Source organism: Lygodium microphyllum, chromosome 3, assembly GCF_053477565.2.
Source record: "Lygodium microphyllum isolate KBCC chromosome 3, Lygodium_microphyllum_v1.1.10, whole genome shotgun sequence".
NCBI lineage: Eukaryota > Viridiplantae > Streptophyta > Polypodiopsida > Schizaeales > Lygodiaceae > Lygodium > Lygodium microphyllum.
This window is the reverse complement of record NC_141137.1, coordinates 171,716,244-172,004,601: the sequence shown is the minus strand read 5'-3', so window position 1 is coordinate 172,004,601 and position 288,358 is coordinate 171,716,244. Positions and strand designations below refer to the sequence as shown.

At 43.0% G+C, this 288,358-nt stretch overlaps 3 protein-coding genes across 10 annotated transcripts; all 3 read right to left on the bottom strand.

Annotated features, from left to right (window-relative positions):
* Nucleotides 1-24,979: 24,979 nt before the first annotated feature.
* On the bottom strand, nucleotides 24,980-32,142 carry LOC148039184 (retinoblastoma-related protein-like). 2 transcript variants are annotated; one of them, XM_087675086.1, is made up of 18 exons: nucleotides 31,725-32,139; nucleotides 31,229-31,333; nucleotides 30,983-31,110; nucleotides 30,798-30,894; nucleotides 30,663-30,712; nucleotides 30,400-30,583; nucleotides 29,341-29,407; nucleotides 29,060-29,242; nucleotides 28,747-28,949; nucleotides 27,796-28,663; nucleotides 27,480-27,687; nucleotides 27,175-27,247; nucleotides 26,922-27,098; nucleotides 26,704-26,814; nucleotides 25,903-26,038; nucleotides 25,703-25,815; nucleotides 25,509-25,621; nucleotides 24,980-25,432 (listed from the first exon to the last, which is right to left on the bottom strand). In XM_087675086.1, exons 1-18 carry the CDS (start codon nucleotides 31,908-31,910, stop codon nucleotides 25,345-25,347), a joined length of 3,090 nt encoding a protein of 1,029 aa, XP_087531212.1. In that variant the 5' UTR covers nucleotides 31,911-32,139; the 3' UTR covers nucleotides 24,980-25,344. The 2 variants fall into 2 exon arrangements, 1 of the variants encoding a protein (XP_087531212.1); XR_015690371.1 differs by having other exon boundaries at nucleotides 25,406-25,432; nucleotides 25,731-25,815; nucleotides 31,725-32,142.
* A 3,097-nt stretch (nucleotides 32,143-35,239) lies between these two features.
* Nucleotides 35,240-56,800, bottom strand: LOC148039183 (uncharacterized). Its single transcript, XM_087675321.1, has 2 exons — nucleotides 55,515-56,800; nucleotides 35,240-35,309 (listed from the first exon to the last, which is right to left on the bottom strand). Exons 1-2 carry the CDS (start codon nucleotides 56,783-56,785, stop codon nucleotides 35,240-35,242), a joined length of 1,341 nt encoding a protein of 446 aa, XP_087531447.1. The 5' UTR covers nucleotides 56,786-56,800.
* A 26,648-nt stretch (nucleotides 56,801-83,448) lies between these two features.
* LOC148039182 (Aldolase-type TIM barrel family protein) lies at nucleotides 83,449-274,004 on the bottom strand. 7 transcript variants are annotated; one of them, XR_015690370.1, is made up of 11 exons: nucleotides 260,966-261,268; nucleotides 206,138-206,243; nucleotides 167,676-167,814; nucleotides 151,875-151,983; nucleotides 151,611-151,747; nucleotides 151,306-151,442; nucleotides 110,680-110,786; nucleotides 101,017-101,144; nucleotides 100,105-100,187; nucleotides 86,436-86,577; nucleotides 84,926-86,313 (listed from the first exon to the last, which is right to left on the bottom strand). XR_015690370.1 is itself a non-coding variant. In XM_087675083.1 (10 exons), exons 1-10 carry the CDS (start codon nucleotides 261,266-261,268, stop codon nucleotides 83,621-83,623), a joined length of 1,260 nt encoding a protein of 419 aa, XP_087531209.1. In that variant the 3' UTR covers nucleotides 83,449-83,620. The 7 variants fall into 7 exon arrangements, 6 of the variants coding, with proteins under 6 accessions (XP_087531209.1, XP_087531207.1, XP_087531206.1 ...); XM_087675083.1 differs by lacking the exons at nucleotides 84,926-86,313; nucleotides 86,436-86,577 and adding an exon at nucleotides 83,449-83,631; XM_087675081.1 differs by lacking the exons at nucleotides 84,926-86,313; nucleotides 86,436-86,577 and adding an exon at nucleotides 83,688-83,771.
* Between the last annotated feature and the right edge of the window lie 14,354 nt (nucleotides 274,005-288,358).

Below are 288,358 nucleotides of genomic sequence, written 5' to 3'. Positions count from 1 at the left end.
TGCTATACATTAGGAGGGTAAACTTCAAAGCCATGAGTGAGTTCTTCACAAAATATCAAGAAGTCAGAAATTACATGAAGGGTTTGACAAAATTTTTCTAGCAATCTTGCTTTAATCTTATATATGTGTAAATATGTGGTTTTGATGTTCTAAATGCACTATCTTAGATAAATCTTTTGGATGTGAGCAAATGTGGATTGGTATATTGTGTCCCTAAATTTGTTTTGTTGTTTTTAGGATTTGGTTTTGTGAGTAATAAGGATGACTAAAAGAAATATTTGTTTAGAGGGAATGGAGGAAGAGGATTTGGAGGATACCTGTGATGAAAAGCTCTTTGATTTCCTCATGCAACATGAAATTTATCTAGATTTATTTACATCAAAGATATGCTCAATGTTCCCTTTGATTTACAAGAGCTCTTGTAAAAGATCTTGGAAACTAACTAAATTATTTTAGGGAGTCTTATGATAGACATATGGAAGGCCTAGAGATTGAGGGATTTGTCAATTACAGTGACGTAATGGAAGCTACCAATGCTGCTTGAACAACTTTGTAAACAAGGTTTAACCTTATTGATGAGAAATTCAATAAGTGGGAAGTAGATTGCCCTTTTTATTGGAATCAACATCAATATCTTCTTGTACAAAAGAATGTTGGATTTCTTGTATATCTTCAATATATGGATAGTTGTTCTTCTTATACAATACAATAGAAGAAGATAACAAATATTGCAAACTAAGATAAAGAGGTTGAAGAGAAGGGGAAAATGTTTCAGGAGGATATTGAGAACTAGTTAGTGCAAGGATTTGATGTTGCTTTTTTTAAAAGTGAGAACATTACAAAAGTGGAAGAAAATGAGATAGAGTTGAGTGTAGAGATTGAAACAGGTCCTCTTGAATGTGTCCCAACATTTCCCAATTACCTCATCAAGAAAAAGATATATGTATTGCTAAATGATATTCAACACCTTTTTGATCTTAGAGAAGATTAATGCTTAGCAATCCTTGTAGCATGGGGTCAAGATGATATAATAATTTTATAGGTTATGAACATGAATTGCTAGCAAGTCTTGATGTTAAGAGAGAGAATTTTCAAGACAACTTTGTAGCCTTGCATTCATGTATTAATCAGATCATCATGGAATATGAAAAGGAGGGGGATACTTACAGAGGAAGAGTTCTTACAAATTCCGAAGAGACTTGGTATGGATAACATGGGGTATGAAGAGAAATTGAAGTCTCCATTAGAAGAGAAACCAAAAAGTTCAATAAATCTTTATGATGATAGTCTTCTTGAAGAAGATGAAAACCATAAGGTATGAAAGATAAGTCTAAAATATCCATTATGGTTTATATTAGAGTATGTTATGCATTATAGGCAAATATTATTGGATATTTATCTACTGACATCTTACACTATTGTGGTTTATTATGCAAATAGAAATTGAAGATGCTGACTAATTTCTTGGAAGAGCCAAGGGCTCAAGGCCATTGAAGCTTGGAAAAAGTCAAGGCTTTGGTTATTATATTGGAAGCTTAAATAATCAAACAATTGTAATTCATCATAGCAAGTTGTCAAGCTCTCCAACCTTACCAATGATGGCTTTGAGAGCTATCTCCAGGGTGATTAGATCCCAAGTTTTCAATAGAGGTTCAGACAATATAATTTTGGTGGAGAAGGAAGAAGCTGTAAGAGTTTTTGGCTTCATGCCTAAATACAGTGGATCTAAGGCACGATACTTTGGAGTTCTTGGCTCTTATTTGCTTTCTCATGTAAGAGATTCCAAAAATTTGAAGCTCCTTCTAGGCAATAGGAAATAATAGTTCTTGAAATGTAGAGGTCTCATTGAGTGGGATGAAACAAAAGATTCCTCTAGAGAACATAGTGAATTGCTTGAAATTAAAGACTCTTCTGCACAACAGAGTCAAACTAAAAGATATCAAGGGTTTCTTAAAACCCATCTTTTTTCATCTCTTTGTCTAGTTTGTAACTATTGTAAAAATCTTTGCTTTTCATAAGAGTTTAAATATCCCTCGTTTCTTCTTTGGGTAACAGTGGATATACTTCTTGCCAAAGATGATGTATTACATGATGCAGTTGTGTCTTTGAGCTTAAATGTGTCCCAAATTTGTATGTAGAACCATTGAAAGATCTCTAATAAATTGTTTGCTTTGTATCTTCCACCTCCATGTCTTGTGTGTCTAAAGTATTTTGTTATTGCTTGATAATGTGATTTTTCCATACCTTGGGTTGACCAAATAGATAGAGATCTATATTTCGTAATAAAGTATGGAGCATGGTTGTATAAAATATGTTGGATAGTTAACAAATAAAGAAAGTCAATTAAAAAACCTTATATGACTCACACAATAAAGAGACATACGTATGCAAGCTTCTTACCATTTAGTGAGTGAGTGTCGATTACCCCAAGATTCTGTCATTGCCTTTTTAAAAAGGTTCAATTGGTTTTTAAAGTCTTTGAGATTATCATAATTCCACTCACTTTCATCACAATAAAAGAATACTTTGTCTAGTGTTCCCCCAAACATTGGCTTTTCTATTTTGAGCTTGTCCATTATCAGCATGATCCTTAACTACATAATGTAGGGACTTCCACTTATTGTATCTAATAGTTGAGCCACTATTCCTAGAGTTTAACTTAAGCCTAGGAACCTTCTAGCCTTCACTCCACCAATAGATAGCTTTTTGGGGACACAATTGCCTGTTAAGAATCGCGTGGTGGGGGGACTTGCTTAAGATGCTGCGCCGAACATACATAGAATGCACAAGGAGAAGCTCACTCAAGAGACAAGAAGAGAGATGGAGGCCAAAACGTTTTCTTGCTGATTTCTTCTTCTTCTTTCACACACTTTACAATGTACACAAAGTATAGATAAGATACAACATAAAAGAAAGTGGCCTACTAAGTCAAACAATGCATAACTGACTACACTAGTCGACTGGTGCTATAACTATGCCAGCTGTAAATAGGTATAACAACCTGAATATAATAAGTAATGAGTCAATGGCCATGTGAGAGTCATAATAACCACCGACGTGCTTAGTGTAGACGTGTGGACCCATCTAACCAGGCGGTCCATCATCAATGTCCGCATGTGTTGAGTTTGTCATCTCAACACTCCCCCTCAAGCTCAACTACATCTCTGCAACTCCAAGTAAGCTTCGAAACTTTTGAAGCTTCTCTGTACCCAATGCCTTCGTGAAGATGTCAGCTATTTGATCCTGTGTGCTAACATACACCAAGTCAATCTCACCTGCTAGTACCTTCTCTCTCACAAAGTGGTAGTGTACCTCAATATGTTTTGTCTTGGCATGGAACACAGGGTTCCTAGCCAACTGTATACTGCTCATGTTGTCACAATAAATGACAACTGGACCTTCCACCTGAACATCCAAATCAGCCATTAACTTTTGTAGCCATACTACCTCACATGCTGCAATATCATCACCTCTATACTCAGCCTCTGTACTCGACAAAGCAACTGTAGATTGTTTTTTGCTGCTCCAAGAAACTCCTGCACTACCAAGAGAGAACATGTATCCGCTGGTAGATCTTCTATCAGACATACTACCAGCCCAATCTGCATCTGTGTATCCAAACACCTGTACATCTGTACCTGTCTCATAGAAAAGTCCATAGTGTAATGTGGACTTCACATATCTCAATATGCGTCTGACTGCATCCAAATGTGGCTTTCTAGGTACTTGCATAAACTGACTCACAAGACCAACAACGTAGCTCAAGTCTGGCCTTGTAATGGTCATGTAGATCAAACTCCCCACTATCCTCCTGAACATAGTAGGGTCTTCTATCTCATCCCCAACATCAGCACTCAACTTTACATTCTGCTCCAACAGAACTGAAAGTGGTTTGCATGCTGTCATACCATACTTGGACAACATATCCAAGCCATACTGTCTTTGGGACAGCCATATACCATCATCACATCTGATCACCTCAATGCCAAGGAAGTACCTTAGCTCACCTAAATCCTTCATCTCAAACTTCTTCTTCAGAAAATCCTTGACTTCAGCAATCTCACTATCACTATCACCTGTAATAATCAAGTCATCCACATAGATGACTATGATGACCAAACCTACATCTCCCTTTCTCACATAAAGTGAGTGATCAGCATCAGAAACATAAAATCCAATATTGACAAGATACTCTCTGATCTTGTCAGACCATGCTCTAGGTGCTTGCTTGAGCCCATAGAGTGCCTTCTTCAACCTGCACACATACGTGGGATGCTCTAAATCTTCATAACCTGCTAGCTGATCCATATACACTTCTTCCTGCAAATCACCATGCAAGAAGGCATTCTTCACATCCATTTGCTGCAACCTCCAACCTTTGGCTGCTGCTAAAGCAATCACACATCTGACAGTTGCCATCCTAGCAACTGGACTGAAGGTTTCATCATAATCTATGCCATATGTCTGGGCATAGCCTTTTGCAACCAGCCTAGCTTTGTACCTACTAATAGAACCATCTGCATTGTGCTTAATCTTATAAACCCACTTATATCCAATAGCTTTCTTGCCCTTCGGCAATGATACTAGATCCCAAGTCTTATTGGCCCCTAATGCAGCCATCTCCTCATCCATTGCTACATCCCAATGAGTATGACCAACAGCATTCTCAAAACAAGTGGGCTCAACATCCTCAACTAGTTTCACCATATAAGCATAATGGTGAGCTGCATAACCTTCAAAATCAAATCTTTTAACAGGGTATCTGACCCTGCTAGATCTGCATACCACTGGATTACTCAATGAAGCCTTTACATTATTATGAGCTCTCTGTACACCTGGTGTCTTGATAGAAGGAATACCAAGCTCATCATCTAAGCTCTCTGAGCCATTGGAGTCTCCATCAAGAACTGCATCAATGTTATCTGACACTTTATTCTTTCCTTTGTCTTTACATGTAGTGCTACTAGATGCACCTGAAGATGTAGAGGTACTCCTTAGTCTCCCAGACCAAGGACTACCAAATGATGTCTCTGGTCCACTAAGAGTCCGTGATTCTTGCTTTTCAGTCTGCACATGAGTGTCATGATCATCATCATCATCCAATGCATCACCACTAGATGCATACCAACTGCTCATTTCATCAAAGATGACATCCCTGCTCACTCTGAACTTACATGTGACAGAGTTATAACAACAATACCCTTTCTGCTCTAAAGAGTATCCAATAAAGATACACTTTTCAGCCTTTGGATCCAGTTTCTTCCGCAACTTATCTGGCACATGAACATACGCAATGCAGCCAAACACTTTCAAGTGTGAGACATCAGGCTTCTTACCTGTAAAACATTCTTTGGGGGTCATACCATGAACTGCAGCTGTGGGAGTTCTGTTCATAATATAAACAGCAGTATGAACAGCCTCAAACCAAAAATGCTTAGGCATATTCTTTTCAGCCATCAAGGTGCGTGCAACTTCTGTAATATGCTTGTTTTTTCTTTCTACAACCCCATTTTGCTGTGGGGTATACCTGCATGTGAACTGTCTCTTTATCCCATGAGACCTCAGAAAATCACTGAACTCATTTGAGAGGTACTCTCCCCCTCCATCTGACCTCAAGCACTTTACTTTCAAGCCTGTTTCTCTTTCAACTACAGCCTTGAAAGTTCTAAAGTGCTCAAAAGCTTCACTCTTTTCCTTCATAAAATATACCCACAGCTTTCTAGAACAATCATCAATGAATGTGACAAAGTATGAACTGCCTCCAGGAGATACATTTTGTGTAGGCCCCCAAATGTCTGTGTGCACAACATCAAGGATATTTCTGCTTACATCTCTGTCATGTGAAAAGGGTTGTCTTGCCTGCTTACCAAACTGACATGCTTCGCATACCTTATGAAATTCTGCAACTCTAAATGTAGGCAAACATGTAACCAACCCTTTGGACTGTATTAATTTCAACCTTTGTACATTTGCATGTCCAATGCGTTTGTGCCAAATTTCAATATCTGCAACAACACCTTTTCCTTTAGCATACATAGCAGCATTCATAGTAGGAATTCCAGCATCCAGAGTAAACATACGTCCAACTCTACTTCCCTTTGCAACTAACCTGCACTTGTCATTGAAGTCTTCTACAAAGCAGCCCTTTGCATTAAATCTCACTTGCAGCCCTTGCTCTACCATTTGACCGACTGACACCAAGTTCTTTGTAATAGATGGCACATGTAATACATCTGAAAGACTCTTTGTCTTACCATCATGCAAGGACAAGGGAACTTTTCCAATGTGTGAAATTGGGTGGCATGAATCATCACCTGTCTGCACATAACCTGCATTTTGCAAATCCTACATCTCTCCAAACCATTCTGCATGGCTGGTCATATGATTGGATGTACCTGAATCAACATACCAAATATCGTCATGTGTTCCCTTTCCTGTAACAGCATTCAACATATGCTACATAACAAACAGACGTTTATTTCTATCTTCATTCTGTCGTGAAGACGATGCATAGTTTCTTGCTGCAACTTACCACTGCAGATATCATCTTTCTTAGCATAACATTGGGCTGCAATATGACCTGTTTTGCCACAGTAGTGACACACAATACCAGAGTTGTTAGAACCTCTGTTCTGCCATTCACCTCTTCCTCTAAAGCTCCCCCTATCTCTAAAGTTACCATGACCTCTTGAAACCTGCATATCGCCAAATTGCTGATTCAATCTGTTTTGCTGGTTGTCACTACCACGTCCTGTACCACAGCCTCTTGAAGAGAACCTGCCACGTCTCCTTCGTGAACTAGAGTAGAAAGCTTGGACCTGTTCATCACTTTTTTCAAATGTCTCACTTTGCATGTTAATCTCTTCAATGATCATAAGGGAGACCAACTCATCGAAATCTGAAAATGGCTTTCTAACATATACGGAAGTTACAAAAGACTTCCAAGCCTTTTCATTGTTAAGTCCACCCAAGGTAGACGACACCAAATCATCATCATCGGGCATTGCATCAGTCGCTGCCAAGGCATCTGCAATGCTCCTTACCTTTAGTGCGTACTCATTGATAGACATCTTCCATTTCTTCAATGTATTCAACTCTTGCTTGAGTTGAATCTTTCGTGCCTTTGTATTTACAGAAAACATACTTTCAAGTATGGTCCAAGCTGCATATGAATTCTCTGCATTTCTAATGTGTCCCAGCATATTATTGTCAATTATTGCAGACAACCAATACATGATCTTTTTATCTTTTGCATTCCATTCCTTCCGTGCCTTTGTCTCTTCAGCAGTTGGAGGATCACTCATCTCTGGCTCCTTTTCTTCACCTGAAATAAGCTCGTAGAGGCCTTTTCCAATAAGGAAGTTCATGACACGAAACTTCCATGAAGGGTAGTTGTTCTTGTCGAGCTTCTCAATGATGGGGCTTCCACTGTTCTCTGCCATTATCACAAAATTAATACCAAATAGCAAGCAAATCTTCTGCAACCCTCGACCTGTAGTGCACAGCAATACACTAGACAGCCTTTTTCACTCTCTGCTCAACAATACATGCAATCTGCAACTAGTTTGTAGATAAACCTTGTGTTTACTCGCTGTTAAACACCTTTGAACTTACATATCTGAAATCTGTAACCTGCGCACCCACTTTCGGTCAATACAGTCGAAGTCACAGTGTATCCTGAAACTGCTATCCGCAACCTTGCGGCTCTAAAAAGAGGCCCGAAACGGCCTCAGATTCCCAAAATAACGGCCTCAGATTCCGAAAATAACTGTGGGCAAGTCCTAAAGGGCTTATCTGCAGAATAAACAGCGCTCTTCGCGCACACCAAATCTCACTGCAATCTGAGATTTTTGCTCGACCCTGCTTCCGGTGCCTCCACAGGCACTATCCAAGAGAGAGAGTGGAAGAATGGGAGAGCTTCTTACCCATGGCTTGCTTGCTTGAACCTTACTTCTTCTCCTTCGCTTCAGCCTTCGAAATCAGCCTCTCTCAGTGGCATGGCTCTGATACTATGTCAAGAATCGCGTGGTGGGGGGACTTGCTCAAGATCTTGCGCCGAACATGCACAGAATGCACAAGGAGAAGCTCACTCAAGAGACAAGAAGAGAGATGGAGGCCAAAACGTTTTCTTGCCGATTTCTTCTTCTTCTTTCACACACTTTACAATGTACACAAAGTATAGATAAGATACAACATAAAAGAAAGTGGCCTACTAAGTCAAACAATGCATAACTGACTACACTAGTCGATTGGCGCTATAACTATGCCAGCTATAAATAGGTATAACAACCTGAATATAATAAGTAATGAGTCAGTGGCCATGTGAAAGTCATAATGACCACAGACGTGCCATAATGACCACAGACGTGCTAAGTGTAGATATGTGGACCCATCTAACCAGGCGGTCCATCATCAATGTCCGCATGTGTTGAGCTTGTCATCTCAACATTGCCATCCTTAGAATTTTGAAGATCTAGTTCAATAACAACATTGCCACTATGCAGACCAACTGCATATAATACTTTTTTAACATATGTTCTAGCTAATAATGGCTTCAGCTTCCCTGCAAATCCTATATAAAGATGAACAAGCTTTTCAATTATCATGCAAAGCACATGAAGTGTATAGATATGGACATTCATTAAAGGAATATCCTTTGATACATTGTACATACATTTGAGTGTCTTTAAGTCACTGGCTCTGTGCCACTCAATCTTATAGTTCGCAAGTCCTTCAACAAATAGCTTTTCTCTTGCTTGTTGTCTCTTAATAATATCAGGTATTGGTATTCGATGAAAAACCCAATACGATATATCAAAATCCTCTATATCTACTTCAAATGCTCCTAGCCACTAGATGTTGTGTTCCGATTGAACACTAAATGATATTGAGTGATAGATCCTCTTTAGTTTTGTGCATTTCAAAATCTCACTTTCATCAAGTTTAACCACAAATTTAGCCACTCCTTGTGCCTCTTCTAATGACAAGTTATATAATCTAATAATTAAATATTGTTAGATTCATTGAATACAAATTCCTTTTTCTTGCCCTTGAAGCTAGCCTTGATATAGAAATGCTCACCCATAATCTCCATCAGTTTTTAATTCACTCTTGGTCTGATAGTTTTAACCACATATGGCCTCGAAAGTATGCAATTGTGTACTCGTTCTTACTTCATAATTGATTGTAAAAATGAAAAAGTTGTATATAAGCATCTCGAATGATTGATAACAATACTATCTAGCATCTTTTGCACTAACTCAATATCCAAAGAATAATCCTTTATAATCTTTACCTTTTTAAATTTCTTCTCAAAAATATCTTTTGAAACTACTGAAGGAAGAAGATAATAATAAAACTGAGATGCTCTTAAAGGATCTCTTTCACTTGCATTCGGTTGAAGAAGAGACCTAAACAAAATCAACATCAAATTAATAAAATTTATTATAAACAAAACCATATTTAATATTTTTAAAGTGAAAAAAATATATATTGCTGCTTGGATTTTTTTACTACAATGATCTCGTCCTCCTTTGAGATTCTTAATATTTTTAAGAGCCTTTTGTCGATTTCAAATTCTAAAATAGTTTGCTTTTGTTGATAAGATTTTATGCATTTCTCCAAACGAAAGAATCCTTTGTTGACTACCCTCTAGCTTCTGCAACAACTCATTGTTATGTTTTGATAAAAGACGGTTCTCCAATCTGAGGACATCCTTTTTTTGCAACCAAGTTAAGTGTATAACCTAGAAACCCATTGTAACCATCACCAATCAACCTCATCAATGAAGAGATACTATAGAAATGCAGAGTGCTATTTTTCACCAAAGATCAAGATTCTTCTTTCCTTCAAACCTGAGTATATGCTTCGTAGACTCTGTAATAACAATTGGTTTTTTTCTCTTCCTTATCGGTTCATACTCATTATCCAACTCCATATGAAGATAATAGAGAGGTCTTTTACTAGAGTTATAGAGGTCATTGGATGATTGATCCATAGCTAAGGATGTGATTTGAAGATTGGATTGAAAAACTATGCAAATTAGAAACAAGAAGGAAAACGAAGAAGAAACTAGCAAGGATGGGAAAGAAAGAAGAGAGTGAGAATGGAGGGAAGTAGTCAAACATCGAACAAAATCCAAATTGAATATTATTTTTTACTTTAATGAGGATCGGTAAGATCTTCATTATGACCATCTTTGTCACCTTTATGGTGGCCTAGATTTCTAGGTTTGATGTGACCACGAGAATATCACGACAATGACTTATTAACAATTTTTTATGTATTTACTTATCAAAATAGAATTTTTAATCTAAAAATAATTTTATTTTAAAAAATATTTTTTCTCTCTAGGATCGCTTAAAGGCATTTTCAAGACCTCAAAACTCCCCTAATGTGCCTATTGGGTGCCTTTTTCCAATTCCTTTTGTCAAGTTCCTTTGCAACATGCATGCAATATATGCATGGACTCTTTGAATTGGCCCCTTTGGAGATATTTTACATGCACTTTAGGGTCTTCAAATCACCTGCTAGATGCCACTCTACTTTGAATCTTCCAAATCTTTCCACATCCAAGATTCTCCCGTTGCTTTGCTCACTAATGATTCGGGGTATATTTGTATTGTGAAAAAGCCAATGCAAGGTTTCAAAATTCTCAGACACAACTTGGAATACACAAATATTATAAGCATGTGACACAACAATATTATTAGCATAAGTAAACTTCCAATTTAAAATATATTGCTCACCTCAAAGGATCCCAAAGAGAGTATATTATTCTCAGACTATATGAGAGGCCTATCCTAGATCTTTCATCTCAAAGCTCTTCAAGAGCTGAGCCTTAAGAGCATCTAGCTCATCATGAGCTTTCATTGCTAAATGCATGTCATCCACATAGAGTACCAAAATCAATAATGAACCATCATGGCCTTTCTCCATGTACAAGCATAGATCCATAGCACTATCGCTATAGTCCTATGACTGCATGAATGCATTAAATTTGTGGTGCCATTCCCTAGGTGCATGCTTCAAGGCATACAAAATCTTCCTCAATTTACACATTAGGTGTTCCCTGCCAGACTCTGCAAAGACCTTAGGCTGTTCCATGTATATCTCATCATGCAAGTCCCCATGTAAGAAGGCCATATTGAAATCCAAATGATACAAGTCTAAGTCAAGTTGTGCAACCGATGCCAAGACTAAGCATAGGGTGGTCATCTTAACCATAGGAGAGAAAACCTCATCAAAGTCAACACCATGCTCTCACTTAAAATCCATTGCTACCAATCTGGCCTTGTATGCTGGCCTCGATTGTCAAGGGGTACATTTTAACTTGTATACCCACTTGCAAGGCAAAGTACTCTTGCCACTAGGCAAGGAAACCAAATCCCACGTATAATTCTTATGCAATGAGTCAATCTCACACTGCATAGCCCTCTCCCAGGAGTGACTGTCACACCTACGCATAGCCTCATCATAGGTGAGAGGAGTGACTGTCACACCTACACATAGCCTCATCATAGGTGAGAGGCTCTCCTGCATCTATAACCAAGAAATAATTTATGGAGGGCTCATAATGGTTAGGAGATCATCTATCTCTAGTAGAACACCTCAATGCAGATTGTGCTGCCTGTCTAATATCCTGTCTAACATCTTGACCATGAGCATTCGCTGCTAGTGCAAGCTATCTAGCTGGTTGTGTGGGAGCAGGGGGCTCCTCCTGAAAGATAACCCTATGTATCTCAACAACCTTCTTAGGCTACATATGCATATTGTCCTCATGGAACACAACATCATGGCTGCGGATCACTGTCCACGCTTGCAGATCCCAAAGCCGATATCCCATCTCACTTGCATCTCCATAGCCAAGGAAAATACATTTCACACTTTTAGGATCCAGCTTATTGCATTTGTCCTTGGGCACATGACAGAATGTCTCACATCCAAAGACACACAAATGAGTAGAAGAGGGAGGATTTCCTGTCCATACCTCCTCTACAACCTAGAAGTCAATGCCACTACAAGGTGACCTATCAACGATATGTACTACAGTAGTAACTGCCTCGACCCAAACATGTTGCAATAAGCTAGCCTGGCTAAGCATTCTACAGACCCTCTCCTAGATTGTCCTATTCATGCACTCAGCCATACCATTCTCTAAGGAGGGGTGTAAGGGCCAGTCAACTGACACTTAATACCCAGCTCGTCCCAAAACTGCTCAAAGGAACATGAGACATACTCACCCCCATTATCAATCCTTAGGCATTTCAACCTATGCCCAAGCAGGTTCTTTGCTAGAGCAAGCTAACATTGAAAGACTGCCAGGACATCATATTTCTGCTTTATGGGATAAGCCCAAGTCTTATGTGAATAATCGTCAATAAATGTAACAAAGTACTTCACAACCCCCTAAGGACTAATAGGGCATGGATCCATATACATTTGAATGCACGAGCCAAATGCTCACCCATGCGTGGAATACCAGACTTTTTATGCGAATTCCTAGTCTGACTACCATATAAATAGTGATCACATGACTTAAAATGCAAGTAATCAAAAGGCGGAAGATACTACAAAGCATTAAAAATTTTCATTCTCTTAAGCAACATATGCCCAAGATGAGCATGCAAGAGAGATACATGTGGGATAGAACTCACTGACAAAACATGGTCAATAGTACTAGATACAACCAAGGGGCAGAGGCTACCAGACTTGGCACCTCTTGCAAGAACAAGCCTACCACGAGTTATCTTTCATGCAGAATCACCAAAGCATATATAATAACCTGCATTATCAAGCTGCCCAATAGACATAAGGCTTTTGGTCAGTGCGGGTACTATTGAGAATGTAAGCATATGAATTCTTCTTATAATAGAGAGGATAAGGGTAGCTGTGTGTGAATAGTCCTAAGGGGAAGGGGAAACCCTAACCCTAGCTATCTGGGGCTATATAAACAACCCACGAGTCTACATTAGTTGATTGAGTGAGAGTGACCCAAGTTGTACTTTCATAAGCAACTGAATAAGCAAGACTTGTTCTTGTAGTTTGAGCTCTCCTCTCCCTCTTGTGCACACATCCCAATGTTGCTTCCAATCTAATTTTCAACATGGTATCAAAGCCTTCTCTAATTCTTTCAACTTCCATCATCTAGATTTTCACAGATAAAACCTTAAGTGTGGGTCATAGTGGCAGCCATAGCCACAAGCTTGAAAGCTTGACTTTCTTGCTTTTTTTACCTTGTGCTGTCATTATTAGCAAATTTAATCGTTGATCATTGCTTCCAGAGTCAGTTAATGATTTGTGGTCTTCATTTCAATGGTGACTCTTCATTTGGTGAGCATCACTAAGCTTGCCAAGATGGATACTTATCATCTCAAGTGATCTTAACTTTGAGATGGGTGCTTCTTAGCACTAAAATGCATTTGGTTGTCATTATTTGCTGCTATTTTATAATAACAAAGAAATATAAATGTAATTAAAATCTCCTCGAACTCCTCTACAAGTAGTAAAGTTCATGATCGACGTTGTTCAACCAAATACTCATCCACTAGACCACAAGATTGGGAGGAGCCAGAAGTTCAATCCAAGTTCACTTCACTAAAGCCCAAGAAGATAATCAAACCTTAAAAAAGGGTTGTCCAAAGGAAAGGACCACCAAAATCTTTTTTTGAAGTACTCCACATGTATGACTTTCAACCTTTCTCATCCTTGTAGTTTTAAATCTACACTATTGTGAGACTGTGTGGCATCTATGAACACATAGACCATTTTCTTCATTTGGTTTGTATCTATTTCCCCTTATTGTAAAGAATTAGACATTGCTACTTGAATTTAACAAGGAGTAAGACCTTCCTATGGCCTCAGCCTATGCTGACATGTGTCCACGCTTTCGAAAATTTGATGGAAATCACTTCCATCCATGGCAAGTGCTTATTAAATACAAGATGATGGAGAGGGATTACTAGTCTCTTATTACAAGGACCGGACCTATTGATTCTTCCAACCCAAATGATATGGAAGACGATCAATGAGCTCAAGCTATTATCATGCTTCATCTTGATGAATCCTTTAATACACCATGTAGATCAGCACTCTATTGCCAAGGCCAAATGGGATGAATTGGAAAAACTCTATGGTGACAGTGGAAAATATTCATAAACTTTTCTTAAAATTAAGTTTTTCAGCCAATAATATAATAAAGAGGAGGATTTGGGAAATTTTATTTTCCATATGAAAGGGCTTATGGCCCAATTAGCTTTCGTATAAGCACTAATGGCCGAACTTGATGCTATTGCTGTCCTTTGAAGGCTACCGAGAAAATTTTCCCTACTCTTGTAACAACATTAATGAACATCCCAAATCCCACCTTGAAAAGTACTATCCAGTCATGCTTGGGTGGATGAAGAGAAAAGAAACCACAAGAATGGCACTTTAGCATCTACTTCTCGTGATCAACTATTAATCCATACGACTTTCACAAAATGTTATTTCTATCGTAAAAAAGGGCATATTGTTAGTAATTGCTGGAATAAGTACCCAAAAAAGATGAAATGCAATAATGCAAGAAGAATGGGTATATTACCAATAAGTGTCCTAGTGTGCCAAAACCACCTAAAGAATTGGAGGTTAACTCTGCCTCTCAACCATTTGATGTGACTCTTTTGAGTCTTGTAAACTCTCTACCTATAACCATATTTGTAGCTTGATTTATAAAGGCATCTCATTGTTGATTAAGAAGGGGCATCTTATCATGCTTTGTAATCCAATGCCATGTCCTGAGGGAAAGGGGAAACCCTAACCCTAGCTATTTGGGGCTATATAAACAACCCAGGGGTCTACATCAATTGATTGAGTGAGAGTGATCCAAGTTGTACTTTCATATGCAACTTAATAAGCAAGACTTGTTATTGTAGTTTGAGCTCTCCTCTGTCTCTTGCACACATATCCCAATAATGCTTTCACTTTGATTTTCAACAGGTACATGATGTACATTATGCAAAACAAAAGTGCTACCAAAGGGAAATTGTAGAGTGACATCACCAAGGCCAACAATAGCAAGAGACCGATCATCAATTAAGCACACAAAACCAAATACACTATGATAGGTATGAAACCACCCATGGTAGAGGGTCACTTGAAAAGACACACCCGAATCCAAGAGCCAATATTGTGCATGCATAGATTGAGCCTCAGTCAGCTCTGAGAGGTATCACATAAAGAGGCAGCTAAGATGTAGTCACCATTGGATTCCTCAGGTTGCATGACAGTTATCTCCTCCATCTTTATGTTGGACTTTGCAAGTATAATACTGCGATCATTGGGTTTCTCCTTCACTTTCTCTTTTCCCTTTTCTTTGTGCTTGTTATTGCACATCTTATGGCAATGTGTTTGTATATATCCTGCTTTCCCACAATAATGGCATGTAAGATCAGACTTATGCCCATGGGACTTGTTGCGTCCATGTGACTTAGACTGAGACTTTTGAGAGTGCTTCCCAGGACGGTCATTATCTTTCTTGCCACTTTTGCCATCTCTAATGGATAAAGCATGTGAACTGTGGGAAGCATCATTGTTTTTCCTATTAATTTCATCAGTCAAAAGAGCACTCTTTACATCTTCCAATTTCATCCCATCAAGTTTGTTGATATAGATCGCAGTGTGAAATACATCCTAAGACTCAGGTCAAGTGCCAAGTAGAAACAAAGGATGTAGATTATCTTGAAACTCAATACCTTGATAAAGCATATTCTTCATGATAGAATGAAACTAGCTAAAGTGAGCAGACAATGGAGTCCCCTCCTTTACGCAGAGATCCCTCAACTATTTAAGCTAATACATCTATGAAGCAGGGCTCTGCTTTGCATAAAGTTCATGAATATTTTCCCATACATTCCATGCACTCTAATCTTCATCTTCAACAACATTATTGTGGACCTCTTTAGAGAGTGATAAAATGATAGTGGACTTGCATAGTGTATCTAAATCAACCCAGTCATCATCATCCATATTCTCAGGTTTAATACCCTTGTCTCTTAATGGCTTAATCTACAAATTCTGCATCAAAACCTGCCATATTTGAGCTTCTAGTAGCTATAGTTGGAGCCATCCAACTAAACAATGTTAAACAAAGCCGTATCTTTGAGATGACTAGCCATAATGAGTCAAATAGAGGCAGACTATGTAGAAAATAGGATGCTATAATTAGCAATGAACATGCCTAAACCATTGCCAAAACAATCTGAAAATAAGAGAAATTGCTAAATGACCAGTTGTCCACCAAATAGTGCAAAAAATACATCAAAATGATACGATTAAGCACATTAAGTACATCACAATCTGCATAAAACAACTTGCTGTAATAAATCATAGCAGTGAGAAAAAGAGAGCAAACAATGAGCTAACAATGATTCAAAGTCAAGTATGACTGCCAGGTCAGATCCTACATCAAGCGGCATGTAACAAACATAGCAGCCAAGAAACATGAGCCAAAAACCCAAATGTATCACAGTAATCAATGTTAGTAGTAGGAGGATACAACCCCTAGCATAAAGAACTCATAGAGTAAGCCAAGCTGGGTGTATACCTAACAAAGGTCGGTGTATGCTCAAAGAGAAGATGGATCAAATCAGCCCAAAAGCATCCTATGCTAACAGGTATCTATCAAGAGCGTAGACATGTAAGAGATCCCATTCTCATATACTCAAGAAGCTCAACTGTACAACCCACAAAGCTCTGTAATATCCAGAGATAGCATGAAGCTCCCACTGGCAAAAAGATTAATGCCAATCAAGAAACCAAGCTCAAAGGTAGCATGTGAATACATAAGACATCATGTAGCCAAGACCATATATCAACTAAGCATCTAGAGCAAGAGATTGGTCAAGCATCATCAATAGCATCCAGTACATCATGTAATAGTCAATGCCAAATAAGCATCCAAGAGCTCCAAAGTATGCAAATGAAAGCCCAACTGAAGCTCCAAGTGACAATCAAACACAGACAATGTAAGGAGCATGCATTTCTTCTAACATATGCTTCAAAATATATACCGAAGGGTCAAGCATAGACCATAGGCATAATAAGTGTCACAAGCATGCCACTATAGACTAATATCAATCAAATTCCAACCAAGACAGACCTTGATTGAAGCTCAAAAGGCATTTTGGAGCAATACAAGACATGTGCCAACCTCCATATACATCCATGTAGTCATATGAGTCACCCATGAAGCACCCGTGACCCAATAGCAAAGCATAAAGTAACCAAATAAGTTTCAGCCTTGGTGTATTGCAATAGTAAAATCGTTGCTAAACTAAGAAAAAATAGGGCCAAAATCAACTCCAAATCATTCCCATAACATATGCATAGCATTCCCTGACATTTGGGCATCAATTGGGTACCAAATGGCATCAACAACTAGTGTCAACCAATCATAAACATTAAATGCTTATGTAATACTACTTGTGAATTGCTTGTGGACTCTTATAACAGTCCTAGAACTGATGTATATCAGTCCAAACCGAATGCCAATGATTAAAGCCTTCAATGCCAAGCTCTAGGTAGGTGCATATGCATTAGATGAACCCATTTCAAGTGCCCAAGGCCTAGGAGAGCTGCTTTGGACTAGAGGGAAGCTGGAATGTGGCCTATGAGCACCCACACAGATGGCACCTTCAATCCTAGAGGGACTAGGGAGTTGCAACAAGGCTTTGGCTAGGTGTAGGAGGTCTTGAAGGGCCCAAGGAAGCTCCCTCTTAAAGGGTATTTGCAATAGGAAGATGTATGCTGCACAAGAAGCAAAGAAGCATGGCTGCCTTGTTGTTCATACCCTATGAACTAAAGTAAAGCAACAAAAGAGAGCTCCACTACCTTCCAATGAATGCCATGAGGGTGCCCAAGAAGCCCCAATGCGAGCTCGAGAAGGATGAGATCAACTGGAAGCTCGAAGATGTGGCTATGGTTGCCAAGAGTGAAGACCAAGATGTAGGTATTCGAATGAATGCCGAATGTGTGCCAAATCAAGCTCGAGCTCACGAAGAAGAAGACTTTGATACTAGTTGAAGGGAGGTGAGCCCTGAAGTGGAAGCACGAGCGGGAGCAAGAGCTATGGTGAAAGGAGCAAGAGCAAGAAAGAGAGAAAGACACACAATTTGGGAACTCCAGCACTCACAATGTGTGACCAGTCTTCCCTTTATTCAAATGTCACTGAAAAAATAAAGAATGAAGTGACAGTGATGGGCGCCCACCCCCTACAGTGTGCTAGCGTGGGTACTATCAGTGTAGTAATACACAGGCAGCTAGGCGGAGGCGCCTTTACCCCCAACACATTCATCAGGAGTCCCCTCAAATAATTGAAAAAAGTATGATTGTAGGGCCTCCAAGTTATAAAATATATTGTTGTATTTGTTGTAAACCATCACCTTTCTCTAGTGCCAAGTTATACATATCTTCAATATGAAATGGAGCTCGCAGGAATTGTAGAACTTGATCATTCACTTGTTTTTGCATTCTTTTAAGTGATGTTGGGGTTTGGCAATATCGATCCTTGCAACTTAGATTCCTTCATCTTCCTATAAAGAGATTTGTAAATAGCTATGTATTGCCTACTAGATATACTTGCCTCGTCCAACAAAGTTTGCATATCACTTGAGTTAAATTGATTCCCTCTTAGGAAAATCTCAATCTCCTGTTTTGCAAGATTTCGATACTTTGGATCATTCAAGATTGCTTTGATAGCTTCCTTATTTAGAAGCATTTTAAAGTGTTTCATTGATGTCCCCATGCTTAAAGTCATTTCTTCATTGGGTTGTAGGATATCCTTGTATTCACAATAAAAAGTGTTCAATTATCATTAAAAAATTTGCAAATACTTTATAGATGGTGAAAAAGTAACAAAGAGCTTACTTACTTCAATGCATGTATTATTTTTTTAATACTAGTGTTCCGTAGCTTCATGGCTTGAATATTTCGAAGTTTATTGTATTGTTTGCGAACCCCCAATATTATTTTTTAAGGCACCGATTGATCTCTCTCTTTCTTCAGCTCTGAAATACTCTCCTTGTTCTTCTGCAGTAATGTGTGCTTACATTGCTCTAATATTTGCCTTAAAGAGGCATTCTTCTTCTCTAACAAATCTCTTTCTAACTTGTGTACATTGCTAATGGCATCTAAATGTTGAGTGTATCCTAAGAGGGCATTATAACCATTTCCAATGAAGCTTATTAAGGATGTAATATCCCTAAACAGAGGCATGGAGTTATACAAAGGATCTTTTGGATACAATTTCCTATCAGTCCATAGATCTATATTCCTCTTTCCTTGCAACTTACAAAGTTCTTTGGATGTAGAAGATATAAGACAAGGTTTGTTTTTCTTACTTAATGGCTCGTACTGGCAATCAAGCTCGACATGGAGGTGATATGCCTTTCTCCTATAACTCTTTGCTGATGATTCGAACACCACTGTCTCCCTTTGTGATGTTGATTCCACCTTAGCCATCTCCATTCGTGGTGTTGATTCTGCCCTAGCTATCCCTGTTGATTCCACCCTAGCCATCTCCATTTGTGATGTCGATTCAGCTCATCCATCCTTGTTTATGATGTTTCTGAAGTTGCTTTCAAAAAAATGAGGAAGAATACATGAAAATCTTCCAAACGTAATGTGGCGGGCACAAATTAAGTCTTCACATAGTCTTTTGATAAAAAGAGTCTATGCCATTAATTCCAATTGATTCAGATACAAGCCGTCAAGTTTTGAGCACTAGGCACTTAATTCCAAGAACTGACCTCTAAACTCTTAATTAAGGCCAATTTGGATTTGGGCTAGTTTATGTATTTTCGAAAAGAAAGATAAAAATTTAAAATTTTTGAAAATTTAGACATTTTTATTGATTTTGAATTACCTCTCTCTATGATGAAGTGGAATTTCTTACAAGGCCCAAACTTGAGTTTCTTTCACTTTCTTAGACTTGAGCATTGGGCACTTAATTCCAAGAATTAACCTCTAAACTCTTAGACAAGGTGACCAATAAGAATATAGTATTAATAGAATCATGGAAAATTATATATTATAAAGTCAACTAGGCAAAAATGACCTCTAAACTCTTAGACAAGGTGACCAATAAGAATATAGTATTAATAGAATCATGGAAAATTATATATTATAAAGTCAACTAGGTAAAAATGATATCGAATTCCAAGAACTGACCTCTAAACTCTTAGACAAGGTGACCAATAAGAATATAGTATTAATGGAATCATGGAAAATTATATATTATAAAGTCAACTAGGTGAAAATGATATTGAATTCATTCAGATGGTTGGACATAGAGGTCTCCTCCATGCGAAGATCAATGAGTTTCTTCAACCGGTATACTTGCAAGGCAACACTTTCTTTCTCGTACAAATCACATAGTTTTTTTTCATACGTTGCATGCACCATGGTCGTCTCTTTTACATTAAAATACATGGAATTTGAGAGTATCAACATAATAGTGGAACATGCTAACTCATCCATTTATTTCCATACATCTATATCCATGTCATCAGGCTTAACACTGTCACAAGCTTTTTCTCAATGAATACACTATAAATTTGCTCTTTATAGCAATAAAATTTGGCAACATCTCGATTTTCCATATTAAATCATGCATTTTCAATAGTGGATGAAGAAGTCACAATAGTTGCAATATATCTCAATTTTCCATATTAAATTATGCATTTTCAATAGTGGATGAAGAAGTCACAATAGTTGCAATATATCTTGTGCACCCAAATACCAAGATATGCCCAAGTGTAAGCTCAAAAGAGACCAATTGATGACAATAAAAGTATCCCACAAAGCCAAACAATGGCTAAAATAGAATTAAGAGCCCAAAACTAAGACAAATGCACACCAGATAACCAAGATATGATCAATTGCAAGACTAACGATTGCAAAACCAAGTACTCCACAAGGACAAGGACAATACCATAATATCGGCGGTTTGGACATCTTAAAGATTTCAAAGGTCGCTTCCAACATCTATCTCTTTATAAGGATCAAGGAGGATTACGTACACCTAATAAACTAGTGGTTGAATGGCTTATTAGGGGTTTCAACATCTTGCATGTTGACATTGGTCACCTTAGTATCATGATGCAAATGGTATGACCCAAATGACAAGGGATGTTAATTTGTTACATTGTGATTTGATTAGAGAGTAGAACACGTGGATCTTAATGTAAAATGCTTTGCCACACTATTCTAGGGCCATTTAGAGTATTCTTGATCTAAAGTGCTTTCCAAAACTATTCTAGGGCCTTTAGAGTATTCTTGAAGTAACATGCTCGCATTGTCTTTCATGCCATTGGATATACTAATGGAACTTGCTCTCTTGTTATGAGATAGATGGATGTTTTGAGGGGGAAAAACTATAACACGTGTGTATATTAAAGCATCTTTTTAATGTACTTTGTTACAAGAAGACATTCTCTTGTCTTAATTACTTGCTTTCTTCTTATCATTCCCTTTCTGTTTTTTCTTGAAAACTTTTCTTATAATAATTATCTTCCCTAACTAGATCATTTCATGGTGTTGTTTGTTTGAAGTTAATGATAAAAGGATCCTTCATAAGTCATGGTCAATACAAGCATAATGGTAGGGACTTTCTCTAAACAGGGGCCCTAAAACAATGCTTTCATAAAAAATGCAAAATTAGAGAGGTGGGATACCTATTTTCAAAGTAATCAAATATGACACAAACAATGCTCCATAATATAAGGAAAGATTCTCCCAAGAGGAAGGAAAAATCAAGAAGATACCTTTTTTTGGTTGAAGAGGTAGTTGGCATAGTGGATGAGGAAGTTGTTGCAATTTTTTGAGGCTATATTGAGAGAGAGAGAGAGAGAGAGAGAGAGAGAGAGAGAGAGAGGGGGGGGTGGGGCGGGAGGGGTTGTGTGTGCGTGTGCATGTTCAAACGATCATCACTAGATAGAGAAAAAGAGAGGATGTAAAAAGTCATTAAACTATATAAATAGTTAATATAAAGTATACAATAGCTTATCATAAATATTAGTTGCACTAATGGAATCTATTTCTTAATTTTTCATCTTTTCTTTCCAAGTCTGTCATTTTTAGAGAGGCAACCTTCAAAAAAATAGCCCCTACACTAATGATTACACAAAAAACAATTGTATCTACTTTTGCAAGCCCCAAAATATTAATTTTATAAAAATGATACAAAATTAAATGCATGTAAAAGGTGAATTTAAGCCATAAATAAATGAAAATATCAAATATCATTTGAATATAAGATTTTTGAATTGATGATATATTAACAAAAGATGTTTGAATGATAAATAGCATAATCAAAATTATGGTGCTACATAGAATTAAAAGCTCGTAAGTTATAACAATTCATAAGAACCATCACTACCTTGGTTCTTTTGACCAATTTGTGCAAACCTCATGACTATAAATAATGAGAAAGATTGGAACTTGAGTAATAGGTGGGTTTTATCAACAAATATTCAATTACTTTTTCGTTCATGAGTCGGTGACCTATCACTTGCTTAAAGGTTAAACTTTAAAGCTAAAAGTTTCAAAAGCTTAAGTTATAAATCAAGAGCTCAACCGAGCTCTAATTTTTTGGGGAGAGAGAGAGAGAGAGAGAGAGAGAGGTGAAGAAGAGATGAGCAACTACTAAAGCCTATAAATACATGAAGCTCTCTTGTCAACATTCTCGAAGTTTCTTCTTCAAGCAAGATTCTAAAACCTCTATAATATTTTGTTGTTGTCTACATTGCTACAATCTTTTCCTCACTTTTATGGAGAGCTTGTTGTCTTAGTCTTCTTCTCCTCTACATCAAAATGAGAAAGAGTTGCTTTCATGAAAGAGAGAGCTAGATATATTCTTTTCTTCCTACTTTGATTGCATGTTTAGTGTCTTGGTTTGCTATTCTCCTTCGCCCCAAAATCAAAGTGCTACTCTCATTAGGTGGAGAGAGAGAGAGAGAGAGAGAGCATCAAAGCAACCTCGCTCCTAGTTACTCTTGAGTTTGGCATGCAACATGGCATACTATCTCACTATTGTTTGTGAAAGAGGCTTCTCTATTCAAACACATAGAGAGACAATGCATATGGAAGATATAATGTTGCTTTCCTATTGAGGCAAATACTATACAAGAACTCTGACTCTAGTAAAGCCATTGAAGCATGAAAATTTTGCAAAATATCAAGGCATAGCCATGGGGCTTCCAAGTTTCTTAAGGTGTTGCCTAGTTTTGTGATATATTAAAGTAAATTTACATAGCTATTACTCAGTTTCATGTTTTGAGAATGTGTTTTGTAGGTGAGTGATTAACAAGAGGTTTTTCCATCTACTATTAAATGAAGCTGCGTTTTGAGGTTGTGTAAATGTTTACATCGTCTTTATATCAATGTTTACGATTCGTTAAGAGAGTTGTATTAAAAGGTAATGTAACCGCTCTCTTTGATATATAGGCGAATGCTCACCTTGAAGTTGGCTCCTAGAGTGGAATTTTGGGTTAATTTCATGTTTTGCTCTATATAAGAGAGTATATAAGGGCATATGTCAACTCTTATCAAATATTATGGCAACAACGAAGTCTCTCATTTTATAATGTGAATGAGCTAGCTATCAATCATTCAATTTCCCCAAGGTGATTAACCCACGATTTTGTATTGTCCCATTCTTCTTACAATGCTATTCATAGACTGGGGACCAAAAATGTTGCAAGGATGACATCAATCATAAGTCTATGAATGGTGGTGTTTGTCTTTTAGGTCATTCTATAGGCCCAAAGATCTACCTTGAGTTTGTTATTCTAGTTTCTCCTAGAGTTGAGATTGTTTTGATGAGAATGTTTATAGCTACTTAATCTATCGATTCTACTTGGTCATTGGATTGAGGATAATAAGGATCTAATTTCCTATGAATGACCATGAAAAGGAACATGTAGAGCAAAGGCTCATGACTTGATCAATAAAGTGTATTCCTTAGTCACTTGCTATTTTAATAGGAAGGCCAAATCTAGATATGACTTGCTCCCACAAGTAGTTCGTCATAGTTCTTGCATCATCTTTCACGTGGTCCTAGCCTTAGCCCACTTTGCCACTAGCATTTTGATGAGGATGAAAGAGAAATAGGTTAGGTATTGCCCAATGGCTAGAATCACCACTTGAAAGACGAGAGCAAGCACAATTTGGAAGGCAAGCCCCTCACCTAATTTAAACCTGCTAAGATGGAGGTTGATGCTGAAGAAACTCCCTGTGAGGGGGCGTTTATCTACATGGAACAAAGTTTTTCCCCCTACGCTCCCTTCGTAATAGAGGAGGGAGAATGAGCACTTGTTTTGAGATTCCCCGTTGTGGAAGGCAGTGAGAAGATGGCTGAGGTCTTCCAATCTCCACTTGGAGTTTGGGTTCCGGTCACCTTCTTTGCAAACCAAGGGATGTTGGATGACATCAGCTGGCGGCGGTTGATAAACCTGACTAGTGGAACTGTCCCCAGGTATATTTGGAGCAACAGGAACACTTGCATCTTTGGGCCATACGGGATGAGGAAGCCTCAACTAATGCAAGTAGTAGTAATGGTTTTGGGACCTCTTAGGGGCAAGTTACGGATATATAAACTCTTCTTTAAGAAGCTCACCAATAATGGCATAAAGCCCGCTGCATCTTAGATGATGCTGTATCTGCTTTGTTATATATTCACGACTTATTTTTTAAGAATAGGCGAATTCCCTCACTTTACATCTTGTCGCGCAAATGCCTGATTCTTCGTTCGTCTGAAGGATGTTGCACCACGAATTTCAGCGTTCGTGCATTCATCGAGGAGTTCCAATATAAGAGATCGTGTAGCGACGATGTGTCAGTGTGGATGTGGGTGAATTGAATTTAGACGGATACAGTTACACCTAGTCGGATTGAGAGCCGAACACTCAGGTTCCTCTGCAGAATCGATGTTGTTAAGCACTTGTGAAAGACCAAAATTGTGGTTCTTGCAGAATAATTTAATTACATCTGAAGGGGTCTTCCCGCTTTCTGCTTAAATGTGTATAAATTATCAGCCAGCACTGATCATCTGACATTAACTGCAACACAAGCTGCTCGTTAGAGCAAATAAACAGAGCTGAGCTATTGTGGATGTATGCCCTCTTGATTCAAGATGGGAAGGGAAGGCCATGTATAACAACTGTACATCTGAATAAAAATACAGCCTTGGACAGGAACTCCAGATTGTCTAACATGCAAAGGATGATTCAAGGGAATTGCTCCTAGCGTATATTTTGGAGTGGGTAAAATGAATAGGCATGTTAGAGCCGAATAGAGGCATCTTGACCATCAAGTTGCATGCCCAGGAAACAGAGTACCTGCTACAAGTGAATCACTGACAAGCCCTACAGTCCCAAAATCTAGCTTGCCAACTCTCCTGCAGAAAAGAGAACCTGTGTCGTGATTGAATACATATCACTTTACCATGTACTGTGAAATGCAAAAAATTGAACCTGCTGTTGTTTAGCCGTTTGTTGATCTCTGTCAAGTCCTTCGAGGGACTCTGGTATGCATGGGTGCTCTCTCCAAAACAGGCATATAAACTTCGGGAATGAGGAGACATTATCTGTTTACTTAAAGGCAGTTAGCCAAGCCAACTGATGGGAATAAGAAACAGGAAGCTAAAAGAAGATGCAATAGTCCAAACCTTTGAAGGTTTTAATGGTGAAACATACACGTTGTGATTGGCAGAAACTTTTTTTGGGGATGCATCTGGCAGATATGGAAAGGGGGAAGGTCCAGGGGAGCCTGCATGTGGACCTGGAGAACAAAACTAATTGCAGTCCATCAGATGGACTCTGATTCCAAGGATTAGGAGAAACTCGCCGTGTGTATAAATACCTTTACCTTCATTCTCGCGATCATCCTGTAGAGACCCATTGCCAAGAGCCAGTTGAGTACTAAGCTGCAACAGGAGGGCTTTCGTTTTTGGAACAAATATCTCATTATAAAAACGTATTATATCCCCTGTGTCTTGGCCCCTCTGCAAGACATGTTGATAATTTTTTTAATCAGCTTTCAAGGCAATCAATACAGAAAAGCAGCTTGGATACAATCGTACACAAGTTAAATCACCTTTGCAGATTCTGGAAATACATATTGTATAAATTGGCACAAGTCTGGAATTTAGTCCCAAATCATTAAAAAACAAGCGCACACACCCATGTTATGTTCAACTAAGACAGATGTAAGCGCTGAAAGGTGACTTGGTGCAGTTTGTTTGTTTATCTTTCCATATTTCTGTATCTCCTGTCACAGCTACGCATGAGCAGCACAAAATGAGTGTGTGCATGCACACAATCATGAAGCCCGTGTGTGTGAGAATCATCCTTTCTCAAGGAGGGTCAAATTTCATACCTCATGCGGATTGTAGTTGGTTTGAATATAGTGGCCTACAAATTGTAACAAAGGAAGTGAAACTTGCAATAAGCTGGCCACCTAAGTAGTGAGCCTCTCCACATGATATAAGTTTCCATGCCCACGATCAGTGGGTTGAGCACTGCTCATACAGATATTTTTCTCGTCTATAACATGCTCATTTTGGGGTCACACAGACATTATATACTTATAATGACTAACTCCCCTCCATCCCTCACTCCTTGCTCATACAGGCACATGCATGACTAAGCTGGGAAAAGAGAAAGTTACCCCACTTTGACTTGCTGCAAGCAAAACAGTACGAAAAACATGGCCTTTGTGTTGTGGGTTCTGCTTGTAATGCTGCACAATCTCTTTGAAGGTCAAGTTGAGTTGTTTCACCTGACTCCCACAAAAATACAAAATGTTAAGAGCATGTTAGCTACCATTCAACAACCACACCACTGACAACCCATGCTCAAGCAGGTGGACTTATGAAACTTGCGCACCTTCGAAACTCCATACAAGCTACATAGAATGATTTGATCAATATGCCTATTGAAGAATAATTGTGTTTCTTGCTGGAGTATATTTTGGACCATTTTATACACATCTTCCATGAGGTCAATTGGTTGCTGGAGGCTTTCACATAGAACTCTAATTCTAATGGCTGCCAACTTGAGAACCTGAAAACCAAATCACATTTTTAAAAACGTTGCAAAATCAACCTGTCATCCTCTGACGATGGGAGTCAGGACATGCCTTCTGAAAAAAAATGCAGATGACAGTCTCAGCACAAGTTTCACCTCCACCAGCTGGACTTGGTCGTTGAGGACTGGAAGACATCAACAACATTCTTCACATCAGAAGTCATCTAGTTGCTTGAGAAAACCCTTTTTAACTCAGTTAGAAGCACATGAATAGCATAAATCATGACACCAGTTCACAGTAGAATGACACGAATTCACAGTAGACAATGTAGCACTTCACATGAATGGCATAAATCATGAAAGGAGTTCACAAAAGACTATGTACCACTTCACCAAGGCTGCATGTTTACACATTACCTCGCAAATGCAGACTGCAAAGGAGGCTGTAATGACGAGGATTTTGTTGGAGTGAAAGCAGAGAAAGCAGATGGCCTTTCTCTTATAGGTGACAAAAAGATGGAGCTTATTGAGGCCGTTGTGGTAGGTGAGTCTAAAGAAGCATCAGATTCTTTAGTAGGTGAGACTGTATTTGGCCTACACGGAGACAAGGCACCATTTGCGTCATCTGCACCATAGGATAACATGCAAATGACTATTAGAATGGAGTAACAAATACAAGAAACATTCCATATCCTAATGAACAATTGTGCAGGTTTATGGACTCCTCTGCTACCTGAAACAGCTCCTGCCTTGGGTTTGAGGCCTATCCTTCCTGATAGTTGCTGATTGGCAAGCCTCGTGCCTTCCAGCACTGACTTCTGATCCCATAGCAGACCCAGTTGATAGATTTCTCGTCTTAAATGTGGTCTTGCAACTATGAGTGAGCTGTATAGTGAAGAACCCTTTACCCACGCTAACTGTTCTAGCATTTTCTCCTCAATAGTGTTCAAATGCCTTTTCAGCTCCCTCGGCAACGTTTCCTCATGCCTAACAAAACTTTCAATGACTTTGCTTAAATCAAAGGCAGTGATGCCAGTTGGACCCAAAACAGTAGGAAAAGACATTGAGACAGTCTTGTGTGTAGCCAGGACAACTTCTGCAGAGCAAGCAAGCATACACCTATGAAATCTGTCATTAGTCAAGAGTGCTGAGAGATTGTTGCTGTGAAGCCTTTGAGACTCTGCTTTGCACATTGCACAGAGAACTCTATAATAAAGCTTCAATGCTTCTACCATACGCTGTGTAGGCCAGACATTTTCAGTAAAGGCCATCTCTTTTACCTCCTGGGGAGCAGAGTTCCTTGCACCTTCACCACAAAAGACAGCTTTCAGTAAGTTGTCTGCTCTTTGTGTGACCTCTTTAGTTATGTCAGTGTCACAGGATCTAAGAAAAGCTTTCAAATCTACAGAAGGCTCTGCAGATAATGGGGATACAACTGTTCGAAGCCACTTTGCTGTTGTCATTGTGACAGACACAGGGGTTGGAGGGGGCATTTTATGATGAATCACTTTCACTGGAGATGGAGAGGGACCAGATTCCGAAGGGAACATCAGCTTCAAGGCCACAGGTTTTGTAGGAGAAGAAATGACATCTCGCTTCCTCTGCAGTAGAATTAAAAGAATGAAAATTTCACCATACTCTTGAAATTGTCATGGTGTGGAATTCAAAGGTAATCAAAACTTGCCTTGCCACAAGCAACTCGAGTGGACTCATCTGTAACAGTAAGATTGTCAGGAAGATCATTAGATACTCTGTCTTCAGGGAGAAACATGCGCTCATCGATCTCCCCCTGCTTCTGATAAAATTCCTCATAGTTTTTATCCAAAACATCCAAGCAGGAAACCAATGTACTCTCCTCCATTAGACCATTGAAGTATTGCAGACCATCTGATAGCACCAAGATTCCACACAGACCAGAGATATGTATTATTATAAGCAGATATGGAGATAGCATCAACAAGTTCATTATCATGCTTCAAACATCTGAGTATCATTACCAGTATTGAATCCTCTGCTATGTTCTGACTGGTTTGAGAGTACAAAATCCTCTACAATGGGTCCAAGAATTTCTTGAATAATGCAGTTAGCCCTTTCCACCATCACCTTCACATCATTTTCAGATGCTTCATAGTATTGACACAGAGAAGACAAAATGCTGACACCATTGCCATCGCGTACAGCTGCATTTCTGATCATTTGATGTTAGCTCTGCTTGAGAAAGTCCTGGTGCTACCCAAAATACAGACACGACATGGAAGCAATGAAGTTTGAATCATACCAAATATTGAGGTGTCATCCACAGAAACTTTCCGCAAGTTAGCTGGCATATTGACTAGCATTATAACCTGACATGATAACAAATTTTCATGAGTCAAAGACGAGATCTGAAGCAATAACAGTCAAAAGAATGCACAGTTTATTTCAGCAAATTGGAAGAAACAATTGGGAATAACTTTTCTTTCTTTCTTTAGGCCTCGGTTTTGAAGGACCAGTAGCCTAAAATTCCAATATAACGAACACAGAACGAGGAGAGCAAAAGAAGCTAGCTGACATTAAGTATTTCAGCCTTGGATCAAAATACACCTTCTTACTTCACTTCGTTGAGTACAATATCTAGCTAGCCTAATTTAGTGCTCCGGGGTACAAGAGAAAAAACTCTTCCCCACTGGCAGATGCCAAAGACAATCCCACACCCCCCTCAATAAAGACAGTGGATAGTCCCGCACACCCTAAATGTAGAGAGTTGAAAACTCAATTTGAGTGTTTCAAAGCACCAATGAGTGTTAGGAATTTACGTTGTCAGGGAACATAAACCCAGCTTTCATGATTGATCACCTCCATACAGTATTCGGTCAATCTCACTGCTACAAGTATTTATACACATCAGGAACCCCCTGGAGCATTTTTTGTTGCTGGAATCACAATAGTTTGGTAAAACCCAGGCAAACAGCTGCATCTACAGCAGCACCATAGAGCATGGTAAATGCCATGTCTCTAGCTATCCATAGTACAGCATGAGTCTGACGATACTCAATGTAACATCATCTTATGTCAGAATCACTTTGTGGTCCATTTCAAGCAGGTCTTGGGTGCTGCAAGTCTAAGGATCAGAAATGCAATTCAACCCCTCCAAATACTTCTACCAGCAGGACTTTCGATATCAGTAGCTCAGCAACCTCATTTCATAGCCTGCAACCGGTCATAATAGATGCGGCCATGTCCTTTCGGAGTGACCATTAACATTAGTCCACTACAAACTACTAAATCACAAAATCACAGTTAATTTGGAGACACATTTGAGACTTTTGGAAGTATGCTTGAGAAAGACAGTACTTACAAGAACAGCAATGAGACCATTGGTACAAGTGACCAGATCCACAAAATGGCCCGGTTGTTCCATCCGCAGAGCAAGAAAGAGCATCCAGCCAAATCTTAAATGATTAAGATCAATTGGCATCCCACATGTTGCCTGAGACCTTTGAATCGGTAAAAAGAACTCGAAGAAATTTCTCTTGTAATAGCTGAGATAATAGACAGAAAAATGAGTCGTGCTTGTAAGCATCAAGATGTTCACATGCATAAGATAAATCAGTAACTTACTTGTACAGAACTGTCAGATGGACGAAATTGGCCTGCACACCCTTTGCTTGCTGCGATTCACAAAATTGTGAAAAACTTGCATGTGTTTCTTAGGGGAGGCTACCTAAAGATCAAACCAAACTTCACAAAGTTTACCTGTTTGACAGCATCGAAAGCATCCCCATACATGGATCTCAGAGCACACTCTGTTTCTATTAGGAAGTGAGCCAGTTCTCTAAAGAAGTTCCAGATGCTAACAAACAAGACGAGTAAGATGAGTACCTTGTCCGAGACCATTGATAGCAGGTGAGAAAACAGGTGCTTCTTAAGCTGGAAATTACCTGATGTTCATCACTTTCAGCAATTTGGAGAGGGAATGGACAACGGCTCCAGTCCCATGCATGTACCTCTTCAGCCTGGTTACATAATACAGGATGCATGCAATCCACCACTTTGCCATCTCCTCTTCCTGCTAGGAAGACAAGTTTTGAAGCCCGGGCCAAACAGCATGAGAAGAGTAGTCCAAAGTAGCACAGAAAGCATTATGGAGAATATCATCACCGGGCAAGTGAGTAGATGTTACATACAGTCCCAGAGCCAAGGGTAGACATGCTGGCAAAGAGAAGCTGCTTCGTCTCTTGAAAAATCTGAAACGCATCCTGTGTAATCATATCATCCAGCTGCAGGTCTATCTGCAATGCAACGTCATATTAGCATGGTATGGTGTCAGACAGGTTGAATCCAGTGTTTAACAGGCAGTATTGCCATTCCTCGCATTTGCGTGTGCAAAACAGCCATCACAGGATTTGGCTAAATAATTACTGGCTACATCGTAAACCCGCGACTAGTGTGTCACGGGAGCGACATATTATTGGCATGGTATACCGACAGAAACAGGTTGAATCCATGGACTTACTAAACCTCATCAAACGACAGTCCCCAATCTTTGGATAAAACGGCCGTTGCAGAGGATCCTCACAGGGTTCGGCAAATGAATTACTGGCTACATTGTAAAACCTCCAGAAGACTGCAAGACAGCATTCTCCTGGAGGTGGAAACAAACAGCGCAAAGCAAAAAAGAACCTGGCAAAGCTGTCGAAATCGAGCCTCCAACTTGTGCAAATCAATCCGGCTACTGGCAGCGTGACTATCTCGGACATTGGCCAGACCCCTGCTTGGTGGCTGCGGTTGCTGCCGCAAAGCGAGGCGAGAGGAATTGTAGCAGGGATTGGAAGCGCCTCCCGGTGAGACGTCCGGGCTGTCCGGCATGGTCCAGACAGAGAGAGAGAGAGAGAGAGAGAGAGAGAGAGAGAGAGAATGTAAGAAGGAGATGAAGGTCTGCTGTGGCGATGATGGCGTCCGAGAGGCAGACGTGAAGCAAGAGGGGCAGAGAGTGCAGTGAAGGAAGAGCGGGAGGCGGAGATAGACAGAGACGGAGAGCGAGAGAGAGAGAGAGCGCGGGAAACCGAAGAGGACTGCTACGTGGACAGGCTCTTGGATCTTACACGCTAGCTCACGCCCCTTTTCCCTCTTCTTCATCAACAGAAAACGCCCCTGTCTCCGGTTGGTCGCATTCACAGTCGTCACGCCACTGTCGATTTCAAAAGATTCGCGGTTGCCTCGGTCTCGAGTTCCAGAGAAGGCCAACAAGCCTCTCTAACCGGCGGGCTGTATTGGGCCCCAACGACATCCAAGCATCTGCTAGAAATGTTCGATTAGGATTTATCGATGCTCTTTATGGCATTCAAAAATGTAAAGGCCACCACATTAGCAAAATCCATTAAGCAAGAAGTGCAAGCTTGAAAATAGTTGAAGGTGATGGACACTATTAGAATGAATATACATGCATTATCACATGTGACAAGACAAAGGAAAGGGTCTAAATGAACTCACATGTGAACCAGCTTACACCACATTTAGAAGTGACCTTTAATACAGCCTTGACTCAATTCTTTCTCCATCATCTTACCTTTTGTTTCCCTATTCACTCCACATAAAATACTTTTCCATTCCCAAGCTTAGTTCTCTCTATATTGGCTTCTCTTTGCTCATGTCCTCCACATTAAAATACTCACGCGTCCCTAAACTTTAATTATATCTCTATCTTAGCTTCTTTTTTCCCATGGCCTCCACATATAAATCATCTCCCCTCCCCAAACCTGTATTCCTCAATCTTCTTTTCCAATGGATGTGCTAGTATACATAAAGTATACCACTCAATGTCTACTATTAGGCTAGACTTTCATGCAGGCACCAAGGAAGAACCAAGGAAAACTCAATACCTCGCACAACTACCCCCACTACCTTCACTACCCTCTCCATCCCAAGTTATCCCTCATGAGTCAAAAGAAAGTACCCAAGAGGTATAGAGGAGCAAGAACCACAAATGACTTTAAAAAGAAGACAATGATGAGGACATTGAAGTGGAAGATGATTGTGAACCAAGCCAACAAGTTTGAAAGCATCAAGGAGATAATAACAAACCAAAGTACCTACTACGACAGGCCCAAACCAAGTGGTTCAATTCCTCATATTGGTCAAAGAGTGTGCCATGCTATGACTCCTGGGAGGGAAGCAATGTTGGGATGCATAGTCAAATCTATGGCATACAACAGGGTTGAGAGAGAGAAGCACACAAGAGAGTTTAGTGAGTACAATGAATAGCACCCTTGTTCTTTTTGTTACATTCTCATATATATGACTATACTGTGTATACTTATACAAGGGGTGCCCACTCGACTATTCATCATTAGCCTTTACTCCAACAACCTCCCACTTAAAGGCCAATGTGACTTTATGGTAGTATAAGAAGAAAGTCAAAGATAATATCCAATCCCCATAAGCACTCCTCGATGTGCAAAGGTAAACTCTTCGTGAGAAGATATGTAAGGTTATCATTCGTATGGACCTTGACTATGGAAGTTTACTCAAAAGAGGATCATGTGGCATGCCCTTGTGATTTGTTTTGAAGCAGTGACGCTAATGCCTTTACAACTTTGGCATACTTGCTTTGCCTAACAATCTCTCCTACAATTCAAGCCTTGGATACATTAGTGGAAATTTAGGACAAGCTACAAGAGCTTTACGAGTGAAAATCTTCTATGAGGGCTATCACCTTACAATATTAATTGTGTAATATCAAGTTTGATCTTGGAGACTCCATGCAAACATTTCTATTGAGGTTCAAATGCTTAGTCTCTCACCTTGGGGGGAGTTGTTACTTCCTCTCACTTATCTACATTGGTTCTTACCAAGCTTCCTCCCAAAGTACAAGATGGTTACCCAAGCTATGAGGGTCGAAATATCCACATTTGATTCTAATTTTGATTATCTCATGTCTCTTTTTCTTGATGAGGAGTATTTGCTATAGGAATGAGGGAAGGTTCAAAAGTGGGGCCATATCTATAAGAAGTGTTCAAAGAAGGATAGCAAACCCAAAGACAAGGACAATAAGGCATATAATTCATCTTTAGATCTTGAGATTGAGTCAGCATGGGCCACTTTGGACAAAGTGACTCAAGAAGCAGTCCTCTAGTGATATTCCACACCCTCACATGCTCCTAGAAGGGACATGTGCACGAGTGGAGAGAGGATATGCTAATTATCTCTCATTCTTGGAAGATTTGATGTATGTCATTGAGTTCATATAACCTTGTGCTACAAACCTTGGACAAGTGTGTCCAATGTCAAGTTCATATGACATGATGTGTTCATCTGGTCTCACAAGAAAACCTTAAAGCCTTGCATATGCTCTAGTGAAGGAATCTTGGTGCCACAATGAGCTATCCATGGAGTTTGTGTAGCTACAAGAGGTGTTGGGTGGCTCACTTGACTACTTTGAATTTAGAGAGGGACCATGGCATTTGGACTTCTTCAAGGTACTTTTCTATCAAGGTGCATTTATTGAGTGCATGCTTCTAAAGTATCCATGACGTGTCCTAGGTGTTCTTGTTCTTTGCTTATTCATATGTGCTCCAAGGGTGTTAGAAGTGGTCGTATCATACATTTACATGTGCCCATGCCCTAATTTATGGTGGGCAAGCTCTTTATTATACCGTATGGTACCACGTGAGTGTAAGGGAGGGGGTTATTTAAGGGAAGGAAGGTACATTTTATAAGGTAAGGTCCCTTAAATAGGGGGTAAAGTGACCAAATAAGCTTCAGCATTGGTGTATTACAGTAGTAAAATCATTGCTAAACTGAGATAACATAGGTCTGAAATTAACTCCAAATCATTTCCATAACATATGCATAGCATTCCTCCCTGACATTTGGGCATTAGTCAGGTACCAAATGGCATCAACAACTAGTGCCAACCAAGCATAAACATCAAATGCTAATGTAACACTACCTATGAACTACTTCTAGACTATTATAGCAGTCCTAGAACTAATGTATATCAATCCAAACCCAATGCCAATGATTAAAGCCTTCAATGCCAAGCTCTAGGTAGGTGTGTATTCTTTAGAGGGGTATTTTCATATATTTCTTACACGCAGGTGACGTCTCCTTATTACTACTAGTGAATCCCCCGCGCTTTTCGGCTTGGAGAAGACAGAACCATAAATACGATAGATTTGTAGAAGCCAAAACCATAACTATGAAAGGTTTGGTATTACAAAGCAGCTACTTGATCTAGAAGTCGGAACTCGAAAGTTGGAACCATAACTACATTTGTAATATGTCAAGAGCCTCATGATAATGCTCAAGCTTATGCCAAGAAATTGAAGGAGGTGTTCCACAAATTGCAAGCCTCTATTCCCATTCCACTTGCTACTTAACTATAGTACTTCCTACATGCATTTGATTTCCTACTCCACCACCACCATATTGACCACCTCCAGTACCTCTCTCTCTCTCTCTCTCTCTCTCTCTCTCTCTCTCTCTCTCTCTCTCTCTCTCTCTAAGTTGGAGATCTAAACTTCTATTGCCCATTCAGTCTTGTAAGCCCTTACAAAAGTATTTGTTGGAGAAACTTTTATTTTTATAAAATTCACAGTATTCTATGTGTGTGTGCGCACACGCGCATGCATGCACATGTTTATGTGTGTGTACCCTCACACCAAGAAGAGATATAGATTAATGGAGAATACATGAATTCCAATGGCCTTGATAACTAAGTTAAATCACTTCTTTATGTATTTTTCCACCTGTTAAATTCTTGTATGTGGTGTAAATGCATGAGATATATATATATATATATATATATATACAGGGCACTATGGTTAGCGAGCCTCAGTCTATAATTCTAGAGTACTATGAATCTTTGTTTAGTCCACAATAAATCCTCATTGGTGTAGTTCATGTTGCCTTGTCATTATAGACATGGTTTGTAACAATGTGAAGCCTAAATGGGTGGATTTTATGGAGGCAGATATCACTGAGGCAGAGGTTGAGGAGGCGATGTCCCATTTGCCATGGAGGAAAAGCCATGGTTGGGATAGCTTGACTAATGATTTCTTTTCAACATATGTTGACCAACTTAAGGACCCCTAGGGGAAGTTCCCACCAAAGGACTACTAGTCTGTTGTTTATGAGAAAGATTCTCTTTGCCCAAATCTCATTTAGTAAATTTCCATCTCTACAACAACCTTTGCTTGTTGGTAAGCCATCACTCTTAAGAATAACCTCCTCTTAAATTGATAACATCATGTTACTAACATTTAATATAATTTGAAATGTCCTCCTAATGCACTCCCATGGCTTTTCTAAGGCCTTTAGAAGCCCTTCCTTTTGTTTATAAGGCACACCATTATTTACTACTTCTAACTTAATTAGCCAAATGAAGTACTTCTTTTTTGTCTTAGGTAATAGAGTATCTCAAGTGTGGAGTAGTCATTGTGAGAGTTAAAATATTGTCTCATTTGATCACTACCATTATTTTCAAATTATATTTCTATCTTTATATGTACATCTTTGGATCATGTACTTTGACATGTTTAGGCAACTAGAGCTCATCATGCATTGATTCAATCACCACCATTATAGAGTGATGTTATTAATGAGTGGGAAGAACCACTGAACTAGAGAAGAGGCATGTCGTTTTCATGTTAAAAATTGGCCACAAAGTGGCAACATGTGGAATTAAATAAAGAAATACAACCATAATTTTCCAAGCTCATTTGATATTGGTGATGTTCACTTTTGAAAGGCCATATTCTAGTAAAGTGGAACCCTATATACTAGCCACATTTGCCATTAGCATAGAATAGAGGAAAAAATGATGTGATTGAACCAAACTAGTGAAGTTCTTGTGTTAATTATATTTTCTTAATTGACTGAGTCACTTGATTCAAATGCACAAAAATATGAATGGTCCAAGTAAAAGCATTGATAGGTTTTTAAATTCACCTTACGATCCAATTGCTTGCCAATTAAGAGATCCATTTTGGAAGTCTAAAGCATCCCATGTTGAAATGTCTAGCTACACATGAGTTGGCATCCAATATATGCCTTGGAGATGTGGCAATACTTTACTCTCACTAATGTGTTAGGTGACTGGCATGGAGGATATGTCGGTGATTCTATAGTTGGGTGGACTACAACCACATAGTCCACTCTTAGTTATGGCAAATTCATTGTACCATCTTATCTTCCTTAGCAAGCCCACACTTATAGAATGCATGTATATATGTTTTAGTACTTTCATATTAGTATTTTAATCTTGCACACGTTTGCACATAAGCTCATGGGTGTACACTAGCACACTCTAGTGCACTACAAGAGGTCACCTTTCTTCCCCCCTCTCACCCTTCAAACCTCCCTTGTGAATAGGGTGGGCATGGGTTGGTTTTGAGACAAAACAAACTCTTGCTTGTGCAAGTAGAGTAGCTTGGTGTTATACACTTGTTTGTGCACTTGGAGCGCTTAATGAATTCAAGTTAATAATGAGTGCACTCAATGTTAAGTAAGTTGGTGTATGGGAGTGGGATAGTGCACACTCGTGTGCACAAGTGCGTGTGAGAGAGAATGTGCCTAAGTGAGAATATGCTCAAGTGCAAGTGCACCTAAGTTTTGAGTGCATGTGCTTCTAGGTTAGAGTGCAAATGCTTCTTGGTACAAGTACGTCTAAGTGCACTCAAGAGATCTTTTAATTTTCTTTTTGATATTTCACAAGGCAATGATCACTCAACAACCAAACCAACATTGCATGGCTCCTAATGTATACGAGGTGCCCTTGTCCTACATGATTGCAAGAGTTGATGGTGCCATTCTAGACTATGGTATGCCTAGTGTGCAACTATGTGTGTGATCCTTTTTTATGTGACCTACCATGTCCTAGTAGAGTTAGTGGTAACTCACTGAGAATAAGGCATTGGAAGCTACAATTTGATTGAAATATTTGGCTCTACATTGTTTAGACAGGAAGCATTTAACTAGGAAAGACTTATGTATCAAAGACCTAAATGCTTCCTAGGTGTATCATATGCTCATGTGAATGCTTGGTACTAATTGGACATGTCTATGTGACATTTGAGGCTCTGCTTTGAGCGACATTGGATGCTTTGGCACTTTGGTTTTCTACTTTAGTTACTTCCATCATTGACATTATGGGCTTGAAGATTTACTTAGATATTATGCTCTCGACTGTACGCTTGATGTATCTTGGATTTCAAATGGCCATGTAATTGATGTTTTGAGCTTGTGTTGCTCATTTGGCATTTTGTTTTGTTCCAATGGAAGTCACTTGAGTTACTTGAATATTTGGGTTTTGAGCAAAGCTTTGGATTTATACAGTTGAGCTTAGTCCATTGAGATAATGAGATTCATTGGCATATATATGTGCTTTGTTGACACTTATTGGATGCGGTTACCTTTCAGTGGGTTGATTTGATTCATGTCTGGGATGCCGGCACTTGTCTCTCTCAATGTGATGTCAATGATATATATACACTACTTGGCTATGTATTGAGCTTCGTTGCCCTTGCTCAGTCGATTGTGCATTTGGTAGTTCTCTTTTATTCTTAAACCTACTAGGTAATTAGTGCTCCATCACCTATAAATGTGAAACTTAGTGTTGATGATTGTCCCAAATATGATAAGGAGAGGGCTGAAATGGACAAGGTTCCATATTCATCATGTGTGGGCAATCTCATGTATGCTATGGTTGCCACTTGCTTGGGCATTGCCCTTGTGGTGGGAGTAGTGAGAAGGCACATGTTCAATCTTGGCAAGAAGTATTGGAATGCAGTGAAAGGCATCTTGAGGTACTTGAGTGGTATTAGAGATATGTCCATATGCTTTAGAAGAATTAGTAATGGTGTATTTGGATACATAGATGTTTGTTATTTAGAAAATTTTGATAATAAAAAATCAACCATAAGATATATTTTTACCTTGTATGGCAGTGCAATATCATGGATGTCTCACTTGTAGAAATGCATCGTATTGTCTACCACTAAAGCTTAGTGTATTGCAACCAAAGAGGTATACAAAGAAGCCATATAGATTACTTATCTAGTGGGAGACTTGGGTCTTAGTGAAAATATATCATTGTTGTACAATGAGGTATTATTTCATCATGTGCTTGAGGATAAGCGAGTTGAACTTATCAAAGTTCATAGCAATGATAACCCTACATCCTTTCTCACAAGACCCTGTCCTTTGAAAAGCTTACACATTGCAACAAGTTGACTCGGCATTAGGTCAAGGTAACTTACATGTATTATACCTCACACATTCTCTCATTCTTTTGTCTCCCTTAAAGGCACATTGGCCTTTAAGTGGGAAACTATTGGTGTAAAGGCCAATGTGGCATGGGGTACAATCTCTTTGATAGAAACCCACAATTCAAGTTCCACTTGACCATTGTTGTTGGACTCATTCTCGTCTTTGTCTAGTGGCCTTGATCATGCCATTCTATTCATCTACAACTTTCTTTCTACATTCAATCTAAATGTATTCTATCTTCTTGCAGTATAAGCACATTATCTTTTTATTCTTCTTTTCTTTTAAAGAAGATGAAGAGGGGTCAACAAATACATTTTCTTTGCCTTTCTTTATATTTGCAAAGAAAGCTATGTGCTCTCCCTACAATTTCTACCTCACCTTTGTCATAGTTCTTCCTCTTATAGGATTGAACAAAAATCCTCAAAGTTGAGTGGAGGAACTCTAACCTACAGATTGAGAGAAGCAACCACACTATCAAATTTTGGTGGTAGCATATGAAAATATCTTCATAAAAGATCTTCCCTTGGAATACCTATTCTAATAGCTAACATTTGATCTCTCAAGTCCTTGACCCAAGTGGACTTTTCAACGAATCCAATCTCAGACATCTTCTCAAGAGCTAGCTAATTTTCAAGATTCTGCTTCCTTGTCTTGTTTGTTATTCACACTGGGCTTTGAGAATTACCCATGCTTCTATTGCAGTATCAACATGTTGTAATAATGTCAAAATTGAGTCTTTGACATTGATCACAATTTAATACAAGGCTTCTACATCCCTCCTACTCCATGCCATCACGTCATTTGGGTTGGCCTAGATTATCACCTATGGATCATTGTGATCTAGGTGTGGAATGGGCTTCAAATCCTCATCTTCTATAATATCCCAGAGCTTGTGAGCACCAAAAAATTGTTCATCTTAAATCTCCACAACATGTACTTTATGTCATCAAGCTTCCCTTCACTCCCCCATGTAAGAAGTCAAATACAAGAAGGTAGAGGCTCATAGCAAGTTGTTCCATCTCTCCAAATCTCCTCAAGTCCACTTGCTCAAATCCTATGCTTTGATACCATGTAAGAAAATGGAACTGTGAAGTATGAAAAATTTGTAAGCAAGTGACAAATTGAGAATATGGAGAATCAAAAAATTTAATTAGTATAGTTGAGTACAAAAAGATAGCTAATGCTTCCCAATTGTGTGCTTCTATTAGGAATATTTGATATCTCATGAAACAAATAAGAGCAAAGGCTATCTATACAAAAACGTATGGCTATTGCGACACAATTAGTCACACACTGATACACTAAATAGAGCATTGCATGCATGCTTTTTCAAGCATGCATCCAAAACTAACCACTAAATGTATACTGGGTAGGCCCATAAATTATGCATGGTATTTAGCATAATGACTCTTTGGGTTGACCGAGATGAGTCCCCCTGACCTTGTAGAGAGGAACTCCATCCCCCTCTACATTTTCCCCCAAGAAGTCTGTTGGAAAATTTGATGTTGCAACAAGGCCTCCAAATAAGGACTTTGTGTGTTGTAATGACTCTACACATACATGTAGCTAGGCTAGAAATGTACAAACCTCAACAATGGTTTGTCTCTAGCTGTCTAGCCATACTCGACTACCTTTTGAGGTTGAAAATCTACTAGGTGAATGTGGTATTCATAATGCATTCTCCTCACATTGGGGGGGGGCGCTCGCAATGATAGAGTTAGCAACAATTACCTATATAGTTACATGAGGGGTGGAGCATTGATCTCCAACAAATGATGCCTTGGCCTCTTCCTCCTTGAGATATGACAGCTTTGTGGCATGCTTCTCAAGAGTGTAGCAACTCTAGGACAACAAGGCCCTATCCAAAGGTAGCCCACAAATTTCTTTGTGAGGGAGATTCAAGAGGCTTCAACACAGTTACAATATTAGTCCATACACATGAGGATTACTTCGACACCACCATAGTCTATACATACACAAGTTACAATATTAGTCCATATGCATGAGGATTACTTTGACACCACCATAGCCATCCAACTTGGCTGATCCAAGCATCTTAAACATTGACATAAACATCTATGGTACCCCCATATGCATTTGTATATGAAATTATTGATTGCTGGCCTTGTACACCCACATGAGATTATATTGTCAGATAGAGCTCTCTTTATTATCAACTAGAATTCTCTTTTTTACTTATAGCTTTTAGTGTTCTTCTACTATTCACTTACACTTACATTTACTATTCTTTTCATATAGTTATTTTATCATATAGATGATTGTTACTCATGGTTTCATAGGTCATCTTGGCCTCTTACCCTTAGTATATTATTTCATATATATATATATATAATGTCATCATGGAAATCAAAAGCATTATGGTTATAGTTTTGTAGTACCGACACAATTTAAATGCCCAATTGTTTGTTATCTTTTACTTAAGTATTATGTGATGTTAATTCATCTCCATCATGTTCTTGCTACATTCTATAATAATAATAAATATATTTGAATTTGAGGTTGGTTAGAAATAGTTAAAGATCAACATTGTTACACCTTCGTGTAGTAGATATAGTACTATTATGTCGATACAATATGAGTAGCTACACCTTTAAGTAGCAGTTTATGGTTTCATTGTGTCAATAAAATCTTGTTGTTATAGTACTAATATGTTAAGTGGTACATTATATGTGGGCTAGATTATGTCAATTGAATTGCCATCTTGTGTGTGTGTGTGTGTGTGTTCTAATTTGTGTGATGCTAATGAGAGTATTCTAATTTGAAGTCAAAGCTGAACGTCATTAAATATCATCACTGCTTAGTGTTTTTGTAGTCGTTAAAACACTACCGCACAGGTGGCAGATTATGCATGTGCTACAATATGTTCCTACACTATGTATGTGCTATGTTATGTCAATTGAATTGCATTGAATCTAAAAGACAATTGTATTACAACCATATTTTCATGTATTCTATCCAACATACATTCATTTGCAAGTAGCGGTTATAGTATTATTATGTCAATTTGATGTAGTAGTTTAGGGCTCTATTATGCTAATATGATGTGTAGTAGTTATAGTACTATTACATCAAGTGGTATGCTATGTATGTGTTAGATTATGTTTATATGCCTCGTTGTAGTGATTTAAGATTCTATTATGTCAATATAATGCTGTGGTTACAATACTACTATGTCAAGTGACACATCATGTATATGCTAGATGATGTCAATTGAATTTCATTGAGTCCCTTTCACAATGCCAAAAGATAATCTTTGTGCCTGATTGTTTGTTCTCTTTTACATAAGCATTTTAGATGTTCCTTAGTGTCATTTGAATTTGAAGTTCAACATCTTTAAATATGAGTATTCCTACACCTTTGTGTGGTGATTATAGTATAGTTATGTGAGTATGATATTGTAGTTTAGGGTTCTTGTTGGGGGTAAAGGTGCCTCTGCCTAGCTGCATGCGTATTACTACATTGACAGTACCTGCACCTGTACACTATAGCCGGCAAGCACCTATCATTGTCACTTCATTCTTTATTCTTTCAGTGACATTTGAATAAAGGGAAGGCCGGTCACACATTGTGACTGTTGGAGTTCCCACATTGTGTGTGTGTCTCTCTCTCTTACTCTTGTTCCTTCCACCATAGCGCTTGCTCCCGCTTGTGCTTTCACTTTAGGGCTCACCTACCTTCAATTGGTATCAAATCCTTCTTCTTCACGAGCTTCTCAAGCTTGGTCCACCGGCATACATTCAACATTCACTCAAATACCTACAGAAGCTTGGTCTTCACTCTTGGAAACCATAGCCACACATCTGAGTTCCGGTCAATCTCATCCTTCTCTCGGGCTCACATTGGGGCTTCTTAGGCACCCTCAAGGCATTCATTTGAAGGTATTGGAGAGGCAACCATGACTATTTGCTTCTTGTGAAGTATACACCTTCTCGTTGTATTTACCCTTCAAGAGGGAGCTTCCCTAGGCCCTTGAGGATGCCCCATACCTAGAAAAAGCCTTGTTGCAGCTCCCTAGTCCCTCCAGGACTAAAGGCGCCATTAGTGTGGCTGCTCACATGCCACGTTTCAGCTTCCCTCTTGTCTAGAGCAACTCTCCCAGGCCTTGGGCACTTAAAACAGTTTCCTTTAATGAATACACACCTGCCTAGAGCTTGGCATTGAAGGCTTTAATAATTGGCATTGGGTTTGGATTGATATACATTAGTTCTAGGACTGCTATAATAGTCTAGAAGTAGTTCATAGGTAGTGTTACATTAGCATTTGATGTTTATGCTTGGTTGGCACTAGTTGTTGATGCCATTTGGTACCTGACTAATGCCCAAATGTCAGGGAGGAATGCTGTGCATATGTTATGGAAATGATTTGGAGTTAATTTTGGACCTATTTTATCTCAATTTAGCAATGATTGTACTACTGTAATACACCAATGCTGAAGCTTATTTGTTCACTTTATGCTTTGCCTACTATTGGTCATGGGTGCTTCCCGGGTGATTCGTATGACTATACGGATGTATATGGAGGTTGGCACATGTCTTGTATTGCTCCGGAATGCCTTTTGAGCTTCGATCGAGCTCCGTCTTGGTTGATATTTGATTGAAACTGGTCTACAATGGCATGCTTTGTGACAATCATTATACCTATGGTCTATGCTTGACCCTTTGGTACATGCTTTGAAGCAAATGTCAGAAATGCATGCTCCTTACATTGTATATGTTTGATTGCCACTTGGAGCTTCAGTTGGGCTTTCATTTGCATACTTTGGAGCTCTTGGATGCTTATTTGAGTTGTAAAAGATTTGACATTCAGTCTTGTTACATGATGTGCTGGATACTATAGATGATGCTTGATCGATCTCTTGCTCTAGATGTTCTGTTGATATATGGTCTTGGCTACATGATGTCTTATGTATTCACATGCTACCTTTGAGCTTGGTTGCTTGATTGACATCATTCTTTTTGTCACAATGGGGGAGCTTGATGCTATCTCTTGATATTGCAGAGCTTGTGGGTTATGCAGTTGAGCTTCTTGAGTACATGAGACTGGGATCTCTTACATGTCTATACTCTTGATAGATACTTGTCTGCATTAGATGCTTTTGGGCTGATTTGATTCATCTTCTCTTTGAGTATACACTGACCTTTGTCACGTCATGTCAATTAGGCATACACCTAGCTTGGCTTACATTCTGAGTTCTTTATGCCAGGGGTTGTATCCTCCTACTGACATAAATTGCTTTGATACATTTGGGTGTTTGGCTCATGTTTCTTGGCTGCTACAGTGTTTGTTACATGCTCGCTTGATGCAAGATCTGACTTCGAGTCATACTTGACTTTGGATCACCGTTAGCTCATTGTTTGCTCTCCTTTTCTCACTGCTGCGATTTATTAACAACAAGCTGTTTTATGCGGAATGTGATGTATTTGCTGAGCTTAATCATGTCATTTTGATGTACTTTTGGTACTATTTGGTGGATAGCTGATCATTTTAGTAGTTTCTCTTATTTTTAGCTTGTTTTTTGCAGTGGTTTTGGTCTGCTTATTGCTAATTACAACATCATGTTTTTTGCATACTCTGCCTTTGTTAGACTCATTATATGGCTGGTGAAAGGTGAGAAGGATCGAAGCTTGCACTCGAGAGCTATGGCAGGAGAGCAAGAGCAAGAAAGGGAGAGACAAGAAATGGGAACTCCAACAGTCACAATGTGTGACCGGGTCTTCCTTTATTCAAATTGTCACTAAAAGAATAAAGAATAAAGTGATGGTGACAAACGCTCGCCACTTGCACTGTCAGTGTAGTAATACATGGGCAGCTAGGCGGAGGCGCCTTTACCCCCAACAACCTCCCACTTAAAGGCGAATCTGCCCTACTGAGGAGTGAAAAGGAAAAGAAAAAAAAGATAGTACAATATGTACACATGTACAATAGGATGAGGAAAGACGTCATCTCATCCCATGCCCATCAACCTCCTGAGGAAGGCAAAGCGCTCTGTAGAGAGGCTTTTTGCGAGTAGATCTGTAGGATTCTGGTCAGTCAAGATCTTGACAAGATCAATAGACTTGTCTTCAACGACCCCATGTATGAAGTGATACCTGACCTCAATGTGTTTCGTCTTTGCATGGAAGACTAGATTCTTGGCTAACTGAATAGCACTCATAGAATCCGAATGTAGTGTAGGGGTAGCATCAATACTAAGGTCAGCAACCAAATGTCCCAACCAAATGGCCTCCTTGCAAGCCTCAGTGGCTGCAACATACTCGACCTTTGTAGTAGAAAGGGCTGTGCATTTCTACACCCTGGACATCCAAGAAACAGCACCTCCAGCATAGGTGAATACATAGCCGGAAGTGGACTTCCTACTATCTGCATGTCGTGCATAATCAGAGTCAGTGTACCTCATGACTCCTATATCATGGCTGCCATAGCGTATGCACATACTTGCAGTGCCTTCAGATACCTCATGATACCCTTCACGGTATCCCAATGCTTCTTGCCAAGTGTAGCCATATAGCGTGCCACAACACCAACTGCAAAGGCAATATCTGGACGAGTGGCGATCATGGCATACATAAGACTGCCCACTGCGGATGCATAGGGAATCTTGGTCATCTCGGCCCTCTACTCATCTGTCTAAGGACAATCAGCCTATGATACCTTCACATAAGAAGGCAATGGACAGTCAATAGGCTTTACGTCCTGCATACAGAAGCGCTCAAGGACTTTATGAATGTACTCCTTTTGTGACAATTAGAGGAGTCCTTGATGCCTGTCGCATCTAATACGCATACCAAGTATGTGAGAGGCCTGTCCCAGATCTTTCATCTCAAAGCTCTTCTTGAGTTGAGCCTTAAGAACATCTAGCTCATCATGAGCTTTCCCTGCTATCAATATATCATCCACATAGAGTACCAAAATCAATAAAGAACCATCACGGGCTTTCTTTGTGTAAAGACACGGATCCATAGCACTCCTGCTGTAGCCCTGTGACTGCATAAAGGCATCAAACTTATGATACCACTCCCTAGGTGCCTGCTTCAAGCCATAAAGGCTTTTCTTTAATTTGCACACTAGGTGCTCCTTGCCAGGTTCTGCAAAGCCCTTAGACTGCTCCATATAAATCTCATCATGCAAGTCCCCATGTAAGAAAGCTGTCTTGACATCCATCAGGTATAAATCCAAGTCAAGCTAAGCAACCAAAGCCAAGACTAAGCATAGGGTAATCATCTTAACCACAGGAGAAAAGACCTCATCAAAGTCCACACCATGCTCATGCTTAAAACCCTTTGCTACCAATCTTGCCTTGTATGCCAACTTGGGGTGTCCAGGGGTACTGTTCAGCTTGTACACCCACTTGCATGGCAAAGCTTTCTTGCCCTTAGGCAAGGAAACCAAATCCCAAGTCTCATTCTTATGCAAGGAGTCTATCTCAGATTGCATAGCCCTCTCCCAGGAGTGACTGTCACCCCTGCGCATAGCCTCATCATAAGTGAAAGGCTCTTCGGCATCTGTAACCAAGACATAATGCATCGAGGGCTGAAATCTATCAGGTGGACGTCTGTCTCTAGTAGACTGTCTCATGGTAGGCTCTGCTGCCTGCCCAGCTGCCTGTCCAACACCCTGACCATGAGCATCTACTGCAGTTGTAGGCTATCCAACTGGCTGTGCGGGAGCTCTCGGCTCCTCCTGAAATATGACCTTGCGGATCTCAACAACTCTCTCAGGCTGCCGATGCATCTTGTCTTCATGGAAGACTACATCATGATTGCGGAAGACTTTCTGCGCCTGCGGATCCCAGAGACAGTAACCCATCTCGCCTGCATCCCCATAACCAAGGAAAATGTATTTGACACTCTTAGGATCCAGCTTACTTCTCTTGTCCCTGGGCACATGACAAAATGCCTCACATCCAAAGACACGGAGATGCGCATAAGAGGGAGGTTTTCCAATCCATACCTCCTCTGCAACCTGGAAATCCAAACCACTAGAAGGTGATCTGTTTATGACATGCACAACTGTACTAACTGCCTTAGCCCAAAAGCTCTGTGGTAGGCCTACATGGCTAAGCATACTGCGTACATGCTCCTGGATAGTTCGATTCATCTGCTCAGCCAAACCATTTTGGGGGGGTGTAGGGGGCGGTCAACTGACACTTAATACCCCTCTCATCACATAACTGCTCAAAAGCACGTGAGACATACTCACCCCCTTATTTGTTCTTAGGCATTTTAGCCTATACCCAGACTAGTTCTCAACCAATGCAAGCCATCTCGGAAACATAGCCAAGACATCGGATTTCAGCTTAATGGGATAAGCCCAAACTTTTCGTGAAAAATCATCTATAAACGTAACAAAATACTTTGCACCACCCATAGACTGACAAGGCATGGGCCCACAGACATCGGAATGTACCAATGCCAAGGGCTTACTCATGTGTGGCCTACCAGGCTTCTTATGCGTAGACCTAGTCTGCCTGCCATAAAGACAATGCTCACATGAATCCAAACATGCATAATTAAGGGGCGGTAAGTACTGCAAACTAGAAAACATTTTCATTCCCTTCAAAGATATATGGCCCAAACGGGCATGCCAAAGAGATACATGTGGGATAGAACCCACATACAAACATGATCAAGGGAAGAAGCGGATATAATCAAGGGATAGAGGCTACCAGCCTTGGCACCTCTCGCAATCACAAGTCTGCCATGAGTGATCTTCCACGCAGAGTCTCCAAGAGATACATGATAACCTGCGTCATCAAGCTGTCCAGTAGCTGACAGAAGGCTGTGTGTCAAAGTAGGTACATGACGTATATCTTGCATAACAAAACTGCTGCCAGAAGGAAACTGCAGCCTAACATCACCAATGCCCACAATATCAAGAGAGCTATCATCACCCAAGCGCACAGAACCCGAAACAGTACGATATGAATGAAACCACTCTAGGCAAGGTATTATATGAAAGGACGCACTTGAGTCCAAGAGCCAACACTGTGCATACATAGAGTGTATCTCTGTCATCTGCGAAGCACTAGAAGAAGCTGCAAGGATATAATCATCATCAACATCCTCAGGCTGCATAACATTGATCTCTTCAATTTTAACACTAGACTTTGTAGGCACTATGCTGCGATCAGAAGACTTATCCTACACTTTGTCTTTCCCCTTATCTTTGCGGCTTTCATTGCGCAGTTCATGGCATTGTGGCCGAATATGGCCCTTTTTCCCACAATGGTGACAAGTAACATCTGCATTCCTGCCACGGGATTTGCTACGTGACTTCCCACGAGGCTTGGATCGAGATTTCTGAGAATCCCATCCACGGCAACTGCCACTCCCACTGCCATGCTTTCCATACCCATCATTCCTGCCTCTAACTGTTATAGCATGCGACACATGAGAGGCATCCAAATTCTTATGATTAACCTCTTCCTGCAGAAGAGCACTCTCAACATCAGATAATTTCAAGGTAGCAGTAGAGGCACATAATGCAGTGCGGAATACATCCCATGACTCATTAAGAGTACCAAGCAAGAAAAGAGGAGTGGCATCCTCTGCAAAAGTGATGTCCTGTGTTAACACCCCAACACGAAGAACGCAAAAGGAAATAAAAAAGACGCAAGGCAAAGGTGGAAAAAAGGTAGCCCGACAAAAAGAAGAAGAAAAGAAAAAGCCAAAAGTGCAGGGGCAACCTTAAAAAGTCCAAGGCAAATGCAAAAGGAGAAAGGTGCGTTTTAAAATACAAAGGCGCACCCTGAAATCTTGAAAAAGAGTGCCAGGCAGTGGAAAATCCGGAAAGCTAAAACAGAAGACAAAGACAAAGGCCAAGGCAAAGAGAAACGGAAGATAAAGGCGCATAAGGAAGAGTGCAAGTAAAAACTTTCGTAAAAGGGCGCAAGCGCATCATGGTTTAATTCAAGGAGCGCCGGGCTCTCACCCGTGCAATTTGTAAAAGTAGTAGGGTGGGGCGAAGGAAGCTAGGAAGATAGAAGGACAATGGGAAAAAGGGCTTAGGCTACGGCCGGCCATGTAAAAAAGGGAAAAGGGGATGACCGCCCAAAAGGGATTTAGGGTTGTGTATATAAAGTTGAAAAGTGAATGAGAAGCTCATTCTTGTGTGTGGCAAAAAATGGCTCTCTTCTTCTTCTTCCTCTTCTTGTTCTTGCTTGCTTGAGCTTGTGCTTGAGAGAGGGAGTGTGAGGGTGTGAGGGAGTGAGTGTGTGAGGGTGAGGGACTGTGGAGTGGAGAAGCTCTCCATCTTCTCCTCTCTTCTTCTCTTCTCTTCTCTTCTCTTCTCTTCTCTTGCTCGCGGCTATGGAGCTTGGAGCATGGAGCTTGAGGATGGAGCTTGCTTGAAGCTTGCACTTGGATCGTGGAGCTACCGGAGTGCGCGGGAGAGGAGGTAACTTGATCGGCATGGAGGTAAGCTCACTACACCCGTAGATATGGATGGCGTGTCGGCTATGTGAGAGGTAGCCATTAGTGCTCGGCTTGGAACGCTTGAAGCAATAAGTAGTCCGTGGGTCTTGGCGGTTGAGCGAACGCTCCCACATCCTGCGAAGTCAAGTTCTTGAGTATAGCATGGAACTAGCTCAAGTGAGCAGACATAGTCACATTCTCCTTCATACGCAGATCCATAAGCTGCTTCAGCCACAATACATCTGACTCATTAGACTTTTCTTGTCATAGAGACTCTTGATTTTATCCCACAATTGCAATGCACTCTGTTCTTCCTCAAATACATTGTAATGAACCTGTTCTGTGAGAGATAATACAATAGTGGACTTGCATAACTCATCAAGATCAAGCCATTCCTCATCTGGCATAGTTGCAGCCAGATGTCCGCTCAACCTCAATGGTTTGATCTGCGATTTTTGCACTAACACCTGCAAAATCTGGCTCTTCCAATAAGAGTAATTCGTACCATCAAGCTTAATGATGTTGAAAATAGCATGATCAATGGATGAACTCGCCATAATGTAGGCTGGAAGACTGTAAACAGTTCAAAACTACTTGCTGTTTACTGCAGAAAATGACCAAAAAATCACCAAAATCGAGAGAAAACGGTGAGAAAAGTGTAACCAAAGCTAATGCTCACCAAGTACTAGTGAAAGTACAGCATTTCAGAATATTTCAGCATGAAAAATCCATGTCAGTTCAGAGTTATATGCTTGATGTAATAAATGACAACAGGATACTATGAGAGTCAATTTCTGGCCAAATCACTGCACTAAGTCAATAAATGACAACCAAGACATGACTAGCCATAAACGGGCATAAATCAGCACCAAACAATCATCAAGACCCTGAGCAAACATCCAAACAGGTCACCAAAGCATCCGTCAGTGAGTAGGCATATCCCCTGGACAATAGGGCAAAGTATACATAACACTGACAAGACCTGACACTAGTAGGTGTATGCTCACTAGAGTGCAAAGCCCAAATCAAGACCCTGAGCAAACACCCAAACATGTCACCAAAGCATCCATCAGTGAGTAGACATATCCCCTAGATAATAGGGCAAAGTATACATAACACTGACAAGACCTGACACCAGTAGGTGTATGCTCACTAGAGTGCAAAGCCCAAGCTCAGGTCAAAAGCAATTCCAAGATATCAGTGCATGAACCATGCAACATTTTAGTGTAAGAGATCCCAAAGTCTCAAGTATCTACAAAATGCTCAAAATAGCATAAACCTCCTGCTCAATGTCGGTCAAAGCATACAAGATGCTCCCAGTGGCACAAAAGGCGGATAAACGAGCTCAACAACTCAATCAAACCAAGTCAGAGTACCAAAGACAGGTAACCAAGACAATGCCTTGATATCATCCAAGGTCGTAATGGAAAAAGCCAAGTCGTAATGGAAAAATCCAAGTCAGTGTCCAACTGCTCAAGAGAATACTCAAATGAATGTCGAGACGAGCTCAAACAACTGCCATCCACAGCCAAAGCATAAAGCATTCACCAAGACATCATAACATGTACTGGGTAGCCTAGGTATAAACCATGTCATAGATGAAATGCCAGCTGCAAAGAAGTGACAGTCAAAACCCAAATCGAGCTCTAATCTCAGCTCAAGCATTCTGGAGCATAAACAAGACATGTGGCATAGTCCAAATACATCATGACATCATACCGAGTAGCCGAGAGCACTCCGTGACCAATAGGCATAATCCAACTGTAGCATAAATAGCTTCAGCCTGAAGTTTTCAGCAGCATATAACCTCTATAAATTGAGCATATCAGTGCTCAATCCAAGTCAAATCCATAGGCAAACCATAGGCATACATTCTCGTATGTATAGGTACCAATTGGGCATAATCGGGCATCAAATGCCAAGACCTGTAAGCATAAAATTGAAGTAACAAGTGACTGCCCTGTTTTCGACAGATTTGGGATTGTTCAAAATAGTCAATGGCTGAGCTAAATCAGCTCCAAATGGGTCTCACATAAGAGGCATAATGTTCACAAGTGATCTGGTATCAATAGATATCAGTAGAAGCATCACATAAGCCATAGGCATACAAATACATGCTGTCTCAAACCTAAAATCTATTGCAAAATATTCTGTCATCAGAATTTGGCAAATCCGACATCACCATCGCATTTGGAGCATGCCAAAACCCCAACTTAGACTCTTACCTTGCTTGAATCGGGTTCCGAATGCCTGAGATATGACAAAAAAGAGTGATTTTTGGGTCAGATTTTGAAACAAGCGTAAAAAAAACGTGAGTTGGCTGGGGGGGTCTATTGTCCCACGTGTCAACAATGGGGCCCAAAGGGGGCACAAATGGGGACCAAAGAAGGCCTACACCAAGCCTCAGCAAGCCTTGATAGGCTGGAAGCAAGATCCAGGTGAAGGAAGCTCCAAGAGGTGTGAGCTATGGTTGCCCACAACCTGTGAAAACCTTGTTTACCTAGACCTGTGGACTGAAGTAAAACTCTGAAATAATGAAGCAATACCTCAATGCCAATGCCCTGATGGTGCCTCAATAGGCCGAGAAGAAGCTCATGAAGCCGGGGAGTGACGTGAGCTCAAGAGAATGAGCTATGGTTGCCGGGAAGGAGACCCAATGCGAGTGGGGAGTCAATGGGAAGCTGAGAATGCCATGAGCCAAGCTCAAGAGTCGGGAAGCCGTGCTTTGATACCAGTTGAAAGGTGAAAAGGATTGAAGCTTGCACTCGAGAGCTATGGCAGGAGAGCAAGAGCAAGAAAGAGAGAGACAAGAAATGGAAACTCCAACAGTCACAATGTGTGATCGGGCCTTCCTTTATTCAAACTGTCACTAAAAGAATAAAGAATAAAGTGACGGTGACGGGTGCCCACTACCTGCACTATCAGTGTAGTAATACACGTGCGGCTAGATGGAGGCGCCTTTGCCCCCAACAGCTGGTCATGTCAAAGATATGGCTTTTTTTAATATTCCTAAGTTAGATGGCACCAACTATGGCTACTGGAAGTCTCAAATATGGCAGGTTTTGGTGTAGAAATTGCAGATTAAGCCACTACGAAACAAGAGTATTAAACCTGAGAACATGGATGATGATGACTAGACTGATTTAGATGCACTATGCAAGTCCACTATCATTTTATCACTCTTTGAAGAGGTCCACAATAATGTTGTTGAAGATGAAGATCAAAGTGCATGGAATCTATGGGAAAAGTGTAACGTGCCCGCCTATTGGCTGTCCAAGTACGTTTTAGCGGTCTATAGAGAAACAAATCTAAGCATTGCTGCTCAGCACTCCCATGGAATGCTCCGATGTTTGTCGCCTAGGGTTTCCCCAAAACATTCCATGGGAGTGCTAGGTGGCGACGGTTAGATTCGTTTTTCGATGGACTGCTAAAATATGCTTGGACCACGTTACAATTGGTATTAGAGCGAAACTTCGTAATGATATGTGATAGATTTATGTATGGTTCATAGGCATATCCTAAATAGAATAACCTAAATGGTATGGCTTGATTGTTGGTCACCTTCTGCATCCATGAATGCTAATATGCAAGAGAAAAAATTCATTCTCAAGCAAATTAAGGCACCCGAGTTTGGTGGAGAAGGGATAGATGTCGTAAAGCACATGAGGAGATATGGATTGAGTCGATGGATGATTATTTCTTTGCTTCGGAAATTACCTCTATCAATCAAGCAATGATAGCTAAACTTAAGTTAGTTGGCCAAGCTCGGATATGGTGGAAGTAATGGTGCAAAGATCAAGGTATTTCTGAAGTCACTATCACTTGGGCTCAGCTAAAAGATGTTGTACGCGGATGATACCTTCCGCCAACCTACCAAACTTTGAGGATGAATGAATTCTTCAAGCTCAAGCAGCTAGAATTAACCTTGGAAGCCTACTACTCAAATTTTGTAACCCTACTAAAATACGTGCCACCTATGGATATTGCACAGCAAGTATCTAAGTTTTTCCATGGCCTAAACACTCCTTTGAACCACCGTCTGGAAGCAATACGTCCAACAGACTTGCAAGATGCGTTACTTTGAGCAAAGCAAATCGTCCAAGAACTTAATTCAAAAAATTGTGACAAAGATGATTCCCAAGATCAGGACAAGAGATGCCACACATGCGATGAGATATGGCACATCCGTAGGAGATGTCCCTACCGTCAATGCTTCCATTGCAATGAGCTAGGGCACATCCAAGCAGACTACCTTGAGTTAAGTTTGGAAGACATTGAGTCTCCAAGGAAACGAAGCTACACAAGTACCGTCTATGGATATATAGAGGAGTCACATGAAGACGAAGACCTAGAGCCTACTATACCTTATCAGGATGATTAGATTCCTAGAAATTTTATCAACATGTAATACGAATTATATTGGGAATAAACCTTGCTCTTGTAACTACAGTTAATTTGTATAATATGAGTTGCACTGGTTTTGAAGCCAAGTACTTGTGTGACTAGAGTAGCGCAGTGAAAGCGTGACCCATAACCCACAGGTTCTCGAATGATACCCCCGGTTTCTCTCGAGATGAGGACATTTCAATTTCTCTAAGTGGAGGAGGATGTAATATTTCCACACAATTAAAATTAGTTGGCTAGTTCGAAAGTTAGTTAGCCAATTAATAAGCTAGAAGGATTATTACAACTAAAGTAAAAACTAACTAATGTTAATAATTAATTATTTTTATTTAATAAAAAATATATATGTTTAAAAAATCAAGAGTTGTAATCAAATACTTCTCTCGGATTGACAAGGACCGTAGCCACCCTTCACAGAAGTTACAATGTGAACGAGAGTTATGAGCCATATTAATCACTAGTGTTAATGTGTATAGTATGGATGGTTCAAAGATATTAGATTTTTGGGCAAAACTAGCATATTTTAGATATTACTTATTGTAAATATCCAAAAAAGATATGTAAATTTCTAGAATAGGATGTCATGAAAAAAAGCAAGTGATTTTTTAGCTAGTGTTGGAGATTTAATACACAAAAAAGAGGGATTTGCGAAATCGCATGCATTGCGGTCACAGTTTACAGGCAGTAAATAGCATTTCAAACATGGAGAGAAAGAAGGAGTGATCTAAAAGATTTCTAAACAAGCATCTTGGGTTTTTACCCCCTTTTGGAGCCAATGGAACCATCAAATTTATGATTTGAGAATCAGATCACTGATTTTTCCAAGATTTCCTCCACTAAGAGCTCTTTTTCTCAGCCACAACCCCTCTTCTCTAATTCACTATAAATATGAGGCACGGGGAGGCACAAGAGAGCACAAGGAGACCCACAGAGAGAGAGAGAGAGAGAGAGAGAGAGAGAGAGAGAGAGAGAGAGAGAGAGAGAGAGAGAGAGAGAGAGAGTTATATTAACATCTTCTAAAGACCAAAACTGGCCTATGAGACAAACTGTGATATAATTGATGAGGTCCAGCTATCCAAAATAAAAGTGCTGAATGAAAAGCTAAAAACTGGAAATTGAAAATACGGTGCTGTGAGTGTGATAAGTGTCGTGTATGTGTATGTGCGTATGTAGCTCTGGTACTCCAGATAATGGCTACAAAAGGGGAACAAATGTCGGCTGTGATAGGGGAACAACTGTCGGCTGTGATAAAGTGGTGCGATGTGTATATGTAACAGATGCAGAGAGATATACTATCCTGGGATGTAGTAGCAGTCGTCGAAGTCGCTAATAGCAGGTGATCCCTCCTGGATGCAGGATGGGGTACATCGGCGGTGGAGAAAGAGCAAACTGGAGGTCTGAGATCCAGTGTGTCGAGTGTCGTCGGATCTCAGTCTGCTGTCGATGTAGATCAAGAATCCTCCGGATCTCTTGTCGGTATGGCTGTAGGGTCCGAAACCCAGGGATCCTCGTGCGGCGTCGGGTACGCTGGTCCTCAGCCTGCTGTAGTGTGAGCCCGGAGGTCTGGCTGGAGGCTGGTACAGTAGCTCTCACTCTGTCTGTCTGAAAGAACTTTGTAATAGTCGTCTGGGTGGGCCCTTCTCTGACTGGGACCCGTTGTGTGCTCTGCTCTCTGATGTGCCATGCCTCTCCCAGAAAACGGCCAAATGATCTCTGATCCATATCAGTCATACATCCCTGAAGTGAGCTGCTCAATGTGTATCTAGATCTCAACTCTGAGTATGCCGGGCATCTGAGAACAAAATGCTCCTCACTCTCCACCTCTAATCTGCAAAGGGGGCATATCCTCTCCTCCCGTGGGATGCCATTGGCTCTGCCACTCTCAATCATAAGCTGATGTGATGATACCCTGAGCTGTCCAATAAGAACTCTCAATCGATGTGGCATATAGATCTGCATATATTTCGGAATCTCTATGAATCCTTGCTCTGATATGCTCAAGAACTGTGTATAATAATGTGCCATCTTCGATGGCAGTGGTTGTGCAGGGCTGACCCATGTCCTTTGTATATAAATATGCCATATCTCCTGTCTGATGACTCTGTTCCTCTCAGAGAGAGAGAGGGTGTAAGTGGGAGCCTGAGTATGATATAGAAGAGGTGGGAGTCTATCAATGTCCAGCCCATGTCTGTCAAACCAAGCTCTAGTCTGTGCATAGCATGATGTGGTATCCCCCGCTCGAGCCATCTCCTGAGATGCCATATATGCTCTGTATGCAATGCGATCTTTGTCCATATCTTGAAATCTGTGTAGAAAGCAGACTGTCTGAAATAGTGCCTCTACTAGCATGGGCAGTGTGGCAAGCTCTGCTCGCACAATGTCATGTGGGACTGAGGCCTTGTTGCGAATCAATTTAGATATCATGATCACCTGAGGTCTCTCCATCAATGTCCATACATAATCGGCAAGGCCTGGCCCCCATATAGCTACTCCATACATCAGTGCTGGAGTGACTAGAGTATCAAAGAGCCACTCCTTGGTGCGGGGCTCCTGGAAATGTGCCTGATGACACTGTCGCTCCATAAGAGCCAATGCTGAGTATCCTCTAGTGAGGCGGTCACGAGCTGCCTGTGTCATCGAGAAAATCCCTGAAGCTGCTGTAAAGGTGACTCCCAAATATACATATGATCCAGTGACCTCAATACTCCCTCCTGCTGCCATGAAAATACTCAGAGAGCGAGAGCGAGAGAGAGAGAGAGAGAGAGAGAGAGAGAGAGAGAGAGAGAGAGAGAGAGAGAGAGAGAGAGAGAGAGAGAGAGAGAGAGAGAGAGGCTGCAAGGGAGAGAGTTAGCTCAATTCCCCCTATCCCGGTCTTCAACAAAGCCATCTTCTCTTACGCTCTTCCATCTCAAAATCCATTCATTCCTTATCTCTCGAATCTACTTGCGGACGATGGTCCCCCAAGCGAAGAATGTCGCATGCGGAGGACAATCCTACAACTAGCAACGAAGCTTCGGGCAAATGTATCACTGTCAATCCAACTGTGATACTGGTCGTAAGTAATGTATTGTTGATAGATGCTTGCTTTGATTCTCGTATGAGATACGTTAGGCCCCATACTATGATGCACGACTATAGGTCATCAAAAATGATAAATTTCATCTCGCATATTCAAAAGTTGGAGCTTGCAAAAAGTGCATGTATCAAGGGAAGTTAATTGTATCTAGTTGCATATGACTTATTCATTGATAGAGAAATTACAAGGAAGAATTGGTTAGGGGTTATGAATGGCATAATAGTAAAAATAATATTAAAAAAAAGTACATACAAGTGTTAAGTAAATTTTGCACAGAATCACTCTTTGGTGCCAAGGGGGAGAGCAAATGTGCAATGGAAATGTGATCACATTTATTCTTACAATGCTTGGAAAATAATATCATTATTTTGTTGGATAATCAAACAACACGTTAAATGCTTTTAAAATCAATTGATTGTTGGATTGTGGTTTGGATGATTATTTCAAGTGCTTGTGTTTGATAGTAAATGCATGGTAGGGGTCTGTAATGACAAGTTGCTATGGGAATAAGGGAATGTTCTCTTGGAAGATGATATTAGGGTTGCATTGCGGATTACCCCGAGAGGGTATTGCTCGATTCATGGGCTGAAGGTCGAGTGGTAAAAAGGCCAACCATGGAAATTGTGTCATCACTCCTAGGTCACTTGGGGTTAGTGAAGCTCTGGAAACCCCTTGCCTGGATCGGAACAGAGTTGTAGACTGTCGTGAGCCCAATGTCTAGGGAGTTGGAAGATCCTATTCTAGATACTAGATGGAAATTACGGTGCCATGTGATTTGGATCGGGTACTTCTGTTGGATAGAAGGGATACATAATTTCTCCCATATGGGAAGGAGACAAAGATTAACTTGAAGATAAGTTAAGGAACTTGTTTATCAAAAGGACAACTTGCTCTGTTTTCATGTTTGTGCGATAAATTTATGCGAACAAACCCAATTTCCTAAAGGCTTAATTAAGGAAGTTGATTTTAAATGTCACACATATATGTCGTAGGACCTAATTAGATAACTAAAGAATGCCTATTGAGGGAAACGGGTGGACTGAACCCCCGATGGGTCTGTCTTATGGCAGGGTGGTCCCAGAGAACTAGGAGGCTTATAACAAGGTTTTACTAGTGTTCGACCTTTAGGTGTTGTTAGGTTAGAACCCGATTCATGCTGTTTTAGGGGATTGGAATGGGACTAAGCCCTACGGGTAGAGAGGTTGAGCGGTGCATCCCTCTCATTTCCCATTCTCTTTGAACCAAGTGTGGTATGGATCTGCTTCAGATTGGGTATCTCTGTGTAAAGTAGGATGTCCAAAACCCAATGCTAGAATGCTATCAGGAGACCTTGGTCTCTAGGAACCCATATTTCAAGTCAATCCTAGTGGGTTTAGTCGGGAACGTTTCGTTGCGAGGCAGACTCAGGAAACCCTAGGCGACAAACCCCAAAACATTCCATGGAAGGGAGTGCTAGGCGGCGATGCTTAGATTCATTTCTCGATAGACCGCTAAAACGTGCTTGGACAGCCGATAGGCGGGCACGTTACAAAAAGATTCATGAACTTTATGCAAAGTAGAGCCCTACTTTGCAGATGTATTGGCTTGAATAGTTGATGGATCTTTGCATGAAGGAGGGGATCCCATTGTCTACTCACTTTAGCTAGTTTCATTCTATCATGAAGAATCTGCTTTAACAAGGTATTGAGTTTCATTTTCTTGGCACTTTATCTAAGTCTTGGGTTGTATTTTGCACTGTGATCTATACCAACAAACTTGATGGAATGAAATTGAAAGAGATAGAGAGTGCTCTTTTGATAGAGAAAATTAATACGAAAAATAATTATGCTTAAGTGGCAAGAAAGATAATGATCATCCTGGGAGGAATGACTCTTAGAAGTCCCAATCTAAGTTATGCGGATGCATCAAGAACCATGGACGTAAGTCTGATCTTACATGCCATTATTGTGGGAAAGTAGGACATATACGACTATATTGCCATAAGATGCACGATAACAAGTGCAAAGAAAAGGGAAAAGAGAAAGTACAGGAGAAATCCAATGATGGTAGTATTATACATGCAAAGTTCAGCGTAAAGATTGAGGAGATAAATGCCATGCAGCTTGAGGAGGAGTTTGATGGTGACTACATCTTAGCAACCTCTTCATGTGATGTCTCTCAGCTGACCTAGGATCAACCTATGCATGCACAGTGTTGGCTCTTGGATTCGGGTGCATCTTTTCATGTGACCCCCTACCGTGAGTGGTTTCATACCTATCGCAGTGTATCTAGTTCTATGCTCTTAGGTAATGATCGGTCTCTTGCTATTGTTGGCATTAGTGTTATCACTCTATAGTTTCCCTCTGATAGCACTTTTATTTCTCATAATATGTGTCATGTACTTGCATTGACTAAAAGCCTTATGTTTGTTGCTAGGCAGCTTGATGATGTAGGTTATCATGTATGCTTTGGTGATTCTACATGGAAGATAACTCGCGGTGGTGGCGACAACCTTGTTCTTGCAAGAGGTGCCAAGTTTGGCAGCTTCTACCCCTTAGTTGTATCTGGTACTATTGACCATGTTTTGTCAGTGGGTTCTATCCCACATGTATCTCTTTGGCATGCTCGTTTAGGGCATATGTCTCTCAAAGCAATGAAAATGCTTAGTGCTTTGCAGTATCTTCTGCCTTTTGACTACTCGCATTTTGAGTCATGTGATTACTATTTATATGGTAGGCAGATTAGGAATCTACATGAAAAGTCTGGTATTCCACGCAATGGATGAGCCTTTGGCTATTGTGCATTTAGATATATGTGGATCCATGCCCTGTCAGCCTTAGGGGGTGCGAAGTACTTTGTTAGATTTATTGACAATTATGCACGTAAGGTTTGGGCTTATCCCATAAAGTAGAAATCTGATGTCCTAGCAATATTTAGTATTGGCTTGCTCTTGTAGAGAATCAGTCTAGGCATAGGCTAAAATGCCTAAGGACTGATAATAGGGGGTGAGCACGTCTCATGTGCCTTTGAGTAGTTTTATGATGAGAGGGGTATTAAGCATCAGTTGACCGCCCCCTACACCCCTCCCTAGAATGGTATGGCTACGTGCATGAATAGGACTATCCAGAAGAGGCTCCATAGCATGCTTAATAGGATAGCTTACTACAACATTTTTGAGATGAGGCAGTTACTACTGCATTACATATCATTAATAGGTCACCTTGCAGTGGCATTGACTTTCAGGTTGCAGAGGAGGTATGGATAGAAAAGCCTCCCTCTTATGCTCATTTACGTGTCTTTGGATGTGAGGCCTTTTGCCATGTGCCCAAGGAAATATGTAATAAGTTGGATCCTAAAAGTGTGAAATGCATTTTCCTTGGCTATGGAGATGCAAGTGAGATGGGATATCATCTTTGGGATCCGTAGTACACGGAAAGTGATCCATAGCCATGATGTTGTGTTCCATGAGGACAAAATGCATATGCATCCTGAGAAAGTTGTTGAGATATGCATGGTTATCTTTCAAGAGGGCCCCCTTCTCTTGCACAACCAGCTAGACATCTTGCACCAGTAGGCCGATGCTCATGGCTAGGATGTTAGACATGATATTGGAGAGGTAGCACATCCTACATTGAGGCGTTCTACTAGAGGTAGATGACCTCCTAACCGTTATGAGCCCTCCATAAATAATTCCTTGGTTACAGATGGATGCAAGAGAGCATCTCACCTATGATGCTATGCGTAGGGGTGATAGTCACTCCTCTTGGGAGAGGGCTATGCAGTCAGAGATTGACTCGTTGCATAAGAATCATACGTGGGATTTGGTTTCCTTGCCTAGTGGCAAGAGAGCTTTGCCTTGCAAGTGGATGTACAAGTTGAAAAGTACCCCTGGACACCCTAGGTTGACATACAAGGCGAGATTGGTAGCAAAGGATTTTAAGCAAGAGCATGGTGTTGACTTTGATGAGGTCTTCTCTCCTGTGGTTAAGATGACCACCCTATGCTTAGTCTTGGCTTTGGTTGCACAGCTTGACTTGGACTTGTATCAGTTGGATGTCAAGATGGCTTTCTTACATGGGGACTTGCATGCTGAGATGTACATGGAACAACCTAAGGGGTTTGCAAAGCCTTACAGGGAGGAACACCTAGTGTGTAGATTGAGGAAGAGTCTTTATGGCTTGAAGCAAGCACCTAAGGAATGGTGCCACAAATTTGATGCATTTATGCAGTCATAGGGCTACAATCATAGTGCTATGTATTCGTGCTTATACACGAAGCAAGCCCATGATAGTTCATTACAGATTTTGGTACTCTATGTGGATGACCTGCTTTTAGTAGGGAAAGCTCATGATGATCTAGATGCTCTTAAGGCTCAGCTCAAGAAGAGCTTTGAGATGAAAGATCTAGGACATGCCTCTCATATACTTGGTATGCACATTACACGTGACATGTCTCAGGGACTAATCTAGCTATCACAGAAGGAGTATACCCATAAAGTGCTTGAGTGCTTCCATGTGCAATATGTGAAGCCTATAGGTTGTCCAATTACCTTCTCATGTGAGTGTATCACATAGGGTGGAGAAATGCACGGCCCTTTCTACTACAGAGGCCGAGTATGTTGCCACCATTGAGGCTTGTAAGGAGGCCATTTGGTGTTGCTGACCTTGGTATTACATATGCTATCCCTACATTGCATTCGGATTCTATGAGTGCTATCCAATTAGCCAAGAAGTCAGTCTTCCATGCGAAGACGAAACACATTGAGGTGAGGTATCACTTCATTTGTGAGGTCATTAAGAATATGTCTATTGACCTTGTCAAGATCTCAACTAACCAGAATCCTATAGACTTGCTCACAAAAAGCCTCTCTATAGAGTGCTTTGCCTTTCTTAGTAGGTTGATGGGCATTGGATGAGATGGCATATTTTCTCATCCTATTGTATCTATGTATATGTTGTACTGCCTTTTTAGTATTTTTTCTTTTCACTCCTCACATCACTAATTGAGGCAGATTTTCCTTTAAGTGGGAGGTTGTTGGGGCTATAGTCGTCTTTGCCTAGCCGCCCATGTATTACTACAATGATAGTACCCGCGCTTGTACACTCTACAGGCGACGGGCACCCATCACTATCACTTCATTCTTTATTCTTTCAGTGACATTTGAATAAAGGAAAGGCCAGTCACACATTGTGACTGTTGGAGTTCCCACATTGTGTGTGCCTCTCTTTCTCTTGGTCTTGCTCCTTCCACCATAGCTCTTGCTCGTGCTTGTGCTTCCACTTCAGGGCTCACCTTCCTTCAGTTCTATTGTGTCAATATGATGCAACAATTAGAGTACTACTATGTTAAGTGCTACATTATAGCTAGAGTTTGTAGGTTCTCTTAATCAATGTCATATAAATTTCTATTGTCAATATTTGCTTGCATGCATACCATAATTGCATCCTAAATCTCTCAATACACTTATTATTGTGGGGTAGCAAATGGAAGGACAAAACCTTTTCTTCCATCCTTGCACCTTTACTTCTTTCCCCTATACCTCCATCATCTAGGTTGCTCCCCATCATGAGCATGTTCGATGCTAAACTAGGCATGGATTCCAAATTTTTTGGTTAATTCTTTCGTGATGATATTATGGAGAATACAAATGCCTCCACTAGTCAATTATTGCCTTTTGACTCACCCTTTCAAACACTCACACGTAAGACACTATTGGATCAGCCTCCTTCATCCCTTCTGCATTGCATTCATTTGCTACTGCAAGCCCTTCCATCCCCGAAAAGCACCATCGCCTTTCCCATTGAGCTACCTCCACTTCCACAAACTATTCATTTGAGTAGGGATGAAGTTCTTCAATAGGATGAATGATCTGCTACGACGCACACTGAAGGTTCAAGGTTTAAATACCAACTTTATAGATGAAGAGTTTGTGCCTCCAAAAGTGGTTTCCCTTGCTAAAGATCAAGAGAACACATAAGGAGATGAATATATAGTTTGCTTCCTCCTTTAGGAGAGGGAGCAGATAAGGACCATGGTACAACAATGGTAGAGAATATTAATGTCGAGGCAATTCTAGGGCTAGCCATTACTGGTGCAATATGGGGCCAAATAGCATTGGCAATAGATGGATTGGGAGCATCCATGGAGCATTCTATTGGGATATTACGTTGTCTTTAGAGCGAGCTAACATTCAACATATTGAACTAGAGAAGACGAGGCTTGAGATGTAATTTACGACTGTAGAATTCCTCGCTCCTCTTAGATCCTCTATGTCAAGGAGTCAACAAGAGTAGATGTTAATGTAGGATGGGAATAAGCACAAAACATGTGTAAATTCTTTGTGTGGGCAAGATTTAGGCTTTTGAGATGTTCATGTATTGTACTTTTAATTTGTGTCACTTCAATACCCCTTAGTGAAATGGCATGTGATGTTTGGGAGATAAGATTTAGGTTTTTGAGAGTTTGATGTGTTAGGATTTTTATTAATGTTAGTTCATTTTCCTATTGAAATGAAGTTTGATATTGCAATGAATGACTTCAATCAAAATTTCCAAAAAAGAACCAATAATTATGGAAACATTATTGCATTGAAGCATTTATAGCAATAGAATAGGTGAATAAAAGGTATAAACAAATGAACAAACCAAGACATAAACAAATGTGAGTGGGCCAAGATATGATAGATATGAATGGATTGAGATATAGCTAGATATGAATTGACCAAGATATGAGCATAAGACATCGAGTTACACTTATTCAAAAGCAAACTAACAAATACAATATAGCAATGACATAGTCACTCAAAACTAACTTTGGACATGTAAAAAGTTACCACACAAAAAACAATTGCTATCGTTCAAATGTGGATTAGAGTCCTCCTCATGAATATTTTTCACAAGAAGATTACAAAGGATGCAACAAGCAACAATATACTTGGAGACACATTTAAGGACAACATTGATGTGTTGAGATGGCAAGCTCAATACATGCAGACATTGATGATGGACCACACCTAGTTAGATGGGTCCACACATCTACACTTAGCATGTCAATGGCCATGATGGTCCTCACATGGCCACTGACTTACCACTTATTATATTTGGTTAGTTACACATACTTATAATTGGCATAGTTATAGTACCAATTGATTAGTATAGTTGGCTATGCACTATTTGACTTAGTGGGTCACTTTCCTTTATATTGTATCTTATCTATACTTTATCTACGTTGTATTGTGTGAGAAAGAAGGAAGAAAAAATAGCAAGAAAATGTTTTAGCATCCATCCCTCTTCTTGTGTTCTTGAGTGAGTTTCCTCTTGTGTATCGTATGTGTGTTCAACACAATTGCTCAAGCAAATCCCCCCACCATGCGATTCATGACATGATGTCCCTAAGGATAGCAGCAATTTATAAGCATTCCAAACACATATTTAAGGTGCACTCATCCCTTCAATAAGTGGCAATTGAACTACTTCCAATATCCGATGCTTGGAGGGCAATTGCTCCTAAAGGGATTGATTAGGTGTGCGTAAGCCTCATACCTTGAATTTGCCAAGAGATAAGGGATCATTAAAATGCCTCCAAGCATCATGCATGGCTCTTAAAGAACATGCTAGCTCTTGAAATGCTTGTAAATGGAAAATGCTTTCCATGTGTAGCATCATTGGTATTACCAAGAGCCAAGACACAAACATCCCATATATGTTTTGGTGTGTTGCAAATGGCATGTACAAGAATGAAATGAAAATAATGCCTTCACCAATACTAGATTTGTATATATTTGATGTTGAGCTTTTGGGAAAGCTTAACGTGAGAGCCATCAATAGCATCACAAACATTGGGCAATAAGCTCATGAGCTAAAAATATGCAATAATGTTTCATAGGTGCTCCATTGATGCAAGGGAGATGATACTTGCCTAAAGTTTTGTGGCTAGAATATCAATGACGATGTGACAACATATATGCACCATGGACTTATCCATGTTGAAGGTGTTAAGAATATGATATGTGGAGTCATTTGTTAGCCAGTCAAAGAGGTGCACAAGTAAGAGCTTACTCCATCTATGATAGAGGTGCAAACAACATCTTTCTCACCTTATTTTGACCAATGTGGTGACAACAATTGTAGAAGCTTTTGGAAGGAACTATAATCAAATCTATACCTTTTGCAAAATAGCAATTCGCTTACATTGAGTTTAGGAATCCATATGAATTGTTGAACTTTAAGCCAGAATGTGTGTTATCTAGTAAACACCCAGAATTTCAAAAGTGCATGGTTCACTAATATACTACTCCTATAATTGTTGGGAGCTAATACCCATCAACTTCCTAAGGAAGACAAAATGTTATGTTGAAAGATTTTTAGTGAGTAGATCTGTATGATTTTCTTCAATTGAGATCTTTACAAGCTCAATGGACTTATCCTCAATTACCTTTTTAATAAAGTGGCGACACACCTCAATGTGCTTTGTTTTCATATGGAAGACCAAATTCTTAGCCAACACCGAATAGCACTCATAAAATCCAAATGCAATGTAAGGACCACATCAATAATACTAAGGTCTACTACCAGATAGCATAACTAGAGAGGTTCCTTCTAAGCCTCAATGGTTACAATATAATCCACCTTTATAGTAGATAGGACCATGCATTTCTGCACCCTAGACATCCAAGAAATAGCACCTCCCCAATAAAGGTGAAGACATATGGACTTCAAGAGAACAAGGCATGGGTTGATTACCTCACTTAGCTAAAGTATGCAATAATTGTAGTAAAAGCCCATAAGAAAGCTTGGTTTGATAAGCATGTGCATCAATGATGATTTAACCAAGCAAACCTTAGTACATCTTACTTCTTGGTCCACATCCACCTTCCCTGCTAAGCAAACCTTAGTACACCTTACTTCTTGGTCCACATCCACCTACATTAGTGCATATTAGTGAAGCCCATAACCAACCCTAGTGCACTTCCATCATGCACTAAATTCATCTTCACACACTAACCCTAGCACATTGCATGCTTGTGTACCACACACCCTTAGTCCGCCCTTGTGCATGTACCTTGCATACCACTACACCTTACATTGCTTGTGCAACCATTGTGCACTTGTCCACTCTAACTCACTCATATAGTCACGTAAAAGTGAACATATAGATGACCCCATTGTGCACTATTGTTTTAAGATCCGAGATACACGCTCGACCTTCTTATATACTTAAAAGAGATATGGTGAATATTATGCTAGCATAGAGAGAGAACATATGAGAGAAAAGAAAGATGTAGAGAGAAAGAGAGAGAGATAGAGAGATTGACAACACACTAGGGATTGGAAGATGGGCCAGTCCCCCCCCCCCTTGTGGAGTTATATTATTGACAAGGAGCAAGCTCCTCCATTACACATAAACTAGCTCTTAACTTGTAAATCTTGGGAACAAGATTATGATTCCTTACACGGTATACAACCGACTAACACTTGCATAACTTGGAAGTTGGCACCTTTTGATCCTTCTTGAGTCTCTCATTCTCTCCTACACAATATGTGTAGGGATCTCCCCTTGGAGCTTGATTCTAGCGGAGCTTCCATAGCACTTGCACAACTTGAGAGTTGGCGAGCTTAAACTTACATAGATCCTTGCATGGTATACAATCGGCGAGTTCTTGCATAAATTGGAAGTTGGCTCCTTTGATCTTCTTGATTTCTCTTCTTCTCTCCTACACAATATGTGTAGGGCTCTCTTCTTGGTGCTTGATTTCAGAAGAGCTTCTCAGCACTTTGTGAGACTCGAACCGCCTTTTCTCCTCCTCTTGCATGCATGCACAATGATGCTTCCTTCATCTCCTCCACACTCAAGGAGAGCCTCCCTTTTGTACACTCCAAGAGCTTCTCTTCTTGGAGCGAGACTTGAGTGCTAAGATTGAAAAGGTTGATCTTCATACAAGATGTGGCTATTCCAGGTAATACTCTGCAAAACCAATTTTGGAATATCTCTCTGTGTGTTGTTTGGATGGAAAAACATCAAACACAAAAGTTGTAGATCTCGTCGTTTCTGTTAACCATCGCGGGCCATTTTTAGAGATCGTCTTTTTATTGAGAGATATTTTAAAAATGGATTCACCATGTCTATTTTAAGAAAAGCAACTTTTTAAACTCTATTCTTAACTTATGGTCCATGCAACCACCTTGAGCCATAGATAGGGAGAGTTCATTAGATTGCCTTGGGCCTTAACCTTAAGATTGACTTCCACACAAAAGCTTGTGTCATCTTAGACCTTAGAAAGAGAAAATCACTTCTCTCCTCACTTCCAAAGGATCATGTCTCTCATCTTTCTTAGTAAGAGAATTACCTCTCTCGTTTTTCTTAGTGAAAGAATTACTTCTCTCCTTAATTTATTAAGAGAGAAAAGACCTTAAATCTTGACTCGTAAGGGAGAGGATGACCCCAAATGAATGCAATGCTCATTACACACAAGTAAACATTCCCAAGCATCCTCGGATGCACACATAAATACATATACACAATGCTAATGTACTTCCTCTTCCTAGAACTCAATCCATCTTCATTTATGTGTAACTCCTTGATTCTTGTGTACACTATTACACCTGAAATTCACTTCCTTCCCCGTTCATAGCTTGTACTGCATGTACGAGATATCCTTGTCACAATGCTCTGATCACCCCATTAAGTGATGCACTAGGACTACTGGTCTCATGGCCATGCTAGATCATGATCAACACTTAAAGAAAGGTGAGTTATTAATTTATTGACATAAATTTACTAAATAGAGAATGCATAATAAGCAATCAATTTAATAACATCTCTCTGGCTTTTAAATAGTTGACCTTAATTGTAGAGGGGATACATAGTCCTTAAGAAGATCTGGAAAGTCTTGTAGTTCTCTCTCAATCATAAACTGAGCGTCCAATGGGGGATAATTCTTAAACTTAACCATATACTTCTGTAATACCTTACTTGACCTTAGATTATTGTCGTGATGGTGTAAAATTCTTTCAGGCACAAGGAACTCTTTTGTTTCGTAAATCTTCCTTGATTGGTTCCATTGGAGGTTCTTCAATATAGGGACGTAGCAAAATTATATGGAAAGCATTATGAATGTTCCAATGACTTGGTGGATCCAAACAAAAAGTCACATCGTTTATCTTATCTGTGATCTTGAAAGGGCCATAATAGTGATTAGAAAGCTTAACTACTTTACCCTTTTGACCTTTCTCCTTCTTCAAGCGAGCCTTCTCAAATTTAAGAAGAACATACTGTCCCAACTTGAGATCTAACTTATGACGATGCTTATCAACTTTGCGTTTGTACTTCTTGTGTTCTTTGGATAGCAGCTTTTATTTGAGTGAAAGCTGTATCAATGTCTCTAACAAACTCATATGTTGCAAAGATCTTATCCTTCGTAAGAAAAATGGGTGGTGAATGAGGCTTACCATAGATGATCTCAAAGGGTGTCTTAGTGGTACTAGAGTGTACCATGTTATTGTATGCAAACTCTACTAAGGGCAAATACTTTTCCCATTCTCTTTGATTATTAGAGACATAGGATTTCAAAAGGTCCAAAACAATAGAATTAGCACTTTCACTCTGCCCATCTGTTTGAGGATGATAAGAGGATGAAAACTTGAACCGAGTCCTGAGGTTCTTGAAGAAAGCTTGCCAAAAGAGGATGGTCATGTGGGGATCTCGATCACTTATAATGGACTTAGGCATGCTGTGATGCTTGAACATATGAGCAATGAATAGCTTAGCCATATAATTGGCTTTGATTGTCTTTCGCACAGGTATAAAGTGTGCTTGCTTACTCAATGTATCAATGATAGTCCAGATTGCATCGTTGCCTGCTTGTGTGCGAGGAAGCTCCATGATAAAGTCCATGGCTATACTTTCCCAAGGCTCATTGGGAATAGGTAATGGTTTCAGTAGACCAGGTGGTTTGTGCTTGTCATACTTTACTTTTTGGCATATCTTGCACTTGTGGACATATCTTAATATCTTTTCAATACTTGAGTAGTGGGTAGAATACCCCTACATCCAGCATATGGAGATGCACAAGCTTCATCCATTACCTTGTGTTGCAATGGTAATGTTACACAAATTGCTTAATGATGATAGAAATAACCATCTCAAATCGAGTAAGGTGGAATCGACTGACCTGAGTTAAGCTGATGCCATATGATTGAGAAGTCGGAATCAGTTGCATATATTTTGGGTAAATCCATGAACTCGTTATGGTAAACAATTATAATTACATTCACTCGAGGTTGCTGTGATAGAGCATCTACTACCACATTCTTAGTTCTAGATGTGTGAAGGATTTGGATAGGAAATTTTCTCCACGCATTTGTTTCTATGAGAGGTTCTTCTAAGAGTGAGGAAGTATCTACACCAAGCAAATAGTGTTTCTATACTTGAAGAGCATATACCACCGCCATAAGCTCTTTCTCATATACTGAAGTGTTAATCGTTAGACGAACAATGTGGAAAATCTGGAAAAGCTAAAGCAGAAGACAAAGGCCAAGGCAAAGTGAAATGGAAGATGAAGGCACGCCAAGAAAAATCTAGAAACACAAGAAGCGCATAAAAGTCCTAAATAAGGGAAAAAGGCGCACAAGGAAAAGCGCAAGTCAATACTTTTGTAAAAGAGCGCAAGCGCATCATGATTTAATTTAAGGAGCGCCGGGCTCTCACCTGTGCAATTTGTAAATGTAGACATGCGATGGAAAGGAAGCTAGGAAGATAGAATGACAATGGGAAAAAGTGCCTAGGCCATGGCAGGCCATGTAAAAAAGGGGATAAGGGGATGACCGCCCAAAAGAGATTTAGGGTTTTGTATATAAAGTTGAAAAGTGAATGAGAAGCTCATTCTTGTGTGTGGCCAAAAGTGGCTCTCCTCTTCTTGTTCTTGTTCTTGTTCTTGCTTGCTTGAGCTTGTGCTTGAGAGAGGGAGTGTGAGAATGTGAGGGAGTGAGTGTGTGAGGGTGAGGGACCACGGAGGAGAAGCTCTCCATCTTCTCCTCTCTTCTTCTATTCTCTTGTCTTGTCTTGTCTTGTCTTGCTTGTGGCTATGGAGCTTGGAGCGTGGAGCTTGAGGATGGAGCTTGCTTGAAGCTTGCACTTGGATCATGGAGCTATCGAGGTGCGTGGGAGAGGAGGTAACTCAATCGGCATGGATGTAAGCTCACTACACCCGTAGATATGGATGGCGCGTCGGCTATGTGAGAGGTAGCCATTAATGCTCGGCTTGAACGCTTGAAACAATAAGCGGTCTGTGGGTTTTGGCGGTTGAGCAGGAGCTCCCACATTTTGGTTCCGTTGTTGCCGAGACCAATGGATTCAAGCCTTCAGCGCTTGCGCGCTTCGAATCGAGCATTAAAGTAGGGTTTTTTCCAAACCGGTGCTTGAGGTAGATAGGTAGGAAGCGAGGGAGTTTGAAGAGGTATTCGGTCTCCTTAGCAAGTAGGTTTTTGTTGTTTTGGACTTGGAAAAGCATGATGGAGTAGTGTAGGTATTTTCCTTATAGTTTTTTCTTGCATTTAGAGAGGATAGGAGAAAAAGTTGGAGTAAACAGTAGGGTTTTCTGTTGCTGTATAACAGGCTGAAATAGGAAAATGAAGGGCAAGAAATGAAAATTTGGGTTAATTGTTAGTAAGGGAAGCAAGATTAAGGTGAGTGCAGGCTTGGACAAGGTGACAAGGGGCCAAGAGTGGCAAGAAAGGCCACATTGTGCATTGCAGGGTTTCATGAGAGCACGAGAGAGAAAGAAAGCTTTGTTGAGTGGATCTGCTTCAATCTGGCCATCCGGGAGTTATTTGCCCAGCCTAGGTAATTTCACACCTTCCACTGCATGAGTAGGTTGGATATGGAGGTGGTGGACTAGTAGGACGGCCTCCATTGCTCGGCGCGATGAATTTTTTGAAGTCCGGCAAAAAAACGCATCGCGTTTGGCCCGTCCGAGTAACTGCGATTCTAGGCCGAGTCCCAGAATTGGCCCTTGGACCACTTGGCCATTGGGCCCTCGGCCCTACCGACTCGGCCCAACCCCACTCGGACAAGTTGACATTTGGCCCGATCAAATTCATCACTCAGCCCTCGGCCCACTTGACTCGGCTCACCTGACTTGGCCCTCGGTCCACTCGGCCCTCGGACAACCAGACTCGGATTGGCCGAATTTGACATTCGAACAAGTTACATTCAGCCCTTTCTACTCGTCTCTCGGATGGGCCGAATTGGGCATTCGGCCTCTGCAATTTGGACATGTTGGGCCGAATTTGGATTTGTCCAAATTTTAACATGTAGACCTTGAAATTGATCGAGAGACCATTTAGAGCTGAAACCATATCATAGATCGATCACTGGGCTGAAATTTAGAGCAAGAAGTTCAAAGTTTGACTACGAACGGTCCTTCAAATCGCATATGGCATTTATTGTAATGGCTCTACGGGCCAGGGGGGAACCCCCCTCACCCCCCCCTCCCCCCTCCCCCCTCCCCCCTCCCCCCCCTCGCTCCCCCCAAACGACCCCTGTAGAGGGGGCTTTTCTGCACCTCCCCCAAGTAGGTTGGAGAGAAAATGCGCACTGTGACAGGTCCTCCAAATTGGACCCTAGTGTAGTAATGGCTCTACACGAGCATGGATTCTCACTTGCAAAAGAGCAACTAAAAGCCCATACCCGAACAGAGATCCTAGAACCTCAATGGGCCAATCTAGCCAAAAAGGGCAAAAAGCCCACACTACAAAAACACGTACGTGTTGCATTCGGACTACATTTGGTCAAAGCGGAAAACAACAACATAAAGCTACAACAACGAGGATGACTAGATATGAGAGTCCTAATGATAGATGCACCTTGAATAGCATTGCACAAGCGATGCAAGACATCAGTGAGGAATCCACATCTGGTTGTGCAGTTGGGGACTCAAGGGCATTTATTAGAAGGCTTAAATTTATAAGCCAAGACTCGGAAGATGAAGACATAGTACCACCTGCTTATCTTAGGGTCAAACTCATCGCGAAAAGAGAACACACTATCGACGCTCTAATTGATGAAGGAGCAGATTTTAATATCTTGACCTATGAATCGTGGACCCTACTGGGCCAACCAGAGCTCACACCGACTAATGCAACTCTTAGCCCTTACGGGAGACACCCACAAGCACTTATAGGGAAGTGCAAAATCCTTGCGACAATCGAAACTGAAAGCTTGCCTATCCTATTTCATGTTCCTCCAAATAGTGCTAATTGTGGGAAGGAAACCCTCCTAGGAAGACCCTTCAAAAGGGCGACCAAGTGTGAGGCCGACTATGCAACACAGAGGATATACCTGACACTACCAGGTGTGAGGATAGTCACAACCTTTAGCAAGGGTGACCTCATCCAACCTCGAGGGAAAGGCAAGGAAGGTGCTGACATAACAATCAAGCCTACTAACGAGAGCAAGGACTTGTTGTAAGAATTGATAGAAGCATAGGTCGAACAACGAGAACCAGTGAGTGAGGCCATGCCTGAAACAAGAAGGTTAGGAGCTAATGCCAAGGATAGGCATTGGACTTATAAATATTGCAGAAGACCCCAAAAGAAGCCCAAGCCTTATAGACGAAGGCATCGATGGAGAGCCAATACAACGCCGAGATGAATATCCAAAGCGTTGCTACGTGCTCAAGGATATTATGCAGGTAACCGATGGATTTGGGTACCCAAACCCCCTGCTAAACCACCTCTATCAGCTGAAGGCCAGATTGCACCAAAAGCAATGAAGCACAGGAGGAAATCTAAGAGAAACTCTAGGTCTCGAGGCAAGAAACCAAACTTGAGTGTTCAAAAGAAAGAGCCTCAGCCTAGCATGCTTAATAAGCAGATGTCATATGTAACCATTGAGTGTGTACAAAGACCTCTAGTGCTCAAGGAGCTTTTGACTTCCCAAGAGGATAATGAGCACCAGAGGCACAACGCTGCTTGTGAGAAGGCTGATTGCTCAACAAAGCAAATGGCATAATCATCTAATAGCCTCGAGTAAATCATTCAACCAGTGCCTAGTCCACCTAAGAGTCCTAGATCTCCTACACCCTCTTTTCCCAAACGGACACAAGAAGCACAACAGTAGTCGTCAAGGGTGGCTGCTCAATCCCAATCTCTATCTCCACCTAAGCTTCCAAATGTCCAAGAGGTGGGACATGAAACCATCTGTAGCTCTCGGCCCAAGGATATGCCTGTGCAACCTAACGTGACTAAATCAACTCATGCTTGATCTACACAGGTGAATGCTCAAAGGGCAACAAAAGACACGACTACTTCCGATTGCCCTAGGGACTTGACACCGCAATCCACTAAGAGTAATCGACCCACTAGACTAGCCGCTACTACTTCCAATCAGGGATCACAATAGTCACAGCCCTTGGTCGTGACAATGCCCCTTGCGGAACGTGTCCTTAGCAATTCACCTAGGGAGGAGGTGCCGCAACCAGTACCCTTGACAACTCCAACACTTCCAAAGTACCTAAAGCCTAGGCTTGAGGAGAAACCTCTCAAAGATGTGGCCAAGGAGATGGTGCATCTGACCAATCAACCTAGCAAGGCTGTCCAGCAGGTTGCAGCTACGTCCCATGAGGACACACCAGAGAAGGGGAGAGCTGAGGCCCAACCAAGCACATCAATGGCTGACCTAGTTCAAGGTCCTGAGTCATTAAGTTATGCACCTTCACTGACCAAGAAAAAGAGGAGAAAATAGCGAAAACAACAGCAGTTTATAGGTGGTTGTGGACCCCAAGAGCATTGAGACCAAGAGCGCTAGAGAGTTGAGGAATAAAGCATCGAGTCCATCCACCAATGAACCCATTGATGTCTCTCCTAATAGCGGTGAAATCTCAGACACATTTGTGTGCTCTAAAAAATCAAAGCAGCCGTTGCCATCAACAGTTTCTTGCAACACTCAATCCACCGACAACAGAACTCGCATTAACCAATCAAGAGTGGATGCAACGCTGTCACAACAGGGTGACAAATTTATACCAGTCACATCCAAGGAGAACCATGATGCAATAACAAAGCCTTAGGAGAAACATGGAAACCCCAAGAGCATAAGCAATCCTAGCATTGACCAATCTTGCGCATCTAGGCTTGAGCCCCAAGCTATGCTAAAGCCTAGGCAAACTCCTAGAACCTTATATGAGATTTGAGCATTTTGGATCTACTAGGCATTACATTTGGTTGTTAGTTACATGCTCTTTGAATGCTTTCAGGCTTATGCTTTACGGATCTGAGATAGCTTGGGATTTATGCTCTGGATGTACTGTCTTGGGATTTGGCATGTCTGATGCTATGTATTTGATGTATTAGAGCGTTGCTTGCTCTCTTTGCATCTGACTTCACTTCCAGTGGGAGCCTCTTGGTATATTCAGATGTACACAAAGTCTTATTTACAGATGAGCTTGAGCTTGTGGGACAGTTACATGCATTTGCTCTCTTGAGAGCTTTATATTTGCAGTTTGTTTGTAGTGGGATGATTTGATATGCCTATTGGGACAAAAACCTATATCTGTCACCAGGTTTATCAGTTTTGTATGCATCTTGGATGGTTATGTATTGAGCTTCTTGCTCTATCAGTTATGCTTGTGCTTGGTCTCTTCTCTTACCCCGAGACCCATTACATGCATGACTTCTGGACCTATGAGATGTCTCTTGCTTGACATGTTATTGGTTTGATAGTTCTTGGTACCTTCTTGCCCCTGGAAACTCATTGTTGGATGTATCTTGCTACCTGACAGTTGGAGTGACATATGTATAATTGATTGTTTCATTTTGGGACAGTTTTACATACTGTTGTCATTTATTACATCAAGCTGAAATTTGCAGATTTTGAGTACTTCTACGAGGGTAATGCTTACTATTTGATGTTATCTTGGTCATATTTGGTGGATAGGTGCTTCTCTTGGTGAAATCCACCCTTTCAGCTAGTTTTAGCAGTGGTTTTAGTGCATTTTTTGCTAATTACAACAATCTGTAATTTTACTTTTTTGCTTTGATTTGGGACAGTATGGCTGGTCATTTGAAAGATACAGCTCTCTTTAACATTGGCAAGTTGGATGGTACCAACTATGGGTATTGGAAGTCCCAAATATGGCAGGTTTTGATGTAAAAGTTGCAGATTAAACCCTTGCGTTTCAAAGGTGTCAAACTTGAGGATATGGATGATGATGTTTGGATGGAGGTTGATGAGCTATGCAAGTCTACCATTATTTTGTCACTCTTAGAAGAGGTCCATCATAATGTTGTTGAAGATGAGAATCACAGTGCATGGGATTTATGGGAGAAGATTCAGGAGCTTTATGCGCAGCAAAGTCCTGCATCACAGATGTATTGGTTGAAGCAGTTAATGGACCTTCGCATGAAGGAGGGAACCTCCCTTTCATCTCATTTCAGTCAGTTTCATGCTATCATGAAGTGTCTGTTGTCACAGGGTATTGAGTTCAAAGACAACTTATACTCGTTGTTTCTGCTTGGCACCTTGCCTGAATCATGGGATATCTTTCGTACTACCATATGCACGAACAAGCTTGATGGGATGAAAATCAAAGATGTTGCGAGTGCTTTATTGATTGAGGAAATCAACATGAGAAACAATGATGCTTCCCGCTCTTCACATACATTGATCGTTAGAGGTGGCATAAATGACGGGCATGATAATGATCATAAGGGCAGGGACTCTCATAAGTCCAGGTCCAAGTCACGTGGTTGTAATAAGTCTCGTGGACGAAAGTTTAATCTTACTTGTCATTATTGTGGGAAAGTAGGACATATTAGGCCGCAGTGCCATAAAATGTGTGATGATAAGCGCAAGGAAAAGGGAAAAGAAAAAGTGTAGGAAAAGTCTTCTGAGCGAAGTATTATATCTGCAAAGTCCAGTGTGAAGATAGAAGAGGTTAATGTCATGCAGGCCACTGATTCACATGATGATTACATACTTGCAACTTCTTCATGTGATGCCTTACATGCTTTTGAGATACATTCTATGTATGCGCAGTGCTGGCTCTTGGATTCGGGTGCATCCTTTCATGTGACACCCTGTCGAGATTGGTTTCATACCTATCGTACCATGTCTGGTTTTGTGCGTCTTGGTGATGGCAGGTCTCTTGACATTGTGGGCATTGGAGATGTTAGGCTGCAGTTTCCTTCTGGCAGTTCTTTTGCTTTTAATGATGTATGCCATGTACCTGCGTTAACTCGTAGCCTTATGTCAGCTGGACAGCTTGATGATGCAGAGTATTTTGTGTCTTTTGGAGACTCTGCATGGAAGATTACTCGTGGCAGGTTTGTACGTACAAGAGGTGCCAAGTCTGGTAGCCTCTATCCCTTACTTGTATTTGGAGCTACATTGGATCATGTTTTGTCAGTTGGTTCTATTCCCCATGTATCCCTTTGGCATGCTCGTTTGGGGCATATGTCTCTTAAAGGAATGAAAATGCTTCGTGCTTTGCACTATTTTCCACCTTTTGACTCTTCGCATTTTGATTCTTGTGATCATTGTTTGTATGGCAGGCAGACTAGAAATACGCATAAAAAGTCTGGTAAGAAATGCATAGGTGAGCCCTTGGCTCTTGTGCACTCAGATGTATGTGGGCCCATGTCTTGTCAGTCACTTGGTGGGGCAAAGTACTTTGTTACTTTCATAGATGATTACTCACGTAAGGTTTGGGCTTATCCCATAAATAGAAAATCTGATGTCTTAGACACATTTCAGCGTTGGCTTGCATTGGCAGAGAACTAGTTTGGAAGAAGGCTAAAATGCCTAAGGTTAGATAATGGGGGTGAGTATGTATCACGTGCTTTTGAGCAGTTCGGCGATGAGCGGGGTATTAAGCGTCAATTGACCGCCCCTTACACCCCTCCCCAAAATGGTATGACTGAACGCATGAATAGGACCATTCAAGAAAGGGTCTGTAGGATGCTTAGCCAGGCTGGCTTACCGCAGTACTTTTGGCTGAGGTAGTTACTACTGCAGTGCATCTCATTAACAAGTCGCCTAGCAGTGGCATTGACTTTCAGGTTGCAGAGGAGGTATGGGCAGGCAAGCCCCCTTCTTATGATCATTTGCGTGTCTTTGGATGTCAGGCATTCTGCCATGTGCCCAAGGACAAACACAATAAGCTGGATCCTTAAAGTGTCAAATGCATTTTCATTGGCTATGGAGATGCAGGAGAGATGGGTTACCATCTATGGGATCCGCAGGCACGAAAAGTGATCTGCAGTCATGATGTCATCTTTCATGAGGACAATGCATATGCAACCTGAGAAAGTGGTTGAGGTACGTAGAGTTATCTTTCAGGAGGAGCCACCTGCTCCCATTCAGTCCGCTCCACGACTAGCTAGACAGCGCGCAGCATCACCTGATGCTCATGGCCCATATGCTAGACATGCTGATGTTAGACAGGATGTCGGTTAGGTAGCAAAGCCTGGATTGAGGCATTCTACTAGAGATAGACGACCTCTTGACCGTTTTGCGCCCTCTATGGATTATGCACTGGTTAGAGATGCAGGAGAGCCTCTCACTTATAATGAGGCTATGTGCAGGGGTGATTGTCACTCTTGGGAGAGGGCTATGCAGTCTGAGCTTGACTCATTGCATAAAAATAAAACTTGGGATTTGGTTTCCTTGCCTCAGGGTAAGAAGGCTTTGCCATGCAAGTGGGTGTACAAGCTGAAAAGTACCCCTGGACACCCCAAGATGGCATACAAGGCTCGATTAGTTGCTAAGGGTTTTAAGCAGGAGCATGGTGTTGACTTTGATGAAATCTTTTCTCCTGTGGTTAAGATGACCACACTACGCTTAGTCTTGGCCTTGGTTGCACAGCTTGACCTGGACTTGTACTAGATGGATGTCAAGACGGCTTTTTTACATGGGGACTTGCATGATGAGACTTACATGGAGCAACCTAAGGGCTTTGCAGACCCTGGCAGGGAACACCTAGTGTGCAAGCTAAAGAAGAGTTTATATGGCTTGAAGCATGTACCTAGGGAATGGTATCATAAGTTTGATGCATTCATGCAGTCATAGGGCTACAGCCACAGTGCTATGGATCCGTGCTTGTACATGAAGAAAGCCCATGATAGTTCTTTACTGATTTTGGTACTCTATGTGGATGACATACTTTTAGCAGGGGCAGCTCATGAGGAGCTAGATGCTCTTTAAGGCTCAGCTCACAAAGAGCTTTGAGATGAAAGATCTAGGACGAGCCTCTCATATACTTGGTATGCACATTACGTGCGATAGATCTCAGGGACTACTCTATCTATCACATAGGGAGTACATTCATAAAGTCCTTGAGCGCTTCCACATGCAAGATGTTAAGCCAATTGGTTGTCCATTACCTTTTCATGTGAAGGTTTTACAAGCCGATTGTCCACAGGCAGATGAGCAGAGGGTCGAGATGGCCAAGAAAGCCTATACATCAGTCGTGGGTAGTCTTATGTATGCCATGATAGCCACCCGTCCAGATATTGCTTTTGCAATTGGGGTTGTGGCACGTTATATGGCTACACCTGGCAAGAAACATTGGGATGCCGTTAAGGGTATCATGCGGTACCTGAAGGGCACAACATATATGTGTCTTTGTTATGGCAGTCAGGATACATGAGTCGTGGGGTACACTGACTTTGATTATGTAGGATACATAGATAGTAGGAAGTCCACTTCTGGCTATGTCTTTACTTATGCTGGAGGGGCTATCTCTTGGATGTCCAGGGCACAGAAGTGTATGGCTCTTTCCACTACAGAGGCCGAGTATTTTGCAGCCATAGAGGCTTGCAAGGAGGCTATTTGGTTAGGTCGTTTGATTGTAGACCTTGGTATGATTGATGATTGGTTAATCTAATTTAGAGGGGCCCTTTTGACATAGAACAGTACCTAGCCCTTCAACTGATGCATCTATATGCACATGGAACTCCTTCGTCCAGTCAGGAGGCTGCAAGATAGGTGCTTGGATAAGGCACTACTTTAGGATATTAAAGGCCTCTTCACAGTCATCAGTCCAAAGGAAATCCGCATCTTTCCTTAGGAGCTTGTGCAGAGGGGCTGCTTTGGTTGCAAAATGTGCAATAAATCTTCTTTAGTAGCCCACATGGCCAAGAAATCCTCTCAATTACTTGAGGTTTGTTGGTGCTATCAAGGCTGCTATGGCTACACTGCATTCAGGTTCTATGAGTGCCATTCAGTTGGCCAAGAATCCGGTCTTCCGTGCGAAGACGAAACATATTGAGGTGAGGTATCACTTCATTCGCGAGGTCGTTGAGGATAGGTTTGTTGACCTTGTCAAGATTCCAATTGAGCAGAATCCTGTAGACTTGCTCACGAAAAGCCTCACTACCGAGCGCTTTGCCTTCCTCAGGAGATTGATGGGCATTGGATGAGATGACGTCTTTTTCCTCATCCTATTGTACATGTGTACATGTACTGTCTTTCCTTTTTTTCTCTCTCACTGGGACAGATTCACCTTTAAGTGGGAGGTTGTTGGGGGGTAAAGGCACCTCCACCTAGCCGCCCATGTAGTACTACACTGACAGTACCCGCCACTTATTCTTTATTGATAACCTTCCACTTTCCTTTTTTTCTCTCTCACTGGGACAGATTCACCTTTAAGTGGGAGGTTGTTGGGGGGTAAAGTCACTTATTCTTTATTCTTTTAGTGACAATTTGAATAAAGGAAGGCTCGACCACACATTATGGTTGTTGGAGTTCCCATTTGTGTCTCTCTCTCTTCTTGCTCTTGCTCTCCGCCATAGCTCACTTCCAAGCAAGCTTCGATCCTTCTCACCTTTCAGGTTGCCACCTTTAGTGCAGAGAGTGCTATAGCAACACCACAAACTACTAAAGAAACCATAACTAAAGACAAGGCATATCCTGACTCCATCTGGTAGCTAGCTACAATTAATAAGATCAAAGAATGGGTAAAGGAAACTCAAGACGAGTTGTAGATAGGGCAGGCCGACAAGATCTTGCATCTTCCAAGCTTGTCCCATACACCTCCACAAGGGAAGTCACGGCAACTTGATGAGATCACAATGGAGTCCCTATTTGAATCACAACCCATAGAATAAGAGACTTCTCCTTTTCCTAATACAAGAAAGAAATTATGTCTAAGAAACCATCGAACCTACCATTATTGTAGCCCTTGCATCCACTAAAGTGACCATTCCACTTGGAACTCTACTCAAAGGTAGCTCATTGATTTGGCAAGGATTAACATATTGGGTAGAAGGTACGAGCCCTGCCAAATCTCACCATATTCCATAACCTAGCTTTAGTGCATCTCCAACCCTTAATGGTCTAGGGGTTAACACATGCTTGGAAGGAGTCAAGTGACATGTTGTCCTCCCTATGCACACCCCCTTGGAGATACTATTCATTAGCATAATCATATGCACTAGAGCTAGTGTGAGCATAGTTAATCAAGATGTACTCTAAGCTTGGAGAAATCCATCAATTGAACTAGTATATTTTAATCTAACCTTCACTGAGGGATTTAATTTAGACCATTAGGAATTTTAAGGGATTGGCCGGTCAAGATCGTTAGAGTACAATTCAAGTTTAACTTTATTGTTATGAAAGGTGTGGAGTATGACCTCTTGCTTGGTTGAGCTTGCATGAGCAATGCACATCTCATTGAGGAATGGGATTGCCATGGTACTAAAAAGGAATGGAACAATTCAAATATGCGTTAATTACAAGAAATTGAATGCTACAGCCAAGAGATATCATTATCCACAACCATACACTGATCATATGATTGATCAACTAGTAGGAAAGGAAGCTTTCAGCTTCTTAGACATGTTTTCAAGATATAATTAGGTGTGAATCCACCTAGATGATAAAGGCTACCTTTGCTACTTTTGAATGGGTAATCACTTATATTTGTCATGCCTTTTGGATTGACAAATAAACGAGTACCCTTCCAAAGGCTAATTTGCACTATCTTCAAGAACATGTTGAGAAAGTGGCTTGAGGTATTTATTGATGAGACCATTAGGAGTACAATTAAAGGTTAACTTTATTGTTATGAAAGGTGTGGACTATGATATCTTCCTCAGCCATGAACAATGCACATCTCATTGAGGACTGGGGCTATCATGGTACTCGAAAAGAATATGAAAACTCACCTATGAATTAATTACAAGAAATTGAATGCTACAACTAAGAGAGATTACCATTTGCTACCATACTGATCATATCATCAAATGAGTAGTAGGAGAGGAAGCTTATAGCTTCACTTTTCAGGACATAGTTAAGTGTAAGTCCATGTGGATGATAGACCAAAGATGGCATTTGCTACTACTGAATGGGGTATTCACTTATATTTTCATGCCTTTTGGATTGATTAAATCACCATCAACCTTCTAGAGGCTCATGTGCACTATCTTCAAGGACGTGTTGAGAAAGTGGCTTGAGATATTTATTGATAACCTATGTGTCCATCTTACCTGGAACAAACATCTTGACAAGCTTTGTCTACTCTTTAAAAGATGTAGGTAGTATCACCTTTCCTTGATCCCCTCAAGATCCTCATTGACGGCAACTTTCTAAAAGAATCATGCCAACACAACCATCCCCAACACTACGTTCTACACCATAGTATACCATGGGACTGACACTCATCTAGGAGCAGGGTAATGTTAACTCTTGCCTCACAATGAAGAAAGCATACCAAGAAGTGAAAACGTTCACAAATGATGTGTAAGAATTTTTTTGATTATATGCAATGTAGCAATTCTCTTGTTTAAAGATGTTTGCCAATGGAAAATTAGGATCAAGCTTACTCTTGTGCAAACTATAGTTATTATTTTGAGAAACCAAGGGAACTTCATGTGAACGCCTAAGTGTATGCAAATGTGGGTGGCCAAGAGGCCACATGCAGGTTGGATGCCCAGAAGGGTAGGAAACCCTAAAACTTTTGTATAAAAGGAATAAGAGAAAATGGAAAAGACAATTCATGCATGTGCAAACTCGTGGTCTTTATGCTTGTGTTATCTTATCTTGTAAATGAGAAAGAAGGCGAGGGAGAGAGTGAGTGTGTGAGTAAGGGACATTAAGTGAGAAGCCTATGGACCTCTCCCTTCTTCTCCATTGATTCTCTTAGGACATTGCTTGTGGTAGTGAGAGCTTGTGAGGTAGGGAGAATGACGAAGCAAGGGACATGTCAAGTGAAGTCTCCTCCATCTTTTTTCTTCTCTTAATGATATCTTTGATGGTTCATGTAAGTGTGGCGATGGTGCAAGTGAGAAGACAAGCAAGTAGACGTACTAGTTGATCATGGAGCGATGCTTATCAACATATTGTGGCTACAACGTGGTAAGTGTTGGTAAGCATACTCATTGCAAGCATCTCGAATATTTTGGAGATTAGCTCATTGTGTTTCACGCACATGTGAGTAGGCTATATGACAAGTAGCTGCAACTTCATGAGTTGAATTCTTCAAACAATAAGGGTGAGTTCGAGAACTTGTTTTTAGCATGTGAGCACAACACTCATGTACAGTTCATCAATAGCATACATTACTCCTTGATTAGGACCATCACCTTTTCAAAGCTACTTCATTGATTATTACAACTTTTGTGTCTATCTTTGACGTGAGTACCATGGAATTGATACTCATCTTGAAAGGGGGTTAATGTTGACAATAAATCTAGAAAGCAAAATTAAAGAAAGTCAAAGCATAAGTGTCAAATACCTTCAATGCATTATTTTAGATACTTGTAATATTACTTCATGGATATATTATTATTGTATTGTATTAAATTATACATATACAATTATCGTCTGGATTGTGCTCATGAAAATGTGATTAGAATAGTCTACAGTAGGTTCAATTAAGATGAGATAAAATCATACATCAAGGACACCATGTGTCCACAAAGTCGATAGGATGCCCAAACAAGGGAATAAATTCATAGTAACTGTGGAAATCCTAAAATGTAAAAGGGGTATAAAAACTAAAACGTAAAGTGGGATGCAAACTCAATCCTAATTCATAGGGGGCTTAACCTTGACCCTAATTGACAAGGAATTGAACCCTAACCCTAATTTTGATTTATATAATGGTCGAAGATCTCCATGTTTGAGAGTGAGGGAAAAAGTGAGTGATAGTTTGTGTTTAAGTGAGGAACTTAGGAGAGAGATACTCTATATTTTCTCATTTTGCTTTTTCTTTTTCTTTTAATTCATAGTAAAGAGTTTCAATTTTGGAGTTGTATGTGAGTTTGAGAGATTACAAGAGTAAAGAGCTAAGTGTGAAGAAGCTTGTATCCGTCTTCTCTTTCCTTCTTCATCTCTATCTTCTTATCTCATCATTGGTATACTTGGTGGTGGATGTGAAGGCACCACGTCATTGGATTGTGTTGCTTGGGTTGTCGAAGAAGCTACTTCAAGCCTTTAAAATTACTTTATTGTATTCTTGAGAGAGATGAAAGCATACATATAATGAAGCAAGTGTACATACTTTATTTTGTTATATGGATGTAACATGTTATATCAATGTACAAAGGCAACCATGTTCACCAAGAACATAACCTATTCACATACCATGAACACGAAAAGATAAGTTAGTGAGCTCTCTACACATCGAAGCTAATATTGTATTCTTACTTTCTTGGGTTGGAGAGAAGAATACATGGTTAATTATAGTGGAGTGTTTAGAAGATATGGTGAGAGATTATCACCAAAGCAAAAAGTATGCATGGCTAGTTAGAGTGGAGTGTCAAGAAGACAAGGTGAGAGTGTCATTAAAGCAAGTTGAATATCCTAAAATAATAAAGTTCCACCTAATGTCTCGATCGTTATGTGCTTGGCCCAATATTTTTGATGGGATAGCCTTAGAGATAGAAATAAAGACATCTTCATCTTTACTGTATTTAGATGTTAGCATTCATTTCCCTTACATTGCCCCTTATTATCAAATGCAACGACTCGTGATAGTTAAAAGTTTTGTTATGGTCAAAATAAATTTACTCACACCTTTTGGATTTACCCTCCTTACAACTTTGTGTTACATTTCTCTTTTTTTTTAGTTCTAGTTCTTTTTAGGGCTACCTCTCCTACGTTTACCACAAGATACTATTGTTTTTGATTGCCTTTTTAAAAACATGAGTACAATGCTTTACAAAAAGATGAGAGATTTATGTATAAACCCAAAGGTGATTGCCTAGTATTAAAAGTTAGACTCGTGACCATGAGGTTATGGGTTCAAACATTGCTACATGCATCACTTGGCAAGATGTATAGGTTCACATGCTACGTTTGTGAAAGTCTAAGCTATTTTCTACTCACCATTAGCTTTCTTCTACTGTGTGGGTAATTAAGGATAAATGACCATTATGACCAAGCTTCGCTATTCGTCTTTGACTTATAAGCTATCCTATGAGTGCATAAAATCAAAACCAATATGACCCTCTCTCTAGGCTAATATTTGAGGGGGAGACACCCGCATTGTGGGTGCGCATGTGTGTGAGTGTGATCTTAAAAAATGATGTGTCTATACCACAAGTCGAACCACAATATATATCTTATAATTTTCTTAATTCTTGAGAGAGATGAAAGCATACATATAATGAAGGAAGCTTACATACTTTATTTTTTTATATGGATGTAGCATGTTATATCAATGTACAAAGGCAACCATGTTCACCAAGAACATAACCTATTCACATATCAATGAAAAAAAGGGAGTTACTATCGTGATTAATATTGTAGAACCCAAGGCAATTACAATACAATACTTCTATAAATACATCAAACAAGTTAAAAAAGATCAACAAAAGAGTCTCAAAACTTCAAAGACCATTTGGTCTCAAAAGTCTTCAAATGGTTTAAAGAGCCCAAAACTCGGCTCAAGGAAAAAAGCGCAAAGAGCTTCTCAAAGGGATTTAACGCATCCAAATGCTTGGGAACAAAATCAAGCTCTCAAATGTGTCATAAATGTATTCAAAGAGCTACGAGTCGAATGATAAAATAGTAATTGGTTGGACTCATAATATCTCTTGTTGCAAGAAGTGCACCAAAAGGCGTGCAAGACACCCACCAAACATTAAAGTGTTGATGTAAGGAAAGCTTACCTTTCCATATGCTTCTTACATCTTTTCTCTACCACTACTAGGGGGTTTGCTAGAAGCCAAAGTTTTAGCATGATCCTGTGTCCACAATGAATGCATACATGTAGATATACCACTTTAATAGTTGCAGACTATGAGGGTAATTGCCAAAACCAATGGGTAAATCACACTATTGACTCCAATAATCGAATCTAAACTTAGGATCAACTGGAGGAACAAGTTCAACAGATCTCATAGGGTCTTTCATTTTCCTCGAAATTTGCCTACAATGCATGCCCCATCCATAGCAATCAAAGGTTGTGACAAAAGAGAGTGCATAACCTCCACCACTTACCACATCTTGTATAGAATTAATTCCTTGCAGAGCAAATAATCTAAGCTTACCTTGGTTCTTTTAAGGCCATAGGGATTTTAGATAACCTACTCCTTTGAATACATTCAAGGTGCAAAGAATTTGCTTGGGTGTCCATGTCCATTTAACATGTACCAGTATCTTTTTTCAAATTCAAATCAGCTAGGACCACACAAACACATGCGCACGTGCAGCCATTAGCACACCTACATAGAGGCCAAATTTGGCCAATGGAACAAGTTTGCATACTACAATCCGTGTGCGATCAACATCTGCCACATGCTGTTCTGCCTGAGACAATTGAATCACGCCTTGCATGCCAGCAACTTCAGACTGCATGACTTACTTTGATGGTGGGTCGCTGACAGCGTTGCCTGAGAAAATTGACATTTACGAATCGATTGCTGTGGCCACAAAATTCCGGCGTGTAACGGATATCTGTATAAGAATCCGCACGTCGGGTCAAGTCCCAAAGAGCTCTGGTAGATACACTGCCCCAAACGAGGGGATGAGAGTACTGAGGCAGCTCAATATAGATACCAAACGGTAGCAGAGATTCTACCAGTTGGTGGCTGGGATTTGTCTGAAATAAAGGAAGAGGAAGAACTACAACTGTCTCATGTTTTCTCCCATGACCAGTCCTGCACTTGACCTGGTTGGAAATCGTTCAGAAAGCCAGTTTTAGTTGGAAAGGCGTCATTTGCTCTAATAATCCTCCACGTGATCCTTCTGCTAAATTGATATTGAAAGCTTCACCAACACATTGCCACTTACTTTAAGAAAGACCATGCGAGCTTTTGATTAGTCAGGACACATCAGATGAGCCAAAACACGATAGAAGCCCATGGTCACAATACATGGTGGCGTGAATGCTGTGCTTTCTTTGCGTTTTCCCCATATGTTAACAAGTAACATCCTGTTTGATAGAACCATATGAGTTTAATCAGCGCCTAGTTCTGCTTGGGACGTCCAGTAAGTTGATTTTAGTATGTTTCATGACTTAAATATGTTGAACGATGATGCAGTTTGTATCATGCATGCGTGCGCGCATGTGGTTGAAAAGTTGATGATGTGGGACACAAGCATCACGATCCCTGCTTCCCTTATAATAGATTGGATGGATGTTCGTCATCCCCCATTTTAGGACGTGCCTGTGTGATGCCTCCATCTTGGGATGTCGTTCTGGTCACCCTGGACAGTTGCTTCTCTCCAACAGCTTTTGAGATCATCATGCCAGACGTTAGGAAAAAGGAGTCATTTCTCGTGGAGGAGATTCCGATATAAGCTGTTGGCATAGTAGGAGAGTTGTTCCCCATCAAGGGTTTATTTATTGATGTTTAGAGTCAAAGATTACAAAACATCACATATCCAGGACTATAATGGAGACAGTTATGGAGTGCCTCAACATTGAAGGTTTGAAGGTAGGATATTGATACTTCTCAAACTTGGATTGGTCTATTCTCTAGAGGAATTTCGAGTGTTCAGTGCTAGTAGACAGAGGGCCTTCATCTTTATGCTGGAGAAGTGGCCAGACAAACAAGTATTCAAAATCATCCCTTGGGGCTTGAAGGATTCAAAATGGTCGTAAATCCCACTGCCTTAGATGTGTGATTGAGGGCTGAGACACAAACCATATTAGAGAAGCCCCAAGTATTCCCCTAAGTTAGCCGTTGCAAAGGGATGTCCTCTTTTTCCTTTCATGGAAAATATCATTACTATGATCATACATAAGATGGGGATTGTATACTCTGTGTATTAATATATACAACGAAAAGACGAATACAATGGGTAAATAACTCAACTATCTGCTCAAGGAAATGTCTGGTAGTCCAGCAGCCTAAAATTCCATACCAGAGTGTTGAGATTAAGCATGTCCAACTCGATATTTAGTTATTTCAATCACAATTAGTGTGTTTCCCAATCTAACAGCCCCTATTTTCCCAAAGTTCTCCCTATTTACATGGTCTATTTTCCCAGCTTTATGCCATGTGGCAAGTCGGCCAGTCTTGCCAATTTTAGATCAGATCAGTTTCATCTCATATACCTACTTATAAGGAGCCCAATTTTTGTATCGGCAATTGTCATCATTTTCACATCTTAGCTCTCGTCATTATCCACTCTCTGCACCTCTGTTTCCATCACAGTACTACAGCACAATGCCTATTTTCACCATTGAAGCTTCATAGAAGGTGGTCGACCGCTTTCTATCAGGGGAGTGTTGCAATACCTGCTTATCCCATAATAGAAGTCTTCACAGCCGAGCACCACTACGTTTTTTGTGCAGCACAAATGATGCTCTCTTCCCATTGGTTTTTTTTTGCAGTTTTTAATCTCCTGCAATTTTCTTGCTCTCTCCCACCCCTTGTTTAGTGCCAACCTGTTTCTCTGAACTCTTCTGTGGCTCTCCATCACTCCCTTTAAACACTTTTTGCAGTAGGGTTTATTTCTTTGCAGTCCTCAGTAGGTGCCTCAGCACAGTTTTGCAGCACAAATCTGTGTTTTTACAGGCAGCAACTTCTCTTCTCTTATTGATCTTGTTTTTGCAGATGAGCTGGCACTGATGACTTCTCTGTCTACCCCAGACATAAAGTTGAATGATGACAACTTCGAAATTTCAAAGAGATCCATATAACCGGTTGGAAAAATGTTTATATTAGGCGATGATCAAAGGCAAGGCTCCATCCCAGACTTCACTAGCATCTTGTAACTAATTAGGCAGCTTTGGCTGCCCTCATTTGCCTCATTTTGAAGGTTTTGAGAAGATCTAAGCTCTAGCATTGTAAGTGAGAGTACCAGGGCTAACAAAGAGTGCATAGAGATGTGCAATCAACAAAACTAACAGTGTATGCTTGGAAAATGTAATGACATCAAATGTGCACTCAATGAACAAGCAAGTTAATGAATACAGAGAATCCTTAGGGAGTGGGACAGGTTGCGAGCAGCAAACTCTATGTATTGCTGATGATGAGCCTATATATAGGGATTGGCTGCAGATGGTTTGCAACACAGTCTGAGACACAGGAAATGGGACTGATGGTTTGCAACACAGCCCGAGACAAGAAAATGGGACTGAATATGGGAGACCTTGCTTGCTTTTGGCAGTACACATGGTCTAGTTATTTTCAATCTTCTACCTCGTTAGTCAGGTTCAGCTGCAGTAAACTGTTGGAATGATAGAGCGGCAGTTACCAAGACACAGGAAATGGAACCAAGTATGGAAGACCTTTCTTGCCATTAGCAATGCCTATCGTCTAGTTATTTTCAAGGTTCTATCTTGCTAGCCAGATTCAGCTGCAGTTAAACTTGTCAGAATTATAGAGCAGGGGTCAGCACGTTAGATTGCCAAATGGGGTCACCTAATTTAATGCAGGATATACAGGACTTCACCATTTCAAGTAGACCTACTGGGTTAGTAGCAAAGCATGCTTGCTGGGCTTTCACTGTGGCCTGCAAACACAATGGATGTTATATTTGCTCCACTCTCTGTGTACTCAAAAGACCACTTTACTGGAGATACATCTGGAATAAATGGTGGTAGAGTTTATGGTGGGCTGTCTATTCTTGACCCAAATGTATCCCTAGAGGAGCTTACAGGGAACATAGCACGTGTTTTACACAATGCAGCAACTTGTGCCTTCTCACACACGAGAGCTAATTGTTACTTGGTCCTGCAAAACAGCTAGTATGATGATGATTGTTGCAACATGCCAACCAAATTACAGCAGGAAATTACACTTGGACACACAACACACTAACAGGCAAAGACACTCTTTCAACATCCTTTTTTTGTTTTGTGGAAAAGGTGTGGCTAATTATATTACTTAAAAATATTTTTACAAAGAAGTACACATGCTCGACACTCTAGTTGGAATTGTCTGAAAATCAGAAAACAATAATATATACGAGCCTCTCAAGGCAGGTTTTTCTGTCTGGGGGGGGGGGATGATGGGATGGGATGTATCGCCACTTGGGCCCATCCACCTGCATTGTGAAGAACAAACTATGACCACCCTAGGTGAGAATGAACTGAAGCCGGAGCTTGTAACAGTGTTGAGAGTCACAGTATAGCTAATCCCATAGGCCATAGAGTGAGTGGCTAATTATATTACTTGAAATAATTTTACAAAGAAGTACATGTGCTCAACAGTCTAGCTGGAGCTGTCTGAAAATCAGAAAACCATAATATATACAAGTCTCTCAAGGCAGGTTTTTCTTTGTCCAGGAGAGGGTGATGATGGGATGGGATGTATCGCCACTTGGGGCTATCCACCTGCATCCTGAAGTACAAACTATGACCACCCTAGGTGAGAATGAACTAATGCCGGTGGAGCTCATGAGTGTTGAGAGTCGCCCTGTAGCTAATACCATAGGCCATAGAGTGAGTGGATGATGGATGTCCAGAGCTCTACCAGGGTCGCCTATATCGAGAGGTTCATTACTAAAAATCAACTAGCAGTGTGCCTTCCAAATGTGCCATCCTATAAGGCTCACAATGATCTTTGTATCAATCTCATTCCTCTTCACCTTTGCCCCTCTCTAGCATCTTGCTACTGACTGTAGGACCTCTAGGTCAGTGATCCTGTACTACAAATGTCTCTCCAAATACTAATAGATTGGGCAGGGCCAACCTCCAAGCCAGCCCATTAGATGTGGGAGAGCTCCCCTAGCTACCCCCTATCATGATCTCATATTTTTGGGTTCTAGATAACAAGCTGTCTATCAATCTCCTCTTGGCATTTTGGGGCCTATTGCACTAGGGCCATACACAAGCTTTGCTGGATCTATAGAGGCTGCAAAGAAATGATGATATGGATAGTGCAATGGAGACCCTAAACGCAAAACGCGAAATCCTAAACGCAAAATGCAGAACGCAAAACTATGGGTGAAGGGTTTCTCAACACCCCTTCTTAGGCCCAAAAAAGGGAAACAAGGGAAGAGAGAGGTGGAGATGCAATGCTACATGTTGAAGAATGCTCATGCAGTAGGTGCACTTGGACAGTGTCCCTCATGGGGAAATTGTTCACTTGCCTAAGCGCCCTAGTACAAAGATGATGAAAACATGCAATGCATAGGAGGAATGTTGGTGTTTGGGTGGTGCCGAGAACCATAAGGATATGCCCGTACTTAATCTCGAGAGTTGGCTCCATGCTAACCAAGGGACGAAAAAGATCCATCTTGTAATCTCAGAATACCACTTGAAAGGAGATCTTTGAAGATAGTCACGAGATTGGATGAGTTGTAGAACCCGGAACTCAACCTCAGGAGAGAAGTCACTAGCTCCGTGACTCCATGCTGGAAGGAATACGAAGGCTCAGCCACCAAGTTGTTGCTGAAGACCCAAGGGTCCCGATCTAGGTAGATCCTCTAGATCCTGGGTATGAGTAGAGGAAATGACTACTCAAAGGAGAGCCACTCCTCGAAAGTGAAAGGTGATGGTGTATGAAGAACTTCATGGCACATAGGGTTCCTCTCTGAATCGGAAGGAGTAGAAGTAGGAGCCCCCTCTAAAGCTGAAGAAGAACCGGAAGCCCCCTTTGAGGGCGAAGAAAGAAAATCCCCCTTTGAATCCCAGTTTGAGAGAGAAAGGGAATCCAACCACTTATGGCTCACAGATTGTGAAGCATCTGATGATGAAGGACCGCTGGTCGTGCCGAAGAAGGTATTTGGGGCTTAGAAGAAGAAGCTGGGAAGCACCCAGAAGTGGCCTCTCGAACCTGAGTGAAAGAGGGTGGGAAAGAAGGAGACTCAGGATGAGCCAAGGGTGGGGAACGGTCACGAGCTCTCAAGAGAGTGGATTGTGGAGGAGATGTGGGCCGTGAAAGCCATTGTACTTGAAAGTAGGTGGGGGAAATCTCCGCGCAGTGGCGTGATCTCCAGGAGGGCTTATTGCCTTGGAAGGTCTTAGAGCCTTTGTGTGCTCAAAAGGACTTAGTGTGCGTCAGGTGCGGCTTATTGCCTCGAAATACTCTGATAGCCAATGTAGAACGATCTCTATGGCCCAAAAAGGAGAGGTGGCACAATGAGTGCTAGAGGGGAGATGCATATACTCCGGGGTGGTGGGGAGCAAAGGTCGAAGTCGGCAAGCATTGGTGGTGTGTCCCCGGTGGTGTGTCCAGTGATGCCATAATAGGAGCAACCAGTAGTCTGGTTATTTGTTGGGGAAGAAGCCATGGGTAACAATGTGCCTTGCTGAAGTAGGAAGAGGTCAGCCACAAACCACAAGCCACAATGTCCACCTCAAGGGGTGGGAGGGTAGGGGAAGGTTTGGAAGTGGGCTACCGGCTGCAAGAGTGTGTAGGAGGTGGCTGCCAAGAGGAGGAAAACAACCGCCCGTATCAGACAAGAGTCGATGATAGTGGAAGGAGTTGCTAGGTGCAAACGTTGGAAGGGCTGAACCACCAGTGGTTGGGAAGAACCACCAGCAGTCAAGGTGCAGCCGCCGACCTGCTGTGGAAAAAAGCCGCCAGCTATGAAAAATAGTGCTAGTTGTGCTGCCAACTGATTGGGCAGAACCGCCAGTCCGCAGCCAGTGCTGCCAAGTAATAGAATGGAGCTGCTGATTTGCAAGAGCTGAGCTGCCAGCAATTTTTGGCAGCACCGCCAAGTAGAGAGTAGAAATGCAGGCTGACAGGGTGTAGCTGACAACCGGCAGCAGGAGCTGAGCCAGAAAATGCTGCCAGTAGATAGGTTGTGGCACCAGCAGCAACCACTTGAAAAACACAGGCAGATGGAGCTGAAATGTAAGCACCGTCAGCTACTAGAGAACAGTTGCTAGGAGTTAGGTGGAGCAGGTGGAGGTCAGCCAGCTACAAACGCAAGCTGGGCTGAGCCTTGGGCTGGTTTGGCTGAGCTGCAGGCTGCAAACGAAGCTTAGAACCACCACCAAAAAGTGTTGATGCAGTAGAAGAAGGAGAGAAGTGGATGCTAAACCCGCCACCGGTCTTTGCCTTCATTGGAGTGGAGGATCTTTGCCACTGTTTGAGCAGATCCATCTCTGATACCATGTCAAAAGATGATGTACCAGCAAGATAGTAGGGTTTGCGGGGAGGAACACGGAGTGAACTTGGTAAACACTGAGAAGAGAAGAGAAGAGAGAAGAAACTCTGATGAATGGAATGAATGTGATACAAGGGAACAAGGGTGCCGTAGCACAAGGAAGATGAAGACAGCCATGAACCACGAACCGCAATGTCCTAAAGGGATGTGAGGGTAGTGTGGAGGCTGGTATGATGAGTGACAGAGGCAACCTATAAATAGGCAAGAGACTGTCTAGGGTGGTACCCCACTGTGGGTGCCCAGCCCCTTTTTGGGGCTGTCCACTGTTAAACCTTAAAAGCAAAATGCAAAACCCTAAACGCAAAACGTAGAACGCAAAACTACGAGTGAAGGGTTTCTCAACACCATGGTAATCATCTTGATCTGGTGCCCTCATTGACACCTTGGGCTGCATGCAGGGACTGATCAGTCAAACATTGTATTAAGCTTTCCTTTTAGATTTTGTGCAAAGTTATCACTTCATTCTCTTCTTTCTTGCAGTCTCTCTTCTCTTTTCTCTGTGTTTGTGATTCCCTTTTGGTGCACACTCTCACATGGTGGTTATAGCTTAGAAAAAAATTGTGAAATTATCAAGAAATTTAAACTGATTTTCATCGTAAAATTCATAAAATTTTTTAGAATAACTCTAGAAAAATTGACCATAATTTGGAGAAGCTGATGGTTAATAAAATAATTTGGAAAATTGGTATCATCTCTACGAAAATTTTAAAATAAATCCCAAAAATGTAAAATAAATAATTTTAATTTAGAAAAGTCATAATTATTTTGCGAAAATTCATTTTGATTTGGTAAGGCACTAATTAACTTAGTTACATTGCCTAACTGGCGATACATCGAGAGGAGACTACACTCAATGATCTACCTAATGTAGCCCAAATGCAAGTATCACAATTGTCTAGAGCTAAAAAGATTTTCAATGTGCTCTTTGCAGAAACCCCAATATTTCTACTCTATTAAGGGTGATTCCGACAAAGATAGGCCATTTACAATTGCTCTACAAGTGTAACTATTTTCTCTCTCGAATAGGGCTTCTAGCATTCAAATGCAGCAGATTCAAGTGTGTAAGAGCTATGGAGTACCACCAATTAAATGGTTTTGATGATTTAGACGAGGAGTTAGTCTACTCTTTTGAAGACGGGCACTCATAGCTGTCAGATTGGCACAATGAGCACAATGAAGATAGAAGAGCAAAGGCATCTCACTCTGACAAGTCTTGACAATCAAAGTAGCATTCTCCCCTTCTTGCTTACATGTTTCTCATAGAGCCTATTCTTCAAGCCCTCGCATTGCCATGATGGCACCCCTTGTACAGGTACTTGTTTTTTCTTCATTACCCAAAGAAGATTGACTCAACAAGTTGAAGTACTCCCTTTGGTCATGCAAAGTGGAGTGCATCCTCAACACCTTTGATCACTGGGATTTTGTTACTGCCCCTATTCCTGATCCTATAGAGGATTCCACCGTTGGTTCTATGATGGATCAACCCAAGCAACTCTATGGGATAGGCTCAACTCTTGAGCAAGATCCTTTCTTTTTATGAATCTACAAAATGTTATCCTTGTTCATGTATGCAGGTTGCGGATTGTAGTAGAGGTGTGGCCAAAGCTCTCTTCCCTCTATCATAGAAGACCTTTGCCCACCGTATCACCCTAGAGTAAAACTCAAGATGTAGGCTTAACTCTTGAGCAAGATCCTTTCTTTTTATGAATCTACAAAATGTTGTCCTTGTTCATGTACGCAGGTTGTGGATTGTAGCAGAGGTGTGGCCAAAGCTCTCTTCCCTCTATCATTAGAAGACCTTTGCCCACTGTATCACCCTAGAGCAAAAACTCAAGATGCTCTCAGTTGATGACTTCTTCCATGAAGGATCATATCAACAAGCTTGAGGACATTCGGGATGAGCTTGCATCCCTTCGCGGATGATATCTTGAGAGAATATGGTGACGATTCTCCTTACCCAGTTGCCATCTCCAAAGTATGATGTCTTTTACACCAGCTTGCTTAACTCTAGGGTACATGAGAGTCTTCTTTGGGAAGAGCTAGCTCCACTTGTCTTGGAGCATGACAAGCCACTCAAAGAGATACGGGCCAGTGGATCCTGCTCTACAAAGGCTTTTACCGGGAGTGCAAAAGGGGTAAACAAGAAGGGGAACAAGAAGGCTAATAACAAGAAGTAGGATGAAGAGAGAAGGATGGGAATAAGGATGAGAAGAAGTTCAAGCCCAAATGCCCACATTGTAGGAAGGGCAATCTTCTAGAGATGAACTATTGTTAGAAGTACTTCATTTGAAGCCAAAAGATGGTTCCAAGGATTTGAAGGCTACTCTGGCTACCATGGTGTCAATCTTCGTTTTGATTCGTGGAGTAGGGATTATTTTCATTTTGCCAAATAGACATGTTTCTTCCGCTAAAGTTCTTTATGTACCAAATTTAGGTTTTAGCCTTCTTTTTGTCCATGGTTTAACACAGCTAGATACATGGGTGGTCTTCACTCAAGATATTGTGACTGTTGAGGATTCTTCTTTAGGTGCTATTATTTGGACAAGTACATAGGAGAGTGGAATTTACAAGATCAATGCCATTGTTGTACAAACTTCTCACAAGCTTGGGCTACTTTGGCATGCTTGTTATGGGCACTTGAACTTTGACTCCATCAGGTAGTTCTCAAAAGAACTTAGTGGAGGAGGTTTTCAAATTTCCCTCCATCCACACATTGTACCCTAGCTACTTACGAGGTAAGTGACCTAGGTAGCCTCATCCACAAGTTGCTTCTTGGAGGGCTACTACTTTGCTAGAGTTGGTGCATACTTTCACATATTTGGGTGCAATGCTTATGTCCATGTAGACAAGAAAAACAGGGCAACCTCAACCCAAAGATAAAGAAGGTTATCTTCATTGACTATAACATGATCACGAAGGGCTACAGACTTTATGACCCATAGAGATGAAAGATATAGGTGAGCAGGGCTGTGATATTTGATGAGGTTGTAGCCTCGAATGTCCTAATTGATGGTGATTCTACTACATGTGATTCTCGTCATCAACTGACCTATTCCCCCACACAACCATCAAACCACTGCCCTTCATTCCAAGTCACCCATTGGTACTCCATTTGCGACTTCTCCCCCTCCTCCTCCACCTTTTGCTCCCCTTCCACCCTTGATGGCTCCTTCCTCTTCATCCCCAAATATTTCTACTTTTTCCACAGCCCTTAGGTGTCCTTAGAGGGTCTTGAGCCATTTGAGGTGGAGCCCTTGTCTTCTGATGAGGTAGATGTACCTTTACCTAGTGAGGGGGAGTCCCTATCCCAAAAAGGTGTATTATAGGTCCCGAAGGCCTCTTGCTTTCCATAGCAGCAAGATCAGCCCATTGCCATTCCAGGACAGCAGCCGTAGCTTATGCAGGGTCTGGAGTCCTTCACTTTCCTAAGACACCAACGAGCGTAGGTAGATCAGCCAAGCTACAGGCCAGGCTATCCACATGGACATAGGCATTGCACCCAAAGATGCGAAAGTGGGAGATGGAAGGCTTCTTACCAAAGAAAGACTCATATGGAGTTGTGTCTTATAATGCCGAAGTCAGAGACCTATCAGAGTGAGATGCATTTTCTCTTCTATCTTCATTGCATTCATTGTGCCCATCTAACGGCTATGAGTGTCTGTCTTCAGAAGAATAGATAGATTCCTCATCTGAATAATCGTACTCCATTGATAGACCTGCAAACACTTTTGAATTTGTTGCATTTAAATACTGGGAAGCCCAAACATAGGTACCATGGACTGTCTAGAGCTGAAAACACAGATTTTCAGCCTGCGTTTTGCAGAAAACACAATTTTTTTGCTCTATTCAGGGTGCTTTCAACAAGGGGGGCCATCTACAACTACTTCTCTACAGGTGTAGCTGTTAGCCTTTATTTTGTCAGTCTGTCATCTCTTTGTGGTGAGCTCCATTAGAGTCTCGTGGAGACATAGGAGCTCTGACTGTTTCAACCCATTCTTTTTGTGTGCATTTCTTTTTCAATGTGTTTAGGGTGGTGTGTTCACACTAGCAAAGGGCACTTTAGAGCCTCTGCATTTCTTTTTCCATGGGCTAGTGCGGTGGGCAGCTTGCATATATGATGGGCGCCCTGTTTTTGATCATCATTAGCTGCCATCACATTTATTGCAGCTGGTTGGCCAGCAGATTTATGGCCATTGTAGCTGGTCCGCCAGTTTTGGTTGATTCCTATTTATAGCCCACCCTGCACTTTCGCTGGTTATTATCTTTTCTATAGCTAGACAGCATGCTTTGTCTTCAGCCTCTCCTCTGCACTCAGCGCCGCCATTGTCATCAGCCTGAACCGATGCTCTCACTGACACCTTAGGCTTTGTGCAAGGACTGATGACTTGTATTTAGCTTTCCATTCAGATTCAATGCAGAGTTATCACTTCATTCTCTTCTCTCTTGCAGTCTCTCTCTTCTCTTTTCTCTCTATGTTCTTGTTTCCATTCTATTGTGTATTCTTACAGATAGCCATCCGAGCTCTATGATTGTTACATGGGGGATAATTGCATGGGTTGCAAATAGAGGCTCAACCTGCAGATATGAGGATGTACATGGGTGTCATGCTTACCTTGCCTTGGGTTGGCTTGTGAGCAAGCTTGCCATGTGAGATTTCTCACAGACATTGTAGACCTGTGGCACTGTCACAAATGGGACCACTAGATGCAGCTATGCTATAGATTTAGTGGACATATCCACTGCAGAAACACTCCAAAAATTTGGACAAAGATTGTCCATACTGTCTACAATAGATGGGAGAGGCTGCAACACAATTCAGAGACTACGAAGAGAGATGTTTTTCTCAGGATCTGGGATTTTGGCACTTTCTTCCATTGTCAACTGCATATAAACTAGCACTATAGACCTCTCTATAGGTTATTCATTCACATCTTGTAATAGAAGTCCCTTACAAGGCAATTGTGTACTTATTTTGCCTTGGCATACTTCATCCTGAGAGAATTTATTATTATTATTATTTCTCTCTGAAAACAAAAACGTACTTGTTCTAGTGCATCTAACCAGCACCTGAAAGCATTAATCATTTCTATGTGTGAATATGGCCCCAAGTTCCAGCCATAGATGCCCAATTGAACCATATAGGTGAAAATCTGTGCTAACTTTGTCAAACCCACTGCATGGGTTATAATATGTTAGCCAGCCTCCAACGCACTAGATTAGATATCTTCAACTCCCAAAAACAAATAGACTAATCAGGTGTACAAATATAAAAACAATACAAGTTCATTTTCTGATGAGTTGTAACATTGATCACCCTGACTCTATTCCACTTCAGTTTTCAGTTATGTCTATGGATTCTATGGATATAATAAATGTCTAGTGGCTGTAATTAAGCCAAAAAATCAGTAAGAAACACCCTCCATTCTATGACCCCATCTGTTGTGTCTACTTGGTCCCTGCATGGTTGGCCTATTGTGCTTCCCATGTGTTAAATTTCCATGACCCCCCATCCCACTTGCTTGCTAGGCCTCCTCACCACTCGCATTTGTTCTGTCCACATCTCCCTTGGCAAAGAAACCATTCGATTGCCGTCTTTTTGTCCTCACATGGCTATCTGCTGCCAGCTGCCCATCCATTGGCTGGGCATGTACCATGCCCATTTGCTTGCTTGGCTGGACATGTACCATGCCTAGCATCTTCAATTACTCTTTTAATATGGACCTCACTAGTCCTTTACTTTACAATCGAAAGAAATTATTTTGCTTGTATAAGAGCATTGGAAGATGCAGCATATAGCTGCTGAAAAGCATCTCCAGCAGATGGAGTGTTGTTTCCTACTCTACTGGAGCTGCCGATGTTTCTTTATTTTAATGTAAAGTTCATTTAGTTCTGCAGCAACCCATGCCAATGAAATCCTCATATTTCTGTCTTGCAAATCTAGTTTCATTGGGTTTATATAGCTGACGCCCCTCTCTTCAATTCAAACAAGTGATAATCAGGAGCCTTGCATGAATAAAATAGGAGACTTCTAGCCCTACCAAAGCTAGACATCTAATTCTACATTATAACACATGGATTAAATGTCACCTCAAAACCAGAATAAAGACAAAATGTTGATGAATTTCACTGTCTAAGCCCATGTTAAGATTATGAAAGGTCATGTGGCTGATTTAATAAGTACACCAATCTTCATAAGTATCACTTGTGCAAGGGAGTCCCAAAAGCAGAGAGCAAGTTGCTATGTGATTCTATGTAAAGCATGGAAAGATTCTTTTCGTTGGAATTTTGCTGTAACATCTGGAATATACATATGCTTATTGGGGGTTTGCGTGCTTGAATCATTTGCTCTATACATGTGGATACCACTTAGATCTCCATCCCAAAATAGAAAGCTAGGCCAAAGATTCATTTTATGGGTGACTAATTCCAAGAAAGAATTCAATGGTAGAAAGCAGCATGCTTCTCGATGTGCCAATCATGTGGTTCAAGATCATTGAGGAATGGACAAATGAAGAAACACACACAAAATTGAATCAAGAATAAGAGGACGAGTGCTATTAGAAGCAGAAATATTCAGCACAAGGAACAACTTTGTTTTGCTCTTCACAGTATGTTTTAAATTAATTTTAAAAGAAGAAAGAGGATTTTGGATTTCTTTTTGGTGAAATGGGGTGGGATTGGGCAATGGTGGTGGGGTGTTTGTGTGGTTCATTGTAAGAAAAGAGAATACAACAGAGTATAGGAAATTTGTAAGCAAGTGACGAACAGAGAATATGGAGAATCAAAAAATTTGATGAGTGCACATGATTACATTAGATAGCTAATGCCTCCCAGCCATGCACTTCTATTAGGAATCTTTGATAGCGCAGAGGAATTAGGAGAGAGAAAAAGCTATGTATGAAGAAAAGTGTGGCTGATGCTAGTAAAACATGCCACAAACTAATAGGCAAATTAGAGTGTTGCTTGCATGTTTTTTCAAGCATACGACCAAAACTGACCATCAATTGGTAGGTTCAAGAATCCCGCATGTTATTTACCTTCTGTAGTAATTACATAACTCAGCCACCATCCACTGTTGAGACTGGGACCTACTAGGTAAATGTGCTGCTCATAAATGCTTTCTCCTCATATGGGGGGTATACAAACATAGAGTCAGTAATTACCTATGTAGTTACCTAAGGGGTGGAGCATTCATTCACCAATTATTCTTGCATGTTCACCTACTGTTAAATATCCGTTCTAAAACCTAGGGGGCACTATGTTTCTAAAAAAGTCTCTTGCTGTTTGTGCTTTCCTTATTTTAATGCAGAAACTCACATTTACGTGCATGTGGCTGTACAGATTGGCACATTATCCTGAAAAAGAAAAATCAAGATTAGAAGCTTACATGTATCCTCAAGCGGCAGCTGCATCTTTGAGTGGCGCTTCTCTTGAAGAAAATCATAATATGCTGTTTCTTCATACATGTCCCTGTTAGCAAGGAAAAAAAGGATACTTGGTTTTCAAGATATCCATGTGCAATAGAATATGCCTTGCCAACAATATCACACAATAACTGGGAAAAACGAGACATGGAAAGGATGGTATTACTCATTAAAAAAACTCTTTAAACAATGACAAATAAGAAATACATTTTGTTGGAAGTACATTACATGGAAATCTCTTTGATTTTTCCTTACGATGTGTATGTGTGCATCCCACACATTGTTGGAACTCGCAAATGGATGCAAGGATGCAAAACAACACTTAAATAGTTAATTTTCTTTTCTTTGAAAAGAAAAACTCAGCACATTCATCTGCATGGGAGTGCTTCCATGCAATAACCTCAGAGTGTTAAAATGTAGTGTCCATTTTCGTTCACGAGTAATAACTGCAGCACAGAAGTAATCATGATTAACACTTGTGCTCATGTGAGCTGGCATCGCCTAAATGTACAGCTAGACAAGTAAACATTACTTTTTTTGTCTTTGCATGTGTCATGTGGAAGGAATCGAATGAGCTTTCGTATTGTACCAGATCCAACAAAGCAATTTTACATTAAGGGAAACAATTATGGGTTGTGGTATTAGAGTTTGGCCAGACTTACTAGACCTAACAGATGCTACCAAAAGAAACTTTCTTCTCAAAAAGCAGGATAATCCGCAGGAGAAACCTCTTCAGACTTATCCTCAATTAAAATCTTGCCACATGAGAGTTCGTTTTAACTGAGATATGATGTTTGAAAGACAGAGCCATAACTTAAAACACTATCCATACTCAGAAGTTCCAATATCAAGCGAGCAAAGACTCCATTACTTACGCTAGATCTGCTAGATTTTGGCACTTGTTGATGGTTTTTCCTTCAGGATATTCTAGACATGAATGATGCATGACCATCTGCTTCAGGGTGTGTTTTGTGCTCTTGATGTCATTATCCACTAAAAAGCACTGCAAAAACAGAAGTTTTACATGACACTCCACATCCAAAAATTCATGAAGTATAAGCAAGGACTTCATTGCAAACCTGAATTATGATGTGCATTGTTCTCAATCTAATGGTATCAAACAACATCTCAAATTTGACTTCAGGTATAAATAGCGCTAAACACGCCTAAACATTCAGCTATACTATATTCCCTTTCCCAAAACAGAAAATTCTATTAAAAATCATCTCATGATCCTTGATGACCAGCTCAATTTGGCAATAGCAAAGATCACCACCAATATGGCCCGTTGGTGATCATATCTTGTGTAGATAGATTGTACCCAATTGGTCTTTTTGCTTCATGTCGTGCAAGTCTATTCTCTTGATTTTTGAGCTCTAAATTATTAAGGTAGAACCCATATAAAAATAATAAGGGAGTAGACCAATTTCCTACTAGGATGTCCTTCCTGTACATCGTGCTGAATAAAAGTCAATCAGGAGGAAGTATATTGACAAAACATGTGACAAGCGAATGAAAACGGTCCCAAGTTCCATTTGGCACAAAATGCTCCCTAGTGGCACAGAATGCCTCTCTTTTCTTTCACATGTTCTCTGAATCACCCTGTTCTATGGCTTGTTTGCATTTGGCTATTCAAATATACCATGCAACAATGTTGTTCTTAAGCTCCCATCTATGGCAATGTCCTGCAGACCACTCAGTTCCTCAAAAGTCAGGAGTTTCAATCACCCTGGGCTCATGACCTGAAATGGAATAACAGATGCTCCACAGCCAAGATTCTCTCTAGGGTCTAAATAGAGATGATTCATACTCTCTTTTTTTTTTTTTTGCAAATAAAGTGTGGCTAATTGTATTACTTCAGAAAAGCCCCAATACAAGGAAGTGCTCATGCTCAACAGACTAGCTGGAGTTGATGCAGAGTCACAGATATATCAAGTGTACAAGACTCTTAGGGTGGTCTAGGGGGGATGGGGGCAAGAAGCCATGGAGGGGGGTGTATCGCCATCTAGGGTTGCCTGCCTGCATTGCAAAAAACAGGTCCTGGCCACCCCAAGTGCGCATGAAATGAAAACAGAGCTCTTGACGAGCTCGAGACTTGCTCTCCTACACCTGGTCCCATCGGCCACGGAGGGAGTGGATGATGGAGGTCCAAAGCTATGCTAAAGTCGCCTGTATTGAAAGTCTATCTCCGCCAAAAACCTATTGATACCGCGCCTTCCAGACATGTCATCTAGTAAGAATCCCTATGATCTCCCATACCTCAGAGCGGTCTCCCATACCTCAGAGCGGTCTGTTGTGAGCTCCAATACCTGGTGGATGGGTAGAACCTCCAAACCGACCATTGTGCACGACCCTGCCTCAATAATGAATATCGTGTTTTGCATCCTAGCCTCATACAAAAGGTGATAGCCCTGGCTGATTGCTTGCCAGCAGAAAGCTCCCCATGAGATACATCCAAGGCTGGGTGCTATACAGCGGAGGACACAGCATGCTCCTCTCCACACAAGCTACGCCGCCTCACACAACCAAAGGCAGTGCTTTGGAGATTCCAGAGGCTGCTGTGTGCAGCGTTTACAACCACCCTCCTGCATCTGGGAGCTAACCAACTTTCCACTGCCAGGTCTCCATATGCCACCATCCATAAAAAATACGATACCCTCCTCGGCCTCCAGCTATCCCATTGGCAGCGCCAGAAGGTCCGTCGGAAAGCCTCCATGATGCTGTGCTCCACCCAATACCTGCTACGTGACGGTGCCCAATCCATGTCCTTTTGCATTAGTACGTGTCTACCAATCCTAGCTGTGTACTCCAAGATCCTCGGTGGCTTCTTGGCAACCGCAGTGGCCGGCCATAGCCACTCTCCCGGATCCCACTCCAGCTCATCAAGTGGCCTGCCCTCCCAAATCCAAAGGCATCAGTCCCTGAGCTCCTCCCAGAAGACATAGGGATCCAGCAGCCATGTCTTTCCTTGAAGGCCAACCACCCGAATCCTCCTCCATGAGAGGACAACTATCCCCTCATCCTGCTGCCCTCTGTCAAGGGTCACAGACGCCCCCCTCCTACACGGTGAAGAACGTCCCATGTGCACCCCGCCCACTCTACTTGCCACCTGTAGGGGGATACCTGCTGGTGAAAACCTAGTGGCCCATACCTCCCCTGGCTCTCCTATCGGGGGGCCAAGCCACTCCTGAGGTATTGCTACGCCAATCTCCCTTTTTCTCAACTCAACTCCTCTCTGGCAACCTGATGCTCGCTTCAGCACCTCCTTGTCCACCATCCTGTAACACCTCCCGTCTATCTTGATGGTATGGGTCGGGCCGGCCTCCCAACCAGCCCACTCGATGTGGGGGCGCTCGGCAATCTGTATCCCATCCCGATCTCTGACTTGGGGGTTCCAAATCATCGATTGGCGGTCTATCTCCTCCTAGCAACCTGGGGGGCTCTGAATTAGGGCCTTACGGAGGCCCTACCACACACTATCCCATCCCAATCTCTAACCTGGGGGTTCTAGATCATCGGCTAGCGGTCTATCTCCTCCTAGCAGCTTGGGGGGCTCTGAATTAGGGCCTCACAGAGGCCTTTCCACACACGAAGCAAGCTGCGTAGGAAGGGGGATCTTGGGGGGGGGGGGGGGGGGGGTGATTCAAGCCGTCGTGAAGATCCATCTCAAGGACAGCCTCCAATTACTGCAACGCCTCGATCTACAATCCTGGAGACCCTCTTGCAATAGAACCTTCCCGGTTTTCCCTCCTAGTATGAGACCGCAGACTACTAGCTTGCCCAAGAGGGCCATACTCTGATAGTCTGGGTCTATGACCCCAAGCCCTCCCTCTAACCGATGCCAGATGATGGTCGCCCATGCCACCTTGGCTAGGGAATCCCTGGAACTGTTTGACATGGCCCAAAGGAAGTTCCGCACTAGGCGACGAAGCTGAGCTACACAGGATGAGGAGAAGCACCAACACGAGGTGATGTACCAAGCCGTTGCTAGGAGTACCTGGTTAACCACCAGGGCTTGACCTACTAGGGAAAGGCGAGTTGTACTCCAATGGGTTAGCTTCCTCCGAATAGAGTCAAGGACTGGAAGACCCATCTAAGTCCCAAGTGGACGCCCCACTCCGTGCTAGAGTCCTGGTCTGTAAGAAAACCAACCGACTTTGGCCAGTTGATTTTCGCTCCTGTTGCTGTACAAAACACCCCGAGAGCCAGTCTCACTCTCTCTAGCATCAACTCATCGCCCTCTATGTAGAGTGTTGTATCATTTGCATACTCTGAGTCTAACAACTCCGTCTCCTCTCTCATTGGTAGTCGGAGGCCGCGTAACCCACTCACACGTGACCTAAGGAAGTGAGACATTGCCTTTGCAAAGAGTAAGAACAAGTACAGGGCCAGCCCTGCCGGACTGATCTCTCCAGCTGAAACTCCTCCCCTTGCCTGCCACCTATGAGAATCCTACTGGTCGACGATTTGTAAAGTGTGGAGACCCCGCGGATCCATGCCTAGGGGAAGCCCAACCTCACCATGGTACCCTCTAAGAAGTCCCAGTCCACCCTATCATAGGCTTCGTCAAAGTCCAGGAGAAGTATAGCCAATCCCTGACCACTGTGCTGAGCTCACTTTGTGGCCTCAAAGAAGGTGAAGACATTGTCTAGGATGCTCCTATCCTGGACAAAGCCTGTTTGTGTGCCATGAATGATGTCTGGAAGCACAGGTTTGAGTCACCTACCAATCATCTTTGCTAGTGCCTTATAGGCTACTGATAGTAAGGTGATCGGTCTCCACTAGCATAGCTCCAATCGGTCTCCCCCTTTGGGGAGGAGATTGATAAGACCTGCCGAAAGACTCCCTGGCATCTGCTGTCCTGAAGTGAAAATCTCTTGGAAGGTCAACATTAAGGGGTCCTTCACCACCTCCCAATAGATACTGAAGAAGGCCTTAAAGAGGCCATCCTCTCCTGGGCATTTCTGCCCATCCTATGTATGGAAAGCCTCCTCTAGTTCCTTCTCTGGGAAGGGGGCTAGGAGGGAGCGTCCTCTATGACGAGGGATGAGGTGTGATCCAAGACCTGCTCTCTACATCGCTGTCCTCTAGCTGGGGCTATCTCCTGCTAGAAAAGGCATTTGTAGTAGTTGGTGGAAATCTTCATCACCTTGTCCGGGCTAGAACGAGTCCTCCCATACTAATCTTGAAGGCTGCATATTTGCTCTCCTGAGGTGCGGGGCTGGTGCACCTAGAAAAACTCCTTGCACATCGTGTCTCCCTTCTATACCTAGAAGGCTGCTGAGGTGTGGAATGAGAACTCTGAGCGCCTGTCCTCTAGGCCGGTGATGACAACTCGTGTGCGCACCTCCTGTGCGTGGAGGATGGGATCCCCTGGTGCCTCCTATAGTAATCTCTACGTGGCTGCTAGGTCTTGCCGGAGTGCTCTCTCCTCCTCCCAGCTCTGCTGCCTGGCCCGTAGAGCTGCCTCCCTAGTCCAAATCCGCTCAATCTATCTCTTCACCTCCTCCCTCCTATAGATTGAGTCAGGGATCCGACAAGATCGTGTGTCTAGGGCAAATGGTGGGGGATCAAGTGTCAAGAGAACCGTGTAGTGATCAGACAAAGTGGTGCCCGCCAACCTACCCGGCCTCCACGAGAGCATCCCCTCTCCCACATAGAACCTGTCCAACCGCTCCACTCTAGCTAGCCGCCTGTATCCCCAAGTGAAGTCCAGCAATCTCTCCCTCCTGTGGAAAGTTGGGTCTCTCTAAGTATCGCGTGCTTCTACTGCCAGTAGAAAGACTTCCCATGCCTCCTGCTCCTCCCCAGCCATGCCCTAGTAATTTTTGCCTCTGCTTTGCCGGTCCTCTAGGGCCTCCAGGTTGTTGAAGTCTCCTCCAACAATCCAGGAGTCCACCTCTAGGAGTCCTATTGCGATCTCCACCCAAAACCTGCTGCGTGCCCTAACCTCAGTAAGGGCATAGACATTGAGGACTCCAAGGCACGAGTCCCCAATATCCAATTTGATCCATAGAACCCTCCCTGCCACTATCGTCCCATGGGCATTGATGGCATGCTCCCAGTAGGTGTGTGAACTACCTGGGAGTACCTTCCCTACCCGCTGGGCCTGGGCGGGAGTGAGCTTGTGCTCTTGTAGAAGTAAGATGTTGATCCGTCCGACAAGGATAGGCTGCAGTTCTTGCCAAACAATCAACTTCCTGGAATCACATGCTCCACTATAGTGGAGACTATTCACATTCCACGATGCAAGATGTAAACATATAGGGAAACCTGTGATTGATTGAACAAGCATCTGTTTGGTGTGGAAGCTGTTGACGAGGAAGAGGAGCTATGAGGCATGCGGATATGCTTCGCTGCTTGCCGGCCTGGACAGTGAACTCCATTCCCCCATGGTAGCCCTCAGATGGACCATCAAGGTGATGGATGCACCTAATGGTACCACCAGGGCATCTATCAACCAAGTTGATAAAGGCGAGACTTTGTACACTGGTAGAAGCGGGCCCCCTGTGCCAAGGGCGGCGGGCCACTTGATCACATCCATTAGAGCTCTCCATTACGGAGGGGCTCGAAAGATAATACTCAGATGTGGGGCCTCGGCCCCAGCCCATTAGTTAATGTCCATCATGCAACCTGGCCACTGTTCGGAGAAAAGTACTAGTTCACCTTCTCCCATCCACTTGGAGATGTGGTCTGCCACTTGGCTCTTCACCTCCTCTATCTATCGTCGTCCAATCTCCTGTGTGAGAGGTCTGAAGGAAGAAGGCGTAGTTTGGTCCATCTGGTGGTGCTAGTAGATGGATCTTGCTGCTCCTTGACTTGCGTACCACGAAGATTCCAATCTCCAAGGGTAGTGGGAACTCTCCGCGCTCCGCAACTCTCATGTAAGACCACGGCCCATTGTGAAAACAATCCTGTGGTAGCAGCCGTGCCTGTCTCGGGAAAGTGTGATGGGTGGCATGGACGGATGAATTGGTGGCTGTGGGGAGGGGGGGGGGTTCGACTACTGGTGAGTGGAGGATGTCGGCATAGGAGCTCCTCCCTGCTTGTGGTTTGGGGGGGGTCACCTGTACTGGGTGGGGATCAGGGGGGGTGATCGGCGGGGGTGATGATGGGGAGGGGAAGGATGGAGGGATGGGGGGGTGGTTGAATGCACAAGGCAGGTGTGGGGGGAGGGGGGCTGTGGGCTAGGGTCGGGGAGGGGGCCGTGGGGAGGGGGGGGGGGGGAGGGTGTGGGCCCACAGGTGAGGTGGCCTCTGACGCCTCCGTGGGGGGTGGGTGTGTGGGGCTATGGTCTTGCCAAGTGGGGCGAGGAGGGGGGGCCGCGTGGTGCTTTACCGAGGGGGTGACGCTCGCCCTCCTGCACCCTGCTGCCGTGGTAGTGTCTTAAGGGGTTGTCTATGGCTCCCCCTGCCGTCTCCCTCTCTGTCGTCTCTAGACCTATGTAAACCCATTTGCATCCACTTGTGGGCTTGTCAGCAATGCCGCCTTGGCTTGGAAGCACGTGCACTCTCCTGCCTAATGCCCAAAGTCATGGCAACGCAGGTACTACCCTGGCTGCTCAGTCACAATAACCTATTGCCTGAAAGAGTGACCGCCTGTCTCTATCTCTGGAAACTGTGGTATATTCTTTGTCGCCTTCACTGCCACCCGTACCTTTGGGACTCCTGTGGTTGTCACTGCATCCACAAAACAGGCGGGAAGGATAGTGCCGAAGAGCCGTCCAAAGTTTTCCACTAACTAGCGATACTCTATCGCCAGTCCGGGGAAGAGTAGGGTGACCGGGTGTCTAAGGAACCTGTTATGGAGTGCGAATGCCTCCACTATGAAACCACTGTACGAGGGAACCATGTAGATGACCCCCTTCAAGAAACCATATAGTGTGCCGGGGGGGGGGGAGGGGTGGAGATAACAGGCGGGGGATTGGTAAGGGGACAGGTAGGGCAGGGGTGGGCGGCTAGGGGTAAAGAAAACAGAGTGGGGGTGAGCGGGACAGGCGCAGGGGCAGCAGGCGGGCGCAGGCGGGGCGGCAGGCGGGTGCAGGATGGACACAGGGCGGGGGCCAGGGTGGACGCAGGGCGGCGGCAGGTCGGACGTAGGTGGGGGCAGCAGGCGGAGTAGGTAGGATGGTGGGTCGGGCTCAGGCGGAGCGACAAGTCCCCGGCGCAGGCCTAGACATTTTTTCTTGCTTGGGATTATTTAAACGATTCATACTCTCTATGGGAGAATGGAGAGACTACAAGTCGACTATGAGCAGATGAGAAGAAGGAGAGATGCCTTTATGGGGACATGAGGCTTTGGCACCTTTTCCTTAGCAGCACACATGGTTTGACATTATAGGTCACCAAATTGAATGTTCACTCAGCCATTGCACTTATGATGTACTTGGCAGTCCCTTACGTGGCCTTTTTGTACTTTGTATTTTATGTCAGCAATTTTATCCAAGGTGTTCTTACTAGACTTTGTTTTCTTGGGGAAAAAGAAGACCTTTTTTCTAAATTTCTAGAAGACTCCAACAAAAATTTGTCGCTTCCATAGAAGTTTGAATACGCTCAAGAGTTGTGCTCACACAAGTGTGCTATCTATGCACAATGTCCTATAGAAGAATGCTCAACATTAGTAGAGTTCTGACCTTCAACACCTCTTCTAGGAGCAAAGAAAGTGAACCCAACATGCAAGAAAGACATTGTTAAGCTACCAAACATTTACCCATAATAGTAGCTAGTTTCTTTGCTCTTGTACAATTCCAAATGTGAATGAGAGAATTACTCAAAAAATACAATAGTCTTGAACTTTTGTAGGAGACATGAATGATGACTCATATAGTTCTATAAATAGGGCACATGTGGCATGGCCATTTCATCCTTAATCCTCACATCCATGCACCATCCCAAAATGCATGCGCTCATCCTATGCATCTGACAGCTTCAACTTGGGGGAGTAGTTGCTGTCTGCTGCCCTAGCATCATCATCCCTATTGCTGCATCATCTCTCTGCTGTGTTTGGGCCTGCCACTGCTCCACGAAAACTCCAAAGAACTTGGCTGCTGCTACATTTGCTCCTCAATAGTGAATGTTGCTGCTGCAGCCCAGATATTTTGCATCACTAACTTGCCATGTCAATGGTCATCCAAAAGAAGTCTTGCTGTAGAATTGTTGTCCGGGAGGTGCTGCTCCTGTCACAACTTGTCATGTTGTCATGTTAGAGGGAAACAGCTCTGTTTTGGCTGTCCACACATGCCCTGCAGCTGACTGGCTGATTCTGCACCCTTCAACATTAAGCTAGGCCTTTCGAATCCAATCCTAAATATGATACTCTCCTGCTGTCTATGATGTTATTAATGACTCCATCGACCCCCTTCATCCTGCTCCTAGAGAAAAGAAAGCCTGTTTGGGTATCTCTCTTCTGCCACTGCATAAAGCCTCCACCTCCACTTCCCCTACATTATCGTTGGGTGAACATTGTATCCTTCTTTCATTACATTATCATCTCATTTCCATTCGTTCTAACCAGGTCTAAGCAGTCATTTGTTAGTCATGTTGTTCATGCACTTTTCTGCATTCTCTATTAGCTCTCATGTTCTCACATGGTTAGTGCTCTCCACACTTGAGCCAATATGAGCATTAAGACTTCCAAAGCACATGCTAACATTTGATGTCTAGGCCTCTCTCACCAAAGCACTCACCTTCTGAGCCTGAACCCTTTCATCAAGTTTCCCCATCTATAGAGGCTCTAAAGAAGTGGTAGTTCCATCTATCACCTTTGACATCCACAGACCCCCTCCATCTTCAACGTAGGGTGCTACCCAACCTCCTTATGTTCCAGCAATCATTACAACACGTTCTTTGGAAGGTGCATCTCAAATAGGGCAACAAATTGGTGACGACAGTCACTTCTTAGTAGGGGAGAAGAAAACGACTGGCAATCCAAAATCTACATCTCAGCTAGGCCCACTAACAAGTATGCATGCACACACTGTTTTCTATAAGCCAAGCATTCTTTCTGTTGCTCTTGCCTCTTCTGATCTACAGAAATCGGCTATAAATCACAATGGAAAACCAAACCCATACCAATATGTAACTTCAATAAAAGATACACATCTACCTTACGGTGCATTGTTGCCAAGGACACCATTCATGTACTCTGCATATCACATCTAGCATCAAGTGTGTACCACTCTCAACTCTTAGTGATACCGCCTTGGGAATCCCACTCACACGCACCATCCTAAGAAGTTGGCACTGGGATTTCCTTCTCATGCCTCTGCAGCACCTCCATTTGTCACTTGGCTACTAAGTTTTCACATATGCTAATGCCGAGTTGGCCCACTACACCTACCCAGCCTTTACACCTGCCTGAGCTTAAGCAAAACAAGTTGGGAGGATCGTAGCTTTTCTTGAAAGTACATCTAATTATACAAAAGAGATTGCAATCATTTTTAATTTTCAGGAAAGCATCCAAACACTACCATATCCTGAACTTTGCAAACACCCCAAAGTACTCAAAAAACATCCAAATAAATTCAAACCAAGAAAAACCTTTCTTAAGTACAGCCGTTTCACATCTTCCCAATGCAGCTTTCCACTCTCTTGGAAAATAGATGGATTCCAACAAGCACCTCTAGCAACCATGACAGATGATGCACCTTGACCAAGCAAAGGACACAAGTTAACAAGACTTTCATTTCACAACAAAGAATACATACAACGTTAAAAAATCACAGAAAACACATTTGCAATAACATATAGAAGCAAACAAAAAAAGTCAAGGTGGTGCTTAGACTCAAATAATCCCTTTATCTAGACACATGCAACAACACCGCTTGGTTCAGCAATAAATTGTGCAACTTCAGCAACATTAGTAATCCACTGGACAAAGAGGGCAAAACAATGTTAGCAAGATCACCTATATGGGAGCAGCCAGGTTAGAATGCCTTCAAATTTCCATTCAAGAAGGCAACAAGTCAAGAGAACCCTGATTTTGGGATGCACCTACTAGTGTCAAAGTCTACAACCATTTTGGCCAGACACACTTGCATATTCATTTGAGTATTCTATCCATAATATTTTGGACCTATCTATTAATTATGAGAATGAACATGAGGCTTGGGAGCTCCAGATGTTGATTATTTGCAGAGGGTAGTGAAATAATGGAGGATTGACTAGCAGGCCACACTACCACAAGACACGATATGTGCACACAAGAAATTCCTTTTTTGATAGCACAATGTCCATGATGTAAGAATCAAATCCATTGATTATTAAGAGATGCCATCAAGTTTTTATTCCTTTTTTGCATACTGCTTGTAACCTAGTGCCATGGTTGTCAAGTACAGAAAGTTTGATATGGTACAGTATGATAAAATATGGTGCTAGATGGTACCTTAAGATTTTTAAAGGTACACTACAATAAAAATACATCACACTATCCTAAGATATACTTGAAACATAATTCTTTTGAGAAAATATGGTAGAGAAGTTGTTTGGATCTCAAATAACATAATCCCAAGCAAGAATCATATTAGTATAAGGAGCATTTAGCTCATCCCAAAGTGCAGTTCAGACAGGAAAAGAAGTATCCATTAAGTTGGTTCCTTATGGTGCTAATACATAAGGTATATTACCTAAAGAACGGTACAGTATGAACTCTTTCATACGTGGTACTAGTGCAACTATGCCTAGTGCTGAATACCAAAGCTTGACAGGCAATCTATATCCCCCTAATGAACCTACTTATTTTGCATCCAAGCACACTTTTAACAAAAAAACTGAAAATTAAAGGAGGGCTAGAGAGTTCAAACACTGTAAGGGTTCCCAATACCCAATGAAACTGCCACCTTCTGGGAGGATCATTAGCTTTCTATTCCTTATTGGACAACTTGGTACAATAACAGGAGCAGGCTGTTGAACAGAATGTACAGAAATCAGTGAGCACACTCAATCTAGAGTTCCAGGAGAGTGTTGAACACAACTAGTTCACTTGGACTGCACCAGAATGATGAGAGGGCCATGCAATCACAGACATGTCACATGAAGAAAATGACGTCAGAGTGATGCGAATTGCAGCATTTGACAGCAAAGAAGATGAAGGTTCTGCCAACAATTTACCCGAACACAAAGTAACACAAGGAATAAAAAATGTAGCAGTTGACAGAAAAGGTGATGCAGGCTCACTACCACGTCCTGAATCCTGGCAGGACAGCAATCAGTTGTAGTGGGTAGAAACAAAGGTAACAATCCATGTAGAGGATGGCAGCATTCTGGTTGAGTCGACCTAATGTGAAAATGCATCACTATGAAGACTAAACTGGAAGCAGACAGCCACATGATGCAAGGTAGACCCAGGACTTCTCTTGAAACTTCACAAATCAAAATGCAGTAGCGGCATCATTTTTTGCTGATCACTACTGCTAGCAATTGATCAACAAACAGCACGAGACAATAGCTGAATATACTAGTTTGAGCTGGTATGGGTGCCATCTACCACAAACAGAAGCTATCAATACCTATATAGGACACACAGCAAGCTGCCACACCTAAACACAAGGCACACACTTTGGGGCTGACAGAAATACTCAAAAAAGCACAATCTCACAACCATTCAAATCTGGCTAGACAAAGGACTATCTATTTGTAGACTCAATTGTTCAACCCTTGTGCAACATCCTATAGCTTTCATATGTTTAAATGTACTCTTTGAACTAAAGTTTTAATGGCCTTAAAACTCTCAACTTTAGACCTCCACTCAGATTAGAGTGTACTAGAGCCTAACTTTGAGTCCTGGAACTGCACATGGGTACAACTTACAAGCGACTAATTCATTTGCTTGATGGCTCAACATGACATTTAGCCTAACCCAAGCACACCAAATTGTAGTGCCGAGCTATGTTTACTCCACCTAGACTTGAGACATTTGGCACTCATTATTTCACAAGCATGTCCACAAGGCCCAAGTGCCAGTAGGCACATGCAATACCCAAGGTTCAAAGATAAAGGTGGGTATGTGGGTGTTGTGATAAGCAAAATAGGACACGGTGACCATGTACCAAATAACCAAACTGACATAAAACAAAGGATATCATCCTGCAGCAGCAATCACAAAGGCAATAGTAGGGATCAAAAAGGTTGTGGAGCATTGGTGTTGGCAATGCCAACAATATAGTTGCAGAAATAAACACCAACTTGATTTAAATTGGTTGCAATAACTCACCTAAAATGGTAAAATTAGCCTGCCCCACAACAACCAACACTCCCTCCTCATCCTGCCCCTAAAGAAGAGGCAGGCTTCACCCTTCTCCATCCATCATCTATCTACCCTTGCTTTTGTAACTTCGTATTCTCTATGCAACATGGCAAACATACATGTGTTTCACCAAGCATAAAACGTGAAATGTGTTTCATTGGAAAAAAATATTTCATATGCAATGTTTCCTACCCATTTCATTTCAAGGGAAAAAAAGAAATTTCCATTGAAGGCCTACAAAATATATATTTTTAAAATGTCTTATTCTCCCATTTCATACGATTTCACTTAGGACCTATCCAAGGGTGAAAGGTTACATGCTGAAATGCAATGTTACGAGGGTGACACGTTTTGCGGTTACCTTCCTCCGCAATCATGAGGGCAAGAGGTGGACAAAAGTAATGGTAGAATGGTGTTGGTAATGCTACAATATACTTGCACCAATGCACACTTGCTTGACTTCCACAACTTGCCTGAAGGAGTTACATCAACCTGTCCTACAACAATTTATTCTTCTCTAGACTATGGCACAACTGTCACCATCTCATTTCCTAGCCTTGACGAGTACTTCACTCCCTTTTCTTCAAAATGCGCATATTGAGCTAAAAAATGGATTACAGATTATTTAGTTCTCTATTGCAGCCCCAAAGCTCAATTATTACCGACATTTCCTAGAGAGTGGAAGTCTCCCAAAAGTCAAGCCCTGATTTGGGAGGATCCACTCATCTATAAATAGTCAAGCTACACACCACTCGGTCCATTCCTATTTTGCAGATTGTTGGCACCCGTTCTCTGCTATCCACACCCCTTCCGGTGGATATCTCAATTCCTGCTTGCTATCTACAGGCTAGTGCTTGCATCCAGCCCTCCATCAACTGTGGATAGATGCTGGCAGCAGCTTTCCGGCCTGCTATCACTGTTTCCAGCCATTGCCATCAACTAAGCAATCTCCACACACTATGTTTGCTGCTCTACAACCTGTTCCAGCTTGCATTTCCTGCATCCAGCCAGTCACCAGCCAGCCATGTCATCATCCATTGCTGCATTTTCAGTCTGCTGCTGTTGCCCACCTCATTCAAATAGTTCTTGTGTTGCTGCCTACTGTTCAAGCTGTTCCAGACCTATTCAACACCGATCCACACTCTCCAGATCTGCATTTGCTTTTGACATATGTGTTTGGAGGCTATTTTCTGCATTCCAGGATCTGTCAAAGTACGACACACTCTAGAGCTCATATCCTCTGCCTTAGTCCTCCATGGACACGAGAGTTCAAGCTTCTGATTCACCTTGCATAGTGTATTTGCCGCATTGATCATTGTACTTATTCATTTATCATTATTCATTCATCTTTAGTGTTAATCGCCTCTGAGTTACCCTAGCCCTGCAAAGTTCATTTATAAATCTATGCTTTGTCATATGATTGTATTTCTATTTTGTATTTGAGTATTTCTTTACATGGTATCATAGCTAGGTACTCTTTGAAAAAACCTAGACCCTTGATTTAGAAAGCTTGACATAAAAACGAGATCTTAGAGGGAAGATCACTTTGAATACATCATCATCACTTTAGTCTGCCAAGTATCCTATGCTGAGAAGTAAGCAAGAGTGGGAGCAAGAGTGGGCTTCACAGCTAGCTCCATGAAGTTCCGACACTAGAGGAGAGAGATTAGACTACCATGGATGGAGTCTACAGACCATATGAGGTTTCACGTGCTAAGTTCAACTTGATCTCAAGTATCGAGCCCAACAATTGTTAGTGAAGAGAGATAGCAACTCATCTCAGCTAGAGACAGTAAATAGCAATAGAGAGAGAGTGTGTGTTGTCACTGTCGACACAAGATTGATTGAAAAGTAAGGTACCAAAGTACAAAGTACAACAAACCTTAGACTTTAGGAATGTATGAGTGGCTTAAAGTGCCTTTATAGAAGTGTGTAATGTGCGATAAGTAACCAAACTATGTAACATAAATACACAAATAAAGAATAATGTGGTTGGGCAAAAAACCCTCTCTTACAAAGAGTAAAAAGTGCCCTAGTGTCCTATGTGCGGATCACCGACACTCCTGTGTGAGTGTAGGTGTGAGTAAAACCCAACAACCTACCTAGAGTGATTAGTGATCAACATACAAGAATCATCCACCAACGGAAATCAAATTTAAAGCATTGCGAAATGCTTGAATTTTTTCGCGAGGAAGAGCTTTGGTGAAGATGTTTGCTACATTGTTGTTGGTAGGATAGTAAACAAGGCTAATATCCCTTGCATGTAGCCTCTCTCTGACAAAGTGATAATGTATCTCAATGTGTTTCGTGCATGCATGAAACACTGGGTTGTTCCATACCATTGCAACGGCACTTCAATTGTCAATAAACAAAGAAGTAGGCTTCGTAACAAATACATCAAGATCAACCAACAAACGTCTCAGCCATACACATTCAATTGTAGTAGTAAAAGCGGCCTTGTATTCAACTTCACAATACGATGTGGCAAAAATGGATTGTTTCTTACTAAGCCAAGGAATGCAAGAAGAGCCAAGAAAGAAACAATTTTCACTTGTAGAGTGACGAGAATCAAACTCTCCAACCCAATCGGAATCAATGTAAGCATGTAACTGCAACAGCCCTCCCCTTGGTATAAAGCAATCCAAGAGTTCTAGTACCCTACAAGTAATGAAAAACAAGCTTCGCAGCTTTTGCCAACGTGACATGCATACGCTGTGCATATATTTTCTCACGGCTGAAACTGCAAATTGAATATCTAGCCTTCTGTTGCATAAACAAATAATGCATCCAACTGTTGGAGCATGTGTATGAATATCAAACATATCATTGTCATCATGCAAAGACAGCTTAAGTCCAGTCTCCATCAGTGTGCTTACTGGCTTGCAATCCTGGAAGCCAAATCTCTCAAGGAGTTTACCAATATATCCGGACCTAGTATCATGAATAAACTGAATGCCCAAATAGTAATGCAAAGGCCCTAAATCTGACATATCAAAAGTTTGTTGCAATTTTTCTTAAATGCTGAAATTTGATGAGCATGTGCCCCTATGAACAAAAGATCATCCACATAAAGACAAATGACCAACAAGGATCCCCCCTCTTTGCATACATAAAGAGTAGACTTTGATGGGCTGTTAATGAGCCCTTGGCTGAGTACGAAGGCATCAATTTTGACATACCAAGCTTGTGGAGCTTGTTTCAAACCATACAAAACCTTTTTCAACTTGCATACCAAGTGTTCGGATCCTTTAACTACAAAACCCATGGGCTATTGAACGTACACTTCTTCCAGAAGTTCTCATGTAAAAATGCAGTTTTAATGTCAAGCTGGTGCACAACCCAACCATAATGGGCAGCCAATGAGACCATACATCTGATAGTGGTCATACAACCTTCTTCCATTTGAACATTTTCAAGCTCCTTTAAAAAAAAATACGAGTATCATTTTTTCCAATAAACATATGCTCAAGTGTAAGCCATGCCGCTTGTGAAGTGGCAGTAGACTGAATATGCGGGATTATAGACCACTAAATTGCCAATGCAATAAGTGGCAATGCTAGGGCATCCCTAGTGTCGCAAGCCTTCTGTGCAGTTGTTCTTTGGGATGGTGGCTGAACAGGAGCTTGCCTCTGACTACGACCTCCTTGTGGAGGAGTTGCAAGAGCCATATCACCAAGACAGACTTCTTTCCCACTGATATAATCCTTGTGGAGGAGTTGTTCTTTGGGATGGTGGCTGAACAGGAGCTTGCCTCTGACCACGACCTCCTTGTGGAGGAGTTGCAAGAGCCATATCACCAAGACGGACTTCTTTCCCACTGATATAATCCCAAAGATTTTTTGCAATGAGTACATTCTTCATCATGAAGGACCATAGAGAATAGTTGCCATCCAATCTATCCTCTATTGATACATAAGTGAAGACATCACTTTGTCCTTGATTTTCCATGATAAATGTCACTCTTCCAAATGCGTAGGAGCAGTAACAAAAGCTGGCCTAACTTGGAAATCTGCAAATTTCCAGAAATTACAGCAAATGCCAAGCTGTAATCAACTAAATTGTGTCACACTTTGCTGAAATTTTTCAGATTTCAGCAAGCAACACATTGCCCAATGCAATAAGAGTGCTCAGCAGCACTAAAAAGCACAAAAGCCCCAAAATTTGAATGTCCAATGTGCAAGATCTCAGTCAATTTCAGACTGAAATTTCAGTACATATGGCAATGTGTTTGCCAAAAATACAGAAGCCCCAAATTTGCTGACCCAAATGCCTGTGAATTTCTGCAATTTGTGCTTCAGCAAGCAAGAGTTGATGCGAAGACTTAGACCACTTGCTGAGGCGAAAATTGACCTTTCCCTGCAAAAGCCCTTTGCTTTGGCTCTGATATTCTGAATAAAACAATAAAATATACCTGTGGCAGTTGAAGACAAGTCGGGAGGATGCTAAGGTGGTGGCTGAAGATGAGCCAAACCAGATGCATGCTGATGTGGCAACAAGCGGAGCAGCTACTATCAAGCATATTGGTGCACGACAGGGCGGCACAGCTGGAGGAGCTGGTGGACAGGGTGACGCAGCTGGAGGTGGGGAGATTGTAGGCGCTGCAGTCTACAGGGTGGCGGCTGCTGGCGCAGGACAGGGACAGCAACCTGAGGTGGTTGCAACAGTTGGCGAACATGCATAGTTGGGAGCTACGGATTGAAGGGCTGCCTGCTGCTGCAGACGGCTGCAAGTCACGAACTGACTGGAGCTACAGGGCGTGGCTAGTCACGAACTTCGCTCTGATACCACTTGTTGGTGAAGAGAGAAGCTGGAGACAGTCAACAACAGTAGAGGGAGAGAGAGAACACAACTCCATACTTAGAAGAAGCCTTCTTCAATTTGCGGGCTCAGCACCGTCACGTCGTAAGCTTCCCCCACCCCCCACTCCGTGTGATCGCGCCTGCCCCCCAATTTGACACCCCCCCCCCCCCCCCCCCAGCTTCGGGACTGGCTTCAATCCACGTTGTGCATAGGCACAGCGCAAATCGTGGAGGCGGTCCTAATGGGCCAAGGGATCTTCATGGTCTGACTCAATTCGGCGGATGCAGCTCGCAAGTTACTCGCTAGCTCACCATATGCGTCCACGAAGGGGGTCATATACATGGTCCCTTGGTACAGTGGCTTTACTGTGGAGGCGTTTGCACTCCACAACAAGTTTCTTCGGCACCTGGTCACCCTTCTTTTCCCCGGCCTGGCGATAGAGTATTGCCAATTGGTGGAAGACTTTGGACGGCTCTTTGGCACTGTCCTTCCCGCGTCTTTCGTGGATGCACTGACAACAGCAGGAGTCCCAAATGTACAGCTGGTAGTGAAAGAGGTCAAGAATATCCCACAGTTCCTAGAGATTGAGGCAGGCGGCCACTGCTTTAGGCAGTAGGTCATTGTGACTGGGCAACTAGGGCAGAGCTTGCATTGCCACGACTTTGGGCATCAGGCAGCAGTTTGTACGCGTTTTGGAGCCAAGGCGGCTCCGCCGACAGGCCCCAAGTGGATGCTGACAGCTTCACACGGGTCTGGAGATGACAGAGAGAGAGACGGCAGGGGGGAGCGCAGCCAGCTCCTTAGACCCGGCCTCAATAGCAGCAGGGTGCAGACGGGCGAGTGACGCCCTCTCGATAGAGCACTCCACAGCCCCCCCTTATCCGTCCCACCCGGCAAGCCCACAGCCCCCCACATCCTCCACCCGCGCTACAGATTGCCTCACCTGAGCTTCCACAGTCCCTACCACATCCCTCCATCCTCTTCCCACCCACCACCTTCCCTACCGAGCACCCCCCTTGATCCGCACCCGGTTCAGGTGATCCCCCCCAAACCCACTCCCCCTCCTCCCACAGGAGGTGATGAGCCACACACACCTACCTCCTCCTCGCACCGGCAGTCTTCTCCCTCCCACACAGCCACCAGCTCATCTGCCCCTCCCACCCATCACACCTTCTCGAGACGGGCACAACTATTGCCATAGGAGTTCTTTCGCAATGGCCCATGGTCCTACCTGAGAATTGCGGAGAGCGGAGAGTTCCCACTACCTCTAGAGGTGGGGATCTTCGTGGTTCATAAGTCAAGGAGGGGCAAGGTCCATCTACTAGCACCACCGGATGGACCAAACTACGTCTTTTTTCTTCAGTTCTCTTACTCAAGGGAGTGGATGACTACACAGATAGAGGAGTTCAAGAGTCAATTGGTGGATCACATCTCCCATTGGATGGGAGATGAAGGATTAGCATTGTTTGCACAGCAGTGGCTTGGTTGCATGATGGACATTAACTGGTGGGCTGGTGTAGAGGCCCCACACTTGAGTATTATCTTTCGAGCCCCTCCACAGTGGAGAGCTTCGAGAGATGTGATCGAGTGACCCCTAGCACAGGCGGCCTGTTTCTACCAGTATACAGAGTCGCGACTCTCAGCATGGCTAATAGATGCATTGATAGTACCACCTGAAGTATCTATCACCCTTATGGGCCGAGGGCCACCATGGGGGACTGAAGTTCACCATCTAGACCGGCGGCAAAGTGTACTTGCATGCCTCACAGTTTCTCCTCCTCATTAGCAACATCCACACCAAACAGATGCCTGTTCGGTCAGCCACAAGTTTCCCCATGAGATTACACCTTGCATCCTGGAATGTGAATAGTCTCCACTACAGTGGGGCCCGTGGCTCCAAGAAATTGATTGTTCGGCAGGAGTTACAGCCTGCCCTTGCCAGACGAATCCACATCTTGCTTCTGCAGGAGCACAAGCTCACCCCCACCTAGGCCCAGTGGGTAGGGAAGGTACTTCCGGGCAGCTCACACACTTACTGGGAACACACTATAGGTGCCCACGGCACTAGTGGAGGCGTATGCACCTCTATTAGCCCGAGTCTCACCGCTTGTCTACGAGACCACGGGACAATAGTGGCAGGGAGGGTTCTATGGATCAGATTGGATATTGGGGACTCGTGCATTGGAGCCCTCAATGTCTATGCCCCTACGGAGGTTAGGGCACGCAGCAGGTTCTAGGTGGAGATCGCAGATGGACTGCTAGAGGTGGACTCTTGGATCGTTGGAGGAGATTTCAACAACCTGGAGGCTTTGGACAACCAACAGGGTAGAGGCACAAACTACCAGGGCATGGCTGAGGAGGAGCAGGAGGCATGGGAGGTTTTTTTGCTTGCAGTCGGAGGATGTGATGCCTGGAGAGACCGTGCCTTCCACAGGAGGAAGAGGTCGTTGGACTTCTCTTGGGGATACAACGGCTAGGTGGAGTCATGTTGGAGTAGTTGGCCAAGTTTCATGTGGGAGAGTGGGGATGCTCTCATGGAGGCCAAATTGAGCAGTTGGCAGGCACCACGTTGTCCGATCATTTAACCGTTCTCTTGACAGTTGACCCCCCAGCATCCGCCCTAGACACACGATCCTGTCGGATCCTTGATTCGATTCATAGAAGGGAGGAGGTGACAAGACAAATAGAGCAGATTTGGACCAAAGAGTGGAACAGGATAACAGAGGAGGTTGCAGAGGTCCTAGCCAAGTCGAGCAGAATCTGCCAAGAGGTAGCCATACAGGCCAGACAACAGTGCTGGGAGGAGGAGAGAGCACTCCGGCAGGACCTGACAGCCACGTAGAGGTTATTACACGAGGCACCAAGGAATCCTACCCTCCACGCACAGGAGGTGCGAGTGCAAGCAGCCATTGCTAGCCTAGAGGACAAGCGCTCAAAGTTCTCTTTTCGAACCTCAGCAACCTTCTGGGAGTGGAAGGGGCACACGATGTGCAGGGAGTTCTTCCAGGTGCACCAGCCTCGCACCACAGGAAAACAAATACGCAGCCTTCAGAATCAGTATGGGAGGACTCAGTCTAGCTCAGATGAGGTGATGGAGATTGCCACTGACTATTACATGCGACTTTTCCAACAGGAGATAATTTTAGATAGAGGATAGAGATGTAGACAGTAGGTATGGAATCACATCCCGTCCCTCATCACAGAGATGGGACGCTCCCTCCTAGCTCCCTTCACAGAGAAGGAACTAGAGGAGGCTTTCCATACATAGGATGGATAGAAATACCCGGGGGAGGATGGTCTCTCTAAGGCATTCTTTACTACCTACTGGGAAGTGGTGAAGGACCCCCTATTGATGGCCTTCCAGGAGATTTTCACTTCAGGACAGATGCTAGGGAGTCTCTTGGCAGGCCTTATCAATCTTCTCCCCAAAGAGGGAGACCGGTTGGAGCTTTTCCAATGGAGACCAATCACCTTATTGTCAGTGGCCTATAAGGCACTAGCAAAGATGATTGGTAGGCAGCTACGCCCCGTGCTTCCAACATCATCCATGACACACAAACAGGCTTTGTCCAGGATAGGAGCATCCTTGACAATGCATTTACCATCTTTGAGGCCACAGAGTGGGCTCAGCGCAGTGGGCAGAGAGTGGCCGTACTACTCTTGGATTTCGAGAAAGCTTATGATAGGATAGACTAGCAGTTCCTAGAAGGCACCACAGTGAGGTTGAGATTACCCCAGGTTTGGATTCGCGAAGTCTCCGCCTTTTATAGATCGGCCACCAAAACGGTTCTTATAGGCGGAAGGCAAGGGGAGGAGTTTCCATTGGAGAGATCAGTTCGACAGGGCTGCCCCCTGACCCCATACCTGTTTCTACTCTTTGCAGAGGCGATGTCTCACTTCCTCAGGTCACGTGTGAGCGGATTACACAGCCTCCGACTTCCAATGAGAGAGGAGACTGAGTTGTTAGACTCAGAGTACGCACACGATACAGCCCTCTACATAGAGGACAATGAGTTGATGTTGAAGAGAGTGAAGCTGGCTTTTGACGTGTTCTGTTCTGCAGTGGGAGCGAAAATCAATTGGCGAAAGTCGGTTGGTTTCCTCAAAAACCCGGACTCTAGCACGGAGTGGGGCGTCCACCTGGGATTTAGATGGGTGAGTAGAGGGCAGACCATCCGGTGCCTAGGGTTCCATGTGGGACTCGACATCACTCCTACCCAGCAGTTTCTTCCTGTCCTTGATTCTATTTGGAGAAAACTGACTTGCTGGAGCATGGCTCTCCTCTCACTAGCCGGCCGAGCCCTGGTGGTTAACCAGGTCCTCCTAGCAACGGCCTGGTACATCGCCTCGTGTTGGTTCTTCTCCTCATCTTGTGTAGTGCAGCTTCGCCGCCTAGTGCGGAATTTCCTTTGGTCAGGGTCGGATGGTTCCAGGGATTCCAGGGCCAAGATGATGTGGGCAACCATTATATGGCATCGGTCAGAGAGAGGGCTTGGGATCATAGACCCAGAGTATTAGAGTATGGCCCTCTTGGGCAAGCTAGTTGTCCGCGGTCTCACACCAACCGGGCAGACCTGGAAGGTCTTATTGCAGGAGGGCCTTCAGGACTGTAGACCGAGGCTTGGCGGTGAGTGGAGGCCATCCCTGAGATGGATCTTCACATCAGCCCAGATCACCCCCCCAGTTCACCTTTCCTATGCAGCTTACTCCACGTGTAGCAGGGCCTTCGTAAGGCCCTAATCCAAAGGCCCCTAAGCTGCCAGGAGGAGATAGGCAGTTAGCCGGTGATCTGGAACCCCCATGTCAAAGATTGGGAAGGGGCATAGATAGGTGAGCATCCCCACATCTAGTGGGCTGGCTGGTATCATCAAGACATGACGAGAGGTGTACAGGATGGCGGACGAGGAGGTGTTGCAGCGAGTATCAGGCTGCCAGAGAGGAGTGGAGGTGAGGAGAAGGGAGATAGACACAGCAATACCTTCGAAGTGGCTTGCTCCCCCGATACGAGAGCCGATAGAGCTCGGGGAGGTATGGGCAGCGCCCGGCAGGGGACTTTCTTCGCCATTCACGAGGGGGAACGTCTAGCCCTTGACAGAGGGCAACAGGATGAGGGGATTGCCGCCCTTTCGTGGAGGAGGATTCGGGTGGTGGGTCTTCAGGGGAAGACATGGCGACTGGATCCCTATGTTTTCTGGAAGGAGCTTAGGGAGTGGCGCCTTTGGATCTGGGAGGGCAGACCACTTGATGAGCTCGAGTGGGATCCAGGAGAGTGGCTATGGCCGGCTTCCCCAGTCGCCAAGAAGCCACCTAGGTTTCTAGAGTTCACTGCCAAGATTGGCACACATCTACTGATGCAGGAGGATATGGATTAGGCACCGTCACGTAGCAGGCACTGGGCGTAGCATAGCATCATGGAGCCTTTCCGACGGGCCTTTTGGTGCCGCCTATGGGATAGCTGGAGGCCGAGGAGGGTGTCGTATTTCTTATGGCTGGTGGCACATGGAGGCTTGGCAGTGGGAAGTTGGCTTGCCCAGATGTAGAAGGAGAGAGGTTGTAAGTGCTGCACACAGCAGCCTCTCGAAACCCCAAAGCACTACCTGTGATCATGTGAGGAGGCGCAACTTGTGTGGAGAGGAGCATGCTGCATCCTTCACCGTATAGCACCTAGCTTTGGATGTATCTCATTGGGAGGCTTCTCTTAGCAGGCAGTCAACCAGGGCCGTCACCTTCTGTATGAGACCGGGATGCAAGACATGATATTCATTATCGAGGCAGGGTCTTGCGCGCAGTGGTCAGTTTGGAAGTTTAACCCATCCGCCCCATGGCTTCTTGCCTCCATTCCCCCTAGCCTGCCTTGGGAGGCTTGTATACATGATGTATTTGTGACTTTGCATCAGCTCCAGCTAGTCTGTTGAGCATGAGCACTCCATTGTAATTAGTTTTTTTTAGTAATATAATCAGCCACATTTTACTTGCAAAAAAAGAGGGAGAGAGAGAGTGTTGTCACTACTTAACACATGATTGATTGAAAAGTAAGGTACCAAAGAAACAAAGTACAACCCTTAGACTTTAGGATTGTGTAAGTTGCTTAAAGTGCGTTCACACACAAAGTGTGTAATGTGCGGTAAGTGACCAAATAGTGTAACATAAATACACAAATGAAGAATAATGTGACTAGGGGGGAAAAACCTCTCTTACAGAGAGAAAAAAGTGCATGTGTCCTGTATGCGGATCACTGACACTCGTGTGAGCGTAGGCGTGAGCAAAACCCAACAACAATAACTAGAAGGTAATTTTGATTATTCTCCGTTAGGTTTAGTGCATATCTATTGGTTCTATAGGAAGGATGGAACCTCCACTTGGGGCTGGCCACCCTATTCGAGAAACCAACTCAAAGCATAAGTCTACCCTTTCTTCTCCTCCATCTACTCTTGTGTCAAGTATGCTCGCCTTCGGTTTCAGTACCTATTGTTTCCACTTCAGAACAAGATTTGGGTGATAATCAAGAAGAAAAAAATCTCCAAAATGTTCATTCAATTATAAGTCCCAAAGAGAATCGTTTTTGTATGTAAACACAAGAAGAGGTGCATATAAGAAAATTTCAGTAATCCCTTTTGTAAGTTTTCCTTCTCCCGTTTTTCCTTCAAGTTTTGTATCTCAAGATCAATTTGAAGTTGATGCATCATCATCTCACACATCATCATCTAATTTTCAATTTCCTTAAAATGAATTTCTGTTCACTTCCATTCCATCTACACCTCAATTTCCGGTTCCACCCATCCCACCCTTCTCTTCCATTGCATCTTACTCATCATTTATACTTGCATTCACTTCACCATTCACTACACCACAAGTGCAATCTCATTCCACATTGGGGGGTTCTACAAACTTAGGCACATCTCTTCCTCTTAGGACCTTTGTGGTTTCATGTCTATGTGGTGCAAATGCACCCATGGGGAAGCCTAATCTTGCACCTCACATAAATTTCAGGTTTCTCCTTGCATGGGATATCCTCCCAAGCACTTTCTTTCGTGAGCATGGACTAACTGGTACCACAATTTTTCTAGATGACCTATCCTTAGTGGACCTTCTATTTATGTTCCAATATCCCAATCCCTAATAGTTAGTCAAGGTTATCAAGTTCCAATACCTCCTCCATAGGCATCTTATGGAAACCCTCATCCCAGTCATGCCTACCCATCTTATCCTCCTTTCTATCCCTCTTAATTGACACCTCAAGGTTCTTCCTCCTCCTCATCAGCCAAGCATGCATTCATTGATAAGACTCGTTTAATGGATTGAATTGCACTACTTGGTCAAATTTGATGAGACATGTCCTTGACTCACAGAACTTGTGGATCGTTCTATAGGGATTGGAATCCCAACCAAAGCCTTACCTTGTTCCCCTAAGGTTGTCCATTCTTGGAAGGCACGTAATGCCTTTGTCATCATTGAGTTAATGTAAGGGCTGCTTTCTAAATTCCATTAATAACTACAGCATTTTGACGTTGCATCTGAGTAGTGGTGGGCACTTGACTAACCATTATGTTGCTAGGAATAGAACCCATCGTATCAATCTCGACCATGAGCTCCAAGAATTTAGGATTTCATATTGGGATGACCTTAAGGTCAAGCTGGCTGAATATCAGCAGTTGCTCGAGGAGTTCTCCACTACATAGACCCTAAGTCCCTTGGGGACCACATCACTTTGTTCCTTAACAAGCTACCAAAAAAATCTTTTAATTTCATTCAGCAAGTGATTTCACAACCATCTATGCCCACATTTTATGAATGTGACTGTTAGCTATTGCATTATATTCCAACAATGCTCATTCTTTAGAGCAGGCTCTTGTTAGTAGTTCTCAAAAGGGGCACCAAGGAAAGGGCAAGAAGACAAAAAACCGCAATCAATATCAAAATCAAACTCAAAAACCAAAAAAGTGGATTACAAGGGAACTCACAATCATCTCTTAGACCAAGGTAGCAATATGTGTCTTAAAATAACAAACACTACCAACATTGTTAATAAGTTGGCCATTTTGACAATGAGTGTCATTCAAAGGCTAGAGGCACAAAACCAAAATGCAAAAATTAGACCCTTGCTCCTCAGTACCAAGGTAACACCCATTAGCGAAGGCAAGGTGGCAGCCAACAACATTAGGGGAAATGGAGATCTCAAACCCACACAACCACCAATCAGCCATCACAGTTAGCACCATTCTCAACTCCAAAGGGGATATTCCAAAACGGCACGTCTAATTGTACTACTGGATCATCGATGGACTTTCATCCTCACGCCCACCTCATCTTTGTAGAGACATTAGAGGATGCAAGCTTGGTCTATATTCGTGAGTTGCCCCCTGATGAGGTGATTGCAGAGGCCCAGTCTACCTAATTGAGTACTCCTCCCACTACTTGGATTGTGGATAGTGGAGCCACCCGTCACATAACCCCCATTCAAGATATTTTTGTCATCGAAGTCCCTTAGCAAAGAATATCTGATGCATAAACAACTCCTTGGGAAAAATCTAGGGTCTACGTCACATTAAGTTTAATACTGATAATGGCTCAAATGTTGCTTCATTGGATGATGTGTATTATGTCTCCTAGCTTGGGATGAATCACTTATGCATCCAACAGCTTTGACGATTGGGGCAAGTGATCTTCTTTACCGCAACCACCATCGATGTGCTTGATGTTCAAACTTGTTTAGTGATTGCTTGTGCAAGGTCCAACCTAATGGTCTTTATATGCTATCCTAGTTTCTATCCCAATGCAGCCAACCACCGAGAACTCTAAGTTCCATAGGTTTCGAACCCTAGCTTCAACTAGGTAACCAATGAATGACAAGCATCTCTGGCATTTCTACCTAAGACACCTTGAGTATGACTATATTTATGAGTTGTCACGCCATTAGATGGTCAAGGGCCTTCTACACCTGAAATTGCCCAAGGATGTTTGTAAAGCCTATCAACTTAGGAAATAGTATGACACACTATTTCCTCACCAGGCTAATCATAGAGCTGAGGGGCCCCTTAGGTTGGTAGTCCACGTTGACCTTTGCGGGCCAGCATCCATCGCCACTATTAATGGCTCATTGTGCTTCTTTTTTATTATGGATGACTTTTCAAGATATATGTAGGTTTACTTCCTAAAGTATGAATGTAATACCTTCACATACTTCTCTACTTGGATACGTCTCATGCAAAATTAGACTTGTCTTCATATAGGTTCTATGAAGAGTGATAATTGTGGTGATTTTGTCTCCTATGAGTTCTTACAATGAACACGGCACACTCTATGTTGTCTGCAACATAGCTCCCTGAGCACCTATGTAATAAGGTTGTTAACACTGTGGTGTACATCCTCTCAAAAGATCCCCTTCAAGGCATTCTTTGGCACTCCAACTCTAATTTCCCACCTTGAGTTTTTGGGTGATAAAATAGGAAAGCTCGGGCCTTGAGATGATCTCTTGATTCTTTGTAGGTTACTCCTTCGAGGCAAAAGCATACCACTTGTTTAATCCCAAGACAAACAAAGTTATTGCCCAAAGAGACACACTTTTTTAATGAGAGGGATATTGTGCATTCCACCACACCGGCCGATTCCTTAGCCTGCATCGTCCAAGATAATGCCATCGAAACTGGGTCTACTACCCTCTCCTGACCCACCTAAAGAGTTTGTCACTCCTAGGCCTTCTCCAAAGGATCCATTACCTCACCGGTACCAATAGACCATGCAAGATTCAAGGATCCTTCCACAAGCCACAAGGTCATTGGGACTAAGTAGATATTTAGGACTAAATTGAAAGCTGATGGGACTTTGGACAAGTACAAGGCTCGCCTTATGGTGCAAGGATTTTGATAGAAGGACGGTATTGACCATGAAGAGACTTTTTCTCCAACTACCCGGTTGATGTCATTCCATTTGTTAGTTGCACTAGCTACTCACCATGGTTGGCCGCTCTATTAGAAGGATGACAAAAGTGCTTTTCTAAATAGATATTTGGATGAGGAGATCTATTAGAGCAGCCTACTAGGTTTTCTCATTCAAACTGGAAGGATAAGGTCTTTTGCTTGCAAAAAGCTCTTTATGGATTGAAGCAAGCACTATATTCATGGTTCCATAAGATGGATGAGTTGCTCAAAATTGACCTCTAGCATTCTATCCCATATGACCCAAATTTGTATGTCAAAACTACTTCATAGGGGGTCAGCTATATCTTGTTGTATGTTGATAATTTACTTCGTAGAAGCTCAGGTTCTACTACCACGGCACATATAAAGGCTCCGATTTGCACCATGTTCGTGATGACCAACCTAGGTGAGCTGTCCTATTGCCACACATGGCATCACTGGTTTAGATGCTAGTCTCCTTTCCCTACCCAAAGGGGACTGGCTAGATGGTTCCAACTATTCCATTTGGTTGTGACTTTAGTTTCTTCTGTACTACTACAATGGAGTCTTCCCATCACAGATTTTTTGTGAGGATGCAATATTATCCCAACATAACTCTTGAGAAGAAAAGAGAGCTTTCAGAGAAGGAAATAGGGCTACAAGCCTCATCTTCACGAAGGAGAACACCACATCCACCAGCCATTGATCCTACTACATTTGTGACCGCATCGACCTCTCACAATCTCATTCACCATCTAGTGTTGATGCTAGTCACACACCATATACTCGAGATGCATTTGGAGTAGGAACATCTATTGGGAAAGCATCAATTGATCCTCCTAAGCAACAATACACTCTTGAGGCTATTTGGGATCCACATAAAAAGAGGAAGTTGATACCACTATTGCATGGTTCTTTTTCCATGATCACATCACATTTAATGTTGTGAGGTATAAATGTTTTAAAGCAATGTGCAAAAACATAAGGGAGTATGGTCAAACTTGTACTCTATCATAGACCTTCCGTACCACATTGCTTAAAAGGGAGAGGCAAGTGGTGAAGCAAGTAGCTAAAAAAGCTAGGTGTACATGGCAAAAGAATGGTGTGTCACTCGTTGCAAATGGATGGAGCGACTCACGTAGGAGATCTATCCATGGGGTGGTCACTTACTCCTGAGGTGAGATGTACTTCATAAGAATAGAAAAGCCAGTTGATACACTTGCTACTCAATGGATAGATACAGTGGAGTTTAATAACAAAGAGCTTGTTGTGGGGTTTGTTCTTAATGGTGAGCGCGCAAATAGGGCAATACGTTTTATTTTACAAAATGCATATCCTCATATTATTGTTTTTTATTGCATGACTCATTGTCTCAATAACTTGTTGAAAGATATTGGAAAGCTCTCCTGGATGGAGCCCATCATCGATAATGCAAATTTGATGGTATCATTTGTGCTGAATAATCAGTTCTTGCGCCATGAGTTCAGCAAGAAGTCAAACAAGATGCTTTTCAAATATTCTAAAATCTGCTTTACATATAATTTTCTTATGTTGGGTCGATTGAGCACATGCACTGGTGCTTTAGACAGTTGTTTATAAGCGATGAGTATACTACTTCACTACTTGCTAACACTATTGCAAACATAGAATGCAAATAATTGGTAGAAAACATTGTACTTTGGGAGGATGAGAAGCGTATTGGTGCTATGGTACAACCAATAATGCATTTGTTGAGGCTCATGGATAGTATGTAGCCATGCATCTATAAGATATATGATGCCATGGACAAGATAATACAGAGACTAAAAGATTTTAAGCCAAATGCAGACAGGTATGATACTATTCATGACTTGTGTATCAGTAGATGGAATTCCTCCTAATCTCCCTTGCATGCAGTAGCATTTGACTTGAATCCACAATTTCATGGCGGCAATCAAATGACACATAAAGAAGTGCAAGCTGGTTGGAGGACCATATTGGAGAGATTGGTGCCTAATGTTGACAGTAGGAGGAAAATTAGAAATCAATTCGATCTATCCAAGGAGCAAAGGGCTCCTTTGGCTATCCAGATGCATTTGTAGACCGTTTTAAGGTTGGAGTAACATTATGGTGGAAGGATTATGGTGCAGATGGGCATGAGCTGCACGATTTGGCCATTCATATACTTAGACAAGCAATTAGTTCATCTTGTTTGGAGCAGTTCTGTAGCATCTAAGAAAAGAAATTGCCTGGGCACACAAAAGGCAAGTGATTTGGTTTTTATGAGTGTCAACTTGCACATGCTTGGTAAAAGCATTATTGCCAATGTAGATCCTATTGTGAAGTGGAAAGAGCAACGGATAGAAGAGGCACAAGAGTACTAGTAGGATGAGGATGAGAAGGATCACAGTGATCATCGCAATGAGGAGGATTTCAAATGACGCTTCTAGCTTTGGCATTCTTGATGACCTATTTTTATTTGTATTTGCTCCATGTATCTTGGGCCTTGTTATGTATGATATGCCATTTTATCATTTTGATTTGCTTTAGTCTTTGATCACGTTGACTTTATCTAAGTAGATTTTCTACTTCAGTCTTCAGCCTTGTATGTTTCGACTTTATAGTATATACTTGTTGAAATTTGAGGCCTAGGGTTTCCCCTAAACCTTTGACCCTCATTAAACAATGCAAGAGAGACAAAAAAAGTAGGTGAACAGAGAGAAAGACTAAAAACGCAAGTGCGGAGAGAGCAAACAGTGAATGCATACAAGCTGCAAGAGAGAAAAAAGCTATGATAGGCTGAAGAGGTGACGGCGACAGCTGGAGGAGAGAGAAAATTTACAGGGCGGCAACTGGGGCCAGCAAACACAACAGTATGCTAATGTGGAACGTTGTACGACAGCTGGATAATGGACAGCAGCAGTCATCTGGCTGGAAACAACAGCAAAATGATGATGGAGAGCTGAAAACACGCACCAGATGAGTAAAGACTACAATGGACAGCTTGGACTGTGATGTCCTCTGCAAACGGGGTGTGGGCAGCAAGCTGAAAACACCTAAAACCTGCAAAAACGAGATTAAGGCTGAATGGAGGGTAGCATACCTATTTATAGAAAGTTTGGGCCCTTCCATGTGGGTTTGTGCTTATGGGATATAGACACTCTCTAGCAATGCATTTCTTTTAAATAAACAAGGTTTATTCCTTAAGTAGGTATGTTTTGGGGTTGTTTAAGTGAAGCTAATGCATTTTTAACTCAATATCCCCTCAGGCCCAACGACGGTGCCACAAGAAGTAGGCAACCAAGCCCCTTTTATAAAAAAAAATCTTTTACCCCAAGGTGTCCCACACCAAAGCAGCTAGAGCATCGGACAAAGGGTGTGTTTCGGATGCCCAGTGGCCTACTAAGACTATAGAGGCGATGGTTATCTTACCAAGGGAGCCCAAGTGATCACCCTACAAAGACCAAGGCATTAGACAAAGGGTGCACAGCGGTTGCCTAGTGGCCTACCAAGTCCTGCAAAGGTCGATGAAATTAGCTATGGACTTTTTTTAAAAGAGCTTTGCAGTTTTAATAGATTTAACATTAAGTGAGGGTTTCAAATCAGTTTTTATCCTGTTGAGTATCCGTACCCCAAACGGAAAAGTGATAAGGGATGGTCAAACACAAAACCTTCACAAAACAAGTATACTATCCCTACCATTATTGGGGATTGGTGAAAAAGGAAAATGACTAAGGTATGGGTGACACAAATACAGCAAAGATATGAAGAAAGCAAGACAAGCAAGCAAGCTAGAGAGAACTGCCTTGGAGACTGCCATGTGCAATGCCACAAATATGGTGGATCTAGAGTCGACCACCCCAAAAGACCAAAAATGGATAAATGCGTACAGATGCATGTTTACATGAACAAAATATCAATGCATGGGTAAATGTAGAGGGAGATACAAGATATCATGCTCACGCAAAATGCAATGCAACGGTGCCACTTGGACAATGCCCTCATAGGAAAATTGTTCACTTCCCAAGTACCCTTTTACAATCATATCATCCTGACAGTGTGAATGAAGTTACAAATGTTCATAAGTACAATACGAAAGAATAAATGAATGAATGAATATCTAAAAGTTGTAAGCATCATCACTATCACGGTCAAGAGAAGTAGCCACTCCCTCTCAAATTGGAAGGGAAAGCAAGAGGAAAGCATCCTCTCCCCGTCAAGCTGAAGAAGTAGAGGAGGGTGTACCCAAGCCAAACCTAGATAGAAGGTACTGAAGAACGGGCTAGTTGACCGCTTTAGTTAAAATGTTTGCAAAATTGTTTGATAAAGATACAAACTCTAGGCGGATAATGTCTAGCTCAACCTACTCTCTGAAAAAGTGAAAGTGGACTTCCACATGCCGCGTCCGTGTGATGCTTGGATTGCCCACAAGGGCAATGGCACTCTAGTTATCGCAATAGACAACGGTGGGAGAGTCATAAGGAAAGTGAAGCGCTACCAATAAGCCCCTCAGATAGATGGCCTCAATTGTGCCATCGAAGAGAGCCCTATACTTAGCCTCGGCAGTGAAAGCCGCCACTGTCTCTTGCTTACTGCTGGACCAAGAAATGAGAGCTATGCCCAAGGTGAAGAGGTAGCCGCCATGGGAATACTGGGTGTCAGGATCTCCATCAGTGTACCCCTGCAAACATATACCAGAACCATAAGTCAGGCCATAAGAATAAGTACACTGTAATTAATTTAACTGACGAAGACATACAATCCAATGTGACATCCTAGGTGTTGAGTGAGTAAGCTAAGTCTAGCCTAGTATGAAGTAATCAAAGAAGTTGTCTATGTGCCATTTTCATGATTGTCCGGTTCCTACGCTCTACGACTCCATTCTGAGAGGGGGAGTTGATATGGAAGTGACATGGCGAGACATGCTAGGCTGTTGTGGAAACTCAGAAAACTCCTGGGAGATGAACTCACCACCGCTATCACTGCTTATGTAACCAACACAATGACCCATCCGGCTATGAACCAACAACACCCAAGCAGAGACATATATGAAAGCATCGGACTTATACTTGAGGAAGTACACCCATATGTATCTCGAATGATCATCTACTATCAAAAAGAAATACATTGCGCTGTTCAAGATAGCAATGAATGTTGGCCCACAAAGATCAATGTGAATCAATCTAAGGGGTGCCTCAGCTCTATGTGTAGACAACTGAGGAAATGGAGTACGGTGCTACTTCCTAAGCTGACATGCTTTACAGACATCTAGAGCTAGCTTCATACAAGGAAGACTCTCAACCATCTCATGGCTAACAACTCATGAGTAATAGCCAAGATGCCCTAGGCGGAAATGCCAAAGACGCTCATTTTTCGTAGACTCTCGAGATGTGGCTAATGCCTAGAAGCTATGGAAGACGGAGCCCTCGGCTGTTGTGCCTCACCACAAGCAATTCTTAAACCGGCTAGAGAGTCAAGGACCTCAACGGTGGTTGCTGTAAAGAAAACTACTTGCCCCAACTGGCAAAGTTGCTGAACAGATAACAAGTTCACCCAAGGCTAAAGGACATGGTATACATTGTCGAGCGAGGCCAAATCCGAATCCTTGTCAGTGGCAAAACTAACGCAACCTTGAGCCTGATTCTTGACCAAGGAGTTGTTTCCTGCACAGACCCGACTAGTTGCAAGGGCTCGAGCACAAAAGATGTCCTTTGTAGGAGTCATGTGATGTATAGCTCCATTGTCCACAATCCAAACAAGTGCTCATGTGCTTGATTGTGACAAGTGGGCCTCTGCGGTAACCTTGAGGGGAGACAACTCACACGTGTGGATGAGCCTCGTATCGGATGTCTCTACAGAGACGATATGGGCCTCCGTAGACTAGTCAAACAAGCCCTCTGGAGTTGAGAATATTGTCGACTGAGATGGCAGACAGGTGGCAATGTGAGTCTGACCTTTCCACTACCCCTTGCCATCACCCTATCTCCCTTCAGGGCATTGCCCGATTGAGGGGCCAGGGACTGTGACTTGGGTTTTGGTATTGTGCCTCTTGCCTTTGATCGACACTCCTCGTCAAAATGGCTAACTTTATGACAATGTTAACAATACCTATTCTTCTTAGGTACATTCTGCCATACGGATTTGAGTTGAGGCTGGGAGTTTCCTTCTGATTCCCCTGCTTATTTTTGTTGGGTATTTGACTCACGCCTCACTTACGCCTACGCTCATATGGGAGTGTCGGTGATCAGTAGGACACTGGGGCACTTTTTACTCTCGGTAGGAGAGGTTTTTTCCCCCAGACTTATAGTCTTATTTTCGTGTGCTTATGTGCTTATGTTACACACTTGTGGGCACTTACCGTGTTCGGGTGTGAACACCCCCTACAACCCTAAGGTTTAAGGCCTATACTTTGTACTTTCATTCCACACTCTTTTTCAGTCTATTCTATTGGGTGTCGTGCTTCACTCTGTCTCTCTCACTCTCACACTGTCTACTGCACTCTCAGCTGCACCTCGATCCTCTCACCCCCTCGCATTTGGTATCAGAGCTCAGCTCTGAGCTCAGCCACCTGTCTGCAGTCTGCAGTGTGCAGTCCCGACTGCACCCGAGCCATCTGAATCTGCCCTGTTCTGCCTGCACGCGCCACCTTGCAGGCGCCATCAGCTCCAGCCGCCAGCGTGCAGGTCTAGCCGCCAGCGCGCAGCTCCAGCAGCCAGCGCGCCACCTGTCTCCACCCGCCAGTTGCAGCTGCCGCCACCTGCAGACGCTGCCAGTCCTGGGCGCTGCCTCCTCTGCCCAGCGTGCCACCGGCAGACGTCTCCAGCCCAGGAGCAGCCTCATCTGCCCAGCGTGCAACCTGTGCACAGCGCGCAATCTACCCCACAGCGCGCCAGTCCTGCCTGCACGAGCCACCTGTTCGTGTGACGTCGCCAGCCTGTTCCTGTGCGCAGACATTGCCTCGGGATCCGTGCTCGTCGTCAGTCAGCTGCAATCATTCTGCAGAGGTAACATTTTGCATTTTTTATTTCAAACACAGGAGTTCGTGCAGCAGCAGGATCAGTTTTCTGCATTGGGACACGTGCTTGTGTCTGTGACAGAGACACATTAAATGCACATTCTAGGGTATTTGTAACAGAAATTTTGGCAAAAATTTTGGGGATTTTGACATTACAGTGTTGTTGAGCACTGTTTGTGTCAGATGGGAGAGGATCGAGGTGCAGCTGAAGTGCAGTAGACAGTGTGAGAGTGAGAGACAGAGTTGAGCACGACACCCAATGCAATAGTACTGAATAGAGTATTAGCTGAAAGTACAAATGATAACCCTTATACCTTAGGGTTATAAGGGGCTGTTCACACCCGAACACAGTAAGTGCCCGTAAGTGTGCACCACAAGCACATACAAAATAGTACACATAATCTGGGGGAAAAAACCTCTCCTACCGAGAGTAAAAAGTGCCCCAGTGTCCTAGTGATCACCCGCACACTCCCATATGAGCGTAGGCGTAAGTAAGGCGTGTGAGATACCCAACAAACCCCCCTGGAGTGAAGAGTGATCAAGTGTACAAGGATCATCCGCCACCAAAGGGCGTCAAATTCAAAGCATCGCGAAATGCTTCAAATTTTTCTCGTGGAAGAGCTTTGGTGAAGATGTCTGCCACATTGCTGGTGGTAGGACAGTAGACAAGGCTGATATCACCTGCATGTAGCCTCTCTCTGACAAAGTGGTAGTGAATCTCTATGTGTTTCGTGCGAGCATGAAACACAGGGTTCCGTGCCACTGCAATGGCACTCTGACTGTCAGTATATAAAGGAGTAGGCTCCGTAACAGATACATCCAAATCAGCAAGTAAGCGTCTAAGCCATACGCACTCAACTGCAGTAGTGAAGGCTGCCTTGTACTCAGCTTCACATGACGACGTGGCAACAGTGGATTGTTTCTTGCTAAGCCAAGAAATGCATGACGAGCCAAGAAAGAAACAATTGCCACTAGTGGAGTGACGAGTATCAAAATCACCAGCCCAATCAGAGTCACTGTAAGCATGTAACTGCAGTGGTCCCCCCTTGGCATAAATCAATCCAAGAGCTCTAGTACCCTGCAAGTAACGAAACACACGCTTCACAGCTTGCCAATGCGACATACGAGGCTGATGCATGTACCTGCTCAAAACTGAAACGGCAAACTGTATGTCTGGCCGAGTGTGGCATAGATAGATGAGACATCCCACTGCTGGAGCATAAGTATGGATATCAAACAAATCACTGTCATCATGTAATGACAGTTTGAGCCCAAGTTCCATGGGTGTACAAACTGGCTTGCAATCCTGTAAGCCAAACTTTTCAAGAAGTTGCCCAATGTACCTTGACTGACATAATCCAATGCCTCTAGCATCATGGACAAACTGGATGCCCAAGTAATAGTGCAAAATACCCAAGTCAGACATGTCAAAAGTTTGCTGTAAATTATTTTTGAATGCTGAAATCTGATCAGCATGTGTTCCAGTGAGCAAAAGGTCATCTACATATAGACACAAAATCAGCATGGATCCCCCCTCTTTATGTACATAAAGGGTAGACTCAGATGGGCTGTTTACAAACCCCTGACTAAGCAAGAAAGCATCTATCTTTGCGTACCAAGCTCGTGGAGCTTGTTTCAAACCATATAGAGCTTTTTTCAGCTTGCATACTAAATGTTCTGAGCCTTCAACTGCAAAACCAATGGGCTGCTGTACATACACTTCTTCCTGAAGTTCCCCATGTAAGAATGCAGTCTTTATATCCAGCTGATGCACTTTCCAACCAAAATGTGCAGCCAAGGCAATCATAGACCGAATGGTCGTCATACGGGAGGTAGGAGCAAACGTCTCCTCATAGTCAATGCCCTTTTTCTGTGCGTAGCCTTTAGCTACCAGCCGTGCCTTGTACTTATCTATGGATCCATCTGCGTTCCTTTTCAATTTGTAGACCCATTTCGTACCAATGGCAGGCTTGCCAACTGGCAAAGACACCAAATCCCAAGTATGATTCTTATGAATAGAATCCAATTCAGCTTGCATGGCTGCCATCCAATGCACACTATGTCGTGCATCCTCAAAACATTCAGGCTCCTCATTATCATGAGTACATGCTGCCATAACAAACTCCATGGAATGTGCTGAATCATGCAGTCGAGTTTGCCTTCGAGTACGACCAGCCAAGGGTGTTTCCAAATGACTATCTCTCATAGTCTGCGTGTACCATCTAGGCACCTGTCTTGCTTCCTGACTGTGTACAAGTTCCTGCTGAATTTCAGTTTCAGCAATGTGCTGATTTACTGCATGTTCCATAGGAGCAGCTGGCTGAACATTAGGTTCATTTGCTGAAGTACCAGCTGAATCACCAAATGTGATGGGCAGCAGCCCTTCAAAGACATCACGGGCAGCCTGATATGTATCAAAACCAGCCAAGGATAATTCTGATTTTTCATCAAATACAACATCCCTGCTGACAAAAACCTTCTTGGTCACGGGATCATAGAGTCTATAGCCTTTGCTTTCGCTGCTATATCCCATAAAGATGCATTTTACAGCCTTGTTGTCCAACTTCTTTCGAAGTACCTGTGGAATATGGGCATATGCAAGACACCCAAAAGTACGGAAGTGGCCAACAGAAGGTTTGCGGCTGTGCCAAGCCTCAAAAGGTGTGACTGTTTTCAAGGCCTTGGTAGGGCATCTGTTCAAAATGTGGCAAGCGCACATGACGGCTTCCATCCAAAAACTATGAGGCAAACTCTTTGCCTTCAGCATACATCTGGCCATCTCCATGAGTGACCGATTTTTCCTCTCTGCTACCCCATTCTGCTGTGGAGTATATGCAGTAGTGTACTGATGGATAATGCCCTTCTGCTGCAAATAAGAATTCAGCATAGAGGACATGTATTCCCCCCCTCGGTCCGAACGGAGAGTCTTAATCTTGCAACCAGACTGAGTTTCCACAAGTGCACTGAAAGCCAAAAATGCATCATACACTTCTGACTTCTTTTTCAAGCAGTAGACCCAGCACAAACGTGTAAAGTCATCAATAGATGTTACAAAATAGTAACAACCACCCAATGACTGTGTCTGCATGGGCCCACAAACATCCGAATGCACAAGCTGCAATCTGGCTGTTGCTCTAAAAGCAACATCACGGGGAAAAGAGAAACGATGCATTTTCCCCAAAATGCAACCTTCGCATAAATGCTCAGGAGGTCTCTCCAAGAGAGGTAATCCATCCAACATCTGAGTACGCTGTAATAGCATCAAGCTGCCATAGTTTACATGCCCCAAACGAGCATGCCATAACTCTGCCTCTAACATAGCAGGAGTAAGAGTGGATGTCAAATATGCAGACTGATCTACCGAAAGAGCATCCAACTCATATAACCCATGACACAGAGAACCTGTCAAGACCAATGTCATGTGTTCCTTGTCACGGACCATGCAACGGTCATCATCAAAGGTGACCTGCAAACCACAACGTGCCATAGAAGAAATGGAAAGCAGATTCTTCTTAATGCCAGGCACATACAAAGCATCCTGTAGGCGGAGAATAGAGCCATCAATGGCTGTAAGCTGAATCTCCCCAATACCACGAACAGGGTATGATGCATTATTAGCACACTGAACAGACTTCCCAACGGGAGGTGCACCAAGAGAAGCAAACAAATCTCTACGAGATGTGATATGCCGTGAAGCACCACTGTCAAAGAACCAAGCGTCAGCATCTTCTGTAGAGCTAAATGCTCTATTAGCCCAAGAGACATCATAACTGCAAGTGTAAAAACAATAGTCCCTGTCTGCAACAAAGGACGCGGACTCACTAGCAGTGGAAGGAGCTGCAGAAACAGACATCCCTGACTCCTTCTTCTTCTCTTTGGCGATGCGCTTCCTGCACTCAGTGATGTAGTGGCCAGGCTTCTTGCAGTAATGGCATTTTCCTTTCTTGGCTTGCGTGCCCCCCTGTTTCTGACTTGTCTGTGAAGTGTTACTACTACCAGAACTCTGCGAAGCATTTTTCCCTTGGCTGTTTTTACCCTTCTGCCTTGACATAAAAGCCTGCTCAGAGGCTATACCATCCACACCACTGTTCCGTCTAGTTTGCTCTTCCTCTAGAAGCAAACTGACAAGCTGAATGAAAGTGATGGGCTCTTTCGAAATCCTCATAGTGAGGTTCAAGGCAGTATGAAAAGCCAAGTAAGAGGGAGCCAGTGAATTCAATGTCGTAGAAATCAGCTGCGCATCTGAGTAGTACTCATCCACATTCATGAGTTGCTCCCGCAAGTCCTGAATTTTGTTGAGATGATCCTGCATAGAATCACCCTCATTCATCTTTAGAGTCTCTAGCTCTTTCTTCAAGAAAGAGATGCGAGTCTCATTCTTTCCTGCAAACATCTGCTCCAATATCAACCAAGCTTCTTGTGAAGAAGCTGCTGAACGAATATGAGGAATGATAGAACGCTGAACTGCCAATGCAATCAGCGACATAGCCTGTGCATCCCGTGTATCCCATGTTTTCTGAGCTGCAATTCTTGGGGGAAGTGGCTGAGCGGGCTGAGGTGGAGGGGGCTGAGGTTGCCCTCTTGCACGTCCTCCTGGAGGAGGAGTAGCGGGAGCCACAACTCCCGGTCGTGCTTCCTCTCCACTGACATAATCCCACAAATTTTTGGCCACTAATACATTCTTCATCATGAAAGACCAAAGGGAATAATTGTTCCCATCCAATCGGTCTTCCTTGGACACATAGGTGAATACATCTCCTCCCTGATTTGCCATTATTTCCCAAAAGGCAATTGAGCAATGTCAATGCAGTACGGGCTGGAAATCTGCAAATTTCCAGAAATTGCAGCAAACACAAGTCTGCAATTAATGTGCAAAGGGTACTCTGTCAAAAAAACTGTCACTGATGCACGCTTTCCAAGGTGCAATTAGTGCTCAGCAGCACTAAAACATCAAAAGCCCCAAAATTTTGCCAAAATCTCTGTCAAAAACAGTCGGTCTGTGACTGTATCAGCAGTTTAAATGCATCTGTCCTCCAAATACACAAAAGCCCCAAAATTTTCTGCCCAAAATTTCTGTCACAAATGTCTGTTACAAAAAGCCCCAAAATGTGCATTCAATGTGTCACAGACAGACACAGCACGTTTCCCAATGCTGAAAACTGAACCTGCTGTTCAGCACGTTTCCCAATGCTGAACCTGAACCCGTTGCACGAACTCCTGTGTAAAAGAAAAGTGCAGAATGTTACCTCTGCGTGTTGACGACTGGCACGATTCCCGAGATAATGACTGCTGGGTACAGTCGGACTGACGCACAGGTACAGGCATGCAAGTCCAGTGACACGCGCAGGCAGGACTGGGCGCGCGCTGGGCAGAGGAGGCGGTACCCAGGACTGGGTGGTGGAAACAGGTGGCGCGCTGGCAGCTGGAGCTGACGGAACAGTCTAGCTCAGCGCAGGGAGGCTGCGCAGGCAGACTGACAGGCGAAGGGGCACGCTGGGCAGACACAGGGCAGAGGACACGCTGGGTAGAGGTGGCAGCACGCAGGTACAGGTGGCGCGCTGGGCAGGGCGTGCTGTGCAGGACAGATAGCACGCTGTGCAGGACACGCACAGGTACAGGCGGCTGGGGCAGAACTGGCGGGGGCTGGCTGAACTGGAGTGGGCTGCAGACTGCAGACTGAAGACTGCTCTGAGCTGAGCTCTGATACCAAATGTCAGATGGGAGAGGATCGAGGTGCAGCTGAAGTGCAGTAGACAGTGTGAGAGTGAGAGACAGAGTTGAGCACGACACCCAATGCAATAGTACTGAATAGAGTATTAGCTGAAAGTACAAATGATAACCCTTATACCTTAGGGTTATAAGGGGCTGTTCACACCCGAACACAGTAAGTGCCCGTAAGTGTGCACCACAAGCACATACAAAATAGTACACATAATCTGGGGGAAAAAACCTCTCCTACCGAGAGTAAAAAGTGCCCCAGTGTCCTAGTGATCACCCGCACACTCCCATATGAGCGTAGGCGTAAGTAAGGCGTGTGAGATACCCAACAGTTTGCACCTTGGGAAGTGTGCATTAAAGACAGTTCTTGACAGAGTACACCCTTGCACATTAATTGCAGAAGTGTGCTTGCTGCAATTTCTGGAAATTTGCAGATTTCCACCCCTTACTGCTTTGACATTGCTCATTTGTCTTTGGAAATTTGTCATCATGGCGAATCAGGGAGGTGATGTATTTACCTATGTATCCAAGGAAGACAGATTGGATGGAAACAATTATTCGCTATGGTCATTCATGATGAAGAATGTATTAGTGGCTAAGAATTTATGGGATTATGTCAGTGGAGAGGAAACTAGACCGGGAGTTGTAGCTCCCGTTACTCCTCCTCAAGGGGCACGTGCACAACGGGGACCTCAGCCCGCTCCACCTCAGCCACTTCCTCCAAGAACTGCAGCTCAAAAAGCTTGGGATACACGAGATGCACATACTTTGTCGCTGATTGCTTTGGCAGTTCAGCGGTCCATCATCCCTCACATTCGTTCAGCATCTTCTTCACGAGATGCATGGCTAACTTTGGAGTATATGTTTGCAGGAAAGAATGAGACTCGAATCTCTTTCTTGAAGAAAGAGTTAGAGACTTTGAAGATGAATGAGGGTGATTCTATGCAGGATCACTTGAATAAGATTCAGGACTTGCGGGAGCAGCTCATGAATGTAGATGAGTACTTTTCGGATGCACAGTTGATATCCACCACCTTGAATTCCTTATCTCCTTCATACTTGTCTTTTCATACTGCATTGAACCTCACCATGAGGATTGCCGAGTACCCACTCACTTTTATTCAGCTGGTTAGTTTGCTTCTAGAGGAGGAGCAAACAAGGAAAAATAGTGGTGTGGATGCTATAGTCTCTGAGTAGGCTTTTGTGTCAAGACAGAAAGGCAAAAATAGCAAGGTAAAAAATGCTCCACAGAGTTCTGGTACTTTTGGCACATCACAGAATCAGACACAAGGGGGGACGCAAGCTAAAAAGTGAAAATGTCATTATTGTAAGAAGCCAGGCCACTATATCACTGAGTGCAGGAAGCGCATTGCCAAAGAGAAGAAGAAGGAGTCAGGAATGTTTGTTTCTACTACTCCTTCCACTGCTAGTGAGTCCGCGTCCTTTGTTGTAGACAGGCACTATTGTTTTTACACTTGTAGTTATGACATCTCTTGGGCTGATAGAGCACTTAGCTCTACAGAGGATGCTGACACTTGGTTCTTTGACAGTGGTGCTTCTAGGCATATTACATCTCGCATAGATTTGTTTGCTTCAGTTAGTGCACCTCCTGTTGGGAAATCTGTAGAGTATATTAATAATGCATCATACCCTGTTCGTGGTATTGGGGAGATTCAGCTCACAGCCATTGATGGCTCTATTCTCCGCCTGCAGGATGCTTTGTTTGTGCCTGGGATCAAGAAGAATTTGCTATCTATTTCCTCTTTGGCACGTAGTGGTTTGCAGGTCACATTTGATGATGACCGTTGCATGGTTAGAGATAAAGAACGCATGACTTTGGTCTTGACAGGATCTTTGTGTCATGGTTTATATGAGTTGGATGCTCTTTCAGTAGATCAGTCGGCATACTTGATATCCACTCTTACTCCTACTATGATACATGCGGAGTTATGGCATGCTCGTTTGGGGCATGTAAACTTTGGCAGCTTGATGCTTTTGCAGCGTACTCAGATACTAGATGGCTTACCTCTCTTGGAGAGACCTCCTGAGCACTTATGCCAGGGATGCATTTTGGGGAAAATGCATCGTTTCTCATTTCCCCGTGATGTTGCTTTCAGAGCAACAACCAGATTGCAATTGGTGCATTCAGATGTTTGTGGGCCTATGCAAACAATGTCATTGGGCGGTTGTTACTATTTTGTGGCATTCATTGATGACTTTACACGTTTTTGCTGGGTCTACTGTTTGAAAAAGAAGTCAGAAGTGTATGATGCATTTTTGGCTTTCAGTGCACTTGTTGAAAATCAATCTGGATGCAAAATTAAGACTCTCCGTTCGGACCGAGGGGGGAAATACATGTCCTCTATGCTGAATTCTTTTTTGAAGCAGAAAGGCATAGTCCATCAGTACACTACTGCCTATACTCCACAGCAGAATGCGGTAGCAGAGAGGAAGAATCAGTCACTCATGGAGATGGCCAGATGTATGTTGAAGGCAAAGAGCTTGCCTCATAGTTTTTCGATGGAAGCAGTTATGTGTGCTTGCCATATTTTGAACAGATGCCCTACCAAAGCCTTGAAAACCATCACACCTTTTGAGGCTTGGAACAGCCGTAAACCTTCTGTTGGCCACTTCCGTACCTTTGGGTGTCTTGCCTATGCCCATATTCCACAGATACTTAGAAAAAAGTTGGACAACAAGGCTGTTAAGTGCATTTTTATGGGATATAGTAGTGAGAGCAAAGGCTTCAGACTCTATGATCCCGTTACAAAGAAGGTTTTTGTCAGCAGGGATGTTTTTGATGAAAAATCAGAATTATCCTTGGCTGGTTTGGACACATATCAGGCTGCCCGTGATGTTTTTGAAGGGCTGCTGCCCATTACTTTTGGTGATTCAGCTGGAGCTTCAGAAAATGAACCTAATATTCAGCCAGCTGCTCCTATGGAAAGTGCAGAAATTCAGCCATTGGCTGATCGGAATATTCAGCATAATGCTGAAACTGAAATTCAGCAAGAGCTTGCACACAGTCAGGAAGCTAAACAGTTACCTAGATGGTATTTGCAGACTATGCAAGATAGTCCTTTGGATGCACCCATGGCTGGTCGTACTAGAAGGCAAACTCGTTTGCATGATTCAGCACATACCATGGAGTTTGTTATGGCAGCAAGTACTTTTGATAATGAAGAGCCAGAATGTTTTGAGGATGCACAACACAGTGTGCATTGGATGGCAGCAATGCAAGCTGAATTAGATTCTATCACTAAGAATCAAACTTGGGATTTGGTGTCTTTGCTATTTGGGAAGAAAGCCATTGGAACGAAATGGGTCTACAAACTGAAAAGGAAAGCAAATGGATCCATTGATAAATACAAGGCACGGCTTGTAGCTAAAGACTACGCACAGAAAAAGGGCATTGACTATGAGGAGACATTTGCTCCTACTTCCCGTATGACGACCATCAGGTCTATGATTGCTTTGGCTGCACATTATGGTTGGACAGTGCATCAGCTGGATATCAAGACTGCATTTTTACATGGGGAACTTCAAGAGGAAGTTTATGTACAGCAGCCCATTGGTTTTGCAGTTGAAGGCTCAGAACATTTGGTATGCAAGCTCAAAAAGGCACTATATGGTTTGAAACAAGCTCCTAGAGCTCGGTATGCAAAAATAGATGCTTTCTTGCTTGGTCAAGGGTTTCTCAACAGCTCACCTAAGTCTACCCTTTACGTATGTAAAGAAGGGGGATCTATGCTGATTATATGTCTTTATGTTGATGACCTTTTGCTCACTGGAACACATGCTGATCAGATTTCAGCATTCAAACAAAATTTGCAGCAAACTTTTGACATGTCTGACTTGGGAATTTTGCATTACTACTTGGGCATCTAGTTCATACATGATGCTCGAGGTATTGGGCTATCACAGTCAAGGTATATTGAGCAGCTTCTTGAGAAGTTTGGCTTACAGGATTGCAAGCCATTTTGTACCCCCATGGAACCTGGACTGAAACTGTTATTACATGATGACACTGATTTGTTTGATATACATACATATGCTCCTGCAGTTGGATGTCTTATCTACCTATGCAACACTAGGCCGGACATACAGTTTGTAGTTTCAGCTTTGAGTAGGTACATGCATCAGCCACATATGTCACATTGGCAAGCTGTCAAGCGTGTTTTTCGTTACTTGCAGGGTACTCGATCTCTTGGGTTGCTTTATGCCAAGGGGGGACCACTGCAGTTACATGCTTACAGTGATTCTGATTGGGCTGGTGATTATGATACACGTCACTCCACTAGTGGTAATTGTTTCTTTCTTGGCTCTTCTTGCATTTCTTGGCTTAGAAAGAAACAATCCACTGTTGCCACATCGTCATGTGAAGCTGAATACAAGGCAGCTTTCACTACCACAGTTGAATGCGTATGGCTTAGACGCTTGCTAGCTGATCTGGATGTATCTGTTACGGAGCCTACTCCTTTGTTCACCGACAGTCAGAGTGCCATTGCAGTGGCACGGAACCTAGTGTTTCATGCCCGCACGAAACACATTGAGATCCATTATCACTTTGTCAGAGACAGGCTACATGCAGGTGATCTCAACCTTGTCTATTGTCCTACCACCAGTAATGTGGTAGACATGTTCACCAAAGCTCTTCCTCGTGACAAATTTGAAGCATTTCGCGATGCTTTAAATTTGATATCCTTTGGTGGCGGATGATCCTTGTACTCTTGATCACTCTTCACTCCAGGGGGGTTTGTTGGGTATTTGACTCACGCCTCACTTACGCCTATGCTCATATGGGAGTGTCGGTGATCAGTAGGATACTGGGGCACTTTTTACTCTTGGTAGGAGAGGTTTTTTCCCCCAGGCGTATAGTCTTATTTTCATATGTGCTTATGTGCTTATGTTACACACTTGTGGGCACTTACCCTGTTCAGGTGTGAACACCCCCTACAACCCTAAGGTTTAAGGATTGTACTTAGCACTTTCATTCCATACTCTTTTTCGGTCTATTCTATTGGGTGTCGTGCTTCACTCTGTCTCTCTCACTCTCACACTGTCTACTGCACTCTCAGCTGCACCTCGATCCTCTCACCCCCTCACATATTTTTATTTTGATTTTGATTTTGATTTGAAGTTTAATTTTGTTTACCCTTTCCTTGCTGCTCTTTCTGACAATGAGTAATAAGAGCCCCCTCTGAGGGATTATTCATATGAAATTGATTGGACAGCCATGCATAATGCAATAGCCGACACTCAAATTTATAGAATGTGGGTAAATTGGGCAGAGAAACCACTTGCTACACAAAATTGAAGTATTTACAAGGCAGCTTGTTAAGAAACAATGTGACTTGATCATCAGAGGACTTAGGAGTCCCTGTAGTGGAGAATTCCGCAAGGAGACGCCGATACTCAGCAAACTTGACTTTCACATCATCCCGGTCAGAGATTTTGAAGTTTTAAAGCTCATGCTCAAGATTTATTCAACGGGTTCTATCTAGAGCCCCATAGCGGCCAGTCATGTATGCCCATCAGTCAAACGCTAAGTCAAAGTGTTGAAGTTGAGAATGAAAATCAGGCAATAAATCTTACATCAGCTTGATAAAAGCAAAGGCATTTCTAGTCTTCCATGAGTGGACGGCCTCGTATGAAACAAGTGCAGGATCCGGTTGGAGTTTCAACCCCTGCACAAGATCCCATTGGTTCTGTGAGTCAAGAACATATCTCATCAAGTTCGACCAAGTTGTAAACATTGATCCGTTAAAACAAGTCCTATCATTGAATGCATGCTTGGCGGAAGATGAGGTAGAACCATGAGGTGTTGGGAATGTAGGGTGGTAAGATGGATGTGGAGGATAAGATGGTGGTGATAGTGGTGGTAAATGCATCTGATAACAAGGAGGGGGAAGAGGTAGGTAGGCAAACATAGGTTGAGTGTCCAATGAGTGCCGATTGATGTAGAGGCACTGGAACATGAATGTTTCCATAAGGTGCCGGTCAAGGTGGAGACATTGGGACACGTAAGCCCTGTCCAAATGTCCACTGGGACACAACATAATGACCAGAGGGTCCACTAGGTAATGCCATGGAGGCAAACTGTGGAACCAACTAATCCACACTCACGAGAGTGGGGGTAATATCTAGGTTGCAATGATCCCGAAAGTGTGTGAGGAAAAGGTGGAACACCACCCGGATGAGAAAGAGATGAGGTCCTAATGATTGTGCCTAAGTTTGAACAACCCCCCGATGTGGTGAATGAAAGCTAGATGACGAACAACAGCAGTCACTTGGCTAGAAATAGTAGCAAAATGATGATGGAAGGCTAGAAATAGGTGCCAGAGGAGTGAAGACTACAATGGACAGCTTGGACTGTGATGTCCTCCACGATTGAAAACACCTGAAACCTGCAAAAACGAGATTAGGGCTGAATAGAGGGCAGCATACCTGTTTATAGAAAGTTTGGGCCCTCCCAAGTGGATTTCTGCTTATGGGATACACACGCTCTCTAGGAATGCATTTATTTTAAATAAACAAGGTTACTTTCTTAATTAAGCATGTTTTGGGGCTGTTTAAGTGAAGCTAATGCATTTTTAGTTCAACAATATGAACAATTGACAAGAGTCTAACAAAAGACCTCGAGAAAAATGATGATGTATGCAATTACACCCACGACAACACAATCAATGTCTAGCCAAGTCAACGTAGAAAGATGTATGCACAATGTCACATCATGTAGGTCAATGAGTAACACATCAATGTAGATGCAAGGCTATACATGTGCTATCCTACAGCCAAGTCAATAATGCTCAAATGGTCGAAAGCATGGAAGACCATCGACTAGAATCGTTTTCAAAAAGCAACATCTAAGCCACATAGGGTGATATGTTGATGATAAGCCAAAGGCAATAGGTCAAAGCAACTTATCACAATGCAATAGGTCAAAGCATGTCAACAAGCTACAACATGCCATATCTCACCACCAACATGATGAGCATAGCAAGAGGTCAATGTGCAATCTGATGTTCAACACAGCTAACTGCTAGGCGTGAATGTTGACTAGCAGTTCCCTAGGTCTCAACCTTGAAATTGCGCATCCCATATAGCATTTCATACAAAAACAAGTTAAAAGCCAAGGTTAGAAAGAAAATGCAAGTAGAAGGTTAACAACACAAGGTGATGTTTGCAAAACATAACAACTACCAAAAAGCAAAGCAAGCACACGTAAATCTCTTCACTCAACCAAACATCCTTGATACAATCTAAACATCTAATACCACGTCAGAAGCGCAAAACATACAGCGGAATAGTGGAAGACACAAGACTAATGAAAGAGACAATGTACAAGGTGTAACTAAGAATAGGAATCCACTATGACAAGAGTATAATGGTTGAGCGCTAGCTCACACACTCTGCAAGCTCCCTCTCTCCACACCAAGAATTTGCAAGTACAAGTGCGATAATGGATTGTGGTCACACTCCCTCCTCTTATAGATAAAAATAAAGGAGTTGGTCTACCAAATTAGGTTGGCCAATTACCAAATAAAGAATAAAGAAAATGCCCATAAATTAGACCGTGGGGACTTGTAAACCTATGATATGACCATTTCTAACAAATGCCACTGAAACTAATAAGTCATCCGATGTACTTGCAACTGAATGGATTAATAGCATTGAGATGGTTGGCCTAGATTTAGTCACTAGACTTGTTGTGGATGAAGATCCCTACATGTGAAATTGTTCAGCATGCATATCCATACATTACAATGTCTTATTGCATGGCACATTGCTTGAACAATTTGCTCCAAAACATTGGCAAATTGGATTGGATTGAGCCTATGATTAAAAAGGTAAATGCTATGATTATATTTGTCTTGAACCATCAGTTTATATGTGCTTAGCTCAACAAGAGATCCAAGAAGGTTCTCTTGAAGTACTCAAAAACATGCTTTGCTTCTAATATCTTGATGCTTTGTTGCTTAAGTACATGCAGTGCTGCCTTGAGACAGGTCTTCATTAGTGATGAGTATTGCATAAATGTGATGTCCTCCACTATTGCAGGAACAAAATGTGTTGCCCATGCAAAATATGCTTCTTTTTGGAATAATGTGCATTAGATTAATGCCATGGTGCAATCTATAATGCATTTGTTGAGACTCGTTGAGTATGAAACCATGCATTGGCAAAGTCTACAAGGCTATGGACAGAATGATTGAGCAGCAACAAACTTTCTTTCATTATGATGATGATGATGAGGATTGTTTAATGGCACACAGACGATGATGATGATGATGATGATGATGAGGATTGTTTAATGGCACACAGATTTGATCCCCTTGAAAAGATACGCATATCATGTGTAACACAGTGGAACACTTATTATGATGATGAGGATTGTTAGATAGCATAGAGGTATGAGGAGATACACACATTATGTATAACATGGAGGAATAGTTATTATTTACATATGCATGCAGCTGCATTTGTGTTGGATCCTTACTTTCAGGAGAGTCGTCAAAACACAGATAATGAGATTGTAGCCAATCAGATGACAATGTTAAACAAGATAATCCATAACTCTAGCAACAGAAACAAAATTAGAGATAGTCTTGCAAGGGACAGAATTCATCACCGCATATATGGGTGTGAGGATGCACAAGGTGACAGACGTAGAGTCAGGGCTGCCCTATGGTAGGAAAACTATGGATCCGCGGGGCTTGAGTTGCAACCATTGGCTATCTATATTTTGAGTTCCACTATGAGCTCCTCTTATTTGGAGCAGTTATGGAGCTCTTATTCAGATATTGCTTCAAAAAAATGGAATTGTTTAGGTGTGCAGAAAGCAAATGACTTGGTATTTGTCAATGCTAATTTGCATAAGTTGAAAAAGAGTGTGATTGCACTTGCAAGCCCATTTGTGGTATGAAAGAAGCAACAAGAGGAGGAATGAGCTGAGTATGCTCAGTTGGGAGATCCCGAGGAGGATGATCATGTCATGCGTTAGATGGAGCCTTTTCCTACAGGTTGATGAGATTAGGATTCAAATGATGAGAATGAGCATGTGCCATTCATGATTCAGCCTTTAGGGCACATGGACTCTTCAGCTGAGACTTGATTATTGAGTATACAATACTCCTTTTGAGTCTTGGCTTTTTGCAGCTCTTAGTTCCCATTCATTACTCATTTGTATTGTTTCTTGTAGTCTTTAGTTTGAGTGGTGAGTATTCCTTTTGAGTGTTACTTCTATTCATTATTGTTTCTTCACACTTGTATTGTTTCTAAGTTCTCACACCAAAGTCACCATTTGGCATTGTCACTTCTACTCTTTAATTTGAGTATTCAGTTAAGGTTCAACTTTTATGGCTCATGTATTGTTTTGAAATTTAAGCCTTAATGTGACATTTTAAGAAGGTTTTTAGTTAAGGTATCATATTTGTTTGGTTTCTTTATAGGGTGTCTCAATTATGTCTAGAAAACATAATTTTTTGGTCCTCGTCCCCCATCTTCTATTTTTCCATATCCCCCCAAAGTTCCCATCCCCTGTCCCTATGACTGACTCCAAGTTAGCGGTGGCCTACTATCCCACAGAGGAAAATGCAACAAACCTCTTTACAAAGCCCTTGTCTCAAGCTTCTACGCTTCATCACATGAGGTCTTTGGGTCTTCAGACACTCCCAAGATCTAAAGGAAGGTGTTAGTCCACATTTTGTTAGTGTGTCATTGCCTAGTTGTGAGCTCCGTTAGTCTAAATTTCCTTACATGCCAATATCTACTCATGAACCAAGATTTCATCAAGTTCCTCAAACTTTGGTTGCATCTTCTCACTAGTATCCTCAGGCATATCAACATGGAAAGGCCTAAGAATACTGGCATGAAAAGCATTGTGAACTTTCCAATGATTAAGTAGCTTCAACCTATAAGCTACCTCATTGATCCTTCCCAACACTTCAAGGTCCATAATGTCTCATACTCAGTGTAGAAAACAGGCTTGGTTTGGCAAGGCTGCAATGGCATGTGAGAAATATGGTGAGTTGGATGGGAAGGCACTATCTATGGGATTGTCTCAGAGCAGCTCAGGAGGTGTGGAGGAGAGTCAAAAATCAGATGATTGTGAGCACTCCACAGTACCCAAAACCCGGTCCAGTGAATCAGTAGTGGAGAGAATGAGCTCTAGTAAAAGACGAGATAGTCATAAAAAAATCCAGAGGTTTCAGCCAACTTTCTGCTCAAAAAATGGATTTTTACTGAACTAACAGTGGCTCCAGGAAGGATTTTGCAGCTAGGCAAGACCAAAGCATGTGTCGCAAGAGCATATTTTGACAGGTGGCAAATGCCAAACCATAGTGCTCCCATCAAACATCTCACTTTGAAACAACTAATCTATTCCAAATACATAAAACAGTTGTGGATTACTTATAACTCTAGTAAGCAATGCACATAAAGATGAAAGAACATGAAAGACATCCAGGATAACATGCCAGCAATGTACACCAACAAAGAGCAATACCACTCACCAGTTGCATCTTTGATGCGCTTAAAATCTGAGTACTCAAAAACATCACCATTAGCAATCACCGGAATTGACAAAGCTGACACAATATGAGCAATCCCATCCCATTGTGCAGGATCTTTCGGTCGATCTGCAACCTTTCTGAAAAGTTTTGGGGGAAAAAAAATGAACTACGCCATAAACCCTCTGTGAAGTTTAATTTGCACGTGATTTATCATGCTTATGCAAACAATATCAAAGAGTGAATGATTTACACGCACTACAGATACCACAGCAAATATCTCTAGACTTTGAACCTGGATCAAGCACCTGCCATGAACAGCTATTGCAGAGACCCCTGTTTTCTCAATTCTTCTGGCAAGCTCCACTGTGTCTTGAGGTGTCTTTAAGAGACGTATTTTGCAGGTAACAGGTATATCCAGGTTCCTCCTTAAGGTTGTTAGGATCTAGGTTTTAAGAACATTTAATGTTATTTAACAGTATGACTTTTACATTTATAAGTCGATGTAATCATTACACAAAGTGTGTCACAACCATGTATGCAACAAAGCAACAGGACAACAGAATAATTACCTCATGTATGGTCTCTGGTCGGGATAAAAGTGCTGCGCCCATGCCACCACTTAATGAAAAGGATTTTGGACATCCCATGTTCACATCAATAGCGGCCACATCATGACACCTGCAGGATAAATTTGAGTGTTTAAGAATCGAATGTCACAGGACAGTTAAAATATCTAAGCAGTGGGGCACACACAAGCTCATTTATTCTAAGGTCTGACTGCAAGATACAACATGATACACATAAAGAGCTCTCTTAGCATTTACTTCACTTCCTGCTTTACCAACAAATCAAAGGTAACCTCATTCAGGATTCCATCCAGCCACAGGTTCCCCTACGACTATCATGTTACAAGGTCACCTCAGTCACTGACCCAACCAGCCATTCAAAGTCTTTGGACATTATACATTGCAAAAGCATGACAATCCAGTTACATGCATGAGTTGTAGGAAGTGTGCCAGATAACATTATGTTCCAGAATTCGTATTGCACCAGCAAGAGTAACAACCTGGGTCAGACGGGCAGATGGGTTGATGGCACAGGGCTGCAGGAAGAGAGAGAGAGTGTGTGTGTGTGTGTGCACTCACTGGACTGCTTGGCGCTGGACCCTGGTTCAAGGATCAACTGAGAGAGAGAGAGAAAGAAGAAAGAAATAAAGAAAGAAAGATATATTAACGTCTACATAAGGCCAATGTGGCCTATGAGACAAAATCCAGAGTACATCCATGTCTAATGTCATCTCATCAGTAAGGTAAAGATAACATTACAAATAAGTGGGTGGCCTATGAAACAATACTGAAAATAACTATACGATGGGACTATACTAGGGTTGAACCATGTGTAGTGTTGTTCCATCGATAGAAAAGAAAAGGAAAGGAAAGGAGAACCAGATTTGATATAACCATGCACAAAAGTGTGGTGGAGACTGGGCTGTAGCTGGTCTCAAGATCTACACATGATCTCAGCTATGATGTGGTCCCTAGCTGCTTCACTGATATGCCTGGTGGTGAGTCTGCGGTGTCTCGTGACAATGGCTCTAATCCAATTGTGGTGTGGCCTCCTTGGACGTGGTCTTGGTAGACGGGGTCGTCGTGCTCGGCAAAGAGAAATGGCTCTATCCAATGTGACTCCACGGTGTGGCCTATAAGGTGTTTGACGGGGTGGTTCTATCTCTGCTAGGCTGGTAGTGTCAGTAGGGTCGGCTCTGTAGAATAAGTCTGTCATTGCTCTTTGTGTGTGTCCCTCTGGGTGAGCTAGCCTCCTGTCTCGCAATAGTGTGTGTGTGTTTTAGGCAAGTGTGATTGTTCACTCACACTGACTCACTGCTTGGCTTGCAGCCCCATAGCCCTGTGTCCAATGCAAGCAACCTGTAGGCATGCCATGCAGAGTCCGAGACAAAAACGGAGGCAAGGAGAGAGCTGAAACAAGATAGGCTAGAAGAGACGATGAAAAAGAAACTATTGACGATGATTCTAGAATCAGGACAAAAAATGGGCCGTAGGGTCAATGGGGAACGCCCCATTCTTGACATGGAATGGCAAGTAGAAACATTGCATCTAAGGGAACATGACTGCTATCGGAGGGGTTTTTGTCGAAAGGTCGTATCCACCGGAGATCAGCGGTAGAAGGAAGTAGAGATAAGAGATGGAAGAGAAGAAAGAGAATACACAAGTGGTAAATACGACAAAGACAAAGCACAATGAATTGAATCAATGTGTATTGACAGAACCTGAAATCCTTTGTCTGGCACTACTCAGAAACACTCTCCAGGCATTAGATCTCCTGAAGCTCCCTCGTAGAACAAAAACGTGGATCAAAAATAGCAGCTCCTTCTCTGTTGCTCGAAACCCAAATCTGATGGCTCCAAAAGGGGGGTAAAACCCCAGGACACCTGATCACGGATCTCCTAGATCACTTTCTCTTCCTCTTCCAGTTCAAACTGCAGTTTTCGGCCTGTCAACAGCGATCGCGACGCGTGCGATTTCGCCAATCTGTCTCTTTTATGAAAATCCCATAACTGGCTGAAAAAGCAACTTGCTTTTTGCATGCCATCCTAATCTAGAAGCTTTTTTAACCTTTTTGGTTTTTTAACAATAAATAATATAAAAAATATACTAAAATTATCGAAAAATCTAGTATTTTTAGATAATCCATGCCACTCACACTAGTACTAATGACTTAGATCGCATTGACTCTCTTGATCAATAAGAAAGTCGAATGATAATGTATTTCAGAGTTTTCACACCATGTCCGCGTAGTGGTACGACATCCACTCCCTCTGAATTTGCACATCCTTTGGTATGTGCCAAAATCCTAGTTGTCACCGGATTCTGAGTCCTCCTCATCCTCTGCAACCATATCCTTTGCTTCTTCATCTTCCATATCTTCCTGGCTAGCCCCTGTATCATGGCCACTATTTTCTTCCAATTTTGGCAACTCATAGACAGTAGATTCCCGCCTCTTGAATAATTTGATCCTTTTCCTTGCTACCGGAAGTTTTATGGTTGTCCCATCCAATTCATTTAATGCATAAGTAGCATTATCAAACACATGTCTTACCACATAGGGTCCAAACCATCTTTTGAAAACTTTACGCATGGCATTATGCTGGTTGTCTAAACCGCTATCATAAACCAATACTCAATCCCCATCTTGTATGGTTCTTGGTCTCAGTCTATGTCTTTTGTCAAACTGTTTCTTGTTTTGTATCCTTGCTGCCCTTAACTTTGCAATTGCTGCCTCTATGTCTTCTGATTTTCTTTCCAGCTGTCTAATGCGTAAGGCCAATAACTCCTCTCGATTCAACTCCTCCTCCCAAGGTAGCACATTCCATGTGACTATCATCTCTTCTATCAGTATGATAGGTTTTTGACCATACATCAATTCTGCAGGCATTTATCATGTAACAACACTATGAGTTGTTCTATCAGCCCACAAAGCATAAGGAAGCAATCATGGCCACTCTTTTACCTTCTATCCACATGCTTTTGCCAATGCCTTCACAATAGGTAGATGACCTCTTTCACTTTTTCCATTTCCTTTAGGGTTATAGGCTGAAGTTAAAGCAAGCTTTATCCCCAACCGTGCAAAGAAATCATGAGCTTCATCTACATCCAACTTACCCCTATTTGCTGTAATTTTGCCCACATAGCCATACCTACAAAAGATCTCTTCTAAGAAAAAAGTACACACATCATTTGTTGTCTTAGTACGTAAAGCTCTCCCTTCCACTTTATTAGTCAAGTCTTCACGGGAAAAAATACCTCATTTGCCAAAGACCTGTAGGCATTGTGACCAAATCCACCACCCACTTAAAATGAAGAGACAATGGATATGTGGGCTGCAATCCATCCCGATGTTTCACAGATGAATATGTTTGACATATCGTACATGTTTCCACAAAGTGAGCAACATCCTTATACATACCCTGCCCCCAATATCTTTCTTTGATCTTTGCAAAAGTTCCCCAAACACCTCTATGACCAACCCACAAGCTTTCAAGAAATTCTTGCATAACATTTATTTGTGAACCTGTGTCACCCAAAACTCGCAATGGCATACCCTGTTTCTTTTTAGCATATTTCCATAAGTATCCATCTTTTAAGAAAAACCCATAGGCTTTCCTCTTGATCTTCTTAAACTCCTCATTTGACCATTCATCTCTCTTTATTAATGTACTAAGGTATTGACCAATTCTCATCCACTCTCCTCCATATTTGTCTTCCAGAAACACTTCTACACAAGATGCAAAACATCTAAAGTGTCTTCTCTTTGTTGTCCAAGCTTCTATTAATGCTATAGCAACACCTTGCATTGCTAAATTCACTCTTGCAACATCATTTTCAGCCGCAAGAAAGTCATCTTCTTCCTTCTCATCCATTATCCCATCTTCATTCTCATAGCATGCCCGAGATAACATGTCTACCACTGGGTTATCTCTTCCTGTAATATGCTGAAATTCAGGTTCAAAGATTTGATGTATGCAATCCACCGGAGAATAGCAATGTCTGGGGTAGCACAACTAGTAATCATACCCAATACCAGCAAACAATCGGTCTCAATGACTACATGAGCACCCATAAAATACTCCTTATCACATTTAAGGGCTATCACAATTCCCCATAATTCTCTTTTTACCTGCGGATATCTTCTCTGTCATTCAATCAATACTTTAGCACCAAAGTGAATTGCATATCTTTGCCCTTCCTCATCATCTTGCCCAATTGCCCATCCAATCCCAATTGGGCTTGTATCAACAGTATTAATGATAAGCTTTCCATGTGAATAGCTAGCCTTTCTCAATGCAGGAGCAAATTTTAAGAGACGCTTCAATTTCTTCATTGCTTTGTGATGCTTCCTTTCCCAATGAAATCTCTGACCTTTCCTTAGAAGCTGATAAAGAGCATCGGCTACATGTGCAAAGTGAGGAATCTATATAAAATAAAACACACATGCAACCAATAATCTACGCACCTCTGATACATTTGTGTATACATCTTGCATTCTATCAATCCTATTTATTTTTGTTGGTGATGGTCTTCGCCGATAAGGCCCACACATATGCCCAACAATCAAAACCTCTTCAACTCCAAAGACAGACTTTTATCTAGAAAGAGTTAAATGTACCTAATCTAGACGTGTCAAAATCCTCTCACAATCCACAATATGGTCTGCAACAAATTGTCTGTACCCATAAGCATCCATCTCTTCATTCTTTTCATCCACTGCACACCCTTTTATTGGAATATCATCCAAGAAGGGCATAGTCAATTGTGGTATAAAATCCGATACAGCACTCTACATAGAGGACGATGAGTTGATGCTGGAGAGAGTGAGGCTGGCTCTTGAGGTGTTCTATTCTGCAGCGGGAGCAAAACTCAACTGGTGAAAGTCGGTTGGTTTCCTCACAGACCCGGACTCTAGCACGGACTGGGGCTCCACCTAGGATTTAGATGGGTGAGACCGTCCGATACCTAGGGTTCCAGGTGGGACTCGACATCACTCCCGCCCAACAGTTTCTTTCAGTCCTCGATTCTATTTGAAGGAAGCTGACATACTGGAGCACGGCTCGCCTCTTACTAGCCGGCCGAGCCCTGGTGGTTAACCAGGTCCTCCTAGCGACGGCCTGGTACATCGCCTCGTGTTAGCGGGCATGCATAACCTGGCTAGAAGGCGAGGAAGAAGAACCAAGAAGTTCCATAAAATAATTTCTGCACATAGTGACAATGGTCTGCGGATCAGTGACCATGCGACCTTCCGAATCCTGGAGTCTGGTCATATTTTCGCGAGCCGGAGATGCATGCAAGGCGCGAAAGAACTTATGAGACTGGCAGGCACTATCTTGCAATGTGTCAGTCAAGTTGTGCAGCTTGGCCTGTTGATAAGATTTCAACTAAAACACTTGAATAAGATGGGCCAACCGCCTCTCCAGTGACAGCAGAAAATCATCATCTGGGGAATCCAGAAGCAAGGAGCGGACCAAAGCCAGTAAGTCTTTTGCTCCATGTCGACGTCGGCGACAAAGCGAGGCATGATGGATCCCATACTGTCGAGCAACCCGCTGCACATTAGAGAGCAGCCGTGCAAATGAAGACAAGCCCTCAGAGGCGAAGTCCAATAAGAACCTCTCAATCAACTGCTGCATATAGCCCTGGAAAATTGAATGCTTCAAATAAGAGGAGTTGAAACGTAAAGGGAGCCTATCCAGCAATTGCACAAAAGGTGCAATAGATTGTGCCCGCATCTCAAGCTGGAGGGGGAAATGGTCCGACAACGCATATTGCTGCAAGACCTTCATTTCCAGCATCTCGGGAAGAAAATCGTCCCCCTGCATGATATACATTCTGTCCAGTCACGACCAGGTAGTTGCATATTGTGCGGAATGAAAAGTGAACCCTGAAACAGAAGGGTGAAGCCACGACCAAAGATCTTGCTTGAGTACGTGCAAAGCAAAGGAACTCCACACCCGGCTTTCCGGCGTATCCATAACCGGATGCCCTGAAGTGGACTGAGAAGAGTCGACACACATATTGAAATCTCCCATCAAAAACCCCCTTCGGCCGAATGACATGGAGCCTTGCAAAGCGGACCAAAGATCCCGTCGGGATGCGGGATCATTCGGAGCATAGAGGCCCAATAGCCATAAAATCTCTCCTTCAAATAAGACTTCGATCACCAAAAAGCGGCCCTGCACATCATTTTTAACAAGGACAGGCTGATATTTCTCATGGACAATCATCAGCACGCCCGAATAGTGCGTAGCATGGGTCCCTGCATAAAACAGACGGAATCCATGACAATCTATCACTTTTCCTGCTTCACCGTGACTTTTGTGCTCAACTGCACACAATACATCCCACTGGTTCTCATGCAAGACGGTCCACATGGCATGTTGCTTATGGCGAGAGCAAATGCCTCGCACATTCCACGTGGCTATCTTCATGTATCCTGAAAGAAGGAAGTCAGGAATGAGGCGCCTGCTGCCTCGATTTCACCTTTTCCGCGAGAGCATCCAGGACACCCTCATCCAGAAAATCAGCCAATACTGCAAAAGAATTCTGGCGACCTGCTTTAGAGGTAGAAGGGAAATCCACTGCCTTGGGAGAGGGGCGGGGATAACGCCGATCCCAAGGTGTAATAACATTACCTTTGGCATCAAACGCCAGCTTAGCAGGTGGGCCTTTGGGGCCGTCGATATAGACTCTCCTTGGAGACTGATTACGGGGGGCAGACGGGGCCGTAGGACGCGCAGCCTGCTGTGGAGTGGGCATTTCTTTCTGGCGCGTATACGTGCGCACGGAATCCTGGGAAGCAGTAGGCCCAGGATCTGCCAGGCCTGCATCCAACTTTTTACCTTTTTTGGGACGTGCCTCAATCCAGTCAGTGCAACGGGAATCCACACTCAGGACCTGTTGTTTGCCTTTATCCATGACATGAGGAGACTGAAGGGCTTCCTGGGGCGTGGCATCAAGCACCATGTCATCCTTGGGCAGCACAACCTGCGCATCCTCCGATGTCGGTTGCCTTTCAGGGCATTCGGCCATGAAATGCCCCAATTTACCACATGAAAAGCAGTGGCCCGCAAAGTTGCCCCATTTTAAGTGAAAATACAAAGGATGCATGCCCGAACAATTGAGGCGAAGCCACGCGGGCCTTTTCCTAGCTGTGTCCCAAAGCATGCATAAACGGTTTCAGTTCATCGCCCTGAGGCTTGGGGGAACCAGCACTGTTCCCACAACTGCCATTGCATCCTTCAACATGGGCCAATAGACCGCCGGGCAATTTTCCACCTCCACCCACACCGGGCATTCGCGTTGCAGCAGACGCTGGAAGTCGGCCATGGGGCGCCATGGCACAACATGGACCAAGTGGCGATCAAAGAATAGCGGCAACTTGGACAGGAGCTCAGCTCGATGCGTTTCCGATTTCAATAACACCTCATAAAAGCCGCGAGGTCCAAGGAAGATCTCCTCAACAGACTCCCCTTGCAATAAATGGTGCAACCACTGGTGAATATGCGAAAGCACTGGGATCCTGCCAGTGAAGAAAAGTATAACTGCACGGTCGTAAAACACCGAGAAGGATCGCAAGACTGATTTGGGGTCCACCGTGGCTTCCAGCACATCATCCGTTCCCGCAACAGAAAAAGATTCATTATTATGCTGGACATAATCGCCAAGCAGAGTATTGGCAAAGTCCAGCAAATGCTCCCAGTCAATTTCCTGCGAATCCACAAGATCCGAGGCCACTTGTGCATAGGAGCGTTCCGGAGGACTCATTGGCTCATCAGAAGTATGCTTGGAGCGTTTGCCGGCAGGCGGCAGTTCAGAACTCGGCGGCAACTCCTCCGTGTATGGCACCATATCTTCCGGCTCCTCTGCATCGGAATCAGGGCCAAGGGCTGCCACCGTCCGGTCAAGAAAATCCATATCCAGGCCAGCCATACTGCTGTCGTCGCACTCGCGCCCCCCCCCTCTCTCTCTCTCTCTCTCTCTCTCTCTCTCTCTCTCTCTCTCTCTCTCTCTCTCTCTCTCTCTCGCTCTCTGAGCAAGTCCCGCAGACTTGTCAGCCTCAGCCGTGGCCAATCCCGAGGGGGTGTAGATCGCGCGTGGGTCAGGGCGCAACCCTAACGGAGCCGATGCAAGAGGGCGAAACAGAGGGCCAACGGGCAGTGACAAAGGCCAGAACGCTGAGGAGGAAGGCTGGCAGGCGACGGCAGGGCTGAACCATCAGCCACAGACTCGCTGCGAAGCAGGGGCGACAGGAGCTTTGACACGCAGCGCAGCCGCGCATTGACCAGGAGCAGAGCCCGCAGGTCAGACAGGCGGCGGCAGGGCGGGGCACGTAGCCAACGGGCGCCAGATGCTGGCGACGACGGCGGGGCCTGCAGGCGATGGCAACGGGGGCTGCAGGCGAGGGCGACGGGGCGCAGGCGATGGCGATGGCGATCAGGTAACAGGGTCGCGAACAACGAACAGGGTCCCGCAGGCGATGGCGAACCGCGAACAAGGTCCCGCAGGCGATGGCGATGGCGACAGGGAGGTCGCGACGGTCAACCAGTCGGCAGGGCAGGGCACGCAATCGGCGCCACTCTCTCTCTCTCTCTCTCTCTCTCTCTCTCTCTCTCTCTCTCTCTCTCTCTCTCTTTTTTCGTAAAAGGTAATTGTATTAATTACGAAAAAAATACAAGATTACTTGATTACAAGATACATGACGACAATGCAAGTCATCATGCGAAGAGGTGCTAAGTACTACAAGTTACAATTTCATGGCAAGGATGCGGAGGAAATTGCCATATGCCAAGGACGGAAGTCCTCCGTAGAGAGCAAATCAGAACGATGGAGAAGAGCTAACTGCCAATACAAGAGGCCCTTAAGCCTCACAATATGCCGTTGAACATTATGGGCGGAGTCAAATAGAAAAGCATTCCGAATGGTCCAGTTATGCCAACAGCCCCAGTATCGAAGAAAGTGATACATGAGCTTCATATGTGGCTGTGCGGGAGTAGGGTATTTGGGCTGACCCAAAACCCAATCAAAGGGGCGCAGTGTGATACCAACCACCCCTCGCCAAACGGCGGACAAAAATAACCAGACTTTCTTAGCGACGGGGCAAGAAATAAATCGGTGGCGGGCGGATTCCATAGTAGTGGTGCAAAAGAAACAGGTGCCATTGGAGATGCGTCGCTTGGAAAGAGCCGAAGCAAGCGGAAGACCCCCAATTATCACTCTCCAAAGAAAGACTTTGTATTTAAAGGGTGTCTTGTTGACCCAGCCCTCCATCACAGTGACCCTCCACCACGAGCGGGATTTATGCAATCCCCATAAAGCATTCGCTTTAGTAACTAGCCATTGATTATCTTTAATCAGAAGATGATACACTTGATTAGCAGAAGCTTTGCTCAAAGGCAGCCTGCCTTGTAGGTCCCAATCCTGCCAGGGATGATCCAAAACAAGAGCAGGAAAAGGTTGTCTGCTCTGGAGCACCGTCACAAGCTGTTCCCATAAAGGCCTATATCCACGAGGGATCCGGAAAATCCTTCTAGCAGTACGAAACGAGATAAGCACATTGCGACTGGCAAGGGTGGCATCCGCAACTGAAGACAAGCCCAAACGTGCCATCCGGTTGAATTGTGGTCTAAGCTCATGTTTACCTTCCCACGAAAGTAAACGCGAAACTGCCAGTAATTCCAATTGAAAAGAGTTAGTAGCCAAGCGATCCTCCGTTGGGTGCCACTGAGCCTTTCGAAGGACGTGTTTCCAGGAACACACCAAATGAGTAAGCAGCGATGAAGAAGAACTGGAAAAGAATCCGCATTAAGAACGTGCCACCAAGAACTCCGGAGTCGGGTATTGCCATGCCGAAGCCCATGACCCTCAAGGAAAGAACGGGCGATCGCGACCCACGGATGATGATCATCCAAGCACATGGCGCGGAAAAGGGACCAACGGAGTGCCTGCATGTGAGTTTGGGCATCTAAAATAGCTCCGCCACCCATGCTTTTGGGGGTGCACGCATGCGACCACGAGATCCAGGAAATACCTGCATGCAATGAGTCCTTCTTCCAGAGCATGAAGCGAATAGACTGAGTGAGAGCATTCAGAGTCGTAGGAGTCCAGGGCAACAATGGCAAGAAATATGTGATCATTGGCAACATAATTATCTGGGCTACTTTGAGGCGAACATGAAAAGGCCAGGCCTGAGACTTCCAGTACATAAACTTGGCCACCATCTTCTGAGAAATCCACTGCACAAGCTGCTTTGAGGGAACATCAACACCCAATGGGTATCCAAGATGCCTGACAATGGAACCTCGAGGAACAACCAGACCCTGCCAGTCCAAGGACTGCAAATCCGACTCCGTGCAGCTTAGAATGGCTGATTTGAGCGGATTGATACGAAGGCCTGACGCCTGGCCAAAGAGACCCCAAACATCCAATGCTTTTCGAAGGTTATCCTTGTCCGCACGCAAAATCATAAAAGTATCATCCGCCAGGGATTGGCTAATGAAATGTTGTCCTGTAGGAAGCGACAGTCCGGCCAACTGGGAAGAGGCGGCCATATGTGATAACATGGAAAGAACTGGATGTGTCGCAAGGGTAAAGAATAAAGGGCTCAAAGGGCACCCCTGTCTGACAGAACGGGCAAGGACAAATGGTTCAGTAACACCTCCGTTCAGCATGACTCGCGAAGACGCCGCAGCACTAATGGTGTAGATCAGACGAGACATCCGAGTACCAAAGCCCATAGCAGACATAAGGTCAGCAACAAAAGACCAGTCCAGATAGTCAAAAGCCTTTTCCAGGTCCAGTTGAATCAACACCACCTCCTGATTAGAATGCCGGGCATAATCAATGGCCAATTGGGCATTCAAAACATTGTGTAGAATATTTCGGCCCTTAATGAAGCCGTACTGGAGAGGGTGCACAAGGGCAGGGAGATGCTGATGGAGCCGATTCGCCATTACTTTGGAAAAGATTTTGTACATGGAACCCATCAAAGAAATGGGGCGCCAGTGTGTCAACTTAGATGGCGAAGGAACTTTTGGAAGCAATTTAATAAGTCCTTGTTTCCATGAGGGAGGCATGATCCCCGTTTCCCACACCTGCTGAAACAGAGCCTGCAATGGTTTCGCCCTCTCTCTCTCTCTCTCTCTCTCTCTCTCTCTCTCTCTCTCTCTCTCTCTCTCTCTCTCTCATCATGGAGCTTCACCCTCCATAGCCGGTCTAGGCGCCCACGTCCACCCGGAAGAAGGCCTAAACATCCACACCACAGACAAATTAAAGCCATCATTGAGCACCATAGGAGACAGATGCCGAGACGCCTTAGCCATGCAGAGATACACCTCCTTAGAGGACAAACATCTCATTGATGGAGAGTTTTCCTTTTTCTACTTTCACTTTTAGATCATTGACATGTTTCCCTTTTATAGGACACTATTTCATTTTTTCAGTCTTAGAGGCATGTTTTTCATCTTTTCTCGTTCCAAATGAGAAACACACCATCATTGTATGTATTGCTTTGGTCTCATAGGCCACATTGGCCTTTTAGAGACGTTAATATACTCTCTCTCTCTCTCTGTCTTCTTCTTCTTTTTCGTAAAAGGTAATATAATCTCTCTCTCTCTCTCTCTCTCTCTCTCTCTCTCTCTCTCTCTCTCTCTCATCATGGAGCTTCACCCTCCATAGCCTGCTGATCCATCTTCATGAGCTCCATAGCCAACACGAAGGTCACTATTTGGAGAACGGCCTCTACCTATGAGTGGATATCTCATCTCTGCTCTAATAATCTCATGTGGTACAGAGGGCTTACTCTGGATCATCCATGAAATCATCAATACCAGGGGTCTATCCATCTACTCCCATCCCTCATATATCTCCTCTCCCTTGGGTAGTGATTGATCCTACAACATGCATGGCTCTCCTCGTGTGGTAGAGGCTCAATTCCCATATAGAAACCCCATATAGAAGTGTTGGTGTGACCAAAGTGTCGAAGAGCCAGAGCTTTGCCCGAGGTTTCTGAAACTATATGCATACCCAATGGCTCTCCATCGATCCTAGAGCTGCATAGCCTCATATCTGTCTATCCTCTGCTACTCTCCTCAAACTGAATCTCGGCCTTGAAATCTAATCCACAAATAAACATATCTAGTTACTGCTGTAGTGCATCTCATTAACAGGTCCCCTAGCAGTGACATTGACTTTCAGGTTGCAGAGGAGGTATGGGCAGGCAAGCCCCCCTCTTATGATCATTTGCGTGTCTTTGGATGTGAGGCATTTTGTCATGTGCCCAAGGACAAACGCAATAAGCTGGATCCTAAAAGTGTCAAATGCATTTTCATTGGCTATGGAGATGCAAGAGAGATGGGTTACCATCTATGGGATCCGCAGGCGCAGAAAGTGATCCATAGCCATTATGTCATCTTTCATGAGGACAAAATACATATGCAGCCTGAGAAAGTGATCGAGGTATGCAGAGTTATCTTTCAGGAGGAGCCACCTGCTCCCGTTCAGCCCACTCCATGGCTAGCTAGACAGCGGGCAACATCACCTGATACTCATGGCCCAGATGTTTCTCAAGGTTCACTGTAAGATCTCTATCCTAACATAACTTGGTTTTCCCAAAGTTCACTGAGAGATCTCTGTCTTGAACAGAAGGCCTATATTGCATCTAAGTGGCACCGCAATCCCTCCTATGTGTTGGAAATGAGAACTATATCATCCACATACAATAATATGGGTATGAATGCCCACTCCCAAGGGCACCTCCCTCCTCTCCAGTCTATCAATGTAATCTGATATCTCATCTATTTAAAGGCCAAATAGGGTAGGTGAGACTAGGCATCCTTATTTCACTCCAATGGTGCTAGTAATCTCCTTTGAGAGCCCTCTTGGTGCTCGGACCCATCCACACTCATACAATACAAGTACCCCCCATCTCATCTCCATCAAGATATCCAAATATTGTAATCCATGCATGAGCCTAGCATGTGGAACTATGTCAAAGGCCTTACGGAAATCCACAAAGTTGCAATATATCCATCTCCCTTGTGCTCTACTCTCCTTGATGATGGCTTGGAGTGTAATGATATGATCAAGGGTTAAGTACCCCCTCTTAAACCTTGCATGTCCACCTACCCAATGTCGATGCTTCTTTGCCCATTTGCTCAACTCATGCTCTAGTGTCAATCCATAAAGCTTGGCTAGCATGTGGCCAACCATGATAGTTCTACAGTTCGTGGGAACCATGGGATATCCATCTTTCAAGATTAGAACTATAGTATTAGCTGACCAATTGGCAAGGAAGCTTTCACAAAGGGCCCTGTTCAACAAGTGGGTTAGAAGGGGTGCAAGTATATCTCTCGCATGTGATAGGTGCTCTACTACTAGTCCACCAGCTTGGCCATTCTAGAGTCTATTGAAAGCATTGCGAACACTCCCTGTGCTCAAGAAGGTAGACAACGTGGGTTTGTCTTCTAGTGGTCGTAGGAGTTGGGGCTGCCCGGGTACCGGATATAGTGAGGTAGCATATGGATGCCACGTATCTGGGGAGGTAATTGGTGTATGGGCTTGGGACTCCTAGAACACCTTCCACGCCTCCTTGTTCTCCTATCCCAAGAATAGCTAGTAGACCTCGTGCTCCAATCTAGATAAATAAGCCCTCTTCTTTCGCCACACTAGGCAACAACAGATCGAGCGTGCCTGCCTATGTATGTATGTCCCTCATGCTTCACTTTGCTAGAGACAAAGACAGGTTTCCCTGCACTCCTTGTCATACCAGCTATTCTGTGGGACAGTCTTGCTTGGAGGGGTGGAATGGGGACGTGTGGAGAATGACCTTCAGAGCCAGAGAAGGCTAAGCTATGAGCTCTGAAGGTTCACAGTCTGGCTGGATCCCCAAGCCAATACTTCCAATGGAGAACACCAGGTTTGCAATCCAAGATGATGGGCAACAAGTCACTCAAGTATCAAAGGCAGACATACCCAGAACATACACTACAGCAGCAAAATGCTGCAGTGGATGTCTCAAGGCAGTCACAAATGAAAGAGTGTGGATCAGAAAGGTGACGTTTCTACTAGATCCAAGCATCCCACTAGGCATCCGATACAAGAGCAGCCTAAGGAAGGCTACACATGAAATCAAGCAATCAAAACCTGCAAATATAACCAACATGCCCCAAGTCTATCAAGGTAAACATCTAGACTCTGATACCATGTAAGAGTGCAGAATGGAAGCAAAAGCATCAAATGTAAGATGCAAACACTGAAAAAACTGAACGGTGAAAGCAAAAAATAGAGTAACTCCGAGATAATCAAGAATGGGCAATGAAATCCATTACATAAATCATGAGAACAAATTACACAATCACAGGTACACAGCTCCACATGTATGGCCAACAGCAGTGCTCCCAGTGTCTCCTCCTCTCCATGCAAGTTGAATAACAGTGAGAAGGGAGGGCAGGCTATATAGCCACAAGAAATGCGACTAAAAGAGGTCAGCCAGCTGCAGGCCTGACCAATAAACAGGTTCAACAACCCAGTAAAAGTGCCACCCATGAGGGAAAAATGTGCCACCACCCACCATATAAACTTTCAAGACACCCATGCTGCAATGCAATGCCCAGGCCTGTGCAATGTGTGACCAGCCTACCACCGATCAAATGCGACGTGCCACCCAGCCACTACAAAGCAACCCAATGCTATGTAGATCAAGCTAACATGTGCAGTTTGAAAGTCTGAACTGCTCATTTCCACTCATCCAGTTCGTTACCAAGCTATGTGAACAATTTTGTCTAGTTTATGTGTTGCCTTGTAACCAGTCAGAGTGTCACTCTGCTGTATTTTCCTTAGATTAGCCGTGACAATTAAAGGCTTGTTTGCGACCAACAGATGGTGTCACTTCAGGTTGGAACATTCATGTGTTAATGATGGCTGTAGTTTTAACACACATATGCTCATTTGGCAGCTTACGCTCAGGGCACACTTTTTTCATGGTCCCAATGCCTTGTTTTCCACCACTGTCATGCTAGATCCCAAGCCGAGTTTGGGGCCAGTGCTGCTACTCCAGTTTCGAATGCGCTTTGTGTGCACAGATTAAATCTTGCAGGTCTAGCTATATACTCTAGGGCCACAACTTACCAACATACACAGCTGTTTACATACTAGTAGAATGTGAATACCTTTCCACATTATGACATTCCAAAAATGCACAACCTGGCTACTGTATAATTCAGGACACTTGGTTTCATTGTAATAGTAGCACACACATGTAAAACAAAAAGATGTCCCTAAAAGCATTTTGTAGGTCCTAATAGGTAAGGAGATGGTTCTGAGAAGTCCAGGCAGAAAGTTCAGAACCAGCAGCTTCATTTTTCTGGTTGCACAGAATGTAAAATGGAGAAGTGACCTTCCTTCATTCACCCTTGAAAATATTGTCCAGCTACTATCCTGTACGGGCTTGGTTCTTTGAGACCTTTTTCCTTCTTGTGCTATCTGTGCAACTTCTCCCCTTGAACTACTTAGAAATGAATTTATTTGATGCAGTTATCTTTTGATACGTGCTCAAAGTAAAAAAGTTAATACCAGACTCCGATCAACACCAGAAAGTAGCTGAGGTGGTATGGAATTACTATGGGCATACCATAAGCTCTTTTAGACACCTCTGTCAGCAATTATAATTTAACAAGTATTATTCTGCATGTTGATTTTATTAAAAACCTGTTCGGGTCTGAACCCCATTTATTTCATGATTATTGATCGAGCAAGCAAGCATGTTCAGAGGCAAACAAATATTTAGAAGTCCAGGAAACCAACACAATTTGAGAAGCAAATAAAGCTCTTGTTGCATCTGCTGTTCCAATCTGACAGACAACTCGATGCTTCTCCACTTCCGAAGTTCTGAAAACAACCTCTTTTGATGTCTTTTCCACAAAATCAACAGTTCCAAGCACACCTGTGCCACCACAAACAATATGATGAAAATTTGGGATTGGCTTTAGGCATACTATATGAGAGGATTTAGAAATAAAATGTTATGAAAAAGAGAGTCAGCAAATGGCCAGAAGAAAAAGATGCTGAATATCATCATGTAAAGACATTGATTTAGAAGACCTCAAATCTAATGGTACTGCATCAAGAGAAAGGTCACAATAATAAGTGGACTTGACTGATCAGAATCCTGTGATGGCCCTAGACATGGAGTTCATCTAGATTAATGTGCTCTGGCCTCATATAAAGACTTATTCCCTTGGCAGTCAAAGCTCACAAGTGATGTGCTTCTTCAATAACAGTTGTGCTTAGCAGCTAGTTAGTTGTGCTGCACAGGCAAAGGAAGGCATTCACAAAGACTCCATGATGTATTTCCATAAGTGATCATAGAATAATTTTTATCAAATCAACAATTAAGGTGCACTGACACAATCTTGCTATCTGCCCCTCATGCCACCAGTTTTCAGCATATTCATTTACTGAATCTGAATATTCTGACTAATTTCTGAATATTCATTTACTGAATCTGAATATGAATACGGACTTTAAGTGACGAAACAAAGTCCATAAATAGAGAGGATGGATTGTGAGGATATGCTAGGGTTTGTTGAGAAAACACAAAGTGCATACACACAACTAACAAATGAAATTGGAACACACAAATGAAAAGCATAGACTGTGAGGATACTCCTAAGCTAAAAAAGGTGCATTAACATAAAACCTTTCATTAAGCTCATTAAACAGCCCGAAAAATCAAATACACGAGTGTGCTTCAATGCCCCATAACCAAAACCCTACACTTTGGTTGGTTCCATCTCTATAAATAAAGAGTGTGCTAGGTGACTTGTACCCTTTAGCATCCCCCAATATCTTGTTGGAACTAGCTATGAAGGAGAGAAACGAGAGACAATAGACACTAATAGTGAGAGTAGAAGAGAGTATATTCGCTACAGTTGAGACGATTGAATGAATGTACAACTAAGGTTTAAGGTTGTCCCAACCAACCTTGCATACACTAACTAGAGTTAATTTATCTAACTCTAGGGCCTAGTGTCACCACATTAAAGTCCTAAGACACAAGGTGTCCATACCACACTTGGACACTTAATATTTAAGTGTCCACATACCACACGAATTACATTAGGCACTACCCAAAATTGGAAAATCCTAACACCCACCCTACAGTGCCAACGCAATGAAGTACAAGGATTATCAATCACCAAAGGGTAATAAGTTAAATATTTGTGAAAGCCTCAAACTTCTCAGGTGGTAAAGCCTTGGTGAAAATGTCCACAACATTTTTCTATGTGGGAACCTAAATCAAGCTGATCTCTCTTGCATAAGATCTCTCTTTGACATAATGATAATGAATCTCAATGTGTTTCGTGATGTTTCGTGATACTGCAATGGCATTCTATTGTTTGAGAGAATGGGTGTTGGATCTGTGAGAGTGCGCAATGGAAGAGGATCATGAACACGAAGAAGGAAGGAGAGCTAAAGAGAAAGCATGAAAAGAAGAATGACCTACACTAGAACAAAGAAGGAAAGCTGAATACAACGAGGACTGATCAGTCCCTACACACAGCAGAAGGCATTAGTGAGGGCACTGGACCAGGCTGAATAATGATGACAGCACTTATGAGTGACAAAGACAGTGACGGTGACAGAGATGGAGTATACAGCCAGCAGTCCTTGTCGGAGATGGAGAAGAACACGTACCGATCAAAAGGAAAAATGAACCTGCCCCACACTGGCCACTGATATAACTAGCCAAAAAAGGTAAAATCTGGCCAACCAACAGCCTGGAGGCAAAAAAATGCGGTCAGCTGGTCAAAACTAACAGACTAGCACTGACTGCTGCCAAAAATGCTGGCTTGGCAGCCTTTGTGGCAAATTGCAACCATCTAGAGTAGACTGGGGTTGCTGCACATTGTGAACACACCTAAACCAACTAGAAGAAGAAATGCATTCTCTAGAATGAGTTGCTTCCTCCGTCAAGCACATGACATGTATGCGACACCTCCTAATGTCTCTATCTAACTCAGACTAGAGGGCTCATAGGCAAGAGATGACAATGCATGACAAACATGACTGCTAATAGGACCCTCCAATAAAATCTATAGATTTGCTAACAATCTCTACAACAATACGGATTCTAGTGTTGCTGTGAAGGCTGCCCTGTGCTCAGCCTCACAAGACGAGGTAGTCCCTATAGGTCGTTTCTGGCTAAGCCATGAAATGAATGAATGGCCCAAAAAGAAACAATGTCCGCTAGTAGATTGCCAAGTATCTAAGTGTCCAGTCCAATTTGAATCACTATAAGCCTATAGCTGCAAGTCCCCTCCCCGCACCCCCCCCCCCCCCCCCCCTTCTCCCAAGGGAAATATCAAGGCATATCTCTGAATCCCTTCCAAGTGATGGAACAACCGCTTAATAGCTTGCCAATGAGCTATACATGGACCATACATAAACTTGCTCACCTGAGATACTACAAACTATATATCACGGTGTGTATTGCAAAGATAAATAAGGCATCTAACAGCCTGGCTCTAAATTACAATATCAATCATCTCACTACCAACATGCGTAGAAAGCTTTAGCCATGGCTCCATCGGAGTACTCCTAGGTTTACAATCCTACATGTTAAACCTATGTAGAAACTTTTCCACGTATTGTAATTGTGACATGATGATACCATGCTAGTTTTGGGTGAGCTGAATTTCCAAATAGTAATGTAAAAGGCCCATATCTAACAGAGCAAATGTATTATTCAATTCAGCTTTAAAATCTGCAATTTTTTCCTCCTTAAGTTTGTTGAGCAACATGTCATCCACATAAAGAATCATAACTAGAAAGTCCCCGCCCGCCCCCCCCCCCCCCCCCCCCCCCCTTCATTCTTAATGTATGAGTAGGAGCAATTAGACAATTCTTGAACCCTTTCCTCTTCAAATAAGTATTTATCTTCAAATACCATGCATAAGGAGCTTGTTTCAAGCCATACAAAAGGCCCACTCTGACTCGTTTCTTGATGGATTTAGCTCAGATGTGAGAAGTGGTGCGGAAGTAGTGTTCAAAATCATCTGCCCTTCTGTTGTTCTTGCTTCTTGTGTAGAGCTTTCAGATCAAGGCCTAGGTTTCTCTAAGAGAACTCGGCTTTGATACCATGTGAAGAAATATCCTAACACAGAAACTTTAACACCGTACGACAAAGCTCAAACTGATAGAAAAATATAGTTAGGATTAGGGTAACTCAGATACAATGAACACAAAGAATGAATGAAGTGATATGACTATTGAATATACAATGCTCATGTAGCAAACACACTATGTAGCGAATGAAAATTGTACCTCGAACTCTTGTATCTCAAGAATAAGGGCAAGGGTTATGAGCTAGAGAGTGTGTTGTACTTTGAACGGATCCCGAATTGTAGCAAGGTAGCCTCCGGATGTCAAACACCAACAAATGCAGCCAAGGCTAGATCTGATGCAGACAACAATGCAGGAGAGAGAAAGACTAAAAATGCATGTGAGAAGAGAGAAAGACTAAAAACACAGGTGAGAAGAGAGAAAACTAAAAATATTGGCTGCAAGAGAGAAAATAGTAAATGCAAGCTGCAAAAGAGAGAGAGACTAAAAACGTAGGAAAAAGCAGTAGCAGCAGTCAGCATGCTGAAATCAGCTCCAAATAGTATGTGGTAGGCTCCAAGTTGTTGTAGATAGCAATGGCCAACTTGCACTGCGATGTCCTCCGCATCTGGGATGTGGGCAGCAAGCTGAAATACCCGAAATCTACAAAAACGAGATTAAGACTAAATGAAGGGCAGCATACCTATTTATAGAAAGTTTGGGCCCTCCCAAGTGGATTTGTGATTATGGGATATAGAAACTTTCTAGGAATGCATTTCTTTTAAAATAAACAAGGTTTCTTCCTTAATTAAGCATGTTTTGTGGTTGTTTAAGTGAAGCTAATGCATTTTTAGCTCAACAACATTAAGACAACATTTGTTAATGGTGGCCTTTAAGAGAATGGCTATGTATCACAACCTCTAGGGCTTCTAGTTAAACGATCAGTTTCATATGAATAATCCCTCGGAGGGGGCTCTTGTTGCTCCTTCTTAGAAGGGGCAGCAAGGGAAGGGTAAACAAAATCAAAATCAAAAACAAGCAGGGAAATCACAAGAAAACTCCCAGTCTCCACTAAACCCAGGTGGCAGAATATACCTAAGAAGAGTAGGTATTGTCAACATTGTCAAAAGGCTAGCCATTTTGACGAGAGTGTTGATCAAAGGCAAGAGGGATAGCACCAAAACCCAAGTCACAGACCCCCACCCCTCAGTCGAGCAACCCCCCTCAATGGAGGTAGGATGATGACCAGGGGCAATGGAAAGGTCAGAGCCACACTGCCACCAATCAGCCATCTTAGTCAACAACGTTCTCAACTCCAGAGGGCTTGTCTAACTGGACTGCTAAGGCCCACATCGTCGTCTCTGAAGAGATATCCTATGCAAGTCTCGTCCACATCTATCAGTTGCCTCCCAATGAGGTTATTGCAAAGGTCCACTTGTCACAGCCGAGCACATCAACACCTATTTAGATTATGGATAGTGGAGCAACGAGCTACACATCACATGACTCCTATAGAGGACATCTTCCGTACCCACTCCCCTGCAGCCGAGCAAGTCCACATAGGAAACAACTCCTCGGTCAAGATCCAGGCTCAAGGTTGCGTCAGTTTTGCCACTGACAAGGATTCGGATCTGACTTCGCTGGACAATGTATACCATGTCCCTCAGCTTGGGGTGAACTTGTTAGCTATTCAGCAGCTTTGCCGGTTAGGGCGAGAAGCTTTCTTTACAGCGACCAAAGTCGAGGTCCTTGACTCCAAGACTGGTTTAGTGATTGCTCACGGTGAGGCACAACCTAATGGCCTATACCACATGACCTATTTTCTTACCAAGCCAACAGCTAAGGACTCCATGTTCCATAGCTTCCTGGCATTAGCCACATCTTAAGAGCCTACAAACAATGAGTGTCTTTGGCATTTTTGCCTTGGGCATCTTAGCTATGACTCTCTTTATGAGTTGCTGTGAGATGGTTGAGAGTTTTCCTCCCTTGAAACTAGCTAGAGATGTTTGTAGAGCATGTCAGCTCGGGAAGTAGTATCGTATCCCATTTCCTCAGCAGTCTACACATAGAGCTAAGGTGCCTCTTAGATTGATTTACGTTAATCTTTGTGGGCCCACGTCCATTGCTACCTTGAACGGCACACTGTATTTCTTTTTTATAGTGGATCATCATTTCGAGATACATGTGGATGTACTTCCTGAAGCATAAGTCCGATACTTTCACATATTTCTCTACTTGGGTGCTGCTAGTTCATAACCAGACGAGTCGTCGTGTTGGTTGCATGAGGAGTAATAGCGATGGTGAGTTCATCTCCCACAAATTTTTTGAGTTTCTACAACAACATGGCATCTCTCCCCAACTCACCTCTAATAACTCCCCCTCTCAGAATGGAATCGTAGAGCGTCCAAACCGGACAATTCCATGGCATGCTCTATGTTGTTTACAGCAGAGCTTCCTGATAAGCACCTTTGGATTGAGGCCACTAAAACCATGGTGTACATCCTCAATCGGTGTCCAACTACTGCGGCTCTCCCTCAAAAGACCCCATATGAAGCATTCTTTGGCTTTAGCATATTATATCCCACTTCAGAGTCTTCGGGTGTCATACATACACACATACACACCTGATGATAAAATAGGAAAACTTCTTTGGTTAATTCATACTAGGCCAAACTTAGCTTGCTCAGTCAGTATTTCACAACACCTAGGATGTCACAATGAATTGCATGTCTTCATATGTTGCGTTATTTACAGTGTTCTTATTCTTAATACCTCACTTATGGTTCTGGTTTATGTTTGCAAGGGTACATTGATTCTGCTTGGGCAGGAAATCCTGACACCCATTGTTCCCATGGCCGCTACTCTTTACCTTGGGCACGGCTCCCATTTCTTGGTCCAGCCATAAGCAAGAGACGGTGGCAGCTTCCGCGGTCAAGGCTCAGTATAGGGCTCTCTTCAACGGCACCACCGAGGCCATCTCCCTGAGGAGCTTACTGGCGGCACTTCACTTCCCTTGTGTCTCTCCCAGCATCGTCTACTATGACAACCAGAGTGCCATTGCCCTTGTGGCCAATCCGATCATCATACCACGGATGCGGCATGTGGGAGTCCACTTCCACTTTTCCAAAGACCAGGTTAAGCTAGGCACTATCCGCCTAGAGTTTGTGCCTTCATCAGACATTTCAACCAAAGCGGTTAACCAGCCAGTTCTTCAATACCTTTTACCCAAGATCGGCTTGGATACACCCTTCCCTACTTCTTCGCATTGACGGGGAGAGAGTGCTTCCCTCTTGCTTTCCCTTCCACTTTGAGAGGGGGCGGCTACTTCTCTTGATAGTGACGCTAATGATACTTACAGTTTTTAGACATTCATTCATCCATTTATTCTTTTATATTGTACTTATGGACATTTGTAACTTCATCCGCACTGTCAAGATGACATGATTGTAAAAGGGCATTTGGACAAGTGAACAATTCTCCTATGAGAGCACTGTCCAAGTGGCACCGTTGCATTGCATTTTGCGTGCGCATAACATCTTGCATCTCCCTTTGCATTACCCCATGCATTGGCATTCTATTCATGTAAACATGCATCTGTGCACATTTATCCCTTTTCAGTCTTTTAGAGTGGTCAAGTCTGGATCCACCATATTCAAGGCATTGCACATGGCAATCTTCAAGGCAGTTCTCCCTAGCTTGCTTGCTTGCTTTGCTTGTCTTGCTTGCTTCATATCTTTGCTATATTTGTGTCACCCACACCTTAATCATTTTCTTTCTTCACCGTCATCCAGTACTGGTAGGGATAGTATACTTGTTTTGTAAAGGTCTTGGGTCTAACCATCCCTTATCGCTCTCCCGTTTGGGGCGCAGATACTCAATAGGACGAAAACTGATTTGCAACCCTCACTTAATGTTAAATCTAGCAAAACTACAAAGCCCTCCAGAAACAAAACCAAAAAACCACCAAAAAAAAAAAATCCATAGCTGATTCCATCCGCCTTTGCAAGACTTGGTAGGCCACTAGGCAGCCAACGTGTACCCTTTATCCGATACCCTAGCCTCTCTGGGGTGATCACTTGGGCTCCCTTAGTAAGATAACCATCGCCTCTGTAGTCTTAGTAGGCCACTGGGCAATCAATGCGCACCCTTTGTCCGATGCTCTGGCTACTTTGGGGTGGAACGCCTTGGGATAAAAGATTTTAAAAAAAGAGCTTGGCTAGCCTACTTATCGTGGCACCCTGTTGGGCTTGAGAGGGGGTATTGAGCTAAAAATGCATTAGCTCCACTTAAATAGCCCCAAAACATACTTAATTAAGGAAGAAACCTTGTTTATTTAAAAAGAAATGCATTCCTAGAGAGTGTCTGTATCCCATAAGCACAAACCCACTTGGGAGGACCTAAACTTTCTATAAATATGTATGATGTCCTCCATTCATCCTTAATCTCGTTTTTGTAGATTTCAGCTTGCTACCCACACCCCGGATGCGAAGGACATCGCAGTCCAAGCTGGCCATTGCTATCTACAACAGTCTGGCACTTGTTTCTAGCCTACCACACACTGTTCGGAGCTGAGTCTCTCTCTCTCCTACAACCTACATTTGCTATTTTCTCTCTCCTACAGCCAACGTTTTTAGCATTTCTCCCTCCTCACCTATATATTTAGTCCTTCTATCTCCTCCTTGCATTTCTAGTCTTTCTCTCTTCTCACTTGCGTTTTTTGTCTCTCTCTCTCTCTCCTACAATGTCATCTGCATCGGATCCAGCCTTCCTTGATGGCGTTTGCTGGTGTTCAACATCCGGAGGCTACCTTGCTACGATTCAAGATCCACGTTCGGAGTACGACACACTCTCTAGCTCATTACCCCTACCCTGATCCTTGAGATACAAGAGTTTGAGATACAGTATTCATTCACTACGTAGTGTGTTTAATGCATGAGTATTGTATATTCAATAGTCATATCACTTCATTCATTTTCTATGTTCATTGTCTTTGAGTTACCCTAACCCTAACTGTGTTATTCTATTAGTCTATGCTTTGTCGTACGGTTTTATTTGTGTTTCTGTGTTAGGGTATTTCTTCACAAATGTCTAACTAATATATTTCCATCCATGATAGGCAGCCATAGCACTAACACATCTAACTGTACTCATGGGATGTAAGAGCAAAAGTCTCTGTATTATCTATGCCCCTTTTTTTAGCATAGCCTCTTGCAACCAAGCTTGCTTTGCACCTCTCATTTGAATCATCAACCTTACGTTTGAGTTTAAAAACCCATTTAGTGCCAATAGCCTTCTTGCCATATGGCAACTCAACAAGATCCCAAGTACCATTAGTAGCAATGGAATCCCAACTCCTCTTCCATGGCCTGCAACCAATGTACATCCTATTGTGCATCATCAAATGAAGTAGGCTTATCCTCATCTAAAAGTGAACTCATAAATGCATCCTCATCAAGAAGAGCGTCTACTTTCAAATTTTCCACAAAATGTGTCCCCCCCATATTCTGAGCAAGCTGTTTAGCAGTCCTTCTAGTACATTGAAGCAAAGGAGAATCATTATTACTCTCCTAGAGAGTCTGTAACAGTCATCTCGGGGCTTTTTTTGCTGCATTTATAGGAGCCCATTCTTGCTCAATTGCTTGATCCACTATAGGGGTAAAACATGATCAACCAAGGACTGATCTAGGGGTAATGAAGCAGCAACAGCTCGTTGAGGTCACCCATCCTAGTATTGTTCACACTACTGCGCACTTAACTGGAAGTTTCCCATAATTGGGCTAGCATCTAGCCCCCAAAACCTTAAGGTGATGGATACTCCGATCTATCCAATTATGAATATCTTCCTCAATTTGGCCTAGGATTCAAGCCTAGTTTCAATTCATCGCCATTGCACCAATAGTGAGCTAGCTTTCTATAGCAAGTGTGGATTGCATTTCCAACACCCCCCCTCGAGCCACACCTTCGTTGAGGTCCTAGTGCCACCCAAGCTCAGCAACCTGGGCTCTAATACCAAGTAAGAAACTGGGTGGAGGCCCTTGTACCTCCCCTTCCCGGGAGGTCACGTATCCCAGTATTGTCCACACCAGTGCGCGCTTAACTAGAAGTTTCCCATAATTGGGCTAGCCATCTAGCCCCAAAACCTCAAGGTAATGAATGGCCTCCAATCTATCCAATTATGAAAATCTTCCTCAATTTGGCCTAGGATTCAAACCTAGTCTCAACTCATCATTGTTGCACCAATAGTGAGCTAGTTTTCTCTGGCAAGTGTGGATTGCATTTCCAACTAGCAGCAAAAGACCCTCAAAGACATCATCACGCTCATAGATGGCTGGCATATCAAACAGATCTTGAGAATAGGCTGCATTTTCAGCAAAAATGACATCTTTGCTAACAAAAATCTTTTGAATGCAAGGATCATACAAACGGTAGCCTTTGCTCTCCAAACTGGATCCAACAAAAATAAATTTGAGTGCTTTATCATCTTGCTTCCCACGAAACTCTTTAAAGATGTGGGCAAATGCTATACATTCGAGCACACAAAAGTAATCAACCTTCGTCTTTCTATCATCCGATGCCTCATAAGGAGCAATCGCCTTGAGTGCTTTAGTCGAAGCCCAATTAAGTACATGATTTACACACTAATACACCCCTCACATGCATATGGAGGTGGAATATCAACTAGAGGCAAAGCATCCACCATCTAACAACCTTGAAGTGTCATCAAACTACCAAAGCTCATATGACCATATCAAGCATGCCAAAGCTCTACATTCTACATAGCACGAGTAAGTGTATTGACTATCAGAGCATGAAGAGATCTCTTCTCATAAGCATCCAACAAGTAACTGACAAATGAAGAGCATAATCAAGCTCTCTATCTCTGACATTACATTTTTCATCTTCAAAGATGACCTGAAAGCCTTGCTTCTTAAAAGCTAAAACTGAAAGAAGATTTTAGTAATGTCAAGCACAAATAATACATCCATAAGCTGAAAATCTAATCCATCTGCAGCAACGATCACAACTATACCAATGCCACAAACATCATAACTAGAGCTGTTTGCACAAGAAACTCTCTTCCTAGCAAGGGCTAAATGTATGGATGTGAACAAAAACTTCCAAGAAGTGATATGCCTAGATGTGCCACTATCAAAATACCATGTAAAATGCAGTAGCATTAAATGCTGAATCAGCCATAGAAGTATGTAACTGCAAGTGAGAAATGTATAATCCTCCTCAACAAAGTTGGCTGAAGAATCGCCATCCAATGACCGAGTGGCTAATGTTTCTTGGATAGCCAAAGCCGGAGTCCTTTTTCTCCTTTGCTAACCTCCTTCTATATTCATCTATGTAGTGGCCAGGCTTCTTGCAATAGTGGCATTTACCCCTCCCTCTTTCCCTTGTCTGTATCTTGAGCAACCTTGCCAAATAACTAACCCACTCAGCCTTGGGCTGATTTTTCCCTTTTTTCTTGTCTTTGATTTTGCCTTTATACCTAGAAAGCATAGCTACATCACCTGATCTCATAGCCATATTCTTCCTAGGTTGTTCCTCTTGCAACAAGAGGCCGGTCAACTCCTCCAATGTGAGAGGCTATTTTCCCCCCCTCAAAGACAAATCTAATTAAGTATGTATAAGACTCCGGAAGAGAGTTGAGTGTGTTGTTGACCATCTCTTCATTGGATATCACCCCATCAATATTCAACAATTGCTCTCTTAAATCTTGTATGTAGGTAAGGTGTTATATCATGCCACCACCCTCATCCATGTGTACATTTGCCAACTCCCTTCTCAAGTAAGAGACTCTAGCCTCATTCCTAGCTCCAAACATGTGCCAAAACGTCTCATACTGCCTTCGAGGACTTGCAAGACCAAATATGAGGTATTATTGCTCTTTTGACGGATAGAGCAATTGAGAACAAAGCATGTGTACCTTTGGAGTCCCATCTCCTCTATTTGACTATAAGAGGAATGGGGGCAATAGCAAGGGCAGCTTGCTGTGCTCTAGCATGTCTTTGAGGCATTTGAGGAGCAAACCCTCCTAGTCTAGCAAAATCACTGGTCACATAATCCCAAAGATACTTAGCAACCAACAAATTGCATACCATGAAACTCCACAAGGAGCAATTGTTGCGGTGCCATCCAATTGGTCCTCTTGAGTAAGGACACCCAAAATGTTGTTTTGATCATTGTGAGCCTGTTGTACATTGCGAGAAATATGTAATGAATGAAGCTGAGAGGAGAGAGGAAAATGAGTTGAAGAGAGACAAAGAGAGAAAAAAGAAGAAGAAAGACTAGAAGAGGAGAGAGAAAGATAGGAAAGAGGGGAGAAAGAAGGAGGAAGCCATGGAAGCTTGAGATAAAGGTGAAGAGTCAATTCTTGATAATATCTGCATGCCCTAAATTGGGTCTCTTACACCTTATATACCCCGGTCAGTGTGATTGGGTGTCTAACACCTAATTTCTGTGTATCCTGCTCGTTACATTTTATCCCCACCGTGAGAGTTTTTGTCCTCAAAAACAAAAGACAACTAGAGGGACTTGACAGTAGGGCTAAGAAGTGGGGTGCAAAGTACTACTCTGATCCACAATACAATAAAAAGGAACGGGTGAAGACCATGGATAGCATGCCGTCCACTACAAGCCTATTAGGGTAAATCTACCATAACTTTTGATAGGCTGTCTCCAAATGGGGTGTGCCACATGTCGAAACCGAGCTTATGACGCCTACTTAAAGCCCATGTAGGAAGCATATGGCTGTAATTTAGGCACGTACAAAATTATTCTAAAACAGTATGCAGTCTATAGGCAATGTGTAGGCAAAAGGGGACATAACTTGCTAGTCTTCAGCACGTTGGACCTCTTGGAGGTGAGGAAATTCATTCACAATAGTGGCTGGGCACCAGGAGGCTTCTTCCAGGGGTAGGCCTTGCCATTTGATGAGTATTCCTTGATGGATCAAGATCTCAAGTGTTTATCTCACTACCCAATGATTGCCATAGGGATGTACTGAATGATACCTTCTTCGTCTATGGGGAAAAGCTCTTCCGCATAGTCCACCGAAATGCCAATGAAGGGCTTCAACTGGCTAACAAGAAACACATTGTGAATCTTGGTGATAGAGGGAAGCTCTAATCAGTAAGCCAAGTCACCAACTCTCTTGAGGACTCCGTAGAGGCCATAGAAACGGTGGGCCAACTTGTTACTGCTGCCTTCTTTGAGAGTGGAGTAACGGGACTTGGGTACTTTCAAGAGGACCAACTCTCCCTCTTGGAATATCAAATGCCTTCTTTTCTCATCGACATAAAGCTTCATATGGGTTTGTGCCTTTTGAAGATTCACTTTGCATTGCTGAAGCAGGGCGTGCATGCGATTCAATTCAGCTTTACTCTGAGGGTTGATCTTATCATTGAATAAGACTGTAAAGAGGGGAACCTTATACCCGTATAGTGCCTTAAAAGGAGAAACCCCAATGCTAGAGTGGGTGGAGTTATTATATGCAAATTCAGCCAAGTGAAGGCACATATCCCAACTGTGGCAGAAGTGCCATAGGTACACCTCAAGCCATTTACTTACCCTTTTTATTTGGTCATCTTTTTGTGGGTGGTATGCACTGGATAAAGCAAGCTTGATGCCCATAGATGTGAAAACTGCCTACCAAAAGTTGCTCGTAAACCTAGCATCCCAATCACGCATTATGACTTGCGGTAATCCATGCAACTTGAATGCATACTCCATAAACTAAGTGGCCGCTTAAGAGGCAATGTATTGGGTCTTAGTGGGGATAAAGTGGGCAGCCTTGGTGAGGCGATCAACTACCACATATAAACTATTCCATCCTTTCTTGGTAATGAGGAGGCCAGTAATGAAGTTCATGGTGATATGTGTCCATTTCCCTTCAGGAATAAGCAGGGGATGCAAAGATTGCGGAATTTAAGCGTATTGTCCTTGTTTTGCTGGCATGGAACACAATTGATCACAAAATCCTTAACATCCCTCTATAAGCCTTTCGAGTGAAAGCTCTTAGCAATCCTATCGTATGTTTTAAAAACACCCAAGTGACCAACAATGGGGGAAGAATGCATCTCTTCCATGATCTTTTGTGTTAAGTGAGAAGTATAAAGGATGACAATCTTGCCATGGGACCAAATAAGGCCATGTTTGAGTTGATATTGGGAGTTTCCAACTATTACCCCATGCTATAATTTCTAAAAGATGTGGCTAAAGTCCTCATCCAACAAATAAGCTTCCTAAAGTTCCTCAATCCAATCACTATGCAACTCTCAAATGAAAGATACTCTGCATGTCCACCTCCGTAAGAGTGAATCAACCACGATGTCATCTTTGCCCCGAGTGTGGAAGATGTCAAAATCATAGTTTTGCAAGGTTGCCACCCATCTCCTTTGCTTAGGAGTCAAAGTAGACTGAGTCAGGAAGTACTGCAACACTCGATGGTCGCTCTTCACTCTAAAATAGCTACCATATAGGTAGTAGTGCCATTTCTTAATAGCATGGAAGATAGCCAACATCTCCTAGTCATAAATATTCATTTGCATATCCCTGTCATCAAGCTTACGACTCTCAAAAGCAATCACACCATACTCTTGCAACAATACAGTACCAATACCGCCGCCACTGGCATCACACTGAATGGTGAACTCCTTGGAGAAATCAAGGCATACAAGGATGGGGACTGAAATAAGCATTTCCTTGAACTGCGTAAAGTTGTAATTAGCAATAGCATCCCAAAACTTTAACCGATCACTCAAAGGTACTACAATGGAGGCATAATGCTTAATGGAACATCTATAAAATGAAGAGAGACCAAGGAAACCACGTAATGAAATAGTGGTGGATGGTGTGGGCCAGTCCTTTACACATTGCACCTTCTTGGGATCAACCTGTATGCCATTTTTGCTAATAGTGTGTCCCAAGTACTCTACTTATATCTAAACGAAGATACACTTATTTTCCTTAGCAAAGAGCTGATACTCTCTCAAGATATCAAACACCCTTCTGACATATGCCAAGTGCTCCTCTTGTAACTTGCTGTAAATGAGATGTCATCAAAGAAAACAAGCACAAACTTAAACAAGGAGTGGAGGATTTTATTCATGAGGCTCTAAAATGTGGTGGGAGCATTAGTCAACCCAAAAGACATCACCAAAAAATGATAAAGCCCATGATCAATCCTAAAAGTTGTTTTAATCTCATCACCCTCCCTCATGTGTATCTATTGGTAGCCAAAGCACAAATCAATCTTAGTGAAGAAGCGTGCACCTTTCAACTCATCCAACAAGTCATCAATCCGTGAAATGGAAAACCGGTTCTTAACTGTGATTTTGTTAAAGTCCCTATAGTCAGAGCACATGCGGAAAGAGTCATCTTTCTTCTTGACTAACAAGATGGGAGATGCATAAGGGAAATAACTCAATTCAATAAAACCCATCTCAAGTTAACTCCTTGACTTGCTTTGCGACTTGTTTACGTTTACACTTGGAGAGTCTATAAGGTGGCTTGTTCACTGACTTGGAATGGGGCTCTAAATCAAGTGGGTGGTCCACTTGCCTTTTAGGGGGAAGAACTGTAGGAATCTGAAATAAATCACTATACTGCTCAATTAAGGCCTGCAAGGTTGAATCCTTAGATGCTTTGGAGGGCTGATCTAAATTTTCCTTATTCAAATGCAAGACAAAGATCTGTGAGCATTTCTTAAACTCCCCTTTGAGTTGCTTTGCTGTAATTAGCTGAAAATCAGCATTATCATGAACTCCCTCTAAGCGAATGAGCTGTCCATGCATCAGAAACTCCAGGTAGAGCTGAGAGAAGTCCATAGCGATTTTTTCCAATTGTTTCAGCCAATCACAACCCAAGACAACATCAATGGGGCCCATTTCTAATGCCATTAGGTCAACCAATGCCACATAATTCTCAGCCAAGCATAGGGGAACTTTGAAACATACATGTGTGCTGATTTCTTCATTTGCTACTTAAACTTTCAGCGGGTGTTATAATTCCATAGGGGTGCATTTCAACCGATCAATTGCTAATTTATTGACAAAACTATGTGTACTACCACTATCCACAAGGATAAACACATGCTTCCTATTAATACTACCTTGAATGCGTAGGGTACTGGGGCTCCTAGAACCAGTCCAAGCATCCAAGGAGATGAAGCAAAGAGAGATGATAGTCGGATGGGGTGTAGTAGAGGTAGTCAAATCAAGAGCATGGGATGGGCAACTGCCAAGGTCAAAGAGAAACCCATCCTCCGGATTATAGAACTACTCTGGTCCACATCCTCAGCATACTCTTCATTTTCCAGCAAGTAATTCTTCCTCATCATTGTTCCAGTCTTCCATTATATACATGCTATGAACTTTGAACTTGGCTGTATTGTAAGGGCATTTTGAGGCATGGTTAGCTGTGTACTTAACACTACATTTAAAGCATAGGCATTTTTCTTTCCATTCCTTCACAATGTCTAGGAGAATGAACTTTTGACAACTTGAACCATTCGAAGGTAATGTTGTGCAGTGTCAATGTCAGAGCAAATAACAGCATATTTGCTCTCACCATTAGAGCCAAGTGCTGTCCCAAAAGTGCCATATTTTCTTTCAGCATGGAAGGGGGGTAAGTGGGTATTTTGGGGCTACTACTAAACATGGGATAGCCTCTAAAAACACCCCCATATGAGGCTCACCTAAACGGGTTGCGGGGCTGTCCATAACCTTGCTGAAAATTCTCATTTTTACAATACTTTATTACATATCCTTCAGCCAATTCAATTACATCAAATAGAGTAGTAGACTTTTGAGCCATGATATCCACGGATAGGCATAGTTCCAACCCATAGATGTACTTATGCAATTTAGCATCATCACTAATACTCTTCACATGCATGGTCAAGTTCATAAATTTATTTGAGTACTCTCATACAGTGAGATTGTGTTGGTCAAGAGTGCACCATTGTCTTGTCAACCGTTCTTTTTCCATAGGGGATACAAATACTTGAATCATGTGCATTTTAAAGTCTTCCCAATCAATAAACTGATGATTCTCTCAATTGATATAGCGCAACTATGTGTGGGCAAACCCTTCCAAGTGGAGAGATGCAAAGATAATTTTCTGATCATCCATGCAAGGGTAGATATTGAAATAGGACTCTAATTTGAAAGTCCATTCTTCCAAATCTGATGGGGATGGGAACTATCCATAGTACTTGGTGAGAAGGATCTTATCACGAAGATCATTGGGGCCTTGCTGTCCATACATACCATGATGGTCGTACATACAATGCTGTCCATGCATACCATGTTGTGCATTTATCCCATGCTGCCCATTATTGCCATGCTGGCTATTAATACCATGCTGCCCATGATGGGGTTGAGCCATATAAGCTCCATTGGCGCTCCTAGAAAGAATGGGGAAGCTTCAAACATTAGTGAGCGAGGGTCCTGACCGGACGGTCAATTGCATGGATGATGGGGGAGCTCAAGAGAGGCTCGTCATTAACATGAGAGGGTTCACTGACTTCATGGTTGGAAGTATCAGAGTGAAGCAGTGCAAAAGCAAATGACCAAGACAAAGAGTGAATAGAGAGAGAAAAGAGAGAGAGAAAGAGACAGTGAGAGAGAGAATCGCAATGGATCGTCGGCTGCCTGAGCCCCCGTCGCCTGAGCCCCCGTCGTCTGCCTGAGCCCCCGTCGTCTGTGCCCCCGTCGCCTGAGCCCCCGTCGCTTGGGCCCCCGTCGTCGGTCTGAGCCCCCGTCGCCTGAGCCCCCGTCGTCTGCCCGCGTTACGCCAGTCGCCGTCAGCCTCTGCTCGTCCGCGTCCGCAGGTACGCGTCTTCGCCTGGATACCTCTGCGCGTGCCCGTGAGCGAGACAGAGCTCGACAGAGAGGAGTCGAGAGAGCGAGCGAGTACAGCCCCTTCGTCAGTTGTCCCGTCAGCCGTCTGCTCTACGTCTGCTGCCCGCGGGTGCCTGCCCTCGGCATCTTGCTATGCCGCGACAGAGAAAGGGAGCCCTAACCTGGCAGCACGTGACTGCAACCCTGCGCAGCTCCGAGATCTGATCTGCTCCTGTACAGAGAGAGAGAGCGAGAGAGAGAGAGAGAAGAGAGAGAGAGAGAGAGAGAGAGAGAGAGAGCCCTCCGGGACTTGCACAGAGAGAGAAAGAGAGAGTGAGGGAGCGGGAGCGAGCGAAAGCGAGAAGACAGCAGTATGGCTGGCCTGGATATGGATTTTCTCGACCGGACGGTGGCAGCCCTTGGCCCTGATTCCGATACAGAGGAGCCGGAGGATATGGTGCCATGCACGGAGGAGCCGCCTCCGGGTTCTGAACTGCCGCCTGCAGGCAAACGCTCCAAGCATACTTCAGACGAGCCAATGGGTCCTCAGGACCGTTCCTATGCGCAGGTTGCCTCTGAACCTGTGGATTCGCAGGAAATTGACTGGAAACATCTGCTGGACTTTGCCAATCCTCTGCTTGGCGATTATGTCCAGCATAATAATGAAACTTTCTCTGCTGCAGCTGCGGATGATGTGCTGGAAGCCACGGTGGACCCAAAATCAGTCTTGCGGTCCTTCTCGGTGTTTTATGACCGTGCAGTTATACTTTTTTTCACCGGCAGGATCCCAGTGCTCTCACATATTCGCCAATGGATGCACCATTTATTGCAAGGGGAGTGTGTTGAGGAGATCTTCCTTGGACCTCGCGGCTTTTATGAGGTGCTGTTGAAATCGGAATCGCATCGAGCTGAGCTCCTATCCAAGTTGCCACTATTCTTTGATCGCCGCTTGGTCCATGTGGTACCATGGCGCCCTATGGCTGACTTCCAGCGTCTGCTTCAACGAGAATGCCCGGTGTGGGTGGAAGTGGAAAATTGTCCAACGGTATACTGGCCATTGTTGAAGGACGCGATGGCGGTTGTGGGCACAGTGCTGGTTCCCCCGAGCCTCAGGGCTATGAACCGAAACCGTTTATGCATGCTATGGGATACGGCCAAGAAAAGGCCTGCGTGGCTTCGCCTCAATTGTTCTGGCATGCATCCTTTGCATTTTCGCCTGAAATGGGGCAATTTTTCCGGACACTGCTTTTCATGTGGTAAATTAGGGCATTTTGTGGCCGAATGCCCGGAACGGCAACCGTCTTCTGAGGAGGCGCAGGTTGTGCAGCCCAAGGATGACATGGTGCTTGATGCCCCGACACAGGAGACCCTTCAGCCACCTACTGTCATGGATAAAGGCAAACAACAGGTCCGGGGTTTGGATTCTCCTAACACTGACTGAATTGAGGCACGACAAAAAAAAGGTAAAAAATTGGACGCAGGCCTGGCAGATCCTGGGCCTAATGCTTCCCCGGATTCCGTGCGCACGTACACGCGCAGGAAAGACATGGTCACCTCACAGCAGACTGCGCGTACTATGGCCCCGTCCGCCCCCCGTCATCCGTCTTCAAGGAAAGTCTATTCAGAGGGCCCCAAGGGCCCACCTGCTAAGCTGGCATTTGATGCAAAAGGTAATGTGATTACACCTTGGGATAGGCGTTATCCCCGCCCTACTCCCAAGGCAATGGATTTCCCTTCTACCTCTAAAGCAGGTCGCCCGAATTCGTTTGCAGTATTGGCTGATTTTCTGGATGAGGGTGTCCTGGATGCCCTCGCGGAAAAGGTGCAATCGAGGCAACAGGCGCCTCGTTCCTGACTTCCTTTTTTGAAAATATATGAAGATTGCCACGTGGAATGTGCGAGGCATTTGCTCTCGCCATAAGCAACATACCATGTGGTCTGTCTTACATGAGAACCAATGGGATGTATTGTGTGCAGTGGAGCACAAAAGTCACGGTGAGGCAGGAAAAGTTGTGGATTGCCATGGATTCCGTCTGTTTTATGCAGGGACACCTGCTAAGCACTATTTGGGCGTGCTGATGATTGTCCATGAGAAATACCAGCCTGTTCTTGTTAAAAATGATGTGCAGGGCCGCTTTCTGGTAATCGAAGTCTTATTTGAAGGAGAGATTTTATGGTTGTTGGGACTCTATGCTCCGAATGACCCCGCATCCCGACGGAATCTACGGTCGACTTTGCAGGGCTCCATGGCACTTGGCCGCAGGGGGTTTTTGATGGGAGATTTCAATATGTGTGTTGACTCTTCTCAGTCCACCTCAGGGCATTCGGTAATGGATACGCCAGAAAGCCGGGTGTGGAACTCCTTTGCTTTGCACGTACTTAAGCAAGATCTTTGGTCGTGGCTTCACCCTTCTGTTTCAGGTTTTACTTTTCATTCCGCACAATATGCAACCACTTGGTCGCGATTGGACAGAATGTATATCATGCAGGGGGATGATTTTCTTCCCGAGATGCTAGAGATGAAGGTCTTGCAGCAATATGCATTGTCGGATCATTTCCCCCTCCAACTTGAGATGCGGGCACAATCTATTGCACCTTTTATGCAGTTGCTGAATAAGCTCCCTTTACGCTTCAACTCCTCTTATTTGAAGCATCCAATTTTTCAGGGTTATATGCAGCAATTGATTGAGAGGTTCTTATTGGACTTCGCCTCTGAGGGCTTGGCTTCGTTCGCACGCCTGCTCTCTAATGTGCAGCGGGTTGCTCGGCAGTATGGGATTCATAATGCCTCTCTTTGTCGCCGCCGTCGACATGCAACAGAGGACTTATTGGCCTTGGTCCGTTCCTTGCTCCTGGACTCCCCAGATGATGATTTTCTGCTGTCCCTGGAGCGGCGTTTGGCCCATCTTATTCAAGTATTTAGCTTGAAATCTTATCAGCAGGCCAAGCTGCAAAACTTGACTGACACATTGCAAGATAGTGCCTGCCAGTCTCATAAGTTCTTTCGCGCCTTGCATGCTTCTCCGGCTCGCGAAAATATGACTCGACTCCAGGATTCGGAAGGTCGCATGGTCACTGATCCGCAGACCATTATCAATATGTGCAGAAATTATTTTATGGATCTTTTTGGTTATTCTTCCTTGCCGTCTAGCCAGGTTACGCATGCCCGCTCGGTCTTCTATCATCTGGTCCACCAGCAGGTTCCATTTGATATGCAAGCCACTTTGGAGGCGGATATTTGCGAAGAGGAGGTTATGGATGTCTTGTTGCACCTGCCTAAGGATAAAAGTCCTGGTTGGGATGGTCTCACTAATGAATTTTTTGAGCACTCGGCCACGCAGTTGGTAAAGCCATTGGTGGTCATGTTTCAGCAGGTTTGGGAAACAGGGATCATGCCTTCTTCATGGAAAGAAGGCCTTATCAAACTGATTCCCAAGGTCCCTTCGCCGTCAAAGCTGCAACACTGGAGACCAATTTCGTTGATGGGCGCGATGTATAAAATCTTTTCCAAAGTGCTGGCAAATAGGCTTCACAAGCACCTTCCAGCTATTGTGCACCCTCTCCAATATGGTTTCATTAAGGGCCGCAACATTTTGCATAATATCTTAAATGTGCAAATGGCGATTGACTATGCGCGGCACTCCAATCAGCAAGTGGTCTTGATTCAATTGGACCTGGAAAAGGCGTTTGACTGTGTGGACTGGTCTTTCCTTGCAGATCTTATGTCTGCTATGGGCTTTGGTATCCGGATGTCCCCATTGATCTACACCATTAGTACTGAGGCTTCTTCAAGAGTTATGCTTAATGGTGGGGTTACAGAGCCATTTGTCCTTGCACGCTCGGTCAGACAGGGTTGCCCTTTGAGTCCTCTCTTCTTTGCCCTGGCGACTCACCCGGTCCTTTCAATGTTATCCTCCATGGCGGCTTCTACCCAGCTGGCAGGGTTATCTCTTCCTTTGGGGCAGCACTTCATTAGCCAATCTTTGGCTGATGACTCCTTTATGATTTTGCAGGCGGACAGGGACAACATTCGCAAGGCATTAGATGTTTGGACGCTCTTTGGTCAAGCCTCTGGTCTTCGCATCAATGCCTTTAAGTCAGCCATTCTCAGTTGCACGGAGCCGGATTTACAGTCATTAGGCTAGCAGGGCCAGGTGGTTTTCCGTGGCTCCATTGTCAGGCATCTTGGATACCCATTGGGGGTGGATGTACGGCCAAAGGACCTGCTGGAGTGGATTTCACAAAAACTGGCCGCGAAGTTTATGTATTGAAAGTCGCAAGCCTGGCCGTTCCATGTCCGCCTCAAAGTGGCTCAGACAATTATGCTACCAACGCTGACGTATTTCTTGCCATTACTGCCATGGACGCCCACTACTTTGAAGGCTCTCACTCATCCCATTCGTTTCATGCTATGGAAAAAAGATTCACTGCAGGCAGGCATTTCCTGGATTTCATGGTCACATGCATGTACCCCTAAGCGCATGGGTGGTGGAGCTATTTTGGATGCAGAAACTCATATGTTGGCTCTTCGTTGGTCTCTTTTTCGTGCCATGTGTGTGGATCATCACCCGTGGACCATCATAGCCCGTTATTTTCTTGAGGACAGCAGGCTCCGCCAGGGTAACACACGGCTTCGGGCCTCATGGTGGCATGTCCTTAATGCTGACTCTCGATTTTCCAGTCCCTCTTCCTCTTTGTTACTGCACTTGGTCGGCTCTTGGAAAGTGGTGCTCCAAAAGGCCCGTTGGCATCCTGTTGGGGACCGCTTGCAGACTAATTCTTTTCAGCTGGAATTGTTGGCAGTATCCAGATTACTTTCATGGAAAGATAAACATCAGCTCAGACCAAGATTTAACCGCATGGCCCGTTTGGGTGTGACTTCGATTGCAGATGCTACCCTTGCTACTCGCAATGTCCTCGCATCGTTTCGGACTGCTAGGAGACTTTTCAGGATCCCGCGCGGATACCGTGATTTATGGGGGAAGCTTTCGTCGGAACTTCAGGGCAGGCAACCCTTTCCTGCCCTGGCTATGGATCGCCCTTGGCAGGACTGGGACCTTGCAGGCCGGTTGAGTCTGGAACAGGCCTCTACTAATCAGGTGTATCATCTTCTCATTAAAGATCACCAATGGCTGGGTGTGAAAGCTAATACTGTTTGGGGCCTGCGGAAATCACTGTCATGGTGGCAGGCAACGCTGATGGAGGGATGGCAGAATAGGGCACCTTTCAAATGCAAGGTCTTTCTGTGGCGGGTAATGATTGGTGGTCTTCCTCTTGCCTCGGCCCTTTCCAAGCGTCGAATCTCAAATGGCAATTGTTTCTTCTGCACCACTACGGCAGAATCGGCCCGACATCGTTTTCTTTCTTGCCCGCTCGCCAAGAATATCTGGTCTCTCTTGTCGCAAATCTGGCGTGCAGTGGTGGGGTCCTCACTGACTCCTTTCGATTGGGTTTTTGTGCGCCCAAAGTATCCCACACGGCCACCGTTACATATGAAGATCTTATTTCACTTTTTCAGATACTGGGGATGCTGGCACATTTGGACAACCCGAAATGCTTTTCTCTTTGATTCGGCCTCTAATGTACCGCGACATATTGCAAGGCTTAAAGGGCTCTTGCATTGGCAGCTAGATCTCATCAGGCACTCTGACTTGCTCCCTCGGGAGGATTTGCATTCCTGGCATTTGGCAATTGCCTCTGGGTCCTTACCATGATTGGTGTAACCTTTTTAGTATACTAGTCCGGGGATTTCCCACACGTTGGCCTACGGCCCTCGTGTCTCTTGTACTCGTGTAATCATGTAATCTTGTACTTTTTTTCGTAATTAATACAATTACCTTTTACGAAAAAAAAAAAAGACAGTGAAACACACCAAATCTGTGGTAAAAAATGTTGTATAAGGATGCAAATATATACATGGGTGCAGAGAGAATGTATGCATATGTCTCCACCTCGAGGATCTCACTCTCCGTGAAACTTGAGGGCAATCTCCACGGTCTACAACCTAAAAACTGGGAGCACAACTAACAGAGAATGTGAAGACCGAGGCCAATAAATAGGCCAGCAAGGAAATGCTAGAAATAACAGGTCTTTAATCCAGCCGACTAGTCAACAAAATTGACTGACGAGCTGAGCACAATCCCACCTTATGGGCCATGGAAGATGCTGAATTTTGGTAGAATAAGATTTTTGAAGTACCAAGGTCTGTGGCCAGCTCTACAAATGCCAACCTAAATGGAGGAGAAGGGTCTACGACTCCAACCTGGACACTTGGATGGCCTTTTGCAACACTCAACCCTTCGAGCGAAATGACCCAACCTTTATGCCTTACCCTCGAAGGGTGGGAGTGGATTTTGACTCAATGTCCACGGCCACTACGGCTTCCCTATAATCTATAATCCTCATTGTACTACATCATTGTCCTTCTTTGCTAGACGAGTCAAGACTCTCTTCTAGTGATAAGATGGAGTTGGCAAAGACTGAGGCACATTGGGATAAACTCAATTCTCTCATCTGCTCGTTTTTATTTCTCTCATGTGCTACAACTGTTATCTCTTATATTGAGTATTTGACGGTGGCCTGGGAGATATGACTGGAGCTTGATTTGATGTATAATCGTATGATTGTCATGAAGCGAGTTTCTTTGGAACTGCAGATGAGGACCATGAGTGTCAACATGTCATCTTCTATGCAGGAGCATATTAACAAGCTGAGGCAGCTTTAGATGTAGGTACAAAATGTATGGAAAGTGATCACTTCTGAAGACACGGCGATAACTTTTCTTTCACAGTTATCGCCCTGTTAGTGGTTTTTATTATGCCTTGATTGCTTTAGGCAGTTTGAGACTCTTCGGTGGGAAGAGATGGTTCCTATGGCCTTGGACCAAGAGGAGCAATTAAAAAGGACCAATGCTTCTAAATTTGGGGCTTTGGTTGGTCAGTCCTCTCAGAAGAAGGGGAAGGACCAAAAGAAGAAGGAGGACAAATCCAAGAAGGACAAAGAAAAGGAGTCCACTTGTCACATTTGTGGTAAGACAAGTCACTGGAAGAAAGATTGCCCCGACAAGGAGAAGAAGGATAAAGAGAATAAGGAGAAATTTTCAAAGGATTCCAGAATGGTGGCTACTTCCTCATCAACTAGTTTCCTTCACTTGGAGGTGCTTGAGGATTCGACCTTGACGGCTTGTGATGTTGCATTGATGGCCCTATACACTCGGGAGTGGATTGTTGATAGTGGTGCCTCACAGCACATGACTCCTCCTTCAGCAGGGGTCACTCATTTGCGGCCTTTGTATGGCCAGATTCTCATTGGTGATAGTTCGTCTCTTCCTATACAAGGCCAGGGAGACATGCATCTTATTAAAGATGAGCGAGGTGGTGCCCATACATTTGAGGTGTTTCATGTGCCGTCCTTGGGATACCATCTACTTTCGGTGCACAAGATTTGTGCCCTCGGCCTCTTGGTCGAATTTGGTGTGGATTCTTTTCGGGTTCTTGATTGTGGATTGAGAGAGGTTCTTTCTTCAAGTTATGAGGAGAATGGAGTCTAGGTTGCGGTCTTCTTCTGCCTTGACTTCTCTTCTTCTTAACTCACAAACTCAGTTCGAGCTTTGGCATGCTCAGTTTGGCCACCTCAACTATGATTACCTTTGGAAGGTGTCAAAGGGACAGCTTGTTCGAGGTTTGCTAGATGTTATGGTGAGCTAGCAGCCTTGTGTATCCTGCATCCGTGGGAAGTAGACTCCTGATGCTATTCCTAGCAAGGCTTTCAGGCGTTCTTTAGCACTCTTGGAGCTTGTTTCTATCAATCTTTGTGGATCGATGAGGATGGAGTCCCTTAGAGAAAGCTTGTATTTCATTCTAATTGTGGATGATTACAACAAGATGACATGGGCTTATTTCTTAAAGTTGAAGTTGAGGCTTTCTCCAACTTTTAGGTTTGGTTGCTCTTTGAGGGGAACCTATCGAGCCGGAAACTGAAGATCTTACGATCGGATAAGGGCGGAGAATTCGTTTCTAATGAGCTTACTCGTTTTTGTGCAGATCGTGGTATTCACGAGGAGTTTTCCAATATAAACACCCCTTAGGAGAATGGCATATTGGAGCAGAAGAATCGTAGTGTGATCGAGATGGCCCTTACCATGATGGAGCATTGTCAAACATCTCAGTGTCAATGGGTTAAGGCTATGGCTACTGGAGTTCACATCCTTAATCGATCCCCTACTTCCTCTGTTGTTTGGTATGACCTCTTATGAGGCATACTTTGGGTCTAAGCCAAATGTTTCTTATTTTAGTATTTTTGGATGTGATATCTATGTTCACATCTTGAAGACACAGCGTGATAAATTCGAAGTGGCTTCCAAAGGACAAGTGTTTGTGGGCTATAGTTCACAGTCTCAAGGCTACCGATTGTATGTTCTTGTTAAGCGGGATGTCTACACGAGCTATGATGTTCGGTTCGTGGAAGTTCTAGCCTCAGAGGGGGGTGAGGAACACCTTGTTCTTGGAGATCTCGGTGATAGTTGGGTGCTAGCAAACGATTGTTCCTCTAGAACTCGTGCCTCTTGAGGACTCTTTGGATGAGGAGCTTAGTTCTCAGCCACCAGATTCACCGATCGCTCCCTCGCCGTTGGTGGACCTTCTAGAAACTTCACTAGATGGAGAGTGACGACGTGAGATCCGACCTCCTCCTCGTTGGGCTCGTGACACTCTTCGTGATGTAGGGATTGAGAGGGTCCCTGAGGAGTGGCAGCTGCAAGATGGCCTGCAGCGTTCTTAGAGGAACCAAGCGTACCACACCAAGCTTGTTTACACTAAGTACTGTTTGATGACTCGTGTCATGCAGGATCGGGAGCCCACCTTCATGAAGGAGGCTTTATAGCATGATCGTTGGTGGAAAGCGATGGAGAAGGAGCTGGAGTCGATTGAGAGGAATGGCACTTGGTATCTTGTGCTGAAGCCTCCCCCCCATAAGAAGATCATTGGAGTCAAATGGGTCTTCAAGACGAAGTATCGCAGTGATGGCACGTTGGACAAGCACTAGGCCTACCTTGTTGCTAAAGGTTTTGCACAACGCCCACGCATCGATTTTCATGATACTTTTGCCCCTACAACTTGGATGGCTACTATTCGTGCAGTTCTTGCCTTGGCTAGCCATAGGAGATGGCTGGTCTATTGGCTGAATGTGAAGTCTGCCTTCTTAAATGGGGAGTTGAAGGAGAAGATCTATGTTGAGCAGCCTCCAAGCTTTGATTCTTCTGATGGTAATGTGTACAAGTTGAGAAAGGCTCTCTATGGCCTTAAGTAGGCTTCATGTGCTTGGAATGAGAATATTGACTTATTCCTCGAGGAGAAACTGGGGTATTGGCGGTTCACAACCGACCCCCAGCTTTATGTTCACACCTCAGGAGGTCGTGTGTTGTTTGTCATTTATCTGGACGACTTGATTGTGAAAGGTGATCATACTTAGATGGTTGAGCAGGCGAAGGCAGCACTTCATGAGATGTTTGAGATGACGGAAATGGGACTTCTTCACTTCTTTCTAGGTCATGAGATCTATCAGACTCCGAGGGGATCTTTATTTCCCATGAGCAGTATATCTAAGAGCTCTTGATTACGTGTGAGATGGAGAGATGCAAGTCTCTTACAGCTTCTATGGACCCGAATTGGAAGGCTACCACTCATTCCAATTCTCCTTCGGTGGATTCTACTTGTTATAGGCCGTTGGTTGGCTCCTTGATCTGGCTTCTTAACACTCTTGTCGACTTATGTTATGTTGTAGGTGTGTTGGCCAGGTTTATGAGTGAACCCAAGATGGTGCATTGGCAAGCTGCTTAGAGGATTTTGTGGTTCCTACAGGGGACTCCTGATCTTGGGATCTATTATCTAGTAGGTATTGGTGCTATAGACTTGGTCCTTACAGGATGGAGGGATTCATATTGGGCCGGCGATGTGGATCATCGGAGGTCCACGATAGGTTATTGCTTTACCTTAGGTACTAGTGCTGTTTCATGGAGCAGCAAGAAGCAACCGATGGTTGCCCTATCTTTGACTGAGGCGGAGTATCAGGCAGAATCTTCTACTACATGTGAGACTGTGGCTTCGTAGGCTCTTGGAGGAGCTTGGTTGCCCACCTAGAGGTCCTACTGTTCTACAGTGCTACAATGAGAGTTGCATTGCCTTGGCCAGGAACCGTGTGTTTCATTTCCTGGTCTATTGCAAGAGAGAGAACAATCTTACCGACTTGTTTACGAAGGCACTTCCTCAGGCTTTACTTTGACAGCACTCTAGATTCCTTAGCCTTCTACCGTGTCTAGGATCTGAGGGGCGGTATTAGAGTTGGACATTCCTTGATCAGGCAGTAGTAGGTACAATAGGTGACATGGTAGCTGACGTGGCAAGCAACACGTGGCAAGTCGAACAAGCTCTGCCAAATCATCGAACTCCAAAATGGCAAGCATCATGACCCACTAGATGCAGTAATTCTCCCCATTGAGCTTTTGATCTGATGGAAGAGCCAGTAGCACGAGCACCTTCCAGTCCATGATCGCTTGAAACTCCATCTCCGCCTTAGAAGACATCTTTACCTACAATGCCTACGCAAAACACACTAAGTAGCCCTCTCTAACTGTAAGAATGAAGCCTGCTAGGGCTCTTTACAGCTCATCCTACATCCTCACCCGTCCGAGGTGATGAAAAGGTAAAATCTGCACCTGAAGGCCCAAAACAGAGCCTTCTTCCTTCTCTAATAGCGAAAACCAGCAGCAGCTTCAGCAAATCTTCTCCTTTCTCACACTCTCACACTCGCCTCAGCCTTGTTTTGATGCGCAGCCCTCCTACTCACTCTCGAACACGCTGAAAACACAACCTTGTGTCGCGCTGAAATCTCCTCTTCAAGTAGGTCCCCTAGGTTAGTCCTCCAATGCTCTGATACCATGTCAGAGTGAAGCAATGCAGAAGCGAATGACCAAGACAAAGAGTGAATAGAGAGAAAGAGATAATGAAACGCAGAAAATATACAGTGAATAATGCCATATAAGGATACAGATATATACATGGGTGCAAAGAGAATGTCCACGTATGTCTTCACCTCAAAGATCTCACTCTCCATTAACCCCGAGGGCAATCTCCATGGTCTACAGCCTACAAAATGGGAGCACAACTAAGAGAATGTGAAGACCGACGCCAATGAATAGACCAGCAAGAAAATGCTAGAAATAACAGGTCTGCAGCCGACTAGTCAACACAACCCACTGTCCAACCTGCCACGTGTCACCTGCCACGCTAGCTACCACATGTCGCCTGCCTGCTACCACGTGTCGCCTCCTGTACCTACTCTCTTGCCTATCCAAGGAATGTCCAACTCTAGCAGGAAGGGGGAATACCCTTGGATCCAAGAATGCCATGTGGACCATGTAGTGGCTCTAGTGGTGGATGTTGTCAAGACTTGCGCTTGGACTCTTTTGCCTTTTCTAGGGCCAGAGTGGCGGCTAACTAGGCTACAAGAGTGGTGAATTGCTCTAGGATTTGTTGAGTCTGAGAGTTCGAATGAGTCATTTGCTCAATTGCTACATCAATTTTAAACAACATCTAGTGATGACTCGCAACCATGTCATTATGCCTCTCTATGTGACGAAGCTCATGCCGACATGAGAGTGTGATTGAGCAAGCTGTAGGGGTCCATATCAGGCACTTCCTCATGTATATCACCATGATAATCTTGTGCCGAGCTAGGTTCATCATTTATTGAGGTCCCGGAGTTCCTAATCTCCCTCTAGACCTCCTCATGGGCCTTGCTTTTGCCCTTTTAATCAACCATTTAGATGCAGTCCACAGGGCCCACTATCAGTAAATGAGGCATAACTTCTAGTAGGAAACTTTGATCATTGGGATTTTTGATTCAAATCAAAGGGAAGGAAACCTTCTTCGAGATGAGCTATCAAGCTTTGTGACAGAAAATTATCAGAGAATTCTACAATTGGATTTCTGTGCCTGCTGTCCTGAAGTGGGCTGTACCCTTTCCACAATGATCTCAATGCACAGAAATGGCTATAACTTTTAGACCGTGGCTCCAATTCAGGAGATTTTTTATTCAAATTGAAGGGGATGGAGCCCTCTTCGAGATGAGCTATAGGTTCACTCCCAAGTGCAATACAGAATTTTCTACAATTGGGTTTCTATGACTGTCCCTAAGTGACTGCGACTAAAACACTATCTATGACTGTGACTAAAACATTGTCTGTGTCCCAATTGGGTTTCTATGACTATCCTTGAGTGACTGTGACTAAAACACTGTGTGTCTCAATTCTCACATGCACTGTGTCAATGGCTCATGGGCTGAGCGGCTTGAGCATCATCATAAGCAACATCCTAAGCATACTGAGCATAATCCCAAGTACATTGACATAGCCATTTGCTCTACCATCATTGCATAAGTGGATCTTAGTGTCACACATCTCCTTAACCACATACATGTCAAGTGTCATGCATGGGTACCATGATCAGTGAAGGTGTCCAAATAGGGGTATTTTATCGAGAATGGGGTGACCATGGAGTGTACCTACACCCACATACAAGTATCAGGCTCCAGATCACCGAGAGGTGGGCAAAATTCCCCTCAAGCCAGGTTGTGCACCCCTTCAGGGTCATAAGTGGTAAGGGAGAGTCACCTATCTTTTGGCTTACCACCTCGTTTGGCATCGACATTTTTCCTCAACTAGAGTATACATGGCAAACATTTTTAATTAAACAACTAGCATGAGGTGCATTGGAAAATAAGCATTGGGTCTATTCATGAGATGCAGGGATTAAACAAGAGCTTGGGTAGGGCTTACCTTAGCATTCTAGTAACTCACTAGCTGCTACTTACCCTTTTACAATGGCTTACTATCCAACTTGAGATTAATCCAAGACATACATGATCAAATAAGAGTTGATGTCAGCAAGAACAAATTATGGAAAGTTAATCATGATGCATTGAAAGGCAAGTGGGGACAAGTGAGTCGTTGATTTCAGGTGGATAGCGTGCATACAATGAAATATTCAACTAAGAGGTCATATGCAACCATTAACTCTCTAACAAAAGGGATTAAGCTCAGCAAGTGGATTAAAATGAGAGATTAGATTGGATTAACATACCTCTTCAGAGTTTGGAGTGGATGGATGAAGCATGATCTACCGTGATACCAAGTTCTCCATCAAGTAAGCCCACTTCATTAAAGCACTCCAATGGATGAATTCTTTAAGGATTTTATGCTTCCTTTGATGGTAGGGACTCCCGTGCTTGTTCCCGAGCTTTATCTTCAAGAATGGAAAGCTTCAAATGAAACTTTCATAGCTGCCCACAAGAAATCTTCGCATGTTGAGCTTCATGAATTCAATCCAGGTAAGAGAGGTCAAGAACGGCTGAAGGAACTCTTGAGGGATGAAGTTCCATGGATTGTAGATTTGAGAGCTTGGGCTGAGCTTTAATGGCTGTCCCAAACACTGTATAGCAAGGTGTCTCACCAAGGAGGAAAGCCAGCAAGAGGAGGCAAGAGTTCAAAGTTTGCCATGGGGGAGGAGTGCTTTGTACTCCAAAGGTTCCACTTGCAGCTGGATCACTTAAGGAGGAGGTGGGACTAAGGAAAATGCACCAGGAAAGTCAGCACAAAATGCACCGCATTTGGCGGGCTACTGCCTACTATCCAAGTGGCTCAAATGCAAGGCACAAGGGTGCTTGCCAAGCTGAGAATCACTCTAGGAAGCATGTGGGGCAGCTGAGAGTTGAGGTTAAGGGATGATTGCAACAAGAGGAAAAGATTTGGGAACAATTCACCATGGGAGCTTGAGGGAAAAGCTTGTTGGAGAAAGAGAGAGAAGCCTTGAACAAAAAGTAACTATGATTTTTGCCCTCCTCTAACTCTTGAACCTCCGACTTTTCCTGAGGCCTCCTAAAAGTTATATGGGAAAGAGTAACGACCAGCCAAATTGCCCATATTACCTCTTGATACGTCTGAAGCTCCATCCATAGCTCCTGCTTGCTCCAAAAAGTTGTAACTAACTGTGGTCCTACCTATTGTACCTGTACCTATGACCTAAGTAAACTAGGGTTTTAGATTTGAAAAGGGAACTAGATAAAGAAAGATGAAAGGAGAGAAGGACCAAAGCCTAATGCTCTAATACCACTTGTAATGAATGAAGCTAAGAGGAGAGAGGAGAATGAGCTAAAGAGAGAGAAAGAGAAAGAAGAAGAAGAATGACTAGAAGAGGAGAGAGAAAGACACGAAAGAAGGAAGAAAGGAGGAAGCCATGGAAGCTTGAGATAAAGGTGACGAGTCAATTCTTGATAATATCCGCATGCCCTAAACTGGGTTTCTTAACACCTTATATACCCCAGTCAATGTGACTAGGTGTCTAACGCCTAGTTCCTGTGTATCACGCTTGTTACAAAGTACCTCATAATGCATGGCAAATCTGCACAAAATAGCAATCCACTACTGTATCTTGGAATGCATGCCCAAAAATTGGACTGGTGGTATAAGACACCAACTCTTGGGAATGCTCATGACCTAATATATTGATAGATTCTTAAGAGTCATATATCCATTCCCTTTATGTTTTTTGCCATGGGTACAGCTTGTGTATTGTCAAAGAGTTTCTAAATGTGCCCTTGATCGACATGACCTGGTGAACTACTTACTATATTCACATCAAAATCGACCACCTTGTAGCTGTACAATCTAGAGGTCATCCACACTGTTGATGTCACTTTAGAAATTTGTGTTCAACTATTTACAGCACTTCCTCATAGTTGTTGGTTTGTTCCTCGTGACTCCTAGTCAAGCTGCCTTCACTACCATGTCAGCATCCATATAGTTAGCTGCTGCATTTTGAGTTTTTTCAGCAGTATTTAGCATCAACATGATCTACATTTGCATCTGCAACGAGTAACTTTAGGGGTTTTCAACACATATTTACACCATCTTCTACTCCATCAAGTGCATACTAGACTCAAGATGACATTGTTAGCAAAGCGCAAAAGAAACTTAATGATTTAATTAAATTTCACAAAGATTTTTAATTAAAATGAAACATTAATTCTGATACCCCTGGCTCTTGGTGCACATGCTATGTGGTACAAGACCAATGCAAAAATGATAAGATGTAATGTAAAACTTTCATTAAAATGAAAATTTACACCTTAGAATTATGTCACATTGAAAGTTTCGCCCAGTAAGCAACTCACTTAGGGTGGTTGAGTTATAAAACACGCCTCAAGCTTAAGTTTAGTCCAATGAGAAGCTCACTTATGATTAATGATCAAGTCGTTAATTAGCCCTTAATCAAAATCTTGATCTGATTAAGTAAGCACTACTTGCTCATTTGAAAAGCTTATATTGGTTATTTGGCGCTAGCACTACTCGGAGTTCTCTTGTTTGAGCAGCCCCAAGTTTGGAGATAGCCATTTTTCTTTTCTTTGCTACCAAAATTGTAGGTTTCAATCATGGAATATAAGCTAACAGCATGGATGGAGTGTGACATCAACCAATTTTCTCCTCCTAGCATAGGGATTCTATTGGCAACCTTGTAACTCCATATATAGCAAGGTATGCTACTATTTTTTAGCTAAACATCAAAGAAATAGGTTGTTATAGTAGAGCAAACCAAGATCCTCTCTTCTCCTTTGAGATCTCAAGCCTAGTGCACTTTCTAGACTACTTTGTCACAAAGAAATCAACATTCTCACAATTTGATCATAAGAATTCCCTCCGTTTGTGAGAGGAACGGCATGGGATTGCATGGAAACTATGGAGGACAGGTTGTCTAGGCAAATGCTCCATAAAATTGGGTTCAAATGCTGGCTGTAATATTTAGGGTTTGGCAAGCTAAAATGTTCATTTGCAGTTTTGAACACTCTACAGTTGGTTGAAGGCCAGCATTGAAGGTGGCAAAGTCATTGTGCACCCATGGATCAATTGTGTCATGAGAAATCACTGAAATACAACCATTTGTTACCAGTTTTGAATATATGTCAATAATCTAAAGAAATACCGAAAGGGGCATGAAGCTTTGGGGCCAACACGTGTCATGTGTGGTATAGAAGCACTCTAGCTCCAATTGTGTACGAATTTTTCTTACTGAATTTACTGTTAAGCTAAATTAAGTGTTTGCGAAAATGTATTCTATTGCCCTTTGGGCTTTTGAAGGCCAGTTCAGACACGCTCTTAACACCTCCCTCAACCTGCTCCCACAAGAGTCATTGGCTGTTAGACTACTCTCCCTTGAGAATTTTGTGCACTTATCCATTCATCCAACATACACTATTCGTTCAATTTTATCTACTTCTTCCCTATTTTTGCGCTTTGTGAATTTGTCCAAGTTATCTTATTTTAGCCATGTTGATGCATTTTGAATGGTATCAAAGTCAATGCTCTACTAAATAGTATATTACAGCTATTGTAGAGGCTAGGTTTGTGTGAGATACACAAGCTACATGTAACCAACTCACAATGGTTGAGACACCTTACTCTTGGGAAGCCATTGTGTCTTCTCCGGCTTCTCTTGATTGAAGACCCTGAAGCAGTATTACACTCTCAATGAGGATATACATCTTTCTCCCTCATCTATATCCACCTTACCGAATGTTTGTCCAAGAGATGAACACAGAGTTCAGAAAATTAATTTGGAACTGATGGTCAGACTATGCTACTTTGTCTTCAACCCACTCTCCCATTAGGAGTAACAAATCAGTTAGAGCTTGATGGTGAGGCTCGCAATGTCATGGGTTCATGAATTTCTAACTTAATGCTCTTGGTAGAATGAAGCCGTGCACATGCACTGTGCACATGTGAGATTAAGTTGAATGAGAATCACAATGATAGACAACTCTAGCTTGGGCAGTGCGGGGCATTGGCAAAAGTAGTAGACAAGTGTCAATGGGTGCTTGGTGACAGATCTTGGTCAGAAACATAGAATATGCCTTGGGAATGACTTTTATTTTCATGGGGGCTTGGGAGTCAAATGATTTAATGTCATGGGGGCTTGGGAATCAAATGATTTAATGTCTTGGACTAAGGTTTGTGGAACATTTCAACACTTTCAGGTGCAAAGTGGTTACTAATTTAAAATTGAGGCTGAGCAATGGCTGAAACTTGGGCAGGACGAAGTATTTTTCCTTAAATTGAATTATTAATGGCCACAAACTGAGTCTAGAGACTGAGTTCTACATGGACAAGCTTGCCAATGAGCATGCAGCCGTGATTAGAGACATGCAAAACTGAAGAGAGTCATTTTGGGACAACTGACAACAGCTGAACCTGAATCTAGCTGGTCTGACAGCGAGAAAACCCTAACCAGCAGCAGGCAATCTGATTGGGAGCATTACTGGTAATAGGCAACATTGTATGGAGCCCAAACATGGGCTGGCTACAGCATGTGAAGGCCATTTCTCATCAGGCAAGCTAGCTGCTGAGTGCTTTTCAGCAGTAGGCAGCAGCATTTACTGCACCATCAGGGGCAGACAACTTGATTTGGGGGCTCATTTATTGCTAGCGACCTAATTTCGAGCATGCATCGGCTGAATATTGCTGCTGGCTCATTGTTTTGCAGTAGCAAATTAGAGAATTCTCTCTCCTAGTGCTTCAGGGGTAATGCAAGGTGTCATACTCAAATAGAATGTTATGCAAAGTGCAATGGTGCCACTTCGACAATGCCCTCATGGAGAAATTGTTCACTTGCCCAAGCACCCTTTTACAAGTATGATGATCAAGGCGCATACAGAAAATGATAGAAGTGCATAAGCACCAAGAGAAGTAGCCACCCCCTTTCACCATCAAATGGTGGAAGGGAAAGCTATGAGGAATCTCTATTTCCATCATGTCACTGTCGAAGGGGGAGGGAGTACCAATGTTGATCCATGGAAGAAGGTACTTGAGGATCAAGTGGTTGACCAATCTTTATTGACCCATCTCGCGAAGTCTCTTTAAACCAGCCCCAAAAGCACATTAGTGCTTTATTAGTATCATTGAATGTCTTCTTTTTGGCAGTAGGTCAAGTGTACTCCAAATCCTCTATAATAGGAGCTTATGCAAGTGCATCCCTTATCCCTCATTCCATTATTGCTAGCCAGCTATCATCAACCCTCTCCATGTGCGCTACTGTCTACACCCTGTCCTAGTGGATACCTCATTCGTGATGCTTGCAAGTGTTGCCTTTGCTTTCCATGAAGTCATACAGCCTGGCAACCTAATTTGAGGAGCTTCCATCTCATCTTTAGCATCAAATACCTGTCGCCCAGCTGCCTACAGTCTACTGCCAGACAGGCAACCTGTTTCCAGCCCTGCAACTATTATATTTTCACATCAAATAGGCCCCCCAGCATCCACGCAGCATTCTACAGCTTGTCACTCGTCCTGACAGCTGTGTTTGCTGCTATTTGCAAGGCCCCATGAGAGGCAAGTGTGAGGGTGGATAGAGGGCATGCTAATGGTCTTTCATTCTTGGTGGACTTATGTGTGTCATCAAGCTCACATGTTCTGGTGACCCAAACCTTGGACAATGGTCTTCCCCAACGCCAAGTTCATGATGGGACTTGCGACATGAATCATGATGTGTTCATGTGGTCTCACATGAGGGGACCCGAATAGCATGCATATGCTCTCGTGAATAAATCTTGGTGTCACAATGAGCTATCCATGGAGCTTGTGTGGCTATAGGAGGCTGACTTGACTGCTTTGCTTTCAAAAGAGGAATTATGGCATTTGGACTTCTTTTATCACGGTGCTTTCTTACCAAGGTGCATCCAATGAAGTGCATGCTATTGGAGTATCCATGGTGCATCCTAGGTGTTCTTGTTCTTTGCTTGTTCACCTGTCCTCTAAGAGAGGGTGTTAGAAATGGTCATATCACAAGTTCATGGGTGCCCGTGCCTTAGTGTCTGGACAGCCTCTTTATTGTGTATTTGATTATTGACCAACCTATTTTTTTAGTAGGACAACTCCTTATTTTTGTCTACAAAAGGAGGGAGTGTGGCCAAAGTCATTCATTCATGTCCTTGCGAATTATTGGTGTGGAGAGAGAGAGAGAGAGCTTGTGGAGTGTGTAAGTTGGTGCTCGACCATTGTACTCTTGATTATCACAGTGGATACATTTTCCCAATTACATCTTATGCATCCTCTCTTTCATTGATCTTGGGTCTATCATTATTCTACTTCTTTTGCTCTTCTAACCAAAAGCTCTTAACTCCTCATAGCCTAGACCCAATATTATATACCAAAGGTTAATACCATTAAAGGACCAATGTAATGTCCCTAAATCACCTACATTCCAAAAAGCAACTAAGCCAAGGCAATATCTCTTCCCAAATCCATATAAATCTCAAGCTTCTGAGGTGTACTATTTGAAAGAGAAGAAAAAATCTGATGTCTATTACCAAGAGGCAAATGCAAAGTCTAGCACAAGTGCAAACAATAAAGAAGAAGACCATCATGAAGTCCACCAACACAGAAGGCCTAAAGACCAAATGCCAAGCCAAAGCCTAAGCCAAAGAAAAAGATTATAGCTAGGACCAAGAAACAAAATCAAACTTAAAGCCCCAAAAGGACAAGAAGACAAGAAGACCCAAGAGTCAAGCACCAACATTAAGAAGGCCAAAGAAACTAAAAACCACAAAAATTGAAAGCCAAAAGAACAAAAGTCCAAATTCCAAGCAAATAAAGAACAGCATCAACCATTCACTAAATCAACTATCCTTTTTCAAAAGACCCATAATCCATTCAAAGTATTGTATCCTCAAAGAGATGCCAATGACCTAGCAAGACGGGGCACTCTATGTCCACCATGCATTGGGCTCTACAAAAGCTACTAAGCTATGAGTTTGCTCCTACAGCTTCTTCCCCCCCTTTTCTTTTTCTTTTTTTTTTTCCTTTTTTTTAATTGGTCGTACACATCCTACCTTGAGTGGTATTGAGAATACAAGTGCAGATTAGGATTTAAGGATTACTTTACAGTTCAACAGAACCTTGGTCACAAAGCATGATAGAATCCTAATCCAATGATGCAAGCATCGATATACTTCATAAAGGGTTTTGGTCTAAACCGGACTCTTGAAACCACCAAGAGCTGGAAAGAATCAAGAGATGCATCCTCCATTATGGGGAGATGGAAAGGTGATGGTGCCAATTTGTGGGCTAATCTAGGAGCCCTATTTGATATACAACTTAACTACACTCCTCCCAGCTAATTAGGGTCGCAAATTGATCTTTAAGGTTCTGTTCTTTCTTTTCAAAGGAAAGGAAGTTCCATCAATAAACACCTTAGAAATAAATAAACATCATGGGGTAAAACACAAATCCAAAATGGCCTTATAAATGAGACTAAAAGAAGTCTAGTATAATATTGGGAGAACAGCCACTCAAAGGTGGCCTATAATGCCAAACCATGCATGAATCTAGATGGAGTGTCCCAAATGCTAAGAAAAGCCTCTATCCTCCTCGTGCAGTCAAAATCATTCTGTAACCTTGCCCATCTCTTGCAGAGACTTTGGACAATCTCTTTGCAAATCTTGAGAAGAGTCTCTACAATAAAAATGTCAAGTAGATCTATGGCATGACTGCATCCCACTGTTTAAATGTACCAAGCAATAATGTTAGCAATCCACTTCCATCTATGTCAATGCCCTTCAATCTTTGAGGTTACCTATGTACCATGTTTAGTTTTAATCTTCATGTTTAGTTTTAAACTGCATTCTATCTATGCCATTCCTCACTAGGCATAACTGTCACCTTTACAAGTAGATACCTTACACTTGATAGTGAGGATACAAGGAGTTTTATACGATGTTTAGATGAATGCTCGCTGATGGAAACACTTTACACACAGTACACAGTGCACAACAGGCTATGAGCACACTTATATTTATGTCACACTTTGAACAGAAATGATATCCACATATTCATGGTCTATATGCACTTTCATTAGCTTAAGGTCTAAACATAGGCTCTAATGCAAACTAAAGGATCTACATATAATTTCATCATTTAGCTTGGGTATGGCACCTACATGAATGGAGACAAGGATCTTTATGTTATGTATCTTATGCACAGCTATCTTAGGAATGCACTTCATAAATCATAAAGTGTATATGAAAGTTGTCCTATCAAGAACTACACACTAAAAGGACTATAGTTCTCATTTTTCAACACCGGTGCAGCAGGCACATGCCTAGGGGCAGTAAACAGGCATGTGGGGCATGCATGTCCTTCATGTAGGATGACCCAAATTGTCCTTGTCTGAACTTCAAAACACCAATGTTACTCCAAGACTAGTATTGTACCGTTTTCTTGACGGTTACATTTGATCAATTTATGGTCCACGATCTCTTCACCATATGTTATATCAGCACCAAAATCAGCTGCCAACAATCGAAATGGAAGGGTTCCCTGAAATCATGGCATAAAAAGTTAAATGTTTAGTGCACTTTTTGTGATAGATTTAAGATTCAATATCAGCATAAGCATTCAAAACAATAGTTTCAGTACTTCAAGAACTAGCAAGCAATGGTCACATGTGACACAAAACAGGATGGAGACATGGGGAGGAATTGCTGTCACTTGTGACTCTATAGTCACATGGGATAGGACATGGAACAGAAAGAAGCTACCATCCTGTTAAGTCCAAAAATGACCATCACTTATTACTACTGCAGCAGCCAAGCATAGATTCTCTCAAAAGGCAACCCAAAAAGGTACAGTTTATAGTGCAGCTTAATATCTGACACACTATATGAGAATAATAAATTTGCATCACCACTTTATCGAAAATCACTTCTATATAAGAAATTATAAAATGTATTCATGAAAAGGGCAAAAGAATTTAAAAATACAAATGACGAACTCAAATATGAAGACAAGGAAGAGTGAGTAGAGGAGCAAAACAAAATAAGCCGGTCAATTGGAAATCAAACCATAGAAATTCCTGAGAAATGCAGAAAACAACAATTGGCCTGATAGGTCCTGCCCTTAGACAAGCCTGCAAAACCCTTACATGGTAGCAAACAACTCAAAGCTTGAACACCTTCCAACCGTAGAGCCTTTGAAGCTCACCCTCAAGCCTCAGGTTAGCACATGACTATGCCTTTACTTCCAAGCCACCAGGGAACTAGAGTCCCATACCACCACACCACACACCTTATGCGTGCAATGCCAAGCCATCCCATGGCATAGAGCTTAATGTGGAGATTGGCTAGGGCTTGCACTGCAAAAATACAAAAATGTACGAACATGACTAAAACATAATAACTAAGGCAAAAGCACATAAAAGAAGAAAAACACAAAATGCAAAAAAGGGGAGAGTGGAACCTAATAAACTAAATGAATGTTGAGTGTAAATAGGTGAATGTACAAAATGCTCAAGGGTAGAGCAGTTCAACAGCTGATGACTCTTGTGGGAGGGGACTCAAGAGATGTCGATATGTGTCATCAACTAGAGATGGATCCCAAATACAATAACCACCAAGCAAAGCAAAGGCTCATGAAGAAAAGTGTTGAAAATGCAAAAACCTCTTGTAGATGAAAATGCAAATCAAGTTGATGCTAAAAACTATTGGAAAACTCAAATCGCAGCAACTGGCAACTAGAGTGATGACATAGAAGTCAAGGCTGCTTGATCTACAGTCATTGGAAGCAGACCAGCAGCTGCATGAAGCTAAGAAGTGGCTAGAAGCTGTAAACACAGCTTGATTCGGCCAATAGGCACAACAGCTCCAAGATGAAGTAAATGCAGTCGTAGAGAACCTCCAACGGCTTACAATAGCAAGTTGGCCTGCTCTAGACAACAAATATAACAGTTTGAAGGATGGCACTAGCAAGTGGACTATATTTAACAAGTGCTAAAGTAGTTGCGGAGGCTAATGGAGATGATGGTGAAGGATGGCGAAAGGGATTCAAGATGTCCAAAGTGGCTGGACAGATCCCTATTTATAGACACATAAGCCAACCAACTTTCTAGGATGGTGCCCGGGCTGTCTAGGGCAGCACCCAAGCACTTGGGTGCATTAAATGTGGATGCCTAGACACTTTATGTACCTCAAACATTCGAGTTTTGGGGATGTTTACTAAGCTGAAACAAAACAAATACTCAAAGCTGAATATGACAATTATTCAGAAAATTACAACCTCAGAGAAATAAAAGGTAATGGACACAAGATTGAGGGTTGAAGAAGGGTGACCCCCTGCCCCCTTAAGATTATATTTTCATATAATCAACTTAGGAGTGAGTAGAAGTAATTTTCACTCTCAATCACAAGATCATGCAAAAGATATACATACACACATGCATCACTTACTATGCAATAAAAACAATTAATTTCTTTACAAAATGAGAGTAAAAAGAGGAAACATCAGCCTTTCTTTGTTGTGGAAATACAATACATCAATGTGGCTCTCTTCCTATCCATGAAATGAAAGAAGTGCTCGAGAAGAATACATTGTAATGAATCTATAGGTCTAGTGTCTTGTAATATAGCAACAAAAGAAGAGTGAATATGGAAATATTCCATGATGGTGAACTAGAGAATATGGATTGAGGTGGATAGGGCCAACTTTAGGCTATCTTCAGGTACTATACATGAGTTTACAACTAGGAAAACCAATGTAGAATGAGGAAAAATGAGTTGTTTTTATAGACGAAAGAGGAGAGTTAGTACAAAAAGAAAAAGTGGAGTTGAACAAAACAAAGTGTCTAGCCACATGTCATGAGATGTGAGAAGTGTCCCAACACTTGTCTCTCCCTATGGCCTTCCTTTGTGGGCTGAAAATTGTCAAGGATTACAAACAATCAAATTTAGTAAGCACTGTCAAAATATAGGACTTACAATTTTTAGAACGCCATCCCTACTTTTTTAGGACTATCATTTTTAGGCCAATCCAAGGCTCCTAAATTTAGGGATCCCCTAAAATTTAGGGATTCCTCAATAGTGATATCATGTAAAAGTTCTTTCTAAGTACATTAGAAAAATGGTGTTGGAATCTTTATATGACTTTTCTAACCAAAGATATATGCATTTTGAGCTTTCAACCTACACATGCACGTTGTACAAACATTTCATGATCATGCCATCTTGTTGATTATAATTGTCTACTCCAGTGGATCTAGCCCACACTTCAAGGTATTGATAAGCTGGATTTCGAGTCACAATCACCCAATCAAGTCATATAGATAAAAGTGTGTGCTATCTTTTTTCTAACCCACTGCATGACCATTCATCAATGGCCGACTATTTTTACTTTTCTAGATATCTAGTAATTACAATGGAAATAAAGACAACGAATAATTAAATATACAAATCAATCAAAAGAATATAAGTTATTTTTCTTCATTGTGTTGTGATGAACAATTGGTCTTGGCTACTAGCTATACATCATCATGTATTCTCTATATCTTATAATGCTTAATATTGCCATAGTAAACTCAATCGATGGGAACATATCTTTTTGATTCAACAATTCAAAAAACGTGTCCTAACCATATCTTCTAATTTGATCTATCAAATTTATCGATCCATCCATCTAAACAAGTTTATAATCATTGGAAGATTGTTTGTCAATTAATTCTGGCAGATTCAAATCCTAGAGCTAGTTTTTCTTTTCCGTTCATGATGGAAAGTGAGACAAAGAGCACTATTTGCTCGTAGTCAGTTCCCACATTATGGGACACTTTTAGCAGTCTTAACTGTAGGTATAGAACCCTGGTTATCACGTGCTTTCTATAGAGTTAATGTTGAGAAACCACTTCTTTAGTTTACACACTTCAGTTGGGGTTTCACACTGACAGCCCCAAAAAGGGCTAGTGTCCACATTTTGGTCACTTTCTCAATGGGCGCCCATATATGGGCCACCCTAGACAACTCATGCCTATAAATAGACAGTCACTTTATTCATTCATACTCCACTTCAATCATTCTTCACCCACCTTTCTTCGTCACTTCTGTTAGAATTTGCCGATTCTATCGGCAGTGCCCAATGTAATTTGTGTGGTGTGGACACTTATTAAAGTGTCAATGTAAGGTGTGTACACCTAGTGTATTAGAAACTTAAAGTAGTGACACTAGACTCTAGAGTAAAATAAACCTAACTCTAGTTAGTTGGTGGAAGGCTGTTTAGGTCAACCATTGACCTAAACATAAGTTGTACTTTCACTTTATCTTTCATTCTTGCAAGTACACTCTACTCTTTTTGCTTCAACTCACTCTCTTGCTGTCATTGTCTCTCCTCTCTCTCTCCATAGCTGGCTGCCATTTTCCAACATTTGGTATCTGAGCAGCTCGTGCGTGTGCATTCCATTCAGCCACCGTCAGCCGGTGCCATCCTGCCCAAGGTCCTACTGCTGCCAGCTCGGTTCTCAGCTCGAGGATGAGTTTTCAGTTGCTGTGAGGTGCTGCTGAAGTGGAGGAGGAGCTATAGTTGAGCCATCTCTTGACTACTCCAAATCTGTCTAGTTCAACCATCAGCTCCAAATCTGTCATTTTGCTCCAAATCTGTCCAGCTCAGTCATCTGCTCCACATCTGCTGTTTTCAGCCTGAGCGCAGCGCTGCACGCAGTCCAATGCACAGTCCCACACACAGCCCGAGGACCTACTGTTTTGGAAGAGTTGTTGCTGTTTCAGCTCTGCCCGCCATTTTCTCAGCTCTACCCGCCATTTTCTCAGTCCTGTCCACCAATTTCTGCAAACCCTAAAAAGTGCAAAAACCCTAATTTTCAGATTTTGGGTTTTCTCGAAATTTTTGGAATTTCCAGTATATTTCGGCCATTTCTTCTCGAATCTTAGCTCGTGCTGCCCAAAAATTTGGGGCTTTTGCCCAATTGGAGGCCCTTTGCGCAAATTGTTACCAAACTCATAGGCATTGCGCAACTTCTTCCACATGGGCTTAAGAAAATTTGGGGATTTTCAGTTTTTTGGATCCGACACGCATCGCGAGGCAGATTTCAACTGCTGTTCACTGTTGACATGCATCCAGAGGCGACATTTTTGCAGAAATTCCAACTGTAAGGTACAAATTTCTTCAATTTCTTTGAAATTTTAGAAAGAAATTTGGGGCTTTTGCCCAACACACACTCCAAGGCAAGCAACAAGCAATACAATAGCATTTAGTTGCTGTTACAGTCAGATTGGGCAGAGAATCTTGGAAAAATTCAATAAATTTTGGTAAGATCAACATTAAGTTGCTGTATTTTGTACTTTTGTGGACACACATTTCGAGGCGGGTGTGGTACAGCAATATAGTACTGTAGTACTGGCTGAGTGCTGATTTGGGTGGCATTGTGCACACTTTGGCATTTGAGTGACAGTTTGGTATTTGTTTCTTAATCCCATGGGGGATTTTGGTACTCGAGGAGTATACTCTATACTTCAGCATTGAAGTATTTGGCTGCAGATTTTTGTCTATCACTGACAGTATGGCATGTTAGGGGAATAGTGATCAAAGCAACATCCTTGGTGTCCTCACTCAGGAGGACAAACTTGATGGCTCAAACTACCCACTATGGATTTTTATGGTCCGTAACCTTCTTGTGGCGAAGGATTGTGGGACTATGTTACAAGTGATTTGCAGCGACCGGGAAGTCTTGCACCTCAGACACCTCAGCGTAACGCTCGAGGATAGGTTGATGGTGTTGCTGCTGCTGGTATTGGTGCTGCTACTGCTACTGCTGCTGCCCCTCCTCTCCCTCCTACCCAGGATCAGAGGAAATGGGACTCAAAAGATGCACATGCACTTTCTTTGATTGCCTTGTCACTGAAAAGGACAATTATTCCGCGCACACAGTCTTGTAAGACTTCAAAATCAGCATGGGATGTACTTAAGCATATGTTTGCAGCACGCAATGAGGCCAAATTATCCTATCTCTGTAGAGAGTGGGCCAACGTGACCATGGATGAAGGTGATAGCATAACAGAGTACCGTAGTCACATACAGGATTTGCGTGAGTAGCTACACAATGTTGATGAGGTCATTCAGGATGTTGAATTAGTAAACATCACACTGAATTCTCTTCCAGAGTCGTATCTTGGTTTCCACACCTCTTTGATGTTGCCTTTGAGGAGGGGGCAGCAACCCCTTACATTTGTGGAGTTGGAAGGCCTCTTGTTGCAAGAGGAACAGACTCGGAAGAATGTGGCCTTACATTCAGGTGATATGGCTATGCTTTCCAAGTTCAAAGGCAAAGGAAAAGTCAAGCAAAATGTAAAAAATCAGCAAAAGGGTGATGTTGAACAGCCATCAAATAAGGTTGTTCAAGATACAGAAAAGACTAAAAAGAAGGGAAAATGCCATTATTGCAAGAAGCCCGGTCACTATATCAATGAATGCAGAAAGAGATTGGCCAAAGAGAAGAAAAAGAACTCCGGTTTGGCTATCCAAGAAACATCAGCCACTAGCAAATCTACTAATGATGATACTTCAGCCAACTTTGTAGAGAAGGACTATGCATTTCTCACATGTAGTTATGATTCTTCAATGGCTGATTCAGTATTTAATGCTGCTGAAATGCAGCAAACATGGTATTTTGATAGTGGGGCGTCAAAGCACATCACTTCTAGGAAGTGTTTGTTTATCTCTTTGCATTCAGCCCCTGCTGGGAAGCGTGTTACATGTGCGAACAGCAGCAATTATGATGTATGTGGCATTGGGACAGTCACTATTACTGCTGCAGATGGTTGTGATTTCATGCTTCTAGATGTCTTGTTTATACCTGGCATTACAAAGAACTTGTTGTCTATCTCTGCTTTTAATGAACATGGCTTTCAAGTCATCTTTGAGGATGAAAAATGCATTGTTAGAGACAGAGATGGATTATACACTTAGACTGTCCAGCACCCTACATAAGGGTCTATTTTTGTTGGATACATATAACAGACAGTCTCATGATGCTTTAGCAGTCACTACTCTTTTGCCCGCTATACAAAATGCAAAGCTATGGCATGCCCGCTATGGACACGTGAGCTTTGGGAGTTTGATGACCCTTCAAAGGTATCATATGGTAAATGCATTGCCTTCAGTGGAGACTCCACCTCCTCATGCATGTGAGGGATGTATTTTGGGCAAGATGCAAGGTTTGCCTTCAAACAAGATGGTGCCGTGCGTGCTGTCCGAAAATGCAGCTTATTCACTCTGATGTTTGTGGTCCCATGAGGACACGTGCAATTGGAGGTCATCAGTACTTTGTTACATTTATTGATGACTACTCTCGGTATACATAGGTGTATGGTGTAACGTGTCCACTAGCATCATCCAAGACACGTCTTAGCAGTCCATCGGAAAGGATGTCTAGAAAGCTCCGCCCGGCACTTCCATGGAATGTTACGGGTTTTGCGATCTAGGGCTTCCCATGTCTGCCACGTAGCGGAAGTATTCTGGCCGTTCCCACTTAGGATCGACCGGAATTAGGGTTTTCCTGATTGGTCATTACCTAACAGCAATTAGCATCGGACCCAAGCGAACTACTTTACGCAGAAACGCCAGGTCCGAAGCAGATTCACGCTGCACTTGGTTCAAGGAGAATGGGAAACGAGAGGGATGCAAAGCTCAACCTCTCTGCCATAAGGCATAGTCCCATTCCGTTCCCCTAAAACAGCGTAAATCAGGTAAGACATAACTCTAGGTCATCGCTTTCGTTGTTCGTGTCCTTTGACGATCATCCTGTTGTTCTTCAAGATTTGAGAAAAGTTCCCGGCCGACCGGGACCACCCAACCATAGGACGGACCCATGGCCCATCCTCCGCACTTTCTTAGGTTTGTTTTAGTTAGGTAATTATCTAACACGTAAGTTGGACATGTAACAATCAGCTTCTTTAATTAATCCGTTAAGCACTAGTTCCTTCACGTAATCTTATCACGTGACATAGAAAAACAATATCAGACAAGTTCTTTGTTAATACATCATCATATTTATCTTTGAAATACAAGGAGTTCCGCCCGTAGGCTTGTCCATAATCCGCCCGAAGGCAATCCAGTAATCCACCGGGATCACTATTCCAAGCTTCGCCCGTAGACTAGTATGCGGGCCTCGAGATCCAATCCCGAGTCACGTTAGCCTCTTATGTAGGACCCGGAAGGCGAGGGATTTACGGCCAGAGCCTCCCCTGACACCCAAGTGTCCTCCTGCTCCAAGTAGAGCTCAACGGAGAGACCTCTCGCGGCGGGTTCGGTCCACGTTCCCGGCGCGGCCAACAACCCCCTTGGTTAAGATCAGGCAAGCAGTCGGGGGTAACTGAAACTGCCTCTCCCTTCAGGTCTTCAACCTAAAATTCAGGTCTTCAATCTGAAGTATAGATATTCATTTAATTTGTAATTCATAAATCAAACAGTGCTCTAAAATCTCTAGCAAGCACAAACACTTCCATTAACCGATCTTGTTATTGGCAAACTGCTAAGGAATGATCCTTTCCTTTTCAATGCATCAACACTCGTTCCAGGGTGTCTTGCAACTTGGCAAGATCCCCTATATTCTGGGTTAGGGCATGCCCTATTAACCAACTTGGTCAACCCTAAAGTTCATTGGATACTTTAGTTTCCGGTTTTTAACCTTCCTTATTTAGAAGGATATCAAAGAATACATCCTTTTGCAAGATAACTTGCGTAAGGATCCGCCATCCTTGTTGAGGGTATTTGACCTTTCTTCTTGTGAATCAATCACAAGACCATATGACTTCGCACTTGCTGCGCAAGTCCTGCATCGTAATATACAATGAAACAATCCGTTTTAGTTTCTTTAAGCTGACGTTTGTCGGACCTAGGGTCTCTTTTTAAGAACCTCAGGGACAAACCCTAGTTCTTTTACATTTACGATTTATTAACCCTACAATCAGGGAAGGTAGGCAAGTATTTAAGGTATAAACGTTTCTTGGATTTTTAAATCATTTCCAATGCATATTTCGCAGCATAGATATTTCTAAGTTTATATTAATTCGATTAACTTTTAGAAGGTAATATCGAGATCACCTCGGCACGATTTGTTATCCTTGTGACAATTGATTTTTCAGTCCTAAACTTTATTGCTTTGAGGTTAGGTAAATTCAATTAATCTTCATTTTTCCTTGCGAACGAAACTCATGCCAAATAACAATCTTTTCCTTGCTAAGATATGCAGTTAGCAATGATAACTTCCTAGAGTTCAAGCAACGTAACAAACCTTTCATGAATTTCATCTTCTATAATGATTCGTTGCAAAAAAAAAAAGGGGGTTAATGGTGCAAGATGCAGTTTTTATACCTTCAAGATTTAACCGAAATATACTACTATAGTAGGTAGATAATCTTGCTCGTAATTTGTTTCAATGCATGATGCTATTTGAAGGAAAACTATGTTTTATACATTATCATTTTTGCATGTTCAATTAAACTAAACTTCTTCATCGTAAATAACTAAAACAAAATATATCTTATCCCTAACAATTCATCTTGCATGATTAAATTAAAACCGATATAAAACCAAGAAGGAAAATCCTGGTTTTGGGGTGAGATATCCACATGGATATCGGGAGATGACCCTCCAGCAGCTACTCCTTGGACTTTCTTAGGCGGCATCGCAGTTGTAATCCTTCAAACGTGAAGGTAGCTTTTACTCTCCTTTTCGGATTTCCACCGTCTCTCTTTCGAGGCAAGGAGCCGTTTAAAGGATTGACCACGAGAAGGGGTAATAAGACCTTTAAGGTCTTAGCTTCTTCGGAAGGGAAGGGTTTATAAAGCCTAAAAGAAAAAGGGTCTATAGGGTATAATCACGGTGAAAAGGGTGTGTGTGAGTGTGGTTTCACAAACATATATGACGGCCCTTGGGAGATCTTTGGGCTTGGGGTAAAAGGTATAGGAAGGGGGATTTTTGGAGAGGTTTTGGGACACAGAGTAGTAAAGGTTTTAGGGATTTTAACCCGAAGTGATAGGGGAAAGGTAAAGGGTGAAGGCTTATAGCACGGGGGAGAGGAAAAAGGGTGTGTAAGGAGAAGGGAACACGGGGTTAGAAAGGGCTTAGGGGTTTAAAAACCGGGGGGGGGGAGGGGGGGGAGAAAAAGGGTGAGTAAAAAGGGATATAAGGGGGGTGAAAGGGTTCTAAGGGAATAAAACCGAAACCGGGAGGGGGGGTGTGAAAGGTAATAAGGCTATAGGAAGGGGGGCTTAAGGAGCCCCCCCCCCTTAGAAGCTTCAAGAAGCTTTTGTAGCCACGTGGTGGGGGGGGGGGGATAGTCTACAGGCGGTGGTCATGGCGCACGTGGGGAGAGAGGATAGAGGCGGCAGGCGGCAACTCGGCAGCATCAGGCGGCAACTCGGCAGCATCAGGCGGCGTCCTCCTCGTCTTCGTCCTCCCTCCTACAACTCGGCAGCAATACCAGCCCGGCCATGGCTTCGTCCTCTCCCTTTCTTTCCCCAGCAGCAGGCCCCCTCTTCTAGTTAAATAGGGGAGGGGAGGGAATCCTCCCCCCTCAACGTGTCGATGGGCATGCTACTGGAGCCGAGCAAACTCCAGCGAGGAGCTTGCTGGCTCCTCTATCCCCTTCCAGCCTTCTAGCACAATACGCCGCCGCGTGAGAGGGAGAAAATAATCAAAATAAATATTTGATATATTACATATGGGCTGAAGGCAAAATCCAATGTGTTCATACATTTCAAACATCTTGTTGCAAAGCTTGAAGCTGAAACTAACTTAAAAGTGCAAATACTTCGCACAGATAAAGGGGGGGAGTACATGTCTCGTGCTTTTGAGACATATTTGCTTGATCATGGCATATTACACATCAAGCCACTATTAGAATGACTCCTCATCAAAATGGTGTTGCTGAAAGGAAGAATCGGACTCTTATGAAGATGACTCGTTGTATGCTAAAAAGCAAGGGGCTACCTCATAAATTTTGGCTAGAAGGCCTTCAGAGTGCAAATCATGTATTGAATCGTGCACCCACTAAGGCACTGAAGACGATCACACCGTTTGAAGCTTGACGTGGCAAGAAACCCAAAATAGACTACTTTCAGGTGTTTGGTTGCATAGCCTATGCACATGTTCCGAAAGAGCTTCATGGGAAGCTTCATGACAAGGCTATAAAATGCATATTTATTGGCTACAGTTCGGAAAGCAAGGGCTATCGCGTGTATGACCCACGCACAAAGAAAGTCATTGTCAGTAGGGATGTCCTATTTGCTAAAAATGCTGCATTTTCACATTATCAGTTTCAAATGCCAGCCACCCATGACATTGGTGATGTCTTTGAGGGTCTTTTGCCACTTACTTTGGAGTTTGTGCCTGATGTAAATGGCAGGACAGACTGAATACAGCAAGTTGTTGTTGCACTATATGCTCCCGAACAGCAGGGTATCGATGATGGTTTGCTACCAACCGTGCTTTGTACCTGTCAATTATACCATCAGGATTGCATTTGAGTTTAAAAACCCATTTTGTGCCAATGGCCTTCTTGCCATGTGGTAAATCTACAAGATCCCATGTAGAGTTAGTGGTAATAGAGTCTAACTCATCCTGCATGGCCTGCATCCAATGTACATCTTGCCAAGCTTTGTCCAAGGAAGTAGGCTCATCATTGTCCAATAGTGAGCTCATAAACACATGCTCATCACAATCATCTACTTCTGTAAAATCAATCAAATGTGCCCCCCCTGCATCATTTGTTGCATTTCTGGTAGCCCTTTTAGTGTGTTGAGGTATAGGAGCATCCATTTTACTCTCTTGGAGAGTCTCTAACAGCTGCATCATTTGCTGCATTTCTGGTAGCCCTTTTAGTGTGTTGAGGTATAGGAGCATCCATTTTACTCTCTTGGAGAGTCTGTAACAGCAGCGGGCACATTTGATTGATTTTACAAAAGTAGATGATTGTGATGAGCATGTGTTTATGAGCTCACTATTGGACAATGATGAGCCTACTTCCTTGGACAAAGCTTGGCAAGATGTACATTGGATGCAGGCCATGCAAGATGAGTTAGACTCTATTACCACTAACTCTACATGGGATCTTGTAGATTTACCACATGGCAAGAAGGCCTTTGGCATAAAATGGGTTTTTAAACTCAAACGCAAGGCTGATGGTACAATTGACAGGTACAAAGCACGGTTGGTAGCAAAAGGCTATGCACAGAAGAAGGGCATGGATTATGAAGAAACTTGTGCTCCTACACTTGTATGAGTACGGTGAGATGTGTGATTGCTATGGCTGCAAATTATGGCTTGCAAGTACATTAGTTGGACATTAAGACAGCATTCTTGAATGGGGATTTGCATGAGGATATTTATGTGTCACAACCTCCAGGGTTTGTGGTTAAAGGGAAAGAGCACATGGTATGCAAGCTGCATAAAGCTCTTTATGGTCTCAAACAGGCTCCTCGAGCATGGTACTCCAAAATTGATGCTTATTTGGCTAGCAAAGGGTTCAAAAATAGTCCGACTGCTCCCACTCTACACATTAAGAATGAGGGGAGGGACTTGCTGATTATCATTCTTTATGTAGATGACATGCTGCTCACAAGACCTACAGAAGAAAAAATTGCAGATTTTAAGGCTGAATTAAAACATGCATTTGCTATGTTAGTTATACGCTGCCTACACTATTATTTGGGGATTCAATTCACCCAAAATCAGCATGGTATCATCATGTCACAGTCACAATATGTGGATAAGCTGTTACATAGGTTTAGTATGCAAGATTGCAAACCTATGTGCACTCCTATGGAGCCAGGCTTAAAGTTGTCTATGCATGATGGTAAAGAGATGTCTGCCAGGCTATTGGCTATCTTATTTATCTTTGCAACACATGCCCTGACATTCAATATGCAATATCTGAGGTGAGCAAGTATATGAATAGGCCACGGACAATACATAGGCAAGCTGTTAAGCAGATCTTCAAATATTTGCAAGGTACTCAGTCACATACATTATTATTTCCTAGGGGGGAAGACTTGCACTTATAGGCTTACAGTGATTCAGATTGGGTTGGTGATGTAGACACTAGGCAGTCTACTAGTGGACACTCTTTCTTTCTAGGCCGTTCATGCATTTCATGGCTAAGCAAGAAACCGCCTACAATGGCTACCTCGTCTTGTGAGGCTGAGTACAGGGCAGCCTTCACAGCAACAGTGGAATGTGTTGGTTGTGCAAATTGTTGGCTAATCTACATTTACCATTGGAGGGTCCTACACCCATTCTTTCTGATAGTCAAAGTGCTATTGCAGTAGCACGAAATCCTATGTTTCATGCTCGCACGAAATACATAGAGGTGCATTACCATTATGTCAAAGAGAGATGCTATGCAGGAGAGATCAGCTTGATGTATGTACCCACACAAAAAAATGTTGCAGACATTTTCACCAAGGCATTACCACGCGAGAAGTTTGAGGCTTTTCGAAAGTCCTTAAACTTGTTACCCTTTGGTGATTGATCATCCTTGTACTTCATCTCATTGGCACTGGGGTGTTAAAATTTTCCGATTCTATGGACAGCGCCCAATGTAATTTGTGTAGTGTGGACACTTATTAAAGTGTCAATGTAACCTAGTGTCTTAGAAACTTAAAGTAGTGACACTAGGCTCTAGAGTGAAGTAAACCTAACTCTAGTTAGTTGGTGTTAGGTCAACCCTTGACCTAAACATAAGTTCCACTTTCACTCTATCTTGCATTCTTGCAAGTACACTCTACTCTTTTTGCTTCAACTCACTCTCTTGCTGTCATTGTCTCTTCTCTCTCTCTCCATAGTTGGCTATCATTTTCCAACAACTTCGACACTCTTCCCTCTTCACTCCATTACTGCCCATACCCCTAGTGGAGGACATCGCAATTCGTCATCAAACCTTTCCCTTCTCCCTCAAGTGCCCTATTCTTGTTATATTTAAGGCTGCATTTAGAGGCTTCACCCTCCTAGAGTCATCATTTGATAGCTGGTGACTTCTCTTCTCCACCAGGCAGCATTAGCCTACTTGCGTTTTGGATCTTCTCACATCTTAGCGATAGTCTCCAACTGTTAGCATCATCAACTACCATGCATTTTGCATAGAAATAGCCCTTACAGTCTACATTTGTCATCATCAAGCATCGCCTCTAGATCTAGTGACCTTTCCCACACAGGCATCAGCATTCTATTATTTGCATTTTTAGCATTCTAGGCTCTAGCATATGCATTTGCAACCTAGCTCAACTTCTCCAAGGATCTGAGGATTGTGGTTTATGTAGGGAATGGTTAGGCATGGAGATCGAGACAGAATGTCCTACGCACAGTGAGAGAGACAGAGAGTGAGAGAGAGCAGAGTAGAGAGTGAACACGTTTTCAGGTACAATGACGAGTGTGTACCTTTAGGTTTTTAGATAGATATATATATATATATATGTAAGTACAAGTGCTAAGGGTGTGTTCACACCCGAGCACATTTAAAAGGCACAAGGCCTTTATTTCCAACAACCTCCCACCTAAAGGCAATGTGTCTTAAGAGGAGAAAAGAATCAGCTAAGTCTAGATATGTGCAATGCTGAAATACATATATCTATCCAACTCCCATCATCTGTCGGCAACCAGCAAACCGCTCTGCTGGAAGACCCTTCGTAAGAAGGTCTGCAGGATTATCATATGTATGCACTTTGACAAGCTCAATGCTTTTGTTGTCAAGTACATCTCTAATGAAGTGGTACTTCACATGTATGTGCTTTGTCTTTGCATGAAAGACAAGATTCCGTGCTAGCATGATAGCACTCTGACTATCACAATGGAGAATAGGTAACTCTGTGATGCCAAGCTCTCCCACCAGACGTGAAAGCCATTAAGCCTCTTTGCATGCCTTAGTGGCAGCCACATACTTTGCCTCTGTAATAGACAATGCAACACACTTTTGTATCCTGGAGATCCAAGAGGCTGCTCCTCCTGTGAAAGTAAACACATACCCAGAAGTGGACTTCCTACAATCCACATGACCAACATAGTCTGCATCTGTAAAGCCAACAACAGATGGTTTCTGCTTTCCAAAGGAGATGCATAACTCCTTTGTGCCTTTGAGGTATCTCATAATACCTTTCACTGCATCCCAATGCTTCTTGCCAGGGGTTGCCATGTATCTGCTAACCACTCCCACCGCAAAGGCAATGTCAAGATGTATAGCAACCATAGCATACATCAAGTTGCCAACAGCTGAAGCATATGGTATCTTGGCCATTTCAGCCTTCTCAACATCAAATGTAGGGTTGTCCTCTGCACTAAGTTTCACATATGGAGGCAATGGAACCCCAATTGTTTTCCCCCCCTCCATATTGAAACACTGCAAAACTTTGGAGATATACTCCTGCTGAGATAGATAGAGTAAGCCTTTCAATCTATCTCTGAGTATTCGCATGCCAAGAATGTGATTTGCATCACCAAGATCCTTCATGTCAAAGCTGCCATGAAGACTTTGCTTCAATGAATCCAAGGCATGAATATCCCTGCCAGCAAAATCAGCATGTCATCAACATACAAAACCAAGATAATCAGGCTACCATCTGCTACCTTCTTGGTGTACAAGCAATGATCTACTTGACTTCTATGAAAACCTTGGGACTACATGAATGTATCAAACTTATGATACCATTCTCTTGGTACTTGTTTCAGCCCATACAAATTCCTTTTGAGTTTACATATGAGTTTTTCCTTCCCTTGTTCAACAAACCCTGCAAGCTGCTGCATATATATGTCTTCATGCAGATCACCATGTAAAAACGCAATCTTTACATCCATTTGTATGAGCTCCATATCCTCAACTACAACCAAGCCCAAAATGGTTCTCAATGTAGTCATCTTGACTATACGAGAGAAAATCTCATCAAAGTCAATTCCATGCTCCTCCTTGTACCTCTTTGCAACCAATCTTGCTTTGTACTTTGGTGAGGAACCAGAAGTGACCTTCATCTTGTAAACCCATTTGCATGGAAGGGTTTTCTGTCCTTTAGGCAACTGCACCAAGTCCCAAGTGCCATTTTTATCAAGAGATTCCATCTCTGACAGCATGGCTTTATACCATTTCTTGCTGTCCTATCTGTCCATTGCTTCCTTAAAGCAAGACGGTTCACCACAATCTATCAACATGACATAATCAGCCACATTAATTGCACCAAGAACAAATCTGTCAGGTTGTCTAGTAGCCCTAGATGATCTCCTAACCCAATGGTCATTGTTTGATGGTTGTTCCTGCAAATTTCCATTTTCAGCATTCTGTTCTAGCATTTCAGCCTGCAAATCAGCATTAACAACTTGTTGTCCAAGCTGTTCATAGCACATGCACATGTAATGGCTCGTTTTCATGGGCAATAGCTAGCTGATCGTTTCCTGCATTTACAGGTTCATTTACAGCAGGTATTTGCTGCTGTACAGCGGGCACATTTTGTTGTCCAAAAGCCGGAATACAACCCTACGGACCTCCTCAGTCTTTTCGGGCTATTTGTGCATGCGATCTTCCCGGAAGATAACGTCATTGTTGCGTACTACTTTCCGTTTCTTGGGATCCCACAATCTATACCCCATTTCACCCTTGTCACCATATCCTAGGAAAATGCATTTACAGGACTTTGGCTCAAGTTTTCTGCGTTTTTCTTTACGAATGTGCACAAAAGCCTCGCAGCCAAACACTTTCAGATAAGCATATGAAGGTGGCTTGCTCGACCACGCTTCTTGGGAAACTCCCCCTCCCAAAGACCTATTTGGTGACCGATTAATTAAGTGAACGGCTGTCATAACAGCCTCTGCCCAAAAACCATGGGATAATGCAGCATGAGACAGCATCGTACAGACCTTATCTTGCATGGCCCGATTCATACGCTCTACAACTCCATTTTGGGGTGGATTATGAGGGCCATTGAGCTCCCTCTTTATCCCTTTGCTGTCACAAAATGCCTAAAAGGCCTTAGACACATATTCCCCACCATTGTCAGATCGAAGACACTTAAGTGTCTTATTTGTCTAATTTTCAGCCAATGCCAAGAATTTTTTAAACTTATCAAGCACTTCATCCTTGCTATGAATGGGATAAACCCATACCTTCTGTGTAGCATCATCGACAAAGGTGACAAAATATTTTTTCCCCCCTAAAGATAATCCTGACATTTGACATACATCCGAATGTACTAACTCTAGAGGAGAAGATTTCAAAGAAAGAGACTTTTTGTGAGACGTCTGTGCATATTTGCCATAAATGCAATGATCACAATGCTCAAAATCAACATAATGAAAACCAGGTAAGTAACCCAAACGAGAAAGCACTTTCATTCCTATTTGACTCATGTGTCCCAACTGGCCATGCCACAAAGAAACGCTTGGCTGCTCGGTCATGGCAACCACATGGTCACGCACACTAGATACATGAAGTGGATACAAAGTATCACTCTTGCAACCTCTAGCAATAACCCTAGATCCCTTACAGATCTTCCATTTTCCATCACCAAAGGTGGTATGAAAACCATCATCATCTAGCTGCCCTGTGCTAATCAAGCTCTTCTTGAGTTGAGGTACATGCCGTACATGCTGAAGTGTAAAGACAGAGCCATGCTGAAACTGTAACTGCACACTGCCAATACCTGCAATCTCACATGCATAGTTGTCCCCAAGATGGACAACAGAATGTCGACCCCCTGTATAGGCGGAAAACCACTCATGATGAGGGGTGACATGAAAGGAAGCACCTGAATCAAAAATCCAAGTATGCATGAGTACATCACTCCCACTGTCACTGTCATGAGTGACTACATTCACCTCTTCAATTTTTACACCGCTCTTCTTAGGCTAACTATCCTTCTTCTCTTCCTTGCTATCATCTGTCTTCTTGCCTTTTCCTTTCTCTTTCTTCCATTTGTAGCAGTCACATTTAAAGTGACCCTTCTTGCCACAATGATAGCATTCAACATCTTTGCCACGTGATTTACTGCATCCCTTGCCATTATATTCGCCCTTTTGTTGTGATCTGCCCCTAGTATGCAAAGCACTGGAAGACTTATTAGATGCATTGTTATGTCGATTCATCTCTTCCATAAGTAGAGCACTCTCTACATCAGCATACAAAAGGATTACATTAGAATTGCTCATAGCATTCTTGAATGTATCCCAACTCTCTGGTAGAGTACAAAGCAAGAAAGTAGCCTTAAATTCCTCATCAATCATGAACTTCAAGGCAACCAGCTGGCTGAAAATGGAGTTAAACTCACTCAAGTGAGTAGACATTGTTGTACTCTCTTTCATACGCAAATCCATAAGCTTTTTCAGCCAATACACTTTGCTTGCGGCACTCTTTTGTGCATACAATTCTTCCAATCTAGTCCATATAGCATATGCAGAATCCAAACCTTCAATGTTGAAGAGCAAGGCATCAGAAATCAATAGCTCTATGGTTGAGCATGCAAGCTCATTTAACTCATCCCAATCATCATGATCCATGTCCACGGGCTTTCCCCCTTTGGTTTTGATCGGCTTTGCTTGCTTCTTTTGTAACAAGATATTGTAGCACTCCTTTTGCCAAATTGCAAAATTGTATGCGCCTTCAAGCTTCTTTATGTGCTGCCGTTGACTCCTACAAGACTAATGGAGTGTTGAGCACCTAGGCTCTGATACCAGTTTGTAGGGACTGGTTAGGCACAGAGATGGAGACAGAATGTCCTACGCGTAGTGAGAGAGAGCAAAGTAGAGAGTGAACATGTTTTCAAGTACAATGACGAGTGTGTACCGTTAGGTTTTTAGATAGATATATATGTGTAAGTACAAGTGCTAAGGGTGTGTTCACACCCGAGCACATTTAAAAGGCACGAGGCCTTTATTCCCAACAGTTTACTCCCTCAACAGCTAGTAATCATCTTCCTCATCTTTGACGGCATCAAAGGATTGTAGTTCGCTCCCTCTATAGTTGTCCTTCACCTTCGTGATTACTTCAATAGCCCACTCCCCAAAGGACTGCATTTCGCTCCCTTCACTATGCAAATTCCCCATAGGTGCTACCACCTGAGTCAGACAGGATAGTGCAGTCATCTTTTGAGCTTCAGCTCCGCTATGTTAGCTTTTCTTCTCATAGCATGATTCAATATGTCATCACCATATTCTTCTTGAGTTTCTGAGCTTTTCTTCTCTCTTAGTGTTTGCCATACACACTGTGTTTCTCCCTGCAAACCCTATTGTTTCTTTGTACCATCACACATTTTGATATGGTATCAAAGCAAAGCGCAGAAGCTCAAAGAGCTAAAGACCCTATTCATCAAAGAAGGCAAAGACAGGTTGCGAATTCAACATCATCTACTAATTTTCCCTTTCATTTCTGCTACATCAATGGGAAAGAGAGATACTCTTCTCTTCTCTCACCCTCTCTCCCTTTTCCCAGTTCAGAATCTGATGCTATGACTTTACAAGCAAATGGACAGACCACTAGGTGCTCCTCTTTTAGCATCACCAGACCTCCCATTGATGTTTGCCGACATGGACCTTTGCTCCCTACACCACTAGAGTATATGCGTCTTTCCCCAGGCACTCATTGTGCCACCTCTCCATTCTGGGCTGCAGAGTTAATTCTACATCGACTTTCATATTTTTATGCTCCAAGCAATAAGACACATCCAATGCGCACTAAGTCCTCTCAAGTAAAAGGAGGATCGTCAGGTGCCACAACCTCCTCACGACGACCGCAATGCACTGCGGAGGAGGCTTCTACTACTTCTAGGGTTTCAAGAATACCACCTCAACAACCCACGATTTTGTAGTCTGCTTCACCCAAAGACAGTGATTATTGGATACCATCCCATCAACAGTTCGCTCCTTCACAAGACGATGGCTATTCGACACCTTCCATAACTTTGGCTCCCAATCCACTCCATTGAGAGACAACGACTCTTACCCCATCCTTGGCTCCGCCTGATGAGCCTCACCTTTCCCCACCCTCGACTACTCAAGTTCGAAAGGCTACCTCTGAAAGTTCTTCAACATCTTTGACATCCCTATATACCTTCAATATGACCGACAGTAATTCCTTCATCATCAGATGATTTGAAGTTCATGATCCATGAGTTTTTAGATTCCCTCTCTCTCACACTCGGGATTCAGAGGGGGATGTATTCTCTTTGCCCTCAAAGGGGGCTTCTACTTCTTTGACTTCAGAGAGGACTCCTATATCTCCACCCTCAAAGGAAACACCTACTCATCACGAAGTTCTTCCACACCATTTGTTGTTCCAGGATGGTTGTCTTTGAGTAGTCATTTCACCTAGTAGTATCTAGGATCTTCAAGTACCACTTAGATCAGGGCCTCGGGGATTCAACGCAACTTGGTGATAAGACCTTCGAATTCCTGACAGCATGGAGTTTTGGAGCTAGTGGCTTCTCTCGCAAGGTGAAGTCTAGTTCTACAATTCATCCCATCTAGTGCTCCTTACTACATGTTATCTTTCATGTGAAAATCTTGAAACTCTGGGATCCTCTACATCTTCATTGTCCCTCTTTTTGCTCCTCTTTCTTCCTCCCTTTTTGGGCTTGAGGGGGTGTTGAGAAACCACTTCTTCAATTTACACACTTCAATTAGGGTTTCACACTAACAACCCCAAAAAGGGTTGGTGTCCACATTTTGGTCGCTTTTTCAGTGGGCGCCCACATGGTGGTGCGCCACCCTAGATAGCTTATGCCTATAAATAGGCAATCCCTTTATTCATACTCCACTTTAGTCATTCGTCTGTGAGAGTGCGCAACAGAAAGAGAAAATTGAACACGAAGAGAAGGAGACAAAGAGAGAACACAGGAGAGAAGGAACAATTTGACTACAAAGGCTGAAGGTACAAGGCTGCAACAAGCAACCCCAGCATGCAACTCTATGCGTCAATATGGGACCAAACAATGGCAGAAGGATGAGAGAATGAGGGTTGGCCGATCACGAAGAATCAATGATGTACAATGGATAATGAAAGTGGAAGGACAAGCTGCCTATATATAGGTGAAAAGGAGGAAAAACCCTAAATGTAGTCAAACCCTTAAAAAATAGCCAAAAGTGCACAAAAAGAAATGCACTAATGTGCCCTCCATCTAAAGTGTCTAAAATACATAAAATGGCAAACAAAGACAATGTCAGAGCTCCTAATGTCCTCATCTGACTCAGATTGAGACTCACAAGCAAGAGATAACTACACAAGACATACAACTACTAACACCCCCTCTCAGATCCTGGATATGGCAAAAGGCCGAAGAAGAGGCAGAACCAAGGGTGGCAAGAAGAGTGCCAATGCTGATGTATCCATCGATGAAGAAAGCAAGCCAAGGAGCAAGACCCCCTCTCCATATAAACATCTGATCAAATGAAAGGCCACCAAAGAGCAATGGAAATGAAGAGGCCTAGAATGGATCACTCCAAGGACTCCAATCGAGGATGGGTAAGCCAAGCCTCTAACCCAACTAGGAGACAATAGTGAGGAACTATCGAAGGGGCCATAAGCTGCATAGAAACACCAAGGACAAAGGGCCAAGGGGCAGGGAATGGTGGCTCAATGACGAAAAAAAGGGGTAGCCGCATAAAAAAGAGACCCAAAGTAGACTGAAAACCCTGAAGAAACTCCTCACCATCCTTGGAAGCCCCCTTTAGAACACAAAGGGCCAGGGAATCCACAACCACATCACCAATATAGTCCCCCTCTGAAAGGGATGGGAGGTACGAGGGAGCACTAGAGGAGATAGTGGGGGATGGGATGAAACCTGTGGGATAAATGATACACAATTGGGAATAGGTGCAACAAGAGAAAGCTACTCGGAGGGCCCTACACAAGGAAAGGGGAATGGAGCAGAGATAGCTCCCTCTCCTACCAACCTGTCATAAAAGTGGCTCCTATAGAAGAATTATCAATAAAGACGGCCGACTCAATGAAGACAACGCGGGTCCCGAATCTAGGAAGGCCATAAATTGAGAGGAGAGGGAAGCCCAAGTCAAGAACTTATAGAGCCTCAGAAACAAAGCTTGAGGAACGATCACACAATAGAGGCAAGGTGCCAACACCACTAAGAGACACCGAAGAGATATCACATGTAGTGGCAATACCCTCCGAAGAACATGTAACAAATCACCTTCAAGAGTCATAAGATTGATGCACCACTGTCAAAGAGCCAAGGCTGCTCAGAACCAAGACAGTTAAATAAGGCTCCTCCATCAAATAGATGTGTAGAAGCATTGAGTCAATGGAAATAGCAGGTGACAAAGTAGAGATAGACAAAAGCTCTGATGTGGATCCACCCTTCGCTCCCAAACGAAGGTGAGCATATACTCCAACACTTCTTCTCAGGGTGCAAGGTCTTCCCACAATGAGGATATAGAGAGAGCTCACGCTCAACAGCCAAGATCCACAAACCACTTATTCATTCAAGTGTTTCAAGCGAGCACCTATGGCTATCTCTCACCTAGTTGATGCGCCTTCAATCCTACTGGGGTGTAGTGAGCTTACCTCAATGCCTGAATGAGTTGCCTCCTCCCTCAAGCACACCAGTAGATTCTTGATGCAAGCTCAAGCCTCCACCTCCAAGCTCCATCCTCCATAGCCGCACGAGAGACAAAAGAAGAGAAGAGAAGAGAATAAGAAGAGAGGAGATGGTGGAGAGCTTCATCTCCTTGATCCCTCACCCTCACACTCACACTCCCTCTCTCAAGCACACACAAGAAAGTAAGGAGAAAAGAAGAAGAGAAGAAGAAGAAACTCTTGTTGCCACACACCAAAGAATGAGCTCTCATTCACTTTTTGAACTTTATATACATATCCTAAAATCCCATGGGAACCCATCCCCTTTTTTACATGACCGGCCATTGTGGCAAGGTCCTCTTTTCCATTCCCTTCTACTTGGTCTATTTCTTTAGCCTATGCCCATCTACCCTTTTACAATTTGCACAGGAGGGAGCCTAGCGCTCTTTTACAAAAGTTTTGGGGTGCCTTTCACTTAAAAATCCGCTTTTGCCTTGAGCTTGCTTTTAGAGACCGCCCTTGCGCCTTTGCATGTTCTTTGTCCTGCTTCTTCCATTTCATCCGCATTTCACTTCTTTTACTTCCGTCTCGGGCTAGGGTTAACATTATCCCCCTCTTAGACAAGTGCCAAACACATGGCACTTGCGGGGCTTTGTTATTGAGGGTCTGGTGCTTCGAAGGGTGGTTGCCTAAGGGGATGATGGGGCCTTATGTTGATTGGTCGTGGTTGAGGAGCTTGGCTATGATTGCATTGTTGGAAACCAAGGGTATATTGAGTGGATGGCGGGGCCTCCCATGTTGGTGGTTGTAGCATCCGAGACTATGTGAAAAGAGAAGACGTGCTCTACCTAGGAAAAGTATCTACCTCACCGTGTAGTGCATCATGCTTCTGCTGGTGGAACGAGGAGCTCGGTCTGACCACAGGCAACACACAAGCCTGGGTGATATCCCACACTTGAGGATCCCGTGCGTGCAAGAGTGAGGTGCGGTGGTTGCGGCTCAAGGAGATAGGTCTAACCGTAGGCAAGTGTTACCTCCCTAGGTATATCCTACCCTTGAGGTGCCCTAAGCATGTGTGGTGGGGGATCAAAAAGGGCTAGGGGGTTAGACACCGAGCCGTCCGACCGAGGCCACCAGATGCGCCTAACTTGAGAACCCTAGGTGCAGTGACTGTGGTCTATGTGCAACTCGCTGTGTCTTCGTGTGATTCTCTCTTTCCATTTCCATTCTCTTTGTTTTTCTTTTTGTTTTGTACTTTTGCATTTTCTTTCTTTCTTTCTTTCTTGTTTTTTTTTTTAGTTGCATAGTCATGACAGAAGCTAGTCTTCGTCATCGGAGTGAGGCGGAGGAGGCTTAACAAATTTGTTAAGGAATTGGTGGCTTTGGAGATACTCCTTGAGGTCTAGGCAGACTTGAAGGGTGGTGGTGGAGAGGAATGGATGATTGCAGCGGGTGAAGCGGCTATCATTCATATCCTCTAGAAGAGCTAATCAAAATGAAGATAATAGTGCAGCTCGCATCATTAATCGAGCCATTGCGCAACTATTTATAGTGTTAAGATCAAAATGGAGGACTGGAAGGCCGCACTCCTGCGGAGTGGGGTCTTGCCTGTTAAGAAACCCTTCATCCACAATTTGCATTTTTGCATTTCTGCGTTTTGCGTTTAGGGTTTGCAGCCCCAAAAAGGGACGCCATCCTAGACTGACTGCGCCTATTTATAGGCCACTCTCTCATTCATTCCTTATGGCTGATTCGTTCAGTCTGTCACCTCTTCTCTCCAACCTCTCCACTATCCTCACACCCCTTCAGGAGGACATTGCGGTTCGTGGTTCATCTTCCTTGTGCTACGGCACCCTTGTTCCCTTGTATCGCATTCACTCCATGATTCAAATCTTCATCATTCCATTCATCAGAGTTTCTTCTCTCTTCTCTTCGCTTCTCCATGTTTTGCCAAGTTCACTCTATGTTCCTCCCCGCAAACCCTACCGTCTCGCTGGTACGTCATCTTTTGACGTGGTATAAGAGTTGGATCTGCTCAAACAACAGCAAAGATCCTCCACTCCAATGACGGTAAAGACCGGTGGCGGGTTCAACATCCACTTCTCTTCTTCTTCCGCTGCATCAACATCTCGTTTTTGCAGGTTTCAAGTATTTTCAACTTGCTGCCCGCACCCCTTTCGCGAAGGATATCGTAGTCTCAGTTGTCCATTGTTGTCTTCTACAGTCTGGCAATTTCCAGCCTTCCACCCGCAGTTTGCAGTTATTCACAGCAGAGCGACTGTTGCTGATTACTCTCCATTCAGAAAGTAACCTCGTTTTTGCAAATTTCGGATATTTCAGCTTTTTGTCCACACCCCAGACGTGGAGGACATCATGGTCCAAGCTAGCCATTGTTGTCTATAACAGTCCGGTTCATGTTTCCAACCTATTACACACTATTCGGAGCTGATTTCAGCATATTGATTGCTATGTTAGTTTTTCCTACGTTTTTAGTCTTTCTCTCCTCTGCAGCCTGCGTTTTTAGTCTCTCTCTCTCCTCACCTGCATTATCAGAGAAGACAAAGACCAGTGGCGGATTCGGCATCAACATTTGATTTCCCTATTATTTCCGCTACGCATTGGGAGATATCATTTTTCTCCCTCCCACCCTCCCTTATCCAATTTACCACATCGGTACCATGGCATCTCCCTCGATAGATTGTCCTTCTACTGGGTGTTCCTATTGCGGCACGAACAGTCATCCCACCGAAGACTGTCGACATCGACCTTTGCTCCCCACCCCCCGGAGTATATGCATCTTCCACCAGGCACTCCTTGTGCCACCTCTCCTTTTTGGGCCACAGAGATCCACAGAGATTGTTTTGCATCGGCTATCGGAGTATTATGCTCAAGGGCAATGAGCCGCACTCAACGCACACTAAGTCCTTTTGAGCACACGGAGGCTCTAAGACCTTACGAGGCGATAAGCCCTCCTGGAGACCAACCACCCCATAGCACAAAGGTTTTCCCCACCCACTTTCGGGTACAATGGCTTCCACAGCCCACATCTCCTCCACAGTCTACTCACCTAAGAGCTTGCAATTGTTCCCCACCCTTGGCTCATCCTGAGCCTCGTTCTTCCCCACCCTCTTCCACTCAAGTTCGAGAGGCCACTTCTGGGTGCTTTCTGGCTTCTTCTTTCAGGCCCCAAATACCTTCTTCAGCACAACCGGGGGCACTTCCTTCGTCATCAAATGCTTCATAGTCCGTGAGCCATGAGTGGTTGGATTTCCTTTCTCTCTCAAACTGGGATTCAAAGGGATATTTTCTTCCTTCGCCTCGGAGGGGGCTTCCAGTTCTTCTTCGGCTTTAGAGGGGGCTCCTCCTTCTCCTTCCGATTCAAAGAGGGACTCTATGTGCCATGAAGTTCTTCACACACCACCACCTTTCACTTTCGAGGAGTGGCTCTCCTTTGAGCAGCCATTTTCTCTACTCATACCCAGGATCTAGAGGATCTACCTAGATCGGGGCCCTCGGGTCTTCAGTAGCAACTAGGTGGCTAGGCCTTCGTATTCCTTCTAGCCATAGTGACAAGAAAAGGCCGGAACGGCCCCCCGGCACGTGGAATCGCCGTCCCCGGCACGAATCCGTCGTGGACCGCGTTCCAAATTGGTGGAACGTTCCCTGTCTAAAACGAGACAGGGAACGCCACGTGGCACCACTGACCTAGAGGGTGTGTGGACTAGTGTAACCTGCAAACAAGGATGATGGCTGAATGGGGGCAGCCTGTCTATTTATAGATATGGAAGGGCGCCCCAAAAATTAGGGTTTTCACTAAACTTTCGCCAACCGCTCCCCGTTTTAGGGTTTCCACTAAACTCTCTCGAACCGCTCCCCATTTTAGGGTTTTACTCTAAAAGAGCATTTTTAGTGTGTTTTGGGGCTGTTTAAGAGGCTAATCAACAAGTAATGCATATTTTAGCTCAACACGTTGCACGTAGACAGAGCACACTTGATGCTAGTTGGGATCCCAAGAAGAAGGAAGAGGTGGATACATCAGTGGCACGCTTTTTTTATCATGACCACATTCAATTTCGTGCAGCCAGGTCAAAGTATTTTAAATTGATATGCAAGAAGATTGGTGAGTATGGCCCTTCGTATGTACCTCCATCATCAAATACCTTACACACCACTTTGCTCGACAAGGAAAAGTGCCTTGTTGAGCAAGCAGCAGTGACTAGAAAGAACATGTGGGCTAAAAATGGAGTTTCCTTGATTGCTAATGGTTGGAGTGATACACACAAGCGATCCATTCATGGTATGGTTGCTTATTCTCGTAGGGAAATGTATTTCATATCTTCACATGATGCATCGGGGACAGGAAAGTCTGCAGATGTACTTGCAGCAAAGTGGGTTACAAGTGTTGAGCTTACTGGCCCAGAGCATGTTGTGGGATTTATTGCAGATGGAGAGCCCGCAAAAAGGGTAGCAGGTGCTATTATCCACGGATATTATCCGCATATCACAGTTTCATATTGTATGGCTCATTGCTTGAACAACCTACTAAAGGATATTGATAACCTATCATGGATTGCACCTGTCATAGAGCAAGGAGCTCAAATGGTTAGCTTTGTTTTGAATCACCAGTTTCTTCGCCATCACTTCTCTTTGCGGTCGAAGAAGACACTTTTAAAATACTCTAATACCAGATTTGCCTTTAACTTCTTGATGCTAGGCAGGTTAAGAGAATGCAGTGGTACCTTGAGGCAGTTATTTCTTATTAATGAGTTTACCTCATCAACATTGGCAGATACTCCTACAAGTATCTTATGCTTGGAGAAAGAAAATAACTCCACTTTTTGGGATGATGTAAAGCGGATAGATACTATGGTATCACCTATTGTACATTTATTGAGGGTTATGGATGCTATGCAACCTTGCATTGGCAAGGTATATGAGGCTATGGATAGGCTGAATGAAAAGTTATAGGAGTTGGCACCAAATGATGAGGCGTATGAGAAGATACACCATTTAGTTGTGACGAGGTGGAACTCCTATAGCTTACCCATGCATGCAACTGTATTTGTTATGGATCCTGAGTTCTAGGGCAAGGGTCAGGAGAATGACACTGAGGTTATGGATGCATGGAGACTTATATTGTCTCCGTCTAGTGCCTGATCATGGCACTAGACGAAAGATCAAAGATCAGCTTTCATGTTATAGGACCTTTCGGGGTTCTTTTGGTTGTGGGGATGCACAGGAGAATCGCTGTAAGATTGGGGCAGCTTTGTGATGGAAGGACCATGGTTCGGATGGTCCTAAGTTGCAGCAACTAGCCATCCGTATTTTGAGCCAGTCAATTAGCTCCTCTTATTTGGAGCAATTGTGGAGTACATACGCTCACATTGCTTCAAAGAAGAGGAACCGTCTTGGTGTGGAGAGGGCAAACGATCTAGTATTCGTTAGTGCTAATTTGAGGATGTTATGTAACAGTATGACAACAAAGCCCGATACATTCACAGTGTGGGAGATGCAGCAAGAAGAGGAGACACATGCTGAAGTTGAGGGAGATGCAGCAATTCATGGTATACATGATGATGAGGCTGGCACTTCAGGAGTAGCTAGAGCAGCCTCAGATCATGATCATGATCTTTGATTTAGTTTACTTATCATGAGTCTCATAATACATGACACATTTACATTGTATATGATATTATGATCATTGATGACAGTGTGACACTTGGGCTGTTGACAGTTATGCCATGCCGATATTATATTTGTACTTGAGTCTTGCAGTCTTGCAGTTGCCCTTTGGGTTATTTTGGCATGCCGCATTTTGCTGCAGTCTAGAGATTAGACTTTATATTTGTAGTCTTTTTTGGGGCAATGAGCATGTTATTTCAAAGATTAGACTTCAATTTCATATTTGTAATCTTTTTAAGTTTTTTGGCAATGGGACCATAGGCATGTTCTTTTAGCTTGACTTTAAAGTTTCGTTCATTGTTCATTGTTCATTGTTCATTGTTTTATGATTTATCATTTATGGCATATGTATTATGAATTTTATTATTTATAATTGAATAGCTTACCTCTTGAGCCTTGTAAGTTGCAATTCAATTTCTAATGAGTAGTTTTAGAATGATGCATAATATCTTAAAGTTAAAACTTAAAATGATTTGTCCTTGTGGATTGTATACCTTGGTTTTAAGTTTTAACACTCCAGAGTCCACATGGATTATGAGTAAAATATTTTTTTTTTCATGAATTTTAATTTTTTAAATGACGTTCCCGTTCCCACGTCCCCATTCCCTAGGTTTGGCGTTCTCGTCCCCGTCCTCGTCCCTGTTTCCCGTTCCCATTCCCGTTCCCCATTTCAAGTTTCTATGCTTCCAGCATGGAGTCACGGAGCTAGTGGCTTCTCTCTCGAGGTTGAGTTTTGGGTTCTATAGCTCATCCAGTCTCCTGGCTATCTTCAAAGGTCTCCTTTCAGGTGGTATTCTCATATTACAGGGTGGATCTTCTTCGTCCCTTGGTCAGCATGGAGCTACCTCCCAAGATCAAGTACAAGCATATCCTTATGGTTCTCGGCACCACACAAAGTCCGACATTCCTCCTATGCATTGCATGTTTTCATCATCTTTGTACTAGGGCGCTTGGGCAAGTGAACAATTTTCCCAAGAGGGACACTGTCCAAGTGGCACCTGCTGCATGAGCATTCTTCAGCATGTAGCATTGCATCTCCACCTCACTCTTCTCTTGTTCTCCTTTTTGGGCTTAAGAGGGGGTGTTAAGAAACCCTTCACCCACAATTTGCATTTTTGCATTTCTGCATTTTGCATTTAGGGTTTGCAGCCCCAAAAAGGGGTGCCATCCTAGGCTGATTGTGCCTATTTATAGGCCACTCTCTCATTCATTCCTTATGGCTGATTCGTTCAGTCCGTCACCTCTTCTCTCCAGCCTCTCCACTATCCTCACACCCCTTCAAGAGGACATTGCGGTTCATGGTTCGTGGCTGTCTTCATCATCTGCCTTGTGCTATGGCACCCTTGTTCCCATGTATCACATTCACTCCATGATTAGATCTTCATCATTCCATTCATCAGAGTTTCTTCTCTCTTCTCTTCTCTTCTCCATGTTTTGCCGAGTTCACTCTATGTTCCTCCCCGCAAACCCTACTATCTCACTAGTACGTCATCTTTTGACATTGCCTAAGGAGTATCTTAATAAGGTAATTACATGTGGTAAGAAAGGCGGAGTCAGGGTACGAAGAGAATTCGTTGATGAAGCGGACCATGGTATCATACAAGTTTTCTTATGTGAAAATAAGGGCATCTTTATACGTAGTACAATGCGGATTATAGATTATCAGGAAGTCATAGCGGGCGTGGACATTAGGGTCAAAATCCACTCCTAACCTTCGAGGGTATAGCATGAATATTGGGTTGTTCCGCTCGAAGGGTTGAGTGTTGCAAAAGGCCATCCAAGTATCCATGTTGATGTCACAGATCTGCCTTCTCCATATAGGTTGGCATTCATAACCAGGCACACACCTCGGCACTTTAAAACCTTTGTTTTGCCAAAATTCAGCATCTTCAATGCCCCATAGAGTGGGATTTCGTTCTCTCTCCTTCAACAATTACTCCCCGAGAGCCTACCTCCGATATTAATCACCTCCTCCACCACCTTGATGGGCAAAACTCTACGCAGGGTGGTGGGGAATTGGAAATTAAAATCGAAGGGGTTCGTGGCCATTTCTTGCTATTCCCAGATCACAAGGTCGGCGTGGAAGCTTGCTTGGGATTCGTTCTTGCATGGTGGGATAGGTACAGGTGGTGCTATTACTCCTCTAGCATTCCATCTTCTTGTTTCCTCCACCTTTGTTTTCTCCTTTCTCTCAGTGCCGCCTTTCTTTCTGCGGAGGTATCTGCTTGCTGCTGCTCATCTGGTCGTGAGAAAGGAGTCCCAACTCTTCCTCCTGCGGTCCCATTTCAAAGTTCATTTCGGCCACCTCCTCCTGCCTTGGCTCTTGCTGTGCCCCTTCTGTGAATCCAAGTGCGTCAACTTCTTGTGGGGTTAGGCCTGCCAGTAGGAGATAGTGGCGTTGCTCTTCAAGGCTAAGGCCAACTCCCACGGGTTGTGGTGGCATCTGCAGGCCTGCTCTCAAGGCCCTGCATGCTATCCCTAGCTTCTTCCTTACAGTTTCTATGGATTCTCCTTCCTCTGCTTGTGTGACATCTAGTAAGGTATTCAAGAAGGCACATTGCTGAGTTTGAAAGCCCACTTGGGTGGCCTCTGCTCTACTTTCAACAAGTACTTTGTCTTTCTTCACTTGAGCTAGACGACGCGCCAAGGTTTTCACCCTCCTTTCATTGCAGGTTGCCCACTCTTTTGCTCTCTTTATCATCTCCCCGAAGCTCTCCCCCTGCCTCTGTGTCAAGGCGGTCATTGTAGATTCCTATTCTTTCCACTTTTGAGTCGTCACCTCCTCCTTTTCCAAGTGCTCGATCTCTCTCTCCAGCCTCTCCTACTCATCTATCTCTAGCATCACCCTTTCTACCAGGTCTTCGACCTCTTGGTGATGCTCTTCCTCTTCCTACTCTCTTTTTGCTTCTCTTGCAGCAAGCTCATCCATTCCCAGTTGGACTTTCTTCAACTAAGCTTCCACGTCCTCATGCTGCATTATTAAGAGTTTATATTCACATTGTAATCCAACCAGCTCCTCGTTCTCATCTTCGAGCTGTTTTCTCTAGGTTTCCTCATTTTCTTCCTTGGTACATGGCCACCTGCCGGGTTTTTTTCAGCTGGAAAGCAACCACTGAATCTTTCTTGGCTTCCAACTCAGCCATCGCTATTCTCATTCCTCCTTGGCTTTCTCCAGCTGAGAGAGTAGCTTCGCAACATACTCGTCGTAGTTAGCGGGTGGCGTCACAGTTGTGGGGATCGGAGTTGTGGAAGTTCCCACCTTTTGCTGCTTAGGGTCCTGCCTTGACTCGACGTCTGCTGGTGCCGATCTCTTTTGCCCTACGGTTGGGGTTTCCACACTCTTTGCTTGAGCAAGTTCCTTGTTGCACACAAGCCATAAGATTATCGGCATCTACCATGGCCAGGGTGCCCTGGGTAGGTGTTGTTGTTGTGGGAGTAGGTACCATGAGGGGTGGAATGGGGTGGATGGGGGCTTTGCCCTTGCCCTCTTGCACTGCAGTTGGTATGCCTTCAGGCACCAGTGTGCTTGAACCCGGGCCCTCATCTCTCCTCAGGCTCAAAGTGTCCATCTCATCTTGTTCACCTTGTTGCTCCATTGACCTACGTTTGGCCATCTCAATGTCTTTCTCTTCCTTCTTCCTCAACTCCTCCTCCTTTTCAATGGCCTTTCTCTTCCTCTCCTCCTTTTAAGCGGCCTTTCTCTTCCTCTCTTCTTCAACTCTTTTTGACTCTGCCTCCGGCCTCTCAAACTCTTCTCTCTCTTTCTTCTTCCTTTCCTTCACCTCTTTCTTCGACTCTTTCTTGACTTTCTACAAATCCGCTTTCTCATTTTTCTTCCTTTCTTCCTCCTATTTTTCCGGTGTTGCCTTCTTCTTAGATTTTTTTGATTTCCTTCTGTTGAACTGAGCTTCTTGCTCTCCCTTCTCTTCACTAAGTGTCAGTGTCCTCTCACTCAATTGTTCTCTGTCATGATGGGGAGGTGACCTGTCAGGTGTCACATCCGCTCCTTCCTCTCCATTATGTGCCTCCTTTATCACTTCCTGGATAAGAGCAGTCAAGATTCCTCCATACCCAATGAACGAGGCTTTGGTTGAAGGCTTCTTTCTCTCGACTCCTTTTGACGCTGGGGACTCTCCACCCACCGGCCTGCTTCCAAGGGCTAGTGCTTTGGCAGATTGATCAATGGTTTTCCACACGTAGCCATTCCAATCCACCTCATCCAACGAGTGAGCTGCCATGCTCTCCAGCATGGGCACACTGATCTTGTGCATAAGCGAGTTGTACCTTTGGCTGGAGAAGAGGGAGTGGATCACCTTAGCCTGCAATTTGACTTCTGAGTTAGGGATGTCTTGAATGCTTATGCCATCTTTTGTCAAGACGTTCTCCTTTTTCATCTTCAGCATGGCATAAACATTTCTCTTTTATCTCTTTTTCACCTTTGGTTTCAATCTCAGCGCCTTCTCTACCAAGGCCTTACTAGCTGGAACCTGCACTTGCTTAACTCCTTCTCTACTCCCCATAGTTACTATCCCACACTCCCTCTCAGGGTCGTATGTCATTAAGAATTCCACACACTTAGTGTGGTCGCTCTTGTTCGACTCTTTGATGTACTTGGCAAGGTTGTACTATTTTACAATCCTCTTGGCAACCTCCTCATTGGCCACCGCCTCTTCAATGTTGTGAATGCTCCTGAATTTGAGCTGGTTGTAGGCCCGGTTTTCAAGGGAAAGGCCATACTTCGCTCTTTCCTCTTCCGTGAAAGAAAGGCGATGGGCTCGGTCTTGCTATGACATCTTCAGCTCCTATCATGAACCATGGTTCACCATTAGTGCTTTCCAAAACAATTACTTGCTGAAAGAAAAGACTCCATGCTTGCTGAATTGAAACATTTTTAGTACAGAAATAGACTTTCCCTTCAAGCTTTATTGCAAAATTTTATGACATTTTCCTCAATCGCGAGTTAATGTTTTCCTTCCTTTTTTGTTCTTAGGTGTGGATTGAGGCTTTTAAGGTATGTTTTTCCTTTTTTGTTTCCTTGTGTGTTTGATTTGATTTTGATTCACCTTACCCCCTCCTCAGAATTGAGAAGAGTCCTGCCTAGGATTGAAGGTTAGAGAGTAGAGGGCGTTCAGCACATGGGCATAGTGTTTTACTTTGGCATAAGCCAAGCATAGAAGTTTTGAATTATATTCCATGTGAGCATATCGGTCCATGTCGAAAGATCGGATGCCTACCTGGGTGATGTAAGTAAGGACATCGAGCAAGAAGTCACCAGAGTCTACGCGACTAGCAATGTGATGTTCCTCCTCAGTGAGGATGCGATCTAAGTAGGGGTATCCCTGAATGTGTGCTTCCATGGGTCGGTCACAAATGGTCGTCAGTACCCTATAAGAGGTTGGAGCGACATAAGTTGGGTCATACTCCGATGTTTTGATTGCGCGTCGTTGCTCAACATTTGTTATGATCTGACATCCTTCGAGCTCCCATTGAAGGCAAAGAGCGTACCATTTCCTCAAGAAAGGGGAGTCATTGTCAACAAGCTATTTCTAGTCTTCTATCTCTTGATTGTTCGCATAAGCTGTGCGCTTGTCATATGAGGTGATGAGGCGTTGTTTGTGCGCTTGTTCGCGGGAGACTCGGTGACAATCAGCTCCTCAGCTGCCTCAAAAGCCTTGACAAACATAAATTCCGATTCTCCCCAAGAACAAGGGAGTGTCCATACCTCCGTTGCTATAGGCTCGTCCAAGAGTCCTAAGTCTAAGTGGTCATAGCTTTTAGCAAGCGACATGAAGGTGGCATCTAGGCGTCTAAGACAAGCAACCAATTCATCCCCATTGTTCTCCACTAAGTCCAAGGCCACAGTCACAATCGATCGTTGCTCATAAGAGGGTCTAAGGCCGGCGGGGGGTTGGGGTTTGACAGAACTAGAGAGATCAGCAGCCGATGGGGCCCACTTTGGTTGTTCTTGAGCTTGTAGTTGGGCCTTTTATAAAGTAGATTGGGTTGTGGCTCTATTGACGCTACACTGCGACATTCAGGTGACGTTCCATGAGCTGTAGGACTAGTCATGGCATGTGTGTGAGTAGTAGGTTATGGTTTGGGTCGATAGGCTATCTATCTAAAAACCTAAAGGTACACACTCGTCATTGTACCTACAAACGTGCACACTCTCTGATCTACTCTCTCTCACTCTCTCTGTCTCTCCGCACGCAACTAACACCTGTTGTCTTGATCTTCGTGCCTAACCCATCACTACAAATTGGTATCAGAGTTGCCGTTGAGGCGTTCGTACTTCTCGGAGTTCGAGCAGGAGCTGACAAGCAAGCTCAGGTCGTGAGTTCGTGGGCGACAAGTCATGCAAGCAGCCATTGAATAAGTCATGAGCTGCAAAAGGCGAGCTGTGGAGAGTGCGACAGGGCCACGCTCCAGCTGACGAATGACTATTGGACTGGCGAGTGGGGCGGCTGGCAATGGGGCACTGACCAGCGTGGCAAAGACTAGCTAGCGGAGACTGACGAGCGTCTGCATTACGGGTGTCTGTCCTGCACGACAGGACTGCATGGCATGTATGGCAGGTCGATGGGGCTGACGATGAACACGGCAGCTGACTCTCGCGAACAGGCGCTGTCATCCCTGACGGGTCAACGGACCATTCAAAATTTTTTTAATGCCTCTTTCCGTTACCGGATGTTCACACTTACAACCACAGAAGGCAAATCTGTGTCTTGAAATTTGGGGGTTTTCCCAAATTTATGCCCGACACACATTGCAGTGTTTTCTGGACCAGAAATTGCAGACATTGAATGCACAAGCCTCAAAAAAAATTTGGGGATTCTCAAATGCAAGTAAGATTTTTCATGGATGAGTCAATTTCACTAAAATCTGTACAATCTTAGCCAGAAAATTTAAAGCTTTTTCCAAATTTGGGGAATGTGATGCGAGACAAGCAAATTTGTCTCAGAAATTACAGAAATTTGTGAAATCTTCCCTCCGACATTTGGGGCTTTTCATGTACATTCACAAATTGGGTTGAAATTTACCCAATTTCTCAACATTGATGCACATTGGACCCCGTGCAATTTGGGGCTTTTGCAGTTTGGGAAAAATCTGGTGCAGCATTTGGTCATTTTATGTACATGTAGGTTGAATTTCACACAATTTGGACATCAACACTTGGTAAAATTTGGGGGTTTTGCTGAAATTTGTCTATTTTGGCAAAATTGGTCTGTTCTATGCATGACAAAGAAAATGCAGATGTGTGGTTGATGCTTTGAGCACAAAAATTTTGGGGCTTTTGACCATTCGAGTCAAATTTTATGCCCGTGGGTATATGTACAACAGAAATTGCAGCTAAAACTTGGGATTTCTCATGTAATGTGATGCATATGCCCTTGGAACAGCTGTAATCGGTTGTGGAATGCTGTAGCACATGGTTTGGTGCTTCTGAAAATTTAATTACAGATCCGAAATCTGTGCTTCTACGTGGTTATTTATTGCTGGTTAGTACTGGTTTGTACCTTGGTCACTTGAGTGACAGTTTGGACCTGCATTTGCTGTTTTTTGGTCACATTTGGGCTGAGATTCATGGCTGGCAGCAATGATAGCAATAATCTAATGCACATAAAGAAGCTTGAAGGAGCACATAACTTTGCAGTTTGGCAAAAACAGTGCTACAATATCCTGTTGCAAAAGAAGCAGGCAAAGCCGATCAAAACCAAAGGGGCAAAACCCACGGACATGGAACAAGAAGATTGGGATGAGTTAAATGAGCTTGCATGCTCAACCATTGAGCTATCGATTTCTGATGCCTTGTTGTTTAACATTGAAGGTTTGGATTCTGCATATGCTATATGGACTCGACTGGAAGAACTGTATGCACAGAAAAGTGCTATAAGCAAAGTGCATTGGCTGAAAAAACTTATGGATTTGCGTATGAAAGAGGGTACAGCAATGTCTACTCACCTGAGTGAGTTTAACTCTATTTTCAGCCAGCTGGTTGCCTTTAAGTTCTTGATTGGTGAAGAATTTAAGGCTACGTTCCTCCTTTGCACTCTTCCAGAGAGTTGGGATACATTCAGGACTACTATGAGCAATTCGAATGCGATTCTTTTGTATACTGATGTAGAGAGTGCTCTACTCATGGAAGAAATTAATCGGCAGAATAATGCATCTAGTAAGTCTTCTAGTGTTTTGCATACTAGGGGCAGATCATATTCAGCATGGCTCTATCTTTACACTTCAGCATGTACGGCATGTACCTCAACTCAAGAAGAGCTTGATTAGCACAGGGCAACTAGATTATGATGGTTTTCATACCACCTTTGGTGATGGAAAATGGAAGATCTGTAAGGGATCTAGAGTGATTACCAGAGGTTGTAAGAGTGATACTTTGTATCCACTTCATGTATCTAGTATGCGTGACCATGTTCTTGCCGTGACCGAGCAGCCAAGCCTTTCTTTGTGGCATGGCCAGTTGGGACACATGACTCAAACAGGAATGAAAGTGCTTTCTCGTTTGGGTTACTTGCCTTGTCTTCGTCGTGCTGATTTCAAGCATTGTCATCATTGTATTTATGGTAAACATACACAGACGTCTCATAAAAAGTCTCTTTTTTTGAAATCTTCTCCTCTAGAGTTAGTACATTCAGATGTATGTCAAATGCCAAGATTATCTTTAAGGGAAAAGAAATATTTCGTCACCTTTGTCGACGATGCTACACGGAAGGTATAGGTTTACCCTATTCGTAGCAAGGATGAAGTGCTTGACGAGTTTAAAAAATTCTTAGCATTGGCTGAAAATCAAACAGATAAGACACTTAAGTGTCTTCGCTCTGACAATAGTGGGGAATATGTGTCCAAGGCCTTTTAGGCATTTCTGATAGCAAAGGGATAAAGAGGGAGCTCAATGCCCCTCATAATCCACCCCAAAATGGAGTTGTAGAGCGTATGAATCAGACCATATAGGATAAGGTCCATACGATGCTATCTCATATTGCATTACCCCATGCTTTTTGGGCAGAGGCTATTATGACAGCCATTCACTTAATTAATCGGTCACCAAAAAGGTCTTTGGGGGGGGGGGGGAGGGGAGTTTCCCAAGAAGCGTGGTCGGGCAAGCCACCTTCATATGCTCACCTGAAAGTGTTTGGCTGCGAGGCTTTTGTGCACATTCGTGAAGAAAAACGCAGCAAACTTGAGCCAAAGTCCTGTAAATGCATTTTCCTAGGATATGGTAACGAGGGTGAAATGGGGTATAGATTGTGAAATCCCGAGAAAAGGAAAGTAATACGCAACAATGATGTTATCTTCCAAGAAGATCGCATGCACAAACAGCCTGAAAAGACAAAGGGGGTCTGTGGGGTTGTATTCCGAGAAGAAATACCTTTTGGACAACAAAATGTGCCCGCTGTACAGCAGCAAATACCTGCTGTAAATGAACCTGTAAATGCAGGAAATGATGCTGGAAATGATCAGCCAGCTATCGCCCATGATAATGAGCCACTACATGCGCATGAACAGCCACGGCAGCAAGCTGTTAATGCTGATTTGTAGGCTGAAATGCCAAGACAACATGCTGAAAATAAAAATTTGCAGGAACAGCCAGCAAACAATGATCATTGGGTTAGGAGATCGTCTAGGGCTACTAGACAACCTGACAGATTTGTTCCTGGTGCAAACAATGTGGCTAATTATGTCATGTTGACAGACTGTGGTGAACCGTCTTGCTTCAAGAAAGCAATGGACAGACAAGACAGCAAGAAATTGTATAAAGCCATGTTGTCAGAAATGGAATCTCTTGAGAAAAATATACTTGGGACTTGGTGCAGTTGCCTAAAGGGCAGAAAACACTTCCATGCAAATGGGTTTACAAGATGAAGGTCACTTTTGGTTCCTCACCAAAGTACGAAGCAAGATTGGTTGCAAAGTGGTACAAGCAGGAGCATGGAATTGACTTTGATGAGATTTTCTCTCCTATAGTCAAGATGACTACATTGAGAAACATTTTGGGCTTGGTTGCAACTGAAGATATGGAGCTCATACAGATGGATGTAAAGACTACATTCTTACATGGTGATCTACATGAGGACATATATATGTAGCAGCCTGAAGGGTTTGTTGAACAAGGGAAAGAGAAGATGGTATGTAAACTCAAAAGGAGTTTGTATGGGCTGAAACAAGCACCAAGAGAATGGTCTCATAAGTTTGATACATTCATGCAGTCTCAAGGCTTTCATAGAAGTCAAGTGGATCATTGGTTGTACACCAAGAAGGCAGCAAATGGCAGCCTGATTATCTTGGTTTTGTATGTTGATGACATGTTCATTGCTGGCAGGGATACTCATGCCTTGGACTCACTGAAGCAAAGTCTTCATGGCAGCTTTAACATGAAGGATCTTGGTGATGCAAATCACATTCTTGGCATGTGAATACTCAGAGAAAGATCGAAAGGTGTTGGGTATCTCACACGCCTTACTTACGCCTACGCTCATATGGGAGTGTGCGGGTGATCACTAGGACACTGGGGCACTTTTTACTCTCGGTAGGAGAGGTTTTTTCCCCCAGATTATGTATACTATTTTGTATGTGCTTGTGGTGCACACTTACGGGCACTTACTGTGTTCGGGTGTGAACAGCCCCTTATAACCCTAAGGTATAAGGGTTATCATTTGTACTTTCAGCTAACACTCTATTCAGTACTATTGCATTGGGTATCGTGCTCAACTCTGTCTCTCACTCTCACACTGTCTACTGCACTTCAGCTGCACCTCGATCCTCTCCCATCTGACATTTGGTATCAGAGCTGGTCAGCAGCTCTGCACAACTCCCGAGGATTCTGCACAGCTCCCGAGGACTCAGCCGCCGTCGCTAGTCAGCTCAGGTTTGGGCCTGCATCTGTCTGCCCTGTGCAGACTCGTCAGTCAGCCCATCTCCTTCCTGTAGGAGCCCCGCCAGATTGGCGCCTCTGTGCCCTAGCGCCAGCTCGTCAGACGGCGCCACCAGCTGCCTGCGCCGCCTGGACCTGGAGCTGAAGCCGCCTTGTCTGTCACGAGCCTTGCTCCTGCGTGTGCCAGTTCGTGACCAGCGCCGCTCTGTCTGCGAGGAGCTCCACCTGACGCGCCTCCTGTACTTGCAGACGCCGTCGCCACCTAACGCGCCACCTGACGCCGCCCTGTCACGTCCTTGCCAGCTGACGCCCTGTCCCGCCATCTGACGCCCTGTCCCGCCACTGGTACCCTGTCCCGCCACCTGTCTCCTGACACGCCACCAGTGCCCTGACGTGCCGCCTGTGTCCTGACGCGCCATCCTGTACCCTGTACCTGTGCGTCAGTCCGACTGTACCCAGCAGTCATTACCTCGGGAATCGTGCCCGTCATCAACACGCAGAGGTAACATTCTGCACTTTTCTTTTACACAGGAGTTCGTGCAACAGGTTCAGGTTCAGCATTGGGAAACGTGCTGAACAGCAGGTTCAGTTTTCAGCATTGGGAAACGTGCTGTGTCAGTCTGTGACACATTGAATGCACATTTTGGGGCTTTTGTAACAGACATTTGTGACAGAAATTTTGGGCAGAAAATTTTGGGGCTTTTGATGTTTTAGTGCTGCTGAGCACTAATTGCACCTTGGGAAGCGTGCATCAGTGACAGTTTTTTTGACAGAGTACCCTTTGCACATTAATTGCAGACTTGTGTTTGCTGCAATTTCTGGAAATTTGCAGATTTCCAGCCCGTACTGCATTGACATTGCTCTATTGCCTTTTGGGAAATAATGGCAAATCAGGGAGGAGATGTATTCACCTATGTGTCCAAGGAAGACCGATTGGATGGGAACAATTATTCCCTTTGGTCTTTCATGATGAAGAATGTATTAGTGGCCAAAAATTTGTGGGATTATGTCAGTGGAGAGGAAGCACGACCGGGAGTTGTGGCTCCCGCTACTCCTCCTCCAGGAGGACGTGCAAGAGGGCAACCTCAGCCCCCTCCACCTCAGCCCGCTCAGCCACTTCCCCCAAGAACTGCAGCTCAGAAAGCTTGGGATACACGGGATGCACAGGCTATGTCGTTGATTGCATTGGCAGTTCAGCGTTCTATCATTCCTCATATTCGTTCAGCAGCTTCTTCACAAGAAGCTTGGTTGACATTGGAGCAGATGTTTGCAGGAAAGAATGAGACTCGCATCTCTTTCTTGAAGAAAGAGCTAAAGACTCTAAAGATGAATGAGGGTGATTCTATGCAGGATCATCTCAACAAAATTCAGGACTTGCGGGAGCAACTCATGAATGTGGATGAGTACTACTTAGATGCGCAGCTGATTTCTACGACATTGAATTCACTGCCTCTCTCTTACTTGGCTTTTCATACTGCCTTGAACCTCACTATGAGGATTTCGAAAGAGCCCATCACTTTCATTCAGCTTGTCAGTTTGCTTCTAGAGGAGGAGCAAACTAGACGGAACAGTGGTGTGGATGGTATAGCCTCTGAGCAGGCTTTTATGTCAAGGCAAAAGGGTAAAAACAGCCAAGGGAAAAATGCTTCGCAGAGTTCTGGTAGTAGTAACACTTCACAGACAAGTCAGAAACAGGGGGGCACGCAAGCCAAGAAAGGAAAATGCCATTACTGCAAGAAGCCTGGCCACTATATCACTGAGTGCAGGAAGCGCATCGCCAAAGAGAAGAAGAAGGAGTCAGGGATGTCTGTTTCTGCAGCTCCTTCCACTGCTAGCGAGTCCGCGTCCTTTGTTGCAGCCAGGGACTATTGTTTTTACACTTGCAGTTATGATGTCTCTTGGGCTGATAGAGCATTTAGCTCTACAGAAGATGCTGACACTTGGTTCTTTGACAGTGGTGCTTCACGGCATATCACATCTCGTAGAGATTTGTTTGCTTCTCTTGGTGCACCTCCCGTTGGGAAGTCTGTTCAGTGTGCTAATAATGCATCATACCCTGTTCGTGGTATTGGGGAGATTCAGCTTACAGCCATTGATGGCTCTATTCTCCGCCTACAGGATGCTTTGTATGTGCCTGGCATTAAGAAGAATCTGCTTTCCATTTCTTCTATGGCACGTTGTGGTTTGCAGGTCACCTTTGATGATGACCGTTGCATGGTCCGTGACAAGGAACACATGACATTGGTCTTGACAGGTTCTCTGTGTCATAGGTTATATGAGTTGGATGCTCTTTCGGTAGATCAGTCTGCATATTTGACATCCACTCTTACTCCTGCTATGTTAGAGGCAGAGTTATGGCATGCTCGTTTGGGGCATGTAAACTATGGCAGCTTGATGCTATTACAGCGTACTCAGATGTTGGATGGATTACCTCTCTTGGAGAGACCTCCTGAGCATTTATGCGAGGGTTGCATTTTAGGGAAAATGCATCGTTTCTCTTTTCCCCGTGATGTTGCTTTTAGAACAACAGCCAGACTGCAGCTTGTGCATTCGGATGTTTGTGGGCCCATGCAGACACAGTCATTGGGTGGTTGTTACTATTTTGTAACATTTATTGATGACTTTACACGTTTTTGCTGGGTCTACTGCTTGAAAAAGAAGTCAGAAGTGTATGATGCATTTTTGGCTTTCAGTGCACTTGTGGAAACTCAGTCTGGTTGCAAGATTAAGACTCTCCGTTCGGACCGAGGGGGGGAATACATGTCCTCTATGCTGAATTCTTATTTGCAGCAGAAGGGCATTATCCATCAGTACACTACTGCATATACTCCACAGCAGAATGGGGTAGCAGAGAGGAAAAATCGGTCACTCATGGAGATGGCCAGATGTATGCTGAAGGCAAAGAGTTTGCCTCATAGTTTTTGGATGGAAGCCGTCATGTGCGCTTGCCACATTTTGAACAGATGCCCTACCAAGGCCTTGAAAACCGTCACACCTTTTGAGGCTTGGCACAGCCGCAAACCTTCTGTTGGCCACTTCCGTACTTTTGGGTGTCTTGCATATGTCCATATTCCACAGGTACTTCGAAAGAAGTTGGACAACAAGGCTGTAAAATGCATCTTTATGGGATATAGCAGCGAAAGCAAAGGCTACAGACTCTATGATCCCGTGACCAAGAAGGTTTTTGTCAGCAGGGATGTTGTATTTGATGAAAAATCAGAATTATCCTTGGCTGGTTTTGATACATATCAGGCTGCCCGTGATGTCTTTGAAGGGCTGCTGCCCATCACATTTGGTGATTCAGCTGGTACTTCAGCAAATGAACCTAATGTTCAGCCAGCTGCTCCTATGGAACATGCAGTAAATCAGCACATTGCTGAAACTGAAATTCAGCAGGAACTTGTACACAGTCAGGAAGCAAGACAGGTGCCTAGATGGTACACGCAGACTATGAGAGATAGTCATTTGGAAACACCCTTGGCTGGTCGTACTCGAAGGCAAACTCGACTACATGATTCAGCACATTCCATGGAGTTTGTTATGGCAGCATGTACTCATGATAATGAGGAGCCTGAATGTTTTGAGGATGCACGACATAGTGTGCATTGGATGGCAGCCATGCAAGCTGAATTGGATTCTATTCATAAGAATCATACTTGGGATTTGGTGTCTTTGCCAGTTGGCAAGCGTGCCATTGGTACGAAATGGGTCTACAAATTGAAAAGGAATGCAGATGGATCCATAGATAAGTACAAGGCACGGCTGGTAGCTAAAGGCTACGCACAGAAAAAGGGCATTGACTATGAGGAGACCTTTGCTCCTACCTCCCGTATGACGACCATTCGGTCTATGATAGCCTTGGCTGCACATTTTGGTTGGAAAGTGCATCAGCTGGATATAAAGACTGCATTCTTACATGGGGAACTTCAGGAAGAAGTGTATGTACAGCAGCCCATTGGTTTTGCAGTTGAAGGCTCAGAAAATTTAGTATGCAAGCTGAAAAAAGCTCTATATGGTTTGAAACAAGCTCCACGAGCTTGGTACGCAAAGATAGATGCTTTCTTGCTTAGTCAGGGGTTTGTAAACAGCCCATCTGAGTCTACCCTTTATGTACATAAAGAGGGGGGATCCATGCTGATTTTGTGTCTATATGTAGATGACCTTTTGCTCACTGGAACACATGCTGATCAGATTTCAGCATTCAAAAATAATTTACAGCAAACTTTTGACATGTCTGACTTGGGTATTTTGCACTATTACTTGGGCATCCAGTTTGTACATGATGCTAGAGGCATTGGATTATGTCAGTCAAGGTACATTGGGCAACTTCTTGAGAAGTTTGGCTTACAGGATTGCAAGCCAGTTTGTACACCCATGGAACCTGGGCTCAAACTGTCATTACATGATGACAGTGATTTGTTTGATATCCATACTTATGCTCCAGCAGTGGGATGTCTCATCTATCTATGCCACACTCGGCCAGACATACAGTTTGCCGTTTCAGTTTTGAGCAGGTACATGCATCAGCCTCGTATGTCGCATTGGCAAGCTGTGAAGCGTGTGTTTCGTTACTTGCAGGGTACTAGAGCTCTTGGATTGCTTTATGCCAAGGGGGGACCACTGCAGTTACATGCTTACAGTGACTCTGATTGGGCTGGTGATTTTGATACTCGTCACTCCACTAGTGGCAATTGTTTCTTTCTTGGCTCCTCATGCATTTCTTGGCTTAGCAAGAAACAATCCACTGTTGCCACGTCGTCATGTGAAGCTGAGTACAAGGCAGCCTTCACTACTGCAGTTGAGTGCGTATGGCTTAGACGCTTACTTGCTGATTTGGATGTATCTGTTACGGAGCCTACTCCTTTATATACTGACAGTCAGAGTGCCATTGCAGTGGCACGGAACCCCGTGTTTCATGCTCGCACGAAACACATAGAGATTCACTACCACTTTGTCAGAGAGAGGCTACATGCAGGTGATATCAGCCTTGTCTACTGTCCTACCACCAGCAATGTGGCAGACATCTTCACCAAAGCTCTTCCACGAGACAAATTTGAAGCATTTCGCGATGCTTTGAATTTGACGCCCTTTGGTGGCGGATGATCCTTGTACACTTGATCACTCTTCACTCCAGGGGGGTTTGTTGGGTATCTCACACGCCTTACTTACGCCTACGCTCATATGGGAGTGTGCGGGTGATCACTAGGACACTGGGGCACTTTTTACTCTCGGTAGGAGAGGTTTTTTCCCCCAGATTATGTGTACTATTTTGTATGTGCTTGTGGTGCACACTTACGGGCACTTACTGTGTTCGGGTGTGAACAGCCCCTTATAACCCTAAGGTATAAGGGTTATCATTTGTACTTTCAGCTAACACTCTATTCAGTACTATTGCATTGGGTATCGTGCTCAACTCTGTCTCTCACTCTCACACTGTCTACTGCACTTCAGCTGCACCTCGATCCTCTCCCATCTGACAAAAGGCTTACTCTATCTATCTCAGCAGGAGTATATCTTCAAAGTTTTGTAGCGTTTCAATATGAAGGGGGAAAAACAATTGGGGTTCCATTGCCTCCATATGTGAAACTTAGTGCAGAGGACAGCCCTACATCTGATGATGAGAAGGCTGAAATGGCCAAGATACTAGATGCTTCAGCTATTGGCAGTTTGACATATGGTATGGTTGCTACACGTCTTGACATCGCCTTTGCAGTGCGAGTGGTTAGCAGATACATAGCAACCCTTGGCAAGAAGCATTGGGATGCAGTGAAAGGTATTATGAGATATCTCAAAGGCACAAAGGAGTTGTGCATCTGCTTTGGAAAGCAGAAGGCATCTGTTGTTGGCTTTACGGAAGCAGACTATGCTGGTCATGCGGATTGCAGAAAGTCCACTTCTGGGTATGTGTTTACTTTCACAAGAGGAGTAGTCTCTTGGATCTCCAGACTACAAAAGTGTGTTGCATTATCTACTACAGAGGCACTGTATGTGGCTGCCACTGAGACATGCAAGGAGGCTTTATGGCTTTCACGTCTGGTGGGAGAGCTTGGCATCACAAAGTTACCTGTTCTCCATTGTGATAGTCAGAGTGCTATCATGCTAGCATGGAATCCTGTCTTTCATGCAAAGACAAAGCACATACAGGTGAAGTACCACTTCATTTGAGATGTACTTAACAGCAAGAGCATTGAGCTTATCAAAGTGTATACAAATGATAATCCTATAGACCTTCTCATGAAGGGTCTTCTAGCAGCAGAGCGGTTTACTCATTGCCAATAGATGATGGGAGTTGGATAGATATATGTATTTCAGCTTTGTATACATACCTAGACTTAGCCGATTCTTTTCTCCTCTTAAGGCACATTGCCTTTAGGTGGGAGGTTGTTGGGAATAAAGGCCCTCGTGCCTTTGAATGTGCTCAAGTGTGAACACACCCTTAGCACTTGTACTTACACATATATATCTATCTAAAAACCTAAAGGTACACACTCGTCACTGTACCTACAAACATCCACACTCTCTGATCTGCTCTCTCTCACTCTCTCTGTCTCTTCGCACGCAACTAACACTTGTTGTCTCGATCTTCGTGCCTTACCCGTCACTACAACAATAGGGTCTTTGGAACCCACCGCAGCTTGACCATACGTCAATGTCTATAGTCGCGTTTTGGCCTCCTAGGCGCGAGGTGGGGTTCTTAGCCTTGCAAGGTTGTAGGTGTCTACTCCTAGGTGGTGGTCATTGAAATATAGACATCCATTGAAGCTTTGGCTCATGGGCCTTAGTTTTAACTTCAGTGATTTGCTAGTCTTGAGACTTGGTGGATTGTGACGAAGCACTTTTCCACTCCTTAGACTTGGTGGCAAGTTTCTCTACGAGTGGCTTTGCAAACTTGGAAGTAGTCACGTAGCCCTTGCTGAAAGCTATAACTATGTGAACGTTGCCCATGGCTAGGTGGATATACTGCGACTCATAGTCAACATTACAACGAGCTTGCTTTTTAAAGGTTCATTCTAACGACTCTATGCCTGCATCTTTAGTGTTGGGCAACACATAGAAGATCATCGGCATGCTTTCAGACTCGATAGAAACTATAGCCTTGCACTTTCCCAAGAGTGTGTATGATCGGTCCCCAAACGGACTGAGTTTAGCGTTAGTGGGCAATTAAAGTCAGCTCCCTCATTGATCAATGCATTGAAAGTGCATGTGTACTTGGCAGTGACCGTTATACTTACGTAAGCTAGTTTTACAACTTTCTCATCTTCACCATTCATCTCAGTGATAGTGGCGACTCATACATTGGCAGGGGACACTAGCATTGAAGGCTCATGTAGTGGATGCGTGGGTGGGTAGTACTTCTTTACGCGGCTGCCATTGAAGAAGCCTATGCCCTCACCTCCCAGGGTTTCGAGTTTTACGTTGCCCATTCGGCTAATGACCCGAACTCTGAAAGGTCCTAACCCCCTAAACTTCATTTTCTATTTATGTCCCTTAACTGAGTACAGCAGTACTAAGTTGTCATGTTCAAAGTCTCGCTGCTTGACATGCTTGTCAAACCAGCTTTTGTGTCTTACCTTCTCGCATATTAGCGCATGGATGGCTAGAAGCCAAGTTTCCGATAAGCGTTCGAGCTCAACCAAGCGTTCTGTCCATACCTCCTTCCCATCCCATCTCTCTTGAAGGGCTATCCTCAAGCAAGGAACGAAGAACTCTAAGGGTAGAATTGCCTCAGTTCCATAGGTCAACCTAAAGGGAGTCTGACCCACTGCCGTTTTATAAGCCGTGCAGTAGGCCCACAAGGCCGCCATCAACTTGTTATCCCAGTCATTGCACGAAGCACAGACTATCTTGGTCAGGACGTTCACCAAGATTTTATTTGCGGATTCAGCTTGGCCATTTACCTAAGGGTAATAAGGCAAAGATTTCTTATGGATGATTAGGAAGGTGAATAGGAGATGAGCTATCACTTCATTGAGGAAGTGTGTGCCTTGGTCACTAACGAGTTCGATGGGACAGCCAAATCGTGAGATCACTTGCTCCCATAAGAACTTGGCAGTGGTCCTAGCGTCATTTTTTCTCCTAGCGTGTGCTTCTGCCTATTTCGTTAGATAATCGGTAGCCGCAATGATACACTTAGCTTATGAATACTGTGTCACGAGGCTAATGGGTCTGATAAAGTCAATCCCCCAATTCTCGAAGGGCTATCGTACAATGATTGGGGTTAGCTCCATGTGATCCTTACGAATAGAAACCTTAGTCCATAGGCACTCATCACAATGCTTTACGAATCGTGCTGCATCTCGGAAAAGAGTGGGCCACTAGAGCTGGGACTCTAGCACCTTGCGGACTGTCCTGTCTCCACTGAAGTGTTCTCCTATGATTCCGTTGTGTGCCTTTGTGAGTACGTCATGCATTTCATGCTCACACACACATCTGCGCAGCAACCCGTCTTGCCCCAACCTATAGAGTTGGCCTACTATCAACTGATAGGATTGGATCTTCAGGATGAGTCGCCTAAGGCCTTTTCTATTAGTCGTTCAGGCAGTCCATACTCAAGCACTTGGACTATATCATCTGCCTAATACGGCGTCATATCCGCTCTAAGCAAATCTCTTTCACTGGATAAACTAAATAGATACGCGTCTAGCAGTTCGTCTACAATGCCTTGTCCAGCAGCTTTTCCTATGGGGATGCGAGATATATGGTCAACCATGGAGTGCTACTTCCCTTGACGTACCACCACGGAGAAGTCAAATTCTAAAAGCAGAAGTAGCCATCAACCGATGTGTCCCATAGCACAAGGTTTATTAACAATATATAACAAGGCTTTATGGTCAACAAAGAAGGTAAAAGGCGTAGCCAAAAGATAATGCCGAAATTTCACCACCCAAGTTAGGGTGAATGCTGCCCAAATCAAGAAGACTGTTGACCAGGTCTGAATAGACCCCCGCCTTGATCTGGGAGGTGCTGCCAGGTCCAAATAATGGACTCTCGAGGCAAAATATAGGCCACCCTGGCTAGAAGAAAACCACCCTGGATAACTAATGAGTCTTGTTATTGAACGCAAGGAGGAAAGTGTGAATATATGCTTGGGTTTGCACTGAGGAAACACACCATATATGATCAAAACACGAGAGAAAGGGAGAGAAAAAAGAGATAGAAAAACACATAAATCTACAGTCTATGAATGCTGAAATGAAAAGGGCTGTAGACATATCTTCTCAAGCCAAATCTCTCCCACCATCACCTAGGAAACAAGTGCGTGGGGTAGTCTGCCAAGTGGGCTAAATAGAAGAAACGAATGCAATAAAATAATGCAGTCGGCCAACCTCATCGAAAATTGTCGACTGCATCATAAATAAATAAAATAATCAGCAATCAGTCCTCTTACTGCCATGTAGCACCATCGCCTGCCTAACAACTTCCCATACACACTATCTACTAAAAATGCCCACTAAAACTGATAGGAATAATGAATAATGCCCTTAGAATAATGAATAATGCCCTCCGAGAGTACCTTCGAGAGAATTGACTACACCAATGGTAACCTGAGAAATGCTAGTCTAGGGGATGAATAATCTCTAACAAGTACTACAATAGTCACCCAATGGGAGAGATGGCAGCAACCTGTCGCCTAGCACCAGATGTTGAAAACGCAGGCTAATTAGGTGCTATGATGGCATAACAAATGGAGACCTCCAACAACAGGGCGATGGTTGAAAACAGGCCGCCTATGGCTGGATAGTGATGGGCTGCAGTTGTTGATGGCTCGACAGTAGATGGTAGGTGGCTAATGGCTAACATCTGCACGGTAAAGTGAGAAACCTGCACAAAAGGATGAGGCTGAATGGTAGGTAGACTATCTATTTATAGATGTTAAAGGATGCCCAAAAATTAGGGTTTTGCAAGACCACTGAAACTCTCAACCCATGCACCAAATTTGTGTTTTTCATTAATTAAGCGCCTTTTGGGGCTGTTTAAAAATGCTAATCAGCTACAAAGTGTGTTTTAGCTCAACAACCCCTCTCAAGCCCAAAACTGAGGCTAAAAGGGAAGACTAGCAATATGTACCCCAAGGCATCCCACCCCAAAGCAACCAGAGCATCGGACAAAGGGTGCACGTCAACTGCCCAATGGCCTACCAAAACTACAGAGGCAATGGTTATCTTACCAAGGGAGTCCAAGTAGTCACCCTTGAGATGATAGGGCATCGGACAAAGGGTGCTCGTCGGTTGCCCAATGGCTTACCAAGCCCTACAAAGGCGAAAGGAATCACATTGAACTTTTTTGTTTTTTTCTTTTTTCTTTGGGCGGTTGAATTAACTATAGGAGTGGTGGTCGACAGTGACTTAGAAGATAAGAGTAGGGATGGTACACCCAACACACCACAAAACAATACAAGCTTGGCCAACCACTCGAGGATGTCGACGAGGGAAAGGTAATGAAGTATCATGTGAAGAAGGATGGTGGTGTAATCCACCATTGGAAACAACTTAAGATCTGTCAAGTGGTGATCTACACAATGGGATGCGTAGTATGCTACATGCTGAAGAATGCTCATGCAACAAGTGCCACTTGGACAGTGTCACCCGTGGGAAAATTGTTTACTTGCCCAAGTGCCCTAGAAGGATAGAAACCCCCTCTCAACCTGGATGTCGATGCCCAATACGGAAAAGAAGCCTGAGGATGTCGGTCTTCACGTGGTGCCAAGAACCATGTGGAATGAAGATAATGAAGCATCCCTACTAGAAAAGCAAGAATAGAAGTCACCGCTAGGATAGCATCATGAGAGATATTGCACGATCCGTCGCGAGAGGGAAAGCCTCCATGCTAGTGGAAGAGCAAAACTCCGAATAGATGGAACCATGAAAGAAATAGCGCACAACTTCTTTCTCTAGCTCAAGAAGAACTAGTGTAAACCTACATGTTAGCCCTACACTGAAATACATAACCCTCCAAAAGAGAGAAAAATCTGCAAGTACAAAGGTGAGTAGCAAGATGCTCCAAAACCAAAATTAAAAATAAAGGAAAGTGAAACCAAGTGCAATGCAATGTGGATGTAAGTATGCAACAGAAGTCTAAAAAGAAAAAGGCCAAGTGTGTAATCACCATCATGTACGGTGAGACGGGAAAGTGATCCTAGAAGGTGCAATGGATGGCCTGGAAATGGATGCATAAAGACTTAAAGTACAATAGGAAAGTCACTAGCAGACCAATCAGCCAATCCTTCAATAGTAGTGAAGAAGATATATACTGCTAAGACTGTCTGCATGCCACATACCCAATAGCGGCTAGGACAGATGGAACAAATGGTGCAGCGGCCAGAGGCATAGCCCCACTAAACTAGCCAGTTAAAGTGGATTCAGTCGCAGCAATCTGTCATGGTTTTCTAGGTGGAAGACCTTGGGCCTTGATACAACACTCTGTCGATATGGGCCGATGTAACCAACCTTCCTCCTCAGATAGGGTGGTAAATAACTTGATTAAGCACTATTTACAGCAATTAACAAATTCACAAAACTAAAATGAACACTTTACCATATAATCTTGGACATTGAACACCCTGTTGGCCCCAAAATTGGCACCTCTTTCGGTATTTTTTTAACTTAATTAAAGAAGAAATTGATGTACAATGGGATTCTCCCAATCCCTTTCAGTATTCCAACTCCCCTTGCTGTCCAAAATGACCAGCAAGTCTTCAATCTGATTTGCCCCTTGATTCTTCAAGAAGTTGATTGACCTTCACCTAGTTTGATGGAGATGGAAAATGCCCCAAATTCATTGATTGGCTGGTCCCTCCACCTGAATTTGACAAAAAACAACTTCAACCCTTTAGAACCCAAGTCTTGGAGATTCCAATTTTTGACATGCTTCCCGAGGCTACTGCTAAACCCTAATTTTTGCTACAGATTAGGATTTACAGAAGAGAAATCTGAAATTTCTCAGCCTCTGGTGATCTCAATGCTGTAATCTTCAAAGCAAGGCCGTAGAAAGGCTAGGAGATGAGAGAGAATGCTGAGAAGAAAGAAAATTCTGACTTTCTTCGCAAAGAACTGAAGAAAATCTGTCATTTACTGGTGCTGTCATGTCTCAACAGCTTGTAGATGCAAAGAACTGAAGAAAATCAATCATTTACTGTTGCTGCCCTATCTCAATAGCCTGTAGATGCCGTCACCTGCTATTGATTGATCTTCTCCTACCCTTGGCTACCTCAAAAGATCCTCCAATGGCTGCAAATCAGACCAGTAGCGTCTCCTCTCTTTCTCTTGCAGGCTGAATACACTAAAAATGCCTCTCTCCAGTCTCTAAAGATGTTTTTCACTCTTGCATGGGCATTTTTGACAAGTGACAGCCTTCCCAAATGGTTTTTCCAGCATTATCTATAATTAAATATTAATTTTCAGTCTTTAAATATTGAAAATTAATCTGACTAGCCAATAATTCAATTGGCTAGGCAACTTCCATTCCCGAGTGTCTCTGCGCCATCTTTGACTATCAGATTGGTGTTAAGTACCATTAAATGCCACGTCTCTAGTATCACCAACTGACACTTATGGCCAAATGAATGACTTAGGCTAACAACTGGCACCAGATGCCACCAAGTATCTATGCGACATAACTTATAGCAACTTTTGCCTTTGACATCCCGTGATTTCCTCAGGTCCTGCGCTCGTAAATTTACTCTAATCCCAGTTACACCTCACATGTGCAACATTTACTTAACCATGTGATTAAAAATTAATCCACATGTTAAGTGAGTGACAGATGACTCTGAAGAAGACCATAAAAGCCAGAGGAAAAGCAGTCGGGATGAATGAGCACGAGCAATCCTTTCACCTCCCAGCCTTGCCTAGTTTATTGCTGGCCAGACCCATCGTGACCCGATTGCCAGCCGTCAAACCTTGGTGAGTTCTACTATTCTTGGACTCTCTTTGGTTCTAGGCTCCCCTAAACCCCGTTCGGACGTCCAAGAGCCCGGACGGTCATCCTCGTGTATGTTCCCCTTGATTCACCTTAATGTCACTTTAATGTCACATTAATGTCTGTGACCTTAATGTCACATTAAATGTCACTTTAATGTTACATTTCCTTCCCCTTAAGAATCGGTTTCGTCCTCGAAAACGATACTTGGAAGGTCTAACTGTAAATTGGGAAACCTTTTCTTTAAAGTACTTACTCGCTCCCATGTTGAGCTTTCTTCTGAACAATCTTTCCACTTAGCCAAACATTCTTGATAAATAGTATTCCTTGTTCGTCTATTACGAACATTTAATATTCTTTCTGGTTCATGTGGATTAGATTGGTCATTTAATAGCTCCTCAATATCATCATTTAAGATTAGATTATCCAAATCACCCAGCTTCTTCCTTAATATACTTATATGAAAAACTGGATGTATTTTACTACCAGCAGGTAGTTGGAGCTTGTAAGCCAATTCTCCCACCTTTTTAAGGATTATGAAAGGACCACAATACCTTGGTGAAAACTTTGGACATTGTCCCTTTTTCATAGTTTTAGTTTGTTCAGGCACCTTAAGATAGACCAATTCTCCTTCTTCAAAGGAGATGTCTCTTCGGTGAGGATCTGCATATGCTCTAGCTCGATTTTGAGCCTTTTTAATATTTTCTTGAGCAAATTTTAACATACTATTCATATCCTCCAAAAAGTCTTTGGCTCCCTGAACCTTTTCCTTATGCAGTCCTACTCCAAAAGGAGCTCTGGGTTGAAACCCATACATTAACATAAATGGACTATATCCAGTGGAAGAGTCTTGGCACTATTATATGCAAACTCTGCTATCGGTAGATACTCTTTCCAATTAGTTTGCCTTTTACTTACATATGCCCTAAGCATATCTTCAAGAATTTGGTTAACCCTTTCAGTTTGCCCATCTATTTGCGGGTGATCCGCCGTACTCATGCTAAGTTTAGTATCCAATTTCCTAAATACCGCACGCCAAAATTGGCTATCAAATTTTCTATCCCGATCAGAAACTATATTTGCCGGAAGGCCATACAATCGGTATATGTTCTCTACAAACAATCTAGCCAATTCTGGTGTTTTAACATCAGTTGAAGTTGGAATGAACCTAGCCATTTTGGTTAACCTATCCACAATCACCCACACAGAGTCGTGCCCCCTCTGTGTTCTGGGTAAAGCAACAATAAAGTCCATGGAGATACTCTCCTATTTTCCCGAAGGAATCTCTAGTGGATGGAGAAGTCCTCCCATTTTCAATCTTTCAGCTTTATTAACCTGGCATTTATTACATTTGACCACATAGTCAAGGACGTCCTTATTCATTCCAGGCCAATAGAACTGCCTTTTAATAAGACTATAAGTCTTATTAACTCCTGGATGTCCCGCACTAGGGGTATCATGACACTCAAAGAGTATCTGGCGCCTTATTTCTTTATCTTTCGGGACACATGCCCTACCCTTGTAGAGTAAATAATCATTATCAATGGTAAAATTCTTCCACTTGAATCCAGTTTGAGCAACCCCCGATGCTCCATTTCCTTGTTGAACATCTTCAGATATTCCTTCCTCAGTAGAAGCACTTTCATTTGGATCCCCATTATTTATTGCTTCCCATATGTTGGAATATGCCGAATCAACCTGGCATTTTCCTTTTAAGGATTCAAGCAAGTTGGAAGTGAACTGAGTAAAACTCAATTCATTAATAATGGGCATTCTGCTGAGTGCATCAGCTACTATATTATACTTTCCTTTTCTATATCTTATCTCATAGTCGAACTCTTGGAGGAGTTCGGCCCATCTGGGTTTACGCCCGTGTAAATCCGGTTGATCATTAAGCCACTTAATGCTTTCATGATCCGATATAATCAAAAGTTTGGCACCGTACAGATAGTGCCTCCATTTCTTCATAGCATGTACTATTGCATACAACTCCCTCTCATAAACAGAATAATTCTGTTTTGCACGGTCTAATTTCTTGCTTTCAAAAGCAACTGGTTGACCTTCTTGTAATAAGACCGCGCCTATCGCCTTATCACTGGCATCAGCTTCAACCACAAATGGTTTATTGGGATTCACTATTAATAATACTGGAGCTGTAGCAATAGCTACCTTAAGTTTTTGAAAACTTTCATTTTGGTCTGTTCCCCAATTGAAGCTCTTTCCTTTCCCTTTAAGTTGGTCTGTCATTGGAACAGCTATTTTGGCATAATCTCGAATGAATCTACAATAAAATCCAAATAAACCTAGGAAGATCTGCAGCTCTTCTAGGTTCCTTGGAGATGGCCATTCAATAATTGCCCTTACTTTTTCTGGATCCATGTTGATTCCCTCTTTCGAGATAATATGCCCCAAATATTTGACCTCTTGTGAAAAGAATTCACATTTAGTTTTCTTCGCATAAAGGGAATGTGTTCTTAACAGTTGGAATACTAATTGTAAGTGTTCCAAATGTTCTTCTCTTGATTTACTAAAGATCAAGATATCATCCAAAAAGACTACTACAAAATGTCCTAGATAGGGCCGTAAAACATTATTCATCAGCTTCATAAAGGTAGCTAGTGCATTAGTGAGGCCAAAAGGCATCACCAAAAAATCATAATGCCCGTATCTAGTACGAAATGCTGTCTTAGGAACATCTTGTGCCTTAATTCTTACTTGGTGATAACCTGATCTTAAATCTATCTTTGTGAAGAATTTTGCCCCTTGCAATTGATCAAAAAGATCTTCCATTCTGGGCATAGGAAATTTATTCTTCACCGTCATTTTATTAAGTGCTCTATAGTCAACACAAAGTCGCATAGAACCATCTTTTTTCTTGACTAATAAAATTGGTGAAGCCCAAGGTGAATTACTGGGTTGTATAAACCCTTTATCAAGGTAATCCTTAATTTGTCTTTCAACTTATTGGTGTTGTGTTTCACTTAACCTATACGGTGGTTTAGAAATAGGGTGTGTATCCTTATTCGTGTCAATTGGGTGATTTATATCACCCCTATCTGGTGGAAGGCCACTTGGTAAATCAGAAGGAAATACATCTTTAAAATCATTTAACAAACTACTTAATTCATTATTTACATTCAACTCACAAACATAAGAAAATTGTTGCTTTATATTAGAAAAAGTAAAAGTATTTTGTATAGGAAGAGACCATAACAAGTATACCTCACAAACTTCCTTCTTTATCAGCTTCTGAACTTCAGTAGAACACAGCAAAGGATTATCAAATACTTCATGTTCACCTTGAATGACAAAAGTCTTACTATCCCTTTCAAATTCCAGTGTATTATGATGGTAACTATGTTTTAAGGATGGTTCCAATCCCCATAGCCACTCCCTCCCTAGAGCAATATCAGCTCTTTCCATGTTCAAAATTTGGAAATCAAGTTTATCTTTATATCCTTGAATCTCAATTTCCAAATTGGATACCATTGTATCCCATATTTTATTGTCTTGGCCTTGCATCATACGAACAACATATTGATGCCCACTCTTTTATTGGGGAAGTTTCAATTTTTTGACAAGTGCATAATTTATAAAATTATGTGTAGCAGCGTCATCAATCATGACTCTAACCCTCTTTCCAGCTATCAATCCATGTACTCTAACTAAATCATGTGGCCCAAAAGTAGACTGCCACATAGAAGTTGACATACAACACTTGTGTTGTACATCCATGTGCAAGACCTCTAAAGATTTGTACTTTTCATGCCCCTTTAATTCTAAGGTCTGCACTACATGGATTTGTTTTTCTTTTCCCTTGCCCTTGTCTTTATCCTTTCCTTTGTCTTCCCCCTTTTTCTTTTGAGGGCAATTCCAAGCAGCATGGTTAGGGGATAGGCAATTGAAACACAGCTTTTCTTTTTTGGCCTTATCAAAGTCATCAGGACTTAACTTTGGCCTCACATATTGTTTCTTTTCAAAAGGTTGTTTTTTACCCTTTAAAAATGGCATTTTCCTTTTAAATTTGCCCACAAATTTTGAGGTTTCCAATTCCTTAGACTTGGGCTCCGTATCAGTGAGACTAGTGAGTGTACCTGGACGCATACTATCTTCATTGATCAATGCAAATTTAATTGCCTCTTCCAGCGTCTTAGGTGAACTCCTTTTTACTTCCTTTTTACAGGCTTTATCTAGTCCCCTAATGAATCCTCTTGTCTTTTGAAATTCATCTATTCTTTCCAATTTGAGGATTATCTCACGATATTCCTCCAAATATGTCAGCAGGGGTCTTCCCTTTTGTCTGATATAATCCCAAACTTCCCAATTTCTTTCCATTTCATTTTCAGGAATGAATTCTTTCAAAAATACGGATTCAAATTGAGCCCAAGTTTCAAGTATTTTATTCGCCTCCTTTAAAGTTCGCCACCACTTATATGCTTTGGGCCCCAAAGTTAAACTAGCCTCCAGTGCTTGGAGATGTGGTGGGGTATTTTTAAGTTTATGTAAATCTTCCCATTTTTGGAGGAAATTAAAGATTGTATCTTTATTTCTATCTTTTTCCTCCCCGTGAAACTGAGGGGGTTTCATATCCTTTAGAACTGGATTATCCCTCAACTTATGGTGGGGTTCCTTAGGATCTCGCATAGTCACATCTAAATCTTTCGATGAAGATGGGACATCCGAGGTTTCTATCTTATTTTTATCTCTTTCTAATAATAAAGTTAATTGAGATTTTATTTCAGTGAGTGTTTGAGTTAAAAATTCCATTTGAACCCCCTGAGCCTGTACACGAGCAGTAAGATCATCAAATTGTTCTCGTGTAGCCAAAAATTCTTCCCACTGTTCCTCTTGCATTTCCGATTCATGGGGATCTACCATAGGGTGGTCCCCAGAACTAGAACCTTCCATTACTCCCTCTTTCCCTTTTTCTGCCATTAATACACTGGAATTGGAAAGCAAAGATAAGAAATTTGCAGACAAAGTAAAGTATTTCCCTGGTTTTAATGGCAGACAGTTGTTGCTGGTTTGTAAATAAACCCGAAGAGTAAGGAACAAATTTTATATTCCGAACCAAACCGGTCACGCAGGAAATGGAGCTTCTTTACAGAAACGACTAGTATTCAGCCCCCTTCTTAATGATCACGCAGGCCATCAATGCACCTTTCCTGAACTTGTTCTCTGCTGAGCTTATACTTGTTATGCAAGTGCAGTCGGGGCTGGCGAGAGAAATTCCAGAGCGTGCAGTCAACTGGTCACAAAGGAACCAGAAAATAACGTCAGTATCACGCAACTGGAGGGCCAGCCTGCGGAAAGGGGAACAAGGCGTCAGGTCCGTTGATGCGCTTTAAGACGGGCTTGAGCCAGAATTCGGCACGCGATCCAGCCTACGACGTTAGATATAGAAAATAGCTCCCCCCCGCCATATGATAAGTGACGTAGTGCAATAAATCGTCACGTCAAATTTATATGACGTGTCACCAGGCGCCGTAAACGGACTACTTCACGAGACCTGTCGGCATGTCTTCTCGTCGAACAACTTCACGGATCCACAAAACGAGACCCGTCGGCTCTGATACCAATGACAGATGACTCTGAAGAAGACCATAAAAGCCAGAGGAAAAGCAGTCGGGATGAATGAGCACGAGCGATCCTTTCACCTCCCAGCCTTGCCTAGTTTATTGCTGGCCAGACCCATCGTGATCCGATTGCCAGCCGTCAAACCTTGGTGAGTCCTACTATTCTTGGACTCTCTTTGGTTCTAGGCTCCCCTAAAACCCGTTCGGGCGCCCAAGAGCCCGGACGGTCATCCTCGTGCATGTTCCCCTTGATTTACCTTAATGTCACTTTAATGTCACATTAATGTCTGTGACCTTAATGTCACATTAAATGACACTTTAATGTCACATTAGTGTCACAGTGAGGCTTTAAAAACACGTCCTCATGATAGCCGACCTCTAGCAGTGTGTACAAAACTTATTTTTCTTAGGAATTTGCTATCAAAGGGATCGTATTTCTTTGGTTCCATGGGAGGAAGTGGTGTCACCCTTGGTTTGGCTTGCCTTTGCATCTTGTGAGTTCTTGCCACTATTGGTTGTCTACCCAGAAGAAGAGGCAACCAACCCTCCCCCCTCTAAATGGATGTGTGTGGAGGACTTCTTGTAGACTTGATTATGCAACCTCACATAACACAAGAACTGACACTCAAACTTGTAGAAGGTTAGCAATCTAGATAGTGAGATAATATGTAGGATAAAATGAAAGTATTTTTCAGGGCAACTTCTTCAAGAAAAACGTGGCCTGATCTCATCTAACTTCAGGGAGCCAGTAGTAGCAAACTCGGCGAGTAACCCCCAATACTCAGCCAACTTGACTTTCGGATCATCCCCTTCCTTAATGGAAAACTCTTGAAGCTCAAAATCGAGCTTGATATGTCAAGTGCAATCTCGGGCCACATACCAGTCAATGAGATGACTCCAATGCTCACTGTGAGGGAAAAATGTTGTAATTGAGAGTGGAACTCAAGAAGAAACCCCTGCATTAACTCAACATTGGTTGTGGCATTGCGGGCTCTCCATTAACGATGTGATCAAGGGGAGCTAATCGAGGATTTGGCATAGGCTCAATACCAACGACAAGGTCCCAAAGTCCCTGAGATTCAAGCACTTGTTGCATGAAGTTTGACCAAGTGATGAAATTCGACCCGTTAAAACGAGTCTTATCCGTGAAGGTATTTTTGGCCGTTGCAACAGGAAAGTGGTAGTGCTAGGAGATGGAGAAGGTGTGTAATGGGGTAAGGGTGAACAGGGTGGGTAGGATGGGCGAGTGGAGTACACTTGGGAAGAAATCCCAAAGTGTCCACCATGCATACGAGAAGTATGCATAGCAAATCCAAATGTGAGCAAGGGTGAACTAGGTCTACACTTGATTCTTCAGTTCTTTGCATCTACATGCTATTGTGGCAGGGCAGCAGTTGCACTTGACTAATTTTCAGTCATTCTTCGCGACAAAACTCTGAATTTTCTCTCTACAGCTTTCCCTCTCATCTCCCAGCCATTTCACAGCCTTGCTCCGAAGATCTCAGCATTTGGACCCTTGGAGGCTGAGAAATTGCAAATTTTTCTGCTGTGAACCCTAATTTACAGCAGAAATTAGGGTTTAGCAGCAGCCTTGGGAAGCGTGTCATAAATTGAAAGCTCCAAGACTTGGAGGATTTAACAAGGCTGAAGGTGAATTTCAGCTGAATTCAGGTGGAGGACTAGCCAACCATTAAATTTGGGGCGTTTCCATCGTCTATGAAGTGGGTGAAGGCCAATTGAGTGCCCGAATCAAGGGAAAAAATAGATTGAAGACTTGTTGGTCACTTTGGATAGCAAGGGGAGTTGAAATACCGAAAGGGATTGGAAGAATCCCATTGTAAATCAAATTTTTCTTCAATAAAGCTAAAGAAATACCGAAAGAGGCGCCAATTTTGGGGCCAATCGAGTGTGCATTGTCCAAGATCAGTAGGTAAATTTGTATTTTCAGATTTGCATTTATTGTTTGCTAATGTAATTAAGTTATAATCAGGGATTTACAACCCTATCCGAGGAGGAAGGCTGGTTTCAATACCTGTTATTTTTGACACCACGCGTGGCTCTAATACCATGTGAGAGTGCGCAACAGAAATAGAACAGTGAGCACAGAGAGAACGAGACAAATAGAGAATGCAAGAGAGAGAAGGAACAATGTGACTGCAATGGCTAAAGATAAAGGGCTGCAATAGTCAGCCCCAACACGCAACTCTACGCATTAGTGTGGGTGGCAGACAATAGCAAGGGGATGAGAGAATGAGGAGGGCTAGCTGGTCACAAAGGATCAATGATGGATAATGGATAATGAAAGTAGGAGGGCAGGCTGCATACATATAGGCGAAAAGGAGGGCAAACCCTAAACGTGGTCAAACCCTTAAAAAATAGCCAAAAGTGCATAAAAAGAAATGCACTAATTTGCCCTTCATCTAAAGTGTCTAAAACACGTTAAATAACAACCAAAGACAATGTCAAAGCTCCTAATGTCCTCATCTGCCTCAAACTGAGGCTCACGAGCAAAAGATGACCACACAAGACACACGACCGGTAACATCTTCACCCCCTCTTCCTCCATCACTGCGATACTCTTCCCTCTTCACTCCATTGCTGCCCATAACCCTACTAGAGGACATCGCAGTTTGCCATCACCCTTCCTCTTCTCCTTCAAATACCTTGTTCCTATTACCTTTCAAGATACGTACGAAGGCTTCACCTTGCTAGCGTCATTATCTGATAGCTAACAACTTCTCTTCTCCACCAAGCAGCATTAGTTTGCTTGCGTTTTGGGTCTTCTCACATCTTGGCAGCAATCTCCTCCTGTTGGTGTCATCATTGATACCTTGCATTTTGCACAAAGAAGGCCCCTATAGTCTGCATTTGCTATCATCAAGCATCACCTCCACATTTGGTGACCTTTTCCACACAAGCGTCAACATTCTACTATTTACGTTTTCAGCATTTTGGGATCTAGAATTTGCATTTGCAGCCTAGCTCAACTCCGCGGCATCTGAGGATTGAGGTTTGCTCTCTCGACAGCTGGTGAACATTTTCCGACGGCATTAGAGAACTATGGTTCACTTCCTCGACAGATGCCCTTTACCTTCCACTAATTACTTTGATAGCCCACTCCCCAAAGGACTGCGTTTCGCTCCTTTCACTAAGAAGATTCCCCACACGTGTTGCCACCTAAGTCAGACAGGACAGTGCAGTCATCTTTTGAGTTTCCACTCCACTATATCAGCTTTTCTTCTCCTAGCATGATTTAGTGTATCATCATCGTGTTCTTCTTGTGTTTTTGAGTTTTTCTTCTCTCTCAATGTTTGTTGTACACATTGTGTTTTTCCCTGCAAACCCTATTGTCTCTCTGCACCGTCGCACATTTTGACAATTGGTTCATGATATGCATCACAACTATTTCTACTCTCTGTGCCCAGAGATTGGTGGCACGATATGGATATCAATGTCTTTCCGAGGTACCTTTATGAGGCTTATAGCAGAGTATTTGTCAGCTCATGTGTGAGTCTGAGTTTGATCTGGGCTGGGCATTTTTATTAGGTATTTTAGGTATTTTTCTAGTGTGGCATTTTATGCCAGTGGGGCATTTTTATGCACTAGTCGGCCAGCTTTAATGCTGTCCGACCAGCATTGTTGCTCCCCACTTTTTCAGCCTATATATACTCAGTGGCTCCTCCTCAGTTAGACACTTCATCTTCACCATCTGCAGACTCTGTGGAGAGAGGAGCCAGTGCCAGTGCCCACGCAGCCAGTGACTCACTGTTGTATGCGACTGTCTCGTGTTCAGATATATGGATTTCATTTCCCATGCATACATCTGAGTTCTCATCTGTATCGTGTTCTTTCTTTTCTCTTTTTGTCTTGTGTTTCAGCAGTTTATTTCAGCACATGTTTATGCTTTCACCGCTGCTCCACTTCTGACATGGTATCAGTTTTCAGGATTTGTATTTCTGTTGTGTTTTCTTGCTGATTTCAGGACTGTTTTATACCCCTGCTGATCAGACGACTGCTGTCGCAGCCAGGCGACCTGTTTTGGGGCTGTTTTCAGCCTGCGTTTTTTGCAGTTTTGCCATCGCCTGCTGCCTCCGCACCCTTTGCTGCCTACGCACCCTCTGCTGCCTGCGTTTTTCATCTGCAGCTGCTGGCGACAGTTTTCTACCTGTTTTTCTCCAGTTTACAGCCTGCGTTTTGCTGATTCAGCATCTCTCGTGGCTGGGTGACTGTTACTTCAGGCCGTTTTCTCTGTTTTTGGCAGTTTTTGACTGATTTTTTGACTTTCTGCAGCAGATTTTGTCTTCTATTGATCAGATTTTGGGTTCTATTGCATGTGAACTCTCATTTTCTGTAGTCTGTGCTTGTGTTTTGGCTGTGTTTCCTCTCTAAATTCCATCTCTTCTCTACTTCTCTTCTTATCCTCTCCATATGGCTCCTCCGTGCACTTCCACTGATGATAAGTTACATGGACCTGATTATCTCACATGGAGTGCTGTCATGAAAGCTTGGTTTGTGCAGAAGCGGCTATGGTACATCGTCTGTGGAGCTATTGCTCGACCTCTCCGTCCTTTTCCTCTTCCTGAAGACTTTGATGAGGACAACCATGAGGAGGCGGTGCTCACATGGGACTCGGACGATGCCCGTGCTTACTCGGCGTTGCTTCGGTGTATTTCTAAAGCGGTCTTACCGGCGGTTACCTCCTGTAGGACATCTCCTGAAGTATGGCAGAAGTTGCAGCAGATGTACGAGGCACCTTCCACCATGTGGGCCGTCACACTTTATGGCCAGCTCCAACAGATGAAGTTTGAGCCGAAAGATACTATTCAGTCTTTTCTTCTTCGTGTTACGCAGGTACAGGACCAGCTTCGGCACATGCAATCTGCTCTTCCCGAGGTGCATCTTGTCGGGACGATCCTCTACAAGCTCCCCCCGGAGTTTAATGGAGTGGCCAATGCTTTGCGGGCGCAGACATCATCGACTCCTGTCAGTTTTACACATATGACCTCGATGCTTCTTGAGCATGAGGCATCCTTGAGATTACAAGGGCGGCTTCCGACACATTATGGAGGTGAGCCTTATGTAGCTTCAGAGAGGGGTGACGGGAAGAAGAAGTCGAAGGCCCAGTGTTACCACTGTGGCAAGAAGGGACATTTGCGGAAGGACTGCAAGAAGTTAGCGGCTTCCAGGAAGAAGGAGCAGAAGACGAAGCGGGATGCTGACTCTACCGATGAGTCCTCTCCTTCATCAGACTCCGACTCCGATCCTCCGACCAAGGTGAAGTCCAAGGGGCGGAAGGGATCCTCTTCTTCGGATCGCGGGAAGGGCTTGGTGGCCCCTTCCTCGGCTGCTTTCTAGTGGTGGTGATGAGGTCATCCCTCACGACTCTCTTGTGCCAGAGAGGGAGTGTGAGCGGGTGTTCAGATGGGGCAGCCGCGCCTCATCTATATTTTTATACAGGTGCACAGGTTCCAGAGAGGGACGTCCCTGACGCATCGACTTCAGTCTGGCGGAATCAAATCCTGGAGCTGGGATTGACATCCAGGTTCATGCTGAGCTGGTTATCTGACAGAGAGCGGGAGGCTTTCGTCTGGAGCTCACCTGAGGGGACACTTTGGCGGTCTGGCCAAAGGCGGGGAATTCATGGTCACCTATGTTCAGGGGCGTTTTTGACAGGATGGTCTTGTATGCTCCTGCGAGACATTGGTGATGGACACAGTGACATGCTATGATCTTCTCTATTTTCAAGTGTTTGGTATGATCGACATCGACATCAGGTTCTCTCCGAGGCACCTTGGTGGTGGCTTGATCACCCACTGCTTGGGTATCCATGGTTCTACTTGGTGGATCTAAGTTGTATAGTTTCTGATCCCTATTCATTGTACTATTGTATTGTATCAGATCACTCATGATCTGAGAGAGGGTGTTAGCAGAGTATTTGTCAGCTCATGTGTGAGTCTGAGTTTGATCTGGGCTGGGCATTTTTATTAGGTATTTTAGGTATTTTTCTAGTGTGGCATTTTATGCCAGTGGGGCATTTTTATGCACTAGTCGGCCAGCTTTAATGCTGTCCGACCAGCATTGTTGCTCCCCACTTTTTCAGCCTATATATACTCAGTGGCTCCTCCTCAGTTAGACACTTCATCTTCACCATCTGCAGACTCTGTGGAGAGAGGAGCCAGTGCCAGTGCCCACGCAGCCAGTGACTCACTGTTGTATGCGACTGTCTCGTGTTCAGATATATGGATTTCATTTCCCGTGCATACATCTGAGTTCTCATCTGTATCGTGTTCTTTCTTTTCTCTTTGTCTTGTGTTTCAGCAGTTTATTTCAGCACATGTTTATGCTTTCACCGCTGCTCCACTTCTGACAGCTTAATCACCCACTGCTTATGTATCCATGGTCCTTTCTAATTTTCATTATTGTATGTATACTATGGTTGGTCTTTTATCATTTTATACTTTATTGTACTTATCACCCATGATCTAAGAGAGAGTGTAAGAAATGTAGAAATCAGTACAAGCTCACAATTTGAATGCATTTCATTTTTCTAAGGTGCCACACATTTAATGTTGGCCAACTTGTATTTCTAGCATTTAATTATGCTAGCCGACTTGATTATTTGGATCTCTTACTTCAGCCTATTTATTGGCTGCCTCTCCTCCATTTCATATTCTTCTTGTATATGCATAATGCATCTTCCTGATAAGAGGGAGCTAAGTCCACTTTACCGGTTGTCCACAGCCTGTGTCTTTGTACACACTCGTGGTTTGGTGTATGGATTCCGTTTCCTAAGTTCATTACTAAGTTCTTGACTTCTTGTCCTTTTGTTGAGTTCTTTGTGTTTTACAACAGCTCTATCTTTTTGCTTTCATTGCTCCATAATATTCTAACTCTCACCGCCTTCACTTTCATTGCGAGGTTTGTGTACCAAGCACCTTTGTACAAAGCATCCATGTTCGAAAAAGCAAATTCCCACAACTTGTTATAGAGATGCAGCAAACTTTTTGGAATCCTCTACTCCTAGCCCATCTTTAAGAGTTGGCTCTAATACCAATTATAGGACTCACAATCCTAATTGCACAACTCACCAAAAGATGAGAGAACCCAAGAAAGGTAGAAGAGATCCTCAGATCTAATAACAACAGTTGATAGAAATAAGTACAAGTATCAGCCCAAGCTGGCACTCTTCACTTCAATTCCTCAAACCACCTCACCATCCAATCTAGGATAGCTCTTCTACACCACACAATGTCCTCAATCTGTCTTCAGTTGCATTTTGGCATATACATTCCAAATCAATGAACTCACAAACCCTCCAAATCACCAACTAAACTTCTCTCATTGGTCCTCAAAGTAGGCGCAAACAAAAGGTGTAAAGAAGATGCATTGCTAATCACAACCCGCACCACGATGAAGCATTCTACAACCGCCAAGCCTTTGCTTTTATGATGTTTCACAATCATGCATTCATTTCGAATCAACTTACTAATTGCCACATCATCAACATTATTAATGTTGGACGTTTTTTTCCCTTTTGCTGTCACTAGCCTCAAATCAACTACCACCATGACCTCCTACTCACAGGAACTGCTCTATTGATCACAACTTGCTGCCCACAGCAACCTATTGGTGATTGCACGTGTGATCCACATATTCTATCACTTACTTGATGTATGTGCATGTGTACGTGTGTAATGCCAAGTGCATTTTAGGAGATCTTTTCATTAGTATTATATCTTTTGGAGTTGGCATCTATCATTTGCAACTACCCACATCATCACATTACAGATGCCTTCATCCAAAGCAGCTTTTCATCTTCATCATCGACACCTATCCGCCTAAAGTCTACGTTTTGCTCCCTTCACAAGCACTATCGTCTGGTTAGTCAAGAAAGTGCTATCATCTTTGTGCCTTGTTCAACATCATCAACTCATCTCCACTCACCTCGGTCCTAATCTACAAGACAGAACCCTAAAGCTCCATTGTATCATCATTGTATATGATTCATTATTTTCATTCTTTGAGTTTCTGAGTTCTTTGTCTCCGTGTTTGCCATGCACACTTTGAGTTCCTCCCTACAAACCCTCCTATCTCTCCATAGGATCCACCACACGTAAATATGGATTAGGCTTACCTGCACCACCTCCATCACCCTCTCATAGCCTAAAGAGTCATGAGCTGCATTAGTGCCTGTGTTATTGTTCATCAACAGTGGACCCTATATGTTGGATGACCCTACCACATCAAATTGCCCCACCACATTAGTGATATTGGCCGTATTAGTGGCCGCATTCACATGCTGATATTGGCCACATTAGTGGTTGTGTTATTGGTCATCAATGATGGATCCACTACAATGGATGGCCTCACCATGTTGAGTCCCTTATGCGGTGGCATTGTAGAAGACTGATTCTTGGGTCATCATGGCCTAAAGATAAACCCTAAAGACAAGATTCTTCAAGATTTCACTAGAAAATTTGCTCAAAAAGTTCTATAAAAAGGGAACATTGCCGTGTTAGGTTTTTTATCCTTCTTGTCATCACTTTCCTTGTCAAATTTTTGTTCAGCCCACATCAGCACCCTTCTGCCAGCCATCTTCATCAAGGACAACTACTAATGATGTTGATTGTCATCATCTACTACTTGTCCTCATCGTTATCAAGCTGCCCTACTGCTGGTCATCATCCTCTACACCTTTGTTTTGCAATCCAACAATGACATTTTGCATCCACAATCATGGGGACTCCCCAGACAACCATGTTCACTGCTATGCTTCAGCCTCAACAGCCTCCATCATCCAGGGAGCTTCTTTGGGATCCGTCACAATACAACATACTCGTTTGGCCCACTCAATTTAGAGATAGTGGCTGTTGGACAACCCTCCCCCTTGAGCATCCATTTTATCAACCCTTAGGTACTTAAAGTTTGCTCACTGAGCTCGTTCAATCATTTAGTGCATTATCATTTCATTCCAATCTTTAAGCATTCTTTTGTTAGTCATGTTTGATACACTATGTGCACTCTAGTAACCCCAGGATTCACACCCATTGTGCCATTAGTTTGGATCTCTTAGGATTTCATTTCCTCAAAAACCATACACACACAAAAATAGAAGAAAACATGAGGAGGATGCAATCCTAAGTCACCTCTGAACCATGACAAATGGAAATGTATCTTGTTTGTCCCCATCGAACCATGAGCTCAACTGCCAAACGCTTCCCAATTCTCAACCCTTGACCTATTGGCTAATCTTGGTGAGACCCTTCTGAGCTCACCATCTATGAAACTTTGATTGTAGGTGCACAATTGATCACATCCAACCTTTATACTATAAAGGTGATTGGACAATTGGTGCCCAAGAGGATGCTTGACTTTTTGTGCCTCCTCACAGGATGGAGTGGATATATAGAGAGTTGTTGTCCCTCCATTTGCGTTTTGAGTTTCTCCTCTCCATCACTGTAGGTTGAGAGTTAGAGTGTAAGAGTTTATTTTTCTCATTTTTCTTTCACCATAACAAAGTGCATGCTTCGGAGCTTTCTAGATAGGATGACAGCATGCATTGTGAGTTAAGAATCAACAAGAGAGTGTTGTTTTTACAAGACCGTGACACACAAGATGCGCTTTGGAGGATGCAACAAAGAGGTCAGACGCAGCATGCAGGAGATGATCATGATGGCAAACAACCCATTTAAGTAAGAAAAGACATAAAAGCCAGCAAGCACATAAGTCCAAACAACAAGGTAGTGGTAATCAAATGAAGACAACAAAACAATGACTAAAGGGCACATGCAGTGGCGCAGATGGAAACATCGCCATAGGGGAGCAGGTCTCAAGGGAAACAATTTAGTCACACGTGCCAATGTCAAAGACTATGCAGTCATTCAAGATGACAACATGGCATTGACATGAAAACCTAGGTAGGCTCTGATATTCCCTTGCTAGCCCAGGGAATGAGCCCAGCCCTTGCAGTGAAAGCAGTTTGTACATTCCCACCCTTGCCAAACTCAAGTGATTCAATCCAGCTTCCCCAGGCTTTGCAATGTGCACTCTCAGACGACCTGTTCTTCTTTCCTTCATTGCTCGTCAAGCTGGAAACGTATATCAGGCACGTGAAGGGTGAGACAAACAAGCAAAACTCTTGACAAGTCCCCGTTGAAGACGCAGAATAGTGAAAGAGTGTCCTGGTATTTGGCTTTACACTACGCGTCTATTTCTGGTATTCGGCATTCGCTAAACCGTGATCATCTAAGTGTGGCAAGCCATGAAAACCGTGATATCAGCTGGAAACTCCAGAAACAGAGAAGCCTGTGCATGCCGTGAGAGAGGGTTTGCCACCATAGCCGATCATCTGATGAGAGAGGCATCGTCATAGCTAGCATTTTCGACTGTAACAGGAAACTCAAACAGTTTATGCTCGATTTCTGACAAAGGAATTCGGCAAATGTTTCCAAGTTCGGTCTGAGAGGGCATACAGACTTGTTGAAAACGAAGGTAAGCCTGCTTACCACTCTAACCATAGGAGCAAGAATGTGCTTCTCCCTGTAATCCAGCTCCATCGCTCTTGCAAAGCTGCCGTCTGCCTTACAGTCCATAAAACTAACTCTCACATCTTATATAGGATCGTTCCTAGCGCGTAAAATTTTCTCCCCTTCTCCCCTCCCTCTCTCTACACCGTGACAAGAGCGCGGCGGGCATTGAACCTTTAAGGCTCCCTGTCGGCCGATCTACTTTTGCGTGTCCGGTCGCCTTACCCGCTACTTCGGGTTTATTTGATGACACAGGTTTAGGACTACCAAATTCCAATCTTTCCACATAAAGGTAGCCATCCCATTGGTTATCCGCATGGAAATTGTTTTTGGGTGACTAGCCATGCCCGCCCTGAATTGTGGTGGGCCCGAATGAGCATCTTCACATGAGCGTCTACATTAGTATTTCTCTCTTTATTGTGATGTAACACTAGTTACACTTTGCCCATACGAATGGGGCATTGTGCAACAAACTAAAAGTGTTGTACAATATATGGTTGGACAGATTTTTTTTCTCATATTAGCAAATTCTGCCACTTAATATGGTGCGCACATGACCAACCATGTTATGTGCACACCATCCCACAATGACCACTTTTAAACATGGTCATTGTGGGATGTGCAACAAACTCGGAGAGTTGTACAATATATGGTTGGACTAGAATTTTTCCTAATAATGGCAAATTCTGCCACTTAATATGGTGCATACATGACCAACCATGGTATGTGCACACCATCCCACGATTAGCACTTTTTGACATGGCACCTTTCGTTTCTAATACAAGCAATGAAATCACACTTTCCCTAATGACTATGAGGAGAATGTGTGTTTTTGTTATTGGCCACGGTGAAACTGGCTAAAAGAGTACATGTGTTAATGGGGCATGCATTGTCTCATTCTGAAGTGATTTTGGGAATCCTGCACTACCCTACCATGGCAAGGCTACTTCATGCCAATGGTGATATGATTATGCTTCAGGACCTAGTCCTCCTTCTCTCCTTCTCACAATACTGCCTAAGTATTGACATTGACATGCTATGGTTCTAAGTTGTAATCATCAATCACTTGCCAACCTGGTTCTTTGTGCGACTATCTCCACAAGTATCATGAACATCAATCACCTATTGTTCTTGTTCAAGTTGCATCAATGCCATGTTGTTCTTGTTCAGCCTATTGTGTTCTCTCTCTCTCTCTCTCTCTCTCTCTCTCTCTCTCTCTCTCTCTCTCTCTCTCTCTCTCTCTCTCTCTCTCTCTCTCTCTCTCTCTCTCTCTCTCTCTCTCTCTCTCTCTCTCTCTCTCTCTCTCTCTCTCTCGTTGAGATTGAGACTAGTAGATATAAATCCATACCACCAAAGGAGCACATCTGTCAAATATGCCAGCTAGAGCCGAATGCAAAGGAACACTACATTTGATGTTACTTAGCATACTATGAGATTCAAGGTTGTTTCCATTGTCTCTTTAGAGACAAGTTTAGACCACTATTTAGGATCATAGACTTTATTGATTAACAATGTAAGAAAATAGGACATAGTAGAGTACATGAATTTTGTATGCAAGTGATGAATTGACAACATGGAGAATCAAAAACTTTTATTATTGCAGATGAGTACAATAGATATCTAATGCTTCCCTAGTGTGTGCTTCTATTACGAAGCTTCAATAGCACACACAAAACACACGAGAGTAAAGGCTATATATACAAAAAAGAGTGACTATAGCAATGAAAACAAGTCACACACTGATGCATGCATGTTGTTTTGAGCATGCGTCTAGTAGGTCTATAAATTACACATGGTATTTAGAATAATGGGTGTTTAGGCTAGGGAAGGGTTAGAGCATTGATCTCCAACATCCACCCCCTCCCCATTTCAATATTCACCCCAAAGGTGAACTACTCCTTTAGTCCAATACCAAGCTAATGTAGGTGTCAGTCCAAGGTACTCCTTCCAAGAGCTTTGGTGAAAATGTTTGCACAATTGTCATTGGTATGAAAATAATCCAAATCCAAATATTTAAGGTGCTCTCATAACCTTTAGTGGATGAGATACTATATTCCAATGTACTTGCAATACACCTTAGAACACATTTTACTTGCCTCAAATGAGTTCCTTTTGACTAATTAGAGAACCTGCTTAAAACACCTATAGCTTCATTAATGTTTGGACATGTATTACACAAGTAAAGAAGCCCTCCCATACATTTTCTAGAAAGCTCACTATCGACAAATGTCAATACATCTTCTTTTGAAAGCTTTAGGTTGACTTTAGATGTCTGGTTCTTGCCAAACTTCAATCCCCAAACAAGAGTGCATAAGTCTAAGATTTGTCATCTCAAACTCACTACATAGAGCCTTCCTTGTTTGAGAAATCTCCTCATCGTGATTTCCATTAAGAGTAACACCATCCACATATATTGCAACGAGCATGTGCCTACCACTCTCCTTGAACACATACAAACTAACATAAAAAAGAATTCTCATAGCACCAATACTCAACAAGTATCTATCAATGCAACCCCATTCCAAGCCCATGGGACTCGTTTCAACCTATACTGTGCCTTGTGGAGTCTACAAACTTGTCCTTAGCACCTAGAGCTACAAAACCAACTAGTTGTTGCACATGTAATACCTTGCAAAGTTTGGCTTGTTTTAGCCTAAATAGTGCCTTGTGGAGTCTATAAACTTTGTTTTAAGCACTTGCAGCCAAAAAACTAGATGGTTATTCCACATGCACTTCCTCCTTGAGATATCTGATCAAGAAGGCTAATTTAACATCCATTTTTATCACCAACTATCCATGTTGTGCAATAAGGGCTATAATGGTATGGATAGTAGAGTTAATCAGGATGCAGGAGAAAATGTAAATTTGTAATCAAACCTTGTATATGTACAAATCCCTTCGCTACAAGTTGTGTCTTATTATCCAATGATCCATTGGCCTCATACTTAGTTGTGTAGACCCACTTGGTGCTAATTACCTTTTGTGATTATTTGGATGATTCACAAGGTCGCGAGTGTAATTATGCAAGATGGAATCATTTTCCATTTGCACAGCTTGTATCCACTTTGTATCTTCCATAGCCTCTTCAAGATTACTAGGTCCTTATACTTTATCCAACTCTACATTAATGCATAGTTGACCAAATGTGCTTGAACTCTCCTTTGCTCCTCTATACTCTTGGATCAACATGGCCCATCTTGAATTTCTTCAATTACTAGTAGATCCTTACCATCTAAGAGCTCAATTACCCACTTAGGCAATGGCTTTCTTGTGTGTAGAGGCGAGCACTGCCAAGACCCATGGACCGCTTATTGTTTCAAGTGTTTCATGTCGAGCACTAATGGCTACCTCTCACATAGCTGATGTGCTCTCTCTCTACGATTGTAGTGAGCTTACCTCCATGCCCGATCAAATTGCCTCCTCTCCAGAGCACTCCAGTAGCTCCACGATCCAAGTGCAAGCTTCAATCACGATCCTCAAGCTCCACGCTCCAAGCTCCATTGCCTTGCAAGCAAGAGAAGAGAAGAGAAGAGAAGAGAAGAAGAGAGGAGAAGATGAAGAGCTTCTCTACCACGGTCCCTCACCCTCACACACTCACTCCCTCATCCTCTCACACTCCCTCTCTCAAGCACAAGCTCAAGCAAGCAAGAAGAAGAAGAGGAGGAGAGCTACTTTTGGCCACACACAAGGATGAGCTTCTCATTCACTTTTCAACTTTATATAAAAAACCATAAATCCCTTTTGATTAGTCATCTCCTTATCTCCTTTTTTACATGGCCGTCGGCCGCCGGCCGTGGCCTAAGTCCTTTTTCCCATTGTCCTCTTATCTTCATAGCTTCCTTCCTACCGCCCATCTACCTTTATAGTTTGCACAGGTGAGAGCCCGGCGCTCTTAAAATAAATCATGGTGCGCCTTGCGCTCTTTTACAAAAGTATTGACTTGTGTTTTTTATTGTGCGCCTCTCTCCTTGATTTAGGACTTATTGCACTTCTTGCGTTTCTAGATTTTTCTTGGCTCGCCTTCGTCTTCTGTTCCACTTTTGCCTTGGTCCTGTCTTCTGCTTTAGATTTTTTGGATTTTTCACCTTGTTCGTTTGAGGGTTAACATGCCCCCTCTTAGACGAGTGCATGTCCCATGGCACTCACCGTCGTAAGTAGCAAGCTTTGGCATGCACTAAAGGCATGGGGTGGAAGGAACTATTGTGGTTTGCCTTAAAGGAGTTTTGGTGGTGGAGCAGATGAAGGTCATTGTTGGGGGCACGTTGTTGGTCGGATTGGTTTTGGTGATAGGGCTGTTTTTTTGTTGGGAGTTTCGCTTATGGCTTTGGCGGCATAAGTGTTGATGTTCTGGGGATTCTGCGCGTGACGATTCTTTGATGGACTTGCATGATGATACTGGATAAAATTCAGAGTTGAGTGTTAATGAAGAGCTGACAATACTTTCGTTGGAGTCGAGTCTTCAGTACTTGTAATTGAAAATCTCTCATATGGTCTCTCCCCAGGGGTTAGTGCTAGTCTTCTTATCGTGCATAAGACATAGTTTGATTAGTTTGGGAGACAGGTCAACTCTAGGCAAGTTGAGTGAAATGTCCTACACTTGAGGACCCAAATTGTGTATAGATTGTGGTGCAAATATTATATGAGTGTACGTACATACTTAGATATTACGTAGTTAGAAGACTGTTGGTCTAGTTCCTCGTAGCAATGTGTGGATGAAGCAAGGGTTCAATGGGGTGGAAAATTTTGTTGATGTTGTGAAGAAGTACACTCGAAGGCTTATTGAGACATCATTTGTGATTTTGACAACACGATGTAGCATAATTGAGCTCATTGACACCTTAGCTTTGGTAGCTGGTTGCTACTTATAGTGTTTGAAGAGTACGATGTACTTTCCATGGTCTTTTGTACCTTGCTCACCACTATTGATTGCGATGGCACTGAGATGAAGTGCAAAAAAGAATTATGCAAATGGTTCACGGTGATAGGTCTAACCATAGGTGAGACGAGCTCCCTAGGTATGTCATGCCCTTGATGTGCCCTGAACAATTGTGGGGGATGTGTAAAAGGGCTAGGGGATTAGGGACAGAGCCAGCCGCGACCAAGGTCACTAGAATACCTAATTTGAGGATCCCTAGTGTTGTGCTATGATCGTGGGTGCTTTTTTTCTTTGCTTTTCTTTTCTTTTTTCTTTCTTTTTTCTCTTTTTTTGGGATAAAATGAATACAACCATTGCAATATGTTGAGGCTATCAACCTTTCATTTGGATTGGGAAATGTCAAGATCCAAAGGCTGTGAAAAATGGATATTACAAAGATGATTATGTTACTAGCCTTGATACTAGAGGAATAGTTGTTGAGATGGAGAGATACACATGAGATTTTGCAAACCTCTTTGTAACATGTGAGACATCGTTACAATTGAGGTAGCAAACAACTGCATTGAGCCGGGTGTAGAGTTTGGCCAAGAAAGAGAGAGTAGCCAATTACTATGTTGCAATGTGTGCTTTCTGCAGGGGTGATTTTCTCTTCTAGCAACGGGGCTTCTGGCATGGCTCTTTGTTCTTGGTATTTCTGTAATGGCTCTTTGTGGGGTTGGTGGTCTTGTGGTGACTTGGACATTAAATACTTTCGTATACAGAGATCTGTGTCGTCATGTATCCACTTGACAACTCGTGAGAGTACATGCAAGTCATATGCTTCAATCAAAATGAACATGTGCAGCTCAAAAAGACATCAGTTATTTGAATCCCATATTGTTGACTTCAATGCATGTCACCTACACTTGATTATCATTGCTTGTGTGTGTGCTAACTTTGTTTTGTTTTTTTGGTATTATCTATACACAGTCACAAAACATATTGTTTATTTATATACACGTTTATAAATCCATGTCACTTTGTGAGAATAAAAACCAATTGTAGAACTCAGGATTGTACTGGAGTGTGGCACACACATCTAGCACTTGTGGCAACCTACTCAATAACAACTGATATTTTGCAACATCGAGTAGCATGGTACCTTGTCCGAGTCTACTTGCAACATGTAGCACCTTCTCAGTGAGAATTTCATCAATCAGAGAGTTCTCTTGGCTAGTTCCAGCTAAGTTCATACCCCAAACGATAGTCAGTACACTCGAAAGGAAGTTGGCGCCACATAGGTCGAGTCTCTTTGAGACTGCCAATTGGCCAATCGCTCCTCTGAGACTATCGTAATATGGGCTCCAAGTTCGACCATTATAGCACAGTTTTCAAACCAACGTTTTTCAAATTGACATCGACCCTTTGATTTTCACTTTAGTTGTTCTATCTCTAAGAGATTTGGTTGGCAAATCACTTCTTGAATGTCACAGTTAAGCGTACTTTATCGGATTCCTTGTCAAAGATGAGTCGCATGCGTTCATGTAGAAGCTTGTCATAGTGCTCGTTAAGATATTATTGCTCTTCCCAAGATAGTGGATATGACAAATATTCCTCAAGTTGCTCCCTAGGGAATGTGCCCATGTCCGCAAGGACGTAGACACATGTGAATAATTTGAGTTTAGCATCCAACTCAATCAAGCACTCTGTGACACTTCTATGTTCAATGAGAGCTTACTCGGTTGCTATCTCATGCAAGGTTCTAGGAGTTTCCATAGGTTTTAGCATAGCTGGGGGTTCAAGCCTAGATGAGCAGGATTGGTCAATGCTAGGATTGCTTATGTCCTCAGGGTTTTCATGTTTCTCCTCCCGAGCCTTTGCTGCTATTGTGTCATGGTTTCCCTCGGATGTGACTGATATAGTTTTGCCAACCTATTATGACAGTGTTGTATCCACTCTTGATTAGTCAATGTAAGTTCTGTTGTTAGTGGATTGAGCGTTGCAAGCAACCGTTGATGGTAATGGTTGCTTTGATTTATCAGAACACACGAATGTGTTTGAGGTTTCACCATTGTTAGGAGAGATGGCAATGGGCTCATTCGTGGGTGGGTTTGATGCTTTACTCCTCAACTCTTCAGCACTCTTGGTCTTAATCTTCTTGGTGTCTACAGCCACTTGCAACTGCTGATGTTTTCGTTGTTTTCTCCTCTTTTTCTTGGGCACTTAAGGTGTATCCTTTAAAGACTCACGACCCTAAACTAGGTCAACCGCCATCGCTATTGATGTGCTTGGTTGGGCCTCATCCTTCTCTTTCTCTAGTGTATCCTCATGGGACATAGCTAGAGCCTATTGAATAGACTCGCTAGGTTGTGAGGGTACAATTGCCTCTCTTTTTGGAGAGCCTAGCTCTTCAGCTAGTTCCCCTCCGTTTAGCCCCTCATCCGATTTCATTGGCATTCCTTACCCATTGGAACATGCCTCCATTGCTTCTTATCAGTGCAGGTGTTGTGTTTAGAGCCATTTTCCTCTTGCTCAAGAGGTTATTTGAGTGACTCTAGTGTAGAAACAAGAGACAGTTTAGGGTTCGTGTCATGTAGACTTGGATGAAACCAACTGAAGAAGTCAGGGTTGTATTGATGGGAAGCATAGAGATCTAGGATTGCAGGGTCTTGAGTGAGGCGCAATACATATGCACTAACATCAAGAACCATACTTCCTACTCCTAGCATGCTAGCCACGTGTATATCTTCTTCTAGAAGCAACTTATCATACAAGGGATGTTTTTTGGACAGTGACAGAAAGCTGGACCTCATGGACCATTGCCAATACTCTTAATGAGGTCGAGGCAACGTACGTGGGATCATGTCTTGATATCCAAAGGGCTTTCCTTTGCTCAGTGAGAGTGTCATTAGCCAATGGCCAATTTTGGTTGCCAAACTTTGGTTGGAGTACCATTTTTGCACAAAGTTACCTTGTCCTTTCCGTTTTCGTTTGATTACTTCGAGCTTTTCCTTGTCTCACATTGAGCAATATAGAGTGAGGGTATCAAGTGCAATTCCCTAGCTGTGGCTTTTGGGATATCTTTTATGAATTCTTTAGTGACAGCTACATAGCGGCATCAAACATATTCTTGCCCACGTCCTAAGTCAAGGGTTCAGCTATGATCTTTGTATACTCTGGTGTTGGCCTTCCAATGTCCACATGGACATATGCACATGTGATGGTTGTTAGCTTGTGATCAACCTTCACCAAGCACTTCATCTCTAGCTCATTGGTCAGATGCACTATCTCTTTGGCCAAATCTTTGAGAGATTTCTCCTCAATCCTAGGCTTTAGATGCTTTGGAAGTGCTAGAGGTATTAAGGATGTTGGTTGTGACACCTCTTCCACTGGTGAATTGTTAAGGACATGTTCTGCAAGGGGCGTCATCACGGCCAAAGGATGTGACTACTGTGATTCTTGATTGGAAGTAGTAGCAGCTATTTCAGTGGACTGGCCACTATCGGTAGACTATGGTATCAAGTCCTTAAGTAGATCAAAAGTGGTCGTATCTTTTGTTGCCCTTTGCGCATTCACTTGTGCAGATTGAGCATCAGTTGAGCTAGTCACGCTGGATTGCACGAGCATATCCTTAGGTTGAGAATTAGGGATGGTGTCATGTTCCACATCTTGGACATTTGAAAGCTCAGATGGAGATTGAGATAGGGATTGAGCAACTACACTTGACGATTGTTGTTGTGCTTCCTATGTTCGTTTAGGAAAAGAGGGTGTAGGAGATTTGGGACTCCTAGGTGGACTTGGTACTGGCTGGAAGATTTGCTCATTGCTGTTAGATGATTCTGCCATTTGCTTTGTTGAGCAGTCAGCCTTATCATAAGCAACATTGTGCCTATGGCGCTCATTATCCTCTTGGAGAGTCAAAGGCTCATTGGGCACTAGTGGTCTTTGTGCACACTCGATGGTTATACATGACATTTGCTTGTTAAGCATGCTAGGCTGAGAATCTATCTTTCGAATAGTCCTATTTGGTTTCTTGATTTCAATCGTGAGGGGCTCAGTCACTCCAACGTTGTTGACTCGAGACTTGGATTTTCGTTTAGATTTCCTCCTGTGCTTCTTCGATTTTGATACGATCTGGCCTTAGTTGATAGAGATGGTTTAGCAGTGGGCTTTGGCACCCAAATCCATCGATTACTTGTGTAATACCCTTGAGCAGGTAGCAATGCTTTAGATATCCATTGCAGTGTTGTGCTGGCTCTCCACCATCAATACCTTTGTCTATAAGGCTTGGGCTTCTTTTGTGGTCTTCTACGATATTTGTAAGTCCAAAGCCTATCCTTGGCATTGTCTTTTGGCATTCTTGTTTCAAGCATGGCCTCACTCACCAGTTCTCTCTGTTCAACATGTGCTTGTATCAACTCTTTCAACAAGTCCTTATTCTCATTACTAGGCTTGCCTGGTATGTCAGAATGTTCCTTATCTTTCCCTTGAGGTTTGATGAGGTCACCCTTATTAAAGGTTGTGATTATCCTCACACCCAGTAGTGCCAAGTGTATCCTCTGTGCTACATAATCGGCCTCACACTTTGCTACCCTTTTGGAGGGCCTTCCTAGGAGGGTTTCCTTTCCACAGTTAGCACTATTTGGAGAAACATGGAATAGGATAAGCAAGCTTTCCATTTCAATAGTTACAAGGATTTTGCACTTCCCTATAAGTGCTTGTGGGCGTCGCCGTAAGGACTAAGAGTTGCATTAGTTGGAGTGAGCTCTAGTTGGCCTAGTAGGGTCCATGTTTCATAGGTCAAGATATTAAAATCAGCTCCTTCATCGATGAGAGCATCGACACTATGCTCTCTTTTTGCCGTGAGTTTGACCCTAAGGTAAGCAGGTGGTACTATGTCTTCATCTTTCGGGTCTTGGCTTATAAATTCAAGCCTTCTGATACATGCCCTTGAGTCCCCAACTGCACAACTAGATGTGGATTCTCCACTAATGTCTTGGGTCGTTTGTGCAATGCCGTTCAAGGTGCATCTATTGTCAGGATTGTCATGTCTAGTCATCCTTGCAGTTGTAGCTTGATGTTGTCGCATCTCGCTTTGACTAGATGCAGTTGGAATGCAACCTATACATGCCTTTGTGGTGTGGCCTTTTTGCCCTTGTTAGCTAGATTGGCCCATTGAGATTCTAGGGTCTCTGTTTGTCCTTGTTCAGGTATGGGCTTTTCGTTATTGTTTTGCATGTGAGAATCTATGCTTGTGTAGAGCCATTACTATATTAGGATCTAATTTGGAGGACCTGTCATGATGCACGTTTTCTCTCCAACCTACTTAGGGGAGGTGCAGAGAGCCCTGTCTGCATGGGTTTGGGGGGGGCAGCCCCCCCGACCCGCAGGGCCGTTATATTAAAGACCATGCGCGATTTGAAGGACTATTAGTAGTCAAGTTTTGAACTACTTGCTCTAGATTTTAGCTTGGTGATAGATCTATGATGTGCTTTCGACTCTATATGGTCTCTAGGTCGGTTTTAGGGCTTAGATGTGTCAAATCTGTATTCTATTCACATGTCTGATTTTGATAGTTTTCTATTTGATTCTCAGATGTCTGATTATCAGAATCAAACGTCCGATTTTGGGTTGGTCTGATCGGCCGATCGAATAGTCCGAGTCCGAGTGGTCCGATTATGAGTTGGTCCGATTTTTGTACGTTCGATTTTCGTGTATCCGATTATGGAAGTCTGATTCTGGGATGTCTGATCTTCGTGCATTTGATTTTGGGACTCTGATTCGAGGAATCGGACATCCAATTTGACAAGTGTCTGATTTGGAGTGTCTAATTTTGGATGGTTTGATTATGGGATGTCCGGGTCCGATTTTCATGCGTCCGATTCTCAAAATCGGACAAGGTATATCCAATCAGATATGATGTGTTGGTCTGAGTCCAAAAATCAAACCGTTTGAGTTCGATTTTGGGATTCAAACTCTGATAATAGTGTCTGACTCCTACGTATGAGTTTCCAAGATGCCGAAAATCAATTCGATTCTAATTATTTTGGTTATGAGAGGTCACACAAACTTCCAGAATGTAAGAATAGACCTTAATGAAGGATTCTATATACCTGGAATAGTAAATAAAATTCAAAATACAAATCAGCAAGCAAATCAAACCCTATTGCCCTATTATGATTGCAGAAACCCTAATGATTGTTTTCCTTTTTTTCTTTGTTTTTTCCTATCCTAATGCATCCAAATCACAAAGAAAACACCTACATTACTCCAACCTACTTTTCCAAATCCAAAAAACCAAAAACCTACTTGATAAAGAGATCGAATATCTCTTCAAACTCCCCCGCTTGCTACCTATCTTCCTCAAGTACCGGTTCGGGGAAAACTCTACTTTAATGCTTGATTTGAAGCGCGCAAACACTCAAGGCTTGAATCCGTTGGTCCCAAAAATGGAACCAAAATGTAAAGGCGAGCTCAAGCTCAACCACCAAGACCCACGAACTGCTTATTGTTTCAAACGTTTCAAGCCAAGCATTAATGGCTACCTCTCATATAGTCGATGTACTATCTCTCTACGAGTTTAGTGAGCTTACCTCCATGCGCAATCGAGTTGCCTCCTCTTCCGAGCACTTCGGTAGCTCCACGATCCAAGCGCAAGCTTCAAGCAAGCTCGATCCTCAAGCTCCATTGCCCTGCGAGCAGGACAAGAGAAGAGATGAGAGGAGAAGATGGAGAGCTTCTCCACCACGGTTCCTTGCCCTCACACTCTCACACTCCCTCTCTCAAGCACAAGCTCAAGCAAGCAAGAAGAAGAACAACAAGAATGAGCTTCCCATTCACTTTTCAACTTTATATACAAAGCCCTAAATCCCTTTTGGATAGTCATCCCTTATCCCCTTTTTTACATGGCCGACCGTGGCCTAAGCCCTTTTTCCCATTGTCCTCCTATCTTCCTAGCTTCCTTTCTACCGCCCATCTACCTTTACAATTTGCATAGGTGAGAGCCCGACGCTCTTAAAATAAATCATGGTACGCCTTTTCCTCTTTTACAAAAGTATTGACTTGCACTTTTTCTTATGCACCTCTCTCCTTGATTTAGGACTTTTTGCACTTCTTATGTTTCTAGATTTTTATTGATGCTCCTTTATCTTTTGTTCCACTTTTGCCTTGGCCTTGTCTTCTGCTTTACATTTTCTGGATTTTTCACCTTGTTCGTCTGAGGATTAACATTGTGTCAGGCTCCTCAATCTCATTCTAGATTTTTCACCTTGTTCTTAACATTGTGTCAGGCTCTTCAATCTCATTCTGTCATTTGTGCCTTCTCCTATGTACCCGACTCCTCCATTTGATGTCGCTACTCAACAAATACCTCGTCTTGACTTATTGCCAATTCTCATTTTAAAAGGATTGTAGTGTCAATAACCCTTTGACTATTCACTGTATCCAAAGAAAGATGCATTTTTGGCTCTTTACCTCCCAGACCAAAGGGATCGTTAGAGCTTGGGAGATCTCTGACACTTCATAGATTGAGTTTTTATCTTGTTTTGACTATTAGTTTAAATTGTTCTACATTGCTTGGTAGAGTTGTGGATTATATGTGTGTGACAATCCAAGTGGATAGAAATACATAGTAGGAGATCTCACAAGGTGAGAGGCTGTAAGTGATTGATCAAATCAAGATTGCATGATTCGATATGCACCTTTTTGTTTAAATTCGATAAGTAGTTGATATCAAGCTACAATTTGGTTATGTTTTTGAGACTTAATGGAATATCATTTAGCAGATTTTTCAATGGTAAATTGTAAGAGGAATATGCCGAGCTTGTGTGAGATGGGGTTTTTCGCAATAATGAGCTCTATGCAAAAACCTTGCGTGTCATAGATTGGAAAGATGGGTTGGAATGAACCCATTCGAAGGTGTTTCATTCTTTGTTTTTTCATTTCGTAGGTTAGGATGTGTAATGAGATTTTTAAGATTAGGATTTCTCCTCCTTTAATTCATAAGAAATCAAAAGACTTCGAAAATAGCATCACCACGTGTCAAGTAATCATTGGCCTATGCATCTTAGTGATCATCAAGTATTTTCAAAATTTTGTGTGCTTGAAAGGAGAGAAAAATGAGAAAATTCTAGGTTTCTTGCATTATTATTTTCATGGGAAAATTCAAGCATGGCATGGGCCAAGTGAACTAGCTAGTTGCGATCTAATATGGGTAACCCAAAAAAACTATGCATGTATGAATTACCAAGAGTTGTTTGTTGATCTAATTACGATAAAAAATAATATGGAATTGCTGGTTATGCTTTGAGAATTTTGATTTTGCATTGTCTTATTCGTGCATACATGAGGGATAATACTTGCTATAACTACTAGAGAGCATTGTCTTTTAGTGAATGTGAGAGTTGATCAAATTTGAATGGGTTGTGAATTGCATGAAATTTGATGAAATGTCATTGATTATTTTTGAAAAATTACTAAGCAATTTGTGAAGTTTCAATGCCATGGAATGAACAACTCATGGACATTGGTATGACTATGACTAGTTAGTCATCAACAATGCAACAATGTTAGTAGCAAGATGCTCCTTTGGATATATATATATATATATATATATATATATATGGGTCATGGAGTCTTCGAAGTGGTTGGAGGGAGTAGCAGCTCTTTGTTTTATATGACTCGAAACTTCAGATGTTGCAGAAATGCTGCTTTAAATTAGATTTATTTTGAGGTTTCTTTTGTTAATAAATGGTATAGATAAAATACTTCTTGAGTACCAAACCTCTCTTTTTGTAGAAAAGAAAATAGAGAGACCCACTTACAAGTTATCAAATACTCACGTCCTTTTTATTTCATTGTTATATCACTTTTAAAAAGACCCTTCTTTATTTCTTGAATACCAAACCTCTTCTAGTTGTGCCACATTGGCTTGGGAACCTTTTGATTAGTTAGAGATCTTCAAGGTAAAGCTCTAGCATAATAGGCTGGAGAACTTTCTGGTTGGTCTCCATTGGGTATATATATGTGGGGTCATGGAGTCTTCTCTTGCCATTAAAAGGGGGGTGACATGGAGGAAGTCGGGTCGGTGAAGCAAGGAGATATCCTAGTTGTTGAAGGCTAGGTCCTGATGGGAGTCCTAGGTAATGGGGTCCAAGACTAGGAAATGGTTGAAGGGAGTAGCAACTCTCTGTTTTATATGACCTAAAGCTTTGAATGCTCCAAAAATGCTAGCATGAGAACTTGAAGCAATGGGGTTGTGAGAGAAAGAGATGCATAAAAAAATGAAAATGAAAAAATAATGAACTGCTTCAAATTAAATTTATTTTTGAGGTTTCTTTTGCTAATATATATAGTACATATAAAATATTTATTGAGTACCAAACCTCTCTTTCTCAGAGAGAGAGAGAGAGAGAGAGAGAGAGAGAGAGAGAGAGAGAGAGAGAGAGAGAGAGAGAGAGAGAGAGAGAGAGAGAGAGAGACTTTTAAGTTTCCAAATACTCAAGTCTTTTTTTTTTCCATTATGATATCACTCTTAAAAAGATACTTATTTATTTCTTGAATATCAAACCTGTTCTTGTTCTGCCACATAAGCTCGGGATCCTTCTAATTGGTTAGAGATCTCCAACGCAAAACTCTAGCATAATAGGCTCAGAAACTC

Excerpts from the sequence above, each read along its gene's own strand:
- LOC148039183 (XM_087675321.1), bottom strand. The coding sequence starts at position 56,785 with ATGACACAGGCAGCTCGTGACCGCCTCACTAGAGGATACTCAGCATTG. Across the intron at positions 35,310-55,514 it reads GCTCTTTCTCCACCGCCGAT|TTATGGTTCCAACTTTCGAG; the intron begins GTACCCCATCCT and ends TTACAAATGTAG.
- LOC148039184 (XM_087675086.1), bottom strand. The coding sequence starts at position 31,910 with ATGCCGGACAGCCCGGACGTCTCACCGGGAGGCGCTTCCAATCCCTGC. Across the intron at positions 29,243-29,340 it reads GGATGACACCTCAATATTTG|CTGTACGCGATGGCAATGGT; the intron begins GTATGATTCAAA and ends TCAGAAATGCAG. Across the intron at positions 25,433-25,508 it reads AAACGGCTAAACAACAGCAG|GAGAGTTGGCAAGCTAGATT; the intron begins GTTCAATTTTTT and ends TCTTTTCTGCAG.
- LOC148039182 (XM_087675081.1), bottom strand. The coding sequence starts at position 261,268 with ATGATGCAAGGCCAAGACAATAAAATATGGGATACAATGGTATCCAAT. Across the intron at positions 101,145-110,679 it reads AACGGCTGTACTTAAGAAAG|TGCTTTTTAGTGGATAATGA; the intron begins GTTTTTCTTGGT and ends CTGTTTTTGCAG. Across the intron at positions 83,772-100,104 it reads GCTGCCGCTTGAGGATACAT|GTTATGTTCTTGGTGAACAT; the intron begins GTAAGCTTCTAA and ends GTATGTGAATAG.